The sequence below is a fragment of the Malaclemys terrapin genome, chromosome 8 (assembly GCF_027887155.1).
Source record: "Malaclemys terrapin pileata isolate rMalTer1 chromosome 8, rMalTer1.hap1, whole genome shotgun sequence".
Taxonomy (NCBI): Eukaryota; Metazoa; Chordata; order Testudines; family Emydidae; genus Malaclemys; species Malaclemys terrapin.
The window spans coordinates 11,034,343-11,322,700 of record NC_071512.1 but is presented as its reverse complement, the minus strand read 5'-3'; the positions used below and the strand labels follow the sequence as shown (position 1 = coordinate 11,322,700).

Here is a 288,358-nt window from a genome sequence, read left to right as displayed (position 1 = left end):
AGTGGAGTCAAGAACTGAACCTAGCTCTCTTTAGTCCCAGGCCAGTGATTTAACCACAGGAACATCCTTCTTCTTGGAACTGCAACTTGAACTCTAGTAGGACTTAACATTCATTAAAGAAATAAGATCTATTTTAATTTACCCTTGATTTCTTTTAACTACAAGGTCTTACCTTTCCCTCCCCGCCTTAAAAGAATATATTTAGTATTATAATTAGAGCAAAATTTGGTGTATTGCCCTTATTCGTTCTTGTTTATACAAAAAACCAGCAGCCAGTGTGATCAAAAGCAAGATGAAGAGTGAACATTTATTTGACAGGAGACAAAAATCCAGCCACACAAGAAAATCAGTCTGACCTTTATTCACCTTTACTCTGTCCTCATTATTTCAAGAACACGTCATACAGGGTGGATGGTGAAAACTTGTGTAGACGAACAATGACGCAGTCCTGATTGAAGGGCTTGGTAGGAGGAGTGTACTAATGTATGTGGCATGATGACTCTGCCCTTCTGTGAAACTCTAATGGCTTGTCACGGTCGAGAGTATAAAAGAGACGGTGGTACACTTAGTGCTAGCACTACTGTCAGTCAGGAAGTCAGGGATATCCTATTGCACATGGCTTCAACCCCTTGAGAGGGACAGCATGTTGCTTTGGGTGCTGTTGAGAGTACACCTGGTCACCTGCCATAGCACATGCTGCTAAACTCTGCTAGAACTTTGCAGTCTAATCAAGTGAATCCCACTCTACAGCCTCCCCCCCCCCCCCCCCGACAATTAAACATCCGTTGACATACTTGAGTAGAAAGACTCTATATGACTGGAAGAATCACCTCCAATTGAAATGTAGATGTTCTACTCAGAGATAAAGGTGTGTTTGTGGATGGGGGTGGGAGAGGAAGCATAAGAGAAAAAATGACTGACAATCTAAGGGTTTGTCTGCCTGAGAAAGTTGCACCAGATTAACTGAAAAGGTGATTTTTTAAACCAACTTAGTTAAACCAGTGCAAAAGGAGGATACTCTAATTTTGGTTTAAACCAGGCTTATTTTTCAAACAGGTTTCAGTTAAACTGCAGTAGGCCACTTTTACTCTGAAATAAGGGTGTCCACATAGGGGTTTGGACTGGTTGAACTGGGACTCAGTTGGCAGATGTTTCGGGGGTTTGTAATTTTTCATGACTCTTTGCTCGGCCTTAACGAATGTAAGGACTTCTTATTCAGTTCCAGATCTCCATTCCACGGCCATCAGTTTCACGCTGCTCCTAGCTAATATTGCAATAAAATGAAGTACTTTTGAAGAGAAGTGTAGATGATGCTGTCACAGAACCACAGGATCTGTGCTACACCCCAGCATATAAGCAGCCCCTGGGTGGAACCCCTTCAGTGCACCAGACCCCCAAGGGGTCCCACACTTCCTTAAGGGTGTGCCACGCAGGCTCAATTCCTCCAAGTCTAAGCCTCTGGACTCCAGTCCTCCTGTTCCATACTGTGAGCTCTGCTTAGTGAGTCCAACGGAGAGAGACTGCTGGTCAGAGACTTGTACATTCTTCAGGGACCAGTGGTCCTCAGGAAGGATTTCTATTGACACCAAGCAGCCTTTTCAAGACAGAATAGGATTTATTAGTCAACTGGACACAGCAGTGGGAAGTCCTTAAGTCAGCACAGAGAAGCAAAGGTTAAGACATTGTCCATTCTAGCCAAGCCAACTCTCCACATGGACAAGCTGCCATAGAATCAATGTGTTGGTTGTCTCCTCCGGTCTCTGTCAGTCCCAGGTAAAAGCTGATGAGTCTCTCCAAAAGCCAGCACTTATCATAGGTGCTGGAGCTAGGGGTGCTGGCGGTGCTGCTGCTCCCCCTGGCTTGAAGTGGTTTCCATTGTATACAGGGTTTACAGGTTGGTTCAATGCCTCTCAGCAAACAGCACCCCCACTATACAAATTGTTCCAGCATCCCTGGCTCATATCCCAACTGACATCTCTCAATCCATTGTTCTCTTGCAGACCCCAGCAAAGTTCAAGAGTTCCACCGGCCAGAATTTCTCATAGACTTTAAGGTCAGAAGGGACCATCATGATCATCTAGTCTGACCTCCTGCACATTGCAGGCCACAGAACCTCACTCACCCATGGGCAGTGCGTCGCATAGGCTGGGGAAGACTTTGCCTCCCCAAACACCCCGGCGTGGTCCCGCCCACGTTCCTCTCCACTCCTGCTTGCCCTTCCCCCTGGGCCCAGCCCAGGCAGGCTGCTTCTTTCAGGGAAGCGTGCTGGAGCTAGGGCTAGGGAGGCTGGGAGTGGGGATGGCTGGGGTCACCCAGCGCTGGGGGGGTCCCGGGTGCAGGGGCTGCACCGCCCAGCACTTGGGGGGGGGAGGGGACTGGAAGCACTGGGGCTGCCTGCCCTGTGCTCGGGGGGGGGGAGGCACTCCACCCCCCCCAACCTGCACTTGGGGGCTGGGGGGCTGGCAGCCATGGGGAGAGGGTCTCTAGCAGGGGAAGAAGGCAGATCCTCAGGCGGGGGGTGGGGACGGACAGGGGCTAGCCTCCCCCAGGCGGTGGTTCATCTGCCGCCCATGCACCCACCCACTCCTGTAATACATCCCTAACCTCTGGCGGCGGAAGTTTCACGCTGTCCACACCAGTGCTATGTCGGCGGGAGATGCTCTCCTCCCCACATACCTTCTGCTTCTTGCTGAGGTGGAGCAATTATATCAGCATAATGCGTCTTCACCAGACACGCTACAGCGGCGCAGCTGCATCGATGCAGCCATGCTGATGTAGCACTGCGGTGTAGACTTGTCCTAAGAATGGTTCAAAGGAAATCACTGACTTGATCTAGTGTTCATGGATCCTTTTTCTTTCCATAGGTTGGTTACAGAATGAAGAGCCCCTTTTGAGAATCCCCAAATAAGCATTAAGAGTGAAAACTCTGGACAGTTTCCTAATCACAGGATTACAAGCAGGTAGTTTGCACCTCTGTTTATATCACACCGTGGATCCCAGTTATTAGCACCGTAGGCTCTGACTGGTTTTTGCAGTTGCAGCTTACGTTTAGGATGGATTTCAAAAAAATAAGTTAGTTCTACAATCATTCAAATGACATTGACGTTTGACCCTATTAAGAATAATCTTTTTGTGTGCATGTGCGGGCGGCGAGGGGATTGGGAGCAAATATGATGGATTTTTAAACTTGGAAAAAAATGACCGATTAGTAATGGCTAGAGTCAATCACAGCACAAGCAGGTGTGTGTAAGCAGAACTGGGCTTGAACCAGGTACTTTCAGAGCCAAAGTTGAAGTCACCCTTCGGGTTAGGTGATGGAACGTTAGGACAGGGCCAGGCAGCACTTGCCGGGACAGGAAATAGGCCTGCCGAGTGCACGTCTCTCTGGGACTACGCTCTTCACTGACACCAATCCTTAGTGGATGGGGAAGGGGAAAATTACATGGTAAAGGGACATTTGCCTATTGGATATTCACGCCAATGGGTTGGGAATCAGTTCCGGGACTGCTGCCAATGTTACTGTGGGAGAGCTTTTATGTATCATTAATATAGATAGATTGTTGCCGGGTTTTCCCAAGTTGATGTGGTGTCCTTTCCCCCCCAGTAAATGTTTTCTTTGTTTCATACACAGACTCGTGCTCATGAGGGGGGAAGTATAGCTTATTCAGGAAGGTAGTTAGTGATTCCCAGAAATCTGGGGTGGCGGCTCAAGCCAGTGCGATTGTTCATTTTAAGAGGGAACCCAGCCTTTATTCCTGCCGACAGCACCTGGCCGAAGGGTTACAAATGTTTAAATTACTGTCAAGGTTAGTCTGAGGTTCTTTTGAGTTGTGATACAGACTAAAAAGTGAATAAACATATTACAACTTATTTAAGGAGAAACAGGTTCTCGAGCTGGAAAGATCTCAAACCGTTAGCAGAGAACAAAAGCCAATGGGGCTGATATTTCCAAGCAAGTTCTGTGTCATAAGATCTCTTTGGCGACCTTGTAATATAGAAATCACTACAAACGCTTCTCTGTTTCAGTGGCCCCAGGAAAGAGTAGGAGGTTGGTCACTTATCAAAGCGACTAGCTCCTTAGGGACAAGGTGTGAATGACCTTCCTTGAGTAAGTCACTGGATAGTCTTTGCTAGGCTGAGGCTGACTGCTGGTACCAATAGGTCTCTGTCTTGCTATTCAAAAAACTGATACTCTGTTATTACATTTATTTTTTAATGAGCAGATTTCAGAACAGATAAAAAAACTCGGAGGTTTTTGCTCAAGTGGTGGCATTCATCACATGTTTCCATAAGTTGCCCCTGAATCACTTCTCATGCTGGTATAAATCAAGAGTGACTACGCTAAAGTCTCTGGTGTGACACAGATGTAAGTGAGCTAAGAGGGTAGGCGCTCACTCTGGTATATTTGTTTTCTGTATAAATAGCAACAAACATCAACAGCTGAAAACTTTTTTAAAGAATATCGCAGCCCAAAAGGCAGCTACGATTCTCTTTATTACCAAAATGGACATACCGTCGGAGGGGGACTGGGAAAGTGATTGAACTTTTATCCTAATAACCTCTGTGATAATAGTTAGCTCAGAAAAGACAGGCTTTAAAGAGGCTTTGGCTTCTTGTTCAGTGACTTGGAGAAGCCGGGGGAAAAGCAACCAGAGGCTTTTTTCATTTGAAGATCAATGTGAATCCCAGAAAATCCCATTATTTCCCTTTTAGATCAGTGGCCTGACCAGCTCAGCTTTTCCTCTCCCCAAGGCAACAACTTTCTCCCATTGTGCATCTTGCCTCTCTCTAAGATCTGCATGGGATGTTTGCTCAGGCGTACATGAAATGAAATATAGTATGAATCTGCAGGAGAGGTTGTTTACCGCCCCACGTCTCGCCTCCATTAAGTCAGAACCATACAATGCCAGGTGCAGCTCCTTTCCTTGCGAGCTGTCCCCAGCAGAGAGAATGAGCAATCACTAAGAAAAAGAACAAGCAGAAGCAAAGGAGACCCTGCAGGTGTTTGTATCTGAGGAGTAGCACAAGCCGAACGGGCCATGTTTATTATTTAAAAGGAATGAATGGACCGATTTCACATTCTGAGGAGGCCCATATTTCAAAACACAATTACGAGAGACTATTTGCTGAAGTTCGGATCCAACAACACATTACTGAAAATGTCCACCCCAGACATGCTCAGCACAATTAAAAAACTGAACTTGGTTGAAAGCGAAGGCTTTCCTTGCCTCGTTAACCCTATACGGATTTCAGTTAGAAATTGAGCCATTCTCCTCAGGAATAAGGACACATTTCTTAAGCTTGTTTTGCTGTTAGCAATGATGGTTTGAGTCAAACTTCTATCTGCTAATGCTGCTGGATCACATATTCTCTGCTGTGCCCGGTTTCTGCTGAGACACACCGAGTAGGAGGCCTGTTATCGCTCCCTGATTCTGAAACTGGCTAGTACAGGCTATTGTGGGCAATCAGTACCCATGAAGCCTTATACCTCTTGAGGTATTCGGGAAGATTTCAGCCTGTTTACACATTAGAGCAGGGGTGAGCAAAGGGGGCAGAATTTCATTTTGGATACGAGCGCACAAAATATTACCATTTTCCATTTGGGCAGTTTTCCCCTTGTCTGGGCCACATCCTAGCCCTTGCTCCAGCTGCTCTGAACTGCTCTGGGGCAGGAATAATCCATGCAATACATGAAGCTCTAACATAAACCCTTACTTCCAGGCCTGCCCTCCTGCCTTTTTCAGAGGCACTTATGCCTAGAATGTCCGCTCCACAATTCCAACCAAGGAATCACTAGCAAGTGTGAACTCCCCTGGTCCTGAAGGAAAATGAATGGGGTGCACACTTGGCTGGGGAAGAGGCAGGATTAAGTGCATATTAAGAATAGTGAACGTTGGCTCATATTATTTTCCCAGCAGCCAGCACGGCAGATCTCTGCAAAGGCTGCTAGTGTGGTAGACGAGGATTCCCACCCCATCCCTTGCCTTTGCAGAGATCCCTTGGGGTATGTCTACATTGTAATTAAAAGCCCACAGCTTGTCCATGCCAGATGACTTGGGTTTGGGCTAAGCCTCTACGAGGTGGGAGGGCTCCTGCAAAGGTCCCAGAGCTCGGGCTCCAGCCCTAGCCCAACCATCTACACTGCACCTAAACAGCCGCCCCTTTGCCCGAGCCCAGGTCAGCTGGCATGGGCCAGATGCAGGTGTCTAAATGCAATGTAGACATACCCTTAGAAGCTGGAGCAGGATATGTGGCCAGAGCCCCCTCCTCCAAAAAGGGAGGGAGGAGCTGGAATACCATGAGCACAATGCCCTGCCTCCAAAGAGCTAATGCACAGACAGCGGGAAATGTGGAGCAGCAGAATACACCCCTTTGTGGGCTCCTGATGGCCTGCCAGGCCTGTGCAGCAGAACTGCAAGAATTCAGCTGTGTTAGGGGAACCTCTGCTCTCCGCGAGGAGAGGGCAGGACCTGAGCTAGGATGCATGATGGAGGTGTTATGACAGTAACTGAGGTTCTGATTAATACACAATGGGTCTGATTCTGTAAGGTACTACGTGCCTCCTGCATAGGTGCCCGTCACCCTCCCAGAATTGAGGGCGCTGCTTGCGGCACAAGAAGGGGCTCAGCACACTTTGTGTGTTTGGGCCTGACGTGAGCGAAAAGCTGTGATGAAAAATGATGCATGGGCTCTAAACCACTTCGCTCCCATCTGTAACTTGCTGGGTCCCTATGTTAATTTTTTTTTAAAAGGGTCAGTTGGATTACTAATGAGTGATTGACTTTAGAAGAGGAAAGCTCTGTTTGAGTGGCGGAACACAAAAATACATCTAAAGCTGCAGGACGTGTATATATCCATCTATATATATTGTGTGTGTTACATTTAAAAAAAAAACGATGTTCAAAGAACATTCAGTTTGCAAAGTCAAGCACTCAGAAGTTAGGAAATGCCAGAATTAAGGTGGTGTGTGCTACTTTAATTTGGCCCCTTTGTGTGTATGCATTAGGGTTCAGTCTTTAATTACATGATCACATACCATTTTTTCAGCAGGACTTCCGTCTCATTCAGTGCACAGAGTAAATCCGGCAAAGTTTTAAGCAACTGGAAACAGGTCTTATAATGCGGCATGTCATGCAACTGTATATCTAGGAGATGCTACCAGTTCTACCTAGAATACAGATATATTATTCAATTAAAAATTACCCGTCCAATTTAAATGAAATCATTCCTAGGCTGAAAACTTGCACATCAGTTACCAATCCTAAGAAACATTTTATGGCTGTGTTATAAATCCCCTCCAAAAAGGACGTTTATCATACAGAAGAACTCACACAACCTCTGCTGAGAGGCTAAAATAGCATTGCTCTCCTGTCACAGGGAACAATGGGTTTAAAAATAAACAGACCTCATCTCCTTTGCTACCCTTCTGTTTGAAACATAGGGTGAACATACAAGATGTTTGTTTCTTTGACAAAACTATAGCTGAAAGCAAGTTTTGTCAAAAGTCTAATAAATCTACATAGATAGTGTTTGTAATAATGTAAATGATTTTCAGTGGCTGAATAGAGGGGAGGAGGGCAGCATTTTTCCGTCTTCTGTTTGTGGTATATTTATCTTCATGGAGAAGATGGTAGCGGTGGGATTTAATTTTCTGAATGAATGTCTCTAAGCTCCCCATACCTTCGGGGCTTATAGTCAGGTTGGATCCAAGGACAGAAGAGTCAACATTATAAGCCTTTAGAGATGTCTGAGTGGTTTGTAGCTAGTCTCAAGTGGGTGTGCTTTCAGAACAGGGCTTCCACAGCTTACATTAGCAGCTGAAGAGACTTTGTCTGTTACCGATGCCCTTGGGTGACCTTTGACCCTAGCAACTTCACTCTGTAAAGATCTGAAGGTTGTGTGACCAGAGTCCTAGGAAATGGAGAGGTCCATTGTGTTTTAGAGAAAGAGGAACACAAACATGGTGTGTTCTCAAGGGAAACAAAATGAAATGGAAATAGCAGTTCCAAAGTTAGGGGAAGGGGGAGGGGAAACGCGGGCACACGTGCGCGCGCACACACACACAGATAAATGTACGGTTTTCACAAAACTTATCTCTTTTCTTAAGTTCTTTCTGTCGCCGGAGCACATAGTGATGATTATATTTACAGGCTTGTTAAGCACATTTGGAAGGTTTGGGTTCTGAATCAAGAATACTCATTCCCTAGTGGTTCTGCATTTCTTAGCTGGAAGAAACTCCCTTGGCTTTTGCAGAGCATTAGACACACTCGGCAGCAGAGCGGCTGACCTATGTCTGCAAAAAAAATCGCCCCCTAATCAACATAGCTATGCCAGCAAAACTTTTAAGGTTAGACAAGGCCTAAGCCTGGCCCTAAGTAATTAGCACTCACAGCAACCCTGAGAGGTAGGTATGGAAGTATCATCAGACCATGTTGCACCTGAGACTGGTGAAGTGAGCGGAAAGGCCACAGAGAGTGGCCTGTGTCAATGTCACATAGCATTCAGGAGCTGCTGGCTCCAACTGCTCTCCTCAGACCCGATGCTCACATGGATCTCCTCATCACCTCAACTGGAGATGCTGATGCAGCACCTACTGCAATGACGCCCTGATCCCCAGCTGGGCCTGTAGGCATTGCTGTAATACATCTAATCAGTATTAATAAAGCCACCTGTACCCCTCCCCGTTCGGTCCCTGAGCTCAGCTCCGTGCAGGGACAAATCTGGTCCAACACACTTTCTAATCCTAATCAAGTTCCGTGTTCAGTGTTAACAGGAAAGGACTCTTGAGCATTGTCACGTGACTAACATGTGATGTCACAATCATTTCCACTCTGGCTTCTAATAAGGGCATAGAAGCAATGAATAATTAGCAGGTCACTTACTATGGGAGATGTCCAAGGCAGGTTCCTCTCCACTTGGAGAAATGAAACGGTGACTTAGTTGGCATCTTATAAACATGAAGCAAAGCTCTGTTGACCTTCTTTATTAAATGTGTCTCTAATGCTGGGTGCTCTGAATTTGGCCTCAAGGTACTGCTGGTACTCCTCTGACCAGTGTTATCAGAGGGTGCTGTGAGAGATCTCTCTGTGTATCTGTAGAAAGTTAATAGAAAGACCTTCATCTGTAGGCACAGAAGAATATATAGCGTCTATAAATTAGAAGGTTCAATAAAGTTAAGCGCTGCAAATGGCTTCCTGCATGCCTTGTGCTCTGGGGAGGAGAGAAGATAACACACTCCCTGCCTGTTTTCCTCCCGGGACTGCAGGGCTCCACATCATGTCCTGTTCAGGGGCTATGGTTAAACACCCTGATATACTGCTTAGCATGTGAGCTTTTCAGAGCAGGAATAGCATCTTTTCCTGTGTGTACAGCTCCAAGCACACTGTTGGCACTGAAAAAATTATAAATTGCCCCCGCATCATGATTTTTAAACCAATCTTATGAGATTACGAAAAACAGAACAAAAAAGCAGAAATGCTACAATTATTACATACCAAGGGATGCTGCTACATGGCAGAAGGTCATGTGGTCACCAAAACTTTTGGTGGTATGATTAAGTGGTGGACATAAATTGAACATCCAACCAGACCATCTGAAGGACCTGGCTAGAGATTGACCTGGGTGGTGCTTGATCTGCAAGAAGGCTAGATCTTTTTGGGATTTGCCTTGATGCTGGTGACTAACAAAAACTGAGATTCTGATATAATCTTTTGATTCTAGAAAATTGGGCTTGAATAAAAACCCCAAATAGTGTGAGATTTGTGATAAAATGGTGAGAGTTGGCAATAGGTGAATAATTCCTTTCTTAAAACTCCAGGGATTGTACACCAGTTTGCTTCCATTGGTTTCAGGCCCTGCTGTTCAGATCCTCCAAGTATTCACCACCATGCCTCCAAAGACACAGAAATATCTTTAAAAGCAATTCTCTATAAAAAAAATCTGCCGTCCTTTCATGGGAGCATTTTGGAGATTATTTTATATTCACAAATGTTAAAAAGGCAAAAGAAAAAACACAGTCACTGGGTGAAGAACCCTCCAGAGGGGTCTAGTCTATTTTCCTGCTAGCATTTGCGGGAATTATGTGCTGAAATTGTCAGTGTCAGTGTAGCAAAACTGGGAGACTTTAATAAAGACACCCTTAGGGATCTACCCCTTGATTTTGCAAAATACAGCAGGAAGTTAGAAAAATCTGTTCACGCTTCCCTGTATTGCCGCTGCTGAGTTCATACCCTGAGCTGAACCTTTGGCTGATGAGGCAGGAATCTGATCTTAGAAATCTAGGGGGAGAGTCGGGAAAGAGCAGCAGAGACCCCTCTGTTTCTGAAGACCGACTGCGAAGCACTTTCCAGCATAAGACCACTTTTATCCCATTGTTTCTCACAGTGATTAATCCATCTAAAGTGCTCCGCTGAACATAGCCAAGGGCAATGTAAGAAAGAAGCAGTTTGGGCTCCCCCGCCCCGAGTGGGCTTCCCAAATATCCTCTCTGGTCTCCCTGTGTAGTTAGTAAACCCCCTTTGCCCATGACTCCTGAAGAAGAAATTGTATAGTCACAGCATCTTTCTCAACTTTAGCTTCTCTTTTCAGCACGTATTCAAATTAACCCTTTTGTCCCATTCACATCCCCTGTCTTGAGTGTATACTGTGGATTGGCCGGCAGTGACCCTACGGATACGATTATCATGATTTATTAGCATCCTGGTAGCGCCTAGAGGCCCCAGTCATGAGCAGGGCCCCCTTGATCGTCCTAAAGTTTAGCCCCAAAATATTTGCTATTGATCCCTTTTATGCAGCTGTATTTTATAGGGTTTTTAAAGAGCAAATGTGACCGGTGTATTTCTACTGCGGGCCCATTCACGCCTCCAGCTGATCACCTCAATGGGTCCAGAGTCAAATGATCAGGGTCATATGCGTATGAAAGCATGGGTTGTGTTGCCAGCTATTCTCTCTACCTCTTTAGGGATTTCACACTTTCTATCCTGTTAGGGCGCCTACCGTTTACTTAAGGGCTGATTTTTCTTTTCTCTTTCTGTGTCATCTGGATTTAATCGAGTTAGAAGATTTTATGCCTAAAATTGCATTGTTAACAGCAATTGTTTAAATTTGGACCAGCGTAGAATCCTCCAAATCTTTGAACCCCACTCCAGTGTCACATACCTCAACCCTGCTCTGGCTGCATAATTGTAGTTTGCAGGGAGGGGGCCGGGACTGGAGTGAAGGGGGTTGGAAATTGGTGGCTTTTTTTGCTTCCTTGAAAGCTTCCATTGCTATTTTCAGAACCACAAACAGATGCAAATGTCTCTGCAAACATTACACAATGCCATTCAGGGAGAGTACAGCCTTTCAGGGTCTCTGAATAGCCCTTCAAAGCAAGTCTAATTAGGATAAGTAGAGGTAATAGGCCCACTTGGGTTTTTTCACTCTAATTTTTCCCCCCTTCAAGTCTCTTTCTGGGGCTGGTGGGGACCAGGGGGTAGGTGAGATGTACCCTTGTTCAGTTGTTTGTGCTAACAAATGCAGGCCTAGCCAGGGCAGGAGATGGAAGAAAAAAAATCAATCATTTGAAAAGTCTCTTCTATTTTTTCCTGGTGAGATATATAGCAATGACAGCAGCAGCATCCTGGGTTGGGGGCTACACATTTCAGCTAGAGAAAGGGGGAGGAGGGGCTAAAGAGAGGCTGGAGCTCGTGTCATTTGGAACTTTAGTAAGTGAAAAGGAAAAGCAGAAGGTATAGGCTGAATACTTGGGTAAATCAGTAATAGAGCTAAAGGGGATATGCCTGTAGGGAATATGTTAGCATAAAAGAGCTTTAAGAGGGGCCATTCAGACTGACAAAGGGAGATTTGAATTGCTGCCTTCACAATAGCATGAAAGGACGGGCTTGGGGTGTTCTGAAACAAAGTGGAAATCATACTGCCCTGAACGGCTCTAATAAGCTTTTAACTATTTTACATTATGGCATTACCTCTCCTCTTTTTTTTTTTTTTGTGAGCAGAGTGCCAGGCCCACTTAGAAGTGTGATTTATTCTTTTCCCTTCATGGTAACTTTGGAGAAAAATGGACAGGGACTCAAAGGCAGTAATTCAGCGTTTTTCAAAAGTAAGGAGGGGGAAATGTCATCATTTCTGAATGCCTCCGAAAAGCGGACTTGTGCACGGCCATCTCTGATTTATAATGCGAGGAAGAAACCTTCACCACGTCAGGGGAAATTATGCTGACGGCTTCCTTCTCCTTTCACTGTGCAACCGATCTGACATTTCCATTTCCAGCTTTGTTAGGCTTGTTGCTAGCCATTTAATCAGGCAAATATTGTGCTGAAACATCATTTAAATAGTGTTACCAGGTAGCGCAGGTGATTTTTCGGGTGCATCTGAAAAATATAGAGGTTGGTGTATCTCTGATCAGAGACCCACATTTTCAGGCTTGCCGTGTCTGAAGTTAAACTGCTAAATCCATATTTAGGGACTTAAATAAGGAGCCTGATTTACAGAGGTGCTGAGGATTGACTTGCCTAGGAAGGGTGCTACTGCTCTCACAGTCTACCTGCATGTCAAGAAAGCAGACAAAAATTGTGTTTCTGTGTGAGGCACTTTCTCTTCCATCTGCCCCCAGGATGACACAACTGTGCCATTAAAGTCCATCTTGTAACACAGCTGCACCTTCCTCAGGCAGATCTGCTTCAAATTCAAGAAGGCCAAAGTCTTCCCATTCACACTCATTTTTGTTGAGCAGAATTTTGTTCAACTCAAAACCCGAATTAATTCCTGATTGCTTCTCGGAAATGCCATCTGAGTGCTTTGACCTTGTTGGTGAAATATCAGGGGATGAAATCCTGGTCCTGCTGAAATCAATTGGAGTTTTATCATTGACATCAGTTAGGCCACATTTACACCCCAGTTCTCGGTATCCACGATTTTATCCTGTGAATGTTGTGTGTAAGTATTTAAGTGGGTGGGAGGAAGCCAGAAGGTCTTTCTTCTAGGTCTATAATCATTTCCCATTGTTTTTAGCTGCAAATGGGTTCTTAGATCTTTCAGAGCCTTTGGGGGTGACTGGGAACAAGAGGGTGCCAATCAGTCTTTCCCCTAAGCGGTTCGCATTTGGCTTCCTAAGCAAGCCCATCAAACGTTATCAACATGTCAACTTTTCTGTATGTACTAAACAGGAGGATGTCCCAGGAATGCCAAATGCACAAAAAGAGAACAGCTACTCAAACGATGGTTCACTTTGTCTGAGTCTTTGGCACATAAAAAAATGAATTATACAACCATGGGCAAGTTATATGCATCCGAAGAAGTGGGCTGTAGTCCACGAAAGCTTATGCTCTAATAAATTTGTTAGTCTCTAAGGTGCCACAAGTACTCCTGTTCTTTTTGATCTCAGTTAGTGAAGTCAAGGGAGTTACTATTGATTTCTGCTGATGTAACTGAGGTCTGAGTTGGCCCGCAGTTTCTTCTTTCACTGCACGTTGTTTGCTGTATATACAAAATTATTTCATAATCTTTGTTGTTAACGTCGGGTCTGCCCAGAGATATCTGAAGACAATGTGGAAAGATCACACGACAGAAAAACATTGTGCTAACAAGTATCAGGGGGTAGCCGTGTTAGTCTGTATCCACAAAAACAACAAGGAGTCCGGTGGCACCTTAAAGACTAACAGATTTATTTGGGCATAAGCTTTCATGGGTGAAAAAACCTCACTTCTTCAGATGCATGGAGTGAAAGTTACAGGCATCTTTTCTGTTTCTGTCTCATCTGGATTTAATCGAGTTAGAAGATTTTATGCCTAACATTGCATTGTAACTTTCATTCCATGCATCTGAAGAAGTGGGGTTTTTACCCATGAAAACTTATGCCCAAATATACCTGTTAGTCTTTAAGGTGCCACTGGACTCGTTGTTGTTGTTGTAGTGCTAACAAATCTCCATTAAAGATAATGGGCCAAAGTCCACTGAAGTTAATTGGAAATTCTCCCACTAACTTCAATGGGTTTTGGATCAGGCCCAAAGTTGGGGAAAGAAATCCAGAATCCATGCTGTCACAATGCACTTGACTCAGTCCTGTTGTTCCTAGGTGTTCCACGGCAACATAGGCCTCTGTCAGGGAGTTCCAGAACACTGAAACATGTTACATGCCACTGGAAGAATGTATAACCATCAAAAATGTGTTAAGCAGGTGAATGGCTGTACATTATTGGTGCATTACTGTGGGTAGTACAGTATTAACAGTTACATAATGTGTGCAACATCATAAATGTTGTTGGGCCCAGTTTATAAGGGGAACATGTACTGCAGCATCTATGTTCCGAACTCAGATCCTCCTTGCTTTGGGGGATTTGTCTAAACTGTGAAGTAATGTTGGTGTAACTGACCTTTCTGTGTCGACGCATCTAGCAGGACTATTTGAATGGCAGGAGAGGAGCGGGATTTTATTTTATAAAGATGTTTTGCAGAAACAAAACATGTATAAAGATGTCTTGCAGAAAAGATCAAATAAACACGTTACATATTGAATAGAAACTTTATCGTTTCACGTGTGTTTATTCTAAAAGAACTGCCACCTTTTATTTTCAATACATTTTAGCAAATAGTGTAATTGACTCTGTAAAGTTCATCTTATCATAAATCCAAGAGATTCAGACATTGCTGCTACATGCAGGTGCAAGAGTGCCTACTAGTTTATCTTAACTGTTAAAAAAAATCACATTTGTTTATCTCTGGAGCCTGGGTGTCTAGAATTTCCATGATATTTATCTCATTCCTCTCCGAAGCCCCTTTAGCAGAAAACACACACAGTGCTTCCACCAGCCCAATCTGAATGTGTGCAGCTGCTCCAGCCTGTGCTTGATTGACAATTCTTTTTGCCAGGCTGATGCATCTGATACGCTCCTGTGAGTCTCCAAGCATCTGAACAAGTGCTTCCCGTTTAGTATGTGACAGAGAGAGTGCCGCAGGTGATGATCAACATCAATTCAGGTAACATGGATCCTTCTTTTCCAGGACCACTCAGACCTAATTAGCTGCCACTTGACTTATCAAGAGGTCATTGTTGCTTCATGGCAAGAGTATATTTCTTGGAAACATACATCTATTTTCATTACAAATAGGAGGGAAGGAAACTGTACCACGTGAAAAGATTGATTAAATACTAATTAGCCGCTTTCTTAACCTATTAAAGAGCTTCAGTGATTTGGATAAACAAGACATTGTATCACTTACTCTTCTGGCCAAGAGGTGGGTAATTTAAAAGGAATATCCATTACTACTGCTGTGACAGGGAAGTTTTACTTCTTAAAACTGCAAAGGATGGGCATGTGGGGCGGGGGAGGGGGAGAGCTGGTCTCTAGGTAGGAAAAACATCATTTGTCATAATATTATTTTATACAAGGAACTTAGACAAGTTTGAAATCTGAAGCCAATGAACTATGTAAATAGCTTGTACAAGGTTATACCATGTGACAAAGAAAGAAAGAAAAATAAACTATTTTTTCTATCTGGGGAAAAATTTATATCCAGCCACTTATAGATGCCAGTTTTCAACACATCACAGTGCCATTGTATCTAGGCAAAGTAATTTGTAAATTTAAATGGTTTCCTTTGAATTCCAGGGTGCAAACCGCAAAGTGACGGAGGCCAAAGTGAGATTTGTCTTTTCTGTTTCATATTTAGACCTAAATTGCATGGAGTCAAGATCAGAGGCTGCTTTCCATTCATTATCATGGAAAGTGGCAATACCAAAGTCCAATGAAAAATATTTTTGCTTTATCAAAAGGAAATATTTTTATGTGGAAATTTAAATGACCAAAGGCTTTGCAGTGAAATCAGTTCATCTTTCACATGTTGTTGATAATTTTCATTATTATTATTATTGGTCCTACCTTTCAGATGCTCTCCCCAATATGCCTTTCTGAATTAGTTGCTGGTAATTCACATTTAACATGGCCAAACTGAGCTCTTTTTATTTTTTTTCTCCTTAGAGTCATAGAACTGAAGGTCAGAAGGGCTCACCAGATTGTCTAATTGGACCTCCTGTTTATTACAGGCCACCAACACACACACACTCAACCAAACAACTGACATTAGACCAGTGGTGGGCAACCCGCGCTGCTTCATGCAGCTCCCATTGGCCAGGAACGGCAAACCACGGCCACTGGGAGCAGCAGGCGGCCATGCAAATGTAAACAAACAGTCTGGTGGCCCATCAGTGGATTACCCTGATGGGCTGTGTGCGGCCCGTGGGGCCACAGGTTGCCCACCACTGCATTAGACTAATGTATCACAGCTCTCAGGAGACTAAATCATGTGCCATGGACAAAGAATAAGAGGGAGTGAAGTCCTTACTCCTCTCTCCTTCCACCTCTTTTCATTGTTTTTGACAATACCCACAATCCTTCCTGTCACTGAGGATAGCCACCTTTGCGTTGCCTTTGATTCTTTCCTTTCCTCCCTGCGCACCCAGGCTGAGGCCAGATTTTCCCAGAAATATGGAAAAAATCTTACCCTTTCTTTCCTGGTGGCCAAAACACTTGTCTGTGACTTGATCATCTCCCTGCTTGATTTCTGCAACCTCTTCCTCTCTGTCTTTCTTAACCCCAGTATCGGTCCCCTTTCTTGTTCAAAATGCTGCTGCTAAAATTTTCCTCTTTACTTATCTATGAGGATATGTCACCATTGCCCTTGTAATTCTGCCGCTGGCTTCCCCTTGACCACTGTGTTGAATTTTAACCTTATGTCTGTGTCCTGTGCAGCTCCACCCTTGCCAGCATCTAAGATCTTATCCCTTACATTCCTTCTCATCTGCCTTGCTCTACAAGCAATGCCAGCTTTGATGCTCTGTTGTTTATTTCCATCTTTAGTTCTATTCCTGTTTTGTGCCTTTTTCTGTGTTGCTCCCTATGCGTGGAATAGCCTATCAATCCCACTGTGCTAAGCCCCCACCTCTTTCATCTCTACCTGTCTCCCCCTAGTCTTTATACTAAGGTATGGAGTAAGTTAGAACAGAAGACTCATAAATAAATACAGAATCCAAGATAATTAATTCCTTTTTCTGGGTGTTCCAGTGCAAGTTGTTTTCTTTGCATCATTGCTGTGGGTTGGGGGGGGTCTATCCATAAAGCCACTAAAGTACGGAGCACCTGGTCACTACATAACACATTATTTTTATTCAACCCACAGGACGTCTGTGAAATTCACCACAGGCGAATGTGGTGGGGTTGGCTCTGTGGCAACCGTAATTCTTTTTCTGGGAGAAGAGCTTTAGGGACCAAATGTTTAGAACTGGGAGGCTGATCGCCAAACAGGCCTGAAATCATTGCTGGATTGTTGGGGAATCATATATTTTCTGCCAATTTGGTTCATGGCTGCCCTTGGTGGTTGGAACAGCCATGACTTCTCAATTCAGCATTCCAAAGACAGCTAATACTCATGGTTATACCACTTAGCTGCAGCCTTTGCACTCTTTCCCTTAGGCCTGTGGTGTAGTAAGGCATGTCTTCTTTTTTACGGTGTATCACAACACTAATGCTTTCCCACCTTGGAGGCTGTTCTGACTTGTGAGGTTTAATTAACTGAGATTTGTAAAGTGCTTTGAGGACCTCAGTTGAAGGTGCTATGTAAGAGTAAAGAATCATCCTCATCCCATGGAATTCCACAGATGTCCTTAGTGGGAAGTCAGGTCCGTCCAACACTGTATGCAGAAAAATTGGAGCATCTTTGTGGTTGTTAGGTACTCAGTAGCTTGTACATTAGACACTTCTTGAAGAATAGCCAATCTAAAATGTAAGCAAGACATTGACTTCAGTAGAAGCCGAGTGAGACCAACGCTGCATGCTGTTGAAAATCCCACTCTAACTGCCCAGTAAGGCTGTGTACGAACACAATAATTTATATTGGATTCCAAATGGAAGACTAGTTTAAAATGTGCCGGATGAAGGAATGAAATGCCTGATCAAATGATTGCTGCTCTAACTTTAGATTAAAAGTCGCCATTGAAGACGTTTCTGTTGGTGTTAGTGGCAAAAACGGTTTCTATAATGACAGCTGATTTCTGACATCTGCCATACTGAGAGAAGTAAAATAAGTTGTTTGTTTGTACGAATTAGTCCAATTAACTCATACAGATGGAACTTAATCCGTTATTTGTGCAACAAATCATTATAGTCCATAATAGCCTGGGATTGCCATTAGGTGGCTTTAAATGCTTTCTTAGAGGGCAATGTTGTGAAATCTTCAGGTAAAAATCACCTGGAATGTTTAGAATGTAATAATCCAAGAAAAAGCTAGTGAAGTCTTGACCAGCCTGCCAAATCTGTGTTTGGGAAATATTCACAGACAGCAGCAGCCTTATAAGCTTAAATGAATAATTAACAACATTCCGCAAGCACAAAGCAAAGCAAATCAAACATGGTTTTTACTGGGAGTCATATACAGATATGGGCCATTCCTTTCCCTGAACCATAAAGGGTCATCTGAGTTAGGAAGGGGTAGGGATGGAAATTGACTAACTGAGTGAGCTCTGGGCAAGAGGCCTGTGAGGTAGTTCAGGAAATACATTCTGCGGTTTATTCAGCTTTTCTTCTCAGCTGCAGCAGATGGGGAATATTAGAAAGTTCCCTAGTAATACACTACATCATTATTATTACTTATTATTTGTACTCTGGTAGCATCTCTGGGCCCAATCAATAATTAGGGCCTCATTGTGGTAGGCGCTGTACAAACATGTAACTGGAATGTAATCCCACTCCAGAGAGATCACAATATGTGAGCTCATGATTGAGGCATGGCCTCCCTCTTAGCCCCATATTCTCCACTAGCTCACACAGGCTCGTTGTTTTCCAACTTTCCTGTTTTATACTAAGTTATGGCCATCATAAATGTTGGATCATGAAACAGGTTATGGAAAGCGTTGACCCCCCTTTCCCCACTTCCCTCCCCCCCCAGTTATTTCAGGTTTCCTGCTCTTCTTTTTTAGTGTCTCTCTTCTTCACATTGAATCCTGGCGACTCATTTGAAAGGCCTGTATTCTGCAAGTGCACATGGGCAACTTTAAGGAATGCGAGGAGTTATCCTTGGATGCGTTCAGTTAAGATGAAAGGGGAACCTACCTGGCCTTAAAATAAAACATGCACGTTCATAAAAGTCAAAGAAACAGGGTCTGATCCAGCACCCACAGAAGTTGATGGAAAGATTTCTATTATCTTCAGTTAAGGCTAGATACGGCTCATGTTATTATGCCAATGAAAATATCCTCATTCACTACGATTCAAGGACCAAACTCAAAATCTCCCCATTAGAAATCTTATAACTCTGTTGCCGTAAAGTAATATAATCATTTGCTGAAATGTACAATCAGGACATCAAAAAAACTATACATCCACCCAAACCCTAGAACTACAAGGGGCTCTAGCCTACCCTGCTTATGTAAGCAAAAACTCCTATTGAAATCAATGATCAAAGTAAATGGGACACTGCATGAGCAAGGACTACTTGTTTGAGTAAAGCTTTGTGACTTTCTATGAGACTTAGGGACTTGTCTGAGTCACTTAGGCCTAGCAATGCTTTAAAAATCTGGGCCCAAGCACCTTCCATGTAAAATCAAGAGCAATACCAAAGTCCCTAGTGGATCTCCTGGTGTTTGACACGTCTACCTTTTCAGGGTAAAAACTTTGTTTGGGTTAGAACACTAGAATAAGCCAGAAAGCTGAGTTACAAATGGAGTGTACTTTTATTTTAAAAGAATCTACTCTGATTTAAGCAAGATAGGCTGACTTCTTTTATATTTCCAATGGTTTAAAAAGAACTTTTATGCCATTTAGTTGAGGAGGAAAGTAGAAAAGGGATTAGTTGATAATGGACACTATTATCAGGGTGATAGATTTATTTGACTTCATCAAATCAGTGAAAATCAGTAAGTGTTTCAATAACGCCCTGGGGAAATGATAATAAAGGAAAAAGTCCAGCAAAGTACAACAATCTAAAATTTTTGCATCCCCAAACTACCTTACTGCATTGTACAATTGGTAAAACTTTCCAATCCTTAGTAGCTTTCCCCTATAGATGATTTCTTGTGGATAGCATATGCCACCAATGAGAAAGCTCTTGACGCTGAAAATTAGTTCCCACCTGCTTCTGTCCTTATAATCTCTACCTACTATACAAATCAGTCTTAATGGATCATTAGAGCACCTGAGATCTATAATTATAGTATTACATTTCATGCGCTTACAAGTACTAAGGCAGACTTTATTTTACAGATAATGTCGACAGAAAAATCAAATCTACAGCAGATCAGCATTAAATGAAAAGTCTTTATAAAGATGTTCTTGTTAATGGCTGAAAACCAAGCATTGTTGGAGAGTCGAGCCATAAAGATGCACCAGGTTAGCGAGCAGTATACCAGTTGGCACCATGAAATATAGGAATTATAGAAAATATTGGACTTGTTATATAAAACCTAGATGTAGTTTTAGATTCAGAGATGGCACAGATGTTCTTTTATAAAGGTGAAATGTAGCATGTAAATTATCTCAAGTGAACTATGCAATAATTTTCCATAAATGATGACTAATTAAATCCGCTTGCCAAAATTATTATTTTACATCTGACTTTCTGACGAGAAAGCTTTAAAATGAAGATGTTAAGCAAATAAAATATTTGTAAAATCATATTATCTTCCCCCTGGAGACTTGTATTTTTGGTAACAAAATAATCCAAAGGTTTCATGTTGAAAAATGCCCAAAAACAGGGATTAGGGATTTTTAAAAAATGATTTCATATTCATATACAAATAAAATACACCACATTCTTAACTTCTCCTTTTGTAGCATTTTCTCATTAAGAACATATCTGGAAAATAGATCAGTCTTTCATTGCCTCATATTTTCTAAATTTTGTACATTCAATGTATTTTCAGAGTCTAGTCAGTACAATTTTCCCCATTTCTTTTCCATTTTGAATATGACCACCTTTAGTTCTGGGCTTCAGAAGAGATCTGAGATCCAGAAAGTCATCATTAAAACCACTTAAGAGGTGAGCAATATAGATGCTTTTGCTTAGCAGCAGGAAAGTGTTCTGAATCGGAGTGTATCAGAAGAGGAAGCCAAATTTCTAAATTGCTTGTCTGTCTTCTGTTTCTCTCACTTTTTTCATTTGATGAGTCAGTTTTCCCATTAAAGCTGCGATCATTAAGGCCCTGATCCTGCAATCTGTTCTGCACAAACTCTCCTGCCTGTGCAGAGCCCCATTGAAGTCAGCGGGGCTCTATTTGGCTGTGTCCACCTGCACACATCAGCTAGCAGGGACTGGGGCCTGAGGAATCAAAGGGTAGCATGCATTTTGTTTTCTGCTGGATTTTTTCGTTCGTTTCCTGGCTGGATCCCTGTATGAGTGGGTGGTCTTATGATACGATTCTCAGGCATCTATTTGTGCCAGTCCAATTTCTACAGCTAAATGGAAACACTTTTACCTTACTCCTAGATATATGTATAGAACTTATGTATCCCTCTCTATTGTTCTTAACTATATAAAGATGAAGATGAAGTAAAATCTATAGAGATTCATATTAGTACAGAGGCCTGGACGATAATGCTGCTAGAAAACAATGTTAGGGTTCTAGCTATGGTTAGGCTATAAAGACCCAGTTTTGTGAGGTGCCTGACACTTCCTTTGAGGGTACTTTATGGCCCTCATTACCATTGTATCTCAGCACCAACAACAGTTGACTATTTATCGGAATAACACCCCTCTGAAGTAGGGCTGTGCTCCTACCCTCATTTTACAGCTGGGTCCTTGAAGCACAGAGAAGCTAAGTGACTTGCCTGAAGTTTCACAGAAAGTCTGTGCTGGAGGAGGGAATTGACCCCAGGTCTCCAAACCTCAACCTAGCACCCCATCCACTGGACCATCCTGCCTCGCTTCCTCACTTAAGTGCTGTTGACTAAAACGAGAGTTGACGGGACAAAGCAACTCAGGGCACTGAGCCCTAAAGCTAAACTACCTTTGTTCCAATGAGCAAAGTGGTTAACCAGGAGTTGTCTGGATATATGTAAAAAGCAAATAATATGGTAAGGTGATGAAAATCCAACCACACTCCGTGATCTTCAGGCCATCTGAAGTCAATGGGGGTCTTTCAGTGGACTTCACCAAGAGCTAGATCAGTCCCTTATTGATGAAAACATTCAGAAATTACTTTTACATAATATTTTACCAGTTCCACTATTAAATATTAATATGAAGCATTTTCTCTCCCTTGCAAAGCGTGTGAAGAGGTTTTTATTTTATTTACAATTTTCTGATCACCAATTACCTGCTGTAATTTGGGATGTTGTAATCCAACTCTTTATCAATTCCCCAAACTGTTAACTTCATAAAATCAATACAAAGACTGCTATTGTAAAGGCAACTTGTTAAAGCCAGTTTCTGGATATAGGCATTTCATTTGATAGATCTATAGATTTCCTCAGGTATGTCCAAACCTATTAAAACTCTAGAAAGAACCATTCTCTGATTCATGTTAATGTATAAACTTAATTGAATCCTCATGGAATATGCAGGTTCCATTACCTATTAGGAACATTAACATCACAGCCTGAACTCTGGTGGCTATATTGCCTTTATATATTGCATTATGTCCGTCGATGTCTGCTCACAGTTAAGAAAATACAAAGAATAGAGGTGTTTTGAAGTTTCATCTTTTTTTCCTTTGAGATTGAAGTCCTGTGTCTTGGGACCCAGTGACTTTAGATGACCTTCCATCTCCATGAGTTGTACTAAATTTCAGCCCCCGGAGGCTACTCCATACAAAACCTCCCAGCTTTTAAGGGCAGGTGCAAAAAAATCTTCGCTGCTTCATAGACCAAAACCTGTTACTGCCTCCAGAATTAAATTTTGCACAACCTTTTTATTCAGCAAGACATCATTAAGGGACTTGTATATACAGCACGCATATACTTTTATATAAGCATAATGCTGCTATTGGTGTATGTACATGAATACACACACTTGCATTTATGTGTATTTATATATATATATGTGTGTGTGTGTATGTATATATATACACACACACTTACATGCACAAAACCTACATTAAAAGAACATTATTTAAGTTGCAAAATCAAGCACTCAGAAGTTAGGAAATGCCAGAATTAAGGTTGCTTGTGTTACTTTAATTTCCCTCCCTTGTTTTTGGATTATGATAGAGTCTTTAATTATTTGATCACATACGATTTTTTCCACAGACTCTTTGCCCTGTTCAGTGCACATGAAGGGTGGTGCTCATTTAATGAGCAGCTATGTAATATTTTGTTTATCCTTGTTGTTCAATACGTGGCCCTAGGCCTTATTTACTGCACACCATCCAAACCCTGCTCTGAAGGTGGAATTATTAATTTCTTCATGGGCTTTTTTTATGGTTCTCATCACTATACTATCTGAGTGCGCCACAGACTTTTAATGAATTTATCTTCCCAACATCCCTCTGAGGTGAAGGTGTGGCATTATCCCCATTTTACAGATGGGGAACTGAGGCACAGAGAGATCATATTCTGGTGCCATTCCGAACAAAAAAGGACATTCGTACAATGGGGAATCTATTCCAATGAGTGAAAATGACTTTATAAGAGCACTCTTTCATGGATAGGGTAGGCTTACCCCATTGGAGTACCAGAACCAACACCATGTGACCCCTGGAAGCCAATGGGTCTCTGGTTGCTTATGAACTAAAAACACCCAAAATAATTCCACTCAAAAAAGAAATGATTCCAACTACAGAATTCCCATCTTCTCCCCAGAGCCCAGCAGTAAGAGGATACTGGGCTATGGATAAGGTACAGGGTTGCACCTAGAAGACGAGGGTTCTGTTCCTCATTGGTGATTGTCCTTGGGCAAGTCATATCAACTTCCCCATCTGTAAAATGGGAACAATGAGATCATCTCACTTTTGGAATACGTTCAAGCCAAGCTTTGTATAAGTGCTAAGGAGTATCTTTATTATTATTCTCCCCCACTGAAGGGGTGAGGGGAGCATGAAGACTTAAAGCATGATGAAAAGAAGCAGGTCAAAGTAGAGTTTTGGGTTACCCTCCCTCATCTGGAAATCTCCCTTCTTCCATCCTCCCCACCCCACCACCATAATCACTCAAATATAGGAGACGCAAAGGGTAGATTTGCACAACCAATTATCTCCACACCCCAGTGGAGCAGAGACTGTGGAGGGGAACAACCTCACTCAGTATCAAACAGGCTCTAGCTGAGAGCACAATAGTTCTGCGTCTGCTGTTGCAGAATCAGCCGAATGTATTGTTTCGCCTTTCATTCTCCACCGAAGAGGAATCTCGCCCACCTCTTTTGGTTGATTTAGTCTTAACTACAGAAAAAGTGACATCCACTGCCAGTAAAGCTCTCCTTAAGCTATGGGTTTAGCATCATCACATCTAACCAGAGCTGCAAGCCTGTTGTTATGATACACTTAGGAATAGCTATATTTGAATACTTCCTTCTATGCAATGGCAATAATCAACCTGGTCTCCCTGTTTCATTCAGTGCTGCATACAGCTGTCTACTGAAAAGCAATCGCCCTGCGTGCTGCTTGGACCAGGATGCTCGTGTGTTTTTGGAATTTGTTTTCTGGTGCGTCTCCTGAGGGCTTAGAGGAAGAAAAGCCAGTGTTCTATCCCAGACACGTGCACCTACAGCAGGATTGGAGAGACCCCTTGCTGGAGTCACAAATAGAGGATTTACCCTGGCCTATAGAAATGGAATAAGCTACAAAGCAAAAGGCTGAGCTGACTCCCTTCCAAGAGCCCTTCTGCATAATGAGAGCTGAACATCCGGCCGCACACACCCTATGTTCGCTATTAAAGCAAATAGAGGGTGAAAGCGGAAATAATTTTCAAACCCATAAATTTATTCCTCCGGTTTCCAAATAGGAATTGATCCATTTTATGCTCAAGTCCTAGGGCCAAACTTTCTTTCATTTGTTCTGCTTTCAAACACTGAGTCTTCTCAAACATGGTCTGCGGCATAAACAAAGGAAAATGAACCTTGCCCTGTAAGAACTATTTTGATGTTGCTCAAATAAATCCATAATCTAGTAAAAAAAATATCAGAATTATCCACTAAATCGTGTTTGATCCAATATTCTGAGCAATTCTATAATAGAAGTTACATACCATGGTTTTATACGGAAGGTCTAGCGGGTGGAGAGAGCAGAATCAAAACAAAATATAGTGGATAACATATTTGCACTTTATACGAATGTCTCTGTATTGTACTCCAGTCTCTTCCTCTAACTCCCTGCATGCCCACTTGGGTAAGTCAATGAGGGCCTGATTTTCTCATGCTCAGCACCTACACTTGGGGTCAGATTTGCAAAAGAATTAAGTTCTCATGTAGGTGCCTCCATAATGGCCAGCCTTCCCAAAACCCTTAGCACCCAGAAGCTCCCATTGTAATACTATGGCCAGATTTTCATTCAATGGGCTCTGGTCTTTCAAAAGTTTGGCCTCAACTGTGTGTGCTGAAGCCCTTGTGAAAATCTGGTCCTTAATTTCTCTGTGCCTTCATTTATCCTACGATATAACAGGGATAATAATACTTCCTTGCTTCCTAAAGATATTGTGAAGTTTAATGCATTATAATGTTTATAAGGGGCTTTGAGATCTTTAGAGAAGGGTCTAAAAGTACAATAGAGGGATGGATTTTTTTAAAATTTCAAGATCTGTAACCCTCTACAGTGAACACCACTGGGCTAATGGTATGTCAGATGTCCTGAAATTACTCCAGTTTAAAAATTTGACAGATAAATTATTCCCGTGACCAAACCTATTTAAGAAAGTTAATTATCTGTTTTAGAAATAACCGTGTGTCAGCCAAAAAGCGTCCTGCAGAGTCAGGATGACTGATTTGAGAAGAATGCAGCTTTTTCTTTGTGAGGACAAATAAGAATTCTGTTCTTTTTGGAAAGCCAAAGGGAAACACAAACACACACACACACACACCCCTTCTGAATATATAGCAATAAGAATATGTATCTGTCTCCCATATTACAAATCCTGGGGGATTCACATTGGACAAAAAAAAAGTGCAAATCTCCTAAGAGCTTAAAGCTCTTCTGATATACCGCTGAAAACAGAGCCTTCAAACCCACTGCTTCGGGCATCCACCTGTCATTTTCTGCTTTCTGCCCAACTGTCACATATTATTGATCCCTTTAATCCCTTTTCTTTGAAACTCTGTTGCCAGCTGATGTTTTGTTACACCAAAGGAAATTCTCCTTCTAGTGCCTGCACCTCTGCAGGTAGTGGCTTACTAGAAGCTAAACCAATGCAATCAATTTTTAATTTGGCTTAGCGTGAGCCTTAAGGGACAACATTTGTGTTCAACACAGGGAGGTGTATCCAAATTCTCCGATCTACGATTCCTGGATGGAGCATAGCTGAACATTTAGTTGTGATGTTACTGTTGTGATCGAGAATTTCTTGGGCATTTTAAAAGTATTTCCTTCCAACTCCCTGCTCCCTCCCCCATCCAGAGCTGCTTTTGTGGAAGAAAAAGATCTGAAAAAAATCAAATCAAGGCACTGAAGAAATTAAGTATAAACGTTAAAATTTTTATTTACACCAAGTACAAATGTCTTTGTGAAAACCGATAACACAGACATAATAGAATAAAGCTCTTTATGTACAAAAATACAATTTTCATATGAATGAAACATCTTGAATAAATTAAACGAATACCAGGCCCAGTTGCTGAATACTCCGTGTTTAGTCCTACTCTTAAAGCGAGACGGCAGTGCTGGAGGTCAAGATCCATAATGCATGAATCTAGCGCCTTGTCTTGTCTCTTTAGGGGCTGATCCTGCCAGATGCTAAGCTAAGCACGCCTTGGGGGCGAGGCTGAGCCCTCTCCGATGTTATTGGAGTCAAAGCCAGTTGTGTGCGCTGAGCGCCCGGCAGGGGGTGCTGTGCAGTGCACCCGGCAGGATCAGCTCCTTAAGCCTTTTCATTGTATTGTCAGGGCGTTCAAACCAAATTTTCATGCTCATTTTTCTTCATTAGAGTTCTACAAATTGTAAAATTGACTTTTCACCTCGTCTGCAGCAGCAAATCTGTCCCTTTTCTTCTCCTTTCTAAATCATATTGAAGCGGGGGCGCCGGTCAGTGGGAAGGGAAGCAACAAAGGAGGGTCTGTGGAGTTCAGAAAAGTGCAAAGGAAGGTGGGGGGGGGGGAGAAAACCCACCCCCCAACCCCACCCCAATGTGAGCTGGCTCCTGCTGCCTTTGGAGCCAGGGGGCGGCTTGGGAAGGAAGAGCAGCTCACGCCCTGCCCCGCCAGTCCCACGGACAATAGCCCGCTGGCTGCAGAGGGACCTGGCTCTCTGCCTGCATCGCCCATCATCACACCCCAACCCCGGCCCTGCCCCGACCCCAGCTGAACCGAAAGTGAAACCCTAGGGGGCGGTGCTGGCTCACACGGCGGCGTCCGCCGGGGGGTACCGGGCGCAGCACGGGCCGCTCCGCAGCAGCTCCCCGGGGAGGCCGTGGCAGGCGAAGAGGGGCTCGGGGGGGCCGTAGCCATAGTCCTCGGAGGTGGCCGGGCTGCTGGGGTTGGACGTGCAGGCGGACAGGGAGGAGGCGGTGGAGAGCCAGGAGCCCGCATCGCTGCCGGGGCTGGGCGGGGCGGCGGGGCTCAGGTAGCCCGGCCGTAGCAGCAGGTCCCGCGGCGGCGGCGGGGCTTTGTGGAGGCGCTGGTCGGCCAGGCGCAGGGTTTCGGAGAGGGCCCAGATGTAGTTGTAGGCGAAGCGCAGTGTCTCGATCTTGGTCAGCTTGGTGTCCTCGGGGAAGGTGGGCAGGACGCCGCGCAGCTCGTCCAGCGCCGCGTTGAGGTTGTGCATGCGGTTCCGCTCCCGGTCGTTCGCCTTCACCCGCCGGCTCTTCCGCAGCGTGTGCAGGGCCGCCTCGTTCCGCGCCCGGCAGCGGCCCCGGCGCCGCTTGCGCCCCGGCTCCGCCTCCGGGCTCGGCCCCGGGGAGGGCTCGGCGCGGGCTCGCAGGCTGCTGTCCAGACAGGAGGACACGTCGCCGCTGTTCTCCGCGGCGGAGTAGCGGGTCTCCGGGGCAGAGGGCATCCTGCGGGGAGAGAACACGGGCCATGAGTGCCTGGCGCTCGGGGGAGGGCAGGATGGACCGTTCACAGCGGGATCAACCCCAATCGGGGCGAGCAATGGATCCCAAAACGAGAAGGTTAAAAAAATAATAACTATATCGAGGGGGGGGGGAAATCAATCAACGGACTAGAGGGAGAAATTAAAGGGCTCGATCTGGCTCTGTCTAGACACAGCAGCTCTCTGGGGTGTCTCGGTGTTGCATGGTGCAGCTGGGTTTAGAGAGAGGCGTGTCTGTCTGCTTGGCCCACATACTCACGTGCAAAGGCTCAGAGATGCAATCCAGGGGAGGGGGAGAAAGTTTCCAAGTGTTAGCGAAGTCAGGACCAACTTCAGCTCTTGGAGGCTCCCAAGAAAAGGGGGGTGGGGGTGGGGACACGCGACTGCTCTTGTCTTTGAAGTGATCTCGGCTGCTATCAGCTCGTGCGAGCCGTGAGTTTGGCACACGACTGGCCTCAGACTCCTTATATACCCTGTAAAACAATAGAGCCCCCTTCGCCCCCCAGGCCTTGCGGGATGAATGAATCAAGGCATCAGGTCTGCCCCGTGCTACACTCTCCTTCATTTACATAATTTATGCTCCAAGTGTCTGTTCTCTCCCCGGAGTGTGCCTATAATTACGGCTGGCCAATGGCAAGAGAGATCTGCATCTGAGACACGTGAGCTATCACTAGGCTAAGCCTACTTGTTTGAGCTTCATTAGTCTATTAAAAGGAAAAAGGAGGAACAAAGTGATTAGCCTTAGGGGCAGAGGCACAGTCCCGAAAGGATCCTTTGACAGTGGGGGGAGCTGATACCGTCTGGTTCAAACATAATGTTTCAGGACATCCCCAGCAGCTTCTATAGCCGGGAAGGGTTTCTGCTAGTCTTTCTTGAAGCCTATTCCCATGTGTTAGGGGAGAGTGAATAAGATAGTGGAGCAAGACAAAGCCATCATGAGATAAGGCAAGACAAAGCTCTCCCTATAAAAGACACTGAAGGAAAGGTGTATAAACCCAAGGCACATTTATCAGGTAAAGTCAGTTTCTCATGTCTCCTGAACTGCTGACTTAGGGCAGTTGGCCTGGGTTTTCACATTCAGAGGTTTGGAGTAAACTGAAATCATTCCGTGATTTGAAAGGAAATGGGCAGCCTGGATTTGTCTCAGTTGTGAAGGGATTAAACTTGTGTGGTTTTCAGTGAGAGCCAGGTTTAAATCTGACAAGCTTTTGTTGAGAGGTTGTTGAGGGTTGGGTTTTTTTTTTAGCTGTTCCTGTACTGAGGCAGAGCTTTGCATTCTCTTCCACAAACCCCAATCAAGTGAAAATACTCTGAGATGATACAACTTTCACTAACTTTAAGTAGTTTCTTCTTCTTCTTTACTTTGGATTTGAGTTTAGGTGTGCCCTTTTTTTGGTCATATTTGGTGTTTAGCTAAAGTTTTTTAGGAGCTCAGAATGCTAGAAATTCCAGATTCCATTTATTTTATTAACCTATATATACATAGACATATATGTAGGTATACATATCAACCTATTTTTTCTGACTAAAGAGACTTAATGAGGGTTCCTTTAACACAGGGTTACTTTTATTTTCTTAGCTACCCTTCAGACCCTTATACACTATGTACTTTTATTAAATACCCATTTTCTACTAAAACGTATAATTTTGGCTGTAAATTTTCACAAATGACTTGTAACATTGGATGGTTTATTTTTTTTTCTTGCCCAATTTAATTGCCCGAAAGAGGCCAGGTTTTCAGAGGACAGGTAGTCAGCACTGGCTGAAAATCAAACTCTTTAATGTTTTCGCACTCCAAATCATTAGTCACTTTTAGGCCTTTGTTATGCTTAAATTCATGTTACAAGTCATTGACATAATAATTTCCCCCTAATTTTAAATTTAGAATCTTCTCATGCACAACTCCTTTTTGTGATTTGCTCCCATGTCTCCGGGAAGCAGGAAAAACTGACAATCCAAAGTTATTTTTCTATTTGTAATTTATCAGATATGTGTTCATAGCAAATATTTTCAGGTTCAAAAATGAAAGGCATTTCTCTTGTTTACAAGGCTATTCCTTCTGCAGTTTCTGTTTGCTCTTTCTTTGGAGATTATCAGTAGACAACCAGCAAAATGTCATAAAGGGTATTCTTTAAACTAAAAAGATCGTTCACAAAGAAAAGCCTTAGGTGATAAAAGTTAGCTAGCCTGAATTTATAGACAGCTCTTCATATAGTATAGCAACCTAAGTAGATTAGTATTTATTTTTCTTGCAACAGACCTTAGATATATAATGTAATATAAAATAAGGCCATTGGACTTGCCTTTCTGAAAGAATAGGTATAATTTTTGTCTGAAGAATAATTGGACTTGCAATCAGAAGGACAATTTTAAGCCCCTGTTCTGCAAACCCTTACTCAAATGAGTAACTTTATGCACATGATTAGCCCCACTGCATCAAGTTACTCATGTTCTTAAATGTTTTCAGGACTGAGGCTTAGCTAGCAGTCAGATATTTTCAACAATGAATCCGAAGAAGTGGGCTGTAGTCCACGAAAGCTTATGCTCTAATAAATTTGTTAGTCTCTAAGGTGCCACAAGTACTCCTGTTCTTCTTTTTGCGGATACAGACTAACACGGCTGCTACTCTGAAAATTTTCAACAATGTTTCCAGTTTAGGCCGAAGAAAGTTAGCAAAGCATGCAGATTAGAGGTGACTGAATAATAAAGAGAGATTTGTGATTATTTTTGCTAATAAACATACTGTACTACATTTACTCCACTGCTATTCATCGAAGCATATTGTTTGTTTGTGTGTATTCAAATGAGCACTGATTGATTTGTTACAATGTTTATGATCTCATAGATTTTAGCACAACTGATCATTTGTCTGAAAAAATATGGTGGAAGTTCATTATTCATCAGTCCTTATCCATCATTTGCAGTTTGTCATTCGTTGTTATCTTGTTTAAAAAGTTTGTCATCCAATCAGAGAGCAGAGAAAATACCATGTGCCTTATGCATCAGCCACATACCATGAATAGCAAATAGTTGAAGTGAATGTTTCACAAACAACCCATAGGCTGAAATTTGTTTGCATAATCTATTCACTGAGTACTTTGAATAACGAATGCATTCACAGAATCAGAATTGGTTCATGAACCATTCGCAATCAGAAAGAAGTCCTAAATTTCTCGGATAATTTATTCCCAATGAATAATTCAACCCATTCTGTTGAAGGCAGTCTACTAATTTTGCAAATAAATTATCCAGCCAACAAAGATAATAGCACTTACACCTTTTGAGCCTGCGCCCATGGAAGTTGATTGCAAATGTCTCATTGACTTTTCTGAGATCAAGGATAGGTCGTTGACTTGATGGAACACCAACTATATTCCTAGCATCTTTCTGGCTATTCTATTCCAATGCATAATCTTTGGTAGTAACCCTCACTCTTCAGATTTAAATGCAACTAATCTCTGAATATTTGTTTTTCTATAGTTACATATTATGAGCTTTAAGAAGGCCTAGCACATGCATGTATTTTTTGGAACACCTTGCCTTGGCAAACCTTACTCTATTAAAAAAAAATACTTGTGGTAGTTCCTTGAATATAAGGATTTTGGAAGCCGAGTTAGAGCTTGAGTGCCAGTATCCAGCATGCTTTTCCAGCATTCCATTCCATAATGTTTTTAGTTACTGAATTCTGGCTCCAGTGTGATTGTGCCACAAGATCTTTCAGTGCTATATTTTGATTCTATCAGCAAAATTATTGGTTTGAATTTGCAACAAATACAACTGGATTATATTGTGCCACAACTTTCAAGGGCTTGATCATTCAAAACCTAATTAAATTGATGGGAATGTTTCCATTAAGTGGACTTTGGATTAGGCCCCACTTGAACATATGTTCTAATGCTAACATTGTACTGAATAGTGTGTGTTTAGTTTTAAAATTCTCAAAATGAGCCCAGACAATGTTTGATGGATACATTTCAGAAATCTATAAAGAAATAAATACCTTGGGAAGATGAGAATGTTTTGGTCAAGTGACAGAACTTCTAGGAATTGAAAGAGTTTGTAATTTTGAGATCATAGTTTGTAATTTAGAAATGATATAGCCGGCAGATTGAAAGTGTTTGAGGTCATATGAGTCAAAGAATGCAGCTATAAATAAATGCAAGACTCAGGGAAATCAACTTTATATCTTGGTGATTTATGCTGCAAGTGCCAGGAACCTAGAAGTGAAAAGTTCTGTCTCTTAATGACAGTCCCCACAATCTGGCTTCTTGCTAACTTTCAGCCTTGACTGTGCGCTTTTAAAGGACAATACCATTTGTATTCTCCCCTCTTCCTTAGTAAGATTAGTAACCAAGAGAATGACATCCTAGAAACAAAACAAATCTGTTCTAAAAATCAGTTTTAATTTATATTTAAAAATGGCAAGAATAAGTTAAATCTCAGGAGCAGAGGAAGACCTCTTTCAGTGTTTCCTGCTATTGTATGAAAATGGTTGATTAACAATAACATTACCCAGGTAATGTGGGATTTTGTCTGAGAGAGCTTATTTGTAAATTTAGATATATGGTATGTATTATATTAATTTAAAAAGTACTGAATAATTGCACAAAATCAGTTAAGATAAATGGAGACTTAGGCAAGTGTATAGACTGTAAAAACAAAATAAAAGCCAGGAGAAATCATAGAAGTGTAGGACTGGAAGGTACCTCAAGAGGTCATCTAATCCAGTCCCCTGCACTCAAGGTAGGACTATGTAATAACTAGATCTTTCCTGGCAGCTGTTTGAGAATGTTACCTTTTTATTTATACTAGGACTGTCAAGTGATTACAATTTTTTTAATTGCGTGTAATTAATCATGCAATTAAAAAAATTAATAACGTGATTAATCGTGCTGTTAGACATTAATAGAATACAATTTATTTAAATATTTTGGGATGTTTTCTACATTTTCAAATATATTGATTTCAATTACAACACAATACAAAGTGTACAGTTCTCACTTTATATTTATTTTTGATTACAAATATTTGCACTGTAAAAAACAAAAGAAATAGTATTTTTCAGTTCACCTAGTACAAGTACTGTAGTGCAATCTCTTTATCATGAAAGTGCAACTTACAAATATAGAATATGTACAAAAAAAACCTGCATTCAAAAATAAAACAATGTAAAACTTTAGAGGCTACAAGTCCACTCAATCCTATTTCTTGTTCAGCCAATCGCTCAGACAAACAAGTTTGTTTACATTTGCAGAATATAATGCTGCCTGCTTCTTGTTTACAATGTCACCTGAAAGTGAGAACAGGTGTTTGCATGACACTGTTGTAGCCGGCATCACAAGATATTTACATGCCAGATGAGCTAAAGATTCATATGTCCCTTGACGCTTCAACCACCATTCCAGAGGATATGTGTCCATGGTGATGATGAGTTCTGCTTGGTAACGATCCAAAGCAGTGTGGACCGATGCATGTTCATTTTCATCATCTGAGTCAGATGCCACCAGCAGAAGGTTGATTTTCTTTTTTGGTGGTTTAAGTTCTGTAGTTTCCACATCAGAGTGTTGCTCTCTTAAGACTTCTCAAAGCATGCTCCACACCTTATCCCTCTCATATTTTGGAAGGCACTTCAGATTTTAATATCTTGGGTCCAGTGCTGTAGCTATCTTTAGAAATTTCACATTGGTATCTTCTTTGCGTTTTGTCAAATTTGCAGTGAAAGTGTTCTTAAAACGAACAACATGTGCTGGGTCATCATCCGAGACTGCTATAACATGAAATATATATATGGCAAAATGCAGGTAAAACAGAGCAGGAGACAAACAATTCTCCCCCAAGGAGTTCAGTCACAAATTTAATTAATGCATTATTTTTTTAATGGAAGCATATCCTCTTGAATGATGGCTGAAGCATGAAGAGGCATATGAATCTTTAGCACATCTGGCATGTAAATATCTTGCGAAGCCAGCTACAACAGTGCCATGCGAATGCTTGTTCTCACTTTCAGGTGACAGTGTAATTAAGAAGTGGGCAGCATTATCTCCCGTAAATGTAAACAAACTTGTTTCTCTTAGTTATTAGCTGAACAAGAAGTAGGACTGAGTGGACTTGTAGGCGCTAAAGTTTTACATTGTTTTGCAGCTATGTAACCAAAAAACTACATTTAGAAGTTGCACTTTCATGATAAAGAGATTGCACTACAGTACTTGTATCAGGTTAATTGAAAAATACTATTTATTTTGTTTATCATTTTTACAGTGCAAATATTTGTAATAAAAATAATATAAAGTGGGCACTGTACACTTTGTATTCTGTGTTGTAATTGAAATTGATATATTTGAAAATGTAGAAAAATATCCAAAAATATTTAATACATTTCAGTTGGTATTCTGTTGTTTAACAGTGCAATTAAACGTGATTAATTTTTTAAATCGTGATTAATTTTTTGGAGTTAATTGTGTGAGTTAACTGCAATTAATCAACAGCCCTAATTTATACAATTGAGAGATTGAAAACATGCCCAAAAGTTGGAAGGTAGACAGATGCTTTTAGTGCCTTATATTTTGGGTTGATACATAGCTATTTCTATCAAACCAAGTACAGAAAGACAATACCTTACACTAGGTCATTGAAATCAGTGGGAATCTTTTTACTGACTTCAAGAGGTTTTGGATCCAGCTGTCTGACACATCGTTCTGTTTTCCTCCCAAAGTAACATGGGAATGAGTGCAGTAAAAATGCCTAGCATAGATGGATGGTCAGATAGATAATTAAATGGCAAAGATAAAACGTTTACAGCTGAATATTTAGTAATAGTATTGGGGGAAAGGGAAGGGGAAGATAAAACAAACATTATCTGATGCCAAATGACATAGGGATTCGTGAATGAATTTGTTGTAAATTACTGATAGGACAATTCCACAGCACAGAATATTGCCCTTTCTGTGTTTACACTGATACATTGGAGTGAAAAGGTTTATATACAGTTATTTGTTTAAATCGTTGTAGAGGAGGGGAATGCCTTGTATGCAGTTGTGTAGAGCATGTGTTACAGCACTGAATTGTAAAACTTAATGATGGACATAAGGTGCTTTCCCCAATGGACACACAACTCTTTGATGGTTCAACAGTTAGAAACCACAAAAAGGTTCAGAGGTTCATGCATTTGCTGGAGAGCTATTGACTAAAGGACAATTCTGGAAGTTAAATATTTTAAAGAGAAATAACCTGACAAAACCTCATTTTACCACAGTTTTAGAGCATTTGCAGATTTGGTGATTTAGGAATTATCTCAGATATAGCTCTGGGGTTCATTTGTAAAAGGAATTATTCTAATCTCACTCCTATCTAAGTGTCAACAATGCTTTGGTCAATTTCAGGTTTTATTCTACATTTTTTTGTGGCCAAAACTTCACGGGGAGTTTAGAGTGTGCCTGGAATACAGGATTGATCCCTTCTTCAATAAAGCATTGACATATCATACATGGGTTGATATGTATAAACCAAGAGTGCTACAAAATGTCCACTGACAACATGGTCAGAGAATCTGAGGGGTTGTGTGTGTACTGTTTTCATACCAGGGATCAAATTCCATTCAGAAATACCTGTTAAACATCTGTATTTGAGCACACATTGGACTTAAGAATTAATCCCTTTTTATGTATTATGCGGAAATAGCAATAATGATTTTTTTCAGTTTTTAAAAATGTGATTTAACATTTTTGTCGGGGGTGCGGGAACCTAAGTAAATTATTGTTCCCTGTGAGCACCAATGTATTTTGTTTGTAGTAATTAAAATGTTTTAATGAGACAACCATAAAATCAACCATTAATTATTTTTTTTAGAACACTTCTGCTTCCTTTTGAGCCAGGTCTATTTAGAAATAGTTTAGAGAGTAGCCTGCAGTTTTATTCTTTCTTTGGTATTATACACAGGAGTGAAGAAGTCATTTATAAATAATTACACAATGTTTTGGGTCTTTGGGTTTGTATAATATATCAAAGCGATTAGTACATGCATTGTTCCATTGTAAATGGGTTTTCCCCTCTTCCTTTCAGTTTCACTTGCCTTGTCTTCTATCTAAACCTTTTTCTTGAAATCCTTTTGTCTTCCTCATTCTTTTAGCTTGTTACAGTGCAGGGACATTCTTCTTATTCAAACACTCACAGCGTGAGTAAAGAAAGCTACTGCTGTCGCATCTTAAGATTTGCCATAACTTTCTGGCATTTTCTTTTCTTCCAATGTTCCCAGACGACTGATGGGGCAATGAAGAATTATAACATACATCAATTATTAGTGCTCACGGTGTATTATGCTCCTGAATTCAAGGGGAGATAAAAAAAAAAGTCTAACCTTTTCGGTGGTTTTAAGGCACATAAGAGAGGACTCTGCACAAATTATTTATAACGCCAAACAACTTTTTGCGCATCGATTACGTTTGACTCCTATAGTCACTTCCCCGTTCAGCTGGTTTTATGGCTATGAACGCTTGTGAGTGTGTGTGGTTGCTTTGGCATTTAACTTGTTTCTTTTATGAGCAGCCTAAACAATGCATTTTCAGCCCAAACAATCTATCTCTTAGAATAATAGCTTAAATGTCAGTCAAGCTCTCGGCTCTGGGAAATATATGATCATGTTAAGGGACATCAAATTTGAGGAGAATGTTTGCGAAGAATGCTGATGGGGAGCGCCAGTGGGGTTGACAATAGATGCAATTTAACCTTATTACCCCCATAAAGTGATAAAATAACATTTTTACAAGATGGCTAGAGTTCAGTCTTCCTGAGAGAGGGACATGAGGCTGCTTGGATTGAAGCACTCCTCTTGCCTGGCATTCCTGCCTGGGGATGAAAGTGACCAACCGAGAGGATTCTCCAAGGAGATAACTTGATCGGATTAGACCTGCACGAGATAGGATTGCAGTTCAGTGTAGAGCCACGTGAGAAAATGAAATTATTCCTAAGGTTTCAACAAAACTAATCCGTGTTATCCAACAGAAGAAAAAAAAATCCCTTGTTGGTAATACCCTGCCGCATCCTTTCCCCCCAGCTCTTCAGTTATAACGCCACCGAAGCTGTATGAGAAAATTAAATTAAATTTTGTATTCAGGGTCCCCCTTCCCCCTTTTCTTTTTGGTAGGAAGTGTTTTTTTTTCCCTTTCACCCTCTTGTCTCAAGAATCTCTATTTTGGCTTCAAAAAACGAAGAACCAACCTATAAGATTTTTCCAAAAGGAAAGAAACTGGGATTTATTGCAAGTTTTATTTGCAAAATGGCCCTGAGGGATGGCCACTTTCTAAATATCCCAGGTGGAAAGTTTACATAACTTTCAAGCTGTTCATAAATACCTTCAGTTAAAATTTAAAATAAGAATTTCCAAGAAGGGAAAATATCACTTCAGGCATAAATAGTGACCGAGACACTAATATTCAAGGGGGGGGGGGGATATTTTCTGCTTTGAAGGAATAATTTTATTCCAGTCCAGGAGAACGTCCTCTAATATCAGCATTTTCTTGAGTAGCAGCAGCAGTCTGTCAGGACTCCAACCACGTTTACATATGAACAGCCAGCTCACCCTACACTTAGAGCAGGGTGAATGCACACTGTTGCTTCTCGGCCGCTCCCCTCCCAGCCTCCTATCAGAAGTGAGGATGGATTTGCTTCCATTTGCATAGCAGGTGCTTGATTCTTGTCCATTCTTACTTAAAGAAGTTTTAATACGGGATAAATGACTAGGAATTAGGAGGAGGCAGGCAGGGGACACGAGATGGGACCATGTCGTCCTCTTCCTGCCTAGCTGAGAGGGGAGAAAGCTCAGAGTGTGAAACAAAACAAAACAAAAGTCAGTTGCTTTTGGAGGCGAGGAAGGGAAGGAACGTTCATCCATTTGATTTTACATTCCCGTTTGGGGCTGGGAAAACAATCATCTGAAGACAGTAACACGATTACTGGCCCAAGGAGCTTTTTTTTTTGAGTCAGAAAATGTGGTAAAGGAGTTTAAAATGCTAATCCTTGGTATAATCCCTCCCCTTGGTATTGTACAAGTACTGCAGCCACAAGAGATTTTCTTATTTTCCCCTACTGGTTTTAAAGGGGGTAGGGGGGGAAGGGAGATCAGGCAAGTCAAAATAGGCCCATTACTTGTGAATGATGATGAATTCCTTACTTCAGTGCTTCAGTTACGTCCCAGCGCAGCTCTCGGTGCTGCGAGGGCGGCCCTTCATCTTGGTTGGAGTGTTTTTTTGTTTTTAAGCAAACCGGAAAGCTCATGCTTACTCCAAGGATGGAAACCAATTCCTTCGTAGCTGGTCAGGCATTAGCTCTTTGGGATCCAATGCTTCATTCCTTCTGTTAGAAAAGCTCGGAGCAACGCTGGGCTCCGAAAGAGAGAGAAGTTCTTACCCTCCCCCCTTTTACATTGATTCTACTCGTTTAGGCTAAGGTAACCTGTAACTCTTGGACTTGATTGCCGAAGGAAACTGGTCTACATCTTTCTATTAAAGTCGGTGCCGAAAGGACACCGTGTAGACAACCTGCAAAACCTGCCTAGGGACTTGATCCTTTAGAACAGGGGTAGGCAACCTATGGCACGGGTGCCCAAGGCGCACGTGAGCTGCTTTTCAGTGGCACTCACACTGCCCAGGTCCTGGCCACCAGTCCAGCGGGTTCTGTATTTTAATTTAATTTTAAATGACGCTTCTTAAACATTTTGAAACCTTATTTACTTTACATACAACGATAGTTTAGTTATAGATTATAGACTTATAGAAAGAGACCTTCTAAAAACATTAAAATGTATGACTGGCACGCGAAACCTTAAATCAGAGTGAATAAATGAAGACTCTGGCATACCACTTCTGAAAGGTTGCCAACCCCTGCTTTAGAAATAGGTGCCCCCACCCGCCCCCACATCAATAGGTGTCCGTGCCCTTTAGAAATGGAGAACCCTTCAAACTCCTCCACCTCTGCAGGTGCGTCCAGAATGCCCTGGCCACGACTGCCAGGATCGTTTTGGTGAATACACACCACGGTATATGTTTGAAAGCAATGGGATCTCAAGTTTGCCGAAATGCTGCACAGACTTATCACGCTGCACAGTTCCCCATGGTAGCACAGGCGATCTTTTGCTGGTAAGGGGATACATGCATGAAAATATTCCTACTCGAAGCGAATGCCTTTGTCAGTCCAACTCAGTGCCTGCACATGGAGGCTGTTTTGTTAGTGGTTTGTTTTAACGTATCTCCAGTGGCTAACCCCTGCACTGGCTGCGCAATGAACGGCAGAAATCATCATCATCATCGTGAGTCATTCATCAAACCCACCCTCCAACCCGAGTGCCTCAGCGTCAAATGCGGCCCAGGCTCGCGGGGTTTTAAAAGGCGCAAATCTTTGGCGGGTTTGGAGCAGTTCAGCGGGAGCATATGGTGCGGAGCGAGCCGTGACTCGCCGCGCGGGCACAATGGGGCGATGGAGAAGGGGAGGTCCGTGGCCGAGCCGGCTATGCGGCAAGCCGCCCTTTCAGGCTAATGAAGCTGTTGTCCGGGGGTAATGATGCACGCGGGGCGCGAGGGTCTAGAACGCGATTTGTCAGACAATCCGAATCCGCCCGGGCTGAGACGGGAGGAGCCGCCCCTCGGAGATGGAGATGAGCCCATATGTGCACTCGCTTTGCATCTGAAGGGGGAGGGGGTGCGGTGGAGTGTCGGGGGGAGGGGGGGGGCGGGAATGCTTTCTTTGCGCAAGGAAAAACGTTCCGGGAAAAGGCTCGATCGTCTCTGATTAGCTGCTCACATCGAAAGCTTCCCCCTTTTATTAACCCCACCCTTCGGTTGGCAGTATGGGGGAAAAAATCAACCTTTATCTAGGAGAGCAAATTGAAGGGCCCCGCTCCTGGACCATTGAAGCCAGGGAGGGGGTTTCGCCTACAGTGGGAGCAGGATCGGGCCCCCCAAACCTGTGTAAGCCCCTACCTGTTGCCTTGGCAAGCTGTCCCCATTTTGCATTTGCCTTTTAAGGCCGGCTGGGCGTCTGAGTGCGGAGGAAACCATGGATAGGGCCTTGCGAGGGATGGCGCCCTGATGGAGGATACAGGATTACACTTCAGTGATAGCTAAATCTAGCATCGTTATCTAGGGGTTGCATCCTCCTCAGTGAGGCAAGAGGAGAGAAACGCAGGAAGAACAGGCTAGCAAAGGCGGTACTGTAGCAGAAAGAAGGAAATCGACCTCACCAGAGATCTATAGCAGGAGTGTGTAACCCCCTCTCCAGTGATCATCTTTAACCTGGTGAGAGCACTGATCAGTATGATGCCAAATCAGGATGCGGACCTGTTAGCTCATACCAAAATCCATCCTTGCCCCTCTGCTTCCCCCCCTTAGCCCTGGGCGTGTGAGAGCGGTGCCAGCTGCAGGACTTGCTTTGGGCTCCGCGCCCAGGAAGGTGTTCCCTTTAAACAGGGAAACACCAAGCCGCTTCCTTCCAGCCTTCCCACAGAAAGCGCCCCATCTCCCTTTACACGGCGGAGGCAAGGGGGGCTAGGTATTGTGCTGTCCCTGCTTACAGCGGATCAGATCACGCAGCCCTGACATCCGCTAATACCGTTTGACAGGTGAATTGAAAGAATCCGTCCTGCCCACAGGTCAGGGGACCCTGTCCCGACTCCCATCATCCTCAGTCGGAAGAGGGGTCATTTTAGATGGTTTATCTGAGCTCTCTGGGCTGGGTTTGGAAACTGTAGCTCTGTGATGTGTGTGTGTCTGTCTCTGTGTGTAACACCCACCCACACAGGCCGGTAAAGTTTCTTATACAGCACTTTTCCTATAACACACGTATCTCCCTGTTGATGTGCCCCATACTGTACCTTTCACTCATATATTATACCAACGATAGCTACCTGCTACACTCTATGCTTTATCATGCCACTGTTTCCCTCACCTGATCAGATTCCTTTTAACTAGCGTGTCTAGAGGAAGCACAAAGGACATGGCCCAAATAATTTGTTTTACATCAAAGTTGGATTTAATTCAGCAGCACAATAAAACTCAGCGCTGAGTGTAGGGAGTTTGTAAAATAATCCACATAGCATTTTGGACGCCTTCAAAAGTTTCTTTCTCTCTGTACGAAATACTACTTGACACACCAGATTCAACGTAACTCTCCTCTATAGGGATTTTCCGGGATTAGGAAGTGAGTGTAAACTCATGGGCATGAGAACTATAAAGTCAAAAATACATTGGTAAACTTTGGCCAGATCCTTCACTCCTTTCATGCAAAACTCCTGCCTTGACTTCAGTGTGAGATTGGAGTGAAAGAAGGATCCATGATGTTTTTCTGTGAATAAAGTTAAAAGTTCACAAGCAATCGAATGCACTGCTAAATTAATCGTAGGTTTTTAATTTTTCTCCTTTTATAATCTGGATAGTTCATTAATCATGCTAGATAGCTACACTACTAAGTGAAAACAGTTATTGGATTTAATGTTGTTGCTATTTTATAGCAAAGTTGTTCCAGAGACTTCAGTAAATTTACTGAAGTTTGGGGTTCTCTTGAGAACCAACTGTAGAAAATAGCGCCATCTGCTGGTTTGACATTAATTGTAAATGAATTAAGAAATGTTGCATAGAACTATAATTCTGCTACACAAACACACTATAGGCCAGGAATCCCAAATAGTCGACAAATAGCTCTAGTATAATCTAGCATTGACATTCTTGTCTCCCTGTATGTAAAGGATTGATTATGTGTATCTGATCTTGTTTCCACCCACTCAGTTTAAGCAATGCATAAATCATCCTGCATTTAATAGTCACTTATCCAAACCCCATGTAGTACGTTTTAGGAACATAAGCAAACAGGTTCAAACCTGTCTGCCAAAAGATTGGCTACTAAATCCATATTGAGACATCTAAATAAAAAGGCTTGATTTTTTTTGAAGTGCTGAGCACCCCCAACTGGCTTTGAAGTCGTGGGAGTTGGAAGTCTCCAGCACTTCTGAAAATCAGACCAATTTTAATTAGTTGCCTAACTATAGATTTTCCAGTGTCTTTAGGGACCCACATTTGACATTTTTGGCTATAAGCATTTTAAACGATTAAGAAGATTCTCTTAATCAAAAAATCATTCTCGTTCAATACAATTCACCAAGAAGGCCATTTCAATTGTCTGGTTTTGAGACAGCTGATACTGTGTCATAATAGTAGAAAAGAAACAAATTAATCAGATATGACACACAATATTTAATTTATGAACTGTTGTCCCAAGAGAATTAAGAAACTTAATTTTTTATATGTATTATATAAACAGTGTAAATATTTTGGAAAGTAATCATAATTATCCTTTTCATCATTATACACTAATTATACAGGTGTGCATGTTTTCCTTCTGGGGTGGTGCAGCAGCTGTCACAATGGGGTTCTGGACCATGACTAGGGGCTTACACACTACAGTCATACAAATAATAATAGAATAATAATAATAATATAATATGCAGGTGTGGGTATATATCTATATCTGGTGTGTGTACACACACATGCATACAGAGACAGTGGAAGTCAATTGAATTACGCAGGTCATACTGAAGGAATGTTAAAACATCAAAACATTCATATTACATCACCTCATCTCAGATCTCAAGTCCCACATATTTTACAGCAAAGCTACTTGGGAAAAGTTTTCAATCTTTTTAAAGCTGGGACTATTATTCATATCTATTCACCTGTAAAATTCTACAACCTACTTAATGTTCCATGTAGGTCATGTTTGCTAGTGACTTTTACTTTGGCAGCTGTATAAATGGCCATAAATATGTGTCCATCCAGATGCCTAGTGTCTCCACACCAGAAGAAGCTTTATCACAAACAATAAAGAATTTGACATGAGCTCCCTTATAAAAAAGGTTGAGACTGTAAAACCCATATTAGTGGTGCAAAAGACTAAACCACACACCTTTTGGCCTCAGTGACTGGATCTTCTTCTGCAGATGCACTGCATTCAACACTGATGTGTTACACAGGCTGTGGAAATCCCTTCTTGGAGGATGGAGGTGTAATCCATCTGTTAAAACAGTGTTAAGAGAAGTGACAGGGGGCTGGTTAACGTTTCATTGTTATGTGCCTGTCTCTTCAAACCCTCCCTGCTGTTCACAGACACCCAGTGAGCATGTGCAGGTGTCTGTTGCTCTGTGCAGCTGAGAGGGATAGCTGGAGGATCAGCTCCCAACCTGGGCAGCTGCCAAGTGGGAGACTGAGATGGTGTCATTGTATCCTAAAAACAGGTGCATTCAGTCAGACAGAGACATAAAAACTGGACACAGAGCTACAGACACCTGCACATTCTCCATGAACCTGGGAACAGCAGGGAGAATTTAGAGACACAGGCATGTAACTAAGCAGTTAAAATAAACAGCCCGCTGTCTATAATCTTGACACTGTTTTAACAGATGGGTTATAAAAGTGCCTGGTGAAACTACTATTCTGCATTGCAACCAAATAATATGTGAATATTTCTGATGCATTTCCCTGATTGTCTCTGCAGGTAAGAGGGGTGGGGGTTTCATCCCAAGGCATGACACTGGATACTTTTAGGCCTTGTCTACACTTAAAATTTTTGCTGCTATAACTAAAGCAGGAACTGCCCCTCGTGTAGATGTAGTTATACCAGTATAGAAGTGCTTAGAAAAGTATAGCTTGTTAAGCGAAAGCTGTTATAAAACACTTTATCTCAGTATCACTGTGTCCACAGTAGGGCTTTTACTAATGATGTCAGTAAAAAAATCACACCTCTTACCAAATGGCTGTGCTGCTAAAACTTTTTAAAATGTAGACAAGGACTAGTTATCATAAGACCAACTGTACAGACCTCAGAGGGAGAGAAAAATGATAGTGAATACATCTACAATTACAGTATCTAAAATAGCATTTTATGCATAATAATCTTATGCTCTTAAGATCCAACAATTTGGGCCTCCCAGAGCTAAAGACAAATGCTGCATGTCTCATTGGAAACCATTCCTAGCATTGACAAGATCTTGGACATAAACCTGGCTTTGTTCCATAATTGAATATTGCTCATATTGAGTGTCAGGTCAATATATGTTAGAGGGGGGAAATTAAGGTTTTAGAAAAGAAAAGGAACCTTTCTCTGGCAGGTAATTTTCTTTTAAAACATTGTGGCTCTCTGGAGCTGCTCAGTTTGGCATGTTAGAAGTAGGCCCAGTGGAGGTAGATTAGTGGTAAGGCAGTCAAACATGAATGGTGAATGCAACTGAGACCTTATCCCAAGGCTATGTCTACACTACTGTGGGATTGACACTCCGGTAATCAATGCACTGGGGGTCAATTTAGCGGGTCTAGTGAAGACCGACTAAGTTGACAGCAGAGCGCTATCTGGTGAACACTAGTACTCCACCGGGAACTAGAGGCTTAAGGTAAGTCGACGGGAGAGTTATTCACATAGCTGCGTAACTTAGGTCGATTTACAGCAGATATAGACTCTATTGAAGTCTATGAGAGACTTTCTATTGACGTCAATGGGCTTAGGACCAAACGGTTTGTCAACTGGGGCTGGTTTGCAGATGTAAAATGCTAAATAAGTGCTAAGCGCTAGTTTTAGCAGTCTGGATAGCTGAATACCTTTAAGAGAAGCATTTTCCAAGTAAAGCAAATTCTGTTCTACAGGTGCATGTTTTCTTCAGGGATGTAAAGTACTTTATATACTTTACAATAATGAAGTATCTTGAAACAAGTACTTGTTTAATGATGCGAGGAAGACTTGGTTGATGTATCTCCAGTTAGCCTGTGCTGCAAAAATATTTCTTTCTTTTTCAATTTATCAAAAATCATGTCTCCATTAAGCTCTGTGCTCATGGATAAACAGAAAAATAAGATAATTTGTGAGTGATAAGTAAATGGATCCCTCCCCGATATAGCTTTATAATGTCCTTAATTTTAGCCATTGTCGTCTCAGATAAAAGCCAGAGGATCTGATTCTTCTTTCATAACAGTAAAGTGATGCAACTCTAGTGGGCATGATTTTGATCCCATTAATGTCAGTGTAAATTAGGTATAGCTTCTCTGACATCAGTGGAGTTACACAGTCCAACATTTTCAAAAGCACCTAAGTGACTTAGAGGCCTATGGCAATGGGACTTAGGCACTTTGGAACATTTTACCGAGCCACATAAAACTGGTGTGAGATCAGAGTCAGATTGTAGAGTTAGAAATAAATATTGCAATGCACACTGTCTTCCTTTTCTTCTTATTTATTATATGTATTTTGGTTGTGCTTTGGTGCCCCAGTCATGGACCACTTTCCCTGCCCCCTGAGAATGTCTTCACAACCCCATAAATCCTCAGAGCAATGGTTTCTTTATAAAATTGTCCAAAATTATATCAGATGCTCTGATCTCAGAATTTTTCCTGCACAAATAATGCTTAATCGCTACACAGATGTCTGTAGGGAATTTGTCTTAATGTAGCTGAGGTCAGTGTTGAAGTTGTGTGTTTGAGTGTGATTGTGAGAAACAGGATGTGTGCATTGGGGCTGGCTATACATTGGACCCAAAAGGATGTTTGTTAGGGAGCTCTGGAGGCTGTGATGAGTGGATTTGGAGATTATAATATTTGGGGGTAAGGGATGTTAACTGCGGCTTATGTGGAAGGTAGTGCTGTCTTCCCGAGTGACTGTCCTGACTTTTAGTGGCTACATTGATAGGAAAGGTGGTTGAGCAATCTTAACTCTATATTAATGAAAAGCTTTGTGTAGTTCTGAATAGAAATCTGAACTGAAAGAAGCAGAAGAAACACTTAAAAAACATCACCAGCGCCACTGTTTGTAGACTAAAGCCAATCAGAAAGCTAAGCCATCCTGCTGGTGCCTGTATGTGTTGTGGCCACTGGTGGGGTTTTTGGTTTTTTTCCTGTATGGTGAGAAGTTTGGTTTTTAGTGCTTAAATTAAAAAAAACAAAACAAAACAACAACAACAACGAACAAACACATAAAAAAACCACTGGCCACTTGTAAGTAGCAAAACCAGCCACGAGATGGCAACCTTTGTCACCACTCTGAAATGTTACCTCTGTTCAGAGCCAGGAACCTCAAATCTCATCCATAAATGAGGCAGAACGATAGTTCATTTGGTCAACCATTTGTAGAGCACTAGGTCCAAGATCCTGGGGTTTTGTTGAAACTAAGTGATGAAAATCCCTTAATTCTTGTCAAAGAATTGACAATTGGTTGTTTTTCTGTTGTTTTTCCTTTGCTAGGGCTAATGTTATTTATTATTTGTGGTGCAGTATCACCTAGCAGCCCCAACTGGGATTAATTTCCATTGTGTTAGGTGCTGTACATACACATACATATATATCGTAAGAAATAGTCCCTTATCAGTTAAGAAGACAAGATGGACAAAGGCTGGGAGAAAGGGAGTACCATGCCCTGTGCTATACAGGAGGTCAAGCTAGATGATTGCAACGGTCCCTTCTGGCCTTTAGAATGTATGACTCCGTGAGTATCATTCCTATTATATAGATGGCAAAGTGAGGCACAGAGGGAAGTGAATGGCACTATTAAGGCATGAAATGTGTTTACATTTTTGCAGGATCGGAGCCTAAGAGACTTGCCGAAGATCACACAGGAGGCCTGTGGCAAAACTGGGAATCAAATACAGAGCTCCTGAATCCCAGTGCAGTCCCTTAACCACAGCCACAACCCTCCTCCCATCTAGGTTACATACATGTTATTGTTAGTTACTATTCAATTACAGGAATGGGTATACAATGAACTAACTGAATTATCATGATCTAGAGAACATAGGTCTAAGTTGAGACCTTTAGGCAAATAGAGAGAAAATGACCTTTCTAAAGAAAGATCACATCTTTCAACTCCTAGCGGTCTGGGAGGATTTCACATCTGGCTATTATCCAATAGGAAGCGGCGCGGGCGAGTGATGTGCTGGCCGCAGCGTCTCGCCGCCCCCATTGGCCTGGGACGGCGAACCGCGGCCAGTGGGGGCCGCGATCGGCCGAACCTGCCTCGTCAGCAGGTAAATAAAACTGGCCCGGCCCGCCAGGGTGCTTACCCTGGCGAGCCACATGCCGAACGTTGCCGACCCGTGTTCTATTGTCAGATGTTATTGCATAACAACAAGGAGTGACCTTTCTCAGCATTTGTTGCTGGAGGGAGCGTTGTCACATCTGTCAGAACTTGGATCACCGTAAAAAATGGTTTATCCTGCATTTAGGGTTGCCGACTTCTAATCGCACAAACCCGAACAGCCTTGCCCCGCCTCCTGCCCTGCCCCTTCCCCTGAGGCCCTGCCCCTGCTCACTCCATTCCCCCTCCCTCTGTTGCTCACTCTCCTCCACCCTCACTCACTTTCACCGGGCTGGGGCAGGAGGTTGAGGTGCGGGAGGGGGTGAGGGCTCCGGCTGGGGGTGTGGCCTCTGGGATGGGGATGGGATGGGATGAGGGGATTGGGGTGCAAGAGCGGGCTCCGGGCTGGGACTGAGGGGTTTGGAGTGCAGGAGGGGGCTCAGAGCTGGGGCAGGGGGTCAGGGTGCAGGAGGGAGTGTGGGCTGGGGGGTGGGGCCAAGGGGTTCGGAGTGCAGGAGGGGGCTCATGGCTGGGGCAGGGGGTTGGGTTCCGGGAGTGGGTGAGGGCTCCAGCTGGGGGTGTGGGCTCTAGGGTGGGGCTACGGATGAGAGGTTTGGAGTGCAGGTGGGGGCTCAGGGCTGGGGGGGGGTTGGGGTGCAGGAGGGGGTGCTGGCTCTGGGCTGAGGGGTGGGGCCAAGGGGTTCAGAGTGCAAGATGGGGCTCAGGGCTAGACCAGGGGGTTGGGGTCTTGGAGGGGGTGAGGACTCTGGCAGGGGGTGCAGACTCTGGGATGGGGTCAGGGATGAGGGGTTTGGGATGCAGGAGGGGGCTCCAGGCTGAGACCGAGGGGTTTGGAGTGCAGAAGGGGGCTTAAGGCTGGGGCAGGGGGTTGGTGTGCAGGAGGGGGTTCGGGGTGCAGCCTCTGGGAGGGTGTTTGGGTGCAGGAGGTGGCTCAGGGCAGGGTGTTGGGGGGAGGGAGGTGGGAGGGCTCTGGCTGGGCAGCGCTTACCCTGGGCTGTGTTCCTGGCCAATGGAACTGTGGAGTCAGTGCTCAGGTTGAAGGCAGCATGCGGAGACCCGCTGGCCGTCCCTGCACCTAGGATCTGGACATGCCGGCTGCTTCCAGGAGCTGCACACAGCCAGGGCAGACAGAGAGCCTGACTTAGTCCCGCTACGCCATCCATTGGACTTTTAGCGGCCTATTAAAGTCTCCCGGATTGCTTTCAATACCCACCAGGAGATCGAGGCCGATCCTGGTAGACTCCTGGCCCATCTGGGAGGGTTGACAACTCTACCTGCATTTCTACACCGAGAGCCTAGGACTGATGATAATGCAATGAACAGTAGCATTGCCATTTTCTTTCCTTTCCCTTTGAGTATTGCACCTGTCTTCCCTTCTTAACTTTTTGTTTTCCTGATCTTTAAGGAAAATCCCCCATGCTGGACAACTCCAAGAAGTCTCAAAGAATCAGAGAAATGCCTTCTGTAGGTCTTCTCCTTCTCTTGATCATTATCTCCACCTCCGTTTTTTTGTTAGTGCTTCACTCAGTATAGTTTAACATCCCAAATGATGGAGCTCCCACCACTTGGAAAAATATTCCACAGCTTCATTATTCTCAGTGTCAGGGCTTTTACAGGATATACTCTTCTCTTTTTTAAATTTGTCCCATAATTCCTTGTGGTACCTCCATGACTATGCCTTTTCCTTCCTTGGTGTTTATGCCCTTCAGATATCAGTAGGCAGTGTCATGTCCACTCATAGTCATTGTTTAGCCTAACTATACGTATATAGCTCTTTGAATCTTTGATTCTAGCCCCTTTAGTCTAAAGTGCAATCCTTCTTGGAAAGAAACTCTGTAATAAATTATGTCTTCCTACTTGGCATAGCTGCTCCCTAGGTCTATTCAGCATCACATATGCTCAGATGTTTTTGCTGCTTTTTATTCCTGTTAGCCCTGTGCAGTCAACCAAGCTTTAGGAGAGTGAGCTGGATTTCAGTCTTTCTTATCCTTCCCATTAGTTGCACCTGTGTAAACCCAGTTCAGGCAAAGCAGTTGCACAAGTGTTACCGAGGGCATGATTTTGAAGAAAATGGGCTTTCACAGGAGTAATCAAGGACCTATTTTGCCTTGCAGAACCTATGTGTCTGGTGACCAGGGCCGGCTCTGGCTTTTTTGCCTCCCCAGGCAAAAAAGCCTCCCGCCGCCCCCCTCCCCTGCCAGTGTGGCAGGGGAGGGCGCCGAGCCCGGCCGCAGGCCGCTCTCCCCAACCGGCTGGAGCGCAGGGGGGAGGGCAGCGAGCCTGCTGTGGCTCCCCTGGCAGCCGGAGCCCCAGGAGGAGGGCGGAGAGCCCCGCCGGGGCTCCGCTCTCCTCGGCGACCAGAGTGCCGGGGGAGGGTGGCGAGCCCGCTGCGGCTCCGCTGTCCCCGGTGGCTGGAGCGTCGCGGGGAGGGCGGTGAGCCCAGTTGTGGTCTCACTCTCCCCGGTGGCTAGAGCGCCGGGGGAGGGCGGCGAGCCCACTGCGGCTGGAGCCGGAGCGTCGCGCCGCCCCCCTCCAGGTGCCGCCCCAAGCACAAGCTTGGTGGGCTGGTGCCTGGAGCCGGCCCTGCTGGTGACGATGCACAGAAAGGAGAGAAACCAGCTTGATAATCAAATTCCAGGTTGAATTTGCAGAGGTGGCAGTTAGAAAGCATCTATTTTATTTGCAAACAGCGCAGTTGATCTTGAAAGTACTGAACCGATAGGACCCACAATGTCATTTTTATAGAGCAAAACCATACTTTAAGGTCCTTTTAGGTTTTGGGAAAGACCCTTGGTTTTTTTCCCAGCAGGCTCGTTATTCTAGTTAATTATGGGTTAGTTTTTCTAAAATATATTTGTAAAAGTGATACGTTGTACAGACTTAAAAACTAAGCTGAAATAAATCCAAAGGGAAACTGTAGATGGTGCAACTATTAAGGTAACAGAAATGAAGAGGTATGCCCACTAACCACCATGTAATGGGCAATGACAAAACAAAAATGCTGAAGGATAAAGGAATCACACATTGCTTCCGGGATTAAAAGTGAGCTCAAAATTGCCAAAGCCTAGTGAAAAAAGCCCGTTGTTGAGTTTCCTTTCCTTTTAATAAGCTTCTTTTTCTTGGAGTGCTAAGTGTTCAGATGTAGCATATTTAGTGCCTAGTAACCTAACAAAGCATGGATTGGTGGCTCCACAGAAAGATTTCTTTTCCATGTAGGTTTCTAACCATGAAAAGACACATGAAAAGATCGGTTGCTTCAGACTCCTTAATTAAACACAACAAAGAAGGGCAATTAGAGCTGTGTTTTACTTCTGTCATCAACAACAATTTTGCAAGTCTGAATAACCATTTCTCACTCTGAGGTTTACAACTGGAATAAATCATAATTGTGGCTATAATTATCGGTCTGAGGCAAACATCAGAAGGTTTCTCTGAGGGTTTGGTGTGTATCCAGAACTAATCCACTTCTCTCTTTTGTTTTGATGGTGGTCGGGAAAAAACAACAGCAGAGGCCTAATGATTTCCCCACAGCTTACCTTTTTGTAGAAGCCACTTTCATTTTTTAAAAAAAGTTTATAATTTTAGGAAAAATCTCAAACTCCTTGAGGAGCTACATTATTTTTTGTTTCATCGTGGCACCTAGAAATTGAAGCCTCATTTTGCTAGGCACTGTACAGACACATACTAAGTGATAGTCCTTGCCCCAATGAGCTTACAATCAAACCAGACAGTGGGAGGGGAAACAGAGGCACAGAGAGATGAAGTGACTTGCCCGAGGTCATACATCAGGTCAGTGGCAGAGCCAGGAACAGACCCCACATCTCCTGACAGGTCAGTGCTCTAGCTACTACATCATGCAGTCTCTCATGTCTTTAAAATGTTCCGTATCCTGGTCCTTGTTCCTTCCCGGTGCTTTAATCAAGCCATACTAATATCTACTAAGTGAAACCAGATTCTTCCATTTAAAGAGAAGGAGGGCGGGGGAAGAGAGGAAGGCACTTTCTGTCCTCAGAAACTCGGGCTATGTCTACACTTGGAGCTAGGGGGGTGATTCCTAGCTTGGGTAGACAGACTCCTGTTGAGCAAGCACACTAAAGTAGTGTAGCCATGGTGACCAGGTCAGTGGTGGCATGGGCTAGCTGCCCTAAGTACAAACCCACTGAACCTCCCCAGGGTACGTATTTAGGGCTTCTAGCCTGTGCTACCACTGCCCACACTACCACAGCTACACCACTATTTTTAGCGTGTCAGGAAAGATGAGAGCTGGTGCAAGTATGTCAACCTGAGCTGGAATGCCAGCCCTAGCTTGTAGAATAGGTGTAGCCTCAAAGGGCCTCAGGGAACTACCACAGGGTAACGATTCCAGAATTATAAAAGGGGTGGTGATGGAGAAATCTGACTGTTGTCACAGGGGGACAATGAAGGGTGGAGGAAGAGGACATTGTGCAGGAGTTTCAGGGTCAGCATTGGCTGAAAGTATTCATATGCGGCTGGATATTGGCCAAGATCCTGGTATGTGAGCAGAGCCACAGTAAAAGGACTTTGGTTGAAGAAACTAGATGGTGGCTGGGGAAGGAATCCGCCCCACAACATGCAATAATGCCCAGAGCATCAAAATCATGACCACTGCAGAGGGTGTAGGATGGCCTTGCAGCTCCTGCTGTGAAGATTTGTGTCCAGGGGATCTACTGGCTGGTCGTGTCCCTCCATGAGCCCATTTCCTTGTCCATGTTGCAACCCAGGTGTGTGTGTGTGGTACCCTGAATGGCTTTCAACTGTGCCTCGTGAGGAACACATTTTCATTGTGTTTGGGGCTTGGAGAGGGAGCTCCAAGAGATGTCCCTTAGATATCAAACAGAGATGAAAGATCTGGTGCATGACAGGCAGCCCAGATCTCGTCAGAAACAGGCAATGGCCGTCTGGTTTATAGAGAAAATAGTCCAAAGGATGATGCTAAGGTGTCTCCAAAATCTTGTCCAAAATGGATGCAGACTTTCATTGTCACCACTAGATGTCCCTTCAGCTCTTCTTTCTCAAGAAAATTCCCTTAATATCATCACTAACCCTCCCATGCAACCATATTTATTGAAAAATACGTTGGCCACTAGTCAACATATTTAATAGCATGAAAAACAAAAGATGGGGCCTCAGCTGTGCAACTTATGTGTTGTAATAAAGAGATGGTCTGGGATTTATCGAACTTGGATTCCATAACATAGGGGCTTGCTACCAGCTGACTGGGTCGTTTCAAAGTTCCCTTTTACATATTCCTGGCCCTCTCACACTGCTCTGGATCATGTAGCACTAGCTAATATGAGCGGTAAATACCATTTTAAGAAAGTGTATAGAAACTGACTTGCGAGGTGAGAGGGTCCCAGAGCCTGGGCTCCAGCCAGAGCCCAGAAGTCTACACAGCAATGAAACAGCCCTGCAGCCAGAGCCCTGTGAGTCCGAGTCAGCTGGCATGGGCCAGGTGTGGGTTTTTCTTTGCATGTAGACATACCCAGAGAGACTCAGAGTAAATGTTTGAAAGGTATTTTAAGGTGTTTTAAAGGCCCCCAAAGATGGGATTTCTAAAATTGTCTGTAGCGAGTTAGATGCTGAGGTGATTGTTTATCTGCATCTTCAGGTGCCTAAATACTTTAAAAAATCTGGCCCTGAGGTCATACAGGAAACTTGTGCCGGAGTCGGGAATGGAGTCTGGATCGGTGTCTTGAGGCCATTCTTCCTGTCCACACTAAGTGATTTTATAAATTGAATTTTTTAACTAGTAAAACATAAAGCCAGTATTTTAACAGCATGTCGGTTACTTGAAGGCAAACTCCCCCCTCTCAGGTTCACAGATACATCTGCCAGAGCCCTGAGATGAACTCTGATATGCCTTTCACCGTGCTGAGGAAGGCAGCCTCTCATCACCAGTGCCTGCAGCCTCTAATGCAAAATGACACAATATGTTATTGCCGGCCAGCCATGAATAGGATATAAAAACGCGGGGTGCTTATTATACATATTGCATAGTATGGTCAGACATCCTAGCAATAAGCTGTTTGGAGCTGCAGCTTTTGCAGCTGCAGGCTGTTTATTTCTCAGGTAATGGTGATCACAGTTCCTATTCTGGTCTGTGTTATGTCTGGTAAAAAAATTCTAGGAAGTCCATTTTGGATTGGTCTGCTAGACTGAGGCACAGACTGTTTACAAAAATACCTGATCTGGCCACACACAACAATCCACGGAAGCGAGCGTGATAAGCAGGCAGTGTGAAAAGTATGGAATGCCAAAATCTAAACCCAGCAATTTACCAAAGTCACTCCGGGCAGCATTTTTCAGAGCTGGGAGTTGGGCTCCTAAATCCATATGCACCTATAGCGCCCATTGAGTTCAGTGGAAGTTGTGGGTGCTCAGTACTTCTGGGTTTAGAAGCCTAACTTTAGGCAGACAGCTTTGAAAAAGGTGGCCTACATTTATTTAGAACCTATAGGAAGCACATTTTGGAGCCTGGAAACCCTGAACATGTAGAACTGATGCTTTGAAAGAGCAGTGAATACATATTAATGTTTCTGGAAGGTTCCAGACTGACGCCTTTGCTAGAAAGGTCCTCCCATTTCTCCACACAACAGGTACAGTCTATGGAGTGGCCATAAAAGCTTCCTTACCATTCCCCCACCTGGTCATATACAATTTATGACCAGGCCAGACTAGCTCTAGGGCTGTGAGGGTAATTTGCTTTCCATTCACGTTCTCTGCTTAACTCCTTTGTTGGGATTACCAAGAAGGTGTGTCCAGCTAGTGCCAATAATTCTGGTGGTGTTTGTTTTATGAAATGGGCGCTGTTATATCCTGGGGATACCAGCTCCCAGATTCCTGACCTGGACTTTGGAACAACCAATTAAAAGAATGCCTCTAGCGATACCAACCCTTGTTTAATACTGAGCCCATTGTGTGCTCTGACAGGACTATAGAAATGTAGTTAGTGCTGTAGGAATAGTCACACAGTACAAACGTGGTCAGTGAAGCTCTTAGTTTATATAAACCCTCACTAGCCAGGGCTTCAATTCTCAGAGATTATTTCCCAGAGCTCCTCCCCCCACATCCATTGGTGCTCCTGACGTTAGCTGTGGGGTGGGGGTCTCAGGGCTTTAGCCCTATGGGAGAGGGTGCAGAAGCTTGGGGCTTTAGCCGTGTGCTGAGGGGGATGCAGAGGCTTCAGCCCCACAGGGTGCGCTAGGGCTTGGGGCTCAGGGCTTTAACCCCGCAGCAGGCGCTGAGGCTTGGGGCTTTAGTCCCACAGTGCATGTTGAGGCTTCGGGGCTTCTGCCTCGCGGGAGGCGCCGGGCCTCCCGCAGGTTTGAAAATATTTGGCTTTGGCTGAATTTAAGCCCTGCTCACTAGTGAGTCTCAGTGGTTTGATTTAAAGAGCTCCCCAGTAACTTGGGGCACAGGGGACATCTGGAGACTAAGACTTGGACTTAGAGCATCAACTCATTTAACAGAGGTCACTGAACGACTATCGCTTGTTAATAAACTTTTGGCCATCCCTGACTTAGACCATATATGAACAAGTGACATGCAAGTGCTGAAAGGCTCTGTATAATGTTACTAATCCCATGTAGTGCTCATGCTGAAAAAAAAGCAAGGCAAGGTTTTCCTGTATTGTCGTGTACTTTCAGTGCAGCTGCTTGATTTACACTGGTGCTCTTATTAAAACAGAACCCGATAGCATAATTGCTAAATGAATGCAGCCCAGCTGATATGCGATGCCAAATAGAAGGGTGGAGGGTGGATGATGAACATTTAAAGCATTGTACGCAGGGCATGGTTTGGGTATTTGTCATTGCACACTCCTGGTTTTTATTTTGTCTAAGTAATCTCATGTCTACAGGTTGGTGAACATGCTAAAAATAATTGCCACATGGGCTCATTGGAAGCACATTGTGAAGCATGTAGAATTTATGCTGAATTGGTTCGGTTGTGACTAAAGAGTTAAAACCAGACACATTCAAATTAGAAATAAGGCACACATTTTTTAAAAGGGTGATTAACCACTGGGACAAACTACCAAGGGAAGAGATTCTCCAACTCTTGAAGTCTTCAAATAAAGACTGGATGCCTTTCTGGAAGACATGCTTTAGTTAAACATGTATTATTGGGCTCAATAAAGGGGTAACTGCGTGCAAATCTAAAGCCTGGCCACTTGTACAACACAGGCCAAATAATCAAATGGACCTTTCTGGCCTTAAAGTTTATGTATCTATGAAAAGAAAAATCACATTTTGACCGAGCCAGTTCAGTTTTCTACTATTTAATATATATTTTATATGTTTTGGATTTACAGTCTCCAAAATGTGCTTGCAATGGCTCCATTTAACAATGACAGTTCAACTACCTGCTTTCCATACAGCAGCAGGACACTTGGGTTGCACAGCTGTAGCTGGGGATAGAGGCTGGCTCATAGTTTATATTTTAGGACCATACATCCAGGTGGGTCTGGGTATCACACTGAAATCTGTGAAACGTGTGTAGTTTAACACACACAGGTATATAAGATATATATTACATATGTTATACTATACGTACAGTATTTATCACGTTCTGTACATGCATTGGTTATACATCCCACTGGATTGGGCCAATGGAGACACAAAGGATTTGTGTCTCAAACAACTCTTCTTTCTACTTTAGCAGTAGCTCACTCTTCTTTATTGTCAATACAAGCATAACAACCATGGTTGGCATCAGAACAGCAGGATCAAAGGAAGCTGCCGCACCACACTCTGAGAAAGGAGAATTAAATGTTTTCACATTCAACCTTCCTGACCATCCATACTTTTGCATTCTTATAGATTTTTTTCTACTGTCACTTGTGCTGCAGGTGCCTCTTGGCTTATGAAAACGGAGTGATGTGGCTCTCAAATGCACGTGACATCAAGTTGATGTTCTGTTTCCTATAAGTACTATGGGTCATATCCTGCTTTTAGTTACCCCATGAAATCTCATTAAAGTCAATGGGGAAACCTTGTCCCTATTGTGGTTAACGACAGTTTTTGCCATTGATTGAATTGAGACCAGGATTTCACCCATTGGGAGCAATGGATGGTAAATTGGTTATGAATCTGTACATTTCAAAGGACATTAAGATTGTGTTTGTGTATTTGTATACACAGGAGAGGACAACACTGCAGTGGAGACCAGACCAGTAGAACAGGGGGGTGTAACTACTTTAAATGGGCTCATTACATGTGTTTTTATTCTTTTTAAATGTTTAACCAGGAGTGTTTCAGTTGTTGGGAAATAGCTGATATCTCTAGTGCTTGATGGATATTATTTCTTATTATGAGTGAAGGCTCACTAGTAGAGACGGACACACCTCATAGCCTTGGAGGTTTTATGAACTTTGCAAACTACAGATGTGATTTTCAGGGCTTGCAAAACTGGTTCACATTCACAAACATTTTCCCCTATAATTTAAAAACATACTGCCAAGGGTGCTTCTACTAAAAAACAAACAAGCCAACAACAATAAAAAAACCTTTTTCTAGAAAAAGGCAATCCTGTGCTCAGGAGTGCCGCCAGCTTTTTTGCCGCCCTAGACGACGGAAGGTCCCGCCCCCGAAATACTGATGACGACCGGGGTGGCCGAAGATCTGGCCGTCGCGGTCACCGCCCCCCAAATATTAGCGCCCTAGGCGACCGCCTAGGTCGCCTAATGGGTTGCACTGGCCCTGCCAGTGCTAGATATTAGAAGATAGAGGAATTTTCCATAAGCTAGTCTGGCACAAGTGGATGGTCTCTATAAGGTATATAATTCTCAGTAAAAATATCAAAAATGCCCTCTGTGTGTCTCAAAAGCTTGACTCTCTCATCAACAGAAGTTGGTCCAATAAAAGATATTATCTCACCCACCTTTTTGCTCTAATATCCTGGGACTGACACAGCTACAACAACACTGCGTATAACAACGTTCCTTGTACTCAACCGTTCCGTGGCCAGAGAGAGGACTTTAAGCCCCAGGACTGTCATTTGGGGACTTTTCATGACCATTAATTTCCTTGGAAAATAAAAATATAACATTTCTGAGGGGTTGTGTTTAAAGATAATTGTTTTGCATTTTGATTATGAACTGAACTGGGTAAGTAATTCAGTTTTTTTAGAAAGCTGCTACCATTGGCACTGAGTGGAAGGTTTCCAGTTGAGAGCATGTGGGCTAAGCAGTCATAGGGATAACTACATGCCAAAAGTAGATTTGAGAAAGGAAAGCATCTTCCTCTAGTACTTGCAAAACATGATGACCACCATACTCTAATTCATCCCACATTGCAATGAAAGCAGACACCCTTTTCTGCTGAAGTTGGCATCAGGAAGGCCCAACCATTTTCTTCTATCTGAAACTGACCAGGTCCTTTGGCTAAAACAGGAATTTGCTTGGTTATTTAATACAGATACATTTTTGGAAGAGAGTTATGCACCACCTTTGTTGAAAGATACAGAAAAGAAAGAATAGAAAGAGAGACTATTTAAAGACACCATGTGATTTGAACTAGTGCTGACCTTACAGTTATTATAAGGTTACAGTCTGGCTTACACGTTTTCTTTTTGTGGACCAGTGCACTGAGAGCTTAAGTCTGGTGTTCGCTCAACCCAGGCTCTAGAAAACTCATATTTTTAACAGCTGCAGTATTAACAAGAGAATCAAATCAACCACAGCGCATAGCTTCATTGACAACCTTGATGCGCTGTGTGGAAATTATTCTGCTGAGGTGCAGAGATTCCCTGAAATGCTTTGCCCTTTGGCTGCTGCCGAGGCAAAGAAGAGAATAAGGGTCTAGGCGTATGTCTACATGTACAGCACTGCAGTGGCATAGCTATATCAGTGCAGTTGCGCCGTTACAGCGTGTCTGGTGAAGACGCTCTATGCCGATGGGGGAGAGCTCTCCTGTCAGCATAATAAAACCACCTCCATGAACGGCAGAAGCTGTGTCGGTGTCAGAAGCCCTCCAGCCTACATAGCGCTGTGCATGCGAGTGCTTATGTCATCGTAACGCATGTCGCTCAGGGGGGTGTTTTATTCACACCCCTGAGAGACATAAGTTATGCCAACGTAAGCTGTAATGTAGACATAGCCTAAGATTTTTGTTGTCAGATTTCCATCAAGTTACCCCGTTTAATGTAATGGCAACCATTTAGAACACAGATTCTCTTATTCTACAAATAAAGTTACATGTTTGGGGCATGTTCTGGAGAAGCAGATGCCTATCTCATTGTCATCATTAGCTGTAGATGCTCTACTGAACACACACTGTTGGCTATGGATGGATGGATGGTGTGTTAGTGACAAGTTGCCTAAGCCTGTCACAGCCCATTTTATTTTACATACAAGGCAACTATGATGATTTTTCATCAACTGCACAAAACATTCCAGGCAGTGGACCAGATCCCACCCTGCACTCCAGCTGCCATGTGCCACTCTGCCATGTGCAGCTGGACTGTCAGTAGATCTGGTGTCCTCTTGGCTGCCAACATATGGGACATGGCCTGAGCCAGATGTGGAGCAGTTGCTTTTCCACTACAACATGGAAAAATTTCCAGTGTCATTGAAACTAGTGGAGGGAAAATCCGTTTGCACCACTTTTACAAAAAATCAAATGGCTTAGTGGTAGGGCACATTGATGAAAATAGAAAGATGGCAAGGTAAATGTCCCTTGCATTTGCTCATGCAATAATAGTACTTTCAACGGAGGATGCCAGCTCGCAATGCTGCTAATTAGACATTTCTCATAAGCTCTATAATTGACTTTAAAATAATAATTCAAGTCCTCAAATTACATAGATATTGTTAGTCATAGTAATGTACTCAGGTTGTCTGTTATACTAGTATGTTCATTTGTTATGTACATGCTTGTGTCTACAGCGTGTATTGAGTGAAGACAAATATATTACATGCAAACATTTATGTTAATGTTAACTACTTTAAACACCTGAGGTGAGATCCTGTCCCTTGATTTCCGTGAGCCGGGCTTCCACTCCTAAAGTCAGGAAATACAAAGGTTATAGATTGAGTTAAATCCTACTCACCTTGCACACGTGAGTCCTACTGATTTAAATAAATAAATGAGAAAATCAAGCAGTATTTGTCCCTATGTGTAATAAAACATTAGGCTGTACTGTGTATAGGTGATATTTTGTAAGTGTCACAAATATCACTGACATCAAACTTCAGTGGGATGTGGATTTCATGATGATCTTATTTTACTATTAGAAGAAACCCTGTATTTTACTTTATTGTACACTATTTCCTGAACTTGGGTGCTTTACCTTGCAACCCCCTAGTAGTATTAAACATAACACTCACAAAGGCCTTCATATCCACTGCACTGGGAATGTATATCATTTTCACATAGGCTGGTTCTCTAGATTTAAGGTCCAGTCCAATTTCTATTGAGGTCAGTGAGAATTGAATTGGCCATAAATGACATTCTCAGGATATCCACTGCTGCTATGTATCTTAAGCTTCTCTCACTAATGTTTTATGGCTCTTTCGGAATCAATGCAACCTTGATAAAAAGCATAAGAAGTAGATTGAGTTTCACACTGTCTCGATGAAATTGAAAAACAGCCTTTGGCATTTTTAAATATATTTTATTACGTATTTTTCCATTTGTTTTTAGAAAGAAATATGAAATCTGCATGCAACTTTCTAAATATTTCAAACATTTAAATAGCATATGATAATTTAGCAGTACAATACATTATACAGAAAGATAATATAGGGAGACTCCCTGTAGTATATTTACACGTGAAAAGGTAGTTTTGTTATTTTATTTTTAAAAAGAGGAATGCACTGCTTAATATTTAAGTATTACATTCAAAATAATGAATATGTTGCTTTGTGACTAAAACATATATATTTATTTTATATGTTTGCCCTCTCCGATTTTTCACAAAAAGGTACCTTTCAAAGATTTTTTGCTACAAATCTCCAAAATCATACACAATAGTCTTGAAAATTAAAATATCTGAAAACGGATGAAGCTGCAAACTTTTCACAAGAACCTCAGGTGAAAATAGATCAAACACATTCTTAGTAATAAAACTGCTCTAGAAATGTTTTCTAGTGTATGTAAAACATTAAGTGGGGATATGTAATATGTTTCACCTTTCAGCAAGACCCTGTTTCATTAAGAACAGATACAAAGTGATGTTCGTAGCCATTTGACAAGCCACTAAGGAACCTCATCTCTGCAGCTATCTATGCCACTACACTTCAGTGGCATGTTACACAGCAAGCTCTTCCTCAATCCCTATATTGTGCAGCTTCCACCATAGTTGGACAACGTTACTAGAAACCCTAAGCACACCACTGAAGCTTTCCCAGTACAAAAGGATAAGGGACACCATTATATAATACCGCTACAAATATTGTTTGTCTAATGAGCTTATAAAGCTCGATTGTAATCATAGTGATGTATGAATGAATACAAAAAAAGCATTTATTTAAAATGAAAAGCATGAGTTTTCACAATCTCAGTATAAAGCAGACAGGTATGAAATTTGAAGTGTGCAAGAGACAAATCTGGGAGCCTTCCGCACACAGCTATAAAATGTAAAAACTGACCCTTGGTAAAAAGTGCTTTATAATAATATAGAATTTGTGTCTTATGTCTGTGAGAGAGAAATATTCTTTGCAGAGTCCATTCCTGAAGTCAGCCAAACAAATTCCATTCCTTTTACCAAGAGTTTTCCTCTTATTCTTCATAAACCCTGGGAAATAAAAACAGAAAGCTAGGTATTTAAGTCATTTTGATTACAGTTAAAACCTTCCCCACCATCCTGGTGATTAAACACTCAGAGCCAAATTCTGCACTCATTTATATCGGTGGAAATCAGGAGGAATGTCACTAACTTCAGCAGAGTCAGTTGTATTGGCACAAATGAAAGCAGAATTTTCCACCCTTCTTCCTTTCTTGAATGCACTGAGAGTGGTCAAATCTACCACAGAAAGGATTATTAGGACATTTAAAATGAGGGACTCCACATCCAACAACATGTTTTTTGCTCCGGGAAAAGTACAAGCTAATATGTGAAAATATGTTGCTAGTTTAAATATTTAAAAGCAGAATTACTTAACTTTCCCTTTGTAATATTGCTGAAATATTCCGGGCATGCAGTCTCCACAGATTAAAACAATCTACAGTGGCATGATTATAATTGGCCCCAGAGATATTTTGGGAAAGCAGGAATTCATTTTTACACTACATTTGACTTTAAAAACCACTGACACCTCATGAAAAAACATTCTGTGGGCTTAGTCCAGCTCCCACTGAAGTCATTAGCAAAACCCTCTTTGACTTTGATGGCAATGGGACTGGGTTCAAAACATCACATATTTTGTCTCTTCCCTAAATTTTTATTACAATCAGGCTCTTGGTTTCTGAGAAGTTCGTCTGCTCCTGCTGCTTCTCTCTATGACTCCTGCAGTTAGGCTCACTTAACTCTGCTGCTGCTGGTAGCTGAAGTTTACATCTACGTCATCCTCAGATAATCCCCAGGCAAGTTTTGTAGACCACTAGGGCTTGTGGAAAATTTTACCATCAAACGTATGTTTTCATCGCAATGACTTTTTTTTTGTAAAAGGTGTCTGCTTTCTGTGGAAAATTTCATTTTTTGTCAAAATATTTCAGCTAAAATCCAAACGTTTTCAGCCAACTCTTTTGGGTTTTGGCCAAAATCTTTTGGGGTTTGACTTCTTTGGCTGAAAATGTGGAAAATTTGGGCAAAAAGATTTTTTTTTTATTTTCTTCAAAAATTTCCTTGGGGGGGGGGGGGGAACAGGGCAGGAGGAAGAATTCAGAGCCGCTCTAAACACCACTACTCTCTGGAGATTCTCCTGGAGTTGATTCTCTAAGTTGTGTTGAGTTTCAGTGCACTCTGTGTCCAGCCTAGCAATGCTCCCCTCCATAGGCCAGTGTTGCCCACTTCCAGGGTTGTGCAGCCAACAACCATCCACTTGGAGGGCAGAGGAATTACAGGAACCTTTAGCCATCCCAGCGTCCTTCCTGATGGATCTGCAGCCACTGGGGACATGTGCCCTGATAGTGTATCCCAGGGCTAATTCTAGCCCCTCCTTCCCTGCTTGTGACATCATCATGATTTCAAAAACAACTGGATGTGCTGTTGCAAAAGGGGAATTGAGACTTCAGGTGGGGAATAAGCCGTAGGAGAAAGTTAACAGGATCGTGCTGTGAGGCTGGAGGCTTAGGCCAACTCTAGGCTATATATCGACTGAGAGTCAGGAAGGCTTAATGCTGGTGGAACATAATTAAAATTAAGTTGTTAAAATTGCAGTAAAACATAGAGTGCCTGGACTTTCCTAAACGCTTATGAATGGATGACTGTAATGCTCAGATACTTATCTCTGGATTTCTCATGTTAAGAATAATAACTGTACATGTGCATTACATAACTCTCACATGGCTGGGACGGACCTCGTGATAACAAGAGCCATTAATCATTGCTGAGTTTTGCCCCTAGAAATGGCTACATCCCTTAGGGGGCAGAATGGTCAATTGACACCCATTGAAAAGCAACATGTTCCAAGGAAACTCCTTGATTCTTAGTACAAGGGGTAGGTACAGTTTACAGGACAATAAAGAAGAGGAAACTACCCAGGGATGAGTCACACAGGATGACTTCACCGAAGAATTACCTCATGGACTCCCCATCACCTTTTGCATCTGCTACCTCTGGGGTCAGAACAATCAGATGTCAGGGTTTTTGGATAAAAGCTGCCTACTGGAAGGACACAGGGCTTTATATTTGATTGGATCCTAAGAAGCAAGGGCTTTGTCTCCCAGGTAAAGGACCTTTAGCTGCCACAGCTGGGAAAAGCCTCAGCAGCTGAACTTGTAAGACTGGGTTACTTCAAACAGAAGTTTTATAAGACAATAACCTAAGTTTGTCTTTGTCTGTCTGTGTCTTTAGTATTCTTAGCATCGTGCAAATATCTCTTGCTTCATTTTCATTTAATCAATACAGCCTAAATACGTTTAGGATCGGACTGTGTTGCCTCATTGGGTAAAGGAGGGAGATCTAAGGAGGAACTGACTGACCTGTGGTGTGTGTCTGGTCCTTTGAGAACCATGGAACTTGGATGTTCTGTGACATAGCAGTGAAAGGGAGCTAATTTCACAGGGCTCCAATTACTTAGTGTCAAGAGGGACTGGGGTTTCCAAGGGGACTGTTTAAGTTCTATACTGAGGCTGGCAAAAGCCTAGAGAGTTAATAAGCAGTGCAGTTAGCTGGAGTTAGAGTCACAACTGACACTGGAGTAACTTCCCTGTTATAGAACAGCTGCCCTGAAGTGGAACCCACAGTCTGGAGATACTAAGGGGCATGACACCTTCTTCCATAGAGGGGAATAAACTGGAGAACTGACATGCAGACAGTACAATATAGGCTGAGGAGGACTCTCTCTAAACAGAATATTTCCCCAGGTTTACAGAAGGTGTCAATATGCCATCACTGTAGCCAGAACATGCTGAGCAAATTCCTAGTTCTTTTAAACAGATGAATATGTGTAATTATATCAGATGAGGTACAATTATAACCTACTCCTGCCCCTGAACTGTATTTTGGGGAGGGTGATGCGAGGAAGGGAGAACAGATTAAATGCACAGTAGTAAGCACACTTTCTGGAGATTCCTGGCCCATTCATGGGTAACTCCCTGTATATGGAACGATCTACCCTATATTGTGAAGCTTGAAAGACAACAGAGTTAGACAGGTATTGATGCTTTACTAAAATACTGTCCTGTTTGTTAACAAGGGGATGATTATATAAAGCATGTTAATAAGGCACAAGAATATTTCAAAGTTGGCATTAAAAGTCTGACAAACCCACAGACACAAGGAAATTCAAAGATAAGGCTAAGACCCCAAGCAGTGCCTTTATACCCAGGCATCACAGCACGAGTGAGGCCATGTGATACCAGGACCTTTGCCTTGGCAAGCTTAAATCTAATGCGTCTTGTTTTTATCAGCTTAAGGCAGATCGGTAATGTTACTTGAACGTAAGCATGACGGGTTACCCCCCACCTCTGGGGTGCCACATGATGCTTAGCAAATCATAACCTTTCCAAATGATATCTCACATGACTTATTTTGCCCAAAACACATCTTAGTTATGCCATATTCATATCATAACAATATCTCTATGAAGAACACGGGCATAGCGTCACAGTAAGAGTCTGTGGTTTCATTTCCTTTGTTGTTTTAATGGTAGCCTTTACAAACAGTAAGGAAATATGGCGTTACATAATAGTTGACAGTTCACAATGCATTCTATTTACTTACCAGCCCACAAACAGCTTATACAGAGCTGGCAGATAGGCAAAAATATCAACATGGAGTGGTGTCCCTTACATACATTAATGCCATGAACTTTCATCAGCCTGGCTATCCGCCCTGCACAGTGGCAAACTTGTCATCCAGGAACAAGATGTTTCCACAAAAGAATTTGCATTTGCCCTTGGCTCAGTCGACTGGATTTTTAGGGTAGGGTTCGGGTGATCACAATCTGAGCTCAATACTGAAGTTAACGAGAAAGTTCTCACTGATTAAAATGGAAAAAAGATTTGGCTCTATATTATTGCTACTTTAGAAATCCTTCCTCTCTTAACATACGTGCCTGACCCAGAGCACATTGAAGTCAATGAGAGTTTTCCATTCCACACCCTTTACTACACGACTAATTCATTCAATGTGCTTGAGCTACTGTGCATTCCCTCTGATGTCCCCAGTCCGGTTCTTTCATTCAGGCTCCAGAGTTGGTCTTTCGCTAGAGATTATGCTATGTGCTTTTCGCAGTTAACATTTCTGTAAACATTCCACGGTTCCTTAAACCTTTACATGCTGTTTAGTTTTACATTTTGATTCAGATTTCTCCCATGCTGATTTCATTATATCTTTGATGATACCCTTTCTCCTTTCCTACCCTCTTTTCTAGAAAGACTGTTGAGCATTTCCAGAATGTGAAAGAGAATGTTGCACTGGTAACTGTGGCCTCTCCTGGTGGTTCATGGAGCTTATTATTTGTATTCTGGGACCTGTAGTTTAAAGGTAGAAATGAGAGAAGAGTCCCATCTAGATTTATTAGAAAAATCAGGGGCAAGTCACTTGTCTATTCCTTTGCAATGTCCTTTAACCCTATTCCTTGAAAACCAAGTACCACTAAGATATCCTCAGAGCTGCGAACGTGCAGTGGATCCAGCAAGTGAGATATGGCAGTATATGTTTGTGACGGAGGAGTGCTTGACATTCTATTGCACCATCACAATAACAGGTGTAGATCTCAAAGGCGAGTGCTGTAAATGGACGCAGCTTGAGTCCCCCATCCACACCACTTGCGTAAATGGGATTTGTGCCAGGGAATTAAGTGGTGATTGGAGAGATGGGATCTAATCCACACCCATGGCCAGGCCCATTCCTAGGGAAGGTAAGAGTGTTACTGTTGCTCCATAGCCCAGGCCAGGCACTGGATCCAATGTCAGCATGCATCTGACGGTTCTTCTACAGTGCTCTATTTCATGGCAGCATATTCAGAGCTCAGACAGATCCAACTTCCCCCAGCCCACAGAGGGTGCAGAGAGCTGCCCACATCTACACATCCTGGGGTGCTGCATGGGTTAAGCGATACTCTACCAATGAGTGAATTTAAACCAGTGTGAGTAATATTTGTGCTCGAGGGTATCGTTACTGGAGCTGGTGGTAAGATCTTTCACTCCTCCAAGGATATCCTTTAAGTTCTGTGTACAGTAAGTCCTCCCTCTGCTACCCTTTTCCTGCCAAAAGAAAGGGGGAGACTAGCTACAGGGCGTGAGAGGAAATGAAGCTTTCTTACACTTCCCTGCTTCAGCTCCTCAACTAATAATGAGCTCTAAGAAATCGCTGGCCATCCCTACTAAGGGGAAAATTATTACAGGGCACCCAACTCCATTTCAAAGCCAATGGGGAAGTGGGCAGCTAGCTCCCTTTTGTTCCTTTAGACTTCCTCTTAATTATTTACAGACAACATAATCCATTTTAAATCTGGTGTTCATTTATGTCTGTGTTTCTTTTCTGTTTGTCACTGATGGCTTAGCTTGTGCAAAGGCCAGGATGGAAGGGGAAAGGTAGCATTGCATCCAGCAATCAAGCCATAGAGAGTTATAGCATGAAATTACAGTTTGGTGAAAATGTGCTAAAATCTGGATAATCCAATATAGGGTGGTAGTGTTTCCTAGTGCTTAGAACATGGGACCTGGAACTCCTAGTGCTTAGAACTCAGGAGACCTGGTTTCTGTTCCCAACTCTGCCACTGACTTTGTGTTTGACCCTAGGCAAGTAACTTAGCCTTTACTTGCCTTGGTTTCCTCATCTCTGATTTGGAGGCGATAAGGTGTAACAAACTTTGAAAACGTCAGATAAAAAGTACTATGCAAGTGCAAAGTACTACTATTGATTCTCAGAGCAGCCTATCCCATAACTAGGAATAAACTGCATTCAGAGCCATTTATATTATTTGACTATTTACAGATGGAATTTGTAGGCTTTATCAAATAAATCAATCACATTGAATCGATCGTTTAGAGTATGAGAATTTTACTGTAGGCATTTAGATAGTAATCTCAAGACTCTATTAATAGTATCTAACCTTGCACCACATGACCTTTTCACCTTCATGATGCTTAAAAAAAAAAAAATAGACCCAGAAGCAGTTAAACTAATGTGCTATCTGTAGCATTTTATTTAGGAGGATTTTAGCCATTTCAGTCTAATTAGTATTTGTGCCATATTCCAGAGAGAGCCATTTGGACTATTACACCTAACTGTTCTGTGCTGCCATGTCTCAAGCATTCAAGCAAGAAAGGTACGTTATTTGCCAAAAGGAACAAATGTAGTTATCTATAATGACATCACTTTATCCCACAGAAACCAGGAGTATCTTTTGCTGAGTGAAATTAATACTCACCTGCGTTTCTCCTTCCATATTGTGTACCACTTAACTAATCTCTTTGTGCTTTGGAGTTTGGGATGCAAGCAGTACTGCTGTCCTCCTCTGAACCGTGACTGCATAGTTACACTGAAATAGAAAAGGAATGATCACTACAGAAAGATCATGAATAACTCACATTGGTCACTATGAACATTTCATAAAAGCCAACGGGCTCGCTCTTGCTCCAGGTCTTTCATTCACGTTGATGAGAGTTGCACATGCGCACTGAGAGGATAACAAGCCACTATGGTCCATGGTAAAATTTGAGTTTGCAATTAGAAAACTGGGCCAGGTACTCCGCTGGTGTAGCTCCATGGTCACCAATGGAGTTAGGCCGATTTACACCAGCTGAGCTGCCCATCATTTTTAATCAATAGTTTTACTCCACGCTCTAGCAAACATTTATATTGGGGTTTAATAACTGATTTAAATAAAATGGTCAATTAGGGCCCAGTTCTGCAAACCTTTACTCAGACAAATAATTCAAGCACATTCAAAAAGTCCCATTGGACAATGCTACTTGGAAGACCAAGGATTAGGTCTGGATCACTGATTTTGTATGCAGTAATGCTTTCATTAGCAGTACTTGTGTGCTTTGCAAGTTTCTGGAGACCCAAAGGGCTAGTCTGTGGTGCAAGGAAGACAGCAGCCACCTGGGACCATCTCTAGCTTTATCAGCGTGCTGTCCAATCTATTTAAACTTGACTGTAGCTGCACTGGAGAGGAATCACAAGGACTGATGGCACCTCATCCTGGAAATAAGACCAGGCAAGGAAGGAACACATGGCCGATTTACTTCCTGGCCCTTCTGGTTTCCTCCTACTCTGTCCTTTGTTTGAGCATCAACCATTTAATGCTGGTTAATTAATGGTCTACCATAATCCAGATGATGTCATGATTTGACTGACAAATCAGCAGAGCTGGTCTAGAAATGGGAAAATAACTTAGTAAAACATTTTAAATTTCAGAGTTGCTTTTAGTTCTAAGGGTTCAAAATGGCTCAATTTTCCACTTTTGGCAACTTTTTCGGTTACGTTTTTAGCCACATTTTTTTATCCAAAATGTTCATTTTCTAGAAACCTGGTTTTGAGTATGGAGCCACAGTTTTTGGTTAAACTAAAACATTTCAAAAACAATTTAGAAAATTAAGTTGGTAAAAATTTCCGTAAGAAACATTCCAGGAAAATGGAAAATTCTGAGAATGTTGAGAATTTTTCACAAAAGTTTCATTTTTGAAAAAGGGGCCAATTTTTGGATGAAAATACCTTTTTTTTAACCTTTTTTTTTACCCGCTCTACAAATCAGCAAGGGATACCACAATGCAAAATTCAGACAAAGGACAGAGAGCGGGTTGAAGCATGTCCTTTTCTTCAGCTCTGGCTACGGGACTGAATTCTTGGTTGGAGCCCCACAGGGCTGGCCCAGGGTCTCAGTATGTCTTTCACTAACTAGTCACAGAATGGGGGCTGAATTCTGGCTTTGCTTGGTTTTGCCCTCAGTAAGAGGCAAACGAATGCTGCAAAAGCACAAGACATCAAATCACTTGTAGTGGAAGCATGAACAATAGGAGCGGGAAAAGGTGTTAAGGGTCTGTGTGTGTGTTGAGGGAGGGGAATTAATGCTACAACATAGAGACCCTATGCTCTTACCTTGGGCCTCACTAAGATAATTCCTGTGTGGTTCAATCCATAGAGAACATTTTCTCATTGAACTGAATGGGAGAACTGAGACCTGTGGGCAGTGAGTTTTAATGGAATCAAGATTGAGGAATAGTATTTGCGTCCAGTGGTTATTGTCTTGGCAGTGGGATTTGTGTGTGTGTGTGTGGGACATGAAATCAGAACTCAGTCTGTGCTGTTTTGCTCAAGGAGTGTACAGAATATTTTCAGAAAATGACAAACTAAACCACAGGAGAAGAGGTGCAGGGCCTCTGGAGAACGACGGTGCATAACTCTGCTTCAGAAAAGTAATCAAGGTCAACTTTATTTGCACTAAAGTTTATTACCAACTTATGATAACATTCATGGCATGATTATCTGACTAGTTGAGTTAATAAAGGAGTTTTAAGAATGAGATGCATTGTTTTATAGTAGACGTTCATCTTATCATTTGGAGTGATACCATGTTAACTCTGTGCTGGGGGAAAAACAATCCTGAATGCTAGGGTTTCTTTTAAAGGGATATTCCAAATTCCTAATAGATTTTTGGATAAATCCATACAGTTAAATCATACTTTAATGACTGATGCACTCTTTTGCCATTGGGATTTTGTATAGTATATGGGTCATGGGTAACCCAGTTAGCACCTCCTATGATTGCCCATTGGAGGCCAGCCACTAGAGTGGGCTTTGCCATTTAACAGAATTCCTCATCCTGTGGCTGCCCTTGTTCTCTGTGTGCATATGATTCCTGCACATTGCCCCAGATGAGTTAACATTGGTGGCAGCTCCCCCAAGTGGGCCAAATGAGAGTTACTCCGTGGGAAAACCTGTACACAGAGAGCTTGGTTAATCTCAGCTGGAAGTCATTCTGCATATTTACAGCATCCGCTTCAAAGACAGTTTTGCAACAAGTCTGATGCTGAGTGGCTTCCTGCATATTTGTGTCACTCTGGGATTAGGGGTGTACCCCAGGGGACCAAAGGTAACTGTATAGTATCTTTGCCGGCCCCTAGAATCATGAAGCTGGATGGGGATTGGTCCACTCCCCTAATTTATGCTCATCTGATTATGGCTTTAAGGGGCCATTTGACAGCTAAAAATAGTTAAAGCTCCGTTCCTTTCCCCTGGCCATTGTCTCTATGCTGGGGAAAGTAACCAGGTGGCATAGTGCTGCTATGATAACTCAACTCCTTAGATCCAGCCAGCTGAGAGTGCCTCTTGACTGTCAGGTTCCTGGCTGCTTTGCCCAACTACAAATTGGGGACAAGAGAAGAAAGTCCAAGCCACCAGGTAGCCATGTGGTTGAGCTGGGCAACACATTTTAGAATCAGGGCTAGCATGTACAGTTTTTGCATAAAATCATCTGCATATTGTACCAAGCAGTTTGGGGTAGGTTGGTCCATCTGTTCTCCTATATACAGCCGTAAAGTTTCTTGTACACAAAGACAATATGTGTTCTAGGAGGTTGCACTGTTTCCATCCGCTTTTTAAATAGAATAGAGAAACTCTTATCTCTGTTGGCAGTTTCCATTAACACCAATAAGAGTTCTTAAGTCTTTGAGCAATATATAGCATATATTCTTTCTCTCTTTCTCTCTGTGTGTGTGTGTGTGTGTGTGTATATATATATCCAAATGTTTGTGAGTGATAGGAACTGGATGGAATATAAATCAGTGTAGAATTTTATTCATTATGTTTTTAATAAGAGGGTGATCTGGCTGCCATGAAATTAAAGGAGAGTTTTGCCTTCTGTCAATGAATTAAACCCTCTTCTCACAAATATTTAGCTGAATTCATTTTCAGGCTCTCTACACTTCATCTCCATTGGTAGTAGCAATGGTAAAAGTGGCAGTGTAGACCAGCTGCTTGAGTATTGGCCACCATGCTGGCTAACCCTGCTCAGAGGAGGTCTAGACAACACCAAGGGGTCAGAGATTTGCTGACTTTCACAAACTTTTCCAGTTCTACCTATGTATTTTATGTCATTAGATGAATCTCTTCCAAACAGCATATTCCAGGGTCTGCCAATCACCCTACAGTTTACACACTTCTTCCATGTAAATAGACCAGAGAACGGTCGAGCTTATGGGAAGGGTTGGAGGAGAATCAAGATCATTTACTGATTTTATTTCCTCAACAACAGCCACAAAAATCCATTACAGGAACCTGGCTTTTCTGCATCTTGTACTGAAACTATGGTATCAATCACTTCTGGTCACAGCTCCCTCCAGTTGTTCCAATATCCCCCACTTCTCCCTAGTACTGATTTCAAGTGACACTGAAGTAGATAAGAGTCACTCCCTGCAAAAGCACTAATGACAACATGTCTGCCTTCTCCTCCTCTTACACTGGTGTAAATCAGGAGAAATTCCACTGAAGTCTTAAATTCTCTCTCCACAGAATAGGAATGGCCAGCTTGTTACACCACTGGGGTGCAAAACCAGAGTAAGGCAAGGTAATAGAGGTTCTCCAAATTTGCACGGCTATACTCAAGATCAGAGCCTCGTTTGAAAGCTAATTCTTTTGCCAAGGCGTTTTAGCAAAAGCTAAAGTATTTTATATGTTTTCCTGACATTCTTATTGAAAGTGAGAATTTGCAGTAATGAGGTTCATTTCGTGCTCACCATTTCCCCTTCTCCCCTTGGCTGCCAAGTCTGGCCCTGCTTCCAGTGCTTTGGAGCAGTTGTCTCTCACAGGCTTATCCCAGCAAAGCTTGTTATTGTTTTCTTGACAGCGCTTCACCATCCAGCTTCTGCTGGCATCTTGCTTGGGGAGAGCAGATTGCTGCTTGCCTTTCCAGCAGCCAATCAAACTCCCAGGCACAGACTGAAGTCTCTAGCAGCACAGAGCGGTGTAGCAAATTCTCCAATTGCTTCTATGCTGATGCAGGTTTCAGCTCCTTTTGTTAGCCCAGGTGATTGACATAAAATAGAAAAGGCTGTTTGCACCCGCTGGAAAGAGGGCCCCGCTCCTGAGCAGAGGATTTCTGGATTCTAAATATTATTACCACTTTGCCAAAGATGCCTTTTGCTCTGACAATTCAAAGTGTTGTTTATTTAAGCCCCTGCAAGAGTTCAAAGGGTCATTGATTCAAAATGTTTGCTCGACATGTTCATTTCAAATGACTAATTTGGAACCTGAGAGTTGACTTTGCCCCGGGCAGCATGCCTCACTTTTACAATTTAAATATTTTTTAAAAATTAGTCAAGCATCGATCATCTAAATATAAAGGATATGCCCTGGGCTGCGTTAGCTAAATCCTGCCTTAGCTAGATGAGTGCAACTTCCAAATACTGCTTTCGGTTACACTGCTTGTAAATCTGGGGGAGCTGCTTTGAAATCAGTGGGTTCAATTCTTCCCTTATTGAATGGGGAGTTGGCCATTCACTTCAAAGCAGGCAGGATTGGGCCCAACCAGAGTAACTAAAAAAAGAATTTGACCCAGAGTTTACATTGGTGTAACTGAGAGCAGTCGGTGTTTTGAAGAGATATAAATCTATTGCACCGTGATATATTAAAGCATCTTTCTAAGTTTCAGTAAATTTGGTAAAATTAACTGGTAAGGAACAAATGCTACGAGATATTCAATGCCTAACCTTTTTGAAGATCTGACAAGCAGCTAATAAGAACAGATAACATTTTTTATTAAAGCTAATGTTAAAAAATTATATAATACCTAGGTTGAGAAAAGAGTATCTGTACATCTGGGTATAGGAGGACATTCTTCTGTCCTTGCAGAGCAATGGAGTCAATAGCAGAATAAGTATTTTCAGCTATTCTGACCCTATGGTTCTTATGCAGGCACATAGCCTGGTTTGTATTTTGTGCAAAGCCTTTCAAAAACTTTTACGATATACAAGACAGGATACATTAACACCCCGCTCCCATGCCATTGTTTTAAACTGTAATATACCCCACTGATCTAATCTTTAGAGCTCCTTTTGACTTTAGCTTATCAATTGTTTCTATTGAGGTTTCATTTCAGCATTGGTCAATGCATGGCTATTTGCTAATACAGATAGTGGGATTTTTCTTACAAAATTCTACTTTCAGTTACAATCCACGCAACCCTACTGAAATCAAAGGACTTGTACTAGTGTAACTGAGACAAAAATTTGCCCCAATGAATTTGGATGATTCTTCATGACTTGAAACTTTCGTGACCCAAATTCTGTTCTCATTTGTTACTCCCCATGTAAATCCACAGTAGCCTGAGTTTAGCATTCTGGATTCACATCTGGGCAGCTGAAAGTAGAATTTGACTCTAATCATTTATTAAACTAATAATTACTCTCATAAGCAATATTCTTTAGATATTTATAGTATTACGCAGATTCTGTTGTACGGACATACTACAGATAGGATTGGTTCATGTAGCTACATATTTTGTTATGGCTAACGTTGGAAATTCGTATATCAGGAAATTCTAAAAAACAAAGAAGGAGGTTGCAATACAGGGAGATGCACTTCACTTGGTACATAGTAGAAAGCATACAGGAACACTTACATGATCATTTTTTCCTTACAATGTGGATACTTTGGTTTGATTTCCAGTTTCTGAACAGCAGAGAATCTTATCTTAGGACCCTTTCTTGAGCATTTGCACTTTGATCCTACAAGGGAAAGTATTTACCATTTGTGTACAAAGTTACTGTGTACCAATTGCAGTTAATTTCCCCCCCCCCATCATTAGCTTATGTAAATATACAGACTAGTCATGTTTTAAAAACCTATAAACATTTACACTTTGGGGGGCTGTTGAGCTGAAAAGGGCAATATTTTCCTCCTGATTTACCACAGAAAGTTTTAATAACTCCCTGAGAAAGACATGTTAAAGTACTGGAACTGTTGTGGTAAATATACCCAGTACAGCAGTGTGGTCAGTGTTGATTTTTTAAAGTGCACCTGCTGTGATTAAACTAAGCTTTAACAAATGCAAAAGGAAAGAGCTAAAGTCTGTCGTAAAGATGAACAAGCTTACACGGCTCTCGGTTTTTGTCTCCACTCTACTTTCGCAAGTAGAACTTGGGGGGCGAGGGAGGGGGGGACTCTAAATTGTGCTTCTGAATTTCTTACTTGCACAAATTCTAAAGGTCTCTCCCAAGCCTGACAAAATCCGAGTTTTGTAACTGTCATTTTCGTGGAAAACTAGAAAACATCTTTGTCGGAATTTCACCCTCAGTTCAATCCGTTATACTGCATTCAAGCTAAATTCTGCACACTTCCAACTGCACAAATCTGGAGTAACTCCATTGATTTCAGAGCATTTACCCCAGATATACTGCATACCAGAATAAATGGGCTGTAAAACTATAACTGAGGGTACAACTTTGTCCCCTGTGTTTTACCTCTACTTACACCTTAAAAAACAACAGCCTGGAACTACCTTCCACTACTATTAGATTCATCATATCAATTCTTCCCCCTACAGACTGAGGACAACAAAATAATCTCATTATAGTATTTCAAGGAGCAAACACAGAATACTGAGGGGAAAAAATCACTCGAAAGAAGTTTAAATGGGGAATAGGTACAAGAAACTAACTTACCTTCTGCAGTGGCTAAGCACATTACAATGAACAGCAGAAGTAAAGCTGCTGTCAGAGGCTTCATGGTAAGACCTCAGGTATCTAAATAGATGTGTCAGAGAGCTCACTTATATAATCGGATTGCTCTTCTTGCTTCTGGTCTTTGAGCAGATTCACTGATTCACTAGCTTGATGTTGCCAGGGAAGGAACTTGGAGAACGTCTGGATTCCTTTCTCTTGCTGCTGCTGCTGCCTTGTCAGTTTTAGCTCTCTGTCTGAACTGCCTCTGCCTCTTTCCGCCTCCTGTCCTCTTTTAAAACAGCTCCTGCTGCCCTTCCTGCGAACTCATTAATATGCAGAGCGACTCAACTCACTGCAATTTCTCAACACAAGGGAGGGTGGGGATGGAAGTGATCCTAGCTAGGAGATCGGATGGGTTTATTCTAGAGAAGAGAAAAGGAAAGGGGGAAAAATAATTCATTAAATCTAGGAAAAGGGGGAGGAAGATGCGGAAATCAGGTTCTTTATACATTTGCCAGGTATTTTTGACTCGTTTTGCAGGTGGCATGAGCAAACTTGTGCGGGGTTCTCAAAGAATTGTGATGTTGGCTCCATTCTGCATGTGGTGGATGCAATTCTCGCATTGGTCTGAGCTATATTTTGAGATTGTTTCTAAGCAATGAAGGAGCTAGAGAAATGACAGCTTTCCTGGGAAATTCCCACTGGCAATGGAAATAAAGCTAAGAATAAAACGATTCTGGGAAATTTCACCTGGTGAGAAATCTTGCTGGGTTTTTTTTATTTAAAGTTCTTCAACTTTACCAGCCTTCCCAATTTAAGTGAGCTTCTGTGAATTAAATGGACAAAATTGTCCCTGTGGGGGTTAGCACAGAGAGTATTTCTGGTAGCAAGGTTTATTAGAGAAGCAATTTATTGCTTTTAAGGTGTATTTGAGCAATTTGTTCTCTCTCTCCTCCATATTTCTCTTTCAGGATCAGTTTCTGATCTCAGTTCCACCTCTCTGAATCTGGAATAACTCCTTTAAAATGAACAGGATAACTCCAGATTTATGCCCGTGTAAATGGGATGTCGTAAGATCAGAGTCAGGCCCGCAGTCTCTCTGTTAGTACTATATTTTAAATCAATAGTACTAGGAGTTGTAGTGAATGCTTCTCCTATTCCTCTGTTAATCCTGGTCATTCACTGCAGACTTCCTGTGACTGCACAAGCCACACACACACCTTTCCCTCCTCGTTTTATATACGTTTATTCACCTGTTTATAGGTCACCTATCATAAGGTTACTGAGTGCTGTACAACAAAAGCCAACATGTTATATTAATTATAGCCTTTAACCATAACCATTATTACTAACACCAATCCAAACCAGCTGAAATCCCTATCCACCCACTCACTTGTGACTAACAACCCCGATTTCAAACCCACATATTCCTAAATCTGATGCGTTCCCATTCCATATTAAGTTTTCTATAGCATTGTTATTCTTGTGTCCCTCGTTTTGAGCTTCCATCCTGCCCTGTGTTTCATGCTCGGGCGTTGGCAGGTTGAGGAGTACATGCATACCACACACACACAGCACGTTGAGCACAAGCTCATTATGCAGTTGTTTTGTTCTGCATGTTGCCTTTCATGTGAGATGTGCTGACATGCCTGGAACATTCTGAGTCTCCTGCAGGCTTGCTAATGCAAATATGTGTTAATATTTCCTTTCTGAGAGACGTGCTGCTCGTGTACAATGGACAACGGGTGTGTGTGTATGTGTGTGTTAGAGAGAAAGAGAGAGAGAGAGAGAGAGAGCACAGGCTGAGCAGCATGGCAATGAACTTGCAAGATGAAGCACACAAGTTTTGCTGGGCTTGTTTGCTACAGCTCACACAACTAGTAAATTCTTTGCTGCAGCTTTAATAAACAGGGCTTTGAAAAGCCCCAAACAAGGAAGCTTCTGCAGGACAGTGATAAAATTTGAGGGAAATTCTTGAGCTCCCCCAAATTAGGGGATCTCCTGATCTTGTATGATTTCTGGTGGGGTTGTTGTCGAGACAGCTGTTGGTTCCCATCAAGTAATGCACCTCCCTGCTCTGGTCCTGCTTCCTGGGGAGAAATTGGGCTTCTTATTGTTGAGGGGATTGCCACAAGCCAAGCGGTGCCTTATCAATGTGCGTAAGGCCAGCTTTGCTAATATCTATCTATCCGAGGTAGTTCTAAGGAGCCTCTTGCCTTGTGTAACAGAGTTGGTTGGCTCTTTTCAGCTGGTGAGGGAAGGCATGAGGCCAGAACCTCTCTGTTCTGGAAGTTCATGATAAAGGCAGCCACTGAGGAGAAAGATGTCTTGACAAGGAAGTTTGGGAAGCAAATCTGAACTGTTGCCTTTCTTCAGAGCCTAAAATCAGAACGTCAAAGTGCAGGGTGGACCAAAGATCCCCTTTCTTCTCAATGCTGGAGAGGAGATGCTTGTCACCTGAGAAGTGTAGGCCACCACAGCTTCCTCTTCTTATACCAGGAAGAGATTGGGAGGAAAAGAGTTTCTCCAGGGGAAATGGAGAACCGGGATTCCCCAGAGACTTGTCACAGATCTCTGGGGAAAATGTGTGGTCAGAGAGCCTTGAGAATTAGCACCCTGAGAAGGGGAGAACCTTTTTATTTCCTTTTTATTGGACTTTGACAGTGATCATCTGGGGGAAGTCTGTGACCCCAGAGAGCCTGAGGACAAGTACCAGGGGAAGGACAACTCATTCTTTATTGGGCTTTGCCAAAGGGGAAAAAAAAGAGGAATAAGTCACCTCTTAGGGGTTATTTTTTGAAAAGACTCAATGTGTGTGGTGTTGTGTGGATGGTGACCTGCCATGCTCTGCATCCTAATAAAGTGGGGTAAAGAGCTCCAGAATATTCCTTTAGATTTGGTTGCTTTGTGCAAGCAAATACCAAACTGATTATGAAAACGTGTTGATCGAGTTGTAATCTATCTGCAGTGTGTGTCTCTGAAAGAGCTGGTGAGACTCAGTGAATATATACATTTTCATGCACAGATGGTGACAAACACTTAGGCTGCTGTGGTGCCTTTTAGAGAACCAGGGAAGAAATCTGCCACCACTCCATAAGGAAAGGGTTCTGTCCTGTGCGAGACAGGACCAGTCACTTGTTGCTACAGTGGTTCCTCGGCCACGGAGCAAGATGTGTTTTCTAGAATTTTTTGGTAGCCTTCATATGGAGAATCAGGGAGCGTGGCTGTCTGCAGGAGAGACGTCTGAGTTCAGAGAACAAACAGCTAGTGCGCTTCCCATCACTAAAAACCTGCAGAGAATTATCCTGCCATCTTGAGCACCTTCTTCCCTGATTTCTGCTCCCCAGAGGCTGAGGAGGGCTCAAAGCATTCCTTTCGACACCCCAGGCCATCACAAACAGCTGATCAAGTATAAATGTTTTTTTTGGCACCCTAAGCGGGGAATATCACATAATAACTCACATCGTAATTAACAAGGGCTATCTAGTGCCCTCCATTCCACGTATGTGACTTCCATTAACATCTGTGAGACATGTTTAGACAGCAGCACATGTCCCCAAGGGAGAGCAGCAATATCTTTACTGGTAGCATATTACAGTCTCCGATTAGCTAATTAGAAGGACATTGTCACTGATGACAGGTCCGACATTTAATCTAATTAAATATTCTTTTCAATTATTCTTTCCAGTGCCCTAGCCCAGCATAAAACTCCCTGGCACACTGCAGAGAGGGCCTGGCTTAGTGCCTGCTGGTGAAAAGAGAGCCACTGAACAGGCCAACCACAGCTTGCCAACAGAGGCTTGGTGAATTGCATCAGGGGGCTCACAACAGTAGGCCGGATCCTCAGACTGGTGGGGGGGCTGCTCACTAGGAATGCCCAGAAGCAGCTAGCAGGCTAATGGGGCTTTCAGAGAAGAGCACACCCAACAATCAATGGAGTAAACCAGCTGGCATCAAAGCAGCTATTTAAAGAAAATCCTTAGGAGAGAAAACACTACCCACCCCCTCCATAAAGACTTTAGTCTTCCCCTCTGCTAATACCCTATGCAAATACCTGCATGCGGGGCCAAATTTTGCTCAGGTCGTTGAAGCTAAATTCATTTAAGTTAGTGTAGCTGGTGGAGCGAAGCCAGGCCCTACACTTCACTTGATGGAATTTCTCTCCCGGTTTTGTCTATAACATGATCACTTTTGAAAATTGTGACCGATCAAGATCAATTCCAAAATTTCAGGGAATGTTCTAGGCATCAGTGGGCAGAACCTTATTGATTTTGGTGAAAAACAGGAAAACCTGATTGACACTGAAATCACTATTGGGTTGCGGAGGGTATGTCTACACTGCAATGGAAAACTCGCGGCTGGCCCATGCCAGGCCAGCTGAGTCGGGTTTGCGGGGCTTGGGCTGCGGGGCTACTTCATTATCGTGTAGACTTCCAGGCTGGCGCTGGGGCTCAGGCGGTAGGACCCTGCGGGGTGGGAAGGTGTCAGAGCTCGGGCTCCTGCCTGAGCCCAGAAATCTACACTGCAATTAAACATCCCCGCAGCTCCAGCCTGGGGAGCCCAGTCACTTGGCACGGGTCAGCTGTGGGTGTCTAATTGCAGTGTAGACATCCCCTCAGGATACACAGTGAGCAGTGACCTGGAGCTGAGTCACTCTGGATGCAGAGGTGTGGCAGTGACCTTGGGGTAGGGATTGGGTTTAGGGTTAAGAAGAGTGTTAGTGGACCCCTCACCCCACTTTGGCCAAGCTTCTCTCTCCCTCCTAGCTGGGTACCTTGCCTGCCCAGGTCCCCTCAGACGGGCAGGCTGGAGTGGGGATGAGGGGCCTAGCTGTATGTACAGTTTGTCCTACAGAGGCAATGAAGTGTGCAATCCTCTAGTTGCTCTAGGGCTTTCATCAGTATAATTGAGAGCGGAATCTATCCCAGTGGCTGAGAATATTTCCCTTCTCCATAAATCTGCAAATCACTCCGTTTAGTGACATTGGTTTAAAGATACTAATACTAATACTGCATGCAACACTTTGCACCAGCTAGTCTGGCTTCACACACACGCACATGTATTTAAAGATACAAGAGGGAAATGGATTTCAGAGGAGTCTACCTCTGACATAGTCCATTGACTTTACAATTGAGGCATGGGTATGTTTTTTACCCTCCTGATTGCTGCTCACCATAACCTAGCGAGAAGGATCAAAGCCCACCCCGTTCCCCATCTCCACCTGCAATGTGCCCCTTTCTCTAACTACCCACTTGGTAGAAACTTGGTGAGGGGATAGAAGACATGAGGTCTGGATATGTACTCTGGAACTGGCTGGGTAGCACTGGCAGAACTGCCTGTGAATAGACCACTTACGTGCTTAGTGGGGTACTTAATCGCTTTGCTAAGTGGCTCAGGTTAGCTGTACCTCTGAGCAGGATTTGGCCCCAAGTGCCCTATGAAAATTTAGCCTATTTTTAATTAAGAGGCAGGGCCGGCTCCAGGGTTTGGGCCGCTCCAAGCAGCCACAAAAAAAAAAAAGCCGCGATCGTGATCTGCGGCGGCAATTCGGCAGAAGGTCCTTCGCTCCGAGCGGGAGTGAGGGACCGTCCGTCGAATTGCCACCGAATAGCTGGACATTCCGCCCCTCTCCGGAGTGGCCGCCCCAAGCACCTGCTTGCCAAGCTGGTGCCTGGAGCCGGCCCTGTTAAGAGGCCTGTTCTGCAAAGTTTATTCACGTGGGTGGCCCTTACTTACATGATGAGCAGGGCCGTCTCCAGGCACCAGCTGAGTAAGCTGGTGCTTGGGGCGTCAGACTGTTCGAGGTGGCATTCTGTCCAATCCTAGGGCGGCATGGCCGATTTTTTGTTTGTTTGTTCTTGTTCCGCTCCGGCTGCCCTGTAGGGGGCGGTGGCACGGAGAACTAGAGCGCCCTGCAGGGCAGTCCTCTTCCTTCCCTCCCCGCCGACCGGAGCAGAACCCTCACAGCAGGCGGCAGGAGGCGGCGCAGCGGGAGGGGCTGCATGGCAGCACCCGTGCTGTAGCCCTGGCCGCCCCCTTCTCTCTCTCTATCCCGCCCGCTCTCTCTCCCTCCCCCCCAGCCGATCCCCCTGCACTCGTGCTCCAGCCACGCCGCAGGTTTTGTTTTTTTTTTGCTTTGCCGTTCTGGCCTCCCCGGTTTTTTTTTTTTTTGTTCTTGGAGCGGCCAAAAAGCCAGAGCTGGCCCTGATGATGAGTCACATAGACTGCAGTGGGAGTACTGAACCTAGTTTACTCGCGTGAGTTGTTTCAGGATCATTCCCTAAGTGCTTAGGGCTCAGTTCTTTCTCTGCAGAGGCGGATCCGTGCTGGAGAGGAGGGGAAGAGAGTCACACCTGGAGGTAAGAGCCTGGGACTTGACACAAATTTAACAAATATTCAAGAAGATCAGTCCAGAGTTTCTTTTGCTTTTGGCATGGCCCTTTAGAAGCTGCTGCAGAACTGGAGGAGAAATGTGGTTCTCTTAGGTGCTGGACTTTTAGGGGACATTGGTGACATCATGTAAATTAGAGCATTATTTATGATGATTAAATATTTATTTTACAGTAGTGCCTAGAGGCCCCAACTGAAATCTGGGCTCCTTGTGCAAGGCACTTCACACACACACACACACTGAGAGACAGTTCCTGGCTCTGAGAACTTACAGGTGAAACAGGCAAAGGGGTGGAAGGGAAAACAGAGAGGAAATGACATAACTAAGGTCACAAAGCAGGTCAGTGCTGGGAATGGAATCTAGTTCTCCTGATCCTGAATCCTGAACACTATTCACCAGAAACTAAACGAAAAGCATGAATACGTGGGCTTTTGGCATGGTATGGAGGCAGAGCTATTAGTGCGTAAACATTTTCTTGTATCCCAATGGTTAGAAAATATATTATTCAAGTCACACTGGCTTCATACATTTGGTTTATTTTGTTGATAGACTAAGACAGTATTTGGGTTAAGGCAAACCACCCTTTCAGATTTAATATGCAGTTAGCTGAGAGAAAGGTACCATGAATGGAATGCATATCAGGTGCTAGTCAATATGGGAGTAACGTTTATAAAAATGGCCTGAAACAGGAGCTTATTCGCTGCCATGGGAGCAAAATATTGGGAACAGCTAATCCTTGTTTAATGCTTAAGTATGCCCAGATCATTACTAAGGAGTAAATTAGTCATTGGAAGTCACATGCTTAAATTCCTGCATATTGTGTCAGAAATTTCAGAGAGGAGTCAGACTCACACAAACAGTAGGAAATTCAGAAGCACTGTTAATTTCCCCACCCCGGATATTGCACTTTAAATTCCTCCAAGTTTGCTGTCTGCTGGAGGCAGTGGCCATTTTGCATTCGCTGCAGATGCAACCTGTGGCAAAGGAGACATGCAATGGGCTCTCTCACAGAGACTTTACTTTTATTCTTTCGTGTTTTGTTGTTTTCCCGTATAACAGCCATCGGACTGAAAGTACAGGCTGTGTGTGTGTGTCAGAGAAAACGAACTGTATGAAACTCCATTCTGTAAGCTGCGTGTTTAGGGAATTGTATTAGATCAGTAGAGGAAGTTGCAAACAGTGATGTGTGTGTGTTATGTGTAATGGTCGGGTGTGTCAAGACAGTGTCAAGTCCACCTTTTCAGCTTTAACTTGGAATGGCTTCGTTTTTACAGTTCTGAATGGTTGTTTCTGGTGTTTGACTATTGTAGGTTGGAGGTCTGAGCTTTGTATCTCAACTCTCTGACTCTGGAAACAAGAAACATTTGAGCGAAAACGTCTGCGTCCCCCTCAGTAAATGTTAAACAATGGAGGAATTTTGCAATACATAGTTCTATTCTTTTTGCAGCCACTGCTTTCTCCTGATTTTTATTTGTTTCCATTATGAGTTTAAATTCTAGACATTGTTCTCTTCCCTTGGGTCAGTTTAAGAAAACTCTCCTTATAGCCCTAAATTATTCAGCAGCCAGGATTTTCTGTTACACTCCGAACGAGTAGCTCCCAAATCAGAGCATTGCAAGGTATCTATTTCTTCTCTTTGAAACTGTTCCTCATGAATGATTAAATAAGACTGGTAATAACATGGAAGAGCAGTGTGTTGACACTCTACAATTGATCCGAGAAACATCTCAGGATATACATATCAGGATTACAAGTAAGTTCTGCCATCAGCTGATGAACTGGAAAAAAAATATGTTTTCAGTTGTGCCTAACTTTCTGTTGACTAACTTATTTGCATTCTCTAATTTTGTCTTGCATTTGCACCCAGGTGTGTAGTCTGTAGTTCACAAGATGTTCCTAGAAATAAATATTTAGTTTTGGAAATTGCCATAAAGTTTTATTTCATATTTCATACTGAAATAAGTTGGATTGGTATTGAAAAGTTAATCTAGGTTAACCTTCTCTCTGTATTTCAAGTTCCCTATAAAATACATTCCCATTATTTACTCTATAAATTTATTCCCAAATAGCAAAATCAAAACTTGAAACAAAATTCCGCGAGGCTCTTGTAGGTTTCCTTATAATCTGTATTTGCCATTTCCTGCTATTGATCAGCTCCAGAAAGCAGTTAAAATGATTCAAGCCAGGAGCACATATTTGCTGGATGAATTAGGGCCTAGAAAACATTTGTTGATGAATGTTCTCAGCTGGAGGGTTAGCTGGTGGTTTGCACATGCAGTTTTCAGGACTATACATGCACTCACAGTACTTTCATGTGAATTTACCTGAAAATCTGACTCCTTACTTGAACCTTCTATACTATTCCCGGGTCCAGTTCTACCACCCTGACCCGCATGGTGTAGTACCTTACTTCAGAAGTAGTCCCATTGATTCCAAGAAGAGAAAGGCACGATTTAATGTGAGGAAGAATGGCAGAATTGGTCCCAGTGCATATATTTTATATACACACTCTCACCAGTTGGTTCTACTGGCTTTTTTAGATCTACGGTCTCACATTACAAAAATACGATTTTTGTGTGTGTAAATGCAATGTACATCTGGGTCCCTCCTTTATAGCCTTTGAGGGTTTTTTTAAAGCATATTCTCTTTGAGAGATAATTGATAACTGTTTACACATGACTAGTAACCATGGCAATGAAACACCCACAGAAGAAAGTATTAAAGCAATTAGGTACAATTACTATAATTTAGAGTGGTTAAGTACAGAGATAAATCACTTCACTTCATCTCATGTGATGTTAGGCAGCTGAAAGGAGCAAAAGCATTCATGATAAATTTTTAGATCAAGTGTGCTCAACATATGAGTGTGTACACACACATACACGCACACACACACACACTGGATGAAATTCATGGCTATGCAGACAGCCAGTGCAAAGGCCATTTAAGTCCCATTTAAGCCAAGTTTGTCTGCTAGCCTTCTGCACAGGCGTGAATTCCACAGTTTCTGAACAACATTGGTAGAGCTTCAAAGGATACAGATGGGATTTTCCATTATTTATAAAACACTATTTCCCTGCCCTCCCTTTGGTTATTTGTAACAAACCTTTGGAAGTTTGTTAACTAAAGTGTCTTTTCCCTTGACTTCATCGGTGCTCCACAGACCTGCTGTTCTGTTATTGCAGTATTAGTTATTAATGAATGCTGAGTTTCATGCTCTCATTATTTTTCCTTAGAAAGAAAATCATATTTAAGCATTTTTAAAAAAAATAAAGCATTCTACCCAATAACACAGACAGTGAATATGGCTGAAAGAGAAGTAGGTCGTAATTTGAAGCCAGCAATTGTAAAATGTGGTTATACCCTGAATAATGACTTTGTTAAAAAAATGGCATTATGGAGGTTCCATATTCATTGTGCCTCCCCCATTTCCCTATCAAATTGGCTCAGTATGCAAGTAAAACACAACAGCCAGCCCTGCAAATTCACTCTGGGCCTTGGCAATCTGAATGGGTTGTTTCCATCTTTCATATCTCTGACAGCCCCACAGGGTACCCAGGGTTGAGAGTCACCGCATCACCATCTGCCCTTAAGCGTGAAGCAGTCTTGTTCCTTCCTGCTATGGAGCAGCTCCGTGAAACCAACAGCATCTGGCAGCACAAGCAGTATCTTCTAGGCCTCCACAGGCCTTCCTGTCTCCATACAGGTAACAATAGACAAGCACCAATCCTCAAGTTTTCAGACCATTCCCTGTAGTGTCCAGCCCCTTCTCCATGGAACTCTCATAGAATTACCAGGTCTGCTTTTCCCAAAAGAATAGTGCCCAGCCTGTAAGATTCAACTCAGATCCAGCACTTTGCTTAACACCACAGCACTTAGACATATCTATAGTGAAAACTAGACTAAGTTTATTATTGAAGATTAGAGACTCAAGTGATAGTGAGTAAGATGACTGGAAATAAATGGTTACATATAAAACAAAATTGGAACACACTTTCTAGAGACTAAACTTCATTAAGAAGTTACTCTCCGGTCTAAAGAAGTTTATCTCACCCAAAGTTCTCTTCAGCACTTTCAGCCCAGCCTGGTTGAGATCCCTTTTTCATGAAGCAAAAGTGCAGGCCTTTTATTCCATCAGGGAAGGGTGCCGGAGCATCCCCTTTGTATCCCAAATACAGTGAAACAAACCTTTGATGTATATCTCCAGATAGGATCCTTCCCTCTTGCCTCTCCTCCCCGCGGCTGTTTTTCTCTTCGAGTTAGATTTTTTTTTCTCCAAAGTCCTCACACTCCTTCGTTTGCTTTCAGTTCAGACTGATAATAGATGACCCACTGTGAATGAGACAATTCTTAGTTTACATGTAAACAGATAGATGAAGACACATATCTTGTCTGACAGAAAACCTGTTTGTCACCTTTGCTGGTGAGCAGCCGCCACACCCAGACTTTAAGAACACATTTTCAGTATATACCTAACTCCTTACATAATATCTGTACATACGTTTCACAATAATATTGAGGACCAGTGTGACACCAGCTTTCATTTGAGACCTCACATGATTTTCTCCGGTGAACCATAATGTACGTACCAGAATCAGGAGATCCCCTGCACCCCCTTGCCACTTGGCATTAAGACATTCTTGGATCACAATATCATCACCAGTGATAACAATTCTGCAGACCTTTATATGCCCTTGGTTAAACCTGAGCAACCCGTTTGCTTTCAATGGGTTTGCACAAGTGTTACTGACGGCATCATTTGAATGCAATTAGGTTGCACAGGAGAAACAGAGTGTTGTTTTTTTAAATCATCTAATAAACGCACAAAATCAGACTGTAAATGTATAGGAGATGGGCAGATCCCACTGAATGATTTGTGGGTACTAATCAGGGGGTAGGGAAACAGAAAATAGCTACAGAAAAAGGCTGCACAAATAAATATATTGCAAATAGACGAATACTATAAAAGGCACAAATACTATAGCATGCTGGGTCCTTTGTGTCAGCAGCAGGGATTGGCATTTGCAAAGATTGTGCTGAGAGTTCTGGCTGAATCTTCCATGCTCTACAAGCTCCCTAGTTGGATCTCCCAAACTTCAGTGCTTTCCTACTCATTTTACTCCCCATCCTCCTTTAGCTTCTGATTCATTCCAAAGATCTTTGGCGACCTTTCCTAGCAAATGGTTCCTTTCTGAAGAGGAGGGCAGTAGTTGCTATAGCAAATTGGAAACAAAAGCAGTGCTCCATATTCCAAAGGCTTTGGGAGAAGTTTTGGTTCTGGTGTCACTGGTACAAATGGGACTGTGTGTTTTTACTAATCCTCTGGCTCTGGAAGAAAAGGCTGTAAGATCTCATGAGCATATGCTAAGCCTCATAGCAGCTAGATATGTCGCTGTGTGTTTTTTTCAGAATGCACTAGGTCAGGGGTCAGCAACCTTTCAGAAGTGGTGTGCCGAGTCTTCATTTATTCACTCTAATTTAAGGTTTCGCGTGCCAGTAATACATTTTAACATTTTTAGAAGCTCTCTTTCTTTAAGTCTATAATCTATAACTAAACTATTGTTGTATGTAAAGTAAATAAAGTTTTTAAAATGTTTAAGAAGCTTCATTTAAAATTAAATTAAAATGCAGAGCCCCTTGGACCGGTGGCCAGGAGTGCCTCTGAAAATCAGCTCGCGTGTCGCCTTTGGCACACGTGCCATAGGTTGCCTACCCCTGCACTAGGCGGAACACAGAATTAGCAGCAGTGTCTCGTTCCCACACCTTCTCCAGGCAATGCAGAGCATAACAACCCTCCCCTCTACTCCCACAGCAACTATAATTCAGTTAAATGACATATCGGCTTTACATAGAATTAACAGGACAAAATGTACAAAGTGATGCAGGAAAGCCCAGCAAATAGCACAGCTCCGGATATCGGGATAGTATCCTTTGCTGAGTGTCTGTCACCATGTCCAAGAACACTTCTGTTCTCAGTAGCCTCTAGGCTTATTGGGGTTGGGAGAGTGCCAATTTCAATAAAGTTTAGTTTTACAAAAGTTTTATGGACACTCACTAAGATTAGTGTTCCTGAGGAGGAAGAGAATCAGTGAGGATTTCTAAGAGGGAGGTGTTCAGAATTAAAAAGGGCAGAGGGAAAACAGATTAGTTTCTTTTTTTACCTTTTCCCACAGCATGAGATCAGATGAACTCTTGGAATTCACCTAAAAAAGTTAGTGATGAGTAAAAGAAAATACTTCTTTCTGCAGTGCACTGATATAGTTAGTCTGAAATCGGTTCCTGCATTGTTAAAAAGGCTGGATAATTTCATGATCACTAGGAACATATGTATCAAAACAAGCTAAGATAAAACTCATACTGGAAGGGCCAACCCTGACACCTGAAAGTGTTCAAAACGAATCTGCCCTTCTCCAGTTCCCCACAAATATACTGTAGGTAAGCACATTACATTATTAGTTTTGCCTAGTCTTTGTCAAGCATCAGTACTGGACGCTGTTAGAGACAGGCTCTCCAACTCCAAGTAACTCTTTGTTTCTATATTTGTTCTTTCTTTCTGCTTAAAAAATGACCGTTCTCACATAATTGTATTTTCCTGCTAGAGATTTGGCAAGCTTTGAACGATTTAGAATACTGATCAGCCTTAGCCTGTACCCAGGCAAGGAGAACCTTGCAGGTAAGTTGGCAATGCCAGTCCTAAACAGCTTCATGTTATAATCCACGAGGATCATCTGGTTTTGCCAAAGAGACACTGAAATCATTGGCTAGTTCTTCAAAGGTCTGTAGCGATTTTTGATGTGCAGTCACTGTAGCAGGTCAACAAAAAGAAAATCACCAAAGAAGTATAGAACAGATGTCAAAATTGACTTCTGAAATATTTAATTTCAAGACACAATTCCAAACTGAGTAAAATAACACAGCCCACAGAGCCCTGAGACATACACTTACCCACAAAACAATTTCCCTTTTACGTCAGTGGTGGGAAACGAAAACTATCTGGAACACTGGGTGCTGTAGGAAAAATAAGATACTATATCTCCCTTTGTCAGGACAAAGTCCTAGCTTTACATCCACATTCTCTACTCTCTAGTCTAAAGAGGCTTATGAGACAAGGGCACAGTTACTGATTTGGCTCATCTTATAGGTGAGAGAAAATGATCCTTGTGCACCAATATAGACGCCCAATCAAATAATTTGCTGAGGAAGCTCTTAAAATAGGCAGACTTAATCCAAGCAACAGTTTTTCTATGATTGTTCTTAATTATACTGTCAATTGTGTTTCATTTCTCAGACACGGGTTGTTTCTTTCGGAACTCTTGACACTGTGGAAAAAGATTGCTATTGATCTGATGCATTAGCATTGCTCCTAAGACCTCTTTTATTAATGACTTCGTATACCAGACTACTATACCAGTCTTCGTATCTAGACTACGGTCCAGCTGGCACAAAAGAGCAACCTCATTCTGACCCTTTGCTTCTTTACTTGTTTAATTAGCATTTTTCAAAAATCATTTTGGCAGATCATGAAGAACCATCCAACTTTTTTCCATTGTTTGTGTACGAAGGCTGAGTATGTTGAAGAATTACATACATTTCTGACTCTAGTGACATGGAGTGGGTTGTCCCTGTGAGCGTCAGAGGGAGGCCACTTCGCCTCGCTGTGCCACCTAGTGGCCGACAGCTGAACAACATGGGATTAGCATGGTAAATCAATAAAGAGTCTATGGCCCTGGCAGCCTTTAGCCCAGCCCCGTGACTGGGACCTACAACCACCACCGTCAGGCTCAAGCACTCTGGGCAGGGCAGAGCAATAGGAATCTATGGCCCAGCCCTCTGGCTGGGGCAGACAGCAAACAAACACAGGCTGTTTGGCCTCAGGTGGGTAGGCTGCCACCGCTGGGGTGGGTTGGCAGCAGCGGGGGTAGGGGAACTGGGGTCCCACAGGTAGGGGAACTGGGGTCCCACACTACTCCACCAGGTCCCAGCCCAAGACCTCTTCCACTTGGTTCCCTAAGAACTCAGTTTGATTCCAGTCTTGTCACTCAGGTTCCTTTATCTGGCATATAGCAAAGCTACGCTGAGTTGATCAGATTCAAGTGTAAGGGTCAGCATAGGATACACCTCACATCCAGAGTTACACAGCAAAACTTTTTTCCTTATATACATTTTGACCAACACTAATAACTCATGCATTCTTAACTACACATTGCATTATACACTTCCAGATTGGTGTGGTTAATTTGTAGGAACCAAAGGATGAAGTTTAATAAAGACAAATGCAAAGTGCTCCACTTCGGAAGGAACAATCAGTTTCACACACACAGAATGGGAAGAGACTGTCTAGGAAGGAGTACGGGATCTAGGGGTTATAGTGGACCACAAGCTAAATATGAGTTAACAGTGTGATGCTGATGCAAAAAAAGCAAACATGATTCTGGGATGCATTAACAGGTGTGTTGTGAGCAAGACACGAGAAGTCGTTCTTCCGCTCTACTCTGCACTGGTTAGGCCTCAACTGGAGTATTGTGTTCAGTTCTGGGCACCGCATTTCAAGAAAGATGTGGAGAAATAGGAGAGGGTCCAGAGAAGAGCAACAAGAATGATTAAAGGTCTAGAGAACATGACCTATGAAGGAAGGCTGAAAGAAATGGGTTAGTTTAGTTTGAAAAAGAGAAGACTGAAAGGGGACATGGTAGCAGTTTTCAGGTATCTAAAAGGGTGTCATAAGGAGGAGGGAGAAAACTTGTTCATCTTAGCCTCTAAGGATAGAATAAAAAGCAATGGGCTTAAACTGCAGGAAGGGAGGTTTAGGTTGGACATTAGGAAAAAGTTCCTAACTGTTAGGGTGGTTAAACACTGGAATAAACTGCCTAGGGAGGTTGTGGAATCTCCATCTCTGGAGATATTTAAGAGTAGGTTAGATAAATGTCTATCAGGGATGGTCTAGACAGTAGCTGGTCCTGCCATGAGGACAGGGGACTGGACTTGATGACCTCTCGAGGTCCCTTCCAGTCCTAGAATCTATGAATCTATGAATCCCTGTACATCATATTCTGTCCACACACTGTGCATTCACGACTTACTCTTTACCTCCCCTTCCATTCCAGGCTTATCCTGTCCATTGTAAATAGTACCGAGGTCTTCCCCCTTACCTTAGCTAGTACAGCCATCCTGTCTGATCCATTTATCTTCCCAATCATGCCTACTAAAAAATAAGGCAAATTCCTTATGTCCAGGCCTACACTCTCCTCAGCATTTGCTATTGGTTAGCCTAGATGGCTCCCTGCCTAGCATGCTGGCTTCTGTCGATTGCATTTTTAGGCACATATTTCTCACTATGCATTGTATGGGCAGCCTGGTGTCTAGTCAAGGGTTTGTGGAGTCTAGTGATTTTGAAGGTATTTAAAAATTAGGTGCAGCAACACTCAGCATTGCAATGCCTAAGAGTCCCTGTGTGTATTTGGGCTGAAGACAGGGCCGGCTCCAGGCACCGGCTTGGCAAGCTGGTGCTTGGGGCAGCCTCTCCGGACAGGTCCAGCTATTTGGCGGCAATTCGGCCGATGGTCTCTCACTCCCGCTAGGAGCGAAGGACCTTCCGCTGAATTGCCGCCGCAGATCGCGATCGTGGCTTTTTTTTTTTTTTGTGGCTGCTTGGGGTGGCCAAAACCCTGGAGCCGGCCCTGGCTGAAGTCAAGGGGAGCCTTTCCGTTGACTTAAATGGGCTTTGGCTCATGCCCCAAAGAAGAAGAAATAAAGTGTAAATCATTTCACTAAGTCACAGACATCTTGGCATCAACAAGCCTCCTGACAGCTTCTCAGGAATACAGATTAGCACGCTTAATATCGTCCAGCACTGATCAAACAAACCATAAACAGCTATTTCTGGCGGACATAGCATTGTTCATTATGTCTTCTGACTTTTCTTTTTACTACGCATTTAGATACCTAGGGTGAAATACTGGCCCCGCGGAAGACAATGGAAGTTTTTCATTGACTTCAAAAGGATCGGAATTTCATTCCAGAATTCTGTCTTGAATTTTTTCAGCAGACCAAATGATATTACCCTAGGAATGGCACACAGGAATGTGGGTAAGTCATTGCCTTTGATTCCTGCCCCTAACAGCATGACATGGGCCAGAGTTTCATAGCCCATCATCTGACTGGGGTCAGAATCCATTGACTCCAACAGCTATAGAAATTGACAAATCACTGAGAATTGGGCTCATGGTATGATCATACCTGGTGTGCTGTACACTTTACTAGATGAAGTTTGAATAACCACCATTCAGACTAGAAAAAATACCATGGACTGGCGGAGAACTCTAGAGGCAGCAAAACCTGTTACCACATGAGAGATCCAGCTTCAGGTCCTGATTTCAACCTGAATTCCACAGTCAGGTGGGAGCTGGGACTACCATAGAGAATGTGCCTTCAGCCCCAGTGGATAGTGGACCACCTCTCCTCAACCAGTTGTGACTCTCTGTGGCTGTCTGAAGAAACAGCACTGAGGGATTTCAATGGGAACTGCCTCCAGTATTCCACAATGAAGGCTGCCATCAGTCAGGGCAGTAATATGGGGCATAATTGAGGAATCTTCCTTCCGCCTGACTTCCCCAGCTCATGAAAAGGGACTCCGTGTGAATACTCTTAGATACAGGTGAATGCATTCTCCTATGTTGATGCTTATGTGTCACTTAAGCATTAACACAGGTGTCCCAGAGATAGGAATCTGGCCCCTACAGAGCAGATGGGAAAAGAGATGCCTTAATCTGTTTTCTCAACTGTCATTACTTTCAGTTATAATTTATGCCCCTGTCTGCACAAACCCATCAGGAACTGAAGCAAGATAAGACAAGTAGATCTTTAACATTCTTTATGTTCTATTTTCTGCTGCTAGGAGACAATTTTGAGGGTGAGGCAGCAATTATTTGCACGTAGTTCTCCCTTCCCTAACACAATCAATGTAGGTTTCAAGGGTCAAATTCTGAAGGCTGTGTTTCTGAGATTCACCATTGCTGGCTGTTTTAGTGAAAAAACAGAACAAAAGATTTGTAAGAGTTTGCACCAGCCTTCTGCTAACCTGTCCTTAGTGGTACTTACTGCAGTGTCCCTTCAGTCTCATAAGAGGGGGAACAGCAGATGTTTTAGGAATATGTTTGTGTTTGCTACAAAAATGCAAATCGGTATCCATTAAATAGTCTACGTTATTTGTAACATTACTCAGCAGTAAATAATTTGTAGCCATTCTTCAATACAGACATATGTTGAGAGAGGTCTCACTTCAATGGAAGGAGGACTAGAATGACAACTGGGACCCAGATGGAAACAATATATATCCACTCACAGAAGGGTAACCATTCTCTTTTAATTGCGTGTAGGTGTAGGTGGAAAATTGATACTGTATCATTTATGTGAGGACTCTAACCTCCACTTCTCTTTTGCGAGACGTTTAAGATATTCTCAAATGTATTTGTTGTTCAGAATTATTTGCCGAATATTTTGAATGACCAGTTCTTGATCTGTGGCTTGTTCATGACCATTTCACTATCCAGAACTCAATACCCCAAATTCCAGCTGGGCTGGATAGTTGGAATTGGGTATCTAGATCACATGGTACTGTTTCTTTTCCTGGATTGGATAAGAATCAGTTTAACAGTGCATATGCGAGCGTTCATTATTCAAACTTTACTTTCTGGCTATTGTCCACTATACCATGAATATTCCTGTTAGTGAAACTGTTTGCTATAATGTTGGTGGAAATGAGGTGGGAACAGAACCATAGCAAAATCCATTTTTAATTCAACCAATTTGATCTTTTATACTATGGGATTTACTTGAGATCATGCAACATGTACATTGTTAAGATAATTGTGCATATATTCTAGATTCCTGAGATACCTTTAGACAAGAGTGCCAGATCCTGAGCTGGTATAAATCAGCTAAGGTTCTGGCCCAGATTTGTTTGGGTTTTTTAAGTGTGTGACTTTATTGAGTTCTGTAGGCCAAATTTCATGCTGACTTCCACCATATGCAACTCCATTCAGTTCAGTAGGGCTTCACAGAGTATAAAGCAGTGTAGAATGGAAACTAACTTGATAAAGTAATTATGTTTCTTTTGCTATTGACTCTTATAAAAACATTACTTATGACAACAGATGAATTGCCAATAGTTCTGGCTATCATCTCGCCTAGACCTCTAGGGCTTAATATGTGTTCAGTTTGAGTCCTCAGGGATGCCTGTTCTGGATTGTTTAGTTACTCACGTTAAGGCTTGTGTCTTAGGGTGGAGTTATTTGATTTATTAAAAATGTGTAATAAAATAGTAAGACAGATGCTTCCATAAATTATGTATCTCTTGAGCAGATCAAACATTCAGTTATTTGAGGTATTTTGAAGGCATCATGCATCAAGGACATGTTACAGTAATCTGATAATACAAATGGTTTTAGTTATGTTTGTATGCTGTGCTTTTCATAGTACAGTAGTTGGATTGCTCTATAGGAAATCTACCAGTCCTATGCTTTCTCTTTAGCTTTCTCACTTATGTTTTTCTGTTCATTAGGAGTATAGACCAGTTGCCTTGATGTTGAGGAGGAGAATCCTTGACCATAATGCAATCAACTGACTGGCCCGTTTCTGGGTAATTTTGTAGCTGTAGCCTTTTTTTTCTGCAGGAACTCCAGCAAAGGTTACACCTACTAGACTTCTGAAGAGAGTCCAAGAGCCAAACAGTGTACTTGGTGGTGTAAATACAGAAAAAATCCATCCTTGATAACTCACTCAGCCTATTCTCTATTCTTTGTGCACCTTGTACAAATTGGTATTTACTTGACCTGTAGTTTGGAATCCAGTAGGTATAGCTGGAATTGTATGACTTGTCAGTTGGGAGTATGTGCAGCTTAACTGGTTACAAGTTATGTGGTTCAGTTTCTGACCACAGAGCAGTTTTTATGCCGTGTTTTCATGTCCACACCAAGTACTCTCTCTTGCTGAGTTGTTAGGAGAACATTCTGGACAGCTCTCTCACATTTCCTCCGCAACAACTGTCTGTGCAAAGGACTATGGGTATGTTTTCAGACCCTTTTCTCCTCTTTTCATGCACAACTCCCTGTTCCTCCACAGAAATCAGCATTGTATTGCTCTTGTGCTCTGTCATAACCTACATGGGGTCCATAATCATCTTCTCCTTACTTTTCTTCTTATTCAATCATAGATTATAAGAGAGTCTCAATTTTTTGTGCATAGTAGGTTCATCTTCGAAGCTGCTAAACAATGTTCCATCACTTAGAGGAAGAGTAAAAAGATACTGTGTGGCTGGAGCTTCAGGCTGTAGTACAATGTGGGAATGAGAACAAGCATCGTTAGTCAGTTGTATTTAGGATTGAGAGCCTTTTAGCTCCTGAGTCTTAATCCTGACTCCTAATGTAACTCAGAGGGGAAGTCATTTAATCTCCCTTTGACTCATGCTCCCCATCTGTAAAATAAGTAGGAATATTTACCTGCCCCAAAAGCAGTGGGTGAAGGTTAATCAATTAATGATTATACAAAGTTGTAAAGCTATGTAAGTGCTCTGTGTTACTATCATATGTCTGAAGTTAAATTTCTTATACTAATTTCTCACTTGTTCTGTGAAGGGAAATGATTCACCACAAACTCTCATTTTAAATATACGGGGCCACCAGCTGATGTAAATCAACATTGCAGCATCAAAAGTGCAGCTCCATTGATTTCAATGGGACTGTGCCACTTTGCACCTGCTGAGGACCTGGCTTGTATGCAATACACTTTGGTGGCAATCAAAGAGCTGATCCGAAGACCAGTCAAAGTTGATAGGAGCCTTTCCCTGGACTTAAGTTGACTTTGGATCAGACTCTAAAGGAACGAGCACCTCATCCTATTTAAATTAGCGATTTCTTTTTAGTCTCTTGCATGCAGAGTTAAAATGCTGCTTTCACTATTAGGCACCTCGTCCACTATGCATCGGCAGCATGTGGTCCTGTGAAACTCCAGTAATGTAGCTTCCCCCTACCCATTTGTTTAATATTGCATGGTGGGGCTATTTTTCTTGTACCTTTGATGCGGTGTTCTAATGTTTTGCTCAATGACTAGAGTGGACTGGTAGAAGCACATATTTTCAGCGTGCATCATTGAAAGTAACATACATTTCAGTATGTTTCTTGAGGTTTCGTCTCGAAGGAGAAAGGAGAGCGAGGGAGCCCTTTCAGTCAGCAGTGGGCTGATAATGAGATTGTAATTGACCTTTTCAAGCTCATCAGTCTTCTTCCATGAATAAGATAACTTCAGTAGAGTCGGTCACCGTGGGCATGATTTTCAGAGTTTCTAATTTACTGACTTAGTAGCACAAGTTGCAGTTGATATGCAAACTAGACACAATCAACTCAGGATTGAATAAGGACTGGGAATGGCTGAGCCATTACAAACATTGAATCTATCGCCCCTTGTAAGTATTCTCACACTTCTTATCAAACTGTCTGTATTGGGCCAGCTTGATTATCACTTCAAAAGTTTTTTTTTTCTCTTACTTAATTGGCCTCTCAGAGTTGGTAAGACAACTCCCACCTGTTTATGCTCTCTGTATGTGTGTATATATATCTCCTCAATATTTATTCCACTCTATACGCATCCGAAGAAGTGGGCTGTAGTCCACGAAAGCTTATGCTCTAATAAATTTGTTAGTCTCTAATGTGCCACAAGTACTCCTGTTCTTTTTACAAGTTGCAGTGACTCTCAACGGGACCTTGCTTTTGAAAATCCCACTTTATATGATTAAGGGTAAAATCTCATTTGAGTATGGGGAACTCTGCATAGATAACACGCTGATCCTAGTAAGGTATACAGTATGTCAACGCTTTGAGCTGGGGGCATGATTCCCAGCTCACGGCAACATTCTCGCGCTAGCTCTGATTGAGCTGGCGCACTCCAGGGCAGCACAAATGGCATGAGAGCTAGCTGCCCCGAGTATGTGCCTTGCCCTTCTAGCTGCTCCTGCTGCCCTGGCTACATTCTATTTTTAGTGTACTGGCTCAATCAGACCTAGCCTGGGTATGTCTCCTCCAACTGGGAATCACACCCCCTGCCCTGCTCCAAGTGGAGACATACCAGTAATGCACGTCCCCACTACTCCTGCAAAGATGAGTCTATGTCCCTAAGCAAAGCGTTATCAATTCTTTAGATAGTGCTAGAATTAAATTCATTCCAGAGTCCATGGTGGTAGAGGCCGCCAGTGGTGGAAAGTCTGCTATGGGGGAGTATCTAGCCGGACAAAGATGCTGCAGCCTCTCATCTCCCAGGGTCCCATAGAAGTGGCTAGAAAAGTGGGTGGTGCTAGCCAGTGAGGAGGTATGACCAAGGTAATCAGGAGATATACTGATCCAGGGGCCTGCCTGGCACAAAAGGGAATAATTTACACCAGGGTGAGTTACGCTGGCCTCGTGCCTCTATTTTCATGTTTATAGCACAAGCTCAACCTGTATTTGCATTTTGTCCTCCTGCCAAACACAGGACAAATGCAAATAGTTTTAGTGTATTACCCCCCTTAATCACAGAAGTCTTTTCCTGGTTGGCATTGTGCTTCTTTATAGGCTACAATCTAATTATTATTGTCTTATCAGCCAATAAATCTTAACATATTCAAATTAGGTGCTGTTCACGGCTCCGCTTTTCTGAAAGATGTTTAAAGCAAACAAACTGTCTAAATACCAACCCTTGCAGTCTCCATTATTATAACTTCCTACTTCATCTTTTCTCTTTCAGTAGTTCCCTGTACAACAATGGACCAATATTCTTTGCATAAGACATTCCAGCTTGTATTGTATTAAATATTGTACTATTTGATAGGTAACATATAATGATATCATGACAAATCTTGAAGGCCTAACAGATAAAAGTCCAATTGACTTCAGCGGGAGTTTTGCTTGAGAAAGGATTTGAAGATTCAGCCCACAGAGAGAAGAAGTAGTTAAAGGTTTTCCCTAAAAGGTATATATACAAGGAGGACAACTAGGACTGAGAACATTCAGTCTTAACTTTGTTGCATTTCCTGAATTTTGAGAGTCTTGATTTCTTGTTTTTTAATATTTCAGATTTGCCATTGGAAAATATATACTGCAGTGAGAAATTAATGAGGGAAAAAGCTTAATTTCAATGGCCAAATTATGGCTGCCTTCCCATACAATGTACTGAACTGAGGCTACCCGGAGTCTTTTCTAACCAGGAGAGCAACACTACCACGCTTTACAGGTATCACAAGATTGTGCTGCTTAGCCCACTTCCCAAACACTCCTGGAGGTATTGTGTGGTATCCCAGTGCTATGACAAAACACCCATTAGCTTCTAAAGAGACAGGATTCTGTCCTATTTCCTTTATTGGGGCACACCATTTACTGCTACCCTTTGGGCACCAAAGCTGCTTCTCACCTTCCTTCTCTCTGTCTTCCTTCTACAATTTGCTGCCTACTGCCTTTTCCATTATAAAGCCTGATCAATCAGATATATGGCTTTATGATATCATGCCAGGCTGTATCGCAAAATAATGTGACTAGGCAGGTTTAATGGGGAGGCTGTCCAGAGATGTCAAGTACTAAATTACAAAGACAAAGAGAGATCTCTCACAGTTGTAAATGAATTTGTCGCCCGCTGTGCTATTTATTCCTTCTGCTCATCCTTCTGCACTCAGATTCTTATGAAGAGAGGTTTGAGTACACTCAGAAAATACTGGGAGCTAAATAAATATTCCCTAATCTTTTTTCAGGCTCCAAACCACACAGATTTTTGCTATTTTGGGGCTTCTTTGGATAAGTTTTCAAGAGGTTGAAGGCGAACAGTTTAAAGCAGATTATTAGTTTGTTTAAGCATAACATCTCCAGGAATTACTGGTGCACAACCTGATGCATTTCACATTGTTTCCCATTTGTTCCATGTATACTCTGAGCTATGGATTTAGCATAAGAAATATGCACTAGGAATAGTTCAGGCATTATCACTTCTGTAGCAATGTCAGTTTAAAACTTTCCACTTTATGGGTATGAATAACAAAGGACAGTGAGCAAATACTTTAAGTACATGCATATGTGATCCGTCACAGACCTAAAAGGCAGAAGGGTTTGTTTCTGAATTTCAGATGTCGGGCAGGAGTCTGTGGTTTGCTGAGGCCACATGGTGCAAAGTGGCTTTAAACCAGCCAGAGATTTCCAGCAAAGAATTCACCCTGTACTGGGGGAGTCACCATTTTCACAGAGCTGGCAGAGGCAGTGTAGCCAGTGTAGCCACCTGCCCCCACCTTGATGTAAGGGGAAGGAAGGGTGGAACAGGGCATGTCCGAGTGGAGCTCATCAAAACTAGCAATGAAGGTGCAGTGCCATGGGTTTCAGTGTGGGCCTCATGAATGAGTAGGTACTCGGGGGAGGGGGTGGGGGGGGGAAGGACAGGCAGCCCAAGTCTGTGTCACTGCATCCTCATTGCTATTTTTAGCAAGCTGGCTAGATTACAGTTAGCACAGGTACGTCAACACAAGATGCAAATCACATCCCTGGCTGCAGTGTTAAGAGGTAACCTATGCCTGTGGAAGGAACTGGCATAGGGCAGTCCCACCTGAAGCACCCTCTAGCGGCAGGCTGCACCATGACATCCCTTTCAGAGTTCCCAGTAACAAAGCATACAGTATTTCAAAACAATCTGTCAGACATATAATCCGTTTCTCGCCCCCAGTGTAAACAGTCATTAAGATCACCCAACACCTTGTCCTGTGGGTGCCTCACATATCACGCACTGGCGCCTTCGATCACTGCTGTCTCTGTCAGTTCTCTTCTGTCCTGGTATCAGGACAGCCGCCTCAGGCGTTCCAACTGGAATGCAACCTCGGTCTTCCTGGGGGAATCTTCACTGCCTCTCTGCTGGGGAGCCTTCCTGCCAGATGAGCATCCCTAACTTCCCTGGTCCTCTCATGGTTCCTCTGGGTCCAACTCTGCAGCCCTGGAGATGGTGGTGGTTAAGCTCCTCTGCTACCCCCTATCTTTGGCCCTCTCCAGCACTTGGTTCTGGTTGCCCGGCTTAGAACAAGCAGGGAACTCCTTCCACTGCTGCTCTTCCTGCCTTCAGCCCTCTGGCCCTGACTCTCTGGCTTGGAGTCCCCAGCCAGCAAACCCCTCTTGCTGTTCCTGGGCCGTCAGCCTTCCCCCAGGTCACAAACATACAGCCTCTGGCAGCTCTCCCCTGGCCTTTCCTAACTGGTTCTGATTCACTGAGTCTAGCTCTCTGACTGGCTCCCCTCTGGTCCTTTATAACCCACACATGCTGCCCCATCCTCTTAATTGCCCAAATGGGAGCACCTGCTCCGGCACAGGGGAGCTGGACCTACTTCATTTACTGGCCCCAGCCAGCCTGTGACAGGGACTTAGACCAGCAGTGCTAGTTAGAACAGGAGCCCTCTTGCTGCAGCTTATACTGGGGCTAGACTGTGCTGAATCAGGTGCCACAACCAGCTCCTAGTGACTACCACAGTCCATTACATGTGAATGCAGCTAGGACATAGTGGAAAATCAAGGCCATGGATGTCCATGGAGTGACTCCAGATTTACATTGGCAGAATTATATGGAGACTCAGGCTGCTGGGAGCAGTGATATTAGGGGATTCAAGATGGAAGATCTTACAGAGTCACAGACACACTCTACTTTGTTTCTCATTAAGATGTGACGTTCATCCTTTCGAAACCATCCAGTCTGAGAAATAAGGTTCGCTCATGGTTTATGGGAAACTACACAGAGTGTAATTATGGATGTAGTGTTTGAGTCAACACTGTAACACCCGAGCTCTGTTGAAATCAACACAGTTGCACCAGTGTTAAACTAGAATAATGCAATGGCAGACGAGACCTATTATTATTTTTTAAAGCTATTTGTTACATCAGCCACTTTAGTTGCATATTATAGATTCCATACGTCACATGCAGCAGAGTGGAGGAAAGGAAGGAATCACTCAGGGACATCAAGCAACCCACACTGTTGATGGCTACATTGTACAATGACACATATTTTCTGTTTCTGAGCTGTACTTTTTAAAAAGATGTCCTCACAGTTGTGGAATTTGGAGTTAATAATCAAGTATTTAATAAGCAAGGGAAGAATACAATTGAAAGGCTTGGCTCCTAGAGAGCTGTCTTCTCCTGAGAAACCTATAAATAAGAGCTAGATGGCTAGAAAGCCTCCTGCTTTCTGTGAACAATGGACAATGGGCCAAATTCTAATCTCGGCTTCATTGATAAAAATCCAGAAGAACTTCATTGCCTGTCATGGAGTAACTCCAGTTTCACACCAGTCACTGAGAGCACAGTTTGGCTGGATATGTCTTACACCTTAGGAAAACCAGTATATGAACTGTGGTGAGTCCTTTCTCTCCCAACAGCAAGTGATTGCAGCATCTGGCTGTAAGTGTGAAATTAATTCCTTGTGGGCGTTGTGCTGATGGTAGGGAAAATATTGTATTTTCCGAGGGGTCCGTAGCTGACACCTGCACTTCAGCAGCTAAAATACCCTGGGACAATTTGCTTCTCATTATTTGTTTTTTTAACCCTTTCCATGATGACTGTTGTAGCAACCCTTGCATGATGGCAACCTTTGAGATGTTCATTGAACTGTACCAAATAGCAGAGACAGCATGGTGCGAGCATTTTGTATCATGTATCTGGTACGGCATACAACCGGAAGTAAGTTAGAAGATACTGTGAACAATTGCTTTAAAAAAATGGTATGCTCCATTGTTTGGAAGCTTAAATATAACCCCAATTTACTTATTAGTTTTTCTGTTGGTCAAACATTGATTTGTCCTCTATAAAACACAGTCCAGTTTGGCTTTTCCTTGTTTTACCTCTTTATTAGCAAGCTTGTGTTACCCATGAAGTCTGCTCAAGCAATACGATTGATTTGTTGTGTTCCCTGTGCTGGTGGGGTCTGAAGCCGCAGAATAAAACAAATATTGTGAGCTCAGTGCAAATAGAAGGCTTTAGCACCCAATGCCAGGCCATAATGTGAATGACTACCCAACCTGCAAGGCAGTGGAGAATCAAGCTCAGTCTAATGTTAAAACTCTTTCTGCTTCTAGTCTACCATTTTATTTAACCTTCTTAGTATTCACCCATGTGTTGAAGCACTTATACCCTTGTACTAAGGGTCTGATCTTGCATTCCTTGCACATTTAGAACTCCCTTACAAGTCACTCAGAGGGTAAGGTACTTATCAGCATTAGTAAGGGCTGGACTTATTTGTAATTTTCTGGTCGGGAAAACATACCACATTCACAGACAAAAACATTTTCACAATCACTATGAATCCGCCAAACTAAATACATTTTGCTGATGCTAAGCCACGAGGAAGGAAATAAAACGAATCTTTCTTGCTGAGATCACAACAGTGTCATAAAACATACAAAGCGAAGGCATGCAATCATGTAGCAATTTATCTTTTGAGGTGACTAAATCCAAAATCAACAACAAGTCTCTGCTAAATTACACATTAAATTTGAATTGGTTTTATTTACATTTTCTTCTGCTTCCTGAGTTTGTAATTCAAATTGTGCCTTTGGATTTTACATTTAGCTTTGTCTTTATCAGTATTCCTCACACTGCTTACCATTTAACTGGATATATGTCCAGGATTTAGTTTGCATATTTAAATGAGTGGAATCCTGTGGATTCCACACCCCTTCATCTTTTATTCTCCTCCTCTCCTACTTCCAAGCTTTTTGGAAAAACAGAAATTTATTAATATTATTCTTTATTTCCATTGTGATAACACCCAAAGACTCCAGTCAGGATCAGGAGGACCCCAGTGTGCTAGGCACTGTATAAAACATAGAAAGCCAGGGCCCTGTTATGTAAGGAAAAGTGCAATCTCATTTCAGAAAAGATATAACACTAACTGTGACAAGCAAGAGGAGGAAAAGAGGAGGGAGGATGGAAGGATCAATAATAAGTAGAGCTGGTTGGGAATTGTTCAACAAATTTTTGTTGTTGCAAATGCTGATTCATCAATATTAGATCCAGGATAGAATTTCTGGAGAGAGAGAGAGAGAGAGAGAGAGAGAGAGAGAGACAACTAACCAACCAGAGTCTAGAGCCCTCACATGGGATGTTGGAGACTCAAGTTCAAATTGGTGTGCTGCCTAATTTAGAGAAGGGACTTGAATTTAGGCCCAGAGAGAGAATGATGGAAAATACATTTTATTTTCTAATATGTTGTACTCATGGACTTTAACAGAGAAATAATTGATGCAAGAGATAAGGCTACGCTAAATAAGTCCTTAAGCTGTGATCATATTTCTGCTATGTTAGTCAAACAAATTCAACAAGAGGCTGCCAGTGCTGGTGGTAGTTCTGCTCTCTCTGCTTCAGGGCTAATTTTCAATCATCTCGGGGTACTATGAGGATGCTAGGTGATGTTGCACTGTGGCAACTGATGTCAGCGTTCTCAGCTATAATAGTGTAGCATTTTAGGGATTGCAATTCTGGTATTAGTACAATGAATACAATAAAGACTGGCTGTTGCCCACCTCTGGACATGTAGGAGTTTTTAAACATTCATTTATACACTGACCTTCAGGGAAAGGCATATACATTGCTGAAGGTATTGTTACAATACTTTGCAGTTAAAAATGGTTTGATCCCTTTAAGTCTCTTTAAAATTAATTGGCATGTTTCACTGGTTCCAATAATAAATATTATTACATCTGTTCCATTGTTTCTTGCAGAATGTTGTTTTGATTTTAATTTGTTTCTGATGGGTCTATCCAACCTCCATTTGGGGAAATCATTCAGTTTCCATTCTTTTCTTTTGGAGTCCCATTCTGCCAACAGTGTTTCCTCTAGCTTTCTGGCTGCAGATGTCTTGGCAACGGCTGGTGTTCGGTGACCAGAATTTCTTGCAGAATGTGTGTGTGTGTGTGTGAAATTGGCAAATTGAATTGCATACAGATAGTTTGGACTCCATAGATCTGACATTACCTAGCCATTTCTCATGTAAAGCCACAACTGAAAAAAATCCCAATACATAGTCCAACACAATCTGATAAGATTTAGGGCTTGTCTACAAGGTGCTTTAGTCCATTCTACAGGGGTGTAACTTTTAGTCCACTTCAGCATGTTGCACACTAACTGGCCCAGGTGGACCCTGCTGGAGTGCACAGCAAGTTCCCTAGTGCACATCAGTGTCGTGCTGTGTGAAACTGAACTATATTAACATGCACTGGGGAGCTTTTTGTGTGCTACAGGGTCCACACAGGCTTGTTAGTGCATGACATGCTAGTGTGGATGAAATTTACACCCCTCAGGTGTGGACTAAAGCACCATTAGACAAGCCCTTATACTGTAAACTCACTGCTTGTTCTGTGTTTGTACCACACCTACCATAATCTGGTCCTGGTTCACGACTGGGTCTCTTAGGTGCTATCGCAATACAAATAATAAAAACAATATTAATGTAAGGTAATTTTATGAACTGGGACTTTTGTATATCTCTTCTATTCTAGACAGGTTCTCATACCGCCCGCTCATCACCATAATATCTGAGTACTTTCCACTGGCACATTAAGTGATGTGACGAACAATGTGCTGGCTGCTTGAAAAATTGCTACATCTGTTGCACAATATTTAATAGTTTTCTGTAATGGATTACTGCAATATATTACTTCATGCTTTCAGTGTTGAAATATGACAAGGCTCACACGTAAGTGTCTGATTCCCCGCTGCTTTTGTTTATGGGTGTCACAGATCATCGCAAAGCCTCTTAAAAAAGAAAAATAAATTGCAGGTAGGACTCGTCTCCTCTGCGCCATTGTGACAGTGGGTGGGAATTTCACGGTCTTAACCACATTCAAAAGCGATCGGGCCACTTTATGCCACCTTTCCGAGGTTGAGTACATCAGCCTGATCCTCAAAGATATTTAGGCACCTAGTTCCAATTGATTTCAACGGGATTAGGTTCTGTGCCTTCCTTACTACACACCTAGTGAGTTGAGTAATGCAGAAATTCAGTTACTTTACCATTTTAATCAAATTGACTCAGAGTTAGGGGTGGAGTCTCATCTCAGGGTTTATTTATATAAATCTACACATATGGCTTTGAGCAGGGGATTGGACTAGATACCTCCTGAGGTCCCTTCCAACCCTGATATTCTATGATTCTATGACAGGGGTCGGCAACGTTCAGCACGCAGCTCGCGAGGGTAAGCACCCTGGCGGGCCGGGCCAGTTTATTTACCTGCTGACGCGGCAGGTTCAGCCGATCGCGGTTCCCACTTGCCGCGGTTCGCCGTCCCGGGCCAATGGGGGCGGCGGGAAGCCGCGGCCAGCGCATCCCTCGGCCCGCGCCACTTCCCGCCGCCCCCATTGGCCCGGGACGGCGAACTGTGGCCAGTGGGGGCCATGATCGGCCGAACCTGACGCCTCAGCAGGTAAATAAACTGGCCCGGCCCACTAGGGTGCTTACCCTGGCGAGCCGCGTGCCGAACGTTGCCGACCCCTGTTCCATGATATGGGTTTCCATTTAACCTGGGGTGGGTCCTCTGTAGATGGAAAACACTCTTGATCAGAACCTCCGAAAATGAGGCCATTTATGTCGGTGCCTAACTTTAGGCAGCGAAGTTTGGAAATTATTTTGGCCTTTGTTCAAGGTCACACAGGGAGTCCATAGCCGAGCAAGGGGCTGTTCAACATGAGTAGGAGTGGTCGAGTCTGGTTCATAATTGTATTTGTATTCCAACAGTGCTTTGAAGCCCAAACCAAACTCAGGCTCCCATTGTGCTCAGCACTGCACAAACACACAGCGAGTAGAGATGGGGGGGGGGGAGGGCAGAGAATTCTTGCCCTACAACATTTTTCAGGATTTCAAAAGATTTTCCCATTTCTGCATCAGGATGAAATGGAGAATTTTCTAATTTTTTTTTTTGAAAAAAAAAAAAAGAGAGAGAAAAGGAGCAAGAACCATGTAGCAGCGTCCCTGCAGGGCCCTCCTAGCTCCTGCCCCTGCTGGGTTGAGAAAGAGACCTTTCTTTCTCACAGAGACCTTTAGGTGCAGTGCCCACCTGGTGCTTTTATTTACAAGATGTGCTCCCACCACCTTTCCACCACATACGTAGTCCCCTTTTTGCAGGCCGCCGGCAGGAGAGAGGGGGCAAGCGATCTCTTTCTGCTTCCCCGCACTGCCTTTCCTCTATTACAGCTTTCCACTTTCTCCCCGGCTTCCTTCCCCTGGGGCTCTTATCCAGCCCCAGCCTGATGAGGCAGCAGTCCCACTTCAAGCTTCCCCAATCAGGGCCAGGTGGTCTACCCAGCTCCAATTCCCCTCCCTTAATTGGAGCTGGAGTGAGAGAGGGTTGGCTAAGCAGTTTTCTGCTTAGTACCCAGTCACAAGCCCCCTAGACTAGCCAAGAGCTTAGGGCACTCACCTGGGACGTAGGAGACCTGTGTTCAAATTTCTGATTTGCCCGATTTAGCAAAGGAACTCAAAGCACTTGGGTATTCCAAGTCTGGGATCTGATTTCCATGGGCATGCAAATTCTTTTTATCTTGCTTGCTATGAGTGTGTGGTTGAGTCATGGCTCAAAGTCTAACCTAGTATAAACAGACGTACTTTCTCTCAAATTCCAGGGTCACTCTTCCATTCCCTGTCTGGTTTTGACCAGAAAGTTCATCCGGGACCTGAGAAACCTTCTCAACCAAAACTTTGTTGAAACTGACTCTTTCCTGTGAAAAAGTTTTGGTTTTCACAAATCAGCATGTTCTGTCAAAAAAATTCCTTGCCAGCTCTAATAGTGAGAGACAGTCCCTGCCCTGAGGTGCTTACAATGTAAATAGACAATACAAAGGGTGGGAGCAGAAAAAGAAGCACAGAGAGGCAAAGTGACTTGCTCAAATTCACATAGCCAAGGTCAGGGCAGAGCTGGGAGTCAAATTCAGGTCTCCTGAACCTCAGTCCAGCGCCCCGTTCACTGAACCACCGCACACAGCCTCTCCTGTTTATGTAATATACGGCTATAAGAGAATAGTGATCATTAGATTCTTTCAGTTTCAAAAGAGAATTTGAGATCTCACCAGTGCATTGAAGTTCAAGCTCATGATTTAGTTACTTTTCTGTGGAAATTATAAATATTGGGTGGCACCTGAACCAGGCGTGAAGCCTGGGGTAGGTTTTCAAGGCGCAGGCTGGGATCTGATTTCCGTGGGCATGCAAATTCTTTTTTATTTTGCTTGCTATGAGTGTGTGGTTGAGTCATGGCTGAAAGTCTAACCTAGTATGAACAGATGTACTTTCTCTTAAATTCAGCAGGATTGTGCCTTTTTACCTGATCTGAATTTATGAATGACGACTCCTGATCCTTTGTAGCTGCTTTTGATTAATTACTTTACTTTTATTACTTTCAGTACAGGGCAATTGACTTTGAGTGACTTGTAAGCTTAATGTAATAAACAGGATACTAAAGGAAATGTTATTTCATTTGTACTGATCTGCTGCTGTTTACTTTTGTGCCTTGTGACATAGTACCGGCACATAGATTTGAGTGTGACTTAAATGGATTCTGTTTGTAGTTTGGTTCTTAGAATCTGGTCTTATTTTTGCCCCTACAGTCTGTATCATAGCTCAAAATATTGGTCCTGCAAAAAGGGCATTTAATGACACTCTTCATCATTTTCTTCTGTAGTCAGAATAATAGTGGGATTGCTAAACTGTGTGGCTACAGGCTGGAATACATTAGAACACAAGATATTTTATATGAAATGATCATGTGCACCACATGCTTATCTATGTATGAATGAACATTCAGTAAAAAGAGTACAACTCAAATCTAGCTAGAAATGTACAGAGGACGCTTGATTTTCATACAGCACTGGGGTAAGAAGCAATAGAAAGAACTGTGAACAGAAGCAGGTTCTGTCTACTAGTATACTACCCTTTAAAAACAGGTTTTTCAATACTCCTAGAAGCCCGGAGGCCTGTTAATCAAGCAGGTGTCCTCCTGAAAACATGCTGATGTATGCTTCACACCTAAAAATGTTAGTGGTTATATACACAGGCACACCCACCTAAACGATTTTAAGCTATTGCCACACTCTTGGGAGAAATCTATGACCTATGTACATCTTTTATTGCAATCTATTGTGTTTTTCCACAGTCCTTATTTTTTCTTTGCAGGAATATGTAAGTTGATGAGGACTTCCTATTTTGACATTCTCAGCTCCTATTGAATCTAATTGAGTGGGTCCTAAATGTCTATGAATAATCTCCCTTGAGTTTTGACTCCCAAAGCCACAAAGTAATATTTGGTTCCTATTGAGTGTTGTGATTATTATTATTTGTATTGTGTTAGCAGGTAGGACCCCCAATCCTGGACAAGGACTCTATTGCTATAGGCACTGTACAAACACAGAACATGTTTTGAGCACTTTAATATAATAACACCCCCATTGAGTTGACAGATTTAAAAATGTGACGTGACTGAGAGGATCCCTTTAACAATCTAAGCTACTTGAACAGCTGAGAAGTTAGAGGCTAAGTTGCTTAGCATGACCATTGGCAGGTCAGAAAGTTTTCCCAGCCCACAGCTTTAATTTTGCCTGCATTTACAACATTTTAACAAAACAACTAAGGAGTTGCAGGGGGATGAAGCAGGACTTCTGCCAGAAGCCCAGATCCTCAAAGGTAGTTAGGCGCCTAACTCCCTTAAGTGTTAGGCATCTACGTATCTTTAAGAATCTGGGCCAGAGTTGGAAAAACAAAGACCAAAACTGTTAACAGGAGCCCATGATTTTGGATGCCTCAGCTCTGGGGTGCCCAACCTGAAAAGTCTTGGGCTAATTCTCAGAACTGCTGGCCATAGGTAGTTGTTTAAATATGTAACCAGAAGTTTTGAGCAGCAACAGTTCTTTCTGCCATCAGATGCCCCAGGCCTGGGTAAAATCCCCAAGGTGTGGGGATTTGTGCGTGTCAGATCTGAGCTGGGACTGTACCGCCAACTCTCCGCTGTTTTGAATCCGTTAAATTAAAATGTTACATGCACTCAGTTTGTTATATTGTTGCCTTTAGCAACATCCCAGAAAAAGTCTTGTAATTTTTTCCATTATAAATCTGTATTTCTTGGTATTCCCTTCAGCTTCAAACTTGAAAGACCAGGTCTCTGCTCAACGGGCATTTATTTTTATAACGTGTAAAAAAAAAAAAAGGCTATTTGGCTGTTTTCAAATTAGAGGTGAATTAAACATTTATTGAATTCTAGTTTCAGACCAATATCTGGTCACATCGGATCAAATGTAGTTGATATTTTAAAACCAACATTTTTCAGGGACTTACCTCTTGGGCTAGAATAGTGCATCTGCTTCTTGGTATCTTAAAAATAAAGACAGAAAATACCCAAAATATTATTGCATCTGTGAGTGGTATTATTTGGTCTATGAAAAGTTAATACATTTTCTCTCTTGGAGTCCACTTCTGCTCCTAGTATGGGGAAAATATGGCAAAACGTCAGTTCATTCCAGTAGGAGTCAGATTTGAGTTCTTAATTCAGGATTCCCTTCTGCAATGATCTGCCCAATCTTTAGTTTAATTTATGATTGAAGTACACAGAGGGCACCGACATTTTGTCTACAATGAAAGGGATTAAAAAAAAAATCTAAACTCCAAAACTAAAGGAAAGAGGTAGATAAAAATGATCAGGAAACAACACTACAAATATTATCCGCATGCTTAATTTACTTAAATTTCAATATTTCCTTGCTCGCAGAGGCAAAACTGAAAGATACGTTCACTTCTGTGACTTTGTGTTCTCTACACATAAAGATAAGCTTGGAGCAGAAAAGATGAATGCTTGAACAGGTCTCCCAGATTGTGTTTTAAATACCTGCAATATCTTTCTAAGAATATGTGTATTCAAATCATGCAATAAATATCTAATAAAATAAAAGCCATTTAGATTGATACTGACTAAGAACTCTTTTGTGATATTGTCTTGGGTGTATTTAATACACAGTGGGCGACGTAGGAGTCTTTCACTTCTGCCTGATGGCTCCTTCAGTGGCGGGGGACAGTTGATGACATCATTTTTGCTTCAGTAGGTCTCTTACAGCGTACAGAGATCTCCAGAATCACAGCAACTTTACCTGGCAGCAGCATGGTTGATGCTGGACTTCTGTCCGTTCCAGGAAGCAAGCCGCAGAAGTAGAGTAGAAAGAAGGGGGTCTTCTGGCTCTTCTTTAAAAAGTGAAGCAATCTATTATTTCATGAAACCCATCTTCTCTGAGTTAAATTAATCACCTTCGGAGCTACTTAAGTGGATGCTTATGAGTCAAAACCATTTAAACTGTGATTCTGTTTAAGGGCCATCAATTGCTTTGGTTAGGGCCCACTGACATCACTGGAAGTCTTTAATTTGACTTCACTGGGATTTGGATCAGGCTCTATGGGAACATCTAGATAGTGGCTGCAAATGCGTTAGTCCTGCTCACGCTAGCCCTTAAAAATAGCAGTGTGGGGACAGTGACACAGGTGGCAGCTTGGGCCAGCCTCCTCAGTCTGTAGCCGGGGGATTGGACAGGAACCTACCTGGGCTGCTATCCTGACCACTGCCTGTGCCGCTGTGGACACATTGCTATTTTTAGCATGCTCGCTCAAACAGGGCTAGCGTGTGTATGCTACCCAGACTGGGAAGTACGGCTCCCGGCTGCTGGGCAAATGTACCCTTAGCGAGAAGGACACATACTAAGCCAAGCCAATGAAACGTATGGGTAGGGAATATCTGTGAAAATGATGGATTTAACTGGTGAATTCCCATTTAATCCAGGATTGAACTACATTGCCTGCAGTAGATACTTTTTACTATCCTCATGGTTCAGGTTTGAACCTCCAATATAGCAAATAGGGCACCCTTCATCTTTCCACTGAACATCTGTGCCCTATTTGCTAATACCCACCCCCCGAGCCAAGCCTTTGCTAACATTCTGAAACATTTAAAAGCATTCGCTATGGTGCAGAAAGGATTAGGTGCCTTTTATTTTAGCAGATCAATGAATTAAAATACTCTCTGCTAGAGCAGTGGAATTGCACCAATGTACAGAGTGTATCTCAGTGAAAATAAGTCATTTAAAATTAGCGATCGGAAAACAGATACTTTGAATGAGTGCCAATGTACATCTGCCTATTTACAAAAGAACCAAAGGTATTAATCTGAACAAGCAAAGCCGGGTTTTTGGAATGACTGCTGCACTTTGTGAGCACAGAAGAAATATGTAGCAGAATATTAAATGCAGATGAAGAGAAAATGACTAACGTCTGTTAAGACGTGTGAAAGAACCATTTGTGTACACAGAGTTTTGAAGTGTTTCTAGAATAGCTACCAAGTGCGTTTGCCAGGTTAGCTTTCCTCTCACTGCACATGCTGGATAGGTAATCATTAGTGATGATTTACAACCTCGTTACAAGTCCGCAGCAACCCCGTAAACGGATGCTTAACGCCTGACATGCATTTTTGTTGCTCTGATGCAATGCATCTTTGGCGTCCAAACAGAGGCTTTCACTTCACCGTTGTTCAGAGTCGTGTACAACAGAGTTATACATTTCCTGAGCTCTGTAAGAGTTTAGATCACTGGGCTGTCACTCTCCATTCATTCTGGACTGCTCTATTTCCTTGAGGTTCCTCTTTCAGAAATGACAGTCCCTTGTCAGTTGCTCTGTTTCAGTGTCCGAGAAGGGGCTGAAGACCAGCTTATGACGACACCGTGAGTTGTGTTGACTGTGGATGTCAACTGCTCTGTGCAGAGGGGCCAGCTTGAGACTAATGCATCTGTTAAGTCTCACTTAAGCCCTGTTTTGAAAGACAGAAGCCACGTCTACATTACAGAGCCTTAGCCGGCATAGCTGTAGCGGAATAACTATGCAGCGGAGCTCCCTAGCATAGATGCAGCATAAGCTGACAGAGGAACGTCCCATCTCCTCAAACAACATTAGCTATGCTGACAGAAGCACTCATCTGTCAGTATAGCTGTGTTTCAATGGGGGTTCTCCCGGCCTAGTGGTGCTAGGATGACCAGACAGCAAGTGTGAAAAATCGGGACAGAGGGTGGGGGTTAATAGGAGAGTATATAAGAAAAAGACCCAAAAATCGGGACGGTCCCTATAAAATCGGGACATCTGGTCACCCTAAGTGGTGCCCCTGGGGGCGTGTGTGTGATTTTTCAGACTCCTCGCTGACATAGCTATGCTGGCAAAACGAGTGTAGACCAGGCCTCTGCGCACACGGCTTGTATCCACTGTAACTACACTGGTAGCCCCCCAGTGGGGATGCAGTTTGAGGGACACGTATGTTGATGCTGGTTTAACATATATCTGCATGGGAAGGGGCTTGAGCTATACTAGTGTAACCTATGCCAGCTCAGTGTGGCACTCTGTCCCCTCTGGGAGTGGCTAGACCACATCGTGACTGTGTGGTAGAAGTGAGCTGAGTAAGCCTCTGGAGCTCAGGACAAGCGTCCCTGTTTTGGGGGAGCGTTTAATCCACAGCAAGTGGGCATGGGCTACACCAGCATACGGCACCCTTAGACCAGTATAACTCCAGCCACACAAGGGGTTGTACTGGTATAACTAATTTGGTAAAAGAATCATGCCCCTAACCCAAATAGTTATACAGGTACAAACACTCTGTGTAGACCTAAGTGAGTCTTGAGTGTTTCTGCTGACCCCTGGACAGGGTTAGTCTCATCTTATGTTACTAGTGTTGCACCTTTGTGATGCTCTCAGGTTGTTCCCAATATTAGGGGTGAATATTAGGGCTCCATTGAACTTAATGACAAAACTCCCTTTGAGTTCTGTGGGACCAGGCTTTCTGCCTGGGTCTTTTGGGGGCTGCTAAGTATTTCTCAGTATGCCAATGGGATAGCTCAGTGGTTTAAGCATTGGTCTGCTAAACCCAGGGTTATGAGTTCAATCCTTGAGGGAGCCATTTAGGGAGCTGGGGTAAAATATCTGTCTGGGGATTGGACTAGATGACCTTCTAACCCTGATATGCTATTAAAAAAAAATATGCCAGAGCAATTTTGACTCTGTGAGCAGGACATTTTCTGCAATTTGTAATTCAATTGAAAATTTGCAGGTCAGCGATATTGTACGGTCCAAGAAGATTCCCCTGTTGATAATCAACACCCACTTGAGTGAGCTGGAATTAAGGAAGCACACAAAAGGAGAATGAAGCTGAAAAGGAGAATGAAGAGTGCTAAACATCATATAAGTGGAATTACAGCTTCACAGCTGCACTAATTGCCCCAAATACAAAGAATCAAATCAAAACAAACCCAAGCCTCTTTAGATCAAAGAAAGTTAAGTTTCATATTTCAAGTTACTCTCCCTCCAAATGATAACAATCTTGAGAAAGTTTGGCATGTTATACTAGTTGGCATGTTATACTGTAATTATTATGTTCTGTGAATTAATTACAGTTTATCACTCCAATATAAACCCAGGAACAGTTACAGATATGTTATATGGGGGGAGGGATAGCTCAGTGGTTTGAGCATTGGCCTGCTAAACCCAGAGTTGTGAGTTCAATCCTTGAGGGGGCCATTTAGGGAACTGGGGTAAAAATCTGTCTGGGGATTGGTCCTGCTTTGAGCAGGGGGTTGGACTAGATGACCTCCTGAGGTCCCTTCCAATCCTGATATTCTATGATTATATTTAGAACAAAATTTGGCCCTGGTATATTGTTTTCATACTGGAGTGATGCCGAGGTTAATCTACCATAATTGTGTCTATCACCAGATTTTAGTATAAATAAAGCAGACAGCCCTGGAATTGTTGATATAATTCTTCCATTAACATCCTGATGCCACCATAGAGCATGGCTCCCGCTGTACTATACCAGGTCTTATTTTTCATGGATTAGGCCAGGAGTTACTGAATTACTCAGTAATTGTAATTGTGTTTTGAAGAAGTCAGAGAACATTTTCCCTTCACTCAAATTCTGTTACTGCTAATAAAGTTTTGGGGATAGAGATAGAATTGATACAAGTTCCGTTTATTTCTTCCCTTGCCCACAAGAACCACTAGATCTGTAAACCATAATGCAGAGCGTAGTAAAGAAAAAGAGAAGGCTGACCAGAGGAGGAAAGCTTTTGCAAACTGAGACTAATCACTAAAGGCCTGGATTTCAGCATTGCCGAGCACCCCAATTGATGTTAATGGGAGCTACAGGTGCTCAGCATCTCTGAAAATCCAGGTCTGATCTAACAAAAAGTAATGTGGACTGTCCTGGATTTGGGTTTGTGTTGTGGCTTGGCTGCTTAAATCACACTGTAAAATAATGCCTTTCCTATGGCCTGAGGAGCTGCTGGGATTCAGTACTTGCTTCATTCCCAAACTGTTTAGTGTTGCATGAAGACTCAGGACACCTGTGCATTTTGGGACCTGATGCCTGGCCAGAGCAAACAGGACAGGTGATGAGCAGGATGAGGATTGTTTGATGGAACAGAGCTTCAGGTGTTTCTGTTTTAGGGAAATGTGATGATGGAGGTTTGAAAGAGGCCACAGGTGTTTGCAGTTGGCTGTGAAGCTCCATTTTGGATCATCTGGAGAGGGTTGATTGGTCAGAATCTATTCGGGGTTGGGTTAAGGACTACAAAGTGGGTCTCTAGCTGTGGGGCATTCATTTTAGCTAAGGAGATTGAGGTAGTAACAAGCTTCTTTCAGATGTGAGGCATTCATTTTTGGGTGGAAGTTTAACGTAACTCAGGTGCTCACTTCAGCTGGGGCGTGTGGCATAGTTTAGATGCTCACTCTGCCTTAGAACATTGATTTATCTCTGAAGCTTAGCTCCAGGCTGGGAGTTTAGTTATAGTTATTAATCATATTTATGTAGTAGTGCCTGAGGGAAAGCCAAGAATGGCAGTCTCCTTGGGCTAGGCACTGTACAAACAGAGCCTGGAGCTCACTCTAGCTGTAGGAACGTACTCCAGTCTTGAGCACTTCTCTTGGAGGACTCTTTACCCTTAATAAGGGCATTTTAAAAAGGATGTCTCTTTCTTATGGTGCTAGGATTTTGTAATTTAAATTAAATAGGTTTCCTATGGGATAGCATATAAAAAAAAAACCCTCTACAAACTTTATTCCTGACTTTCTGTTCTCTCCCCCCCCCCTTCACTGCCCTTTGGAGTTGATGACCCAGAGATATCATGTTGATGAACAAACTATTCAGAATACTGTTCATTGGAGTCCTATCAAGTTTTTTCATGATATTAAATCAGAAAAATTTTAAACCACAAGCTCTTTAGACATGGCTGTACATTAACATAAGAAATAGATAAGTGGGTTCGATAGCTAATGTTGTCATTTATGTGACACCTTTAACTCAAAGAACTTTACAAAACATTTACTAGTGGAGGTTGGCCACACCTCAGTAAGGAAATGATCCCTGTTTTGCAGATAGATAAATTGCCCCAAGATGTCAAAGGACTTCAGTGGTAAGATAGGAGCAGAAATCAAGGTTCTGCTTCTCCGCCTAACTACTAAACCACACTCTGGCTCACTCTTCTCTGGCTTATTATCTGCCTTAGTTGGAACCTTATCACTGGAAGTGTATTTGAAAGTGGTTCCAGCTATGAAATTGTTAATAGTATGCTTTTGCCATCCAGCGTGGCAAGAGACAGGCCCCTATCTTACACTGGGATGTGCTAGCACAGACTTCAGTGCAACTCTGCAATGCAGGAGTTAAAACAGCATTTCTAAAACAGTGTTACAATTCCATCACAGCTTGGCTCTAAACTCACTAGCTGGCCAAAGTGTATTGGAAACCATGTTAGCTTGAAACAGCTGAAAGATAGTTCCGGCTAAAACTGCTAAAAGCCCAGTGTAGACAGGGCCTCCATCCCATGGGCAATGCATGCAACGCTTTAACTAATAGAAATATTTAATAAGAGCACACAGATTTATGACAATACTTGTGCATCAATATAGTAATGAATAGCACATGGGGGGAAACAATGAAACTAAGGTCAAGCCTGAAGCACAGGTGAGGCCCCTTGACTCTTTCAATATGATTAACTTTACTTTTCTTGGGCTTCGATTTAGGCATAAAGGAGAAATTCATATTTTCAGTCCTTAGTTCCCTTCTGAAAAACATCTGCATGCGTGGAGTAGTTGAATCGGGCAGATTATGATGTCGGAAGTTTTAAAACAAGCCCTAACCAAAAGAATTTTGGGTGTGGTTGTATTGGTATATCCTACAATCTCAATCTATTAGAATGAAAGTCAGTGAGGAAGAACACATTTTTAAAAGATATTCAGGAACAGCCCATCCTGATTTTTAACTCTTTGCTCCACCATCAAGTGGGCTGTAGTCCACGAAAGCTTATGCTCTAATAAATTTGTTAGTCTCTAAGGTGCCACAAGTACTCCTGTTCTTTTTGCGGATACAGACTAACACGGCTGCTACTCTGAAACATCTCAGTAGTGTTTCCCCATACAGCACATATATATAGAACAGCTTTAGTGAAATTGTGGCTTGCCACTTTATGCACCCAGTAGCAAATTCATTGTTTTGCTAACCAGGGATACACTACCTGGTGAAAAATGAGGTCTCTGTCATTAGGAACAAGAGTTAAAATGTCAATCACCACCGTACAAAAACTGTGGAACCTGATCCTGGTATCATTGTTACAAACCACTGAGTTACAGTCCTTAGAGATTTTATTTTAACAAAGCAATGAATAATGCCAACTCTTATTAAGTTAATGTGACTAAAAAAGATTTGAGAGGTGTTTTCTCTACAGAATTACATGTGCCACTGAAATAATAAAAGTAGAAAAGAATCAACTAGTAACTCAAATTCCTCAGGTTATTAGGCAGTGCATGGAAAAATTCCTTTCATGTGTTCTATGTTTTATCTGCGTGACCATAACTTCTTATCTGAAATGGAAGACAGTGAGGATGGTGAAATCCTAATGACATATATAAAAATGAGGTGATAGGAGAAGGGTACTGAAAAAAGGTTAAATCCTTTATCAAATTAAGTCTACTAATACTGTATTTGAAACATTTCAGGTTTGGTCTTCTGCTTCTTAATTTGAGAAACTAATGTTTAAAATACTCACCATAAATATAGTCCGTTGCTTGGTGCTGTTTGAAACCGATTTGATTCCTCTGGCCTCTGCCTGTAAGAACTGAAATTTTTGTGCATTTTCATGTCAGGTTACACAACTGTCATTATTGGATGGTGGCTCAGTGGCTCCTGTGAAATAAGTTGGTGGTCTCAATTCATGTTACATTGGAGAGAAGTCTACAACACAAAACCAATTGCCACAGATGGCCATGACTGGTCTTTCCTCCTACCCCTAACATGGGGAGTCCCATCAAAGAGACCATGGACTGAGTGTCCACAGTGTCTGAACTTCCACCTCACCCTTAGATGTGGTTACTTGAGGTCAGAACTAAAGTCGATTAGTGGTGGCAGAGCGAATGGAGCTGTCAGGGCTGCTGTTGTCTGTGTTCGATGGTTTCTGGGTCAAGGATGAGTGACTGGCTTTATAGCGAAAATCTGGGGGGAAATGGGGAAGTGCTTAGAAATGCTGCCTTGTTATTTTTTTCCAGGGAAATTCTATTGCTTTGCACTTTAAAAGAAAGAAAGAGAGAGAGAGTTTTTTTCCCCCCAGTTTTTTACTTGTAAAAACTGTCTCATTGCGCAGAACAGCAAACTGTTACAGGTAAAATCCCAAATCTTGTACCTTCTGCAAACTTGATGAAAACGGCTGATAGTATGAATAGTTTTATTAGGACTCTGACATCCCTTTATTCTTCACATTAGGAAAGTCTCCTATCAAGTTATCATCAAGAAGACATTGTCAGTACAAACTAGTATCCAAATCCACTCACTTTGCCATGTACCCATATATACCTAATGGGAAAATACATCTGGGAAAGCACAATACCATCTCTCTGTAGAAAAGATCCTAGAGATAAAAGGGAAAATATGTGTTGCTGGAAGCAATTAAACAGCAGCAGAGTTGATCTCTAAACCTCATTCTGTCTAGATGCTTACTTGGTTAACTGATAAACTGTTCATTTCTGCCTCCCAGCCTTATCTCTCCTTATGTACTTCTGAATTTTGTACATCCTGTCAACTTCTAGATAAGAAGGGAGAGCAAATAACAAAGCCCATGTGCATCACTATGCGTCTATTCTAGGAACTACAAATCTGACAACAAACCTGTTTACACTATTACAAAGAATTTGAGGTTAAGATCATTTACTGAACTGGAGTCATGGGGTGTGGAGGTGCAAACCATTTGGTTTGATTATACAGTGGAGGGGACCATCTGTATGAGAGATCCTCCAACCCACAGACAGATGGGTCAAGAGCCCTGAGAGACACTGTTCAGCTGGAGTGCCCTCTGCAGGTCTGGAGCTCCTTGCATGAGAGAGAGTGTAGGGAAAAGAGGCCTATTGTCCCCCATGGGGGGATATCCAAAAGGACTGATATATCTTTCGGGCCTGATCCAAAGTCCATTGAAGCCAACCCCCCTTCAGACCTAGGTCAATCTAACATCTGTTGGGTATCCCACAGCCAGCAACCCCAAGAGAGGACAGTGCAGACCAGCAAAGGGAAGCAGACAGGGTAACCTGCTGATTCTATGTATTCCCTTGGCATCCTCAGTGGGTATTTTCTATCAGTATTTAATAACTATTATTTAGTGTATGGAATGTTTATTCAGCCCCCAAAGTTGTGCTAAGTGCCCCACAGAGGCATGTTAAAAGGATAAGGTTCATGTCATGAAGATCTTCATCTCATCTTAGACACAGTGCAATAAGAATGTGACAAACAGTTAACACAAAGGATGGAGCTGGACAAGGGTTATGGTTTCAGAGTAGCAGCCATGTTAGTCTGTATCCGCAAAAAGAACAGGAGTACTTGTGGCATCTTAGAGACTAACAAATTTATTAGAGCATAAGCTTTCGTATGCATCCGAAGAAGTGGGCTGTAGCCCACGAAAGCTTATGCTCTAATAAATTTGTTAGTCTCTAAGGTGCCACAAGTATTCCTGTTCTTTTTAAGGGTTATGGTAAGAGGCTCCTGTGGTGACCTAGTAATTGGCACATGCTACAACTTGATGACACTTTAATTTCTTCTGGAAATAAGTCTGTGGGTCTCAATTGACTTGTGGCAGACTAGAACAGAGGCGTGGGCTTGGGTGGGTCATGGCCCCATCCAATTAGCACCCATGCCCATCTAAATCTGAGCCTTTGTGAATGCCAAGCTTATGTACATTTATTAACTGCCTTTTTTTGAACCATGCACTCTGAGGATGGGATCTCAGGTAGTGGACATTGCCCGTCCATCATAAGTTGGGGCCCATGCAAATTTCTATTCGTAGCTACACCACCGTGACTGCAATGACATGCAATGACATTACAGTGACTGCAATGACATGAGTTGAGCTGATTGATAACTGTGTAACTAATCACGTAACGTGGGCCTCAAATTCCAAATATAGATCTTAAGCTAATGAACATTGCATAAACATGCATCAGATTAAAGTACTCTTTTTTTTAATTCTGAGTGTTCTGGTTTACAATAAACAAGGGTTCTGTGTCTATCTTCATACATAAATATTTATAGCAGGTTTGGTGGCTACTGGTTAAATGTCAAAGTTTGTGTTTCTCAGCATTTCTAGACATAATCGACCATAGATCTGCATGTGTTTTTAATACATGATGGCTTTCTACTGCTGGAAGATTTTGGACTAAGGTCAACTGTCTGAAATGTTTCTAGAAAAAAGAAAACGTTGAACAGCTTCATGTTCAGCTAGTTCCAAAATGGATGATAATGAGAGATAATTTTGACAAAGATTCCTGAGAGCGGATACAGTTCATGCAAAAACAATGCTGGGAATAATTTCAGATAATCTTGTGGCTAGTCTCCTCTGATGGAGACAGAGAGAAATATATATACACAGGCCTTCCTGCAGATTTTAAAAGTTTGTTTCAGATGCTGCCAAAAGGGAGTGTGCAGAAATATATTGGATTTTATCCGTCATAAAAACAATCAAGAATGAAAAATACAAAATACACTAGTACCCTCTGCCTGACTTTATAGGGGTCTCACTCTGCAAAGACTAAAGGGGAAGTTTTCAAAGGCACAAAGAGCACTGTCAGTAGGAATTAGATACCTAACTTCCATTTGTGCCTTTGGAAATCTTCCCCTTAATCTGTGGGACTACTGATCTGAATAGAGTTACTCGTGTAAATCTTTGCGGGATTTGGCCATTTAAATTATAAACTGTTTTGATCAAGGAACATGTCCATGTGTTTCTTTTGTAACACTGTCCTATGAAGAACTAGTAATTATCCTTGTAAAAATCTTATAAGACAACCTTATGTCACAAGGTTTCCTGCCCGTTATCTAGACCAAAGAGCTTCATATAAACTTTGATATTTATATGAACTGAGTCACCAAGGATTTTGATGCTATTATAGTGTCTCTTCCCTTCCGCACCCCGTGAAAAGCCCACCTATACTGACGGCACTCCTAGACATGCATTCACATACAAAGCTCTCATCAGCTGGAGAATAGCTTGTTCCTACGGGTTTGATCCTAGGCATTCTGTGCATGACCCTACAGAATAGGATAAAATGTACTATCGTATGTCTGTGCTCTTGGAGTCATTAAGAGAATCAGTTCAGAGGCTTTGGAGTCAGACACAGTCAATGGCACTGAGCCGCGTGTGAGGGTGGGCTTCCATGTTGAATCCTGGCCTCATTGAAGTCCTTGGGAGTTTTGCCATTGGTTTCAGTGAAATCGGATTTTACCTATAATTTTGTGTAATGACAAAGTTAAGCGGACATCATTGCACTTTCTAAGTTATGTTCAGTTAGAAAGATGCTGCAAGAGCGGAAAGATCAGAAAATTCCATGTTTCCCATGAAAGTAAATTGTAATTGAATTTTGAACAATTTAAAGTTGATATTCCGTGATTATGAAATATATTCATTAGCAAAGATATGAAGTCGTCCTTTGATTTTCTAAGTAGTAAATTGTTGGAATTATTTTAATCTGAAGCAGATTTTCAAACTTTGAAAACAGGAAAACATACCCATTCTGGGCAAGAACCACTCGGAGAGATTGGGGAGGGCAAACCACAAGCAGTTCCCTTCTCATCCGGGCCTTTTATTTACAATTGGATTCAGATGCACTATGTTCAAACTGCAAGTGGTTTTGTATTTGGGTTCTCTTGTTATGCTAAATGTCACTACTGCCAGTTACAATCCCTCTAGGACCAAGAGATAAAGCTGAGCAGAAATGAAGGCACCACACATAACATTCAATTTTTTTCTAAGCAGAAAAATTACAGCTTTAGATTATTTCATTGTTAACCCTCTTTTGGCATTTGAGCGCATAATAATCACAATTCATAGAATTAATGACTAGCTTTTTAAACTAGGGATCTGAATCCAAGAACTTCTCAGGGAAATGCTTTGCTTTTAGCTTTTAACCTTTCATTTCTGAAAAATGCCTTGCCCACTGTAGGTCAACTAATATGATTTGATATCACAATCAGAAGATGTCATAAAATGGCTGCTTATGTTATAATGCAAAACAGGAGCCCGCTCCCGTTAATGTCAAAAGCAAAACCTGCACCCAGTTCCAGAGGAACGTGGTTGGGCCTATGATTTTATTCCCACCCAATATGTCCAATATCAGACCAAAATTACAAGAATTTTATCTTGCAGGCTATTCACGATGCTTTCATCTTCAGAACACTCTCCTCTGTACAGTGATACTTGAGTTATTTTGCATCGTTTGGCACATCTTTGTTACTTCTTTTAGCTTGAGAGCACACAGACACAGTCCTGTCACGAGCAGACTGCAACAGGTAATAAATTATGCTGAGCATGGAAACAAATTTCCACAGCTTTCCATAACTTGTTTGGACTTGTTCAGATTGCCCTTGGCTTCTTTAATACGTTAGCACAAGAGCCAAATTCCTATGGCGTCTTACAGGCAACCGCTACAGCAATGAGAGTTTCATGACAGAAGAAATTAACAGCAACTGAGAGGAGTAACGCATGATGTATGATTTGCCATTTTGATGTGTTTGTTTTGCTGTTTGCTCAGTGACCAAAGAGGTATCCTTGACAACAGATGGAAAACCAGTCACAGTATTATTTTCTAAGACTCCATTGAGGATCAGGGTCACATTGTATTAGATGCTGAATAAATACGTAGACACTTCTCTTCCAATCTTTGGAAGATCTTTCAATCTAGTTTAAGACAAGAAACTGATGGAGGGTGGGGAAAAGTGATACAGCATCCAAGCAAAGTGGTTGGGGGCAGCACCAGATCTTTTAAAAACCTCTCTTTATATATAGATTGGGTTTACTTATATTATAAAAGGGTAGTTCTAGGGTTGCTTTTTTGGGATTGGGATTTCAGGGTTGAATGAGGAGAGAAAGGAAGGATGGTGAATAAAGGGAATCTGAAGAGGAAGGAAATATAAAGGAGACAGGGGACCGAGAAGAAAATGAAAGAGAAAAATTATGGAGTGAGATTGGACAGCTGAGAAGTTGCAGTGACAAGAGAGGGTTGGACTGAAGAGGGACCAACCATCAATGGTAAATTCTTTTGTATCTGATGTATTTAGATGCATAACAGTCTCCTAAAGGAAGGAAGTGGTTGCAGCCCCAGCTTTTGGGATGTTTAAACCCAGACTGGACAAAATGCTAGAAAATAACTGGGTAGGCGTACCCTTGAAGTGATGGGTCAGGGAGAGGTGATTCAGCTCTGGCAGACTCTTGACTGTGACACTACACACATGTAATTCATGCAGTGCTATAAAGTAGGAGGAAGATCATCAGATCAGTTACTAGAGCTGGTTGGAGTGTGTGTGTGTGTGTGTGTGTGTGTGTGTGTATGCAGTGGGGAGGAGCAGGGTTCTGCAGAAAATTTTGACATTTTGATGAAAAATTAAAACCCAAAATATGTAATTTCAGAGATGCTGCTGCAATGCCTCCTAGGAGTTGTAGTTTGGATGCCTCATGTGTCCATTCTCATCTACATCTCCCATGATGCACTAGTGTCTCCCCTCTTGGTGAGGGAGGTGGTGCATCATGGGAATTCCATGGCTGCACTACATCAAAGGAGATGAAGTTTGGCTGGGGAACTTAGCCCAAAGGGGAAAATAGTGACATTAGGCAACTGAACTACAATTCCCATGAAGCATCACGGCAGCATATCTGAATTGAAATATTTCAGGTTTGGGCTGAAATATTTTGGTTTTTGGGGGTTCGGTTCAAAATTTTCTGTGGAAAGCAGACACTTGTTCAATATCGAACACCCAATTTTCCATCAAAAACAATTTTGATGAAAAGTTTTCAACCTAGCAGTTACCCCATAAATAATATAGTAATAATAAAAGAAAAACCCTTTAGAAACTTTCTCAGTCTATGTAGCCTAGTGCAAACTTGCTGATTAGCCACGGGGAATATAAACCTTCAGGATCAAAGCAGCTGCTGTTGTGAGTGGAAGCAGGAGCGAAATACAGTGTTAGGAGAAAGGGGGTATGAGAGAACGAGAATAAAAATGGAAAGAAAATCACACACAATATTTTGTTCTGTTTTATTTTAAAAAATCCTCTTAGTACCATCACGTTAATTTTAAGAGGTATTAATTTTCTTTATATGGTCCCAACAATAAATGTTTAATGGTGTTAGATTACAGTGCAGTAACAATAGATTAGCTCCAACCAATAGGATTTGAATTGGCCAGGTTCTTTGCATGCAGATAACTGCTACTGTGAAATGAATATATTTTCACACGGCATACCTTTTAAAAAAATCTGTCTGTATTTCTTTTTAGATCTTGCTCAGTGCACAGAAAGCATAAACACCTTTCCTACTCCCAGGGTTTCTGTCAGTATTTTAAAGTGATATGTTATGACAAACAGGATAATAGCTCCAGGTTATGTGGGTAGATCACAGCATTTAGACTTATGATTATCACTACTTTTTAGTAGCTAAGGCAAACAGTTGCATTGATTTGAAAAAGTGCCAATCGTTCTGGATATGAATTATCTTTGTAAACCTGTTAAGGGAAAGTTACTTATGCTGATGATTGTTTTATTATACAAACATATAGACATGTCCTTTCTTCAGTACATCCACTCTCAGATTTCACTGCTACATCCCATATTTTCCTCTCTCGTCTTACTTGAGGCCAAATTTTTCCAATTTGGATGTCTAAAGTTAAAACCAATGGTGCTAAGTGCCTCTGAAAATTTAGATATCCAACTATGGATTTAGTCACCAAACCTCCCAACTGGAAAATCTTGGCCATAACTTATATTTACAACAAGTGAAATATCATGTGGTAAAGTTTCTGGAACAGACCCCTGTGGAGGTCAAAGAGATCTGACCTTTATGTGGGGATGAGGGTTGTTCCGAAGCATGGATGCTGCAGAAAAGGTAATATTGTCCAGGTTGAGTTCTCCACCGGTAACCGAGGTTCCTCTGCACATAGCGTATCTGGCTCCCAAGCCATTCCAACACCTACATATACATCGGGCCTTTCATAGGTAAATGAATGTGAATGGTGGTGCTACCAAGAAAAGGGGATAGGAGGCCAGCCACCTTGACTGATGCATCTTTAGCCACTTTTACGTGGGCCTGATTTTCCTTGGCCATGCACCTCATACAGTCATTTACACCTGTGCAGAACTGCTGAAGAAATTCCTTTTCCTAACTGAGGAGAAATCTACAAAATTCATTGTATGCAGTTCCATGCCACCCATCTGTGATAGATAACAAGCATATCAACAGTACAGGGATCCTAGGAGGAATATTCCACACTTATGTAACAGCATTACACAGTTGGGTAGATCTTTTCCCCACTTCTTCTGCACCATAAACTTATCAACTGCTGCTGAAGCCAGGATATCAAGTATGGTAAACCCTATTTTCCTAGGTATTTTAAATTCAGCTTTAATTCCTCTTGGAAAACCAAAGAGAATAATGGGGAAAAAATCCACACTGAGGTGCCCACAGGAGCCATTTAATCCAACAGAACCAAAGAATGCCTCATCTGCTTTTGGAAAGAACAATCTGACTCAGTTAATCAACTATAGTGACAGAAGAGCTGGATCTAAAGGGAAGCCAACAAGCACCTAGGGTGATAATTAATTAGCAGATAAAGAAATAAAACATGAAAAGCATTGCAAGCAGAACAGGAAGCAATAGATGATCTGAATTAATAACTCAAAAGTTAATAGAACCAACCCACAAAGGGTAACTATTTGCACTCATTTTAAATTGATTTAATCAAATTGTTTTGCTAAGTATGACAGCTCAAATGATGTCAGAAATCTTCAGCGTCCTAGACCTGTCTTTTAAATTCCTCTCCACTTTAGGAGCAAGTATTGCAAATGTCAGAGAAGCTTAAAATATTCGTTACGAAAATTCATCATTCCGGTACAGAAATATTCACGGTGATTTTCTTGGTCAGTTTCACTAGGGCTTTGGGTAATTGCCAGCTGCATTATGCCACAAATGGTAATGAGTCAGTAGGGATAGATGAGTCAAAGTAAAATGTACAGGACTGTCTATTTTCCTCGACCTTCAATTGAAAGCATGATTTGAAAATTTTATGTTGTTGGGTTCAAAACCTGTGTTGTCCCATGTGACATTTGATGCTGAATATTACATATGTGACTCAGCACGTACATGGAGGTTTTATACATTCTTATCCTGTATTGAGCAAAAATGGACCAGAACCTCAGCTTCTGTAAATCAGTGCAGGTCCATTGGTTTCCGTGGCGCTATTCCAGTTTTCACCAGTTGAGGCAGTGACCCAAAATGTTGAATCTTCTACTCTAAATTTTACTATTTTCTTTATCATCTTTTCTAACTGATTAAATCAAAATAAGTTTTCTAAGTTGCCAGGTCTTTCTTTGCAGATGCATTTAAAAGCGCATATTGTATTCATAATGATAGTGTCTTTAGCCGAAAATCTTTAATGAAGGTTGAACTGGATCTTCTAGTCAAATATCATATTTAGAAAGACCCATTTACTGGTCATTTCAGATTGCCCCAGGTTGATGGCTGGGATAAATTTTCAGTTTGGATGGACTTTTAATTTTTTTTAAATTAAAAAGTAGTTAGTACTATGTTTGAGATCTAATCTAATTACTATGCAGAAAAGTGTAATCTAAGCCTGTCTCAATTGACAAATGTTGTTACACATTTGATTAATTAAATTAAAAGGTGTATAGGGACTAATTATACTGTCAGTCCTTTTGACATTTTAAAAATAAATTCATTCCGATCTCCTTGCAGGCCCCAGACAAGTTTATTTGCATCAGAATGAAAAGAAAGATACCAAACATTCCAACTCACTCTTCTTTTCTGTCCTTCAGACCATGAATACCCCTGGAGGCCTTGCTGCTGACCCTTGCTTTGGCCAGATGGCCTTCCTAAAAAGAGAGGGGCAGTTGGTGACATTGCATGAATATAACTCAGCTGAGTGGGGATACTGCATCTAATGAGAGAATTCAGAAAACAGCTAGAGCATGAGTAGGTCAAATAGGTCACAAAACCTATCCCGTGTTAACAGCTCCCAAGCTTTTGTGCTTGCTCCATGCATGCCTATTACACATTACATGACGTTGCTTCTAGTCTTCACCTAACAAAGCATCAAGATGAGATGTTAAGATGATGATGATGATGATGATAAGTGGCTCTCTCTTCATCAGCAGCTGCATTCACAGTTGCACTGAAGTCAATGGCACTATTCCGATTTACTCCAGCTGAGGATGTGGTCCATTTTCCAATAAAACATTAAAATGCATTAGAACATAAGAACATAAGAAAGTCCGTACTGGGTCAGACCAAAGGTCCATCTAGCCCAGTATCCTGTCTACCGACAGTGGCCAATGCCAGGTGCCCCAGAGGGAGTGAACCTAACAGGCAATGATCAAGTGATCTCTCTCCTGCCATCCATCTCCACCCTCTGACAGACAGAGGCTAGGGACACCATTCCTTACTCTAATTCTACTGAATGAGTACCTGTTATACCAAAATACACTCAACCAAATGGCTTGCATGGATGTAAATACTAATAAATCCCCTCGGAGAAAGACATACAAGGGATGGATTCTGTTGGACGGATTCAGTTACATCAGTATTCTCTGCAGATTCTGAGATACGTTCGATGGTTTTGGTTGCTTTTAAAGGACAATTCAAAATAGTTTTATTGAAAAGGACAACTTAGGTTAAAAGGACATTTCTCTCTTTGTGGAGTATGATCATTATTGCACTCTGTAGTAATTTGACGTGGGAAGGTTAATAAATAATACATACTTAGAAAAGGGGATTTTTGGAGAAGTATTCTGATGTATTCATCCTTCAGAACATTCCTAATTTTGGACACATGCAGAACACAGGTATTAGTTTTCCCTTTTCTCCCTCATATCTGCATTTGGCATTTCTCTAGGTTCCCCTTGTTATTGAAGTTGGCAGTGACCAATTTTTTTTTTATTTTTATTTTTTTTGCAGACTGCCCTAAAACCAATTGCAAAACTCTCATTGATTTCAATGGGAGCTGGATCAAACCCTTAATTCGTCTCCTGAAAGCAAGTATTCAACAAAAATGCCAAAATATAATTTAATGGAAATAACTTTGAGAAAGAAGAGCCAGCCTAAAAGAGAAGGAGAAGAGGAAGAGATGAACCCGGGGAAAATGTGGGAGACAAACAGATGTAAAGATTAACAAATTTCTGTAATTTAAGAATAAAAATGTTCAAAACCCTTCATCTGAAGTCGGGTTGCTTTCTGTTTAATTTTTTTCTCCTCACAGGCAGGGAAAGTTCAGAGTACAGCTGCAGGCCCAGCTGGCTCTAGTATCAAAAGCAAATCAGAATCCAAATATAAAGCGTTGATTGCAAGTTCAAAAATACCGTACAAATCCTTAAGAGATTTGACCAGCTTTAAAATCAGGACCCTTTTCCGTTTACCCCAGTAAATACCAAGTTATTGCACAGCTGCCGAAGTGTAACTTATCTTGCAGATACAGTGAATGGAAGCTTTTTAAAAAATAAAATTGTACTTAATTTTATTTTGGGAAGAGACAGAAACCTCCAAAAATCCCATATCCCTGGAGGCTGGCATGGTAGTCGAATAGCCAACACATTGTGTTCCGTGTGGGTGATCCATGAATAGGTTTTACATTCTCAAGGTTGTGCAATGCTCTCTGTCTGTGGGTGAAAGGAACATCTTGTGTTACTTGAATGGCCTTACTCAGTCAGGCTCAGTAGTGGTATTAACAGGCTTTGAAAGCAGTGGTGTCCGGTGCCCACTTGATGGATTTGTGCAATTTTGCACTCAGCTTTTCTTTTCCTCATCTGTGTACTTATATTGCCTCCATCGTCATACTGTCTGACACTTCCCAGGTATTTATCCTGTGAGGTAGGGAAGTATTATTATCCCCAATTTACGTATAAGGAACAAAGGCACAGAGAAACTAAATGATTTGCCCAAGGTCACACAGACAGTCTGTGCCAGGAAGGGAGCTGATGCCATTGAACTCGGGGTTCCCAATCCACTGCCTCAACTGCAAGACTGTCCTTCCTCATCTCTGAATGTAATCTGTGCTTGGTGAGAAGAGCCATAGACAAGTTTTATTCTGGTCATTTGCTTCTTCACACAGCATGGGGGTCTGTATTACAGATGTTAAAACACAGCTGTTTACTCCTCTTCCTAGTATGTCATCTGAGTTTTCCCCTGGTAGTTTATTGAAATTCTAATGTCTCCTGGTATCCTTTTATAATTTTTATTAGCATAATTAGTTATGGTGCCTGAGAAAATAAATGAAACACTCAAGCAAAAGGCAGACATCTCAGTTGTGGGTTCATTCTTGTCACCTTCACAGCTAGCAGGCTGTTTTAGCCTTCATATTTAAAAATTAGACTTTTCTAATGCGGTGTGGCAGTGAAGCCAAACAAGCTCTCATTTAACAGCAAACCTTCATTCTTAGCAGGGTCTTATCACCGACAATTCTGAGTCCAGCACCAATTCCCAGACACTTTTTCTGACCTGATTGTCAAGATTCATCCCAGTGTTAAAAGGAAGTTGATATAAAACTTTTAAGGGCTGATGCAACTTGCACTGAAATCAACAGGAGCTAAATATTAAAAGGTACTGTCCTTTTCACAAAGACTTTAAGACAACGAGAGAAACATTGGTGCTGAGAGGAGACCATGCTAATTCAGTAGCAGTTCTTCAGCTATATCAGCACCTTCCAGCTTCTAGGCTGCGGGGGGACGGCTGTAAAAATAGGGAAATCAAGAATCTCAGAGCTGTGTGGAGAATTTGGTGTCAAGGAAAAGGGTGAAGTAACATTCTACAGCGATGTTTACAGTTGATATTCCAATTCGCTGTAAAAACGTTAACAGTACAAAATTATGTCTGGCAGCATGGGCCTAACTGAGACATCCAGGATGAAGACTTGTCTCTCTTGCTTTCTGTGGTAGGATGGAAAGGCTTTAGATTTTGATCCCATTTCTTTATTTCTTGTTCATGTATTGTGACAGGGACAGGACTTATTACCAGGGATAAGGCTGAACCAAAATGACACAACTTGAACATGCCTCAGTTTGGGGGACATTTATGCCTAGATTTGACACTTGTGGCTCTGTGGCCATTTCTACCGGTGACTCTGCAACTTTTCTTTTTTAGGTGACACTCATGATGGCCCAAATATTTTTGTAAATCTGCTGAAGTTCCCTAGAAGATTGACTTTTTCCCTCTGAAAACTCTCCTGGTAAAAAGCAATAAGATCAAGGATTTCTTTATAATAGTTTCAATTAATTTGGGAGAGTTGGGGCATGTCATTATCTTCTGTGTGTCCTTATTTTTATTTAAACAGGGCTATCCAATGGTAGAAGCTAGGGTCTATTTACAGCTTTTACATTTGGCCGTCAGCTCAGTGAAAATGGAACCTGAAGTAGAGCTGGTAAGGAAATTTTTTAACAAAACGTTTTTTCACCAGAACAATATTTCAATTGGGAAAGTCTCTCAGATCCAGAATGGAATTTCTGGTCAAAATCTGATAAAGACAGGGCCTTGCCAAAGCTGCCAACAGCACAGGGGTTTGGGAACTCACCTGTGATGTAGGAGGGCCGGGTTTAAGTCCCTGCTCTGTCTGATTTGGATCAATGACTTGAACCTAGGTCCTGAAATCCTCTGTGAGTGCCCTAACGATTGGAATATTCTGGGGTGGGTCTTTCTCTGTTTATTTATTTATTTATTTATTTATTTATTTCTGCAAAACATTTCAAAAGGTCTTGGTTTCATTTCAATGTAGAATGAAAACAAATTCCAAAACCTCAAAAAATAAATAAATTGTAAACCAGAATTCTTGCTTTCCAAAGAGCCCTGGTCCAAAGTTTTATTCCTTATATTGTTACCACATATTCAACATTTGCACAACTGCTAAAATAAATCACTCCCAAATATATGTGGGTATGTTGTTTCCTGTCTCGGTATTTTTTAGTTTGCTTTATTCGTGGTTTGCTCTTTGCTCTATTACATAACACAGTGTAGTGGTTCAGCAATAATTCCACTTCTTCGCCTTCTATGCATGGTCAGAAGGGACAAGAGTATGAAGCCCGCAGAGGGCCAGACATTGGTAATTGGTCAAGGAAATTAGCATTGGTCCCACTGCTGGGGGAAGAAGGCTGAAGCCTCCTGAGATACACATTGGATGTCCCAAGATTCTAGGGCTGCAATCTTGGCCCCACTCAAATCAATGAGAGATTGCCCTGGACTTCAGTAAGCCAGGATTTCACCCATAGTATTTGGCTGTTTTCTTGCAGACCCTTAGGCTCTGCCCATTTGCCATGACAGGATTTCTAGCTCTGATACTCCACCATGGTCCTATGGAGCAAGGTACATATGGCACAAGAGCAGCTCATCAAAATGCAAAGAGTTGTCTGAGCAAGGTTCCCCTTGAAGAGTTATTACGTGGCAGGGGCCTGAGGATGGGAATTACAAAGTCACCTGTAGGAGTTAGGATCCCAGTACTCATTAACTTTAAGTCTGAGTTGGGCACCTAACAGAGGGGTGAAATATTGGAACGGCCTTCCGAGGGAAACGGTGGGGGCGAGGGACCTGTCTGGTTTTAAGATTAAGTTAGATAAGTTTATGGAGGGAATGGTTTAATGGTAAAACATATTAGCTGAGGAATACCGAGCAATGGCAGGTAAATAGTATAATGGCCTAACAAGGGTCAGGCTGGAGACTCTTGCCTACATGCTCGGGGTCTTACTGATCGCCATATTTGGGGTCGGGAAGGAATTTTCCTCCAGGGTAGATTGGCTGAGGCCCTGGAGGTTTTTCGCCTTCCTCCACAGCATGGGGCAGGGATCGCTAGCAGGAGGGTTCTCTGCCAATTGAAGTCACTAAAACACAGGATTTGGGGACTTCATCAGCAGAGTCAAGGGAAGGGTAGGGACGGTTTTGTGGCCTGCAGTATGCAGGGGGTCAGACCAGATGATCACAATGGTCCCTTCTGACCTTAAAGTCTATGAGTCTATGAACTCCCTTAGGTGCCTTGGCCAATCTCAGCTTAGATCATTAAGGCCAATGGTCTCTTACTTGCATGCTATTAGAGATTTAATTTTTTTAAGATGCAGAACTAAACTGAGGAGCAAATCAATTCATTGACTCCATTCACCCCTGCTGGCACAGGTATATGCAAGTGTATCAAGGTGAGCTGATGAACCCAGCCCCCAGGGGAGGGTCGGCAGTAATTACACCCCTGCCTTTCCACAGAAATTCCTATAGGGGGCAGTGGCCCAGCGGCAGAAGCTGCTCAAGGGCATCTGTGCTCAGTCAGTACAACTCTCTGTAGCCATGTCCAGTCTTCTGCCCCGGCCAGCACCACCCACTTTTGTGGCTGGCTGTGAGGCCCTTTGTTCTGGTGGGCATCTTGCTCTGTCACTATACCGCTCTGGCTGGACTTCCCATGGCTGGAGACCTTGTGCCAAATCGGTGGAGACCATAGAGTGAATTAGACCCAGTGGGCCAGAGTCGTGGTTGAGTATAAAGCAGTATATTAGCTCCATTGGCTTCAGTAGTGCTTTCATCACTTTATAGCAGCTTCCGTTACTATGTTTCTAGATTAGTTCTCCAATCTTACAGTCTCCAGCTTCAGTTTTAGTGTCAGGCTCATGATGCTTGGTGTTTTTCTTAAAGCCCCAGCTTCTGGAGTCAGGTGATGATATAAGGAGCTCAGCTTTCTTTCTTTTTTTTTTTTAAAGTAAATTTCTAGCCTTCATGGTGATGGAGAAAAGCTTGAAAGCACGATCCCCTAAAGCTTCAAATACCAGAAATCAAATAGTGCCCCCATTTATTATTTTTAATAAATATTAAATCTCATAATTTTTAAGTCAAACTAATGATTTTGAGGGTCTGATTAATGATTTTTGAATGTTCAGGGCTCGCAATATTGGTTTAATGACACTTTTTACACACCTTCAGAACTTCCCCAACACTTTTTTGTAAGTCTGTGTTAGTTTAGTGCCTTTGGCAAATCAATAGAAATAATATACGCCAAAGGGGTTTGTTAGGAAAATTTCAAATAGTTCCACTGTGACCTGCAGGATGTTTGCCTTCTTAATAAGAACAATGACTAATTTAACTCATGCTAATGATTTAAACTTTAGCAGCTCAACTAGGAATGTAATTAAATTATTTCCTTTTTAAAGGTTGCTACCCACTTAGAAACAGTACATGTTTGTGTTTATCGTTTTCTTTTCAATGGCATTTCACAGAATAGACAACCGGGAACAACTCCTTCTCACAGAAATGCTGGAATTCATCCGGTGCAACTCCCAAAAGAGTCAACGGTATTAGTCTGGATTTGCATCAGAGTGTCTGAGCACAGAATTTGGCTGCTAATCTGTAAAAGATATATTTCAATCTAAAATTTCTGTGTAGGCTAATAGAATATTATTCTACAGCTGGGAAATAATGACAAGTATGCTAAAGCTGAGGTGAGCAATACATTGGCACCACATTGAAATTAATAGGTGACTGATACACCACTAGCAGCGTTTTGAAAGTTGTTGTTGTTTTGAGGAGAGGAGGAGAGTTGTGCTCAGCAGAACTAGGAGGGTGTTGAAGCACTGGAATGGGTTACCTAGGGAGGTGGTGGAATCTCATCCCTAGAGGTTAAGGTCCAGCTTGACAAAGCCCTGGCTGGGATGATTTAGTTGGTATTGGTCCTGCTTTGAGCAGGGGGTTGGACTAGATGACCTCCTGAGGTCTCTTCCAACCCTAATCGTCTATGATTCTATGAAGTACCTCTTCTCTTCTATGGGTTAGGTGAGCGGTCAGCAAATCTGGCTGTCAAACCAAACAAATCGCAAACTCACTTTAGAAATCATCTCTCCTGACTAGGGAAGGGCCTGAACTGCAAAGATCATCTCCAGACCTGAGCTTCTCTAGACTTCATGGGTGTTTGACTAAACCCCACAGTCCAATCTGTGGTGGAGACACAGGCCTGCTGCAGAGTTTGGATCTAAATCTGGACCCAAGCTTCATTTCATTTATAGGATCGTTCAAATACAATATTTTAGTTCAGGTTTGGAGCTGAAAATTGCAAGGCATTGACAAAGCTAGAGTATTAATGGTAAGACCCAATGATAGCTAGACAAATTCAGACTGGAGATAAGGTGTAAATTTTGAACAGTGAAGGTTAACAACAACTGGAACCACTTACAAAGGGTTAGGGTGGATTCTCCAGCTCTGGCAAGTTTTAAATCGAGGTTGGATATTTTTTTCTAAAACCTGCTCTAGTTCAAACAGGAATTATTATTTTGGGGAAGTTCTATGTCCTGTGTTATGCAGGAGGTCAGACTAGATGATTACAGTGGCCCCTTCTGGCTTTAGAATCTATGAATAACTGTATTCAGTTGTCAACATCTAAACTGTGACAAATGTAGACTACTGCATCGAAAGTAGATCATCAGAAGAACCCAGATGCTCAACATCTGCTGCCATTAATGGGTAACCCATATAAGAATACTCTACATAGTACACTGAAAGTTCCTCTTCTAGAGCTGGGAACATAATTAAGTGATGAACTGATGGGACAAACAAGACATCATGTCTAATTTGTATGCTGGCTGGTGACCACCACAGATTTACAATGGTTATTACAGAACAGACGAGAAACTTCCACTCAGATGGTCTTGTGGCTAAAGTGCCAGTTTAGGATTCAGGAGATTTTGGTTCAGTTCCTGGTTCTGCCACTGACTTCCTGTGTGATCTTGAGCAAGTCATTTAATCTCACTCAGCCTCAGTTCTCCATGTATGAAATATGGTTACCAACACATGGATAATATGAGGGTTAATCCATAAACGCTTGGGAGGTGCTCACATGCTATAGTAAAGAATGCCATAGTACATAGGTAAAATATTTTTATTTAGGTTTCTACTCTGTTATCTGAAAGGTATTTTCCTCTCTCTGTCTTGCATTTCCCCTCCGAGTTTAAACAGCTTTATTTTCCAGTGCACATTTTATCTATCTCTTGCAGGAATTTAGTCACTTGACATTTTCAGCAGTAGTCTGCAGGGGTGGTTAAATAGTGTAGCCACTAGCTATATTTATATGGTAGGTAGATTGGTTTCTTTCCAATGTCTCAGTGTGATTTTTTTCAAACCTAAGTTTAGCTCCAAAGAAATACACATTGTGTATTTTGTGCAATTTGTGAAAGTTCAGAACTATCATTAAGGAGGCATAATGAGGTGTTCTCAGCATGGTGCATCGCACAGTATCTTAAAAGATGTTAAGATTGGATCCCTGAACTTTGAAATTTCTGAACATCTCTGTAGCATGTACTCAGAATTTCCTGTTTCCTGTGGATATTGACCACCTATAGCTCCTCTATTTGTACCTTTTTAGGTTAACAACATCCTGTCCCCAACTGACTTATAAGTCTGACCCATAACTGTGCCCATTAAGTAATGTACTCTGTGCTAACCTGTTTACCACAGTATGTGTGACACAGACAATAAACAGGAGATGATCGTGTAGGGATCACTGGGTTATCACCAACAAGGAATAAACATGATTTCAGAGCTAGAAACATCCCTAAACCAATAGAATTATCTAAATAGTGTTGGGACAGGTAGGGGCAGCATGACAAGAGTTTGATTTAAAAAAAAAACACTGTGGGGATCTCATGGAATAAACAGACAATATCTCAGCAACATGTGTGTTATGGGATAAGTAAGCATATGATATAGTATGAAATATAGGCATATATGAGCCGTCTTGATTGGGATCCATCTATTAGCAGAAATTACAAGAGAGGAGAAAAGGCCATGCCTCTAATTAATAAGCACTTGGTGGTACATTGGTAAGGTAGCATGATGCAGAGGATAGGGCATTGGACTGAGACTCAGGAGACCTGGGTTCTAGTTGTGTCCCTGCTACTGACCTCATCTGTGACCTTGAGAAATTTACTTCACCTCTCTGGGCCTCTGTTCTCCACACTCTCCCCCCACACCCTAATCTCTTGTCTACTAAGATTTTAAGCATTTAGGGCAGAAACTATCTTGTGATGTGTTTGTACAGTGCCTAGCAAAATGGCCCTTCGATCTCAGTTGGGGCATCTAGGCACTTTTGGAATAATAATCTTACAAATATTTAGTTCTTATTCCAATGGCTTGAATTCCAGTTTTGTTCCAACTCCTGGTTTTCAGGGTTTTGAGTAGCCACCAGAGCCGGCTCTAGGCACCAGCTTAACAAGCAAGTGCTTGTGGTGGCCAAGGGAGAGGGGCGGCACGTGCGGCAATTTGGGGGCGGCAGGTCCCTCACTCCCTCTAGGAGCAAAGGACCTGCCGCCGAACTGCCGGCGCCGATTGCAGATTTTTTCCCCCCCAATTGTTGCTGCCGGTCGCGATTGCGATCAGGGCTTTTTTTTTTTTTTTTTTTTTTTTTGCTTGGGGTGGCAGAAATGCTGGAGCCGGCCCTGGTAGCCACCCCCAGGTAGTCTACTCCAAGGCTGACCCCTACCAGTAGGGATTGTTAAAAAGAATGTCTTTTTAGGTAAATGAATAAAAGGGGGAGACTACAGCATGCGTATAAAAGACTGGAAATAATTGCAAGGCTAAAATGCGGGGGACACATTAAGGAAGAACAAAATGCTGGAAAGCATCACGGCAATGAGCAAATCTTATGGTACAGATTAAAAAGTAATAATTTTCTCCAGAGTGGGCTTTTCCAGTTGTGAAATAAAATAAATATCCAGAGATGATTTGTATATACACATATATTTTCAAATGTAGAGTTTTATTACATTTCTTTTTTCCAAGGGCTTTTCTTTCCAGTTTGGCTGTAACCTTCCATCTAAAAAAATAATAATTCCTGCCTCAAAAATATGAAACCTAGGGATTGCTTCATTCTGTGCTCACAAAGGCAGTGATATTTGGCACCACATCTCTTACTTATTTTTTAAACGTGGCTGTAATATGCTGAGCGTATAACACGTAGGCAGCTTATGTTTTATGTTTGAGTTTCGAGGCTCTGTGTGTGTGTACACATGAAGAAAATGTACTTTAAGAGCTACATTTTGATTAAGTCTAACACATCTATGCAGTGGAGTAGAGGGAAGTAAGCGTTCTACTCCAGCCCTCTATAGCCCCAAAGAGGTATCAAGGCTACAGATCGTCTCTGGATCCAGGGGACGCTGGGGCTACCTACATGTTACTTTCTTCCATGAACAAGTCTTTGGCGAGTGGGATTTCTGTCTCCCTGTATGCTGGCAAAAGGAGCTCGCCAAGAGTAAGCATGGTGGGGAGCAAGCTTCACTAAGAAAACAGGCTGAAGTAATTTACTTAACCTTTCCTCCCTCCCCACACTGGAGCAAATGGCAGCTTGAGAAGAAATATGCCTCTGCATGATAAATCCTTCTCAGTGAGAATGGCAGTGTTTTTGCACAGGTGTGGATGTCTGCACAAGGTACAAGGAGGCAGAAATTCAGGTTCATAGAGGCAAATCATGTTTCAGTGCATGCTCATTGGGAACAACACCCATGGACCCAAAACTAGAATTTGACCCAACAATGATTAAATAAGAAATAGGCTCCAGCCACGGAATTCATATCTTGACCCAGGTCCAAACGCTGAATGGATTCAGATATGGTATTCCAGTTCTGGCCCATATTTAATTTAAAAATAGGGGATTTCAAATGTAGGACCCAATCCTATAAAATGCTTACACACATACTTAAGTTTAAGCATGTGAGCAATGTCATTTAAGTCCATTGTTAACTATAGCCCTATTAAACATTATGCATGTATTAAATATTTATGCTTACTTGACAGACTACCATTCTGTCTAAGGTTTCCAGCCTAAGTTTTTGCAAGTAATTGGGCAGAACAACTGACGTAAGACAAACAGATGCTCTTCAGCTGTATTCTTCCATAAATGAGTTTGTTTTGTTTTGTTTGTTGTCCTACCACGCATATCAAGTTTGAAAGAAATATTGGCTCTCGCCGACGAGAGGATTAATAGCATTCACATGTGCAGCAGACATCATCAGTTCTGTTAAAAGTTTGATGACCTTTTGGAGATAAAGTTTGTGTGCCCAAAATAAATAATTCATCTGCTGAAGATTTGCCCTCCCTAGCCATCTGGCTAAATCGGAAGCTTACTGCTTAGAATATCTGAGCACACTTATCATTTCATCCAACTGAGATAAAAATCTCCCTTTTTCTATTGTGTTTCAAAGCACAATTACCCGTTCCGAGGTATTACTGAACCAATGTACAGTGACAAGACCAGTTTCTGCCCTGATTTGCACCTGGATACCAGTGGTGCAGCAGAGCTGCTCTTGGCCAGTATTCTTCAAGAGCCCTTTTCAGTTTGGCCTTTACTAAAGAATTTGCATTTTTTCCAGCAATGCTCAGGTTTAGAGTTAAACTTAAAGTCGCTGCCATAGCCTCCCTCTAATCCTGCCTTAAAACTCACTCCTGTTGTGATGCCCTTAGACAATTGTCATGTGATAATGAGTAGGCAGGTGGGAGTTGCAATTTACTGTGATTATTGCAACTACTGCTTTTGACAGGCTTAATACACCTATGACTGCGGCACACAGCTAGTCTATGCTAAAACACGTCACTCCATTCTCCTCTACCCAGCTTGATGTTTGTGTCACCCACCTGTTGCATCTTTTCTTCTAGGCCCTGCTCTTGCAAAGAGTTATGAATAGGCTTAACTTTACACACCATGGCAGTTAACTTTACACACTCCGAGTAGTCCCATTAAGCACGTAGACATGTAGGGCTGGAAAGGACCTCAAGTGGCCATCTAGTCCATACCCCCGTGCTGAGGCAGGTTGGGTCAGGGCTTTAGTTTCGGGCAGGGACTGTAACTTACCATCTGTTTGTACAGTGCTTATCGTTATGGGTCTCATACCTATTTGAGGCCACTAGGTGCTACTGCAATATAAAAAGCAAATAATATAACTACAAAAACACAAAGAAGATGGTTGCCAATGATATATATTGAGTTTCCAGGTACCTGAGATGAAGGATTTTCTTTATTTTGTCTTCCTTAGTTTCCTACTTTCTCTCTCGCTTTATATTATTTCTTATATTTTGAAAATGTTAAACAGTCATTAACATAAGAAATAGTTTTGAAAAACAGAATTATAGCATAAGTGTGCATATGAATAAATAAAGCTATCCATGAGAGATCATAATATATACATTCATATCCATAAGGCACCATATATATTTCATTCAAGGTCTTTGATTCTACAATCATGCTACATATGGCATTTGGAGAAGATTTGCCCACACTAATACTGCATATGCAGATTATCTCACTCATTCATGTAAAAGATAGTGTATAAAGAACTGTGTGTGTATAAAACCGTGTGCGCAAATTTAGAAGACATGGGCTTTTTTGTTGTTTTTTAAGTTTAGCCTGTGTTCTTAAAAATTCCAACCCCTCACTCTGATGCTGTAAAATGGTGGTGAAAGGAAATGACATTAGTCTCTTCTTGTACTAAGGTCTTGCTGATACTGGGGATATGGCCGAATTTCAGCAATCAGTGGCCCATCATTTGTACTTCTGTACTAATGTAAATGCCTAAAATACTCAGTGGAGATGGTCAGAAAATGTCAATTATTTTTCATGGACATTTTTTTTTCAGAATTTCCCGTGAAAACATAAACACAAAATAGCTTTTGAAAGCTGTTTTTTGGTGACTTTTTTCAGTTTGGGGTAAAAAAAAATTTGATTTTAAAAACGTTTTCTGTAATAAATTTTGGTTTTTAAAACCCAGCAGTTTTGCTGAATGCTGAAAACGTTTACTAAAAGACTTTCCATGCCCAGTTTGTCAAAAAAAAAAAAAAAAATTCAATGAAAATGAAAAATTTCCTCCAAATTTTCATTTTGATTGAGAATCCATTTTTCACCAAAATATCATTTAGATGAAAAAACTGCCAACCAGCTGTAGTAGATTGACACTCCACTAGAGTAGTTTCAAGCCAGAGTAAACCACACTGGTGCAAATTTCCAGGTTATAATGGTTTACACCATCAACACTGGTGGTTGTTAGTGGTTTGCCCTGGTGCTGCTGCACTGATATGGCTGAAATCTCCTGGTATGTTGTCCTCTAATGTTCTATTGGCCCTATGATATCATGACACTGGTACTGCTGCCTAAGGTGAAGTAAATGAAACTTAAGTGAGTAATTCATCCCTTCTTTTCTCCTCCTAATGGTATGCAGCAAGGAGTCTGGTCTTCTATCAGTGTCTGCACTGAGCTGCTACAGATGTTAATGGGAGTTAAAAGGATGACAACGAAGGCAAGAACAGATCCCCTAAAAGCTGCAGCAGCTCAGTGATGCATATTTCAAAAGGACCTTAGCATATTGTTTCTAACCATGAATCTACTTTTGGAACTATACATGAGCTTTTCTTTTACTGCAGACTGAGAACTAAGCCACAGTCTTCTCATTTTCCTGGGAGGAGGGAAATAGTACAATGGAACCTCATACAGCTTTCACTAAATTGCTTAGGACAGAATCTCTGAAAGAAACGTTAAATGAACATTACAGCCATTTAGAAAATCTCCCTCTCCCCACCCCGAACAAGTGAAATTAGACTGAACCGGTACCATGTCACCTTGTTATGACATTAGCGAGAACAAAATTCTCTAAGGGAAGAAGACTCCAGAAAAATCCAACTTTCAGCTGGAAAGATTTTTCAAACAGCAATTGGAACAGGACTTAAAAAATTGCTCCCTGGATTTAATGTTGCTTATTATAGATGAAACAATGAGAATGAAAGAGGAAATAATAAAGGATAGCCAGGTTTTTAAAGGTGATTGACAGACAAAAGGAAATCCCTGAGATTAGGAATTTGTATGAATCCCAAAGACTGTCAAATCTGGAAAAATTCCAAGACGAGGTACGTAGAGAAAATGAGTGAATTGCAAAAGGGATATTAAAAATGCTAAAGGAAGGTAATTGTTTTTCCTGGAATTAAATGAAAAAGGTATTTGACAATGAAAAATAAAATGTCTTGTTCAGAGACCAACCACCTGCTTCTCTGCAGCCATCATCAGAAAGGAATCATCAGTACATCACCATGTCTAAATAACAGGATGCTGGGAAGGAAACAATTTTCAAGTAATTAGTATATCAGATATCGTTCTTACAGGATCTCCAGTCTCACTGTTTAGCAAGGGATTGATTTTTGTTCCAACCAAGTGAGGGTAAATAGCTTGCCAACCCTATTACCAGGCACAGATTTGATTGGAATGTATATTGTAAGTATTCATGCTATTTACACCTTGCTGTTGTTTATTATAGCAGCACAAATATTTGTAGAGGGGCAAAGGATAAAGTGGATTCAGATTAACTGCTTTGAGAAACTCTTCTTTTAAAAAAAGATATTCTCAATTTCTCTAAGATACTGTTTCAATGGTACCTCACATCAGTCAGGTTAACAGCAATGTATAGATTGAATGGGGATAAATGTTGGCGAAATTGTGGTGAAAGAGGAGAATTTATGCATATAGGGTGGACATATTGAGTCCGTAGAGAGCATCGGGATGCAATCCATAGCCATTAATCTCTTAGCTGCTCTGCTTTTGGTAGCCTGTCACTGGAAAAAGAAAAAGACCCAGCCATTGAGGAATGTTAAAAACAACATGGTAGACTGTTGTTTGGAATAATCAACCCACTATTATGTAGCCAGCAAATAGACAGAAGACAACCAGATACTTAGATATTTGGTTACCTTGTATTCAAAGTACATTCATCTGCAAAAAACCAGCCCCACCTGTTTAATTTTTTTGAATACTAACATTTGATAGACATAGCTGGTCTATTAAATAGATTAGATTAGATTTCACTCACTTTAATAAAATCAATAGAAACAACATTATTGTAATGATGCTCACTCTCCCATATGGTAACAACCTATTTGATAGAATGACCTGATGACTATATTCCTGTACAATCTGTTGCAATGATTGTTTTGTTTCTGATACTTATATGGCAAGGATTTGTCACCTTGTTAAAACTTCCTAACTAAATAGTTAAAAAAACCTAAGCAAACATATTCTCTTGGACCCTTTATCTAACTTGCCAGTTGCCATCCAGTGTGGCAAATCTTCATGCTGCTAATGAATAAAAGGGAAATGGTGAACAAGAACGAGGCTCCAAAAGTGATGATAAAAAACCCTTTTCCTCCACAGGTATTAAAAATGTCAAAGGCCTGCTTGAAAAACACATTAAAACATGGAGAAGCCATAATCAAATCAGTTGACAAAGGGAGAGGAATTTGGTTATAGAGCTATCATCCATATTTATAGGACATACACAGGCATGCTTTAAAATATTTAATGGCTTTGCCTACTGTGCATATTAAATATGAAACCAGCAGCATGCTAATGGAGCCTTGGGATAAGGGACCATATCACTAAATGGAAAGCTGAGTTTCAAACTCTGCAGCATTTCAAAGATTGCAATTTTCAGTGATCTCCACCAAATTTTCATCTCATGTTTTATATGAGTTTTAATCAGTGCGGCATAGCTGAAATCCCATACATCACTTTGGAAATGTATCCTTGGATGTCAAATATAAACCTCCCGTATGTCTTGTATGCATGGATTGCCAAAGTTTAGATAAAGAGCTTATGCAGTAAATCCCAAACCCAGCAAACTCATGTTGAAAATGTTCCTAGAATTTTCAAGATGGGAAATGATAAACAGTTTCCCAAGCTACATAAACAAAGTGAAATGGAGGCTACCACATGTTAACAGTGTATATGATGAGTAGTTTGGCTTCATGACAATCTCTATGCCAAGATAGAACCTATGCAATAATTAGTCCTTGAAAGGGTTGCCTAGTACCTATACCACCTCAGGCTGTGATCTTGTCTTCTGTCATTGCTATTTTTATTAAAGACCTGGAGGTTGTGGAAGGTCTCAATAGGCAAGTTCCTCTATCTTTGCTCTTGGGGTTTATGATGTCACCGGAACCCCTCATGTAATGTGTTTTCATGTATTTCAATTGTCTGTTGTTAATTCTGCATATAAAATGTGGGTCTGACTCATAACACATGGACAGATTATAACAGAGGAGGGGATGTGGGATGGAACTAAAGTAGGGCTGGTATGCAAGGAGTATTGATTCTGATATATTGTTTGTGTGAGAAATACATTGAAATGGTGTTAGGACTGGGCCCTACTAGGCCAAATAGGTTTTAAACTTATCAGAGTAAAGTGTAAAGATAAGGCAGGTAGGGAATGAAGAGCATTCAATTAATGACTTATGATTTAAATAGAACTTATTAAAATTAGTGCCAAGAATAAGCTCCTGAAAATGGGGTATCTCTCTCTCTCTCTCTCTCTCTCACACACACACACACACACACACACACACACAGTTACGCACATGTCTGTTGGCAGGATCAGAGCCCAAATCAGCAGTGATTCACCAAAAATAAAGTCCTTGGTGGATTAAAGAGTATATAGTTTTAGAATACAAGACATGGGCAAATTATGGCCATTCTATCCATCCCTTATGCAGAAATTGGTTTTGAAATACTAATGGGCATTGACACAGAGACACCCCTAAATGGTCAATAACTGTTTACCAGGCTGACCCAATTTGTAAAATGTGTTGAATATTGTACTGTGAAACTCCGGAATTTCATAACAGGGAGAAGTGCTAGGAATGCTAAGGGGATGTTTTTCATAATGCAGGTTACAGTTTGCCATCATAGAGATATTAATTTTAATTTTAGCATAACTAGAAATGTATATGAAATAAAGTTCAACTGCTAATAACAGATTCTGATATGATCAAATTCATCAATATACATTTTTGTGATTTATTGTTATTGATTTTTCATAAAGGAACAAACAAAAAAAAAATACAAAATGACTTGCCACTTTTATGTTACCAAATACTGCACATTTCACAGGATATCCTATACAGTTATGCAACTTTATAACTCATCAAAGCTGCAAGACCAGACAATACAAAAGCAGACAAACTTACACAGACATAACATGTCTGTGGGTGGAAACAACTCTAAAAAAGTGATAAAAACAGACAAGTCAGGTAGAATGGAAATCTGGCATAATTTGAGCTATCTCAGCATTCTTTATCCACATGTACCAAGAAACAGTGCCCATATTTCTTTTAATTCATATAATTGCTCTCTAGGCTGATAAGCTATTCTTTTATTCGCTGCTAACTCAGAGAGGTCTGAATACTGCTCTATTCTTGGCATAAGCATACTCCTCCATTTTGTAAATCATATGCCTGGTAATCAATCCCAGCATAGGCGGTACATAACCTAGAATATAGTTTTCAGCTAAGGTTTGGTTGCTGAAATCAAGCACTCTTATCTCCACTTATTTTCACAAGCTCATCAACATCAATAAAATAACTGATGGGAGTGCATTGCAAATACAGGAATAGAGTAGGTGATATCAATGTATCTTGTGACTGATGCAGTACAGGGAGGGCTAATGGGCTCGGGTGGGGGGGGGGAGGAGGTTGAATCATGCCCTTAGTGTGGAGAAATATACAGTAGGGTTCTACAACGTAGGTTCTACAGTAGGGTTCAACGTCTGCATTAACATCACTGCTGATTATACCAGATAAAGCTACTTCTTTTTTAATCTCTTGTGCCAAAAAAATAAAAAAATACATGCTATCCAGCACACTCTTTAGACAACATTTTCCCTGTGCATCATAATAATCCTTGAGGCTTCTGTCTTGGTGGTAATCTAGCAATTAAAAGAAAATGTTACTGTTAATTAAACCTGCCATTCAACCGGAGAGGAGCATTGGTTATTGAAAAGAGCTGGATTTGATTTTGTCAGTTTGAAACAGAGGTTAGAGACACTTGCAGAGTAAAACTTTAATTAAGAAAGGAGATTTGGATTAGCATATGAGGCCGAGAGAGAATGAAAGTTCCTTTAAACCATTTGAATCTCTCTCTTTTCATAGGAAGCATAGAGACCTAAATACCAGAGCAGTTAAAGAAAGCTAAACAGAGCTAAAGCTTAAGGGTAGAAGAGATTCAGTGAGGCAGAGGGAAGAGTATAGAATGCTCCTGTTCAGTCTACTTCCCCCTGGCTCTCAATATTCAATAAACGGAGATATTCAAAGTCAGATGACAGGATATTGGGCTAGATGGACCTTTGGTCTGACCTAGTACGGCCATTCTTATGTTCTTAAGACACACAAAACATTTTGGATATGGGGCTAAGAGGAGCTTGTATAGATTCCTTAAATTTCCCTTTATAATTAATTTTACAACATGGAAGGAGCTACTGCCTGTTTATTATCGTAGACATAGTTTCCTTAAGAATATTCTGCAGTGGAAAAAACAATTTGGTGTCAATTTAGTGAGTTTCCTGCTTCCTGAAATTCCATGTGAGATGTGATGTGGTAACTATTTTCATTGAGTAAGGGACTTGTGTAACACCGATGGAGCTCTTCATCTGGGATGTTAAGGGTCCTCTGTAACCACACAATAGTTTACATATTTGCGAACAACCCAACAGAAAGATGTGCGGTTGGAGAATAAGTTGAAGTCAAGTGGTCAAAACTAGAGAGGTGTGAATGTACTTCTGGGGACTTTCACACTGGTTTACACTGGTGTAGTTCTGTGGATGTCAAAAGAGTTTTCCTGACTTACATATAAGTGAGAAGAAAGTCATGGGAGGTCTTTCCAGGGACTTCACTGGGGTTTGGATCAGCCCTTAGAGACTAACCTTGTGGTTGCAGCTATAGAAGTTAAAGGATTTCTCCCACAGAAGAAAATATAAGTTAAAAGTCTTTGCTTTCGGTAGTTACTTTTATAGACTCCACCTCTCCTGACTACTACCTGGAGCTTAATTTAAGGATTTTCTCCTCATTACTACTCTTATTAAGCAGTGTACAGATTGGGGAGGGAAAAGAGTTGTTTGGTGGGAATATCTAGAATTAATACAGTATTAGGTGTAGAATTTTACTAAATTTGTTTTATTTTCTTTTTTAAAAAGTACAGACAGTAATGGTTCCCCATAAGAATTTAATGACCACAAATATACAAAATATTTTAAACTGCATATTGGTGAGACAATATAGCTGACTAATAGAAAAGGGAATTGAGTTTGATGTCTTGAAACAAACTGATGCACCCTTTAAATGATACTGATAATTAGTTTATGGGGAAGAATACATGAGTTTTACTCCTAATTTCAGGCTTTTCTTTTCTACATGATTATAACTTCTTGGCATTATCAAATATATCAATGAACAATTTTTGATTTTTTTCCATTAATAGTATGATAGAATCTTCTGCTCTTTCTGTTAATTCATATAAACGACTTCAACTCAGGAGACTAACAAATTAGACATTTTATGAAATGACCTTTTCTGTAGATCACTGAGTTTCTATGCAAGGGCCTTTGAACTCGTTTATGGAATTACTATTAGTTACCAAGATCAGGTTAAATTAACCCTTGATACTTTCCTTTCTGCACCAAACCACACCCTTAATTGCTCAAACACCTCAGGGTTCCATTGAGGTATTCATATTTGCCGAGTAAGCAATGAGTTAACAGAAGAAAGGAGGAAGAATGGAAGTTTTTTTGCTAGAGAAATGAGTCATTCCAACTAGTCACGAGCCAATTAAACACACACACCCAGATTTCTGTCCAAGACGGTGCCATTGTCAAGAAGTGATTTAGCTGATAAAGGATGATGTCTGAGAAGTGCCAAGAGCTATGTAGTTGGTAAACTGATTTATTGTACACATTTAACATTTGTTTCTATCCGACAGATGAATGTAATTGATTGCCCTCCACCCTCTCTGTTCACACACAGAAACTGAAGCTATTTTGTTAATAAATCCAATATATTTTGAGCCTATGATCATAGCTACCAGCCGTTATAAGTTCCTGCAACAGCGAAACCTCTTGTCTTTAAGGTGCTCCAGTTCCTGCACTAAGTTTGAAAAGTGCTGATTGGGTAACGTGTAAGGATTTGGTAATTAAGGGTAGGATTTTCAAAAGCACTCAGCAAGTGTTTCTCTAACTCTGCTCCCATTCAAGTCAATGGTGAACTGTCCCTTCACTTCAGCGGGGACCAGAGTTAAGCCAATCATGGGAGCTCTTGAAAAATGTTGCCCTTTTTCTACGCTATGGACATTTTGCAAAAATTTCCCACCATTGCTAACACAAGTTCAGCTTTACCAGCTTTAACAACCTGGAGAGCCACTAGTATGGTGAGGCAATTGGTTGCCACCACTATTTTAAAGACCACTGCAGTGATTCACCACTAGGTTACTCCGGTTTTATGCTCGTGTAATGCGCTGATTTCCAGTGAGTTTCCCGGTTTTAACAGCACAGTGAAGCAGTGTTGAATCAAGCCTCCTGTCATCTACATCTTCTCAGAGAAGGTCAAAATGATCTAAGGCGAGATTGTCAAAAGCTTTCAGCATTGGCAAGCAAGTTAGACCAATTCTGAGTGCTTTTGAAAAGGCCACCCATGGTTCCGCTCCCACCAGCATTCCTTGTACAGCTTGGATCCCAACATTGCATGAGTGAGGCTGGGCTGGTGTTAGGAAGGGTAGAGAATTTTTGCAAATGCCCCCAGGTGTAGACAAGATTTATGAAGCTAAGCTGGACTCTCAGCTACCCCAGTATAAATCCTGAGTAACAAAACAGACATCAAAGGAGACGAGGATCAGGCTTATGGGGTTGTTATAACATGGTGTAATCTGAATTACATGGTGTAACCAAACAGCGATGCCTCAACATGCCCATACACCGTGCCCAGTGCCACTTTTGAGCAATGAAGTAAAGGTTTTTTTCGGTTACAGTGTGATGTATAACAAAACTCCCAAAGTACCAAAGTACGGATAGGTGCCACAAGTACTCCTGTTCTTTTTGCGGATACAGACTAACACGGCTGCTACTCTGAAAACTCCCAAAGTGACACAAAGAGTAAGAAAAATACTACAGGATACGTTTGGCAAAACAAACAGTACTAGCGTGTGTCCAGACTCCAGGATAACCCCCAAGTGACACAGACTTTGCAAAGATAGTGGTAAATTGCCAAAAGGTAAAGAAAACAAACCATCCGAGAGTATGTTGACAAGGCAGGGTCAGTCCCAGAAGTAAAAGGTATTTTCAGTAGTTTCAGTTACAGTTTAGATGGTCCGATCCAGTTTCTATGTCTCTTTAACTCTTGAACTCAATAGTTGACTGGGTGCCACAGAAACTTCCAGCTCCCTTGCACTTGTAACTGGAAACATGAACAGAAGTGAATAATAGGAGCTTCTGCAGCCCATTAGCATTGTATTCAGTTTTAATTCTTACATAGCCACAAAAGATCTAAGGGCTGGTACCCGCTGAGACAGTGGCCTATTTTCTCTTATTATTTGCCTTGTTGTACGTGACTCTGCACAAAGTGAAATTGATTATATTGCTAACAGAATGCAGAGGCTCCTGAGCTCTGGATGTTACTTACTGCAACGATCATCCAGACGGAAGTTACCCAGAACTGATACATGGGAATAGCAGGTTACATTTAGAGATGGGCCTGAGGTGCAAAGGTTGGTTACTGAGGCATTCTAGTATCTGGACCTTAGTTTTTGCCTCTTTCCTTTCTTTTCTTCTCAGGCATTCAGTGGAGCTCAGAATTCATCTTTCTGTGACAGTTTTAGCTGTTAATTTGCATTACACTAGTGGCTGGACAACCCGAGGGTTAGCACCCCACTGCACAACCAAACGAGAGAGAGTCTCTGGCCCCGTGAGCTCACAATCCATGTGGCAACCACGATGCATTCTGTTTTGTCCCAGTTATTAGTGATGCAGCTGCATCTGTGGCTAAAGTAGATTGGAAACAAAGGAATTCTGATTGCACCAGCCAATCAGGATGGGGTGAGGGGAGCTGTGGGGAAAGCCAGGGAGAGCTGGGGCAGCGCTCCCTCTGTTTTTAAAAGAGGAAGGGGAGATACTCTCCTCTTCACTCCTCCCGACTAGCTATCCCAATATCCAGTGCCTATTCTCCTTACAGTAGACTGTTTCTTATTTTGCAAAATGTTGTTTTCCTCCGATAATTGTTTTTGCCACATCTGTACTGACTTTAGGATCCAAACCAGAGGTATGTGTTCTTAAATGGACGCTGGGAACCCCTGGCCTGATGCCTCCCATATGTTGTTTTCATTAGCATCCCAGTCTTTGGGAGGAAAAATTCACTGGTGGAAATACTACGCAGCCAGCAGGAGGAGCATACATATTGCATAACCTAACTGCTGCTTTTCTCTGTACTGAGAATTCCTTATTGAATTAGAAGTGGAGCGCACAAGCCAATACAGTTGATTTAACTTGTGTCACAGATAAAATAAACTCATCGCAACATGTGACAACCACAAAGTGGCCTCCAAGGGCCACCCATGAAGGTGTCAAATGCTACCACCTGACCTGACAGGTAGGCAATCCTCCCCCCTGTGTCACACATTGGAATCATGGACTCCATATAGTTCCCAGCCCTGCAGGTGCGACAAGACCCCTGAATAGAGTGTGGGGCTGTACGTGGGACTTACCTTTGGGTATAATCAGTATGCTAGAAACAGGAACCATGTGGGCTTGATTCTCCCAGCCTTGTTCAGAAAAACTGTCATTGACTTCAAAGGGAGTTTTGCCTGAGTAAGGACTTAGTTACATTGGAATTGCTATCCTGCTGTAATAACCCAGTGAACTGTCTCTGATAGTGGCCAGTGCCAGAGGCTTCAGAGGAAGGTGCAAGAAATGCTCTAGGAGGCAGTTATAGAGTAATCTATCTGTAGGGAGAGTTTCCTTCTCTTTCCCCTCTTCCCCCAATAGATAGAGAGGTTCGTTTATATCCTGAACTATGAAGGGTTATATCCCCTCCAGAACTTGTGTTTGGCTTTTAAATTCTCACTATTGTAACTCCAAAGGTTCTCCTCATCCATATAAATCTCCTAGCTTTTTCTGAACCCCACTAAGTTCTTGGCCTCAACAATACCTTGTGGCAGAGTTCCACTGGAGAATTTTGCCTTGTGTGAAAATATTCTTTCCTTTTAAAAGTGCAGCCTTCCGGTGAATGTCTCCTTGTTCTTGTATGATAAGAGGGGGGCGAATAGAAGCAACTGTGAGGTTGGGGTCCTTTATTATGGTTGTTATGGTTTAGAGCTACCTGCATCTCTGAAAACACTTCTGGTCATCAGTCAGAAGTGGAATCCCACTATACTCCACCCTCGGACCAGGCCCAGAGCTACAGCGCCCTGTGTACCAATGGTGATTACTCAGCAGGTCCGACTGGCCGTAGTACCTGCGGTTCTTGCCTTTGGGAGCTGTGACCAGTGGTGAATACAGTGACCCCAAATGGCCTTCTTAAAGCACAGTATAGTTTCATGTTAGCAGTAGGAACACAGTGGAATGAGAAAAAAGGGTTTTTAAAACAATACAATGGTCTATGTGCACGTCTATCTTATCCCAGACTCCCCCCCCCCCCACAACTTCTGGAGTTCCCCAACAGTCTCTGCCTCAGTGTCCCATCTGCCTTCCTCATAGGAGCCTAGGACATGGGACTGGAAAGGATCTCCTGGATCATTGAGATCTGTTCCCTGCTATTGCAGGAAACCCGGACATTAAGAACAGGAGTACTTGAGGCACCTTAGAGACTAACACATTTATCTGAGCATAAGCTTTTGTGGGCTAAAAAAAAAGCTTCTACTCAAATAAATGTGTCAGTCTCTAAGGTGCCACAAGTACTCCTGTTCTTTTTGTGGATACAAACTAACACAGCTGCTACTCTGAAACCTGACATTAAGGTGGCCACTCACACATTCCCAGAACCCTAGACATTCTGCACGAGGAGGCGCCATTTTTAAGACCAGGAGGGGGCAGAGCAGTATCCCCCATCCAATATTGGCCAAAACCACATCTGGTTTGGTCCCAGTACCAGATGGGGAACAAACCTCTGAAAAAGAGGACCACCCTGTTTAACACTGGATGGGGTGGCCTCCCCACTTGTCATATAATCCTGTTAATAAGAGAGTGTCTCTGTCTTTAAACTTTTCTGCCCCTCCGAGGGCTGGGACAGTCCTGGAGAAACCTGTTTAGCAAGCCCCATCTGTGGGGGAGACAGTCCAAATGAGGCGACAGCCCTGTCTGTGGTGGAGATAGCCCAGCCAGTGCATCACAGCAAATGGCTGCAACATTATCCATAAAGTGTTTGTTTAGAGGGGCATGTGAGGATTTACCACCTCCTCTTCCTGGGGTGCATTTCTTGACAATGTTGCTAGTGAATTAACACAATGTCTGCATAGAGTTAACAACACAAGAACCTGATCAAGATAGAATATTCAGAAATTACTACAGGCAACTCGGAATCTGGCAGTAGAGGAAAATAAAAATATCCACATTTATATAACGTAGCCAAGTTTTAGTGCATTAATGGCCATCAAAATATTTTCCCATAAGGCATCCACTGGCAGCAACAGGAGCTCATTTACTAGTAAACTTCCGCTCTTTCTGCTGAGTGGTTACTGCCCGAACTTCTGTTCTGCAGCCAGGTTTTGCATCTATTATCTCAAGAGGCTTGTATCTGCACATGAAAGAGCAGCAAAGATTCATTGGGACCCAAGATGAATGAGATCAAAGCATAGAATACATGTGGTAGAGTGTGTAGTTTCCTTACCATTAGCACACAGCCTTATGCCATTAGGCATGACTTTCTGTGTGTTCGTTAAGATGCAAGCACAAACTCCTACAATAAAATAAAATCTGAAAAACAGTTAACACAATATAAGCACCAAGAAAATCAAACGAGGGGAGGGGGGGGGAAAAGGATCTAAACACCAGGTGTTCATTGATTGGACGTATCATATATTTAGACTTACCGAATACAAAGAAACTCCTCTTCTGAAGCTCTAGGTACTTAACCATTGATTTTAAAAATACACAATTCATACAGAACTCCATTTAAAATAACAAACCAAGCATAGAACTGTCCCCACATAAGCAAGCAACCAAATGGGTAATCTCATGCTGAGACAGGGGATGACTAATAGCATCACAGTGTGAACTAAACTCTGACATGGTTATGAGCTACTTTTAAACAAAACTTTCCAATTAATTAGGCCTTGTAAATCTCATGAATAAAATGCAAAATAACACATACTATGTTGCTTGTGTATTAAACCATGGAATGTCAGAGATGGATGTAAACCATTAATAACACTCTCCATAACTGAGTGGGCAAATTTGAACAGCTAGAACCATAAGCATGTCATGGGAACTCATAAAATGCATAATTAAAGGTTCACAGTGAAATTGGTATAAGGAAGAAAGAGGAGTCATGAAATAAAAGGACCAGATCTTCAGCTGGTGCAAATTTGCACCAGTGGATGCCAGTGGAGCTATATTAATTGACACAAACTGAGGATCTGGCACATGAATATAGAGGTGTTTATAGAAATGCATAACATCTGAACAGCCATTGAGCGGTGCATACACAGGATTTCTGATAGACACATGTGGCAAAAGTACGGTTGGTTTTAAATGTCCAGAACTTGAAAAGAGCTGAAGACTTTTGCTGAAAAGTCTCTCAGGAGACTGTGCCTGGAAAATTCCAGGCTCAAAGAAATTTGGTTGTGAAAGTTAGGAACAATTGAAAAGGCGACAGCAGCCTGTACATGGAAGCTGCATTTCAATGTTCTACATTCACAGAGGGAGTGGTAATGGTATGCACAAACATTCCAGATGCTTTCCTTCATTTTAGCAGCAGCTGTATAATATTAAAGATTAATTCTTTGCTGCCATGTGTTGGCACCCACTGTGTGTTCGTGACGGGAATCTGCATTAGCAGTTAGCTCTGAGAAACTCCAATTCTCCGTGTCAGAAGGTAAGTGTAATAAGAAAGGTTTCAGAGGGGTAGCTGTTTTAATCTGTATCAGCAAAAACAACGAGGAGTCCTTGTGGCACCTTAGAGACTAACACATTTATTTGGGCATAAGCTTTTGTGGGCTATAACCCACTTCATCAGATGCATGGAGTGAAAAATACAGTAGGCAGGTATATATATTATAGCACATGAAAAGATGGGAGTTGCCTTGCCAAGTGAAGGGGCTCAGTGCTAACGAGGCCAATTCAATCCATCTACATCCACCCTGATTGAATTGGCCTCGTTAGCACTGACCCCCCCACACTTGGTAAGGCAACTCCCATCTTTTCATGTGCTGTATATTTATACCTGCCTACTGTATTTTTCACCTCATGCATCTGATGAAGTGGGTTATAGCCCACGAAAGCTTATGCCCAAATAAATGTGTTAATCTCTAAGGAGCCAAAAGGACTCCTCGTTATAATAAGAAACTAATCAGTGCTGGAACAGTTCTAAAAAAAAAAAAATAGCCCATGTAATTAAAAGCATAACAAATCCCACCCAAGATCTAGAATGCTAAGTGATCCGTTGGCAAAAGACATTATCCAAGGAAAGAGCTCAGAAATGATGGTAGGAAATTCATCTCACAAAAGGGCCAATTTTTAGATTGTGGCAGAGGCAGCATGCTGCTGGATTGGCTTTGTCCAGGAACTGTGGCAGTACTATGGGAAAGTACACTGCCAAAGATATTGCTACTCCCTTTGACAGAATACACGGTGAAATCTTCTTGCACTTGACTTGTGCACACAGATTCAAGAAAGCCCATGGTCCCACTGACTTCAATGGGATTTAAGTACTTTTCTAACTAGGGATGTTTTCCTGAATCAGGGAAATGTATTCCTGAGTGGACAGAGTGTGCATTGGTGCACAGACAGCGTAGGGACATATGGAGACGAAGGATCCTTGTGCCCTCTCCTCTTTGCACACCTAATGCAGGGTGAGCCTTCAACTTTTGAAGGTTCTGATAGCGCAGTACATGAGATGTGAATATACAGAACAGATGCTCAATTTCCTGCCTCCCACATATGGATACAAGAAGCCCAACTTCAGGCACCCAGGTTTGAAAAATTAGGCTGCTGTTTACGTTGTAATCTTGCTTCTGCTGTTCAGAAGACAGGGCCTTGTCTAGCTATCTTAGATACTTTATAGGCCCCCCTTCACCATGACATCTGAGCATGCCAAAATCATTTAATGTATTTATCCCCACAACGCCCCTGAGATGTAGGGAAATGCTGTAAGCCTCTCTGGGCCTCAAATTTCCATCTGTAAAATGGGGATATGTGATTTGCCTAAGGTCATATGGGAAGTCTGTTGCAGAGCAGGGAATTGAGTTAAGGTCTCCCAAGAGCTAATCATTAGACCATTCTTCTTGCTGTTTTTTTCTTGCTTTAAATGAAAACACCACTGCATTTTTAACTTATTCCTTCATTGCAGGCTTAAAGATGTGTTGAGTACCTTTAATTTATCACTTTAAAAAAAAAGGGGGGTAAGTAAGATGGAGGAGCATATGGGCTTCCAAGCATGTTATGCAAACATGGAAACAACAACAAAAGCAGCAAGATATGGCAGTTTTAAAGAGCACTTAACTTGGCATCATACAGTTGATCATGTGCTTTCAGAGAGCCCAGAGGACCATATTATTCCTCTTTGCATTCCAGTGGTATCTCTGAAAGCAGGATTCAGCCTCAGATTTCAAGGTAGTGCCAGCTTTTTCATTTATAGTCAAATGTGAACTAAGATGTTGCAATAAACAGTCTGAGTCCCCGTGGGCTGGATCCACTCCCTCCCGCCATAAAAAACTGCAGAGAGTTTCCAATACATGGCTGTGGTTGGGGGAATGAGGTTTGGACTCAGGGGGATGCTTCACCTCAGAACTATGGAAAGGTTCATCCCACCAGAAGGGAACTGCTAGCCAGAAAGAAGCTTAAGGCAAGAGCCTAAGATCACCACACTGGATGTAGCCCTTTTAAACCTCATCCTTCGCTGACTGAGCATCAGTTAAATCCAGTACATGTCTGTGCTGGGTTTTGCATTCTTTATTATTTAGCAGAAACATTCTTGTTTTTTAATGAGAGTAATTAAACTTTGTTTGCTCCTGGGCAGAGATCTTCCGTGCCAATGTGCAGGCTGAAATAAATTTTTACAGCCCCATTATACACCCCTGGAAATAGGTGGTTGTAATGGAAATGGGGGCCGGCCCCCTCTCTCCCTCTCCTTATTATTGCAGCAGTAATAGCAGCACTGTAGTTAATTGTGCTGGATTTAAGTCTCCTGGGAAACTTGAATTAGAACTGAAGGAGGCTGGTAAGCCAAGGTGTGTCCTAATAGCGACAAGTGGTTTTGAACGTTTACCTATTGGCTTCATTGCAAATGTAGTGGATTTATGAAAAATAGATATGAAATGCTGTCAGGCCACTTTGTGAGTGAACAAAAATGCCATGGTCTGTATTTGGCATATGGAGGATAATTTATCAAATTTGTATAAACTGGACATAGTACGAGTGCATTAGTTAAGGATGGAGAACAGTTTCCATTCTAAGCCTCTGTTTTCATTTGCTCCTACCCATTTGAAACATCCGCCTTTTGGACGGAGATTTTCCAGACTTGGCCGCTGTTTGAAGGTGATCTTTTTTAGTTAGAACAAGATTAATTCAACCATATTTGCGCACAAATGGCGAAATTCACTCCCGGATGGAGGGCCAGTACAGGGGTTATATACCCATTCAGGCCCTTGGCTCAAGTGAGACTTATAGTTCCTAGGTTTTGTGCTGGCTCTCTGCACAAAGATGAATTAATTCCACTGACAGAGCAAATATATCCTGTGCCCACAAGAGAGAAAAACCATTCCACTTCTTTATGAGCCGTTCTGCCATAGAGCAGCTGGGAACAGAGAGCTTTAGATTCCCATTGAGAAGAAAGGTTCCTGGGCGGGCTAGGACTGTGTTTTTATCCATGTTCTGTAGATTTATAGTGCAATGTAAACATGTATTATTTTAAAATAATTTTATTGACGAGGAAAACTGGTTGGGGGAATATTTTGATGATTTTCTCTCTCACAAGTCAGAGATCATTTCACCAAATACTCAGCTCAAGTTGAAAAGGTAAAAGAATGAATGTTTTGCAGGTGCTTGTTAAAGGAGGAGGATGAAAACAGCATACACAAAAATTTATTAGCCTATATTTAAATTTCTTTTGCAAGGAATGTACTGTAGCCTGTCATTACACTGAGAAAGAAAATAACAGTTGGGAGAGGGAATGATCATAAAACATCTCAGGGATGCTTGAGGACACACTGTTGACATTTGAAATGATATATTTTGAAAAGGCGAATGTGAACATATTTCTTTGGCTAGGAATGGAATGGAAGGGGCCCTGGTTTATACAACAGGGACGCTGAGTCTTTCGGAGCAAAGAGGTAGCTAAATTCTGCCCCAGTGTGCACAAACACATCTCCCACTGATAATAACAGGAGCCATATGCAGAGAGAAATTGGGGCAAACAGATGAAAAAATTCAGTTGAAGAATGTATTTGAAGATCAGTGCAGGTCCTCTCAGAAGGCTGATCTGCTGTGTATCGTACCTTAATTTATCTGTTACTTTATCCATTAACTTCCCTGGTCTAGTAACATCCATTTAATGGGACCCTAATCATGGTGGGAGCCTCTAGGTGCAATAATAATATTATAATAATTAATGATGATGATCAATTAATAAAGAACATCACTCATGACTAGACAGACCTCGAATTACTTATGTTTACCCTCCATCTATAACCTTTCTTTCAAACTATTTACTTTAGAAAGTGCTTTTGAGTATTAATGATTAGAATAAAGAAAAAAATCCATTAATAGCTTTCTGAGCTCTCACAGGGTTAGATCATGCAGACTGACCTTGCCCAGAGCAAGGAGCTGTGTGGAGTTTTCACCACTCTCGATGGAGCACTGAGGTATTCTGGCTAGTGGGAGAAGAATGTCTCTTGGAGTTCCCTGGGCATAAGGGGTGCAGGCACATAGCTATCCCCTCCACAAAGTGGAAAATACTTCCTGTAGCGCTGGCATGTGATGGTAGTGGGCCAACAGTCTGCCTCCTTCCCACATTTTTGGGGGTACTGTAGGGATGGGACAGTCCTTGACTGGAATTCTACTTGACCCCGACCAAGGGAATTCCTGGTCAAGAAGATGGAATACTGAAAAATTAAATGGGAATGAATGCAAAATATCATATTAATGTTCATGGAACATGTGATTGCAGGAAAAGGGTAGAAATGTACATCAGGTACTGAGGTACTGGTAAGCTCTCTATAAGTGAATAAGAAGAGAGGTGAACTTGAAGGCAAGTGTAAGAACGCTAATGCTGTAAACTAGGGCATTGCAGGCAAAAATTTGCAAAGCAAGAATGTTTCAAAGTAACCCATCCACCAAAGAATCTATTCTTCCCTACACATGCAAATGGAAATATTTTATGCTCGACAGACTAGCACTGTCTGGCTTTAATGTCAATGTTTTGTTTTGTAATGTAATAATAGAACTTCAGAAACAGAAAATGGTTCTTTAAAATCTGTGAAATATGTAGCATGTGACATTGGGACAAACAGTTCCAGTTCCCATTGAATTCCATAACAAGTTAAGTCAGAGCTTTTACTCTCATTGTCAAGCTTTGCTCTCAGCAGTTCTAAGTTTGGGCACATCTTGACCTTTGATGCCTTACACAGTATTGCTTTTCTCTGGCATTTTGTTATGTTTTTCAGAGCTTGACATGAAATAGACTCACTGTGCGATGAATTACCTGAAAGCAACAGATCTCACGGACAATTTGGGTATTTCCTCTGGTTCTGTTGCCCACACTAACTCTGTGCCGAACAGTTGCCATTCATAATGTCAGTAGATACCTACTGAAGGTTTTCTATGGGACAAATCCCGTCCCCCTGTTCTGTGCCAGTGGAAAGGCCTGAATGCAGTGGAAATGGTGCAGTTCCAGGGTTCCCCACTTTGTATCAGCTGGAAAACCTTTCAGTGCTACATGAGCATGTGTATGTTAAGCATGAAAGTTAACTCTTAAGTACCTGCCAGATGAAGGAGCCAAAAGAGGCATGTGTGTAGGTTTATGAATGCATGCATTCTATGTGTTTGGTTAAGATATGTGGGCTCAGTTCTAGTGAGTCCTTGAGCAAGTCACTTACATCTTCTTCTACCTCAGTTCCCCCTCTGTAAGATGGGAATAGTAATACTTTCTTCCTCCTGCTCTTTGTCTATCTTGTCTGTTTACATTGTAAGATCCCTGGAACAGGAACTTTTTTTCACTGTGTGTTTGGACTATGCCAAGCACAGTGAGGGTCTCATTCTGCTGTGTCCTCTAGGGGCTAACATAATATAAATAGTAATAAGTGTATCCCATGTCACTGAAATCACTGGAGAACTAAAGAAATGGAGTGGGAGCTTTCTCAGCCCTGGTCTGAACTAGCTGTGGAGTTCAGTTTTTCACAGAGAGCGCTTCTCCCTAATTTGTTTCAGTATTTGAGTGAAGTAGGCATTACCAAAACCACAGTGTTTTAAACAGTCGGATTAACCCCCCCCCCCAATTTCCCCTTTCAACTGCAGAGCGTTCAGTTTCCTGTGACTCATGATCCCCCTTTTGGTGACCCTCCAAGGAGTCCTCCAGAAAACCACAAGGAAGTCCTGTTATTTCTAATGGTTGGAGGAAAAAATGATGGATGAGAAACAACATTTTTCAGGGTCCCTTCATACATCCTGCAGAAATACAAAATAATACAAACCCACATGTCTTTTTCTTTGCAGGTCACCATGAATTAAAACAAAACAAAAGTAACCAGTCCATTTTTCCTCTTTTTTGGAGTGCAATCCTCCTCCCTTTGAAGTCATGAGTAAAACTTCCACTGAGTTTGATGAGAGTAGGATCAGACTTCTGTACTGGCAGAAGTCAGGACCACGCTTTAACACTGGCATCTGTGAGAGAAGAACCTGGTATAAACCTTTTCAGAAACAGTAGTTTACATTGCAAGAGTTCTTGGAGTCAGGGCTCGAGTCTGATCAGAGATGTGCATTGCACTTTGTCGTGGGGCTGTTTCCCATTCGTAAACAAAGGCATGAATAGGTTCCTCAAGATAGATCTCTCTAGGTCAGTGTCCTTTATTCAGCTTTGGAAGCTGCTATTTTCTTTTAATATATAACATTTTATTGACCCCAAATGTCACCTCAGCTGTATTCCTACCTTAGAGCTTAAATCATTTTGATTCTGTAATTGTACTTTTATGCTTAATGCCTCTATTTTGAGTTAGTCAAGTTAACTTTCCCTCCTTGTGCAAATGACCTTCCCTTGCGATATTTTTATCTTTCAGTTGCCAAGTATGCACGAGTCTAAAAGGCAGCACAGTCAGCCAGTGTCTAAAGCATCAATTAGGCATATTTTATAGAAAAAGAAAAAAACAAACAAATGTTAGAAAGATGGGACTTATAAATTAATATAGACCCCAGGCTAAAATGAATACATCCATTTGGTTGGCATATATATATGTAGTGATTTTTAAAAGGCTGGTTACCATAGTAACTCCTGCATTGCATGGTCCATATGTTGTTTCTGGGAGAGAGATTTTTTTTTTTCTTCATGGAAAATTGCACCCATGAACACATGACATTTGTAAGTCTCTTAAAAAAGCAACGTTTTTCCCCTTCTTCCTAAATGTCATCAGCTGTGCAAGCGATTCCTTTGAAGTTAGATTTCCCCCCTAGTCAACTTATCAAACAAAGGAGGTGAGTTAAATCAAAATCCTTCTTTTTTTTTTCAATGTGTTCAGTAATTCTGATGAAAGCACATTTTGCCTTTATGCTCCAGGATCCATTCATACACCACACCTGCGTCATACACCTGGCACCTGGGTAAACATTTTGTAATATTTACACTTCACCCTTTCCCATAGTATTTGAGAGCTTTCAGATCAAGTGGTAGCAGTGCATACAGGGCAAATCCTGGTCCAACTGAAGCCTGGTTTTAGTGGGACTAGGATTCGGCCCATAATACAATTCCCATTAAAGATAACCTCCAATCTTGGCTTGGCAAAAGACACAGGTAAGCATTAATGGGAGAAAAAGACCCAGGCCACAAAATCTGGATGCAGATCCAAATCCAAACCTCCCGCAAGCTCAGGAGTGTTTGGACCTAGGGTTTAGAATGGGACCTTCTCTAGATGACAGTGTTCTGAAATCAATCCATATGACAGTTTCCTGCTGTTACTGGAAAAACATATACCTGCAGGGGACAGAATACCTTCATTTGTATGGATGCCAATTCTGATAGGATATTACTAGAACTGGTTTGTTGAAACATCCTGGGCTTGATGAAGTTTTAGTCACTTTTCTGGGGTGCAGGGGTCTCTGGTCATGTATAATGGAAGGGGAGGGAAGGGAGCAGGTGAGAGAGAAAGAGAAAGCAACTCTCTCACTTTATAGGCTGATGCTTAGGTCACTAGCCTGTGACATGTAAGCCACAGGTTCAAGTCCCTGTTCTACTTAATTCAGAGTGATCTGGGATGAAAACCTCTGTTCTGAATAGAGAACAAGAGAAAAATTTCAAAACCTCAGAAGTTTCTATGAGATGGAATTGTCCTCCTCTGGACAGCTCTAGGTAGTATCATTGTACAGAAATTAATGAAAAGCAATCCATATATTTATACAGTACGGGTCAGAGTCTCCGATGTGTCTGAGCTGCTCTCAGCCCAGCAGAGTGGGAGGGACACAGGTGGCTTTCTGAGCATTTCCATCCCTCATTAGTGGTTGATTCAGCAAATTTAGAGCAGCCTCCAGGCAACCTTAATATTGGTGTTTCCTGAATTTTTTGTGCTTGGCTTTGAACCTTAGCACAATTCCTTTAACATCATCATTATCTTTGGAGGGGACAGGGAGACAGGAAATTGAAAAACAAAGGAATTATATCATATGCAACTATAATGAGTTGACCCCCTGCCTGAACTACCATCAGAGTTTAAAACCAGGGCCTTCAAATACACAGCACTGGCCTCTATTGCTTGAGTTAAAGGAATAACTCCATTAGCTGACAATACTCCTGGCTGTTATCCTTCAGTAATGCTCAACCATGCAACACAAGCTTTGTTAGCAAATAATACAGATATTTGCTGTACAGCAGTAGAATACTGGGAAGACATACTCGCATACATACTATAGATCAGTTTAATTCCAGTTGACTTCAGTGGAGTTGTTACACCACAGATTAATTTGATTCTGCATATCGAATATTCACCAAAAATGCAGTCACTTGAAGAAACTTCATTTCTAGCCTTATTTTTCCAGCATTTCTCATTAAAGACTGCACCCCTGTTGCCAGTGCTCATGCATTTGACAGAGGCTGTGAATGCTGGCTTCTCAGAAAACTTCCTTTCCTCCTTCTACAGCTATCCTTCTGTTTCAGATTGGAAAGGTTTGACACACTACCAATAAAAAGAAAAGTTTATAGTTTTTATCCTGCAAACGTCCTAGATGCAGTTTCCATTATTAACACAATCAGGAGAACTAGTTTGCTTATATTGCTTCACCTGGGGCACATAAACTTAGTGGGCAGAAAATACCCCCTTGCAATAAAAGAGTTTTATATAATTGCTACCGCTTGCTGTAAGGGACAGCTAGTGTTTGAAAGTTTGAAGTTCATTTACGTCATTGAAGTAAAATCTAAGCCTGGGCTTGAAATTACTGTAATTTATATTTTTGAAGCTCAGAGCAAAACTATGACTATCCAAAGGGCAAATACCTTCCAAATCACGCATTAATACTTGCAATTTAATATGAACAAAATTAAAGGTTACAGTTCTCTGCCGTGATTCCATTTATGCAACTGAGAAGCTGCTGCTATTATTTTGTTGTGTAATTTGGAAGTTTGTTATTTTGAAATTTCTGTACGTGGTTGCTTTTCTCCGATCCTTATTAGGTGGCTGTGAATGTGCTTTCAATGAGTTACCTGTGCCCCTTGCTGATGAGAAGTGCTAACACACTTTGCATTACTATCAGGTAGGTAGATGAAAATCTCTATTTTTTTCATTGTTATAAGCTGGCACAAGGATGAGAATAGCCTGAAACTACCCAGGTTCTTATCTGGAATATATTCATGGCATTATATACATGGACATTTGACGGAACTCCACGTACACACTTCCAGCTTTGGGACCCAGAGCCAAACATTTCCTGGTTTTGTAATTATGACACTGAAAGCTGACTGACCTGTCTTTATGACATGGGCTAATGCTGGAAATATTTACCTTCTCCCTTGAACTAGAAAGAGCCTTCTATGGTCCATATTTATATTTGGTATTTCAAAACCAAACTCCTTCCCCTTCACTCCCCCAAATACCCCCCAAAGAAACCCCAACAAACAAAACACTAAATGCTTGTAAACCTGAAACTACCCCTGATTTGCTCACCTCTATCTGGCACATGCCATTTTAAAATTATGCCCTTTAAAGTGATCATGTAGCCAACACAACTTTATCTGCAAACAGAACATGATTTTGTCAAATGTTTTCATTTGTTTATTCAAACTTATTCAGTGCATTAACCATTATGATCAGATTTCCAGTGCAAAAGTCCATAGAAACTAATTAAAAAATTGCTTTCCATGGGTATTTGTGTGTGAGAGCTTAAAGTTCTGTTCCTTGGATCATTCCACCACATGAAAGCAAACACAAAGGCAGGGAAAAACAGAGGAAGCATTTCCTGTTAAGATGTGGCTGAACATTCATGGCGCATTTTGTGCTTTATTTGCCCTACCTTTGACCGTAACCATTAGGATGACCATATTGGTCACCTTTTTTTGTCAGTGAACACATAATGAGAATTTAAAGCTCAATCTTTAAGATCTAACTTGGCCAAAACTCTTATAAACACCCAGATTCTGTTTAGGAATCTTTGTGCTTCTAACTCTTGTGATTTTTTTTGTGAATCTTACATTATTTTGTGCTTTCCTTAAATCCCCAGCTCCTGGACTCCTGTGATTATGTGAGACGCTCAGCTTTCATTATTAAAAAGGTAAGCTTCTAGTCCACATGCTTGAAAATGTGACCTAAATGTGCAGGATAGTCACCGTCTTGGCCAATACACCGGGACTGAACTGGCGACGTCCAGAGCTGAAAGCATGAGCGGCTGTAGTTTGAGCGAACAAATCAAGACTTCCTGCTGTCGGCTGTAACAATTCATATTCTCTGTGGATCAATCCCAGAGAGGGACCTGTAACACACAATCACCACTCGATTAAGTTTACAATCATTTTCAAAAATGAAAAGGCAGATTTAAAAAATACCAGAATAAAATGTATAATTTTTTTAAAAGATCTCATGATTTCTCAGCCATGATTTCTTGGCGTCTGATTTAGGATTTTTGAAAACTCAGGGTTGGCAATATTGACATCTTATCAGTTTTTTGTTTGTTTGTTTACAATTACTTTCTACTAACATCCATGACCTCATGTCGTTTAAATGAACTCTGGTGAGGAAAGATCCTATGTATACCTATTACATGCCCATAAATGGTTGTCATCTCTCCTATTTTGTTTGTTTCCTTTGTGGTTTTATTTTCTTGTGAAAAAAAACAGACTGTGACTGAAAGGATTATAATTGTAATGTTTGTTTTCCGTGGCTATGGTACACCTGAAAAAGGCAGCCATAAAGCCCTCTATAAAAAATGATGGTATTTATTTTTCCTGGTTGAGTCCACAAAAATGCAGCCTGCTGAAAAAAGTATCGCTGGGCTGACTTGGTGCAAAAATTAAGAAGTTTGGTGAACCTTGCTGTGCTGAGGCGAATGGCTGTGTGTCAGTATCTGATAGCTGTGTTTCTCAACCTTTTTTGGTTGATGACCCCTTCTTCAAAGTAAAAAAAAATAATAATAAAAAAATCTCTCTTACTTTAAGAGTAAAAATGTATCAATGATAATGCAAGGTCTATATTGTGTGTGTGTGTGTGTGTGTAGAGGTTGATAGAGAATACTTGCCCATAAAGGGTAAGGGTGTGTGGGGAGTGGGTGAGTGAGATTTTCTTTGCCTTAGATTGTACTAAGATTTTCAACCCCTCATGACACACATCCCCAGTTGTCTTTTGTGACCCTGCTGAGGGTCATGACCCACAGGCTGAGAAACACTCCCGTTTAGGGAGGTACGATATACACATGCACAATCTCTCCATGAGCATGCCTGCAAACCGAAGCAATCATAGGCCTCCTTTTGAGCCTGCTAGCCATGAGCATGTCCCTTTCAAAGTGTGGTGATCCTCCTTATTATTGAAACGAATTGAGCCGGTTTAGATCTATTTATTCTTATCTTTGCAGCTTTCCACCATTTATCTTTTTAGTCCCTCATCCCACCGTACAGGTGTATAAATTATATAATCCCCCTTCTTCCATGAAAGAGAAAATGATCTCCCAGTAGACAAGTATGCTGATCATTTTATTTTATGCAGAAAGCATACATCAGGTCAGGCCCTGTTTCCCTCGAGTCCTAATTTTACTGCTGACAGAATGACAAAACACCTTCCTAGGGGTTATCTGCTTAGGTCTATTCAAGGTTTTCATAATATTTCTTAAAGGTAACCTGTTTTGCACACACATACAGTTAGTCTCTCTTCTGCCAGCCAGTGTGAAACCAGAATTAGACTTTTTATTTAAACAGGGCCTATGACACCAACTGCCAATGTGTTTTTTCATATTTCATGTGCGTTCTCTTTTCTAGTCCATGTTAGTCTCACTGTGATGCTTATGCTCCATTAGGTCTTGTTCTTGTTTGATACAATATATCACGCTCTAACCTGTAAAAGAAAGTAAAAAAAACAAGCTGGCTGGAGGACAACAATTCCATGTCATGACAATTTTTGAGGTTCCAAATTTTGTTTTCATTCCACATTACAATGAAAACAAATCCTTTTGAACCTTTTTGCAAAATGGGGCTGTTCTCTGTCTGTCTTGCCCCAGGGCCCCACAAAAGCATAATCCACCTCTGGTCATGTGATAACCTTGCTCACAGTGTGAAGTCCAGAATACACTGACAGCTGTACTAAAAGTCATACAATGCCTGGAGAAGAGCTCTGTGTGGCTTGAAAGCTGGTCTCTCTCACCAACAGAAGTTGGACCAATACAAAATATTACCTGACCCACTTATCTCTCTCATATCCTGGGACCGACATGGCTAAAACTATACTGCATACATACAATGTCTGTGACATTTCTGAAGCATGGAGGACTTTGGGGCGATGCTCTTCTGGCAGGGTGTTTTCTGACTTGTGTTTTAAAACTGCTGACCTAGATTCCTCAAAAGGCAGAGAAAAGACATGGAGCCAGAATGTGCCCCTGAGCTCCATGGGTGAGGGGGGTTTCTCTCCTCTCCCATCTACATTCACAGCCTCTTGAGCCCTGCAGAGGGTGCTCAGCAGGTCTGGGATCTGTGTCGGGGAAGGTGGCAGGACTTGGTCGGGCATGGGATGGAGGCAGCTCTAAACTGAGTGAGGAAAAGGTTGAAGGACACACATATTACCCCCCCCCCCACACACACACACACACACACTCTGATTCCTGGAAAGGCTTGGAGCCAACAATTGCATATCGATTCTTATAGCAAGAAATAATCCACCCAGAACAGTCACCAAAGAAATGCCCTGTCATGGCACACACCAGTCCTTACCATTTTCCCTAGAACCTGGGGACATAGGCTTTGCAGATCTGGGCTAGTTTGGACCAGATTGTGTGTGTATGGTGGGGTGAGTCTGAAAGTCAAGGGTCACTCACTGACAATGCCCTGCTAGCAGCTCTGAGCATCTCCCACCTTGTGCACCTCCCAGGATGGCAACTATGGTGCCAGTATCTAGGGGGAGAGAGGTAGTCTCTCAGGGAGGCAGATCCTAAGCCATTCAGGGCTTTGTCAGTCAAATGAGGACAAGAATACAGGATGTGGGGGTGGGGGGTTGTGATTGTGGCGCCACTTTTTCTTCAGGGAAGAGAGAGCCAGGCAGCAGTTGCTGACAAAGCTTAAAGGAGACCGAGCAGCTGATGAATGCTGCTAGCTCTGTTTTTTTGTGAGCTAAACGTAGCCTTTCCTGCCTTCCCTTTCTCTGTCCTTATTAGAAAATCAGCCTGTTTGGTGATGAAAGGTTAGAATCCGGCACAGGATCAATCATGACCCCCGGATGGTCATTAGCCACAGGCACAAACTCCACTAATAGAGAGGGGAGAAAGGGGATTAGAAATTTTGCTGCCTTACTGTATCCTATGGCCATTCCCTTGCCTAATTCTTGCTCTTGGTTTTTAAGAGGAAATATGATCCTCTGCCAATCTCCTTTGGCAGTGGTTTTCAAAGCCCCAGCTCTGGCCCTCTTCAGTGCCCCACGTCTATACTTACCCGCTGGTTCGGCGGCAAGCAATCGATCTTCTGGGATCGATTTATCGCGTCTTGTCTAGACGCGATAAATCAATCCCGGAAGTGCTCGCCGTCGACGCCCGTAATCCTGCTCCGCGGTAAATACCTTTAAGTTCGAACTAAGATACTTCGACTTCAGCTACGTTATTCACGTAGCTGAAGTTGCGTATCTTAGTTCGAACTGGGGGCTTAGTGTGGACCAGCCCTTAGCCTGGAGGCTTGTTATCACAGTGCTTTTGTTTGCTTCACTGGGACGTGTCTGTCCCACAGATTGCTAGAGCAGGTGTGAAGTAAGTTTAAAGCAGCAGCTGAAGGGAGTTGGGGGAGCAGTGAAGTCGAAGTATCTTAGTTCGAACTTAAACGTACTTACCGCGGGTCCACAAGTGGCAGGCAGGCTCCCCCGCCGACTCCGCCTACAGCTAGCATGAGCACTGCTATGATTCAGCCCACCGAGTATACAGACTCTCAGCTCCCACTCCAGCTGCAGTGAACCGTGGGTCAGTTTTGCAAATCAGACATGCGCCTGTCCCTCCTGATAAAAGCAAATACAAGCGGCCCAGTAAAAAGCCACAGTTTGGCCCGTTTTGCTCTACCCAGCAAGCTCAGCCCTTCATCCTCCAACGCTGAGCGCCACGTAGCTGTCTGCATGAGGCTATTTTAGGCCAGTCCAAGGCGTGTTTGTTCTACACGAGATCCTCTGGGGGGCTTCTTGAGAGTTGGCCCCCAGTGTCTCTTGCAAGCCACAGGCAGGGTGGGAAGCAGTAATTATCTGCTTAAGCTGACAGCCTGGGCCCAACAATGGTTTCATTGAAAACACATAAAGGATCAGCTCCCTGCCCTCAAATCAGAGGCCCAGACCTGGACTTGGCCCAGTCTGCAGCTCAGAGCTGCAATTGCAGGGAAAGTCCTGCTCAGCTCCGGCTGGAGCATGCTCAGTGTGGATGGAATCTGTGGGGAATTTAGCTGCTAAAAATCTAAGAAGTCTCTGTTGAGCATGTGCTAACTGGAAGTTTTCAATGGCTTATAACTTGCCCAAATTTGGGCTCATTTCCACAGGTACAGCAAAAATCATATGCTTAACACAACTCCCGGCTAAATGCTAGGTCCCTGCTCCAAAGCATGGAAGTGATAGATTTTTTTTTTTTTTTTTTTTTGGTTAAGGTAACTAGAATTTTGTAACATGGACCATACAGTATAGTTTGCCCTAGTCTTGTTCTTGGAAATGGCTGACCTGTTTTGGCTGAAATTTTCCAGAATAATTTCAGTGTGAAGCAGACATGCAGCATGGAAAATTTCAACTCAAAAGATTAAAGTTTGGCAAAGTTATAAGCAACTGAAAACAGGGTCTTATAATGGGAAATGTCAGGCAACTTTATAGGTAGCGCTATCAGTCCTGCCTATAATAGTATGAATTACTGCCTATATTATAATGGCAGGAGTCACCAGACGACATGGTTATCCAAAGTCTTACAAGTTCCCTTTATTAATATGCATGCAGTTGAATGCTATATTGTTGTTTGCTTTTTAAGATACCATTCCTCTTTGAGGGAAGCTGTGTCAGATGGCTGAACGGTTTTCTCTCTACCTTTATTTTGCTGACTAGAGTCAATGCTCAGGGCAGAGTTACTTCCTGGGTTTTGGCTACTGGTGTTTGGACTGCAGTCCCTGAAAGCAGGAATTGTCTATATGCTGTTTGCGACCACTGCTGTTGAAGGAAGGCTGTATATAGTGTAAATAAACAAATGACACTAAGGGCACGTCTACACTTAAAACGCTGCATCGGTGCAGCTGCCCTGCTGTAGCACTTTAATGAAGATGCTCTAGCCCAGTGTTTCCCAAACTTGGGACGCTGCTTGTGTAGGGAAAGCCCCTGGCGGGCCGGGCTGGTTTGTTTACCTGCTGCGTCCACAGGTCCGGCTGATTGCAGCTCTCACTGGCCGCGGTTCTCTGATCCAGGCCAATGGGAGCTGCTGGAAGTGGCGCGGGCCGAGGGCTCCTTTGGATGCATTGCCCGGGTGAGCTCCTGCCATTGTGTCTCAGTGAACCAGAGCAGCCAAAGAAGTGGCAGTACCACCAAGAAGAAAGGGGATGGCCTGGGAAAGTGCTAAGCCAGCACATCCTCGTAGCAGCCCTCTTCCAGCTGCAAACTAAAACAATAGCTCCCAGCAGAAAACCCAGAAGGGGCAGCTGCAGTAACATTAGTTCATAGGGCTCAGGAGGCCAGGCTGGCATTGGGAAGTACAATACACATTTCTCTGCACCAGCTTGGGTAAGTCTGGCCCCTTATATTCATGTTCCAGCCAATTCTTATGTAATCCCTCTGCCTCACCCCAGGGTAGGAGGTGTTTAGGGGAAGAAGGATATGGGGCCAGAACTCATGACATTCTGGCAGTGCTCAGCTGGTGGACAGTTCCTTCAGAGCCATTACCAGCTGATAAATTTAGAGCAGCCCCTAAGTTATTCTAAGTTTTTTTCTGGCTCTATCCACATTTTCAGGGAACCACAACTGGCACCGAGACAGCCCCCTCCTTTCTCAGATATGCTGAGCAGAAACTGGGTGCAGGCAAGACTATTTACCAACTTCTTTTCACAGTAAGGGTCACTGTGATTAAAAAGTCTGTAGGGGTTTTCATGCAATCCGTGCTATAATCAATCATTAGAGCACCATGAGTTATCGTTGCATTTGAATCTGCAAGGTCTCTCTTAAATCCACTGCCTTGTCCTCTTACAACTTGGGTATGCTACAGCTGAATATAGATTTGATGAATTAAAGATCCAACATAACATGACATGCCCCAGAATGTTTAGTCGAGTGTCCCCAAATTTGTTTTGCTTGTTTATCCCTACATTTGTGTTAAGCAATAATGTTCTTTGACGTTGCTTTGTGCCTTTCAGCAGTATTTTATGGAAACTCCAGTTTCTGTGCATAAGAAACCTGATGATAATAATGAGACGCTTGAAGCTTTTCAAACCAAAAAAGCACTTCAAGTAGATTCTGCATTGTGTTCTTAATCAACATTAGTTGTGTGCATTTGCATCAACACAGCCATCAGTGAGCTCAGTGCACAATGCTCCACGTGGCTCTGACTGCCGGCATTCAGTGTGTCGCAGAAGCATCAAAGGAGGCCCCCAGCTTTTAAAGATGTAAGGATGATTTCAGAAGCCTGGTCAAAGTGTGATGAAAGGTCAATAGAAAAATGATGCATATTCACAAGGCCAAATTCTGACGTTCTGAACTGCACGAGAAGCCAATCACAGAGTTTGTCTCTTCAGGAGGATGGGGTTTGCGCCTCCTCCCCTTGAAAAATAAGCCACATGACTGATCCCAAATATTGTGAGTCCTCTATTTCTAGGTGCAGTTATCCATCTGCTGTGCAGGGTCCGGGGCTCAGACCATTGTCTCAAGAACTGGCCAATTAGGAAAACACTAGCTATTAGCACCCATACTCGGGTTCGTCAGTGTAGGTATTCTGCTTGGGCCCCTGTGCAGGACCACAAGAGTGGGAGAAGAGGCTAGCTGTGCGTTTCCTCCAGATACATGCTGTTAGGCAAAAAGATTCTTTCCCCCAAGAATTAGACCACACAGGCAAATACTGAAGGAGGATTTATTCACGGCACCGGGAAGACTGGTAAACAGCTTCAAAAATATGGTGTCACAGTGGCCAGTTATATACATTTTCTTATTAATTCATTTGCATTTATTTGTACTTACAGAGACAGACATTGCTATAAGTAAAGAGAGAACTCTTAACAAAGATAATAATAGGAACAGTACATACACAGAGAAGCCATCCTGATTATATCAAGTATCTTGACTACTTTTGGGGGGGGGAGAGACGGGGTGTGTGTGCGGGAGGTAGGGATGAGTGCTTACAGATATCCGGGGCCCTGGGGGTGGTCAGCATTGGCCTTTCTTACCGATAAGTCGAGTTACTGTGTGGACATTTGAATATCTGAGTTATCCCGTATTAACAGAAACCATTGTCCTTGGGTCTCTAAAGCTTTCCTGCTTGATCTGCGGTTTCTGCCTTTGCTGTTAGCTAAATGTTAACTCTTGCTTGACAATGCACACAGGATTTTGCACTCATTACATTTGGGGAAGGGTGCAGAATCCTTAACAGGTCCGCAGTTAAGCATTTTCCTTCATGGAAACACCTGCTTAGGCTCCTTGTCAAAGATACTCTCATGAGCAGATCTGAGTTGCTAAGTCCAGAAGCAATTTAAAAATATATATAATCCACCCTCTTCCTCAGCCCCTTGCCACCACCAGATCCGATGCTTTTCAAACTGTGCATGTTAAAGAAAATGTATGGGGCTAAAACAAGCTCTAATCAGGCCAGTTACCTTTGTACTCCCCTGATTCCTTGGAGCAGCTGGGGTTTGGTCCCCAGCATAGCTTACAGTAGCCTCAGGGCTGCTCCAGTTTCTGTTTGGTTGTAAAGGCCCATTACACTGGTCAGGGATTGCCGGATGACAATACACTCAGCCAAACTGCCTTCCACTTCTGGCCAACTCCCTGGGGCAGCTTTAAGGACCTTGGCATGGCCAGCATGGTGCTAAAAGGCTGTGGTGTGGGTTTAGAGCCTTTTTGTTTGCACTTCCAAAGAGTTTTATGGTTCCAAATGTACTTTTACAGCCCTGTCTCTCGAGTGGAAGTTCTGTTGGTTATTTCTTACAAAGCTAATAAAATGATCGGGTAATTACAACTTGCACTCGGCCTACGAAGGCCAGAAGCTCTCACCCTATCACATGAGCCCAAGGCGACTCGTGGGAGGGACACAAAGGGGGGCACCAGCTAAATGGTGGGCACTTGACCTTCCCACACGACCCCCACCATGTGACTGCCCTGCCCCCAGCCTGCTCTCCCTGTCCCCTCCCACATTACCTGGCTGTGGGGGCTCTGTCCTCCCGCTGCGCTGGCTCCTGCTGGCATGTTCTGCTGCTCTTCCTGGCAGCCAGGCCCTGGACCACTCACGGATGCTGGTTCAGGCAGCGTGGCTGGAAGAGGCGGGGCTCTGGCCCTGCCTCTTCCCTTCTGGCTCTGGCCCAGCCCTTTCTTCCCCCTGCCCAGGCCACCGGGGGCACTTGACCCTGGGCAAGGGCACGTGACCCTTTGTGCCCCTCCCACCAGTCACCTCAAGGCTGCAAGTTGCAATGAATAAACACAGTTGGGTAGCGCGTTCCTCCTTAACCCATTGTGGCTTGAAGGTGCTGTGAGGAAAGCAAAAATCTCCCTGGTCCTCTGCCAATTGGCCAATGGGAGAAAACATTCCTTCTTGACCCTCTAAATAGTTGATCAGCTAGACCCACAGCCTCTGTGAGGCCAGGTTCCCATTCCTAGTTCGGGTGGGTAGGGTGGGTTGCTGGAACTGAGCTGAAAGAGGCATCACATGACCCCTGCGCTAGGCTAAATCCTGGGAGCTAGGGAATGGTGGCCAAGCATCACTCCTTTCCCCTATCTGTCCAATGGGTGCCAGAGCCTACCAGGGGGAGGAGCCACCTATGGTCCCTTGGTGAATGTCTCCCTCCCTCGCTGGTGGCACTGTGCCCCTTTCACTGCTGGCCCCATGAAGTTCCCCCACCCTTCGATGCAGGTGGGTGGCATACACAACAGAGAACTAGTCTTCATCTTTCATGCAGAATAATCTTTTATGGGTTGTACCCAAAATGAAATGAAAGTCCCTGCGGTTTGATGTTCTCTGTCATACAATTTGCCAGGGATGCTGGAGAGTAACTCAGGAAGGCACAGATATTTGCCATTTAAAAAAAAAAGTTTATACTGACCTGATGTTAACATTGCAAAATCAGTACAATGGCTTGTATGTTACTAGCCTACACAGGGACATTAGGAAACAATCAGATGAAAGCTCTAAATGGCCCTTCAAAAGACATTTTCAGGCACTGTGTATTATACAAACATTGGGTGGGGCTTCCACTTAGGACAGGATTCACTTTTAAGACCTTCATACAGTCAACTGCTGCTGGTCCATAGCAAATACAAATGAAAACTGGTTACAAATTGTTGTATGGCTCATCTGTCTGGAGAGGTATTTGCAATTCTTAGAGTTTAATACACTTACTGACAGTTTGTCAGCCTTACTGTCCCGCATTTGGGCCTCAACCCACAAAGCCTCACTAATGGTAATAATCCTTCTGACCCCAGTTAGATTTCACACAGGCTTGAGGATGGGGTCCCTGTGTTAGAATCATGTCAATAACACCAATAATATTTGGAACATTCATTCTAGAGAGTGAAGAAACACTGAATTATAATGACAGCTAATAATAACACTTTGCACTCACTGCCTCCCACTAGGTGCTCATCACCTGACAGTGTCTCCTGAGGGTATGACCACACGAGAAACACTACAACGGCACTGCATCGACCAGCCCTGAGACTCTGCCATCAACGTTACAATGGCAAAAAGAACAGGAGTACTTGTGGCACCTTAGAGACTAACAAATTTATTTGAGCATAAGCTTTCGTGGGCTACAGCCCACTTCATCAAGCCCACGAAAGCTTATGCTCAAATAAATTTGTTAGTCTCTAAGGTGCCACAAGTACTCCTGTTCTTTTTGCGGCTACAGACTAACACGGCTGCTACTCTGAAACCTGTTACAATGGCAGTGTCTTTTCCATGATCTACAATTTAAAATATGTAGCTGTATTTTCATTAGCTTAAGCGGATTAAGTCACTGATTAATGACAAATGTACATAAGCAGCAGTCCTCCTTCATTTCTTTTTCAAGGTCAAAGTCCATATTAAAGGCCAGGTCCTGCTCCCACTGAACAGAATAGCAAAACTTAACATGACTTCAGTGGACGCAGGACCAGATGCTAAGCACTAGAATCACAAAGGGACTTAGGGGTTGCAACACTCAATGTTGCAATACGTACCGTTTAGGTGCCTAGCCACCCAGTGGAATCCACAAACCCTGAGTTGACCTTGAGACTCCTCATACCATGCCTGAGGAGAGATTGGAGCCTAAGAACTGGATTCAGAAAAGCCAGCACGCTGAGGGGGGAGCTGCCTAAGTTAGCCAAGGGGAGATGCCAAGGAGGGGGTGGGCCCTAAACCCACCTCTTAAAGGGAGTTGGGTGCCTAAGTCTGGGATGAAGGGAGGTTCCTATCTCTACTTGGGATACGGTCAGGAACCCTCTCTTAGAGTCCGTATGGAAGCCGTTTCTTGCTCAGAGCATGCAGGCAAGATAGGCGGGGCAATGCTTCATTTGAGGAGCCTGCTGGAGCTTCGTCATGATAGAGGTGCCAAGCTGCTGGGCAGGTCAGGACTGAGGCATCTGTGGTCATGTGCAGATGCCTAGGGGATGCTTATGGTGAAAGCGTAGGTGTTGAGGGAGTTTTTAGATGCCTGCAGGGTAGGGTTAGGCGGACGCTGAGCTGGGGTTTTGTGAATGCACCTAAATGTTGGACTCAGGATTATAAAGTGGCAGTAAGCTCCTATGGTATTGTACACTGCAATTAGAAACCCCAGTTCGAGGTAACGTGGGGCTTGGCCTGCAGGGCTGTTTAACTGCAGTATAGATGTTCAGGCTTGGGCTGCAGCCTGAGATCTGAGTCCCTCCCACCTCATAGGGCCTAGATCCTGGGCTCCAACCCAAACATCTACACTGCAATTAAACACCTCCTTAGCCCGGGGAGCCTGAATTAGCTGGCATGGGGTTTTGAATTGCAATGTAGACATATCCTAAGTCCCTCTGTGAATCTAGCCTAAGTGAGCAGAGACAAACAATGACTGGTATTCTCTCTGTCCAGATAGGTATTGTAGGTTGGTCATTTATTCCATGCTCATCACGGAGCGTCTGACTGATACTCTGCACCTCACATGACGCGCTGTAAATTAACTTGCTGACAGCATCCTCTATCATATAGAAATAGTTAGCTCTTTATTAGTGATTTCACCTCTTGAACCTCAGGCAAATTTCAATGGATTTTACAACCCACTTGCAATAATCAGGATGATGCCACAAAGTGCACTGGCAACTAGGACCTAAAGTAACCCAGCTAGATTGGCTTTTAAAACACCCAGACAGAACATTCAGTGTACCTCATATAATTAGAATTTATGGGGAATCCCTTCAACTATCTTCTGGGTTCACAAATTGACCTCGCAAACTCCACTGCCTCCCTCCTGTAAATTTAATTATGGTTTTTCAATGCTAATTTACTTTAAAAACAAATATAGTAGTTCTTCTATCGAAAGGGAAGCCCAGGCCTGTGTGCAGGTACAGAAAAAACACACATTTCAAAAGCTAGCACAAAATGGTCCCCATTGTATGGTGCAGTGTATATGTATTTAGGGTTAGATTGTGCCTTGCCCTTATGTGGCTATGCAGGGATGTAGGAGGAGTCAGGATTCCCCTCTTCCCCCTTGTCAGGCCTGCAAAAGGGAAGGATACAATGCCAACCTTTGTGCTGGGGGAGGTCATGGGATGTACCTCAGATGCTTCCCCATGGGAGAAACTGGGCAGAGAGTTTAATTAGACTCACAGCCCCCATACAGTCTCTAGATTTCAATACCTTCTCCTTAACAATCTTCCTACTCCTCGTTCAGCTATTTCTTATTTTCCTGTACAATTCACTGTCACATTTCTATTTTAAAACATTATCTGCCGGAAACCTCAAACCGTGCCTTGCAATCCACACAAGTCAAATTCAATGGAGAAAACTTTGGTAAATTGTTTGGGCATTTTTCCATACGGATGATATTTATTAGAGTTCACAAACCACTTCTATAAAGGAGTGCACCTTCCAGAGACACAGGACACAAGTAAGAGCTGAAAATGCTCGCTGAATTGCAGTGATAAAAGGAGAAGAAAAAAACCTCGTTCAGCTGTTATGATTTTTCTAGTTTGCTTGCCACTTCTATTAGCTCTGTCATTTTGTGACATTAAACTAAGACATATGCATAAGCAGACTTGACAGCAAAATCTTCATGGCAATGAATTTCAATGCAGCAGTTTTTTTCCAGCCCTGAACACTTCATTAGCAGTCTAAATATCTTACTCATGCAGCTGAGAAATCCCATTAAAATAAAATACATTCTACTTCAAGGCAGCATCCAGTATGATAATCAGGAGGAATAATATCACATTCTACTCAAAATCATGTTTGTATATTAATGCTCTGGAATTTCAGTAAAGAGATCAAATATTATTTGAGAGCTTCTAATGTGTTCTTCTGTATTTCTCTGTTGCTCAGGCATTTGAGTATTTCTTTTTAACTTATTCTTCAAGGAGTTGTTCCATCAAATTACATCTGACAATTAAATATGAGCAAGTTGATATTTTAATGTGAAAAATAAGCTGTGACTTAGGAAGGGACAAAAAGGGAAATAGATTATTTGTTAATCAGAAATCATAGGGAATCCTAGTCACTTTCTATAATCTGAATGATTTACATGGAATAATCTATTTTTTTAAAGTATCACAATACATGGCTTTGAAAAATCTCCTTATAAGGCACAACTGAGTTCGTTTTTGTTAAGTTCCCACACTTCCTTCCTTGTTTTTATATTTTTTGGTTTATGAACCAAAGAGAATGTTATTATCTGACGTAGAGTAATGAAATGTTTTCACAGTGTTTCAAAGTTTCTAAAAAGTTAGTTTTCTGATATTTCTTCTGAACTTTATCCTTTCTTTTAAAGGTGTTGCTATGACTCACTTGATAACACCCTCTTCCCTTCCTAGCCAGGAGTCTGTGGATTTGTTTCTCAGATAAGGAGTTTTGCACATTCCCTGTTTTAGGGGTTAGTGCCCTCCTAGGAGATAGTCTTAAAGGTGCCACAGGACCCTCTGTTGCTTTTTACAGATTCAGACTAACACAGCTACCCCTCTGATACTTGACTCCTAGGAGATGACATCCTTAGAAGAAATCTTCCATTGAGGTTCCTTTTGTTCTTCACTGATTGCTGCCACGTTTGGAAGTTAAAGATCCCATGGCAGCTCTTGAAAGGACTCATAAATAACCCTGGTGTCCTAGCCAACTTCCCACTTCCAGTATAATGGAATCCAATATCCTCCAGGCTGGTTGTGAGCTGCTGTTCAGATCACACGTCTGCTCTGCTTGCCTACAAACTCAAGACCTGCCTGAGTTGAGCATGGCACAGAACCTTGGGAGAAAGCCAGAGGCTGGACACTCTCCCACTCACCAGGGCCCGGGAGGCTGATTGGGTCCCCAGTATAAGTTACAACAGCCTCAGGGCTACTTGAAATTACACTGGGCCTCAGAGGGCTGTTACACCACCAGAGATCCTCAGAGCACAGCAGTGCTCTGGCCACAGCCTAACATGCCTAGTTTTAAAGTTGAAACACAATGTTCTTTCCCTGGAAGGACCTCCTCATAGACTGAGGTCCCCTGCACGGCTGAGGAACTTTGAGAGGCATTCTGCCTATCTGAATGGCTCCTGGACACCTGCTGGAGCACAGCAGCTCTGCACAGCCCTTTGCTAAGAGCTGTGGCTAAACGACCCTCTACGAGGAAAGGCCTCACTGTTGATCAAAATGGCTTCGTCCCATCTTCTTATTGCTTTGCTGAAAGGTTTCAAAGAAAAATAACCCACCGCAGCATCTGGATAACTCAGTGTGCTCCTTCCATTAGCAGGATCAAGTGTATTATACTCCCCTTTTATTGCTGGCAACTGGTCAGAGAGGAAAGTCCCCTGTGATGAGGGCCGTATTCTCTGAATTGACTGTGGATTTTCAGGATCTGCTACAGCCACAGGCCAGGCCCCTGTCCTCATTCACCCAACAGCTCTTCGCTAAGGGGTCGTTTGGAAGGGAATGCTATGAGTTCAAATTCAGTGTTCTGAATTCCTGTGGGTGTATGTGTGGGGAAGTAGCTCTCATGCAGCCCCATCTCTTGGAGTCTGTGTTTATCTTCACCCTTTTTCTGTCTCAGAAGCTCAGCAAATGAATTGCAAAAATTTGCAACTACCCTACTATTTCTCTATACAGTCCACAACCACACCCACCACCAGTCATGTTGTCTGTCCAGTTTTTCTGGCCCTCGCTATTTCTTAGGCTTGGACTCCATCTGCTGCATGCTGCTAGGGAAACTTGTTGCTATTCAAGAGCAGTTGGTTTGGTTCCTATCTCTTTCACCCACTTCTTATCCCCCTAATGTTACATCATGGGCTAAATTCAAGTGTAAGTGACTAACCTGGAAGCCCATGCTAAGTTTCTATTTGATTCTTATTAAGCAATAACTCTTGCTGAGTTCAATGGAAGCTTTGTCTGAGTAAGGACTGCAGGGTATAGCAGTGTATTTCTGGCATGCTTCTAGCTTTGCATTAACATTTAAATAAGACCAACCTTTGCATCCACTGGAAGATGTCTTAATAACTCTGAATTTTGTAATTACTATTCATTGTTATGGGCCAGGTTCTTCTACTGGGCACGTGGAGTTAAAAGGAACACATGTTTAAAGGCAGATTTTGGTCTTAGACTAAAGAGGTTTGCCTAACGTTTTAGTGGAAAGTCCACAGCATATTATAATGGTAGGTTTCATTTCCTGGATTCTTAATACATTTTAGGAGGATTCTGTGACAGTTCCCCTAAAATCCATTTTTAAAATAGCTGCTATTTTAAAATAATAGGGGTACTGAGAGTCATTCAACCAAACAATAAGCTACTGCACTCCCAGCACCTGTAGTTCCAGCACCTATGGAGGTGCATAACCAGAGCCGAGCTATAAGAGCAGTATACATTTACAGGCTACCATACTGGAGGGATTTCATTTCAATAGCTTCCTATAATCTGTAGGCCTGATTCTCCTTGCAACCAGTGTGTAAGAGGTTGGACTCACCTTGTCACTACTGGCTCCAGGTCTAGTCCAGTCCATCTGGGTCTCTCTAGTCATAACAGGTGTGGCGACAGCTGGGTCCTAGTCTCTTGTGGGGTCCCCTCCATCCCACTCACCACCTCTGCCACATTTGGTCCCACCAGGCCTACAGGCACCTCCTCTTGTCGACCCTCAGTCCCTCTGAGGGGGCAATGCCTCTTTAGACGGCCCAATTCCTGGCAGCCCCAGCAGGCTTCCCGGGACTTATTGTCCCTTTGGGGTCCTGTCCCCTTACCAGGACCAACGTGGACCTCTTGTATTGGGCCTGGGCATATCCTCCACACATGGCCCAATCGCCCACAGGCCCAACAAGTCAGCCACCACCTAGGTTGCTTCACCCGGCGAGCTGTTCTCAGAATCTCCCCTCGTCCCTGCTGGGGTTGCGGCCCCCTGCCCCAATAGGGACAGTCTCATATCAGATGCCCCGCCCATTTGCAGGCATAGCAAGTCCTGCGCCCCTTCACAGGCCTCCTGGCCTTGGCGCTCCACTTCCCGTCCTGCCGGTGGCTCCTCCAACACTCCTGCCAGAGGAGTTGGACTAGGGCCTGCTGCTCCCTCACCAGCTGAGCCATCTGTCGATGGAGGGCTTGTTGCAGCTCCCATCATTCCTCCTGGATTCCCTGTAGGACATCAGCCCCCTTCCTTGGGGATGCTGACACCAGGACCCACCCAGGGACAACACCTGGGGTCTCCCCATAATATACCCCAGTGTACCTGGGATCCATAATCCCCTGTGTCTTTCCAAGTCTGGGCAATAGTCCCACTGTCCTCTCTCTAGCCCCTTGTGTCAGGTGCAGACCACGCTACCCACATTCTCCACCACTAATGTAAGAGGTCAGACTCACCCCTGCAGCACCTCCTGCTGGTTACTCCAGGGAATCAGCTCAATCCAGCCCAGAGCACCTTCTGCAGGCCAGTGATCCACCTTGTCACTACTGGCTCCCATATCCTTCCCATGACCCCAGTGCCCCTTGCTCTGGGTGCTGCCCCCTGGCAGTACCCACACTTGCTGGGTCTCCCCTCCCAGGGGAACCCCCACCCACTAACCCCACCTTGCCTCAGTGTAAGGCTACTGCCACTCACCATCTAGCCCCACTCCCTGGGGCAGACCTTAATAATATCCATTCAGCACAGGGTTCGGACCTGCTGCCTTGGCCTACCTCTGGGGTGCCCTCTGCAACCCCCAGTACCTTTGGCCCAGTGCTAGGCCACAGCCTGGGGCTTTCCAGGCTGAAGCTCCCCAGCCCTGCTCCACTCAGGTACCCTGTCTCAAGCTCCCTGCAGCCAGGCCCTTCTCTCTCTGAGTGCAGAGAGAGACTGCTGAGCTCCTGGCTCTCAGCCGCTTTATACAGGCCAGCTGGGGCCTGATTGGAGCGTGGCCCAGCTGCGGCTGTTTCCCCAATCAGCCCAAGTCTTTCCTTCCACAGCCCCAGCCCTCTGCAGGGCTGGCTTTAACCCTTCCCAGGCAGAAGCGGGTGTCCATCCCGCTACACAGTGCAACTCTATTGACTGGAACGGAGTTACTCCTGATTGACATCAGTGTATGCGTCAGTTCAGTTAGGCCTTATACTCCTAAATGCAGCTTTGCAATAATAATGTGTTAGGCTAAAACATTATCTAATTATTCAGTTATTCATACTGATGCATGGTGTGAGAATTTATAGAGGGCCACTTTCTGATTATTCAGGTTTGGTAGCTTGGTATATACATACAAATCCTCCCAGACTCTTTATTATGTGTTCGTCATGGAGAAAGAGAACACTGTCTCTGTGATGTCATCTCAGAATTGCCCCACAATTCCCAAGGCGGTGTGTTTGCTAGAGCATAAACTCAGCAAAAGGGAAAAGCTGAACATGTGGGCATGAAGATCTCTTGACTGATTTTCCGTTTATGGATATAGATTGGAGGCTGGGTTTATAAACATAATAATTAGTGATTGTTTAAAGAAATAAAAATAGGCACTTTGACGCTCAGAGATTTCTTGTGACTTGTGAGATATCCCCTTTTTTCAGTCCCGGGACTCACCTGAGCACATAGAGTTTAGTCGGGTGCAATAAGTTGTGGGATTTTTGCCACGCTGTGTGAAATATTTGTAGGATATCCTGAAGATGCTTACAGAAACCCTTGGAGAATAATCTTTTGCTAGCAAATCAGAGATGAAAAAAGCCAATTAAGAGTTGGTGTGGATGAAGAATTATAAGAAAATGACAGTGTACCAAACATAACTAAGAAGAAAAAAGTTACGAGCCACTTCCATGAAGACCGTAGGTGTATTAATATTCTTTGCAATATTTTTAGTGGTGAAATATTCCTGCATGTCTTTATGTATAATAGTAATATGATACCTGGAATTTAGGTCGCTCCAAAGAGTAGTGATGAACCTAATTAGTCTGTTTTTCAAATGAAAGCAGAGGTGCAAACTAGAGTTGGGCCCAAAGTGAAGCCTTAAATCCGAATCACTTCATGTCCCTGGGTCCATGGTTTTAGTTCCAGAGAAGATTCAAAACCAGAATGTTTTTTTTTTCCCCCTAGTGTTGTTTTTTTTTTTCTTTCAGATTCTGTCCAAATATCAAAATACCAAATTTTGCAGAACTCTTGCAAGAATGACTGAATTGGCACGATTTCCGAGATGTTAGAAATCTCATTCAATCTGCTCCTGTGTGAGAGTTCCCATCATTTTGGGCTGGAATCTCACAAGGGCAGCTCATGATGTAAGGGGCTGTATTTGAACTCAAACCCGTATCCTAACCTAAAAGGTAAACATTTTAAACCAGAACCAGACATAAACACCATCTCTTCAGCCCATCCCTTTTGTACAAAGCAGGACAGAGGTCTGTAAACATTGGCAGTCAAGCGGGGGGTGAGACGGTTTCTTTCTGAAGCTCAGCTACTGGTTCGGGAAACATTAAGTTTCTTATCTTGTGCCACTAAGCAGTGCCTGAGAAGCAGATAAGCTGATTTGGAATTTAAACTTACCGGGTAATTAAAAAGCTGAATGGGACACAATTTAAGGATTCCAAATTCAGTTCCTTAAGTAGGTGGAAAAGTTTAAAGTAACCTGGGGAGAAGCTGCAAATTTTAGCTGTCCTTGCATTTAAAGTCTTTAGTATTTTTTAAGTTAAAAAACCCTGTCAGTTTAAAAGTGATAAAGGAACAACAGTAAAAATTACCTGTTTTTCCTTCACCTTCTCTATATAAAGGGCATGTAGACGTCATTGTTTTCCCCGCTGATAAAATCCTAGTTCATGTACTTTTGAAAGCTGAGTCAGATCTGAGATGTCTCCAGAATGGCCAAATTGGCCAAACAAAATGTGATTTTGGACAAATGAGGGCCCGACTTTCAAAATGCAGAAAAGTGTGTCCAGTTGCATGCTGAATTCACAAATGAAATTATTGCAATTGCACATGCAGTTCATATACATACACACATGCTCAATTACACATCAAAGGGGTCATTATCAAGCACAAATATCAGAGCTGTGCATGCAGTCACAGTAATTGTGCATATAAGTTAAGTGTATAGTGGTTTGCACATCTCAGTGTTCAAATGTACATGTACCTTTCTGAAAGTCAGACCCTCAGTGTCTAGATCCGTAGTCTAACATGGAATGATTTCCATTCTGTGCACTTCACTGATCTTCTTGTTTCCACGCTACAGCTACGGGAAATAGAAGAGGAGGAGGAATTGGAAGAACTAAGTCAGGGTGTGAACAGAGCCAGGCAGGCAAATCATACAGTACTGAAAAAACATTATTTTTATGATGGTGGGCAAGAAAAAAATGGGATCCTACCATGGAACACTGCAGAGGAGACAGGGGAATGGTCAAGAAAAAATGAGGTACTACATACTATGCTTCTTATTTTAGAAGTGTGACTCCCTTACAGTCCATCCAGCCTACAGTAGTTAGAACACTGTTCTTCACCTAACAATCAGACCACATCACTCCTCTGGCCCCCTGTAGCAGACCACTGCTCACCGGCACCACGCCTCCTGCTGGTTGCCTCAGGAATTAGCTCAATTCCAGCCCACGGAGCGCCCCCTGCTGGGTGGTGTCTCGCCTGCCTCAGGCCCCCGTGTCCTTCCCAGACCCCTTTGCCCTTTATCTCAGGGTTCTGCCCCCAGCAGTCCCCACACTCTGGGTCTCCCCTCCCAAGGGAGCTCCCTCCCCCTATGCCCACCTTGTCTCAGTGGCTACTGCCAGTCGTCATCTAGCCCCCTCTCACTGGAGCAAACTGAAATCTGTAATGGCCACTCATCACTGGCAAGGGGGTAGGGCCAGCTGCCTCTGCCTATCCCTGGGCTACACCTCTTCTGCTCCGGTACCTCTTTAGGCCTTAAACAAGGCCTCAGCCTGGGGAGTTGTCAGGCTGGAACTTCCCAGCTCCTCTTGCCTTTCTCCAGCACTGCTCTGAGTCAGGTACCCTCTGTTCCCAGGCAGGTAGGCCCTTCTCCCTCCAAGGCTGGAGAGAGACTCTGACTCAGCTCCTCCCTTAGCCCTTTTATCAGGGCCTGCTGTGGCCTGATTAGGTGTGGCCACAGCTGTGGCCACTTCCCCAATCAACCTACCCTTTCTCCCAGGAGCGGGGTGACTGCCCTGCTACATCCCATTTCTATCAAGTTTAACATTCCAGGTCCTGCACAATTTCACTCTTTTTGGTTTTCAGCCATGTCCTCCTTACCTTTCTTCTCTGCTTTAGTTGCCAGCTTCAGCATCCAATGTTCTTTCCTTCTCCTATTCCCTGTTAGTTCACTGGGATTGGGAAGTCATTCCATGCATTTGGAAAGCATGGAAGAAAATAACTAACTGCAACCCTATCTTCATCAGATCTCTTTTAAAGACTTATTTCTTGCATGAAAAACTAGTCACATCAGTCATGCCCCTTTAAAAAAATGTGTCCTTGTTGAACCGCATCAGATTTCATTTGGCCCAGTCCTCCAATTTGTCTAGGTCACTCTGGACCCTATCCTTACCCTCCAGCATATCTACCTCTCCCCCAGTTTAGTGTCATCCACGGACTTGCTGAGGGTGCAATCCATGCCTTCATCCAGATCATTAATGAAGATGTTGAACAAAACCGGCCCCAGGACCGACTCCTGGGGCACTCCGCTTGATACCGGCTGCCAACTAGACATCAAGCCATTGATCACTACCTGGTGAACCTGACAATCTAGCCAGTCTACGGATTTGGTCTATATCTCTATATATAATCGATGATGAATTAGGCCATACATAGATAATTATAGATGATAGCTATAGATGGTAGATTATGCCAGTTGTAATTAATAAGGTCTCACCTGTGCTTACAAATCTGTCAGTTTATTGATAATATATATGTTTCTTTCAGTCGGTGCAACAAAGTTTGGAGGGAAACCTTGAAACCATATTGCCATTTTACCGTTCAGAAGCCTCCAACTTCTTTCTGTTGTTAATTGAAGACAGTGTTGAGGACTTTGATACTGAGCTCTCGCTTTTCAATGAACTGTCAAACTCAAGTGACTTGGTTTCCTATCCTCAATATTTACCATATTACAGAACACATGAGGAATTTTTTATCAACCCTGTGTCACTGGACACATTACTTATCAGAGCAGACGTGGCCGAAGGTGACATAGGAAGAGAAAAAAGAGAAGGAAGTGGTGGCTGCAAAGTTAACAGTATAAGAGAAGATGAGACCCTGAGCAACTTAGTTATTTCCACTGGATATTTTCCATATTATAGATCATATGAAGAGCACTTTGGCAGTCCAGTTTTACATGATGGCTTAAGCATTACCGCAGAGGGAAAAGAGACTAATGGAGAGAGCAATGAAAAAAGAGGAGATGTCTGTGAGGTTGCTGTTGGATGCAGTGATAAAGTAAGTTGCAAGTGAAATAGTGCTCCCATTGACTTCAATAGCACAGGATCAGTCCCTTACATCATGGTTGTAGTAGAGAGGTGTGCAGAGGGTGTATTCTTGAATCATTGCTCATGAGACAGGCGCAATGGCTTCAGCGTAGTCCAGCCACTGTGCCACCACTTGACGGGGTGGAGGGCATGTCTCCCCCACAAAGGGCTACCTCTGTTGGTCTGTGTCATGTCATTAGATTATTAATCATGTTTATTCTGGTAGTTCCGAAAGGCCAACAAAGAACGGGGTCCCTTTGTGCTAGGCGCTGTACAAACAAAGCAATAGACAGTCCCAGAAGAGCGTACAATCTAAATAGACAAGATAGAGCCAGGGTGGGATAACACACAAGCACAGTGAACAATGTGACAGTGGAAAATGTCATGTTAGTTCCACAACTTTTCTGGGTGGGTTTACTCAGGTGGGGATAAGCTGAATGGAAAGAAAAGTGAAGGGCAGGGACTTGAGGGGGGACAGAGCAGGGAAGAATATGGTAAGAGGACAGGTATGGAGCAAAGCTGAGGTGAATCCAGCTAGTCGGAGCAGAAGCAGACAAAGAAGGGACTGCTACACTGGGGAGAAAGGAGAAAATGGGGCCCGACCAGGGTCACCCAGGCCTAGAACTATGCAGAGGAGACCCCCCACCACCACACACATATGAACTCACTATGAGGGCACTAGGACTCAGGAGGTGCCAGGGTGGGGCCATGGTCTCGCACTACCTCTGGTGAATCTTGCATTGCAAGGGTGCTAGACTCAGAGTGTTTGTGTCCCCGGAGTCCAAGTACTGTTATTGTACCTGGTCCTTGCACAATGGCATGCAAACGTGGAGGCTCCTTGTGCCTCTCCCCTTCTTGCACCCTTCATCCAGGCTGAGCACAATCAAACCCAGGATGTTTCAGGCTAATGCTTCCCTCCAACCTCCAAACACACAGAGACATTTCTAGAGAGAAATGCCTTCAGTACCAGCATATTAATGAATGGGGCTCTGCAAGTGTGTGTAGGGAAGTAGCAATCCATTAGGGGAAGAGCTGGGGACAACAGGTCTTGTGTGGCATGTCCCCCAGCAAACGCCTGCAACATCTAGCAGGAAATCCCATCTACTCCTGCTCTGCCCCTCCAGCACTCTGAATTGTAAATTGCCTACTCATGTGAGTTCCCCGCAGTGGCTGTCTTTAGGTATGCAGGACTTTCTCACAGATCTCATGAGATACATGCAGTTGGGTGTCTCCACCCCCTTAGTCCCTGAGAGCTCCATTATGAGCCACACTCTTTCCCCTTCTGAATGTCCTGGGGAATTCTAATTTGCCAACCACAGATAATGGACCAAATTCACCCCTAATGTAAGCAGGCACAATGCCAAGGGTGAAATCACCCCAAAACTCCCATTCCTGTTTCATAGTTACAGACCTTAGATCTTGATCATCCATATGCTTCTTTCAGAGCATCCCACAAAGTTATAAGACAGAGAAGGAAGCAATCTCTTCCATGCCTAGTGTCAAGCCCTCTGGCTCCTTTCTATTAACTGACAGCATCACTGAAAACTGTGGTTCTGAGATCTCGCTCCTCAATGGACTATCAAGGCTGAATCAACCTTTTTCTCCCACTGGATACTTTCCATATTACAGAACATATGGAGAACTCCTTATCAGCCCAGCCACACATGATGGGTTCTCTACCAGCTCTACTGAAGTTCGGGATGATGTTGGCTCTGAAACAGCAGGAAAAGGAAAAAGCAGGTGGGATTTTAGTGGTAGCTGTGCAGTGTGCTGAAAACAAAAGATAAATGCCTGCCATCAGCAGCAGCAAGTGATCCAATTCAGGACAGAAGTCCCAGGGGAAGTTCTTAAAAGCTCTGTCAATGATGCCAGCCCAGTGAAAATCAACATTAATAAAAAAAAAAACCTGAACTATAGATGAGAAACTATTATTTTTAAAGCTCTATAGAGGAAACAGAAGGAGAGAAATTGTAACCAACATGCCTGCATTTTGAGAAATCAGAGGAATTTGATCAAGAACTAGGAAATATGGAGGAGAAGGAGGAGGAGGAAGATTAAAGCTGTGCTCTCTCTGCTGCTAATCCCAAAATAACTGAAGATCAACTCAGAACCTCAGATTGCTGAGAAGAAAGTCTTGGGTCAGTTTGGGGGCAAGATTTGAATCTAAGAACTGTCAACCCACCAATTAGAACAAACCTACATTGCTACCAGTAGTTGAAGCAGAATTCCTCTCCCTCTGTCAAGCACTCAGTCCCTGGAAAACAGAGAGGTTAGATAGTTACAAAGGAAAAGTGACAACTCAGCACCAAGGGAGATGAATGACCCAGTGGATATAGAACAAGCCTCCTGAGAATCTCTAATTACAAAAGAGGAAATAGAGTGAATCCACCAATAGCACTTCGGCTTTCTCAGGTCAGTCAACGGCTCACTTGGAAGATATTGTTTCAATTCTCATCAATGTACTGACCTACCACTTTCATTGTGATCTGAGCTTTCCGTGTTTAGTATCTCTGTTCAAGGAGAGACTTTCATTCACCTGAGCTTTCCCCTTTCCAGACCCAGTGGAGATCTGGTATGTTATGGATGTGACGTATTTGATCGTTGGTCAAGGTACTTGACACCCAACCAGTCAATTTCATGAGTGATGTTAGCAGCAGCAAAAGAGACTATGATAATAGTCAATGCCAGGAGAAGAGTGGTAAGACATGGGCCCACTGGAGATGGTGAGAGGGAAAGAATAAGCTTTTCAGCCAGGATATGTGGAGGATTTCACTTGCACTAAGAGAAGAAACATAATTGCCAGTAATAACAGTTAAATAGACTTTCCCTGTCCGCCACTAGGAGCCTCTCCTTGTATAAACAGCATCTGTTATGTTTTGTTCTCTTTCACTGACGCCACATACAGAAGAAAGCATTTTACACTAAAATCTTTGTAAACAAAACTTCATTTGAATATGTCAGTCAGTTTTGTAGCCTTGTTCACCTGCTTAATCTGTCACAAAATAATTCTTGATTACCCTAGAACATGTAAGCACGGACATCTATACTAAATTTTGAATCTGGAAGAAATAGATGTGGTTCAGGTGAAGCTTCATTGATTTACATCAGATGAGGATCTGGCCACATGCATCATTTCCATATTTCTCTGCAATCATGAGTGTTGCAACATATATTCATCACTGCCAAATATATCACCTCTTCTAGACTACTCACACAGCTGGTCAACTATGTCTTTTTTCCATTGTTGCTATGCCAGTGACTCCTTTGTTTTCAGCATAAGTTTGTATTTGTTCCAGCAACTGAATACATCTTTTAAGCATTTACCCTCTCAAAGATCACATAATTAATACTGAGATACACAAATAACTCTCTTGAAATGTCTGGAGTTAAATGAACCATTGTGCTAGAGTAGGCACTGTAGTTTATTTCCTCCTGATGATCAAAGAAGAAAGACACATCTTCCCTTTTAGGTTTTATGTATCCATATGTGGAGTAATCATGAGGTTTCCTACTGTCCTGGTGAGCATGAAACAGAATGCTGGGAAGCTGGAAGCTTCTATGTTACGTGTTGGTTTGGTAATATTTCCTCCTTGCTCCAGAGTCAGGAGAATTTTTAGTAAGAAATGAGTAGCTTTAGGTTGGACTTGGGTATTGTTCCTTTTTCTTGCTATTACGAGGAGAAAGGCACAAGGGTTAAATTAAAGTTCTATGTTAGCTCGTTGGACATCTGGCAGGATCTTTGGCCCCTGACCTGGTTACTTTGAATTGCTCGGCTGGCACAAAGTGACTAAGCAGTTGCCCTAAAGGGGAAGATGAAGTAGGTGAATTAAGTTCAGATGCCTAACATTCTGTATGAAGAACACCTACAGCACATGGTCACCAGCTCTTCAGTAGAGTAGTTCATTGACAACAATATATGGTTGTCAATCTGTTTTTTGTTCGTTTCCATTTTAACCGGGTACAGTGGAGGCATTTGTTTATGGATGCTGTTCAGACATCTTGTCCAATTTTTGTCTCTTTCACACTAATAAATCAGGAGGTTGGAACTCTTTTGCTCTATGGTTGAACTGAGCGAAGCCCTAGCAGGTAACCTCCATTGCTTTCAACAGTGAGGTCTGTGAATTGGCTGCTAGGAGAGAGTTCTGTAGAAAATATCATGAGATTGTCTTAAGACCAGCAAAAGTGGCACAACATGGAGAGAAATATGGCTTGCAAATAGGCATAACACTTAAAATTTGTTCTAAAAATATTAAGGTTAATTTTTGCATTTCAATAAATCCAGCAGATTAAATAAAGTTAGACTACATAATATCAGCTGAACAAATCCCTCTTGCCTTCTAGTAGGTATGTCCAAAAATAGCTACTCCACATTCGGCTGCACAGCATGATTTATGTGAACAATGAACATTAAAAATCAAGGATTTGGGAGATTAGTATATTACAGTCTTTTCCTTTATGGATCAGAAAAATCTAATTTAAAGAAAATCACCAAATAAATAGTATATCACATATTCCCATATGTACAACGGAGCCTACCAAAACTCATGACTTTAATATATTTTCCATACAGCTTTGTGCAGGGATAAAAGGGGAAGGATGGACGCCAGTGCTGGAAGTTTTCATTTGTTTTACAGTCTCTAAGGCATATATTATTATATTACTTTTCCACATAGTTATCCTGTACACAGCCAGCAAAATTACTTTCTTCAAATTGTTCCATATATCGGATTGCTACATTGGAGAGGGCATCATGCAGCTTCTTATCGTAGGAAATATCCTATTCAACTGGGAATGATAAACATTTCACTTCAGCCTAGAGTAGTGGTAGTACTTTCTTTCATCTTTTTACTGGAAAAATCTATAATTATTGTTCTAAGCCCTCAGTATTTCACCATTAACTGGTCCTTTAGAGTTTGCAAACCAAACAGCAATTACTTTGATGCACATCATGTCATTTTCATTGATTTCATTTAAGCCTTTAATCTCATGAATCCACAAAGTTAATTCTTAAAACAAGCCAAACAAGCCTGAACAAAATACGCCGTTTAATAACAAAACCGGTGATGAACATTACCGTCTCTTCAGGGATTTATTGTAGTGCCGCTTCTTCTTGCTCAATAACTCATGTTTGGCTTCATTTAGAAGGGAAGAAAGGACAGTGTCACAATTTTTGTTAATCTACATACTTCCCAGAGGAAAAGTTGGCCCTGATACAATGCACATTTAAGTCAATGGAAAGGCTCCCATTGACTTCAGTGAGCACTGTTTAAGAATGAGATTCAGAAAGCTTTTTTCTAGAACAGCATTCCAGGCCTTCAAGGCCTGATTGAAAGTAAACTGAAGTCAGTAGAAAGTCTCCCATTGACTTCAGTGGGCTTTGGCTCAGGCCCCATGTTGCCACATCAGGTGAAAATGAGAACTCTGAAATGTATGTTTTATCTAAAACCGAACCCCATCAAATGTTGTCTGTTTAAGGAAGTAGGTTGGCTAACTAAATAGATCTATTTAACTGCTGTGGTGGTGAGCACTGCCCCGGGACCCTGATTAGTAAAGCGCTCTCCCCTCCCTGAAATCCTGATTACGTTGATGTCTATGACTTAATAACTTTACTTTGAACTCTGTTGGAAACTAAGCTTTTGGCAAGTAGCACTTATCACAGAGGAACAGAATTCAGCATTAAATAAAGAGGCTTAAACAGGTTTCTTTTTTGCACACTAATATAGGGAAATAGAAATGATTCATTAATAGGAAGTAACTTGGCTTTCATTCAGAATTTTACTTATGGTGAATGATAAAAAAAAGCCTTGAAGTGGTACAGTAAATGTTCAGATTGAAGTACTAGCATCGAGTCCATTTCAACAGTTTATTAGTTTTTAAATGGATTATGCAGTTTGAATATGTTGTTCATATTTATGTATATTGGAATGTAGACCTGGACTGAGTGAACCTACTAATATGAGGATTTAAAGAAGATAAACCTTCCTGCGGAGCAAGCTAGTCTCATTTCATAGTTTTTGTTCTTCAGTTTCCCTAGATTTGCCAGTTTAGGCCCAATTCAGCATGCGCTTCAGGGCTTTGCTGAATGGAGATGGATTTGAGGATGTGCTTGAGTACTGTGCAGAATCTAGGACTTTGCTGAGAATCAGAGGGAAAAAATAAACATGAAAAATAAGGAAGCAAGACATCCAAGCTTCTAAACCTGCTTGGCCTTCTAAACCTGCTTGCTAGCTAGTGTAGTTACTGTTAGTGTGTGAGCCAAGTTCTGCTCTCATTGATATTGGTATAAATCCAGAGTAACTCCACTGCAGTTAAGGGAGTCACACCAGTGCAAATAAATTTGGCCCAAGATCTTTAACCAAGGGATCCTGCCCCCCCATTCTATTACCTTCTCCTACATAATCTTGTAATAAAGCCTAGGGACTTGATACACATGCGTGTTATGCATCCACTGGCATGAACACAAGGATTCTAAGAGTGGAAAGTATGGCTGGAAAGTGTTCTCACAGATCAGTTGGGTGGCTACAGGCTGAAACCCTAAACATAGGCCTATGACTTGACTACAGGATCAAGCTGAACGAAAAGGAAGCTTTGCTGTGCAGGAGAAAGTTTCTATTAAAAGTCATACTTATCTTCCTAGCAGAGGGAACTGGAAACTACTGGCCATGGGCCTGGACCAAACCCACTCACATCAGTGGCTCTGGATCCGTCCCCAAGTAAATCTCAGTTTGCATGAATGTGCACAGCCCTCCCTTTGAAGACCTTGTTTTCTTACAACAGCCTCATTAATTGTGTTATAGGTCAAGGTGACAATGTCTCATTCCAAACAGCTGCCCAGCTAGCACCTGATGTTGTAGAATAATAATGACTAATGAATCTTAATCTTTCTTTCACAATTCACTTTCATTAATATTTATATCTGGCAGATGTACCCCCATGGGACTCTTTCAATTGCTAAGTATTAGTATGCCGTGTACAGCTGATATTTTATGCAGCATCTTTCAGGACACGCTGCTAAACAGCCTGCATATTATGTGCAATTGTATTTTCAAGGGATTGTTAATGTTGCCATGTGGTATGCTATAGAAGAATGTCTATTTCAGACATGATCATCTGGCAGAATAAAAAAAACCTGAACAAAAAATATTTTTAGAAATAAAGACTCTGATGGAGATGTAAGATTAAATGCTTAAACAAAATACAGCTAGGAGAGGTCAAGGTCAGCTATGGATACATTTATTGAGCCCAGTAATTACAGCCAGGTATAATTGAAGAGATTGTTTGAGGCTATGGATTTTAAATGTGTGCTATTTTCCAGTGAGATGTATGCTTTTCACTTGATAAAGAAAAAAATCTTCCACTGAGCTGTTAAGAGAATAAACATTCATTTAAATGATCTAATTGAGCCCTCAAAATTGGGCTGAAGTCTGTTTATGACTAATTCATAATACTGCCTCTTTAGACAAATGATTAATTGGTAATTACTCTAAGAAAACAAATTAATCGTTGTGTTTTGAAAACCATGATCCTCTCTCTACACAGTGAAGCAAACCAGTTGGCTCTGGTCTCTGATTTTCTTAATTTATCTCCACTTAAGAATTTGAGTTCCATTTATTTATTTGGAGAGATCACCTCCTCTATCATTTTATGAGCTTCTGCAATAGGAAAACTGACACACATCTTCTCCTTATTTGACATGGCTCTATTTTGTTCCTTTGGCTATGCTGTTATTTAGAATTGTGCTCTCAAAGCCACCCAAATGAATTAGAATGTTGCAATTACACGGATGTTATCCTGTATGTGCGGTGACTGTAGTAAAGTCACAGAGGGTCCTGTGGCACCTTTGAGTATACTTCTGTTAGTCTCAAAGGTGCCACAGGACCCTCTGTTGCTTTTTACAGATTCAGACTAACACGGCTACCCCTCTGTAGTAAAGTCAGTAGGTGATCCTGGAATATACATTCTATTATTTGCCTGTGAACTACTAATTTGTAAACACTGGAGTGGTATGCTCAGATTTTCAAAAATAGGTCACTAAATTGCCCCTGCAAAGTCTGTGCATGTGTGGGTGCCTGGGCAAAGGATAACTAGCTGTGTAAATGTGTTCTTCTACGGCAATTAAATAGTTGTGCATGTGACGTGGTGGAACTATTTCTGAAAATCGGGCAAATAATGTCCAGCTCAGGTGAGCATGATCTCATGTGGGAATGTGTGATAAGCACGTTATCTGCAAATAGAGCCTGATTCAAAGATTGTTGTAGTGAACGGAAAGACTGCATTGACTACAGTGGGCACCGGATCAGACTCAAGCTGCTTACTAAAATAATAATAATAATAATATTAAATCCAAACTAGCATTATTTCCTTCATTTCTGATTGTTCTAGGAACTATACAAGTGTAGGGCTGGACGGATCTTTGAGAGGTCATCTGGTCTAGCCCCTGGTGCTGAGGCAGGACCAAATATACCTAGACTATCCCTGATAGGTATTTGTCTAACCTGTCCTTAAAAATCTCTAATGACAGAGATTCCATAACCTCCCTTGGAAGCTTATTCCAATGCATAACTATCCTTACAGTTAGATAATTTTTTTCTTATATCTAACCTATATCTCTCTGGCTGCTGATTAAGCCTATTACCTCTTGTCCTACCTTCGGGGGACATGCCGAATGATTGATCACTGTCCTCTTTATAACAGCGCTTAACATATTTGAAGACCGATCTCAGGTCGCCCTCAGGCTTCTTTTCTCGATATTACACATGCCCAGTTTTGTAAACCTGGGAAAAGGGAGGAAAAATGGAATCCAGTGAGGGAGGGGACAAAGGAAGTGGAGTACAAGGGGAACTGAGTAGCAAGAGCTGTTGGAGGGCAGGCAAGGAGACCCCAGAGGGGAGCTGCTGGCTGGCTGATAATGCTGTCAGCAACTGTGCTGGCAATTCAGACAGCATACGGGCAGTAATCCATTAGTGGCAGGGAGCAGAAGAAAACCTTCACTGTTAACAGTGGGGAGGAAGGAGAAATAAGGAATGCAAAGGGCAACCTGCAGGGAGAGAAGTGCAGTAGTCTTTTCTTAAGACTAAACCATGCCTCATTTTTTTAAACTTTTCCTCATAAGTCAGGTTTTCTAAACCTTTTATCATGTTTGTTGCTCTCCTCTGAAATCTCTCCAATTTTTCCACATCTTTCTTAAAGGGTGGCACCCAAAACTGGACTCAGTACTCTAGCTGAGGCCTCACCAGTGCCGAGTAGAGTGGGACAATGATCTCCCGTGTCTTACATACAACACTCCTGTTAATACACTCCAAAATATTAGCCTTTTTCACAACTGCATCACATTGTTTGCTCATATTCCATTTCCACTATAACCCCCAGATCCTTTTTATCAATACTGCCAGTTATTATCCATTTTGTATTTGTGCATTTGATTTTCCTCCCTAAGGGTAGTACTTTGCACTTGTCTTTATTGAATATCATCTTGATTTCAGACCAATCATCCGATTTGTCAAAGTAATTTTGAATTCTAATCCTGACTTCTAAAATGCTTGCAATCCCTCCTCCTGGTCTCATCTGCAAATTTTATAAGTACACTCTCCACTCCATTATCTAAGTCATTAATGAAAATGTAGAATAATATCCAACCCAGAAGAGACTGCTGCAGGACCCCACTGGATATGTCCTCCTAGTTTGACAGTGAACCTCTGATAATTACTGTGAGGATGATTTTTCAACCAATTGTGCACCCACCATATGCTAGTTTCACCTTGACCATATTCCACTAGTTTGCCTGTGAGAAATTAGAGTGGGATTGTCAAAAGCCTTACTAAATTCAAGATATATCATGTCTACTGCTTCCTTCTATCCACTAAGCCAGTAACCCTGTCAAAGAAGGAAATTAGATTGGTCTGTCATGATCTGGTCTTGATAAATCCATGTTGGCTATTAATTATCACCCTATTATCCTCTACGTGCTTACAAATGGATTGTTAATATAATAATTTGGTCCAGTCTCTTTCTAGGTATCTAAGTTAGGCTGATTGGTTTATAATTCCCTGGGTCCTCTTTGTTCTCCTTTTTAAAGATAGATACTATGTTTGCCCTTCTCCAGACCTGTGGGGCCTCATCCATCATCACGAGTTCTTGAAGATAATTGCTAATGGTTTTGAGATAATTTCTGCCAGTTCCTTAAGTACCCTAGCGTGAATTTTATCAGGCTGTGCTGACTTGAATGCATCTAATTTATCTAAAGATTCGTTAACCTATTCTTTCCCTGTTCTGGCATCTGTTCCTTTCCCCTTGTTAATATTTATTGGGCAAGTTTCTGGGGTGGGATCCCCAAAAGTTCTTAGGTGTCTAAGTCTGGAGTTTAGAGTAGACATCTCGATATCAGTTTTGGCTCCATTGCAATCCACAAAACTCCCATCAAACCCTGTAGGCACCTAAACTCACTTTGTCCCTAAGTTTTCAGAGTGAAAAGTTCCCTTGGCACCTATGTTTCAGGCTGCACACTGCTGTCTCCTTCTAGGCTCCTTCTGCCTCCCTTTCTCCCAAAGTTTTTGGGCCAGAGAGAATGACTCTGTAGTCCAGTGGATAGGGCTTCAACCTGGGAGATAGGAGATCCTGGGACCAGTCCCCCTCCTCCAATCACTCTTTCATTGTTTGTCCAGAGTGGAACAGCTTCAACAGGACAGGTTGATGTACCATCCCCCATCAGAATATCTCATAGCTCAGTGATTAGAGCACTGCTTCTGAGCGGTGGGAAGACACCCCCCCCCCATTCAAATCCTTTCTCCCCCTCTGCCTGAGAGGGGGGAATTGAATCTGAGTCTTCCACATCCCAGGGGAGTGCTCTACCCACTGGGCTACAGGTTATAAGAAGATCACCACTCCGCCTTTGGCCATATTGTGTGGAGCAAGACAGGCACCTAACTCATTTCCACAAGACACTCCTGAATCACCTAAGCCATCTGACTCCAGGCAGCAGGTCCCTGTTTGTGGATTGCTAAGCAGAGTCAGGAGAGTCCCTGCAATATGGATTTAGGCACCTATCTCCAAGAGATAGATGGGGCTTAGCACCCCATCCCCCATCAGCATCTCCTACTGGCTAGCATAGGCGGTTCCCCACCTAGCCTGCTGGCTTTTGTGAATCACTATTTAAGGCATCTATGTCTCCCCATTCATTGTACTGGGAGCCTCGATGCCCAATTCAGACTTTGTGGATCACAGTGTATTCCTGTGGTTTTCTAGGTATCTATAAGTTAGGCACTGTGATACTGAGCATCGCAGGGCTTGAATCCCTTTGTGGATCGCCACCCGGTCACAATTAACCTTTTTTTAGTGAAGATGGAAGCAAAATAGGCATTGAACACCTCAGTGTTCTCAGCACCATCCGTTATTAGCTCTCCATCCCTACTAAGTAGTGGACCTACACTTGCCTTTGCCGGTCTCTTTCTCCTAATGTATTTATAGACCTTCTTATTGTCTTTTATGTCCCTTGCTAGGTGTAACTGATTTTATACCAGGTTTCAGAGTAGCTTTTATACCATAGCTTTTCTCATGTTGTCCCTATGTGCTTGGGATATTCTCTTGTACTCATCCTTATCAATTTATCCAATGAGCGCCCCCGAAAAGGGCCTGACTGAGGAAAGGAGTGGCTAATTACTAGAACAGCCTGGGCTGGGAAAAGCTAAGTCGCTAATTAGCCCATTAACTGCAAGAGTAGAAAAGGAGCCCAGGAGGGAGAGAAGGAGAGAAAGAGAGAGCCACTGGGAGAGGCTAGCACGGCCACAGAAAAAAGGAACTCTCTGCATGGAGTGGTCTCTTCTCTCTGGCAAAAGGGGATGATTGTATGTCACCGTAAATATAATTACTGCATGGGACTGGAAAGGGTGGTGGCTGATATAATAAATGACAGGTGTTAGAGTCCTCTGTGGGGGAGGACAGGAGCCGTTAGCCTCACACTGCCCCAACTGTCTCCTGACCTACACCGATGAAAACCCTCTATCTGGGTGGTAAAGCAATGATATAATAGCATCTGATGTTACAAAGGAGACTACCAGATTAGGTGAGAGAGACATGCTGGCTTCCATCATCCTATAGTGATGATTCAAAACAGCTTTGGTTTTTTGAACTAGAACAAACAGGGTCACTGATGCGTTAGAAATGAAGATTCAAACCTGTTTTTAAACTCTGAAACTCCAGGGAGCCCAGATGGTTGCCAGGTCACTTCCTGGAGGACATGAGGCTTTGCCATCAAGCATTTTTGTACTCCTTGTGTTCAGTTTTATATGCCCTGTGATAATCCTGATAGGGTGCAGATGGTTTTGAAATTCTCTTATCATGAAGAATAGACAGGAAAGGAAAATGCTGGAAATTCCAAAGGAGTTAAAAAAATAAAAATAGAAAAAAGCAACAACCCCCACGACAATGAGCTGGTGTCAAAAGGAACTGAGTTAGGAAGAAAATAACAAAACAGAAAATCTGAACAGCTCTTCTTGAACAATCACTGTAGTAATGTGGTGGGATATGAAGGGATAGAAAACAGGATCAATATTCCTTAAGGAGCGTCAATAGACTATAAAGGCATAGAAAACATTATTTAGGTGTACCACAAACAATAACAAAATCTAAAGCGTAGAGTCTGGCTGTATGTTATGTTAGCTGGCTGCAGCCCTGGGATGGGCAACAAAAGAACGGGTTACAGCTCCTTGATTCTGGGTTGGTTCTATGCCAGCCCTGGTCCCGGTGTAGATTAGAGCCGCCTAGCTGGCTATGACCCCAAGCAACTTTTATGCCAGTGGCAAATAGCCAAGTACAGTAGCACTGCAGCCATTTCCCCTCCTGATCCAATACACAACCCTTGCCCAACAACCCAACACGGTTCCTACACAGAGGCTTGGGAGATCTAATGGTTTTTCCAGTCCGTTTGTGCCACTAAGAGGCCAGATCAAAGTATAGAATCTTTATTGCCTGGAAAAGTGACTTGCAGTTATCACCCATTCAGTCTTCAGGCAAACAATTTTAAATGTGTTGCCCAGGGTCTGCCTAAAGTAGAAAAAATACTGTCTGCTTAAATAGACCAAATATTAGCAAACAGCTCATGAGTATCCCTAATAAAACAAGAAGCTAGCATTTCTATTTGTCATTACGTGTAATACACCAGTATGACTTAATTCCTTGATGTGAATTTTGTACGTTGTGTCCCAACGTGTTCAGTGACCAGCAATGTACGGAGTGTATTGAACTATGCCTGGGGAGGATTTGGGCATTAATTTTTTTTAAAAGCACAAATGGTTTCATGGAGAAGAGATGTAGCTCAAAAGGAAGATGAGGACTATAGCATCAACATTAAGATTTTGGAAGGTTCTCAAATGACCACTAACCGAGAACCATCATATAAGATGGTCTAGAAAGAGGGGAGCTTTGGCTTTTTCCCCAATCACTTTATTCTAGGATATTTCATGACCTGATTTCCTCTGTTTGGTGACAGCTGTTGCAGTGCATTTCCTCTGTCTTCTCTGAGGATAGGTCTATACTTACCTCCAGGTCTGGCGGTAAGCAATCGATCTTCTGGGATCGATTTATCGCGTCTTGTCTAGACGCGATAAATCGATCCCGGAAGTACTCGCCGTCGACGCCGGTACTCCTGTTCCGCGAGAGGCGTACGTGGAGTCGACGGGGGAGCCTTCCTGCCGCGTCTGGACCCACGGTAAGTTCGAACTAAGGTACTTCGACTTCAGCTACGTTATTCACGTAGCTGAAGTTGCGTATCTTAGTTCGAAGTGGGGGGTTAGTGTGGACCAGGCCTGAGACCTCTTCCAGTGTAACTCTCAAAGATCACCTCTCAGATTGCCCTGTTAGAGAAACTGGTTATCAACAATCTTCCCTCAGTCCCACTCCACCTCAGAACCAATGTAAAGTGTCATCTCCATTACACCTCTGAGCACTAGCAGCCCACAGTGTGATCATTCAAAAAGGTGTGATGCTATGGTAGTTCATGCAGACCAGTCAGGGGTAGAGTCACTGCCTGCCCTATAACCCTGGGTGCTGGGCAGCTTTGGATCAGAACCCTGATACCAGCAGTATGTTCACAGCACTGTAGCCTGACCCTGGCTTCCACCAGCCTGGCTTCTCCTTGCCAGGTGACACCAACAGCCCTTCCTGTCCCAAATCTCCCCCAAACCATCTCCCTGCTGTGTTCAGTCCCTCTCACTGGACCCTCACAGAAGCTATTGACTTTGCTGCCTCCAACGAGATAGAATACACCCCAGCCTGCTAGATTAGCTGCAGATTTTACCCTTTTATTTAATAGAGATGGTCTTGTAAAAGGATAACAAGTTTATTAACAATAGAACCCAGATTTAAATGATGCCAGCAGAAGGAACAGGGATAGAAATGGTTTCAAATAGATACAAGTACAAATATGCTTCTAAATCTAAAATCCAACTTAACAAACTAGAATCTTTTGTTCAAAGTAGTTTTCATTCTCACCATAGTCATTCTTCCAGCACAGCTGGCCAGTCTTCAGCCAGGATCCAACACAGAGCACAAAGCGCTCTGTTCCCTTGTCTCCTCAAGTGAAGGATAACCCAAAGTCTTTTTTCCAGGTCCATATATTCTCCCAAAGGTCATCGTCCAGGTGTCAAGAGCCAGGAAGATGTCCTGAGGGATTCAGTCTATCTCTTCTGGGGGTGGGAGGAGGTGACATCACCTTGATCAAAGTGCCCCCTCCTGGTGAGTTCCCATGTGACGTTTCCTGCTGCAATTTTACAATGCAAATGCAGTCTTCCCCTCTGCCTGGGAGCTGATTGCTTTGTTGACTGCTGGTGTATCCCCATTGCCCATGGCTCGCAAGGTAGACAGGGCATTCCCAACCCTTTGTCTAAGAAAAATCTGGTTATCAACTTTTCGTGACCTGCTTAGTTTAAACACATTTTAGTCACATATTTCTAGCACATCTGTATAGCTCTTTGTATGTTAACTGTTCATACGTCATACCAGACTACGAATGGTCAGTGAGTTACTAGTTTTCCAATGAGATATTACAAGACACCTTCTAAATAATTATCATGACAACAGTGTGTGTATGTGTGTGTGTGTGTTGGGGGGAGGGGAGTGCACTGAGCTGGTCAGGCAGGTGCTACATACCAGGGCGCCCCTTGCCTTCTGGCTCATAGGGTCACAAAAGGATACTCCCATATCTGGGGATCCCATCTAGCAGAATGTGGTACTTTGCAGAGCAGAGATGAACAAAACTGCAGACTTTTATCTCACCCACCCAGAGCTTTGGATAAATTGGAATTCCTCCAAATCCCCCCCTGTCTTTGGTTCTCCAAAACCCAAAACCTGAGGAGGTTTTTCAAAACCAAAACCAGGTCTCCTTTGTTGTTTTCTCTAGCAGAGCCCCTGAGAGAGAACACTCCTCCCCCTGACCCTTCTTCTCTGCCTCTTTCCAAGTGAAATGCCTTGATTGTGGAAACAAGAACTTTGAGTGTAGTTTTATTGACTGGATCCTCCACACCTCGTATGAATGTACTATATGCACAGAACATTTTAGGTTGGAACTCTTAACCTTTCCCCTATTTCCCCTTCTCTTCTGCCCCCAACCACATATACACAGCCCAGATACTCCCCCTGGGAAGCTTCTAATTGTAAAGTCTTTACATTAACCCAACTCCTCATATAGCAGCAATACACTGAAATTCATTCCGCTTTGGATTTACGCACCTGACTTATTCTTCCTGACAGGCATAAGCAGAAAGCCAGAGAAGTGATGATTGAAATTCAACATTGTTGTTTTTTTTATCCTGAAAAGGTAATAGCATTTCCTTCTGTAATATTTTCACTGTCAAAAATAGTGAAGGTTTACAACCCCTTGTGGCCATTTAATACCAGTGCACCAATTGTGTCTGCTAGCTGTCACCAAAATGCACACAAATTGGACATCAAATAATTGCATACGTATCAAGCCAAATGCTAAGAAGCACAGACCTCCCTGTTAGTCCTAGAGGTAGCCCATGCCAGAGACACAGACAAGAGATATCTGAAGCCCTGTTCAATATGGATGTAGGATTAAAGCAAATCCAATAGCAACCAGGAGCAAAACCATGGAGGGATTTATAAGGAAGCAAAACATATTTTAAAATCATTGAAGAGTTTATGAGGAGACAGGGATCGGCGTTTAATACTGAAATGAAATAGATTTAAAAGCTACCACAGAAATGATCTTAGCAGCTGAGTTCTATAAAAGCTACCATCCGTATAGGAAATCGGAGCAGAGATCAGAGAGAAGAAAAGAGAAAAATACTCACTTGCACTTGTTGTTCTCAGAAGACAGTGTTCACATAGGACCATATTCTTGGCTACATGTTCCTGTATATGGCAGGGAATGGAATTCTCAGGAAGGTGACATTTAAAAAAGAATTAATTGCCTTAGCAGTGGGTGAGATGCGTCTAACTAGTGGTCCCAAACATCCTCAGTTGTGAGTACTAGATTAAAAATAACCTCCCATAATAGGCAAAACCGCTCAGTCAGTCATTATTATCTGCACTGAAAGAGGAAAAAGAGCATAGAAAGAAGAGATGACACAGCATCACATGGAAGGAAAAAAAACTCTTGGTTTTATTTTTCATTAGAGGAAGAAAATGCCTTTTACAATGGAAAAGGGATGAATATCAAAGGCCAGAATTCTATTAAAACTTCTATTAAAGAAGTAAAATGACTCTTAACAGCCCTTAAAACATACATTCTAGAGAGGATCTGGCTCTGAGAGGGTCTGGTACGATATGAGTAGGCCAAAGCCTAATTTTATCCTGTAATGAGCCCCAACAATAAGTTGCTTTTGTAAAGGTCAGATAAGTAGCAAGGCTCCTCTGCTTCCTGGCGAAGCAGGGCATGGTTGTGTTCCACCCTGAATGAGCCTTATCAGGGTGTCCATGAGTCAATCCAACATTAAGATAACAACTAAGGATACAGCCAAACGGTCAGGGCCGGCTCCAGGCACCAGCTTCTCAAGCAGGTGCTTGGGGAGGCCTCTCCGGAGAGGGGCGGCAGGTCCAGGTATTCGGCGGCAATTCGGCGGACGGTCCCTCACTCCACCTGGGAGTGAAGGACCTCCCGCCAAATTGCCGCCGCAGATCGCGATCGCGGCTTTTTTTTTTTGGTTTTGGCCGCGTGGGGCGGCCAAAACCCTGGAGCCGGCCCTGCAAACGGTCATTACAGTACAATTCTGACTGACCACCTGTGTTGGTGTCAGACAACTAACCCACCAGACGGCTATTCCAACAGCTAAGTTTGGCCATGTCGAACCAAAAGACCTTCACAAATCTAACAGCTGAAGAAGAGATTGTCGGGGATGGGTCTGAGTAAAATACTGACTGGTTTCAGCAGCTTTGCACATATTGAGGGCTACTTGGTTAGACCAGAGAAAGGCCACTTATTCTTTATGGAATGTTATGAAGTCTGGATGAATTGCTAGAGCTTGGATGAAACTCAGCTGAGTAGGAACCATGTGAATATCCTATGTCATCGTGGATTTTTAATAAGGGTCCAGGGTGCTTACATTTAAAAATTCAATATATAATTCAGGACCCTAGTCACTAAGGACTAGATTCACAAAGAGGCTGCGGCAGACAGAGTAAAACAAATCTTTGAAACACTGCTGAGGGAGAAGCAGGGAAAGGTCTCTGTGTGGGAGAAGGGGGAGAGAATCTTATCAACTCTATTTCTTTTATGAGCTGAGGAATACAAGTGTTCGGTTCTCCCCCCTTTCAGTGCCCACCTTTTCATCCATTCTGTGACCCATATCCCCTCCGTGCTTCCTAGGCCAAATAACTCCCCCGTCTCCTCCAGTCCTAGAGCCCTTGCACATGGTTTCACACTCACACTACACCCACAAGAGAGATTGAACTGCAGTGCCCTCTGCAGGGTCATGGAGGAGAGACATTTTAATGTGGTCTTTTAAACAAAACGAAAGTTTTACAGCTGTGCTTCAAATAAATTATTGCCCTGGAGAGAAAACAGCATTTCCAGCCAGAGCCCCCGATCACTGAGGGCCCAACCCTGCCGGACTCACACTGGAATCAATGCCAGGTCTCGCATTCACTTCAGTGTGGTGGGATCAAGTCCCCAGGGAAGCGATATGAACACACAGCACACATCCAGGGCTTGATCCCTTAAGGAGCTGAGTAGGGTTGCCAACTTTCTAATCAAACATCCTAGCCCCGCCCCTTTCCACGAGGCCCCACCCCTTCCCCAAGGCCCCGCCCCCACTCACTACATTCCCACTCCCTCGGTGGCTCATTCTCCCCCACTCTCACTCACTTTCACTGGGCTGGGGCAGGAGATTGGGGTGCGGGAGGGGGAGAGGGCTCTAACTGGGAGTGTGGGCTTCAGAGTGGGGCCAAAAATTAGGTGTTCAGGGTATGGGAGGAGGCTCCAAGTGGGGCAGGAAGTTGGGGTGTGGGAGGGGGTGAGGGCTCTGGGGTGGGGCTGGGGATGAGGGGCTTGGGGTGCAGGAGGGGGCTCCAGGCTGGGGGGTGGGGCCAAGGGATTCAGAGTTCGGAAGAGTGTTGTGGGTTGAGGCAGGGGGTTGGGGTGTGGGAGGGGGTGAGGGCTGTGGGCTGGGAGTGCTGGCTCTGGGATGTGGCCAGGGATGAGGGGTTCAGGGTGTGACAGGGGGCTCTGGGCTGGGTCAGGGGTTTGGGATGCAGGAAGGGGTGATGGCTCTGGGTTGTGGTGCTGGCTGTGGGCTGGGGCTGGAGGGTTTGGGGTGCAGGGGAAGCTTGAAATGAAGGAACTGGAGGAACCAGAAATGGCCACAATCAAGGCAGTTTGCTGACAGATTAGTGATACCAAGGCCTGGTCCACACTAGGAGTTTATCTCGAATTTAGCAGCGTTAAACCAAATTAACCCTGCACCCGTCCACACAACGAAGCCCTTTACTTCGATATAAAGGGCTCTTAATATCGATATTTGTACTCCTCCCCGACGAGGGGAGTAGCACTGAAATCGGTATTGCCATTTCAGATTAGGGTTAGTGTGGCCGCAATTCGACGGTATTGGCCTCTGGGAGCTATCCCACAGTGCACCATTGTGACCTCTCTGGACAGCAATCTGAACTCGGATGCACTGGCCAGGTAGACAGATGAGATGAGAGGTGGCAGGCTGCAACGCTGGGGCTGCTGCGTGATCAAATGGACATGCTCCGGCGTCTGGTGGAGCTTCAGGAATGGCAGCAGGAGCACAGAGTGCCGCTGCAGCCGCTGTATAACCTCCCTCCCCCTCGCCATGTTCCATAGCCTCCTCACCCAGACGTGTAAGAACTCGGGGGGGGGGGGGGACGGGGACGCGCTGTACACCCTCCCACTTCACCCCAGTGGACAGCCCAACCAAAAGGCTGTCCTTACATTGAACTTTTTTAGTGGCCTTTTCCTTCCCTTCTATCCTCCTCCCAAACCCCACCCGGGCTACCTTGCCAGTTCTCTCCCTCTTTTTATAATCAATTAATAAAGAATGCATGATTTTTAAATGATAGTGACTTTATTTCCTTTTAAAACAAGCTGGGATCGAAGTGGGAGGGTGGGTTGCTTACAGAGAACGAGTCAATCAAGGGGGTGGGTTATCATCAAGGACAAACAAACAGAATTTTCACACCGTAGCCTGGCCAGTCATGAAACTGGTTTTCAAAGCTTCTCTGATGCGCAGCACTTCCTGGTGTGCTCTTCTAATCGCCCTGGTGTCTGGCTGCGCATAATCACCAGCCAGGTGATTTGCCTCAGCCTCCCACCCCGCCATAAAAGTCTCCCCCTTACTCTCACAGAGATTGTGGAGCACACAGCAAGCAGCAATAACAATGGGAATATTGGTTTGGCTGAGGTCTGAGCGAGTCAGTAAAGTGCGCCAGCGACCTTTTAAACGTCCAAATGCACATTCTACCACCATTCTGCGCTTGCTCAGCCTGTAGTTGAGCAGGTCCTGACTACTGTCCAGGCTGCCTGTGTATGGCTTCATGAGCCATGGCATTAAGGGATAGGCTGGGTCCCCAAGGATAGCTATAGGCATTTTAACATCCCCAACTGTTATTTTCTGGTCTGGGAAGTAAGTCCTTTGCTGCAGCCGTTTAAACAGAGTAGTGTTCCTGAAGATGCGAGTGTCATGAACCCTTCCTGGCCATCCCACGTTGATGTTGGTGAAACATCCCTTGTGATCCACCAGTGCTTGCAGCACCATTGAAAAGTACCCCTTGCAGTTCATGTACTGGCTGCCCTGGTGCTCCAGTGCCAAGATAGGGATATGGGTTCCATCTATCGCCCCACCACAGTTAGGGAATCCCATTGCAGCAAAGCCATCCACTATGACCTGCACGTTTCCCAGAGTCACTACCTTTGGTAGCAGCAGCTCAGTGATTGCTTTCACTACTTGCATCACAGCAGCCCCCACAGTAGATTTACCCACTCCAAATTGATTCCCGACTGACCAGTAGCTGTCTGGCGTTGCAAGCTTCCACAGGGCTATCACCACTCGCTTCTCAACTGTGAGGGCTGCTCTCATCTTGGTATTCTGGCGCTTCAGGGCAGGGGAAAGCAAGTCACAAAGTTCCATGAAAGTGCCCTTACGCATGCGAAAGTTTCGCAGCCACTGGGAATCGTCCCACACCCGCAACACTATGCCATCCCACCAGTCTGTGCTTGTTTCCCAGGCCCAGAATCGGCATTCCACGGCATGAACCTGCCCCATTAACAGCATGATCTCCAAAGCGCTGGGTCCTGCGGCTTGATAGAATTCCATGTCCATGTTCTCATCACTCTCGTTGCCGCGCTGCCGTAACCTACTCTCGTCGCCTGGTTTTGCAGGTTCTGGTTCAGCATAAACTGCACGATAATGCGCGAGGTGTTTACAATGTTCATGACTGCTGTCTTGAGCTGAGCAGGCTCCAAGCTTGCCGTGGTATGGCATCTGCACTGTTCACCCAGGAAAAAGGCGCAAAATGGTTGTCTGCCGTTGCTTTCCCGGAGGGAGGGGGAGGATGTACCCAGAACCACCCGCGACAATGTTTTTGGCCCCATCAGGCATTGGGATCTCAACCCAGAATTCCAATGGGCGGAGGAGACTGCGGGAACTATGGACTAGCTATGGGATAGCTATCCACAGTGCAATGCTCCGGAAATCGACACTAGCCCCGGTACATGGACGCACACCGCCGAATTATTGTGTTTAGTGTGGCCGCATACATTCGACTTTATACAATCTGTTGCCAAAAACCGGTTTCTGTAAAATTGGAATAATCCTGTAGTATAGACATACCCTAAGGTTAGGAAGCTGGATCATGGCTTTTACATTCTTTCAGCAGAGCTAGTCTCTTTGATCAATCCATTACCTTCCATAAGTTTAAACTATATGCAATATAGATGACACCTATTCTAAAACAAAGATATCCTTTCTTCTTACACCTGCCATATTACCCCTTGGCATAGAGAACAGCAAAGCCTGTTCTGATACTTGCACCTAGTGTGCAATATGGCTGATTACTGGTAAATGCTAAATGCCATGATCTGTGACAGGAGCCCCAGGTGATGCCCAAATGACTGACTGACAGGTATCTGTGTTTAGAGGGTCTAGGACTTGGCATATTAGCTGTCAATTCTGTTACACTGCTTCCATGTGATTCCTAGTATCAGTCGATATTTTCAGGTGTTCATCAGTGAGGACACATATCAATTCTATAGATGTAACCCACAAAATGAGAAAAAGGAGATGCTGTTGCTGATCTACGTGCTTATTACCCCCATTATAGATTAATGACAGATCTAGAGTTATAGATATAGTCATATTATGGATGAATCATATCTGCAATCCATAACCAACTTCTGCCGGGACTAGCAACTGAGCCCGGTGCAGGGTAGGAGCCACCAGCCAGGTCTTCCCTAGTCCCGGCCTCACCCTACAGTGATTTACCTCTCTGCCAGCTTCCCTGAGCACCTGAAACATACTTTTGGACCACTTTTGTGACTTCCTTTTGTTCCCCCATCAGAAAGTCATTTTTCTGCGGGGAAGCAAAAAGAATCTGCAATGGACATAAATTCTGTGCATACACAGTGGTGCAGAATTCCCCCAGGAGTAATACATGCTCTTTTGCATACATGTCAAACAAAGCACAGTTTGAAAATAACCATAGTTCCACTTGAGTCTCTTCTTTTGATGAGATGTTTTCTGCCAATATCCAGTGGCTATCCTGATAGAACTTAAAGATCCCATGGGATTATTAGATGGTAAGAGCAAGGGATAGCTCTGGTGTCATGGGAGATGACTGCTCTTCCAATAAACAGATTCTAAAGTTCAAAGCTGTGTGTGAATTGTAGCTAAGCACATAATGGGTATTGCGTTTGCCTACACACCCAATGTAATAATCACTTTTCTAGACACTCAGAATATGAAAAAACACCATGACAAATCCACCCCAGGTCCTATTGTATTTGACATAAATATTAAGGGATAACTTCTGCTGTCACACACACTGTGCAAACCTATGGGGGAGGGGCAGGCCATGAGGGTAGAATCTGGCCCTTCATAGTTATACTGTATTAAAGTATTCAGATTTGATCCTAAAGTGATGCAATTGTACTGCATACAAGAAGGGTCTAATGTCTGTGGATTCTATATTAGTTTCCTAACAGTGACATCCTTTCCTGTTCCCTGTTGGAATTTACATAACAGCTGTAAAAACAAATCTTTGGATGTCTACACTAGGTGAATTTCTTTTTGCTTTATGACCATTTGCACTGTTTAATAGAGCATCTGCAGCAGAAAACAATAGTCAAATTCTCTCTGTGTCTGAGAACCACTATATGCCCTATTCTTTGTATACATTACAATAATTGTTTTTACTGGCTGCATATTATTTAAAGATAACTTGGAGTTTTGATATCACCTTTTTTAAAGCATCACCACAAATCTATGCCAGTAGGACTGATTCTGGTCTCACATACACCACTGCAATTCTAATTACTTCAGTAGGGTTACTACTGAGATATACCACTATAAGTGAGACCAGAATTGGGCCCAATATATTAAATTGGATCCAAGAAAAAATTCAAACGGTGACAATAATTATTTTATGGACCAGGGAACACACCATTTTTTTTTCAATCTCCTGTTTGTCTAGAAGAAAAATGAGGGAAAAAATTGAGGAAGGAATAAAAGGAATACACAGAATGAAGGAGTACAAGGAATAAAGTGATATTCTGTACTCCTACAGATAAGGAAAAATATTCATTGAAAATATTAAAAGAAATGGGAGTGCTATTTATTATTAAAATGGCTAAAAACAGTGCCTTGGGTAGATCCAGATAAACCACTGTATGCTAAAATAAAAGGATAAATGATTTGCTTTCTTTGGTGGAAGGATTGAAAAGATTGATTTCTCTCCACAGGTGCATTTTTCCTTATGATTGTGTATATTGGATATAGTTGTATATCTGACAGCAGTGGTGTTTCCCAAATAATGTGAGAATAAGCTAAACCGTTGCAAATTACACATTAAGAAGCCACTCACCAGGCTTTTTTAATGAGTCATTTATCATATTTCTGCTAGATGGCAGTGTCTGCCCAGACTTTATCAAACTATTTTAGACACTGTTTCAAATACTGATTCTTCTACTGTGATTAGTATCTGTCAAATACTTTTCGGGACTAAAAATAAACAGTCTAATGGAAAAGATGCTCAATCATGAAGGGCTATGGGGGGCAAAGAAAAAAGAAAACACCCAAGTTATAAGAAGTCATAAGATATACACAGAAAGTATGTATTGTAGCCTCCAATGCTGATATATACCACTTATCTCTTAGCTTCAGATTTTCTTCTATCATTGGTCCTTATTATCGTAGGCAGAGGGCCTATGTACCCATTAAAACTCCTTAAGGGTGTAACTGGGACTTAAGCAATGGATAGACTTTGCATTGGCCTTTTCCACAAGGGTGCTTTTTACATCTAAATATTAGAAAGCTGCCCTACAATGAATTTCTCTATCCAATGCCCATAGAGTAAAAGTCTGAGGGTATTAGCTTATTCAAACATTATCTATGGTCCTATAAGCAGGCAGGATGGGCTTTATTCCCAACCAAAATCTTGAAGCATGTGCATAATCCTGGAACTAGGGGTGCTGCTGCACCCCCCTGGTGTGCAGTGGTTTCCATCATATCCAGGGTTTACAGTTTTGTTCAATGGCTTTCAGCACCCCCACTATAAAAATTGTTCAGGCACGATAGAGCGTGTATCGGTGTGTGTTGTGTTCCCCCCTGTGCCTAATCTGGAGGGACTATAAAGAATTCTTAAACCTTTAACATCTTTGTCTAAAAAACACCTTTGCATTTTACCTTTAAGAACAGATGGTTCATCAGCCTGTCAAAGGGCTGCACCTACTTTCCTTGGTTCTGGAGACAGACAGCATAACCCTGTTACAAAGATCAATGATTAGCTGGATTATACAGGGGAACCCCGCTATAACGCGGCCCGCGATACCGCGAATTCGGTTATAATGCGGGGCGAGTCTGGCCCCGGTGGCTGCAGCAGGCGCGGGGCATTTGGGATCCATGCCCCAGCAGCTGCAGCAGGAGCGACTCTCCCTGCAGCCCCGGCAGGCCCCTGGGGTTCTCAAGCAAAAAAAAAAAAAAAAAAGCCGCGATCACGATCGGCGGCGGCAATTGGGAAAAAAAGCCGCGATCGGCGACAGCAGTTCAGCGGCAGGTCCTTCACTCCCAGAGGGAGTAAGGGATCTGCCGCCCCCGAATTGCCGCAGGTGCCGCCCCCTCCCTTGCTTGTTAAGCTGGTGCCTGGAGCCGGCCCTGGGCGGGCGTGGCTGGCTGGGAGAGTGGGGCTGCTGCGCTCCGGCCAGCGTCTGGCTGGCGTTGCGGGGCTGCCGCCGTCCGGCTGGGAGAGCAGGGCTGGCCAGCGTCGCGGGACTGCGGAGCTGCTGCGGTCCGGCCAGGAGAGCGGGGCTGCTGCGCTCCAGCCGGCACTCTGCCCAGGGGAGCGGGGCCCCCAAAGACGGCCGCCGCCAGGGCGAATCGGCCTAAAGCCGGCCCTGCTGGCCGCCCCCCTTCTCTCTCTCCCCCCGCTCCCTCCCTCCCGTTAGCCAGGGCGCACACTCTGCTGCAAACTGAACCCAAGTACAGTGGAACCCCGCTATAACGCGACCCCGCATTTACCGTGATTGAATTTTTTGGACCCCAATGTTCACGTTATAGCGGGGTTCCACTGTACTAGCTTTTGTTTCTAGTTCTTTCACTTAAGACTGAAGTGGAGCCTAGCACGGTACAGAAAATGCAAAATGCTCTTCGACTTCATTGTATATTGTTTGCTTCTGTCAAACTATAAAACAATCATTCCTTTTCATTTGCCTACTGACTCCTACCCAGCAAATACAGTCACACTTCATGTCATGTTCTCTGTAGTATAAATATCTGCTTATGCAGTATAAGCTTTCTGCAGTCTCAGCAATCATCTTTGCTACTGTCTCTGCAGAGATCAGCAACAGCTGTGTCTTCAGTTTCGTTAGCCGCATAATGTAGGGTTTAGCATGCTATGTAAACCTGACGTTCAGTTACTAATTATGGGACTGATCCTGCAAGATGCGGAGTGCTTTGGCCCCAATCCTGCAACACATGGTGCTTGACTCTGAGAGGTCTGAATGATGCTTTTTGGAATTCACAGGATGTGATCATTTAAACAGCTGCAGTCATAAGGTGAAATTCTGCTCTCGGATCCATAAAGTAGATCTCAGCTCTACTCTGGTTCTCTTCTGACATGGCTGGACTCCTGTGGTTGTCAGTGGGACTTCTGGAGAGGAGATTAGAGGAGTGATGCTGATCTGAGGAAATAATTTTCCCTATGCATCCAACTTTGCCTTGTCCACACCGTTATATTTCTGTGGCGAGCTTTGTGAATGAAACCTTCGCCTCTTTGAAGAAGCTCCCAGTCTTCTCTAATAACATAGTAATATAGTGCTAACACTGGATTGACATTTGCTTCTGAATGGGAAAACGGCCTGGTGTACGCTGAGCCATGCACTGTGCATTATTTGCTGTAGAAATGTTTGACTGGGATTGCAATCACAACTTGGAGCCTCGTTAATACCTTTGAACAAACTGCTCCACTTAGACTCATTAGTAATACAGCCACAGAATTCATTCCGTGCCCTTCTAGCCTTCCCTGCCTGTAGTGGGGTGACTGCCCCATTCCAGTAAGGAGGGGTTAAAAGCAGCCTTGGAGAGGGCTGTGGCTGTGAAAGGCTAGGCTGATTGGGGAAGCAGCCACAGCTGGGGCCACGTCCCAATCAAGCCACAGCTGACCCTATAAAAGGGCTGTGAGCCAGGCGCTCAGGGCAGTCTCTCTCTAGCTGTCTGAGAGAGAAGGACCTGGCTGCCTGGGAGCTGAGAAGGGTACCTGAAGTGGAGCAGTGCTGGGGAAGGGCAGAGGGAGCTGGGGAGCTCCAGCCTAGTCAAACCCCAGGCTGCAGGCCTTGCTAAAAGGGCCAAAAAGGTAGTAGGGCTGCAGAGGGGTAGTCCAGAGACAGGCAAAAGCAGCAGGTCCTAGCCCCCCTGGCTGATGATGAGTGGTTTACAGACTGCAGTCTGCCCCAGTGAACAGGGGCTAGATGGGAACTGGGAGTAACCACTGAGGAGAGGTGGGGATAGAGGGTTGGGGGTTCCCCAGGGTGGGGAGAACAGACTGTGGGTTACTGCTGGGGGCAGAACCCTGATGTAAAGGGAACCGTGGTCCAGGAGGGACATGGGGGGCCAGCAGCAGGTGAGACACCAGCCTGCAGAAGGTGCTTCTCTGGGTTGGAAGAGCTACTTCCCCGGACTACCAGCAGAAGGTGCAGCGCCGGTGAGTCGTCACCCCGCTACAATGCCAAAGAAACTTCCGGCTCATTGAGGATCTTATAAATCGCTGTTATGTCTCAAATGTGGGGAAGAGAGGTAGAGAGAAACAGGCATCATTCACTGAGGGTGGCCTGGCCTTTATATTGCAATGTTTTGGAAAGTAGTGTCTTTGCTTGTTAAAGCATTGCTCAGGCACACGTCCACTGGGAAATTTCTTCAAGGTGAACAAGCCTTCACAGGTCACTGGGAGGCATCGACTTCAGTTTGTTTGGAGTTTGCAAGAGCATTCTAACTTGATAGGTTCCTTTTGAGGTGGCATCGCTTCTCTTGTTCTCTGATGAGAATCGTAGCACCGGGAACGCCTTTGGCTGTGGAAAAGGATCAAGTCCAGGATTTTTACAATGTCTCAAGACTTTTCCTACATGGCATGGTGGTGCCTAGAATGTAAATGAAGAATGATCATGGAGCAGGTATGTGTCTAGTGGTGTCCCATGGGCATCAATTCTGGGCCCTATGCTAGTTAGCATTTTTAACACAGATCTGGAAAAAACCGTAAAATCATCACTGATAAACAGAGCTGATGACAAAGCAGATGGGGGAGTGGTAAATAATGAGACGAATTGATACAGGTTACTGATACAGATTCTGGATTCTTTGATACACTGGGTGCAAGCAAACAATATCTCTTTTAATGTGGCTAAATGTAGACATCGGGGAACAAAGAATATAGGCCACACGTACAGGATGGGGGGACTCTATCCTGGGAAGCAGTGACTGAAAAAGATTTGGGAGGTGTGGTGGATAATCAGCTGAATATGAGCTCCCTGTACAACACCATGGCCAAAAGGGCTAAATGCAATCCTTGGTACATAAACAGGGGAGTATCAGCTAGAAATAGAGCCATTATTTTACAGCACTGGTGTGACTACTGCTGAAATACTGTGTCCAGTTCTGGTCTCCACAATTCAAGAAGGATGTTGATTGATTGGCGATGATTCAGATAAGAGCTCTGAGAATGGTGAAAGGATTAGAAAGCATGCCTTATGATGAGAGCCTCAAGGAGCTCAATCTATTTAGATTAACAAAGAAAAGATTAAAGGGTGACTTGATCACAGTTTATATGTAACTACATGGGGAATAAAACTTTGGTAATGGGTGCTTCAGTCTAGCAGAGGAAGGTGTAAAATGATCCAAGGGCTGGAAATTGACACTAGACAAATTCAGACAGGCAATAAGGTGTGAATTTTTAACAGTGAAGATAATTAATCATTAGACCTATTTACCAAGGGTTGTGGTGGATTCTCCATCACTGGCAATTTTTAAATCAAGACTGGATGTTTTTCTAAAAGATCTGCTCTGGGAATTTTGGGGCAGGAGTTCTCTGGCTTCTGTGACACAGCAGGTCAGACTAGATGATCACAGTAGTCCTTTCTGGCCTTGGAATTCAAGGAAACCTATGTTTTCCGATATAGACACCTGTCCTGTATGGAATGGACTGAGACAGCAACGTAGGAATTGCCAGACTGGATCAGACCCATGGTCCCTCTAGTCCAGTATCCTGTCTCTGGCAGGGGCCAATACCAGATGCTTCAGAGGAAGGCGTCAGAACTCCTCAATAGCAGATGTGGGATAATCTGCCCCCCGCTTCCCACATTAGGTGTCATTAACTAACTCTCTCTCTCTCTCTCTGCATTATATTTACTGTATGTGTGTGTGTGTATATCTATCTATATGTGTATATATAGATAGATATAATTTTTGGTAAGCTGATAATAAGCAGACTAATTAAGGAAGGGATACTGTTCATGGGGAGGAAATCTAACTTAAAAAAAAGCAATATTCTTCCACTTCTTGACATATAGCGTCTCTAACCACTGTCCTTTCCTCTCCACTCCTTATCAGGCCTTGGTCCTCTCTTGACTATGTTATATATACGTTCTCCGACTACCACCTCATCCCTTCCCTTCTCCACTGCCCTTTCTCCCACAGTCACTGTCCTTAATCATGTCTTCTCTGTGATTCCCTGCACTGGATTCCTATCCACTTCTGCATCAGGTTTCAGCTCCTTCCCATTCCCACCATCAAGGCTCTGGCCTACGTTCCCAGCCTTATCGCTTACCTCAGATCACTTTCTTCCCTCCACCAACACCTCCCATATGACCAGTACTCTTGTCTCCTCCCATTCTTGTCCCTGTGCCTCTTTGCACTAAGCCCTCATGCTCAACATGCTCTCCCAATGCTTCTCTGGTGACAAGCTCTGACCCTTCTGATTTTCAAACTCTCCTCCGGAATGTATTTCTCCCACAAAACCTGTGAAGAGGTGCACAAAGGAAGTGCTGTGTGCAGTATGGCCTACTGGATAGGGTCCTGCACTGGCCCTTAGAAGATGTGGGTTCAGTTCCCACTTGTCGCCTTGGGCAAGGAATTTCCTTCCTGGTGTCTCAGTTTCCCCATCTGTGAAATGGGGATAATGAGACTGACCTCCTTTGTAAAGTGCTTTGAGATCTAAAGACTGAAAATGCTATCTAAAAGCTAGGCGCTACATTTCTATTAACTAATTACATAGACAGAGCACTCCTGTAACAAAGCCAAGCAGTGATAACCTTCTCTCTGCTGGAGTGTAATGATTTGTTAACTACAAGAGAGGCTAACAACTGTGGCACACTTCTGCACCTCAGTTCCATGGTCACTGGTGTGTCTTCAGGTACAGTCTGGATTTAGCTGGTAGTCTTTCCATATGATGCTGTCTGCTTTACTTCATTTACACATTGATTAAATCATTTTTTGTCATTTTGGGGCTTCCTATCATTTTTTTTTTTAAATCTACTGGCCTTGATCAATTTTTTTAGGTCCCAGTCATGCTAAGAGATGTAATGCTGTAGACCCTGGGAAGGCTGAAGGCATTGCACCTGTGTATCTGTTTGCAATATTGGGGCTGCAGTTACACTTTTATAAAGAGGTTAATGTACAAAGAGGAGTTAATCCTGGACCAGCGTATCTGAAATGGAATGCATCATAATAAAGAAATATTTTACACTTGCCCAATCAATGTTTAACCTGTATTGTAAGCCTGGGAACCCATGTTGCACTTGCTGATGTGCCCCCATCATGATTAAAGCATGGGCCAGGACTGAAGTATCCAGTCGGTTTGGGCACATACAGTGCAGAGATGACCTCCAAAGAAAAATATACGGATCCTTCCAGGGCTGGAAGGAGACTTCTTCACATCCCACAAAATCCCACAAATCTCCTAGTCATATAAATGAAGGCTCTTCCAGGTACTCATGTCTCTTCCCAGTGAATCCCCTCCTAACTTTTTGCCGATAGCCACTTTACAAGTCTTTATAATTAGCTCTTTGTCAGGTAGTTCAGCCCTTTTCCAGGGCTGGTTTGAAATAGTAATGGGAAGTATCTGATTCATGGTTGCGGGCTGGTTATTCCAAGTGCTGTCAACTGCCCAGCACACTGCAAATAGATTGGCACCCACTGTGTTCAGAGATACATTTCCAGAAATTGAGCTCCTCTTCCATTTCAGTTCTAGCTTCCCAACTCTTTCTGAACTATATCCAAGTTATTTACAGGAAAGTCTGAATAACAGCTGATTGCAATTCTATTTTACAGTAACATGAACTATTTCACACTCAATATTCAAAATGTGGTGTGGAAATTTAACTGTGTGACTCCATTAAGTTAAATAGAAGACATGGCTAATTCATCATCCATCCATCCTTCTTAATGGTTATCCTATTTGGCCAGATTTTTCAATGGTCTTCATGAAAATAATACACAAAGTCCATGTGCATCCATTTATATATCATTATTATTTTATTTATTAGAGCTGGTTGAAAAACTTTTTTTTTTCCCAGCGAAAATTTAAATATTGAAAATTTTTGTCTGAAAGCCACATTATTTTGGTTTTCAGGTGTTCTGTTTTAATTTATTTATTCAAAAAAAAGAATTTTCTGTCAAAAGAGTTTTGATAAATTTTCCAGTCAGCCCTAGTCCCAGTGGAAATTTAGCTTATTATGGTGTAAAGTATCTCATTGTGTAGAACGCTTTTGAAGGTGGGGGAGGGATAATCTTTGGGGAAATTCCCTTTTCTCACTTTTTTCCCCCTCCCCGCCAAGGGCATGGCACCCACACTAGACCAGGGGTCCCCAACACGGTGCCCATGGGTGCCATGGCACCCGCCGGGGCATCCATGTGTGCCCGCTTACTGGCTGCCGGACAAGCAGCCGCCGAGAAGCGGCAACATCAAGAAGCGCTACCACAGAAATGCTGCTGAAATGCGGTCCTCGGCAGCTAGTCTTCCGGCGCCCGCCCCACGGAAAAGGTTGGGGACCACTGCACTAGACCTTCTGGCTGGCTCATGGTGTGCTTTCTTGAGAAAGCATCCCACAGACTTAATAGCGGTACATGAAGGGTCACTTTGTTCTTGTCATTTTTGTCCTCTCTTTAGATCTCACTTGTTCAGAGTCAAGAAAAACACTTTAACTCAGGATGCCTAATGTTTTAACTTTAGAGTTTATAGATTCAACTGTTTTAATCAGACCTGTTGCACCTAAATCCTAATCCAGTAGTTCCTGGCTTTTAATGTACTTAAGTAAAGTTTCCTGGCTATTAGTTGACTGAATATGAGTAAGTTCCATTTTCCCTGTTCCTCAACACCAACAAGTTTAGGTTTAAGTAGGGGCCCTATCCTACAACCCCTTACTCACATAGGTATTCCTTATGCAAGGGCATTAAGGGCTGGTCTCTAAGGGGCAGCCAGGAAAATTGAACTAAATCCAAATGAACTAAAGGTGTGAATTTGAAGTGGATTAGTTAAACGACATTAAACACCTGTGTGAACATTGTCATTGAGAATTAAGGCCACTTTAATTCTGATTAACAGTGTCCACACAGGGATATAATGAAGTTTAACTAACTAATTTTCCTGGATGTCCCTATGTAGACAAATCCTAAAGTGTGAACGGTCCCATTGGTTTCATGTACGTAATATCGAAGTCAACAGGGCTACTTGTGTGGGTAAGGTCCATTCATACGCGTTAAAGTTGGCAAGATTAGGCCCTGGAGGTCAGTGGCGTAGCCAGGTGGAGGGAACAGGGAGAGCGATCAGAAAAAAAGGTGCCACCTGCTGCGGTGCTTGTACTCACCCGGGTCTTCAGCAGCACCTCGGTGGCGGGACCTTCACTTGCTCCGCGGGGCTTCGGGGGTATTTCGGCAGTGGGTCCCTCAGTGCCGCCAAAGACATGCGGAGCTAGTGAAGGGCCCGCCACTGAAGACCCGGAGTTACTCCCATCAGTAAAAGCACCACCCGGTGAGTAAAAGCGCCGCAGCGGGTGGCTCCTTTTTAACTCACTCACAAAAAAAGGCAGCACCCGCTGCGGCGCTTTTACTCACCCGGCAGCGCTTTTACTGACAGGGCGGCACTCCGGGTCTTCGGTGGCAGGCCCTTCACTAGCTCTGGCTGTCTTCAGCGGCACTAAAGGACCCACTGGCGAAATGCTGCCGAAGCCCCTCGGAGCAAGCGAAGGTCCCGCCGCCAAAGACCGCGCCACACTGGGTGGTGAGTTTTTTTTGTGAGTGAGTTAAAAAGGTGCCACTTTTGGGGAATGTGCTCAGGGGGAGCAGCCGCGCCCCCTGCTCCCCCCCCAGCTACACCACTGCTAGAGGTCCAACTTCCCTCGGGATAGATATACTATGTGTCTTAGTCCGTACTTAGAGGGCCAGATTCTCAGCATAGCTGTGTTGAACTCAATAGAGCTACTCTTATTTACATGAGTTGGCATTCTGGATCACAGTCACTTTCCCTAGCATTCAAGGACCACAGTATGAACCCCTTTACTCATATTGTGATAGCATATGCTGCTATGTATCATACGAGAGGCAGTGTTGCTTAGTGGATAGCACATAGGGTTGAGACTGAGGAGACTTAAGTTCTGTTTCCAGCAGGTGACCTGGGCAGATCTCTTGGCCTCAGTTTCCCCATCTGTAAAATGGGAATAGTGATACTGACTTTCCTTTGAGATCTACTGATTAAAACACTATATAAGAACTAGGTATTGTTGTTATTATATTGTGACATGTGTGAGTATCAGCCCACTGACATAAGTAAGTAGTTCATACTATAGCCCTAACTCCATGCCATACCCAGAATTTCATATTAATTCATGTTTTTAAAATATTACGTCTTTGGAAAAACCCCACCTTTTCAAATGCAATTATCTTTAACTATCATTATTGCCAGTAACATAAAATCCCTTTTACAGATGCTTCTTTCAAAAGGAACAATAAGAACACAAAGTAATTTCACCTGAAATAAATGCATGATTTGTACTTAGTCAGTAACCTTCCCCATTTGTCTCTAAAAGAAAAAAAAAAAAACAGTGGGGAAATTCCTATGCTCTAGTTGTACTGTGCCTTTAAGGTTTGGGGGAATGATGTCACAGTGGGCTTTGGAGGCACTTTGAGACAGGCTGTATGAGAGGTTAGAGTCAGAGTTGTTGCAGTTTTAATACTGCTGAAACATGTGAAAGACACAAACTCTTACTACAATCCCTTTGGGACACCCGGGGGTGTTGGAGTCACTTTTCTACGTCACAGAGTCAAAGAGACACATTCAAGCAGTCCTCAACAGCACATGCTGAAGAAATTGAATGAGAACTGCAAACTTGCAAGAAACTATTTGAATAGGAGTTGTCCCGCAGTTTTAAAACATGGGCAGCCTTCAGTTAGAAGATTTTGTAGCTGGTTGGATAGGAGGTAAGTAACACTGGTGGGATATTTTGGGACAGTAACAGCAGAGTTATATAAAAATAGGTAAGTGTATGTCCATTTTTAAAAAAGAAGTCTGTTGATGGATGCATTTATCAAGTTGTCCGCATTCATTCATGTTTGTGTTTGTATGTGTCGTTTGCCACATTTGTACAAAGAGGATAGTTTCAATTAAGCAGTAATAGAACATCGCACAGTTTTATCTGTCTGTTCTAAGACTACCAATATGCAATGAGATGTGGGATGTGACATTATGGTGTCATCTTTACATTACACATTCCTGAGGTAAGTGCATGACCTGCAAGGCTGAATGTCTCGAGCTGAGAAATATGTAAAATGATATTGTAACCCAACACATAAGATTATGGTTTTCTAAAGGCATTCTAGTGTTTGCCTATTGAGTTCAGGTCCCTGTGCATACAGCCTCCTATTTAAACAGCTGGGAATCCTCACTAGCCAATCAGATAGCTCCATTAATCCACACCCTTTTATGAAAGGCTTAGATCTGGTTCTGAGTGGATAGTCCTGATAATCTTATAGCCTTATCAGGACTAACTGTCACTATCAGACTAGAATTATCGATCGGGCAGTTTTCTGAAAGAATTGATTTTGGCCTTCTGTAAAATAGGTGCCATCTCAATTAGAAAGTGTAGGAAGAAGGTCCTGCAGATGTAGCTTGCACTTCTAGAGAGCTCCTTTTATCTAGAAAGATCTCAAAGTGCACCACTACAATGCAGCTCTCACTGGGTTGGAAGACAGCTGGCAGGTGGACAACACAACAGGGTAGAGAAGGAAATTTTGGCTAAGAGCAGGTGGCTACTGTTACAAAAAGTGCTACTGTCGTGGATTTTTAATGTCCACACAGGGCACCTGAGGCTTTTGTATTGGCACCACACAAGGGTGTCAGACCACTAAATAGTTCAGGTCAACGTCCTCATTTATTCAGGAAAAACTGGAATCTTTGCCAAATTACCATGAGAAAGGGTGAGGCTTGATTTCCAAAACCTGAGGAGACTGGATTGTCTGTCGTGATGTATTTTGGCTAATTTGTCCATGTCTATTACTGTAAACGCATGCATAAATGGGGCAGGAAAACTGGGTGAGCAAATAGCCAGTTAGGGATAAAATTTGCCAGTTGCATGTACAGTTTTCATGCACAATTGTACTAAATACTCCCATAAATCGAGTACATGAATGCATGTGATCCTGAGCTAAGCTTCTGGAGCAGTTTTTAAATGATTCTTATTCTCTACCCCCACTTTGCTTCTCTCCTCCCCCTTCTTGTTGTTCTCCCTTTGATGGGCCATAATGGAAATGTTTCTCATGGGCATTGCAGGGCCCCGGCTGACTTCCCACAACTCAGTAACGTGGCACTAGTCCAATGATCAACAGAGCTGTCAGTTAACGATGAAGCCATTTGTCAGGAACCAGGGCTTGTAGCAGAGCTAGGCTCTAGGCAGCCTCATCAGTACCGCTGGCCTGCCGCAGGCTGCCTGATTGGCCAGCCACCATTGGCCATGCTAACCAATTGGTTGCTGGAGCAAGCAAGCCTGCTCTTACGCCAGCAGCAGCTCGCTGGCTGCTCAGTGCTCATGGCCACCACTGTGCCTGCTGCTGGGTTACTTTGTTCTTGCTACTCCAGCCTAGCCTTTGTCCTGCCCCCCCTTTGGACTGCTTGCTCCCCTCCTTGCTCCAGTTTCTGACCCTCAGCTTCACCCATGGCTTTGGCTTCTGACTACTGACCCTGGCTATCCAGCTCCTAGCGTCCGGTTTGACCCATGCCTCTGGTTTCTGACTACGGCTTGATCCTCGGCTCTGGTTTCCAATACCTGCCCTCTGGTTTGATCCATGGCTCTGCCTTCTGATTACCTACTCTGACTTGCCCCTCAGCTCCAGCATCTAGTGCTTGACCTTCAGCTTGACTCTTGGCTCCACCTTCCAACTACTGACTCCAGTTCTGACCTAATTGTTAGTTCCTGACATCTGCTCCAGCCATGAAGTCTGACGCCCGCTCTGATCACTAGGCTAGACTGCCCTTGTCCCGGTCAGCTGACACTATTGAATGACAGAGATTTTCACACGCAGCCTCAAACACACACGCACAAAACCTGGTTAAGAGAAAATAGGTTTTGAATGGGGAACAGTGCAGAGGTTGAGTATAAAAATCTGTTCTCCATGTTGCAGACAGTGCATGGGATAGCTCCACAGCCCCTCCACATATGCTTTTCCAGCCCGTGGCCTGCAGTATCCTCTGTAAATCATGCACAGTGGTCTCTTCATGTCAAGTGGTCTCACCACCACCACCTCTCTGGGTTGGCTTTTGCGGGTCTGGCTCAGAGATTAGCTCCATCTCGCAAAGGGAATGCCGATTCTCCCTGTGCATCTGCTCTGCAACTGACATCATTGCTTCAAGATTTACCTTCAATTTGCATGGCTCTATTGATGAGTGAATTTTCACCAACTAGGTAATGAGCAGAATGAAGGCGAGTGCTCTGATTGGCCGAGGGGAGCACATATGCAATAGGGCACAGATTTGAGTTTCAGTGGGTAAATGTTACAAAAGTCTCTCCTTTTAGTTGACTCACCCAATTGTGTTTTGTCTAATGACCTTATTTTAATCCCCAGGAGCTGCAAGTGTAATTGTGGGGCATCCTCTGGACACAGTAAAGGTAAAATATTTTAAGCCGCACTTTCACTTACACAGATTGTGAGATTCATCCCTTTGCAGAGGGCCAGCAAACAACCCCCACACTAGCTTCCTGCCCATGGATAAATTTAACCCCTGAGAAAAATACACCCACATTTAGTGATATTTCTCTGTGTTTTTCTTTCTTTGTCTCACCTCTGATTTTAACACAGAGAAATTATTGAAAGATCTTTCAAAAGGAAGATATGAAAATGTGATTATCAGATAAATTCCCTGGATGGGATCAAAACTGAAAGTGAAAACTGCCCATTATATAATGTTCTGCAGACTGAAAAGGTCAGCACATACTTTATCAACCCAGGCAATGGCTGAGTTTACAAAGGGCAAAAGGCAAGCTGTATTTGTCTTTGCTGAAGAGGTATTTTTTTAAAAGTTTTCCTAAAGTTGGCAATACTGTAAGGACAAAGTACAAATCTAGCTATCCTGTTGCTAGGAGCTGCAGTTATTCAAAAGCCATTCCTATTATCCTCTTTCCTACAAGGGAAATCAGGTTATTTTTCTAGATGGATTTACAGGTGTGGTGTTAGAAGATGTTTGTTAACAGGTTCTTATACTGCAGTGCAGACAAGGCAGCATAGTCTTTAACACAGATAAAGCTGGTTGAGTTGAACACACAACTGTTGGGGCAGGTTAGTATTTTATTCTAGTCGTTGAAGCTTTAGAAGAACATACCACTCCCTCTCCTGCTCCACTGGCAAAGTGTGTTCTACATCCCCCTCTGTGGCTGGCCTGCAGGGGATAGTCATCTGCTACTGCTGCTATCTAGTGGATTTACTCCTTCAACTCAAGTGGAAGAAGCCTGTGCTTTAGGCCAGGATTCCAACTCGGCTCATGACCCCGAGTGGAGGTCATCATACTTGTATCTGAGTGCAAGGCCCAGTAGCCAGTAGAAATACCATGGCTCTGCAGCAGGGATGGTCAGGCCACAAAGCTTCTGGAGCACTTTCATCAAATGTTCCATGGTGGCTATCTCCACAACTGCATGGAGGAGTTGTGGCTGGGCAGGGGAGGGGTGTGTCAAGAATCCAAAATGAACTGCATGGATCAGGCACTCATGGAGGACCGTAGTCACTGTTACAGCCCAACGAGCTGCAGAGTAGTCACTGAGGTGCACCACTGGCTGAGAGAGGATTACATACCTTGTTGGGCAAGAACAGTGGCTCTGAGAACTGAGGAAGTGTAGACCAAAGTGGCCTATGCAATACCCTTTCTACAGGTTGAAGCAGATTTTCCCTCTCACACATGCTGCTATGGGAATTTGGGCCAGGTTTCCTCTTTTGCAGGGAAGCTAATGCTGATATCACTAGTACCCTGGAGCAATCACAGTGCTGTGTAATAAGAATCTAGCCCCTATGCATGGGCATGGGTGGGGAGCGGGGCAGGGAAGTGGGGTGGATAGGAGGGCTTCTTGCATCCTCTTCCCAGCTCCTGCAAACCTGTGCAGGGACCTGTGCAACATGTGGCTACCTGATGGCACATTTTGTTATACTTTCCTGCTATTTTTCAAAGCCAGCTAAGATTTGGTTGCCAAACTGCAATGAAAATGAACAGGAATAGGGCTTTGAGAATCTCAGCTTATAGTCCTTGTGTTCTTGCTCCAGGACAGCTGATCTTGTGTTTATTAAGAAGTTAGAGACCATCAGACTGAGGATCATTGTTGCTTGAGGTACTTGGGTTTCTTCAGGGAAGCATGGTGCTGACTACTGAAATGTGTCACTGACTGCAGAAGCAGTGCCAGGGCATTAACAAATGACACTGGGAAGCCAATATTCAGAGCCGAGTATGTAGAACAGGAATTGTGTATTGGCCATGTTGTCTATGAATTCCTCTGGAAATACTGTTTGCTTACATCCCAGAGAAGTGTCTTTCTTTAAGTCTGGCAATATGTGGCTTTGATGTCATCCTAGTGTGTGGGTGATAGAAGTTGACGATGTATGTTGTTGGGAGTGTTTGAGTTCTGTTTGTTCAGAAGCTGCCAAGTAACAAGTAGTGCATTTTTCAGTGCTTATAAAGACAACTGTCAAGCTGACACCTCTGTTACATTTGGTTCTGGATGTCGTTTGGGAATACCAAGTAGGCAGTTTTGTTACTTTTCCAAATTAGAGGGGGAAGGAATCTAACCAATATTGAACTACAAAGTGAGCATCTGAACAGTGTTTACCTATGAACATAGTGTCCAGTGGAATAAGGAATGAAGGTTTCCTCTTTCTGGGAGATGAGAAACATGGGTAAATACGTGCGTTATTTCATGTATATTAAGTTACCAGCATGGCAATTCTCAACAAACAAACCAAACACTTGGTTCAGCAGTTCCTTTCCCTTCCCCATCCCCTAAAATCCAGGCAAGTTTTTCCCTTTGTATTATGAGGTCATGTCTATAAATGGTTAGCTTCATTCACCTTTCACTCCACGTCTTTCATTTTACCCTTTACATGCCAGAACCTTCTTAAGTAGTATTTAGGTGCTGTTGCTGTTCTCAGCTTTTGCATGTGAGTCGAGATTCTGGGGCTTCTCCAAGACAAAAGCCAATTTCACTAATGAAACCAGAGAATAAACTAGAAAGCTGCTCCTATGCTCATGTCAGGGGAGGACTCCACATGAGCCTTCAAATTCACAGTTATCCCCTTTTGGTCTGTTCACTTTTATTCTAACCAATGGTTTCACATCTTTCTCCATGCTGGCAGGAGCAGCTTGCATGAGCTATCTCCTTATGGTTGTCCAAAGTCAAGGTTCTAAACTAGAACCCAAAGAAAGGACCATTCTAAGTCTAAGTCTCTGTTAAAGAGACAGCCTTCTCTAGTCATTTGCTGGGACATTCCCTTTCACTTGTGTTATCTCTGTTAGGCCACTGGTTGCTTTTCCTTGCCTCTGCTTATTTTTAGTGACTATTACTTTTGTCATTTTTAGGTGGCTTTCATTTCTAATAAGCCACTATATGCATCGCAGCAATAGAACACACTTATCCAGCTTCTTCAAGGGCATGACATCAGTGCCATTTTGAACTGGGGTCCGTTTCAACTCAGAATAAGCTTTAACGGCGATGCCTGCAGTGCTTTCACGGTTCACTCCCGTGGAGAGAAGCACACTGAATGTTGTATTCACATGCCATTGCAGTTACCCAAGTCAGACTAACTGCCAGCTTTTGAGGAATGCTTTAATTAATGAATTTGTTTATTCACAGACAGTAGTTTGCGTTCTTCTCTCTTATATATCACAAGCCAGTTTCACACACTGGCCATGCAGGTATGAGTCCTCCAAGTGAAAATATGATTTTTTGCATTCATGCACCATGACGAACCTTTAGCGTGTATAAAAACATTTCTGCATTTTAAGCATATGATGATGATGTCCCTGATCCTCAAGTCTGTTTGACCTGTACTCAAGTGCAAGTGTTATAGTGGTGTGGGACAATGGGCTCTTTACATCAGTAGTGTGCTTCCGGATCTTGGGGTCAATCAGAGCGGCCTCAGTGTAACAAGATGCTTTGCTGAATAATTTTATCCCTCCTTATTTCCAGAAGCAAATCTCATTACACTGCAGGAGGTTTCAAATTCTAGCTCTCCTGCAGATTTCCTGCCTTGCAGAGTGACTGCTATTGAATGTCACTGAGTTTCTGTAAGGAACAGCAAGTGGAATTTTAAGGCTCCAGGACAGGAGATACATTACTCATGTAAGCTTTTGTTTGTTTTTTTCAAACCTCTTTCCAACTGAAGAACTTGCCAGTGTCACACATTCCAATTTGCTATATGTTGTAAATAAAAAATTGGGCCAGATCTTTAGCTGGCATAAAATGGTGTAGCTCCACTAAAGCCAGTTATATGTAGCTGACTGTTCTTTTCTGAACTACAGTTTGGAAACTGTCCTGGTTCTGTTATTCAGAGAGCTCCTATCAAACCGCCTACTGATGTGTCCATTCTAAAGATTATTGCACTGTGACTATACGTTGGGGGCAGGATATGGTGATGCAGATAGCTAGAGATAGGGGATGCTGTGCAGAGGGGTCATGACAAGGAGGAAAATGTCATCGTAGATTTAAGGGATGGATGCAAACACTACAGGGTCATTTAGGCCATCATTCTGTGCAGCCACTTACGGAGGGGGGAAAAGAGGTAGTGCTCTTGATATTAGGATAAAAAACTGGGACTGAATTTCCGCTAAAATAAACCCGCAAGCTAAGAAAATTTGTCAGTTGATTGCAATGACTTTTTTCTATTAAAAACATGAAAGCAGCTTGATGGATGAGCTATATATGTGAGAGGTGAAATATCTGTTAAACAATACAGGGTTTGTCATGGTTAATGTGCTGGGTTTTATTACTGCTGTTGGTCCTTTTTAGAAAACATTTAAATATCTCTTTCCAGAAACAAATCCTCTTGGTTTGGAGCAATGTATAAAACACCTTTTTTTCATTAAAAGTTAGATATTTTTGGGGCTTAGAATGATTGCCTTGGCTCCATTTAATATTTAGACAACTAGCGTGAAATTCACCTAGCATTGTCAGGGCCATGGAAGGCACCCAATGCAGGAGAACTGCTGCAGATCTGGGCAGCTAAAGAGCAGGTAGGTGAGATACCCTGCACAAAGTGCAGCTGGGCTCTGCACCAGCTCCACCAGCAATGAGAGTTAAATTGCAGATGGGGCAAGGCCATTGGATCAATGATCTAGTGGCCACAATCCCCGGTGGAGGGAGTTTAAGGTTTGTGGCACCGATTCAAACACATATGCTGATGTGGAAGCCATGGAACCATGACCTAACACATGTTGACAGTTTGAATTCCTGAAACCAAGCACTCGTTTTCTTCTCCTGCCATTTACTTGGGCTTTGGGGGAGAGGGTAAATTTTCCCACTATTCAAGGTTTCTTTGAGGCATATCAACTAACTTAACGGAGAACACATGGTAAATGAATGAACTACCTGCTACACTCCCTGAAGTCTAATAACAAAAGGCTTAAAATCATAGTCAAGCTTCCACTGACAGATTAATAGACCGTAAGGCCAGAAGGGACGATTATGGTCTCGTCTGTAGTTCTGAATAACACAGACCATAGAATTTTAGCCAGTGATTCCTGCATTAAAAGCTATAACTTCTGGATGACGTACAGTAATCTTTCAGAAAGTTATCTGATGTTGATTTAAAGACTTCAGGTAACAGAGAATCCACTGCATTCCGGGGTAGCTAATAGTCTCATTTGCAAATGATATTATTCTGCATAACACGTGCTAATGATTCTGTGCAGAGTTGGGAGGCCTTGCCTTTCCATATTTCAAACCAGTACGACCATCATGGATTCTGAATGAAGCAAAGAGCCCCGAACTTCTGAGGTTCTGTTTGGATCTGCCACTGGCACAGTGCAAACTGGGCTACTGCATGTTTATTTTACTTTATTGTCCCATTTGTCCTAGGAGCAAAGCCATAATTTACTGTCAAATCAAAATGTGCATTGTTTGCATAGCATGAGCTTCCACTGAACTGAAAACGCATTGTTTCAATTACATCTCATCAATACATTTTGCAGACTCGTTTACAAGCTGGACAAGGATATGGAAATACACTTAATTGTATCCTTACCGTGTACAGAAATGAAAGTGTAAGTACCTTGGTTTGTCTATAACATGCCAGAGTAGAAAATGAAAAAGATATTAAAAGTGATTCCAAAACAGCATGCATTCAGTGCAATAGCATTCAAAGCCCTTATGTGAAGAACTGCAAGCATCTGTCCTTCTCCTCTGCCCCAGCCAACCCTGACCTATGAGAGACGATGACTCCTCAAGGAAGTGCCTAAGGACTTTGGGCCCCTTTGAGTGGGCAGGACACAGGCATGTATGACTTTTAATTTCCTTTTTATTTCTGGAAAACTGTTTTTTTCCCCCTCCCAGAATAAACCTGCTTGTGAGTGGAAGGGCAAACAACCTCTTCTGACACAGCTCCGACCTAGAGCCTAAACTTTGGAAGTGCAGAAGTGGATTGTGACTTTATGCCCAATCCTGCTCCTACTGACCTCACTCACAGAACTTCCCTGGACTTCGTTGGGAGCAGACTAAGATCCTTTCTTGTTACTTTTACTGAGAAACCCAAAATTGTTCCTAAGCCAAACTCTTGTCTACATGGGGAGCTAAAGCGCACCTGGGAGGGGTGAATTCTAATGCGCACCAACATGTTGCACACTCACTGGCCCTGACGTGCACTAAAAGTTCCCTAGTGCACATTGCAAACAATACTAAGTTAAATGCACAATAGGGAACTTTTAGTTTGCGCCAGTCAGGTCTACGTGGGCAAGTGAGTATGCAACACATTGGTGTGCATTAGAATTCACGGTGTGCCGTACTGCATCCTGTAGACAAGCCCTAAGGTGTGTCACCCTCTTGTTCAGATTCTGCATTGTTAGAACAGCCAGCCAGGCCTGTTGAAGGTAATTTGGGACCAAGCTCTGTGTTGACTTAGTCCCCACGTGACAACATGGAAGTGAATGGAATGGCCTGGGTGTAAATCAGTACAGAAACTGGCTCATAAGCATGACACAGATTTAGGTCTTATGACACTTATGGTCCGATCCTGCATTCCTTACTTGGGCAAACCTCCCATTAAACATTCAGCCAAATGATTATTAGAAACAAGGTTACCTTGGGTGTTACACTGCTGTACCTTCAGTGTGCTGTCTAATCCACTTTAATGGGAGTTTTGCCTTAGTGAGGACTGAATAGTGTGGCAGGATATGGACTAGGATATGGGCAAGTTTTCCACCTGTATAATTTATGATAATAAATGCGGGGGGGGGGGAACCTAATGAAAGGTTGATAATGCTGAACTAACAGTGTACCACCATCTGCTTTCTGTGTACAGTATAGTTAACATATCATTATTCATGACTCTCTCTTTTCTTCTGTGCGTGGTTCAGCTTCCCATGTTCATCATTTTGCAAGCTGCAGTACCTCTTCCTTGAAGTTTTACAGGCACAATTCTCCACTAGTGTCAGTCCATTGACTCCAATGGAGTGATGCCAGGAAAGAATTTGGCCCTAAATAGTTATAGTACTTTCCTATGTCTCCAGTTTTGCTGTATTAAGAATATTCCCTTATGCTGCATAATCTGTGAAAAGCACTGAAAGTAATTTCTCAGTGTCCTAAATTTGCTTCCATTTTCTAAGTGTATTGTTTCAACTAAATGTGCAACTGCTCTGCTCCAAGAAACATCTGTTATTCAGTTTTTGCATTTTTGGTCTGACATCCATCTTGGGTTTTAGTTAGCTAGCCTGACATGACATTAGTTTAAAGAATTGTTGAGAACTTACTTAGGGCATTACATTTCACATCCAATTAGCTCTATGAAAGGATCAAAGAAAACATAGGTTAAAAAATGACAAGAGAAGTACTGAGTGATCAATTTCCCACACCATTCAAAAGTAGACTTATAATTCCTGGGGAACTGAATTGAAGTGGAGATATGCAAAGTCAAGTATAGCAGGGTGTGTCCGGAATCCCAGGGGAGCCAGCTGAGGTCACTCAATTAGGGTGAACTGCAAAGAATGGGGCAGGCAATCCCCAAAGCTGGTGGATATTCCAATACTTAGATTTACCAAGCCAGCACAAAACAGCTTCTAATATACCTCACTGGTTACTCAGAAGTCAACAACACAGTTCCCTTAAAGTAACCCAGCCTCAGGCCTCCACCCAGACACCCAAATCAAAAATGATGAAGATTACTGAAAATCATATTCATCATATAAAAGAAGTTCTACCAATCCCAAAGGAGCGGACACATTACCTTCCAGGTTAATGAATATTCCAGATATTCATATACAGCCAATTCTTATTAACTAAACTAAAATGTATTTAGAAAGAAAAGAAGGGGAGTATAGGTTAAAAGATCAGTATACATACAGACATGAGTACAATCTTGAGCTTCAGATTCACAGCAGAGATGATGAGCTTTGCAGATGCAAAGAGTTCTTTCATAAATAGTTCATAGGTTATAGTCCAATGTTTGTATTCAGGGTGGTCCAGTCAGCACTGGGATCTCAGTCCTTGTGGCTTAGGCTTCCCCTGCATGAAGCCTCAAGCAAATCTGAGATGACAGGATCAGGACCCAAGCCATTTTTTATTAAATTTCAGGCCCTCTTGTGATAGCTCGGAGTTCCTCAGGGAACACTAGACACTCGTTTCCTAAGTATCGCTGGTAATTATTCATACAGATCCACATAAAGCAATTGCCTGTTTTTCCACCATTCGCAGACAATTTGCTATACATTTCAAAGAGATCATGCATGCGTCTGATGAAGTGGGTATTCACCCATGAAAGCTTATCCTCCAATACATCTGTTAGTCTTTAAGGTGCCACAGGACACTTTGTTGCTTTTTACAGATCCAGACTAACACGGCCACCCCTGATACTTGACACCTATGTTTACAGTTCATTTAAATGTTAAGATGTCCTTTAAATCTCTGAATTAACAGAATACAGCATAGACAGGGACTGTTTGATTACATTGTTGGCCTCTACCAATATATATGTAAATACACAAAAATACAAACATTATCTACCCATATGTTTTTAAGGGTTGAATTTGGGTTATTTAGCCTGCAGGATGCTTAACCATTTCTGGTCATGTGTCACACAGGGGCTATGGAATTCTAAGGTTTACTGTGAAGTGTGACCAACTAAGAAAAATAATCAAATTGATACATCTCCTTTAACTCTTGCTTTATTTCATGGTTAGGTTGTTGGATTCTTTAAAGGAATGTCTTTCCCATTGGCCAGCATTGCTGTCTACAGCTCGGTGACATTTGGTGTCTTCAGCAATACTCAAAGGTTTATTAGCCAGCAGCGCTATGGAGATTCTAACCATGCCCCGGCACTCTCGGACTTGATCGTTGCCAGCATGGTAGCAGGGGTTATCTCGGTAGGAATTGGTGGGCCTGTGGACCTGATAAAGATAAGACTACAGATGCAGACACAGACATTTTTTAAAGGTAAGAAGGCAAGGGTTGTTTTTCAGCCTTTTCTGCATACTCCGATTAATTGAATCTGTGATTCAAGGCTGGATTCTCCACCGTCTTGCATCCATTGTGCTTATTGACACTTACGCAAACACACTATGAATTAGAATTCTCCAATCCCCCAGAGCCTGATCAAAAGGCCATTGGAACCAATAAAAGACTCCCATTGACTTCAGTGGGCTCTGGATCAGGCCCTTACACCAATGGATGCGTTCTACAACTACTTTGCACCAGCATAACTGACTATGCCAGATGCAAGGCAACAGAGAATCCGGGCCATGGTCCCTAAATTAAATTGTATGCCATAAGATTCTCATAAACTGCAATGAATCCAGAAAGATTTTAATTTGCAGCAGTTGCACCAGCCAGGCCTTGAAAGAGAGGTGATCAGCCACGTATTAGATAGTGCACTAAAGGCACAGTCATCCAAGACACAGGGTAACCTTTGTTTTCAGTAATACATCTCTACCCCGATTTAACGCTGTCCTCGGGAGCCAAAAAATCTTACCGTGTTATATCGAACTTGTTTTGATCCACCGGAGCGCTGCTTTACCGTGTTATATCCGAATTCGTGTTATATCAGGTTGCGTTATATCGGGGTAGAGGTGTAGTCTGATTTTTTTGTTTGTTTGTGGAGCAAGTGACAATCTTATGTAGCAGTCTTTACTCAAGCTTCAATTGCAATTTTGCCTGAATAAGCACTGATGATGGACTACAGTATTTGACTCATGATGGTAGTATCCTCCTACCATTTATCATTAAGATCCACACTGTTGAGAGTGATTATATTTTTTCCCTATAGATTTGCTACACAAGCACGCATTGTATAATGCAACTGAGACTGCAAGATGGAGTCTAGTTTATGGGCATTTTCATCCTTTGTTCCATAGGCAAAAACTGCCTCTGATGTCCTTAGGAGTTCTAGGGACAGAAAGCAAGAGAATATTCAAACCCTTTGTGTTCATATAACTCCCATTAATGTTAAGAAGAGCAACTAAGCTTATCAAGTGGGTTAAAAAAACTCTCCATTTTCAAGCACATTTAGAATCTAGGTTACAGGAAAAAGGAACACTCAGGGTAAAATAATTCTCTAACTCAGTTCTGTCACTAGGTCAGTGCTGTATGTTAGGTCAATACAAAGTATCTCCAGAGCATGCCACCCACTCAGTTATTTAGTTCACATTTAGTGCAGTTCAAGGTGGGATTTTTGGAAGTGCTCCGTGTTGGCCTAAGTCTGCTCCCATTGAAGTCACTGATAAATTGACGTCAATAGGAGTAGAGTTGGCCCAAAGCTGAGCACTCATAAAGATGACACACACAATCTGCAAAGGAGACAAATATATGAAATTGGGAGGCATTGCATCTGACTGTTAAAAATAAAGTCCTAGTGAATTATCTCCACAGAAACCCCTTTTACATTAAAAGTTTGGACAGGAACTAACTGCATTTTTAACAAATTTAGTTTGTCCTGTGTCCATTTTCACCACTCCACCTCTCTCAGGAAAGTTTACTACTGCCTGGGACTGTAGGAAAGCAGCTTTCCTGGAGACAAACTAGATGCATGGTTTAGGGTTTGACATCTCAGTTCAATGCTAGGGGCTTCAATTTCCTGTCTGTTGGACCCAATGGGTGTTACACCCACCCTGCAGAGGAAGGACTGCGCCTCAGAACATCCCGCATCTGCAGCAAATGATGCTATTGTCCTGGCAATGAGCATTTTAAAACCAGTACAACACACTTCCAATCAAATCAGTCAGGAACTGTTTTCTTAAGTCAGATTCCTGCAGCAGTTAAGTACAATCCCTCACAAACACCAACAAAGATCTATGAGAAACAAGGAGGGTGAGGGAGTATCTTTGATTAGACCGACTTCTGTTGGTAGGAGATATAACCGATATTACCTCACCCACCTTGTCTCGCTGATATCATGGGACCAACTTGGCTACAACAAGATTTTTGCAGTCCCTCGGTTTTACATCCTTTTTTTTTTTTTTAAGTGGGTATGGCTGTGATCCAGTGGAATATTTTTAACCACTGCTGAATTTAATGATGCTCCACTTTTCTGTGCATGTCAGAGAACTTCTCTTACAGAAGTCCAATGGGGAATCAAAACCAAATGAACTCGTATTTGCTGAATCCTGCCGCTTGCCAAGAATATCAGTGACACAATTTTTCCTGTGTGAGGGAGGTGGCGAGACTAAATTTGCTTGCTCCCCTAAAGGACTGATCAACCTAGACTCTTTTTTTCTTCAGATTGTAGTTGTTAGTAATTCTAGCACTATTCCCACTCCTTTGGCTTCACCCTGCTTTATTTCAAGGCAGGACACTCTTTGAAACCTTGGACCCATTTGATCCCTCTGCCCATAGACTATTTACTCAGTCCCATGGCATTCTACAAAATATACATTACACAAAGTTTTCACAAGCAAAACCTTGTGCCAATCGATCATCATGAACATAAAATATTGATGCTGAGCTTATCTGTAAACAGACTTCTCTATCTGGGAGGAAAAAGCAAATTCTCCCACTTGCCCATCAGTGAAGTACAGCCACATGGCACATTTTTGCCTGCCATCCCTCCCCAATATGGAACAAAGTCCCAGTCCCTCCTCCCCTCAGCTCTTTATATATAGAAACTTTTTTGGTTCTCAAAACCAAAAGCGGTGATAATGATGTGTCTGGTCCTGAAAAGCTGCCATGTGCAACCTGCCACAGGCCTAAGCATTTCTGGTTATATGTGATTCATAAATATGATTCCCACCTCTTTTCATTCATTCAACAGTCAGAAGCTTTCCATCACTGCAGGCAGTTGCAAGATTTTTTTAGGTTAATAGGGAATGTCCTGATGATGTTTTTTTTTTATGAGAAATAAAATCATTATAGAAATACACTTCTTAAGGGCCTGATCTGAAGTCCATTGGAGGCTTTCCATTGACTTCAATGCTGCCAAAATTCTGAATTATTTAACTTTTCCTACTTCCCATAATTAATTGTTCTATACCAGGATAATACAATTGCTGCGGTTGGTGTTCCATTCTCACCATAGGAATTGTAATAGCTCTATTAATTCGGCCTTTGGTCCTTAGGAATCATAGCGCCAATTACTGTGCAAGTCCCATTGTGTGGGTGTTGTTTGACCCTCTCATTGTATTATTTTTACATTACTGTTCTGAAAAAGCTATATTCCAAACCCTTATGCATCACAGAGAGGGAAGGCATGCTTTAAGAATGGTGAGACCATATGTCTAATCCAGTTAATACCTTCGAGCACAGAGGTGCTGAGATCCGTCATTGCTGCGAAATTACAAAGATACCAGAAACGATGAAACAACAGATAACTGGGTATTAAAGCCATGACAACTTGACTCATTTCTAAAAATCTTGGACCAGATTCTGTCTGTTTCCAGGATGGTTCAGTTGGCATGTGAGGCGTTGCAAATACATGATTGCTGAGATTTGGGAAGGCAAATACAAAGGACACTGGGTTATTTTCTTGAATTGTTTCTATTTATGCTGGGGAGAGCAGGCAAAACTGTGATAGAAACTTGGGGAGCTTAATTATAAGGGTTGTCGACACACAGAGAGAAGCAGTGACTAGGTCTCTTTGAAGACTGACTTCCATATTTAGATGGTAGCTGGTGTTGGAAGGGGAGCAGAACTGTGGTTTTTGTTAGATCATAGTTTTGAGCGTGTTCCAGCAGTGTATAGAGCAGGCACCCAGGAGCAAAACATTTGCTGTACTGTGTGTCCCCAGATAAAGGAGCTAAGTGTTTCCTAACAAGATACATGTTTCACTGGGGCTAAAGAGGTTTAAAAGATGCTCCTGGTTAGGGACGAGTCAACTGTTTCTCATAAAAATGAGCATGGTCTGAACACCCAAAGAGAGAGCCCTACACCTTGACCCCAAATTGTGTGAGTGACGGAGGAGGAGGGAGAGCAGAGGAGGAGAGAAATATATACAAAACACGGAAACAGTTTGTTCCTTTTTTTTCTTGTTTTTCCCAGTGCAAGTAAATAAAGGTTTCAGTCAATGACTAAGGGCTGTGGAGAGGGGTATGAGAGTTCTGGACGGATGAGTTAGGACAAATAAATAAGTACTCCATCCTTGTAGTGGTGTTTAAAAAAACAAAACAAAAAACAGTGGTGTTTTTCTGTAACTACCCCCGCTCTAGCAAATTGCAGAGGAATGGGCCAGAGAGGAGGCTGTGACTGAGGAGTAGAGAAAATGCCGTGCCCTTAACCTGGGAATAACTGGGGCAAGATATCACGTAGGTAGTTTGCATCCAACACAAGTGTTATATATAAAAGGAAACCTATTGCTGTGGCCAGGAGATTGCTGTGTTAGGGAGGTGGCGTTTTGTCAGCAGGGTGGGCAAACCTCAAAGATACAGGGTTCAGCTACTGTAAGTCCTGCAACTTTTTGAGCACCAAAAATAAGCTGTATGGGTCAGAGACTGTTTTGTTCTATATTTGTACAGCATATGGCACAATGGGGTCCTGCTCCATGGCTGGGGCGCCTCGGCATTACCAAAATACAAATGATGATAAAAACAAAATGGAGAAAAGAGCAAGGTGCTGTTGAAAACGGAATATTCTTTTCATGAGTCCAGCAGTGACTCTGGCTATCTGTGGTACTTAAAATATTTACAGTCTAACTATTAATTAATATAATCCACGACCATGGCTTTGATGTTAATCATATTATGTGTTGCTATGAATGACAGTATAATGGGAAATGCCCATGGTAACCTAGGTGATATTATCTCTATTGTTGAGGCATGGAAAACTTAGAAACGCAGCCTGATGTTTTTCCTGGTAAGGTCAACAATGTGGAAATTTTGGGTTTCAGGCCCACGGTTGTTTTAGAGATTAGGTTAGATTAGGTTAGTCATCTCTCAAAGATATGGTGGAACTGTATAATATTGGAATATGTTTGCTGAGGCAAGCAGTTGAGGCAAATGACCAATGGGCTATCTTAGTGAACTAGGTGTTCTAAAGGGCAAGTTTGAATTTACATCAGGAATCTGATTTCAGGCTTCTGGTTCTTGTATGAAGGTAACTCTTGGTCAAAATGGCTTTATGCCTTTGAGTATATGGAATCACTGAAACATTGTTTTAATTCTAAGATCCAGAACTCTCTTTAAGCAGCTTCCTGAAGTTAAATTTGGCTAGCACTGAATTCAGACTCTGAAAGAACAAGTGTCAGCCAAAAGGAGCCCTCCTTCCTCTGGATCTGGAACAATTGCACCTAGACTCTTAAGCCAGCTCCCCTGCTGGTGTAAATCAGTATAGCTTCATTGCATTACTTTCTGGGCGTCGCAGAGTGATTTTGACAAGCAAGAAGCAGCTCAGAGAAGAGCTACTTAAATAAGTAGGGATTTGATACCCTATAACTGTCTAAGGGTATAAACACTGGGCACTTGAGACCATTCCTAGTCTTCATGAGATGAAATTCAGAAGGAAAAGTTGAGCTGTTATCAGGCAAAGCATCCTGGCAAGAAGATGCACTAGGTGGTGGAATTGTCTCCCATACAATGCTGGCATGAGACGTAAATCACTTTTTCTGGAACATAGTGCTGCCATCATTTCAATCACTTCAACAGACGGTTAAAGGCCATTCATTTGGGACATTTAATACTAGCCTGGACAAAATACTAATAGAACACATGCTTTATGGCATATTGCTGACAAGCAGGAGGTGGGCTGGGTGAGACCACAGGTCTTTTCTGTCTTGTATTCCTGTGATTGTCTATTTTTTAACTCAAGGCAGGTGTTCAGCTGTATCACTTCAGTCAGCTGCCTGATTGAGTCAGCACTAACAAATGATCTTCTTTAGAAGGTGGGCTTCTTCTATGTAGTTCCCCAGTGTGGCTGAGTTAATCAGCAGTAACATGGCACTCTAAAAATTGTAATTGATTTTCTAGAACCTTCGGCTCTTATAGGAACAGCACCCAAAATATTAGCTTTTAATTCACTCTGTTGTGATCTCTCTCTCTCTCTTTTTCAACTTGTTGAATTTTGCTCCAGACCAGAGGCCACTGGTAATGGGTTAAGAGAGAGACCACGACTGACCTACTGTATAAAATGCAAAGAAAAGGGTCCCAAATAGACATGTGAAGAATAGACAATAGTTTTGCCTTCTTGCTGAGCCTATAGGAATACTTGAAAAAAAGCCCATGACCAGCAATGTATTATCTCCTGACTCTAATTATGTGGACACATTTTTTCTTTGCAAACATTCAGGTTCAGATGTACTAGAAGACTGATTCAGCTAATCTCTCATAGTGAATGTCCAATGTCTGATCTCTCTGATCCAAGTGTATATCTGGAGTATCTACAATAACATCAGTGACTCTGTTGCTCAATTACACCAGTGTATCAGAGATCAGAATTTGGCCTAATATATTTATTGTAATGAAGAGCTATTTGGAATCATCATTAATGCTGACAGCTGAGACAGAAAATAAAAGTGTAGTTTGAGCTCCTGGAAAGCTGTCGTGTCTGACAATGATTTTGATTGTAAGTAGTGAGTTCTGAACTCAAAGGCCAAATATTAGTGTCCTACTAAAATTCTTATCATTAGCCGCTAGTACTCCTTTAATATAAGTTTTTCAGTCTCTCTCTTTGATATGTGTATATATATATTTCATTAGGATGTGTGACAGAGAGAGAGAGTATATCTGTAGCTATACAGTAGAACTTCCGAATTATGAACACCAGAGTTATAAACTGACTAGTCAAGCACACACTTCATTTGGAACCGGAAGTACGCAAACAGGCAGCAGCAGAGACCAAAAAAATAAAAATAAAAAGCACAGTACAGTACTGTGTTAAATGTAAACTACTAAAAAAAATAAGGGGGAAAAAAAAAGATTTGACAAGGTAAGTAAACTGTTTCTGTGCTTGCTTCATTTAAATTAAGATGGTTAAAAGCAGCATTTTTCTTCTGCATTGTAAAGTTTCAAAGCCGTAGTAAGTCAACGTTCCATTGTGAACTTTTGAAAAAGCAGCAATAACATTTTGTTCAGAGTTAGGAACAACCTCCATTCCCGAAGTGTTCGTAACTCTGAGGTGCTACTGAATCTCACTGAAATACATATACAGACCAAAGAGATACTGTGAAGACTTTAAGGGGAATGATAAACATTCTAATAGAATAGCAATATTTGACATATATGTACCTGATAGATGATAGATGCATATATAACTTGATATCACTGCCTATAGAATTGATTTCTAGTGTTTATCCACAAAAGGTTTGCACATAAGAGAGATCTGGTATCCTGCCAATCTCTGTTCATTATACACAAGTGGAATGAATGGTGACATTAAAAATATATTTGAAAAATAGTTGCCCAGGTAGCTGTAGCAATAAACTTCAAAGTGAATACATTTTCTACCAGGTGGAAATGACACCCAAGGCAGGCACAAGTTAACCTAGGCCAGCATCATAATGATCCCATTTCTTTGGGTAGAGATTCAATGAGATTTATATTGCTGATCTCCAATACAGAACAGATTTCTGATTTGGGGAAAAAAATACTTAATAAAAAAAACACACACAAATGAGGGCAAAGCACTCTGAATCTTAGGGTTTCCTGGCTTTTGTCAGCTTCTTTAATAACTATCCTGTTATTAAAATATTAAGGGGGCTTTTGGTGTTTAATTAGCAATACTATATAAACTACAAGAAGTTTACATATTTGCTTTAATTTAAAAAATGGGTACCATTTTCAAAAGTGCCCAAGTCACTTTGGTGTCAAAATTGCCTATGTCTCATAGCCAGATTTAGGTGCCTACAGATGTCAGTAGGTGCCAAGTGGGGTTGAAGTGAATGGTACCTAGGTACTTAACATGCTTAGGCATTTTAAAAAATCCTACTAGATGCCTGTCTGCATCTTTAGGTGTCTAAATACATTTGAAATCTGGCCCTGAATACTTAAGTCTCTTTTGAACACAGGATGTAAGTTCCTAAGTCACTTAAGCACTTTTGAAAATTTTACCCACTGGTTGTTTTCACATTTCAACTTAAATAATAAAGAGGAAAAGACTTCAAGGGATTAATTTTAAAAGGAGCAACTACATAAGGGAAGTTAAACAAACTAAAATGTGAGAATGCCCAAAGTATGTATAGTTAAAATGATTTGTATCTGTTTTTGCAGCAAACATAAACTTAAAGCACAGGGCAATTGGGTTTCCCGCATACAGAGGCCCAATTCACTGTGTTAGTTCAATCCTTCGGCAGGAGGGCTTAGCTGGAATGTACCGAGGTGCCGGAGCAATGCTTCTGAGGGATGTTCCTGGGTATTGCCTATACTTCATCCCTTATACAGTTCTCTGTGGCTGGATTACTCCCGAGGGATGCATATCTCCTAGTCCCTCTTCTGTGTGGATGGCAGGAGGTATAGCAGGTATGGTCATTTTGTTTCACAAGGTTGGGAAACAAATGAATATGAAGCTTAGTCTAAACTTCAGACACTTTATAGCAGTTGTATTAGTTGGATCCTAGCCGTACCCAAAACCAGTGAAAAGCAGGACAGCCAAAACACTTATTTTATTGGCCCGGTAAGATTTCTTTATTGTGTTTAGTCTTTGTGCATGAGGCACAATATATGTACCTATACACTGGATAATCTTCTGCAACAATCAATCTGAATCATAAAATGTCCGTGTTTTAAGGCCTCATTTTCCTCCCATTTACATGGCTGTAAATCAGGCCTAGTGTTGTTGAAGTCAGTGGAATTACCCTTTAATGTTTTACTTTTGATGCAGTGACTTATGAACTAAGGATGAAATCGTGGCCCCTTTCTAGTGAACTGGAATATTGCCTTTGGCTTCAATGGGGCCAGGATTTCACAAGATTTCTGTGTACAGTGGGACTGCTCATATGAGCAAAGTTAAGCACCTGTATAACTACTTGCAAGATTGGGGCCTCAGGTTTTTATTTTCTTCTCACTAAGGGCCTGATCCAAAGCCCAGTGAAATAACTGGAAAGACTCCCAGGGATGCCAGTGGGCGTTGCATCAACCCTAAGCCTGTGTAATTAGTATCAGCGTCAGTGGACTGCAGTTCACTCTTGCCTTTCAGCTTTCTGAGTGGCCCATAAGCCTGGAAGGCACTATATTACCCTGTATGTACCTCGTAAGGATAAACATGCATCCACAGCAGGAGAAGCCGCAAAACCAAGAGAGTCATCGTTAATCTTGTCTCAGTGCTGGAGGCTGAAGCCTGCTTTCTCTGTTTATACTGGCCCTTACCACTTTTATATATGCATTTAGATCTACAAAATTGCCCTTAAACTAGCTAATGATTTATTTACAATTCCTAAATCTCTGGATCCCAAATGAAGACAGTTACTTATTAGCCTGGGTAATGATTACAACACACTGGCTCTGTTTCACTTGCAGACAAACAGAACACTGGTTGATATGAACAAATTCTCTAGTATGTCAGGACATTGGCACAGCTCTAGGCACGTTCCTTCCGTCCATCTCCCCCATACAACCCAATCACACAGTCACTGTCTGGCATGAACGACCACAGGTTTCATTATAATACTGAATCAATATGCATGAGACTTTCTTAAACCATTAAATCTCTCAGCATGGAAACATCACATTCCAGAGGCAAAAAGGGAGCAAATAGAGGACTAGGTTTTCTATACGTGAGCAAGATCCTGAGTAACTGGAAGATGTCAGTCATAAGCGACGTAAGCCCCATTGAGCTTTGCAACCAGGAAAAACCCATCCGATTGCGGAGTAATCAACAGGATTCAGATTCAGTCCATCCCCATGTGATTAAAACAGTACCTCATCCACACACACCTTCGTAACCCAATGCCCTCTTTTTCAATATACCCCCAGGATTCCAGTTACTTTTAAATTGCTTCTGTTAGCAACATACTGGAAATTGTAGTTTTGTAGCTTGTGGAGCCTGGGAAGTTTTGGGGTTGGGGAAAGGTGGGGGAAGAGCCTTTCTTCACAAACTTGAATTAAGTGATACTTTCTCAAGTCTTAGTCCTGGGCACTGCAGCAGTATCTACACACACAGGGGTACTTCTGATCTGCCTGTAGTTGGTTACCTACCTTGTTCCTTACCTGTGCTACACTGACAACCAGTTCCTCAAACAGTTTGTCCGGAAATGTGGTACATTACCCCCAGAAATGCCATGTTGATGCCAGAAATGCTACTTTACACTATCATTCCAGTGTATTCATCCTTTCTGAAAGTGCCACCAATTGGATGCACTAGGTGAGTGGTGAATTAGTGGGGGTAGCAGGCTGGGGTTAAGGAAGGGTGTGTATAGACATGCACTAGCAGTGAGTATATTATTACCCACGTATCTCCAGTCATAATCACCGCAGCACAGTTGTACCACATCAGTATACGGAAGGAATTATCTTTTCCTTATTTCTAGGAGCAATTTCCTGGGGGACTGCTACTCCGATGGATGTTGTGAAAAGTCGACTTCAAGCTGATGGGGTTTATTTAAACAAATACAAAGGAATCATTGATTGTATCTCCCAGAGCTACCATAGTGAGGGCTTAAAAGTAAGTGGTATTGCGAGGGAAAAAATTGCTACTAGGCATTAATTTTTAGTGAAAAATGTAATGGCTGTTATTATCCAAACTGAGGGTAGACAATAAATAATTAAAACCAGTACAATTAATTATAAGTCATAATATTGATGACAATAAATATGTCCTAAAGAATCAAAGAATTTAAATGCTATAAGGTCGGGTTCTGCTACCCATTTTGAGTAGTACTTTACTCCATGGGAAGCACCGTTGAAATAAAAAAGTTTAATTGAGACTAGAGTGCTGTCCGTCATGAGGTTAAATGCTGGCTCCATTAAAGTCAATGGGGACATTACCATTGACGTCACTAGGACCAGGATTCATTATGTATTTTTAGTCATTCTTGGATAAGATTTGATAGGTCTGTTTCTCTGGTGCCCTTTAGCACCTACAGTCGTTTCACACAAGGACAAAGTGGGTGTAAAAAGCTGTTAAATCGGAAGGGCAGAGAATGAAGCCCAATGGGTTTATTGTATTATACACCGACGATGCCTGAACATTGCGTCATTGTCTCTGACACTTGAATGCCAGGTGCATCTTAAGCCTTCACCAAAACACTATATAGCTCATAGCTAAAGAGTGCTAAATTCCAAGTTCTGAGAGGAAAAATAACCAATTATAAAAAGAAAAATAACTGGCAAATTTGCAGTTGTGACCTGTTAAATATTTGGCATCTTTTTGGCACGTGCCAGTACGTCAGATCAACAGCCACAGAAGCTCATAGTCTGATCCTTTTCCCAGATGAGGGCTGTTTCCATCTTTTATTCTCACTCATGTGACACAGGGGAGTATGGGGCATGGACAAATATACAGCAAGTAACCATATAAAACAATGATTGGATATTCACAGGAATGAGGGCTGCAGGAGATCAACATTTTGTCTTTCTGATCTTACCCCAACTACCTCCAATGGCCAAATTTCAATGTACAGAGTCTGCAGCCAGTCATGGTTGTGCTGCTCGGAAAGGGAATCTGTGGGTCCGCCAGAGAGTTGAATACAAGGACAGTTTCATAAGGAAAACCTATTTTCGTCAGTTTCCTATTGGGTGAAACCAAAGTAATGGAGCATTGCTGGGAGATGTTGAACCCTGATTTGGATGTTTATATTCGGCAGGGCCAACGAGAAGGGAGGGGGAAATTACCGGGGCCCGGCAGTCCGGAAGGGAGCCCGGGGCCCGGCTTCCCCCCCCTCTCATCGGCCCTGTTTAGCCAGTCCGCCCTTGCTGGGGGGCCCGAAAATTTTTTTTCACCGGGGTCCGAACCCACTCTCGGCGGCCCTGATATTAGGAGAGAGAGAAACAGGGTTGTTAAAGCCCTAAGTAACCTCAGAGTGTACAAAAAAGAATTGTGGCCCCTTTGCCCACTCAGTATTGTGTGTGTTCATTCTGAATAGAAGAAGATCAAGTCCTAAGGCCTTTCTCTGTAAATCTCAGTTGATGTTTACCTTTGTCCTTGAATGTGACTTTTACAAAATGCGGACAAAGAGTTACACCTTTGTCATAAAAATTCCATCATCTCTAAAAAACAAAACACACAACTCTCCCGTCCCATATTACAAACTCCACCATGTTTAGATGCTTTATCGTACATTTCAGTGGCATAATGGACTGGGTGATCTGGCCTTGCGGTTACAGCTGGGCTCAGGTCTGCCCACCATGGGCGCTAGCTGCCAGGCAGGAGCTGGGGGAATTGCAAGAGCCAGGTTCTGTAAACAAGAGTCAGGCTGGGATTGAAGACCTAAGATCAGAAGCAATCCCAGGCTAGAATTGAGAGGCAGGAATCAGGGTCAGGCTGGAATCGAAGACCAGAAATTAGGAGATCAAGCAAAGTCTGGTGTGGCAGCGGGACAAAGTCTATGTGCTTGCCCAGACAACTTCCTGGGGCAACCCCTGAAGCTAAACAGGGTGCTTGGCCACTCAGAGGGCCACAGAGTACCGTCACTCTGGGTCTCTTGGGCAGTACATCCTGCAGTGCCTACTCTGCATATTGCTCTCTGGGTGTATCATTGCTTGCCCTCCTGGTGGCACTGTAGGACTATCAGTGGTTCTGAGCTTTGTAAAGCTGTGTTCTATTCCCTGGGTTCTACCTTATTATTTGATTAGCAAATTTCTGAATTTCAAAGAAAATGCTAGATAGCTATTTTAAATTATAGACTTCCTAGTACTGGATTACAATCAGGCAAAAAGCCTTTTTCCCTTTGTAAGGACTGAAAAATTTTTTTAATGCATTTATTTTGTAGCCAGTATCAGGCGGAGTGCCCTAGTGGTCTGTTCTGAGGCCAGTTTTGTTCAACATCTTCATTAATGATCTGGATGATGGGATGGTTTGCACCCTCAGCAAGTTTGCAGATGACACTAAGCTGGGGGAAGAGGTAGACACGCTGGAGGGTAGGGATAAGGTCCAGAGTGACCTAGACAAATTGGAGGATTGGGCTAAAAGAAATCTGGTTCAACAAGGACAAGTGCAGAGTCCTGCAGTTAGGATGGAAGAATCCCATGCACTGTTACAGGCTGGGGACTGACTGCTAAGTGGTAGTTCTGCAGAAAAGGACCTGGAGATTATAGTGGACAAGAAGCTGGATATGAGTCAACAGTGTGCCCTTGTTACCAAGGAGGCTAACAGCATATTGGGCAGCATAATAGGAGCATTGCCAGCAGATCGAGGGAAGTGATTATTCCTCTTTATTTGGCACTGGTGAAACCACATCTGGAGTATTGCGTCCAGTTTTGGGCCCCCCACTACAGAAAGGATGTGGACAAATTGGAGAGAGTCCAGTGGAGGGCAATGAAAATGATTAGGGGGCTGGAGCACATGACTTATGAGGAGAGGCTGAGGGAACTGGGCTTATTTAGTCTGCAGAAGAGAAAAGTGAGGGGAGATTTGATAGCAGCCTTCAACTACTTGAAGGAGGGGTCCAAAGAAGATGGAGTTTGTCTGTTCTCAGTTGTGGCAGATAACAGAACAAGGAGCAATGGTCTCAAGTTGAAGTGGGGAAGGTCTAGGTTGGCTATTAGGAAAAACTATTTCACTAGGAGGGTGGTGAAGCACTGGAATGGATTACCTAGGGAGGTGTGGAAGCTCCATCCTTAAAGGTTTTTAAGGCCTGGCTTGACAAAGCCCTGGCTGGGATGATCAACACCAACTACATCCTGCTTTGAGCAGGGGGTTGGACTAGATGACCTCCTGAGGTCTCTTCCAACCCTGATATTCTATGATTTTAGTCTCCACTCCTATTCCAAAATTCAGTAATCTAAATTTAATCAATGAATTTATTTAATAATATGATTCTGTTAGTAGCTTGCTAATTGAAACACTCCACTAAACATTTTGGAACTAATTAAATGGATTGTTCGTAAAAACAAGTTGATATTGGTTTTCAGTACAGTAAGAACTACGCAATAGTGCTATGTGAGACAGCAGAATTTTAAAACAGGATACAAGTTAGCAATAGAAGTGAAGTGTGTTATTAATACAATGACTCCTTTTCCACTTTACTGTTCAAGCAATCAAAAGATGCAGCCTTTTTCACTCTCAGAAACACATCATCAATTCAAAATATGATGACCAAAAGTATCAAACCTAAATCCATATTTAGTCACCCAAATAAAAGAGATGCTTAAATATGGACTTAGGCCCCTGACTTTAGGAAATCAGATTTGGAAGTGTTGGCCTATATGAAATATTGCCGTTAAGTCTATTCTGCAGTCATGTGAACTAATTCTCAATAAGGCACAGAACAATCCTACATTTTTCCTTGGATTGGAAACTGTTTTGTGAAAGCAGAAGAGAAAACTGCAAAATATTCTACTTGCACTGAGATGGACACTTAGCAAAGACAAGGGGATATAGGTCCTGATCCAACGCATGTACTTAACCTTACACCCACGAGTGACCCCACCGAAGTCAATGGGACTATTCATGTGCTTAAATTTTAAGCATGTGCTAAAGTACCTTGTTGGGTCAGGGCCTTAAAGCTGCCATGAAGGAGAAACTGGGAACTGCCCTGTCATAAGTGACTGCGTTTAGGGCCAGGCTAGGAAACTCTATGTTCCTGGAGCCCTATAGGGCCTGTGTAGCTGGTTCTATGCCACCTGCTCCTGCCCTGCTATGTCGATGGATGGTGTATTCATGTCTCCTGAGAATGAGGAGAGGTGAGGAGCACTGCAGCTATCCTTGGAAGATCCTTTGGCTTCTCCAGTTTGCAGCAGAGACTGAACCCGGATTGTAACATCTCCTCAAGCCCCAGATGTCTCATGCAGAACTCTGGTGCAACTGAAGACTAGCCCATAAAGTTTGAGCACTTCATTTGCAAAGGCAAGAGGCTCTGCAATCTTGCCTTTCATTTTCTCAGCTCGTTCAATATGGTTTTCAATGCACATGCAAGAGAGGAAGGGAGAGACAGATAAGAGAAGGGAGATTAAGAAGAAGATTTAGATTTCCTGTTTTCTGGTCACAAAGATTTAAACACGTTTTAGTTAGCCCACTTTTTATCCACTGCAGGAAAAGAAACTTCTGAGAGCCACCTCCTGCTTCTCACTGCTGCTAATATATCTGCTTGGAGGGCATTCTATAAAAACAGCAGAATATGTATGCAGCCCCATCAAACTAGCAACTTGCTATTGTATTTTGACTCTCTGGTGCCCAGATAGAAAATGCACAGATGCATGAGCACGGAAGCTAGGTAATAACTCCTCCAGCTCACAAAATGTCTATGAGCAGCTCACAATGTACCCTGTTTTGTTGTTCACATTTCCACTATGTTTTAGCTCGGTGTTGTCTTCATGAAAATATCTGATCTGTTCCTCTGTTGTAATCTTTTCCCCTCCTGAACAGGTCTTTGTTAGGGGCCTCACAGTCAACGCAGTGCGAGGATTCCCGATGAGTGCAGCCATGTTTCTTGGATATGAACTTTCACGCAAAGCACTAAGAGGAGAGCAAGCTGCGACCAATCCTTAACATCCAGGTCAGCTTCACAAAGATCTTTATTGATTTCACAGCTGCCAACGCTATTAAAAATAGAGACCTCATCACTGAAATCAGAGGAAGTTGTGGTTGCCCAGAACTTCTGAAAACCCTCTATCAAAGGTACTTACGTGGCCCCCTCCCCGTAGTATCTGAGCCTTTCACAGTCTTGTATGTGTTTATCCTCACGACACCCCTGTGAGGTAGGGAAGGGCTATTTCCCCCATTTAACAGATGAAGAATTGATGTGCAGAGAGGCTAAGTGACATTCCTAGGGTCACATAGCAGCAGCTTGGGATAGCCTGAGTACAAACCTGCCCTGACCCCGTGAGCCTCTGCCCATGCTACTCCTCGCTACACTGCTATTTTTAGCATGCTAGCTTCAGTAGAGCTAGCGAGGGCCTGTCTACCCATGCTGGGAAGGACCCTCCCAACTGCAGTCTAGACGTACCCCAAGATGCCTAAATATGGATTTAGGTACCTAACTTTAGCCATCCAGCATTGAAAGCCTTGGCCTAAGTGAAGTGCAGTGGTTCTCAAACTAGGGCCACCGCTTGTTCAGGGAAAGCCCCTGGTGGGCCGGGCTGGTTTGTTTACCTGCCGCGTCTGCAGGTTCGGCCAATCGCGGCTCCCACTGCCCGTCTTCGCTGCTCCAGGCCAATGGGGGCAGCAGGAAGGGTGGCCAGCACGTCCCTCGGCCCATGCCACTTCCTGCAGGGTCCCTCTACCACAAGGCCTAAGGAGGAGTAGAAGCAAGGCCAAAGTCTCACCCCACCTGAGGACCAGCCAGGCTGGGAGGTGGCTATCTGGGCTAGGATGCTCATGTGCTGCCTGCTCTTGGGCCTAGCATTTGCTACTGCTGAGATTAACCAGAATAGTCAGTTTTCCATAAATGAATAACAAAATACATCCAGTGCACGCACCCTCTGAGCAGAAGTCCTTACATCACTGATTACATTCAAAGCATCATTCTCTCCGCATTACCGACTTTTAAACACATCATTCTCATCCAAGGACGCAATATTGCATGAGCCCATTGGGATGACAGTTGGGAATATCATTTCCTTTTCAATGCAAACTAAATTATATGTCATGTATTTGCCTATTCTGTATAAAATGGAACATGAATGAATTAAAATGGAAAGTCATGGGGAGATTTGCTATGAACTGTGTATCTGAATTGTTCTGCCCTGCATGGCATCTGTGCCTTCAACAGCCAGACTTTGGTTTTATTTGCTAAAATTTTGGAAAGAGAAGAATAGGCCAATACGCTCCCCTTCTCTTCCCAGCACAGAGCAAAGGAGCACAGAAGACTTAGAAACTAGACCCATTATCCTGCACCATTAAGTCAATGGGAGCTTTACTATTGGCTTCAATGAGCACAGGATCAAGCCCCAGCAGAGGAAAGGGGGAAGAACCAGCAGAACGTGCTGCCTGCTGTCCCCATGTCTGAGCATGCCCATCTCTACCAGAGCAAGAACGTCTCCACCATCAGTCTAGTCCTGGATCCATGTGGCTGGGGCCACTCTTACTGCTGGATCCCAATAAAACCTTCACATGTGTTTGCCCTGCAAGATTTCCCTATTGTCTCCTTTATTTCACCCTCCAAGGTTCAGTAACTGGCCAGCCCTGTAGTGCCATTTCAGCCAGCTCCTATCCCCAACGTTCTCCCAGTACTACTCCAGGATTGGACACAGAAGACCAGCCCCTGTTTGAGAAACACTGGCCTAAATATTAACTCAAAGCTGGAAGCTGCAGGAGGGCACCAAAAATTGCACTTTCACGCAGCTTACACATTAATGTGATTTAGCTCTGACACGTGATATTGCAGAGAGCAATGAGGACGATCTGCCTTTAACTCTTTATTTCTAGGGACTTTTTTTTTTATGGAAAGATGAAAATATAGATCAAAATAAACAGAACAAAAGCAAACAATTATTCACCTAGCTATATAGAGAATTTACATCACATGAAACAATTTGTAAAATGTACTGACTGTATCTAGATATTCCATTTCATCCTGTAGAGTAGATGTGTGTATCTACTGATTATTTTTTGTGTAAAAATGTGAATAGCTGTGTTAGAAATGACGTAGGAACATGCCTCAGGTCCAGTGCATTATAGAACTTAATTTTGTGGGCTAAGAAATACAAGCAGAGTAAGACTGCTTGACACCTGCAATGTTGTTACATCTGTTCACTGTGCCTTAGGGTTTCTTTTAATGCATGATATCACTTAAGGACCTGATTCTGCCACCCTTCTTCATGCTGAGTAGGTGAGTAATCCCATTTGAATAGGGTTGCCAGGCATCCGGTTTTCAATCAGAATGCCCCGTCGAAAAGGGACTGTGGCGGCTCTGGTCGGCACTGCTGACTGGGCTATTAAAAATCCGGTCAGTGGCACAGCAGGGGCCCAGGGCTAAGGCAGGCTCCCTGCCTGCCCTAGCTCTGTGCGGCTCCTGGAAGCGGCCACCAAGTCCCTGCGACCCCTAGGTGCATGGGCAGCCAGGGAGGCGCCGTGCACTGCCCCTGCCCCAGTGCTGGCTCTGCAGCTCCCATTGGCCGGGAACCACAACCAGTGGGAGCTGTGGGGGCGGCACCTGCAGGCTGTGAGGGCAGCGCTTGGAGCCTCTCTGGCCGCCCATGTGCCTAGGGGCTGCAGGGACGTGGCAACCACTTCCTGGGAGCTGCAGTAACTGCCACTGGGACCCTGAAACCCCTCCCATACGCCTGTCTCAGCCTGGAGTCCCCTCCTGCACCACGTGCTCCCACACACACCACAACCCCCTGCCCCAGCCCTGAGCCCCCTCCCGCATCCCAAAGCCCTCATTCCTGGCCCCACCCCAGAGCCCGCACTCCCAGCTGGAGCCCTCACCCCCTCCTGCACCCCAGTCCCCTGCCCCAGCCCGGTGAAAGTGAGTGAGGGTGGGAGAGAGCAAGCGACAGAGAGGGGGGGAGGAATGAGCAGGGGTAGGGCCTCAGAGAAGGGGCAGGGCCTTGAGGGAGGGGCAGGGGTGTTCAGTTTTGTGCCATTTGAAAGTTGGCAACCCTACATTGGAACTACATGTCTGAATAAGCGCATGAGGAAGTGAGCAGAAATGGGTTCTACATGTTTATGAAAGGTACATCCTGGAGCCAACTGTGCTCCTGGAAAGCAGTGCATGATGGGAAATCTCCTACAGGGCAGATGGGATGTTAAGGCTTTAGACCTTTTAGTGTATGGATAATATTGTTCAATTAAGAAAAAAAAAAACCCAGACTCAAGTGGAATAGGCACTTTTTGCTAGGACACAGGTCCACTGAGATTGCTAAGCATTTTTAAAATGTTGGGGCTATTGTAGGGGAAGGACTCAGTCCAGCAAAAACATTTAAGACCAAATTAAGCAAATGTTTATGTGCTTTGCTGGAGTGGGGTCTATGGGAGGAGAGCTGGAGGGATTTGGGAACAGACTCTCACTATAGGATTTCCTTGTATTACAACATTTGTACAAGTGCTAATCAATGTGTATTTTAAAATCCTTTGTTCTTATGCTTTATTCTTTTCAGTCCTCCTTGCATATACAGCACTGAGAGCAACATGGGTTTCTCACAATTATTTTTATTGGTGTTTTTCCATTTGGAGCAATATAAGCCAGCCTGAGATAGGTCCTGCAGTGCTTACTCAGCCAAACTCACATTAAATAGAAGCCTGCAGGAATGGGCCATAACATAGTAGCATATTACCTTAGTGGCAAAGAAGGAGGGGGAGAGAAAGTTAAATAATAAAACAGAAAAGAGAAGAGGTGGGGAAAAAAGTAAAATATTAAACAGGTGAAAGCACTGACCACATGATGGCACCATACCCTGTCGGAAGAAATAGGAAAAGGCAGCTTATTACAAAATAACTGCAGGAGTTGAGACCACTCAGAACTCTGCCTGGCTTCATTCAAAATGCTGACCAGGCTTGCAGGAAACAGGTCTGATCAAAACGTGTCCCAGTTTGACAGAATCATTTGCAGGCACTGGACAAATCTTTTGATGAGCTTAGCTTGAGTTTAACAAAACCATAAACTAAGCAAAACACCGCAGTGTTGTTTCATGACACTTTCACGCAGATTTGCTGCTCGGACTTCTTTACAGCATTGGTGGCTCAGTGACAGAATTCTTGTCGGCCATGCAGGTGGTCTGGCTTTGAGTCTCAGCCAAAGCATCGGTTCTGCGGTGGGCTTGATGCCGAAATTAGGGAGTGAAGTTCTACGGCTTGGTTATGGAGATCAGACTAGATAATCATAATGGTACCTGCTGGGATTCAAGTCTATGGAGACGGACTCCGAAAAGGTTTAAAACCTGTCTTCAAAGTAATAAAGAATGAAGGGCTTAAAACATGTCGTGAGTTGATTTTTTTTTAAATGGTTAAGATATTACTATTGTTGTTGTAGTTGACTGAAGTAGAGAAAATGCATGATGGAAATATTCTCACCTTTTAATTAGTCCAGTTATGGTGTCTGATGTTACAATTGGAAAGTTCTCTGGATGATAACATCTCCCAGATACTTGTTTTTGTATCTTCTCTTGACCATTTTAGGCTTTTCTGGCTGAAAGGTATGATGTGGGTGCAGCATAGGGTAGTTATAACTCTACTTGCAGATCAGCATTCACAGTAAGATCTTTTTGAAGTCTTTGTGCAGGGGCTTAAGGATGCTCATTTCATAGATTTCTGTTTTCCCCCCCCCCTGTTAAAATGAGAAAAAAATCCTTTGTTTTAGTGTGTTTTTGAACTAAAGGCCTGATCTCCCACAGATGCTAGGAGCAAGGCCAAATTGCTCCCTAATGACCTGGAAATTTAATTTAAAGACTCTGTCTTTTAAAAAGTTACTGGGAGCTGGGACAAATTGTGCCTTACGGAGTTCGCTGGTACACATGGGGAGCAGGGCCCAGCTGTTGAGCAGGGATGCAACAGCATGCGAGGGGTTCATGAACTCCCAGCCCCTCCTTGCACTCCCACGCGGTAGCTGGATACATCTAGGACCTATGGACTTGATCCCTTTCCCAGCGAAGTCACTGGTACTACTCCCATTGACTGCAGTGGAGACTAGCCCCCAAAGTTCACCTCTAGTCATCACTCAGGACTTAGAGCGATTTTTACTTCAAGGAATGGACTTAAACTTTTGTTAAACCAAAGTCCTCTGAAACAGTCTCATAACGTAGTCCATTCGTAGTGAGTTGTTGGGGTCCTGGACTGTCCTGTTTGCCAGCCAATAGGACGTCTTGCCCACTGCACCTACATCTCTCTCTCTCTGTTACCATGTGCACCACATGACTAAGGCAGTACTCCAGACTGACCTAAGAACAGTATTTCTGGGATAACTGCTGCTGCAGGTCCAGTAGGGGCAGCGCAAGCACCGGGCCAAATCCAAAGGGAGTTTAGATACAATCTAATGTAGTGTAATTTACATTTTCTTAGAGCCATACTGCATACGTCAACTTAGACGCTTTGAGATTTCCTTATGGAAACTCACTTTAGCTCCTACCCATTACTTATTCCCTTCTTACCCAACACCTTTGAATTTGGCTCCTAGTGATTTTTATAGATCCTGTTAAAATCATAGCGATGATGGCGCTGCACCAGCCAGGGATTTCTTCCACATCTAAAGAATCCACAGCTGTTCACGTAAGCCAGCTGGATGGCCCTTTTGTTCCAAGAGAGCAGTGTAAAAACACCACAGTAAAGACCAAAAGCTGGCCCATTGTTTTCAAATTATGTAACCAAAATGAAACCGCTTCGACAACGGATTCTATAGTCTGAGGCCCTTTACATTCTTATCTCTAGCATCTTCAAGACCACCACATAAACTGATATTCCCTGTGATGAATTTAATTTACCATGTGTCTCATATTTGATCTTCTCTCCCATTACATCTTTCTGCTTTGCTTTTAAACCACAGATTATAATCTGTCAGAAATGAAGATATGAATTTTTTTTCTACAACTCGGAGTGAAATGTCATCTCCCCAATTTCTTTGAACATCCAGGTATGTTGTTTCATAGCAAACAGGACTCTGTTTAGCTAGAGAGTTATCATCTCTAACATACCCCTGATTTGAGCTAAGAACATCAAGTGACTTTTTGTAACCTTAAAGGAAAAATAAAAGTGCATTCTAGGAAAAAATAATGAACTCCGGAGTAAGAAGTAGGGGAAAAAAACGTAATTGTTAAAATTATACAGGACAGGCACACACACATGCATGCACTGCCCCCTCCCCCCATCTCCCCAGAATACAAATTAAATAAATGGGTTATATGTCCATTTTGAGACAATGGGGATTTTGCCCTTATGTTCAGTGGATGCTGGATCCAAGTCTTAGAGAAAATTGTAATCAGAAGTTAAAGGAGCAAAAGACTTAGTAAAATCCACATGTCCTGCAGAATGGGAATGTCTTTTTTAATAGGAACTCAATGGTTTTTATATGTAATTTACTCTTTAAGCCAAAAAAATAAAACAAAACCCTGCAGTACAGGTGGGGTATTAAGGCTTCAGGATAGATCATCAAGTTCCTAGAGATAACATATATAGACTCTCGAGTTATAGAGAAAAAGGCCATGCCTGGGTAACGAGCTGGACCACAACGTCCTGGTTCTGAAGAGGACCAAGAGATTTCCAATGACAGGGGCCAAGCTGAGTGTAAGAACTGGGGCTGATGAACGTGAGCTTCCTAAATGAAAACTGTTTAATCCATGTAACAGATGGATCGCTCACAGCCGAGGTGCCTCCTGCTGGTCATCTTGGGATTAGCTCAACTCCAGCTCTGGAGCACTCTCTGCTGAATGGTGTCTCGCCTGCCTCAGGCCCCGTGTCCCTCCCGGACCCCGGTGCCCTTTACCTCGGGGTTCTGCCTTCCGCAGTACCCCTACTCTGGGTCTCGCCTCCCAGGGGAACCTCCACCTTGCCTCAGTGGCTACTGCCAGTCATCATCTAGCCCCCGTTCACTGGGGCAAACTGCAGTCTGAAATGGCCACTCATCACTGGCAAGAAGGCTGGACCAGCTGCCTCTGCCTATTCTCGGACTACACCTCTTTAGCCCCAGTACCTGCCTTGGGCTTTTAACAAGGGCTGCAGCCTGGGGGGTTGCCAGGATGGAGCTCCCCAGCTCCTCTTGCCCTTCCCCAACACTGCTCTGCTTCAGGTACTCTTTTCTCTCAGGCAGCCAGGTCCTTCTCCCTCCAAGTCGGGAGAGAGACTTCCCAGCTCCTGGCCCCCAGCCCTCTCATCAGGGCAAGCTGGGCCCTGATTTAGTTGGCCACACCTGTAGTCAGCCACTCCCTCAGCTGCTCTCACTCCTTTAATCCCAGCCACAGCCCTCTCCAGGGCTGTTTTTAACCTCTGTTCTGCCAGAGTGGGGCAGCTCCCCCACTACAATCCTGTTTAATCACTAGTGTGATCTGGGCTCTAGGTTCAGGCATGAGAACAGCAGGTTCCACCACCACGGGACTCCTTCCTGTGACAGCAGATGCTGGCAGTGAAAATGATAAATGGAAAACCTTAAAAGATGTGAGGTTTGGTGACCCCTGCTTTCCTCTGCTTCTGGAGTCGGTTGGGAGTGAGATACTCTTGCAACAAAATACCCAGCAGAGGAGGCTAATTGCTCCGAGGGCTTCATACTTTGCAATGTCTCAAGTGTTACCAGACCTGTGACTGCTGTATAGGCAGAATGGATCACCTGCAATGTTGCTTGACCTCAGGGTCTCTGTCACTGCACTGGCCTCTACTGTGCTGTTAAGTGAGACCTGGATGACTTAGATCTGAATGTATTTTGGGAATGATCTGCATAGGAACTGGAAATGCGATGGTGTCCTCACCAGTTTGTTCTCAAGGAAAACAGAATTTGGCCCCTCTTCCTCCCTCCTCCCACTTGTGAAAAGAACAGACTTAAGCACCCCTCAAAATATATGGATTCTCTAAGGGACGCATCCCTGCTGTCGCTCCCAGAATGACACCATTCTGGGGGGTTCTTCGCTGTAGAGAGAAGTCCTGCACAGATGTTAATACTGAGTATTGACTTTTACGAGGATGCTCTGTGGAACTGGTGCAGAATGATGCACGCTCACCCATAGCCCACTTTCTCCCCATGCAGGGGTCCCTCATCCAGTGAAGAGGCTTCAGCAGAGGAAGGGAGAATGATGCTGTGGAAGTGGCATTGCTCCTTTCTGTGCCTCCTAGCAGGGCAACCCCTGTGGTTTTGACCCCTGTGCCCAGGGAGCCACAAAAGAGGAATTGTACTGTGTAGGACTGGTTAAAAAAATGTTCATGGATAGAAAATGGGGTTTTTGACTTAATGAAAATCTTCACAGAAAATGTTTTCCTTGAAAAATTTTGAGTTTTGTCAGAACTTAGAAATGTGGGGAAGGTCAGTTTTTCCAAGAAAAGGCAAAATTTTCTGCTGGAATAAAAACACGCCTCTTTTTTCTGACCGATTCAAGTACTATTTATTTCTTTATTTATTCATAATATCTAAAGATTTAATGATCAGTAGTAATTGGCTTCCGGGGCTCCAAACCCACAGAGACTATTTCAATTCTAAGGCTCTCTCCAGTGACCATGACTGATTAGAGCTGGAGATGTTCTTCATAGTAAGCTCTCACTTCATTGTCTAGAAATAAAGGCAGAGTGGAAGTTTTACTTGGGCTCCTCTTGCTTTTTGTCACTTTGAGTCACAGCCAATCTCAGCATTAGTTCTGTGTGAGTCACATTTTGGTGGAGAAACCATTGTATAGCTCTTTGAACTTTTTTCATTTAGCTGACGCCAACTCATGTGCCACCACCTTGCTGCAACTGTACGCACAAAGGCAAAGCAGCTTTATCTCCGGAAAAAGTAAACTTTTCAACACTATCATGTCCTATTTGTGGTTAGCAAAGTGCATGCTCTCTGCAACATCTTGATAAGTGTATACCGTAAACTTTCTTGATACTTAAAACAAGACAGCATGTCATTTTGGTGTTTTCCATCTGTAGGGAATCTTTCTACTGCACAGGGAAAGAATTATAAGAATATTCTTAGAAGCCTGGTGATGGGTGATCTTCAATGATAAGCACTCAAAAGTCCAGACGCTTATCCTGATTATCCACAAGCCAAAGCCTAAAAGACTGATCTGGAAAGCTCACTTCCCATGATATGTTAGGCATACAATTCTCTATATTAATGGTGGCACACATTCATATATTATTGTGCATCGTCATAAAAATCTATTGCTTAGGGTTGATACACAAAGCCAGAACATCAAAGACCTTTGGGCTGGAATTTTCAATGATGTCTAAGGGAGTTAGATGCCCAGTCCCCACTGAATTTCAATAGGATTTGCATGCCTAACTCTCTTGGGTTCTTTTGAAAAATCCCAGTCTTACTCTCTAAATTGAACCTGGCTCTGTAACCTGCCTGTCATTGCACTTTGCTAGCTAATGATGGCGTTTGCCAGAAATGACATTGTCTAAACAAACATATAGCACTGCTGCTATGTCTGTATTTCCGGATCTGGAAACAATGGTGGTGCCATGTGAGAGGCAGAAGGCAGGATGAGCACAGCACCTTGAATGCTGAATTTACTTTGAATTCACTTCCCTGTCCAGGTTGAAATACACAAATTTCCAATACCTCTTTAAATAAAACATGCCGAAATATATTGAAAGGCCAAGAGAATGAAATAGATGAAGACTTGATATCCAAAGCAAAGGGCTTCTACCCTATTTGATTTATATATAATATATATATAATACGAAAGCTAAGGATTTTCAAACATCACAGGAAGATGTTTCAAGCATGACTTTAAAGGTCTAGCCTTTTGCTTTGAGAGAGAGAAAGAACATGGAACAATGCAGAAAAGAATTATATGGGAGTTTTATTTTAAACACATTAGGCCTGATTCTGATCTTTTTTTCACATCAATATAAATGTGGAGTTCATTTAACAAGGGTGAAAGAAAAATCTGAATCATTGGTTTTAAAAGAATAAGAATCAAACCCAATGTTTGTACAATAAAACTTCAATGCAATTCTCCTGTACAGTGAAGTTACCATTACACAGTGTAAGCAAGGTCAGAATCAGGCCAAGTTCAAGAAGGTCATTGAAAATATATTCTGTGAATCATTTACTCAACTGATTTTCACAACATTATTCTAATGAGAGAGGCTTAAGGATTTTCTAATAAAAATGGGTACGGATATTTAATAACTGATTGCAAGCTCTTTGGGGCAGAGACCGTCTTTTTGTTCTGTATTTGTACAGCCCCTAGCACAGTGGGGGCCTGGTCCATGGCTAAGCACTACGATACTACTAGTAATACCAATAATAATAATAAAAAAGATTAAGGGCTTGTCTAGATGGTGCCTTAGTCTACACAAGAGGGGTGTAAATTCCTGTGCTCACCAGAGCGTTGTGCATTAAGTAGCCAACGTGGACCCTGCTGGTGTGCACTAAAAGTTCCCTAATGCATGTTAACATAGTACTGTTTGAAATGGGACTACGGTAATGCGCACTGGGGAACTTTTAGTTCATGTCAGCACGGTCCTCGTGGTATGCTGGTACACATTAGAATTTACACTCCTATTGGTGCTGACTACAGAACAGTGTAAACAAACCCTAATAATTAGGGCCTGATCCAAAGACTCACTGAAGTCTATCGGAAGGCTCCCATTGACTTCAGGCAGTTAATGGCTGAACTGAAGTTAAAATCCTGGGCTCAAGAGATAAAATATAACCCAGTGGCTCTCAAACTTTTTTACTGGTGACCCCTTTCACATAGCAAGCCTCTGAGTGTGACCCCCCTTATAAATTAAAAACACTTTTGTATATATTTAACACCATTATAAATGCTGGAGGCAAGTGGGGTTTGGGGTGGAGGTTGACAGCTCGCGACCCCCCCATGTAATAACCTTGTGACCCCCTGAAGGGTCCCAACCCCCAGTTTGAGAACCCCTGGTATAACCAGTGTTGTTAATAGTGCCATTGCCTCAAATGTTTAGTACACTGTTGTTCAGTTACTTTAACAACAAGCAGAATATCTCGTCTGTGCCAACTTGACTGATAATGGATATAAGGAACCTGATTCAGGTGTAAGTTAGTTGCCAGTGGTGCTGGAACAATGTTTAGAGGGGGGGTGCTGAAGGCGGAAACCATGTATTCAAGCCAAGGGGTACGGCAGCATCCCTAGTTCCAGCACCTATGGTAGTTGCTCCAGATTTATCTGAAAATCAGACATGACAAGGATCTCATGGAGTAATAGAAGGGGAGAAAGAGCCAAAAGATGTAGTGATAGCCCTGGCACTCCCAACAAGTGCAGTTTAAAGGGAGGAGCCATGTGGCTCAGTTGGCAGGTGAGGTGTATTTTAATTTCTCTCTCACCCCCAATGCTCATCCTCCATGGTTCTCTCCCATTCTCACAGGAGGACAAAGGAAATGCAAACCATAAATATTGTCTGAAATCCTTTTGGAGGGAAACCTTCCAGAATCCTCTTCTATCTTCCTCTTTTTACACACCTCTAGTCTCATTACAGTCCCCCTCATTACAGTCCCTCCATCCACAAGAGGGTTGGATGCAACAAATAAAAGCTAATTGAAGTAATTACTCTTTGAACATTTTTGAAACCATCTTTCTCAGCGCACAGTGTATTTCTAAGGTTTTCCTGCTGATTAACCCTGAGCCTCCCACCTCCTGCTGTCAGAGTGACTGAATGCTACAGATTAGGTAGATAAAGTTTCTCTTGAGAACACATAAATGAAAAGAGAAAGTCTCTTTTATCCTCTACGCATTCCTCCAGTGTGATGCAGTTTCAGAAGTGATGAGTACATTGTCTCTATGCAAATGAATGGAGATATTCCTCAAAAAGCACGGGGCAAAATAGATCATTTTCCCCACCACACAGCTTTTTAGAAAGCATCAAACTTTTTCGGTTTCACCTAGGCTGTGCACCCAGGGACACTGAATGGGAGTTTTGCCATTGACCTCACTGTGAGCAAGATTGGGCCCTTATTGTCCAAAACATTTCAGAACCCTTTATTGCTGGGGTGTCTTTGAAGGACAATGCTGATGGTCATTTCCTTTCATTCTCACTGATGTTTTCTGGTTTTACTTTTGAATCCACAACAAAAGTGCAGCATGTGTCCTTTCTTTATGGTTTACTAAATGTGGTTAGACTAAAGTTTGCCCATACACCCAGCACCGACGAGAGATTCAGCCTTGGTCCCTGTGACACGGTACTGTTAGCAGCTATAAATGAAGCCCCTTTTGGGAGCCAGCACCCATTGAGAACACACCAGGCACAGTAGGAGCACATTGGTTTTGGAAGGTTAGTGCTGGTCACTTGCACCTGTAGGGAATCTGGTGAGCTAACGAGGTGATTAGGTCACCAGCTGGACAGCTCGGAGAAGAAAGCAAGCAGTATAAAAGACTGAGCCAGGCAGCAGGAAGGAGCCCCTTCCATCTGCAGCTATGTTGTATTAGACCTGGAGCCTAAAGGAAGAAATAATAATAAAGACACTTGATGAAGGTACCTGGTAGACTGTGTGTGCTGTTTAGTCACCAGAAGGGCTTACCAGTCAGGGTTTCCAGGCTGGAGGGGAAACCTGTTTGCAAGTGGGGGCTTGTCTGGGATACACCTATCAGCTAGAGCCAGGAAGGTTTGAGAGATAGCCTATATGAGGACAAGAAAAGATGGAGGAGCTGATACAGGGGCTAGCTTAGCAGCAGAAAGAGATGCAGAGGATGCTGCAGGCATTCCGGCAGACAGCTGGGATGGCAGACACCAGGCAGAGCACCAGCGAGCGTTTCAAGAGTTTGTGAAGACAGAGACGCAGCACAGCAGCACTTACAAAATTTGATAAGTCCTACTGTGAGGAACAGAAGTTTGAGGTCGGGCTGCAGCTCTGTACAATGAGCCCTGGAGATGACACCAGTGCAGTCTTACTGACTTTTGAGAGAACAGCTACTGGCCCAGTCTAGGATAAAGGGTTATGGGCCATATGGTTAGCCCCTTATCTGGCAGGAGAAGCCCAGGCTGCTTACATGGTGTTAAGCAAGGAGAACGCCAAGAACTACAATGTGTTAAAGGCTGCTATATTGGATCATGCAGGCTTGTCACCTGGAAGGAACAGACAGATATTTAGAGCCACCAGGTGGACTTATGGGGTACAGCCTAGAACCTTTACACAGAATTTGACTGATTGAGCCAACCAGTGGCTGAGGTTAAGGAGGCAGGATGTGGAAGCAGTTGTAGATGCCATGATCTTAGAACAGTTTATGCTCTGCATCTGCCTGCTTGTTCCTGTGGAGCAGGCTGGTTGAACAGCAGTGGTTACAGGAAGGAGAAACTCTAGGCATTGAGTGCATACAAGGGGAGAAAAGAACTTAGTCCCATGAGAGGTATAGGGCGGTTCAGGTGAAAAAGTGTTGGAGTTGTGAAGACTTTACCTTATCCCATGGTCTTAGGGTTGGAACCCATTTCCTTTAAGTAGGTGAAGGGAGGCCATGTGGAAGGAACCTCAATGGATGGCAGAAAAAGCAGGGGCTAGGGTCAAAAAGATAAGAGCCCACAAGTTGAGATACAAGTAAATCCTAGATAGATACTAACAGGCCAAGAAAGTGGGGCCCAAGTAGGAAATGCCAGCGCAGAGGAAAAGCTGTAGAGAGTACAACCTAGGCAGATATTAACAAGCTGAGAGAGCAGAGCCCAGGTGGAGAATACCGGCATGGAGGAGACATGAGTGAAAGAGCAAGGGTCACCTTGTACAAGGTCAACACGAAGAAAGAGTGGAAGGCAAGCCCATTATACCCCAGTTAGAAGGCCCAGAGGAGTGAGAGATCCATGAGAGATCCCTAATACCTATGGGGGAACATCAGATCATCAGACTGTGAGGTGCTGGTTGGGGAAGAGCCCTAGTGAGTGTTGAAAAAGATGGGATAGATCAAGGGCAAAAGACTGCATGATGTCCATTGTGTGATGACCTGTGGGCCAAAACACCTAAAAAGTGTTTATTCTGTGGATGGAGCATGGAAGACCCGCACTGATGGTCCACGAAAAGTCATACTAAGGTGGTGAGAGTTTGCTGCCCCTACAAGGAAGACAGAGCATGGGCAGGGAAAAACTGAGCCCCAGTGGAAAGGCCGGGCCCCAGCTAACTAGAGAAAACACATGAAGGGGAGAGGTATGTGAGAGGGTGCTGTTAGCAGCTGTAAAGAGAGCCCCTTTTAGGAGGCAACAATGGGTAGTTAGAGTAGGAGGGAGTTAGGTAGACTGATTGGTTTTGGAAGGTTAATGGAGATCACTTGCACCTGTAGAGAGTCTGATGAGCTAATGTAGTAATTAGGTCACCAGCTAGATAGCTCAGAGAAGAAAGCAAGCAGTATAAGAGACTGAGACAAGGTGCAGGAAGGAAGCCCTTTCCGTCTGCTGCTACACTGTGTTGTCTCTGGAGCCTAAGGCAAGAAATAATAATAAAGACACTTGGGGTGGGTACTCTGGTTGAGTGTGCATTCTGTTTAATCCCCAGGAGGGCTTACCAGCCAGGACTGGAGATGGTACCCATTTACAGTCCCATTGACCTAGAGTAAAATATTGCATTTTTAACAGCTATTTTCTTTTGTTCTCACTTTGTGCCATCCAGGCATGGACATAATCCCATTTCATGCACAGAAACATCCTGCTTCTGTGTCCTGGGTACACATTCAGTTTATACGCTCTGTCCTGTGAAGATGAATTTTAGGTAGCTTGGGAAAGACGCATTATGTCACTATGCTAGATCCCACAGAAGGGTATTGGCAGACTCCTGTTACCCTGGAGTCAGGGAGAAACATGCTTTTTCCACACTCTATGAATAGTTCCTCTTCTGGACAATGCCATTTGGCTTTCATGGAGCACCCAAATTTCCCCCGATGAAGGATCAAATCCTTCGGCCTCATAACCAATATATGTTGCATACCTTGATGACACGGACATCTACCATGTTGACTTGAATACTCATCCACAGAAGATAGCAACCATATTGCAATCCCTAACGGAGGTAGACCTACTAGCAAACCCTGCTAAATACTCCATCAGAAAGCATGAAACCTATCACCTAGGGTATCCCCTCGGAAAAGGCCAAATCTGGCTGCCAGTGAGCAAAATCTGATGGATGGGCCTTTCTTTAACACAGAAAAGCAGTGGGAGAATCCCCAGGTTGTTACTGAAGGTTCATGCCAGGGTTTGTCACCACAGCAATTCCCCTGTGAACCTTACCCAGAATAAAGCCCCCAGACAACTTTACTGCTTGAAAACCTGTGAAATAGCCTTTTTATCTCTCTGAGACATTGAGTAGCCTGCCAATGTTACATGAACCAGTTTTATCAAGGGATTTATACTTCAGGCCAGCACCGCTGAATTTTGCTGTGGGGCAGTACTGTCCAAAGAAACAGAGAGAGGCACACCCACTGTTCTTCCTAAGCTGAAAGCTCTTCCCTCAAGAGACAGTCTACATTGTAATCAAGAAGTGTCGCTGTGAAATGGGAAGCTAACTTCTTTTCAAGACAATCTTCAGAAAATTTCCACTCAGAGTACGCTCAGACTGACCAGCAGAGGATTCAAGATCTTGTTGCATAACAGAAGGGGGGAAACTTCAGAAACCTATATAAACCTATGAAGGAAAAGGGATGAGGGCTAACTCTGGAACTGCCAATGAGTGCAGTTTGAAGAAAGGGTCTTTATGCTCCAGGAGCCGTGGTCCTGTTAGATTCAGCCTGATTCATAACTTCTGCTATTGTTCTGGATTTGCAGACTAATCCCTGTTTGATCACATTTTTGTATCCAACTTTTCCTACCTGCTCAGGCAGAGAGTGGGAAAGGGACTGTCATGTCAAAGTTCTGCACCCATGAAACTGAGGTCAGATTCAATTGCCTGAAGGAGGCACTCACAAGCTTTGCAGCTGTAGTTCACTGTGGATGCAACTCTATCTGTGGAACCTGTAGACAGGACATTTTTACTGTCATGTTGCTGTCAACAATATCCTGCAGCCTTTTTGCCTCTTACAGAAAGGTTCTTTGACTGAGGGGGAAAGCCACAGTCTGTGTCCCTCTGGACTGTCTCCTCAGACACTTTGCACTGGGGAATGTTGTTGTGTATTTGCTTTCATGGTACATGACTTGAACTACCATGAGAGGCAAAATCCACATCTGAACAAAAAATGCTTTTGTGGAGGATTTTTTTCAACCTTTGTTTCCTGCTGTGGTCTGACAAAACAATGATAAAAATTAATCACTTCAGAGGAGCTTTCACGAATTTCCCCACCATGAAGGAAAAGCCACTTCACTAGGTGACTCAGTTACGTATTTGATTCTTCCAAATGCAGTCCAAACTTAGAGGGAAAAATAGTGGGCACTCGGTATCAGTTTAGTAGCAGGGTTTTTCCCCATTAGAAAGGGAATTTTGTGCAAGACTCAATTTAAAGGAGTGTCTGCCTGCTCTTCTGTCAACCATCAGACTGCATTGCACTTGAACACCAGAATGCTGTCATACATAGTCTTCTGTTGTGGCCTGCTCTGTGTGCAAGCACAAGTGTATTGCAGAGTCGATGAGATTATTAGGAATACACATGAGCTACTTGTAAGTGATGTGATTATTTAGTATTTTGTGTAAAAATAGATGTTTGCAAATTATAAAATGATAGTAATTGTGGGTCTTTCACTCATTATCATTTTAGGCAGAAAACTCTGAAACCTGCGACTGTAGTCTGACTAATGTAAGTGGCTGAACTCTCTCTTTGAACTTGATTACAAAATTCAATTGCAATGTGTATGCAAAATATTTACTAGGCTGGTAATACTGAATTGTAATGATTGTTCTTTTCATTTTCAGTCATGTTTATGTCTTCCCATTTCTTGGGTAAGTAAATATGCCAGATTTCGCTTTAAATACTGCAACTGTGTAAAGTGTTCAGTTTGCATGTTTTAAATTGCTTTCTCTTGGTTTTTAAAAGTTTGTGAAGAAGTTTCTTAATATAGGAGCAACAATGAAACATATAAGGCTTGATCTTGCCTCCACTGAAATAAACGGCAAAAAAGCTCTTCTAATGTTAGTGGAGCCGGATCAGGTGCATAATCAGTTAAAAGTTCCTTATGGGTCAGATTTACAAATGTATTTAGGTACCTAAAGATGTAGACAGGCACCTATCTGCAATTTCAATAGGAATTAAGTGCCTATCCTATTAGATGCTTTTAAAAATCCTACCAGGTGCCTGTCTGAATGTTGGGGTGCCCAAATACCTTTGTAAATCTTGGGAGAGAGGCTAAGTGATTAGAGATTGAGACTCCTGATGTGAGGGTTAAGCTGCAACACCAGGCCTCCATATTTTTGAAATATCCACAGATATGCTAAACATTAATTTTAGCCTGGATTATGTTTGAGTGCATATATCTTAAATTTTCAGTATCCAAGTCTTAAGTGAAATATGGCACTGGTTTCTTACTAAAGATAGGAAGCTTTTCTGTTTTAAAAACTAGCCAAAGTTCTTCAGTCAGTGTGCAATATAATGCAACCTTAATTATTTCAGTTGTGACATTCTGCTATGTTGATGAATTAGCGCTTCTCTTTTCTTGTGATGAGTATAGCTTAAAGTAAATGTAATCCAGCCTACATTAGGTTTTCTATAATATGTTCTTCATTTACCAGATTGGTTGTGAATTGTCGTGCTTTGTGGATGGATTTAAAAGAATGAATGAAACGCTGCAAGTTGGTTTCAGCGTGAGGGATAAGATTCGTCACGTTCATCGATCGCTTTCGCTACTGCAGAAAAAAAAGTGCAAAAATGTAAACATTTCTTTTATTATTTTCTCTCTTTTACATAAGATTTTGAACCTAAATATTTTATAATTATGTGTTTGACTAAATTTCTTGTGCCAGAGAATAGCAAACCCTTTGCATAGGTGCCCAACTTTAAGACGTGTCGTCCAGCTGTGGGAAAGAGGTGTGAAAATTGGCAGCCCCTATTTTGGCGCCTTTCAAAACCACAGAGAGGATTTTACATGGTCCTTCATTGACAGAAGGCGCAGAAAGGTGTTCTGGAGTGACACCTATATGTGACAGGAGATGATCCACATATCAGAGCATGTGTCTCCTGACTCAACAATGACATCTGTGCATGGACCCTTATATAGATTTTTCAGGCTCCTAAAAGGACAAATCTTCATGGTTCTGGGGATACCCCTGGAGCTGCTGCCTGCCAGAATTTGGGCATATATTTCAATGCTGATTTGGCAATATGATTTTTAAATCCTTTTTTAAAGTATTGATGTGTAAAGAAAAAAAAACTTGCTGTGGTTTTGATATACACTTAGATAGCTCAACTGACAATTCCTGGATGATCCGGAGCAGTATTACTAGAGCTCTGAAAACAGTTCAGTGGAGCTTTCCTGGCCAGGCTTCAGAGCCCAAACTCCAGCCTGAGCCCAAATGTCTACATAGATATTTTTAGTACCATAGCACAAGCCTGAGTCTGTCAACCTGGCTTCTGAGACGCGTTGCCACAGGCTGCCACTCGCTGCGTAGATGCACCCAATGAGGTCTGTGCATTTTTAGTACAGTAGTAGGTGAAGGGTATACAGAGGGAAACATAAGAGTTCACCTGAATTCCCCTTTTCTGAAGACTCAGATTCATGAACCAACTGTTGACTAGAAGGGTTTCTGTCTGTAGAGGGCTGGCCAATATGAAATTTATGACAGGTGGTAACAATATGCAGTAGCCCTGTCATTCCCAGGATATTAGAGAGACCAAGTGGGTGAGGTAATATCTTTTATTGGACCAGCTTCTGTTGGTGAGAGAGACAAGCTTTCACAGAGCTCTTCTTCAGGTCTGGGAAACTTACTCAGATTGTCACAGCTAAATACAAGCTGGAACAGATAGTTTAGCATAAATAGTTAATGCATATTTCAAGGGATCATTCAAGGTGAAGTTAACGTTAATCTACAACCCACTAACAGCTCCCCCACAGCTGCTTTCCACACCCCGCCCCCCCTGTTTTCCTTCCTATGATCTTTCACCTTGAATGGTCCCTTGAAATAGGTGTTAACTACTTATGCTAAACAATCTGTTCCAGCTTGTATTTAGCTGTATGCTGTGTAGCTGTAGCTGTGTTGGTCCCTGGCAGTTAGGCTATGTCTACACTAGGGACCTTACAGCTGCACAACTGCACTGATGCAGCTGCGCGGTTGTAAGATCTCCCGTGTAGCCACTCTATGCCGATGGGCGAGAGCTCTCCTGCTGGCATAATTAAACCACCCCCAATGAGCGGCGGTAGCCTATGTTGGCAAGAGAAGCTCTCCTGCCAACATAGCGCTGTCTACACAGGTGCTTCTGTCAGTGTAACTTATGTTGGTCAGGCCTGGGTTTTTTTTCACACTCCTGAGCGACATAAGTTTTACCGACAAAAGTGCTATTGTAGACATAGGTTTAGAGAGACAATGGCTACACTATCGAGCTTATAGCAGTGCAGCTGCACTGATGCACCTTTTTTTGTCTCTCAGGTGGTAGTGATGGCAGTTTAGCCCAAAGTAATGTGCAGCATTAAAAGAGGATATTGGAAACTCTGTTGGATTAAATCAATAGTTCCAACAGTTCCAATGTGAAAATAATTAGATTGCTAATAGCTTTTCCTGGATGTCTGGGAGAAAGAATAGTTGTCATAGGATATTGATTGAGGGAAAGAAATTCTTTCAAGATTTGAACTTGATTTGTGGTCATGAGCCAGATGTTGGTCTGAAGCTCACAGTAAATATAGCTCCATAAATACAATTTTTAAAAATCCATTGGTATCCACAGGACAAAAATAGTGGCTAGATTAGAACATATCAGTTGAGGAAATGGTCAAATCATTGAAACTGCCAGAAGAACTAGGATTTGTCTTCATGTAGAGCTCTACAGCAGCGCAGCTGCACTGGTGAAATTTCACCACTGTAGTGCTATAGTGAAGACGTTACTACGCCGACTGGAGAACTTCTCCCGTCAACATAATTAATCCACCTCTCCAAGAGGCGGTAGCTATGTCGACAGGAGAAGCTTTCCTGTCAACATAGCATGGTCTACACGGGGAGTTAGGTTGGTATAACTATGTTGGTCGGGGTGTGGATTTTTCACACCCAAGTGATGTAGATATACCCACATAGATCTGTAGTATAAACCTGACCTTAGGGAGCTGCGGAAAGAATTAAGGTGATACATTGTGATAGAACCCATCACCATCTGCACCCTCAACCAAACCCCCCTTATCACACATGTCTTTATTCAGAGCCTAAGCACTTAAACCCACAATGTTGTGGTAGGGATTTATTTTTTCTTTCCATTTTTTGTTGTTTGTTTAATTGCCTTTTTTTTTTCTACCACAGCTCCTGTCCTGTAGAGGACCCTGTCACTCAAATTCCACTGGGAACATAGAGAAATTCTTAACACTCGTCAAAACAACCTTTCAGCAAGTGAACAAGGAGAAAAGCAGGAAAAAATGACAAAGGAGAAAAAATGTTATTTATTGTATTTATTATCTAAATAAAACATGAAAGACAGTAATTTGCTAAAAACAATAAAATTATATTTTACATGAACACCAATGACTTTCAAGCATCCTTTTTTTTACACTTTTTTTTTTCCAGTGGCACAAAAGAATTTATGTCTGGTCATATGGAGGCTTGGGCCCAGATCCACAAAACTATTTAGGCTCCTAACTTCTATTGAAATCAATAGAATCCTTGATCCTTAGCTAAACCAAGCTAATGTTCAGCACAGCTAAGGTGGTGGTGAGAGGGAGGGCAAAGGTAGTTCTAAATCACTTTTCCACCTTCTCCAGTCCGGAGGCTGAACCATCCTCTAGTATGAGTTAGAGCAGCCTGTGGCTGTAATTAGACTGTAGAAAGGTAAGCTTATTACAACAGTGATGTCTGAAACCACAGACTGCCTGAAACAATCGTTCAGAGAGGTGTGAACTTCCCCTGTGCAACTAAGTCAGTGTTAACTCTGAATGCTAACCATGTCTTAAATGTCAACATTGTGACTATTTCACTATTGAATAATGCTCTCAAGAAAGAAGGGGGATGATCCTATTATACAACACAGTGATTTTTTTAAATCTTCATATCTCCTTTCAGCATCTTAAGTGGGTGAAAAGAACAGGAGTACTTGTGGCGCCTTAGAGACTAACAAATTTATTAGAGCATAAGCTTTCGTGGACTACAGCCCGCATCCGAAGAAGTGGGCTGTAGTCCACGAAAGCTTATGCTCTAATAAATTTGTTAGTCTCTAAGGCGCCACAAGTACTCCTGTTCTTTTTGCGGATACAGACTAACACGGCTGTTACTCTGAAACCTGTTATTAAGTGAGTGAAGTTATTTGCAATTATAAGCTTTGGAGAGTATGTGTCACTAGTTTTTTTTCTCTTTGATGGTGGCATGGACTTTGAATTCCCATTTTAAGTGGAAAACTGAAGTTTTCTTTCTGCATCATTGTCCTACTCTTTGATGATATTATCTGTGTAAACTTTAGACAGTGGCAGATTTCTTTATGCCCTGTTGCAGACTTTCACTTAAATGTCCACTTGAGTTGTTTTCTGAATTTCCAGAGGAAAGAAGGTCATAAAAAGGTCATTTACATTCAAAAACAGGAACCTGATGCAAACCCTGGCACACCTGTGTTGCAGATGTCATGTGACATTTTAGTTAAAAAAAGAAACTGTACAATAATACTGTGATAGTTGTCACAGGGTCGCTGGTCCCTTTCTGTGAAATGTGTCTGCAGTGATTGTACCAGCACAGGTGTGTCCCGGGTTGACCTGATTAAGACAACAGGTATCTGGGGTAAATAAATGAGAAGACGGCTGTGATTAGGGTGAAGACCTCTGGAGAGAATTAGAGGCATAGCATTCCTGGAGAAGGCTGAGGACAGAAGGGTAAGGAAAACAGCAGAAGGGCTAGTCTGCTACCTTTCCTAAGCAGAGGTTTGCAAATCAGAAAGAAGCCTGGGAAGGACTCCAGCTGGAAGGTCTAAAGTGGCTTCTTTTAGTAAAAGAACAGGGAGGGACCAAAGAAGATACAGAAGATGCTGGAGCAGGAGTATGAAGTGAAGTGTGGTTTGGGACTGTGGTTTGGGATTTTACAGACTATGTGCATTGTGTGTGGGATAAATTTACTGTCTTGGGCTTTCAAGGACTACTTGCACTATGTGGGATAATAATGGATCCTGGGCAGAGGTAATTTCAGATGCAAGAGAACTTGTGGTGGAGTTTTTAAGCAGCCTGAGAGAGGAAACTGAGATGGCAATCCTGTGTTACTGCACCCGGCTGCAAGGCGGTGTTGGGGGATTGTGACAAAGGCCAAGGAATCAAGGGGGAAAACCACTCTTACCTGTGGTAAAACTGTTCTGTTTATACACTGATCACATGCTGCTCTCATACTGGTTGTATCAGAGAACACTTCTTTGCAGAAGTTGTTAAAGAAATGCTCCACTAACTTCACTCCTCAAAGCACTTACAAATAGAAAACAAAAATCAGTTTTCCACAATAACTTATAATGGCATGCTCTACCGAAGGCTGGAGTGTGAATAGTGGGTAGATCAGAAGACTGGGGGACAGGGATCCTGAGAATTATGCCTAGCGCTGCTATTTACCCACCATTTAACTTTGGGTGAGTAATGTAACCTCTGTGCCTTGTTGCCCATCTGTAACATGGGGATAATACTACATACTTCAGATGGGTTATGAAACTTAATTATTTAACACTGTTTGAAAAGCAGCTTGAAATCCTTGGCGGGACAGTGCCATACAAATACAGTGATTTTAATATGGGTCTGCACACACTGAGCTTTTCGGAGGATCAGATTTTAAAGCAGCTACTGTATATGCACGTTAAGATTTTTTTAATAAGATCTCTTTGCATGCAAGCAGAGCCGGCTCTACCATTTTTGCCGCCCCAAGCAAAAAAAAAAAAAAAAAAAAGCGGTTCGGACTGTCCAAGAATGGACAGAATGCCGCCCCTTAGCATGTGCCGCCCCAGGCATGTGCTTGCTCTGCTGGTTTCTGGAGCCAGCCCTGCATGCAAGTGGTTCCAAGGGATTCAATGCATCTGTGGGACACTGCCCAGGGTCTCCTCCTGGCTCCATGGTAGCAGGACTCTGCAGATTTTCCCCAGGACAGTCAAGCATGGTTGACTCCCCGGGAAAAAAAAAAAGACAAGTTGGGTGAGGTAATATCTCATACTGGATCAACTTCTGTTGGTGAAAGAGACAAGCTTTTGAGCTTTCACAAAGCTCTTCTTCAAGTCTGAGAAAGGTGCTCAGTGTCAGAGCTAAATTAGTTAACACATTCTAAGGGACCATTGAAGGTGAAATGGGCAGTTAATATCTCTGCTTTTGTATGACAAAGGAGTGTTAATGGACTATAGACTGCTTGTAGTGAGCCATAAATCCAGTGTCTTTACTGAGTCCATGATTTTTACTGTCTAACAAAGTTATGAATATAAGCTCTCCAGGAGCTCAATAAAGACGGCACATTTCCTATAACTTTATTTGGTTGACATTTGTGACATCCAGTTTAGTTTCAGTAACCAGGGCCGGCTCTAGGCACCAGCAAAACAAGCTGGTGCTTGGGGCGGCACATTTTAAGGGGCAGCATTCTGGCGCGGGCCATGCCGCCCCTAAAAATGTGCCCCGGCCGCCCTAACTCACCTCCGCTGCTGCCGCTCGCACGCCACTGCTCGCCCTCCCTCCCAGGCTCTCAAACCCGGGAGGGAGGGGGAGATCCCGAGCGGCCGTGGCGCGGGAAACAGCTGATTCGCGCGCCGCTGCTCCCCCTCCTTCCCAGGCTCTCAAACCTGGGAGGGAGGGGGAGACCCCGAGTGGCCGCGGCACGCGAAACAGCTGATTTGCGCGCCGTGGCTGCTTGGGATCTCCCCCTCCCTCCCGGGTTTGAGAGCCTGGGAGGGAGGGGGAGCAGCGGCGCGCAAATCAGCTGTTTCGCGCGCCGCGGCCGCTCGGGATCTCACCCTCCCTCCCGGGTTTGAGAGCCTGGGGGGAGGAGGCAGGGCTGGGGATTTGGGGAAGGGGCAGAGTTGAGGCGGGGCCGGGGGTGGGGTAAGAAAAAAACGGGGGGAGGGGAGGCGGCCAAAATTGTTTTTGCTTGGGGCGGCAAAAATCCTAGAGCCGGCCCTGTCAGTAACTCTGCAGAAAATTAATGCCACTTCAGTTATCTGTATTTTGTTTTACCTTTATTTGTTCATTGTTAACATACATGAACTTTCAATACAAGTATAAACAAATCTTATTCGTAACTCATATTTGTTACCTTTTTTAAAATAAATAAATAAATAAATTAATTAATGGAGATATCCCATCTCCTAGAACTGGAAGGGACCTCGAAAGGTCATTGAGTCCAGCCCCCTGCCTTCACTAGCAGGACCAAGTACTGATTTTGCCCCAGATCCCTAAGTGGCCCCCTCAAGGATTGAACTCACAACCCTGGGTTTAGCAGGCCAATGCTCAAACCACTGAGCTATCCCTCCCCATTTGTGTCTGGTCAACCTCTTATTCTGTTCCCAAAAAGTAACCAGACATTATTAAATTGATGTGATACTGGTATAATGTCTGGTGGTGGTGGTGGTTGAAAAGACTTCATGTACTTTGTTCCTCCATGATACTCTGTTGGGGGAATCTGTACATTTCCAAAAAACGAGCTATTGCACATACACTGCTAGTCGTAAGTGTGTAATCAGTGGGTATGTTTATGCTGCAATTAGACATCCTTGGGTTGCCTGTGGCAAATAACTCGTTCGCCTGGGGTTCAGGCTAAGTGGCTGTTTAATTGAAGTGTAGTCAGGCAAGATGAGGAGTAGCAAAATACCATGAGAGACTTTTTTCTTTTCTTGTGGTATTCCCACTACAGCTGGAATCAGGAAGTAATAAAATCTTGGTGTTCTTCTATAATAGTCCAAATTAACCACTTTCAGATTCCCCCATCAAGCCCAGAGTCAGCAAGATACTTATACATGCATCTGACTTTAAATACATAAGTAGTTCCAGTGCTTTCAGATAGCTTGCTGAATCAGGCCTCCAATCTAGTGTCAGACCCTGAGCAGAACTCTGAGTATTGCTCATCTAGCTGCTAATACATAGATTCCTGGGATGTATCTCCAGTTGCACATCTAAATTGCTTTAATATTTCCATCACCCTGTTATTGTGGCACTTTGTACCCATGTTCTATAAAAACCAAATCTAAAATCAAAACAATGATGCACTTTTATAGATGACTGGAAGATCTCTGGGATCATAAGATTGCAGATACACTATTAAAACTTGTTTACTTTAATAAAGAGGGCGGGAATCCAAACTTTGACACTTCTGGTCCCACAACTCTTTTGATTACAACTAAGACATATGATTTCACAATAACTGTAGCTATCACAAGCTACAGCTGGTAAGTTTAGTTTTGACCATCAGATGTCTGCATTGGATGAATGTAGTCTGCATCCAGAGAAAAGTTACCTTTGTAACATCATAATGAGAAACTCCCTTGAATGAGAGAGAGAAAAAGGGAGGAAAAATACTTAGCAATCTGCAAGATTTCTACTACTTCATCTTGGGTTGTAATATTTTAGTCATACACCATGATTATGAAAGGAAGGATGATTTTGTGCTTAAAGCATTTGATGAAGAAAAATTAGACTGAGGTTAAATTCCTAACTCTGGCACAGACTTCTTGAATCTTGTGTGACATTGGGCAAGTCACTTGATCACTCTGCACATGACTTCCCCATCTATTAAATGGGGATAATGCTTCCTTTTCTCCATCCTCTCTTTTTTTTTTGAGTTATTTGATTGTAAACTCATCTGGGCAGGGACTGTCTCGTACTTTGTGTTTTTTATATAATGGAGCTGTGGGTAAAATTTTCAAAAACACCTAAGTGATTTTCAAAGAGATAGTCTCAAGCACCTAAGTCACTTTGGAAAATGGGACTTAGGCTCCAAAGTCATTTAAGCACTTCTGAAAATTTTACTTGTGATCTTATTTGGGCTCAAGACACTACTGTGATAGGAGCAATTTTACACAAAGTGGTATTATCACTTACACGTGCAATAAGCTAACCCTTGCTGGATACCCAGGATATTTCTCCTTCAAATGGAGCTCATGAAAGATGAGAAATTCCTCCACACTGAAATAGGTAAACTCAAATGTCAGGCTCTTCAAATGCACTACTTCAAACTACATACTCTGGAGTGGATTCTGGTCCCTGCTCTGGCCCCTATACACCACTCCGTGTTCGGGTGCCCTGAAGAAGCCCAAAAGAATTCTCACAGTACAGGAGCAGTATAGGACTGAGGTAAGTAGCTCCAGGCTCTGGCACAGGGGGAATTCCAAGGGTAGGTCCAGAAGTGACAGGAGAAGATCCAGGGTGCAGCTGTGTAGTGCTGAGTGCCACCAGGATTCCAGAGGTAGCTATGAGGAGCCTGCTGTAAATTATGCTGGGGCAGTTTTGGTTCCCACAGCAATCCAGATTCCATGCAGCACAAACGTGATGTCAAGACCCCTTTGCTTCTGCTCTTCCTGGGCTGTGTTTTCTGTGTTGCCTCTCCTGAGGGATGCAGCACAAAATCTAATCCCGTGTCCTCACATTGCTTCTTCCCCAGTGGCAGAATTGCGCCTTCCCAGCAAATCTTAACACTCTGTCAGTGGGATACTTTGCAAGCCTGGAGACAACCCTGTTGGGAAGGCTGGCTCTGCTCTAAGCCTCCATGTACAGAAGTGTATTCCCCTTCTACTTCACAGCTATGGTTCTTCCTATCTGCCCCTCTTGTGCAGATCTGAGAAACTGCTACTTTCTCTGTGGTATTTCTCTCTCTCAAATTTGCCCCCACCCCCACCACTGCATAGCTGCCAAAAGAAAACAAGACTTGCATATACAGTCTCCATTTGTTACTGTAACAAAGTTACCTTTTCTGTTCTCTCCAATATCTTTATCTAGTAATCTCACTAAAACCGTCTGTCATGTTACATTCTCTGCTTGAAAGGAAGTGGAAGGGGGGTAAAAGTAGGCTAAATGCTTGTCATACAAGATTGTTTGTCTGTATAGACAAACAATGTCCTGCAACAGACTCCACAATGGATAACTAGTAACCAGTAACACTTTTAAACATTCCCTCCCCATATTCATTTCAATCAGGGAGCACAAATATAAGAAAGTTGCACTTCACTAGGTCACTGGAAGTGCATTTGCACTCAATCAGGCTCTCTTCTGCAGTCACAAGAATCGAGGCCAATGATGTTGCCTCTCTAGACCAGCCAACTCCAGTGCAGAGGCGATTAAGGCAACAGCATGTAGTCCAGTGCTGATATGCACCAGTGGTAACAAGGTTGTTTTCTACTCTCGTTTGCCATAACTAAACCCTGATCTGTTTGGGTGACAATGTTAGGGGTTTAATGATAGCAAGAAAACTTTGTTGTGATTAGAGTCGACTCAGCGTTGATTATATCATATAGCAGATGTCTTGGATCTGTGCGCTGCCTTGTGTGCTTTACTCTACTAGCAACTTCCTAGCGTATATCAGGAGGAGCAATACCTGCAAGGATGTAGAGGCTGTTGATGTGAGTAGGCTTAAGGTATCCCATAATATAGCAGCAGGTGGTGTTAAGTACAGTGGCTAGCTTCTTTGCAAGAGGGGATCATGCCTACCTTGCCCAGGTATAGTGAGCAGAGGAGCAGTGAAGGGTCTGTGCTGTTGATTGAAGAGTGGACAGGTCTACACCCTACTTGCCTTCATTAGGCGGTCGCTATCAGCCTTAAAGGTTGCAAATCCTGCTAAACACTTCATACTACCACTTTCCCACTTGATCCTTGTCACTGGAGTTAATTTTTTTTTCTGAAATATACACCGCATTAAAAACTGAACACACACACACAAATATTCTCAGAACTGGTATCATTTTTGGTGTCTTAAATTTGGTACTGTATCAAGAAAGAAAATAATACTAAGCTTGTATCAGGATGTAATCTAGAAAAAGTGGTAACATCACAGGGAGTAAACAAAATGCTAAACTTTTGGTAGTTTTACAATGCAAAGTATCTTACTGTCACAAATTCAAAGGCAAGCGAAGGAATACCAGCAGAAACAGATTGTACAGGAAAATAGCTTTGCTAGATTTGTTGATTGAGTCAATAATTGTTGTTGTTTTTCATCTGTAAGCTTTCGTATCAAATATTCATTTCCAGATATTATGTCAACAAAAAACCCAGGAGTAATGGGAGTTTCCCCTGCCTCCCCAATACAATGGAATTATAATAGAGTGAAATATTAAGGGAAATCATGACTTGTGAGGTACAGATAATAATCAGTCTACTTCTGACTTTATAAGCACCCTGTGGGAGAGTAGATAAGTTCTGTTTTATTTGACTTCAGGCAGGATATAAATCAGTCATCTGGCTATATAGATGTTCCATGGTGTCAGAAAAAGCATTTCCCACCAAACTGATTTTGCTTTGCAAGCTTCCGAAGGCTTAATCACGTATTAATAAAGAAGGAGAATGCAACAGGGGAAAAAAGTATCCTACCAGACTGTGAAGATTGCAACATGCCTGGAAACCATAGGGCATTTGTCAGAATAGCAATACAATTAGGAGTCAACTTTGTTAGTTGCTAAGGGAAAGATAAGTGCAGATGGTCCTTTAAATTTTATTACCTATTTACAGTCCATTACCATAGGGCCCAAAGGTGCTGTTTGTACCTCCACTCCACACACAATCTTTGGCTGGTGCAGCTTCTAGGCCAGTCCCTCAATACAAATTAGAAAAGCCTCATCACTGCTATAAACTAATTGTCCCCAGAGACTGTTCCAGCAACTGGAAATACCAGGCCATTGGGACAACCTGTCCACACCAACTTTTTCTGTGCAAAACGTCTTTAAATTGCCCTAAGTGGAAAACTGAGGATCTCCCCTGCACAGGGGAAACTTCCAGTGGTGTAGAGCAATGTGGGGTTTACATCAGGGTTGGGAGCGGGGGGGGGCAAAGGATATGCACTTCAGCAATCCCCAGCTACCAGAATAGCTCCAAGCATGGAAACTGAAGGTAAAAACTATCACCAGTGTAACTGAGTGGGGAATTTTTATTTTGTGGCATTTTACACCCACTTTACATGCATTTGGCAGCAGCAATTGGGAGGGAATGAGGAAAGTAAGGAGTCACCGGGGAATGCTGTTAATCTCTACTTGGGTATGTATAACCTAATGTATACAAGACGCAGTTACAAGCAGAGAGAACACTCTGACAATAAAAATACTTACCCCCCAAAATGGAAAGCCAGCTGGAACATTAGAACCCAAACAGGAAATTTTTTGAAACTCTTTTAAAGATTCAAGGGCTGCTTACTGAAGTCAAAACATAAATGGAACCTCTTTCAACAAACAGAAGCAACTGTGAACTTATCTGAGGATAGATTTCCCAGCTGGAGGAACTTCAAAGATTTCTCCAGGCACGGGTAGTAGGAGATGCCTGCCCGTGCTGGATTAAATAATGCTTACATTTTCTTCCAGAGTGACAGTGGAGCACGCTTCATGGTAAGAACAATTGCTCAGGGTAGGCCAACCATACAGAACAGACAAAGAGACAGGCCCAGCAGCAGAAGTGTTTTAATAAGTGAGAGAGGGAGACATTGATATAAAAAAAAAAGGGCAAAAGAAGAATAAGGAAAAAAAAAGATACGGAAAGGGGCATCTGTAGAAGGTCAAGGAATAATGTGTGAATAAACAAGAGGAGGATGAAGAGGCCCGTTAAGGAAGAACTAAAATGATATAGAAAAGAATTCTATTCACACACAAGCATACCCCAAACCTTTGTTACCAGAGCTTAGGTATTCTAGGCAGGGCTGGTAGCACCCCTATTATTAAGGTTGATCCATTATAAGACCCTGTTTTCAGTTGCTTAAAACTTTGCGCATTTGGGCTGAAATTTCCCATGCTAGTTGTCTGCCTCAGGCTGATTATTTACTGGAAATTTTCAGCCCAGATGGTTCAGTCATATTCAAGAATGAGGCTAGGGAATAAAACATTTTTTTTGCCTATATTAAAAAAAGGCTTGACCTTTCTTGAACAGATGTAATGCCCTCATGCTTTGGAGCAGGGACTTGAAATGTGGTAGGGGGATGCCTTTGTGTCTGGGATGTGCCTTTATTTCCATGGAAATCTGCCCAAACTTGGCCAGGTTATAGATCTTTGAAAAATGGTAGCCCACACCCATGCCCAGTAAAGACTTCTTTGACATTTAGCATTTAAACTCTCCAAAGATTCTGTCCTTATTAAGCATGCTTCATCCCCTCATAGCTCCTAGATGTGACTGGACTGTGCATGTGCCATCCTCACAGAGTGACTGAGCATGCTTCAGCTCAAGGGTTACAGGGGTTCAGAAGGATTTTCCCTGTAGTGGCTGCTCCAGGCCAGGTCCAGAAACTGGCAGCAGGGAGCCTGTCTCTACTGTGTTCTTGGTGACACCTCCCAACTTGCTGGTGCCCTAGGTAGCGTGAAGGAAGAACCCGTCTGATTCGAATGTAGAGAGGACAAAAGACGGATTGCGGGTAGTGAAAGAACTAGATTGGGACAAGGAGTCTGGTGACACTAGAGCTGAAGTGGGGAGAGGGACTGGGACTAGTTGGGTAAGGGGGCTGGGAGCTAGTGGGAAGACTTGGATTAGGAATTTAAAGGGGTGGGGAGGGGAGGTTGGGACTGGGAGCTGAGTGGGAGAGGCTGGAAATTGGAGCCGGAAGGGTTGTGGCTGCTGAGGCTGGTTGGACAAGCAGACTAGGACTAGTGGCTGAGAGGGGGAGAGTGGGACTGGTTGGATAATGAGACTAGGAGCCAGGGCTGGGGAAAGGCTGGGACTGGTTGAGAACACTGAGATTGGATAAGGAGCTGGGGGCAAGGAGGTGGGTTGGAACTGGTTAGACAAAGAGACTGGGACTAAGACCAGTGCGGCGGGAATATGGGTGAGGGGAGATAGATCTGAGAAGGGGTTGTGGTGCAGGGTCAGAATTGGGACTGGCTGGGCAAAGAAACAGGGACAAGTAGCCAGGGATGGGGGGAGACAGACAAGGAATCAGTGGGGTGGGAGGGGAGAGATAGATTGGATGAGAAACTGGGTGGGGAGAATTGGGACTGGCTGGGCAGGAGGGGTGAACTGGGACCAGCGGGGCAAGACACTAAGAACTGACATGGGGAGGGAGAGAAACTGGCAGTAATGGTGGGGACCGGGACTCAGACACCAGGCCTGGAATGGGAGACTGGGACTGGATAGGTCAAGAGAATAAGACTTGGACAAGGAACCAGAGATAGGGAAAAGACAGAACTGGGTTGGGGACAGGTTGGGGGGCCTGGGCAGAAGAGATCAAGATTGGGAGGAAGAGGAGTCTGGGCCCACTGGAGCACACATCTTCAGAGCCTGGAATGGAACCCAAGATTTCCAAGTGTCACCATTCCTCTGCTGTCAGGAAAAAGCAGTATGTGATCATGTAGTCAGAGACTGTACCATAATACATACGCATAAGGGGGCTGCATTAAGGTTGCACAGGCAACCTTAATTCTGGCATTTCCTACCTTTGGAGTGCTTGACTTTGCAACCTTAATGTCCTTTTAATGTAGTTTTTTTGTGTTGTAGGTCTAGATGATGTTAAAAGCTGCAGCACAATGGTCAGAGGCTAAAGCCATTGGAGGTGTGTAGCTTAACATGGTGATAATTGGCACCAGGTGAACAAAGTAAGCACAGAGCGGGGAAAGTGTGGGGGGTCTGTCTGCACATGAAAAATGCAGCTGCTAAGTACTGAAATGACTAAAGAAGTCAAGCTGAACTTAAAATTTTTGTTACATTAGATAGCATTGTACGATACATCCATGAGAGAATATTGAGTACTGACATCTAAATGAATGTCAAGATTTTTGTTAATAATTCCCTATATCCAGTGTTGTCATGTAAAGTGTCTTTTCACATTGGAACGGTGTTTACTGAAACAGCTGTTAAGGTTCATTACTAATGTAGAGCAATCTGACCTGGAACTATCTCTTTAGATACACAGTTGTACTTGCAGTGTTAGGGTTTTACAACCAGTTGTGCCAAGAGCTAATTGAATTACTTCATTCCAAACTCATTTTTGACAAAAATGTTTTTTTTCATCAGAATGTTTGTTTCTGTAGGAAATGTCAATTTTGACTAAATTTTCACGTTTTCATCAAAAAACCGCAAACTAAAAGTGTTTTGGTTTTCAAGAGCCGAAAATTTTCTCTAGTTTCAATTTTCAGGTTTTTTTAGTGTAACTCTGAAAATTTTGGAAGAATTTCAGTAAAAACAAAACCTTTTTTTGTTTTCATCAGAATCTGTCTTGGAAACACAGCTGAGTTATATGAATGCAATTCTCTTACTTTAGTTTTCAAAACATGATCATATGATAACTGTGAATTCACACCTAGCAAGCTTACTAATCATGTTTATATTAATATATACTGCGAAAATCTGGGCAGCTATCTCATATTGCCTCATCAGAGAGTAAAGTCCCTGGAGGAGAGGCTCATGAAATAACATCAGCAGCTTGTGGAACAATGTACTCTGGAGTGTCCTCCACCTATCCAAAATGTACCAACCAGGCCACTAAGATATGGGGTCCTATCTACACTGCAAAAAATCAGTGGGCTGAGCTTCTTACAGGAAGACACCCGCATGCTAGCCTAGGCCACCAGCAAGGGCAAAACAAGCATTAGGCATGTTTGTTTGAGGACACAAACCAAATTTTGAGTTGACCAGGCCTTAGAATGGTTTCAAACTCAGTTAAAAGTTATGGGATAGACAGGATTTTAATCTCCAGGCCTTTTCTGATTGTGTGTCTGTTCACATTTCCAGGTTACTGTACCATGCTGATGAGTCCTAACAGCATGAGACATGTTTACAACTGCACACCTGGCTTGGGGACCAACTTCATTATATTGAGTGTTCCTGGAAGAAGCCCAGACTTTCAGGATTATAGAGAAGCTTTTAAAATAGATTGAGACAAGTTTGTTTGCACAATCTTGTCACATAAATTTATCAACAGGAAGTTAAAGAAAACATTAGCCTGCAGGTGTGGTACAAGAATATTCAGTTGTTAATTAGATTGGTTTTGTGTAACTTTCTGGGGCTTACAGGAGTAAGAAAAGAGCCAAAAGACAGGGAGGGAACTTTCTGTTCCCTCTATAGGGAAAAAAAGGAAGAAACCAGCTGGGGCTACCTTCATTTACAGCAATTATAACATTGCTTACCAGTAATTCCACCTACTGAGTTTTGTTTCGTTGCTTGGATTTTGTTTGTTTTGATTGTATAAATAACTATTATTAATACTATTCTGATGAAAGGGTATAGGAATTTGTGTTCCGAAGTGAGTGGGTTAACATGACTTTCCAGATAGTGGATTTTGGTTTGGTAACAACAAAACTCAAGCTTAATATAGAAGGGAGACCTGACAAAGTGGTTCTTTCTGAACTGGAGCAGTCTGGCAGAGGCCAACTACCCCTTAACTGCTACTGAGTCTAACTGGACCCATGAGTGGGTTTTGTGATGGGACTAAGTTCTGAACCTCTGTAAATCAGAGGATTATTATTTGGATCTGGGGTTAACCTAACTCCTGATGCACTGATTTGGGTTGTTCAGCTTCCTGAATATGAGAGAGAGAGAGAAAGTTCTCATATGTCTTTTTACTGTTTTTCCCCATTTCCCCAATAAAATAAGATACTTCTGATTTTATGTCCCCAAGGACTCTGAGTTCTTACAAGTGGGAAAGAATCACTTAGAAAGGGGACCAGGGAAGCTGTATTTCAGTTTCTCGGAGATGGAAGTAGGAGTAGTGCTCTGGGTGTGGGCTTGAGCCATATTTTTATTTATTTTACAAAAAAGTCCCCTAAACAGAGTAAACCCAGCCAGTATAGCTGCCATTAGCAGTTGGGAGAAGGGTGGCCTTCATTTATGTTTTATTCTCCCTTTTTAATGCATACAATTAATAGTGATAAAAGAGAATTAGAGATAAAATAGAATATTAAGAATTCTGGGCAATATTCAGGGCATAGCTAAGCTGAATTTAGTGGAGGATCCATGGTAGGAGTGAAACATGAGCCTTGGTTTAACTAGGGGTTGAACCTAAGGGCTGCTCTAAATTATGCTGGCTAGAGCAGTCCTCTAGGTACTCTGACTCTGCATCCTCATATATTTACCTCTAATGGGGTAGAGGTGCAGACAAGAAGTGTGGGAAGAGGATCAACCTGCAGATCCATAGGAAAAACAAAACTAATATTATGGGTCTTAGGCCCTGTCTTCTGCTCTGTTTTCTAGGGTTACTGTCCCTTGTGGCTCTGATCTACCTATCCTCTCCAGTAGTGGGGGAGGCATGGAAGGGAGTTAACACTGCTTGTAGCATTTAAGTTCCTAGGTTAGAAATTGAAACACCCAGTATTGTACCACTGAACTGACACATTAAATTTGGTAAGTGGTGGTGGAGTTTTTCCATGAAAGCATCAAGTATTGGCTACTGCCAGAGGCAGGATATTGGACCAATGGCATAAGATTTGTAATTACCATTTTTAAAGAATAAATGTATCTGATAGGATAATTACAAATCTTATGCCGTTGGTCCAATATCCTGCCTCTGGCAGTAGCCAATACCTGACGCTTTCACGGAACTGACTTCCTACTATTTGAGATGTCACTAGAGTAATGTGAGCTCCCTCTTGTGACCAAGTGGTGCTATTGCAACTTGTTAAAGTAACACCAAACTGAGAGGATTCATGTGGCAATAATCCATTCTTTGGAGCACTGCGCAAAGAAACCATATTTCAAATAGTAGAAAGTCAGTTAGTTCTGAGTTGTAGTTCTGGGGGGTGAATGAGAACATGATGCCTGCTTGTCAGCCAAGCAAACCCCCTTCTACCCTAAAAGGCAAGGTATCAACATATAACAGGTCTGCTGGGGAGGTCCCTGAGATGCATATATTCTCAGATGGCCTGTTGTCAATGTCACTGACCCAGCTAGCAGGCAGTCTGTATGCAGAGGTTACAAAAACCAGGGCAAAACTGTCCTTGGTGAAACTGACGGGGACACAAGGACAAGCCCTAACAACAGAAACATCCCCGTTTTTTCAGAGACAACTGGTCACTGTACTTTGCCTTCTTTCCTACTCTCCCTTCTGTGATAGAAAGGGAGCTTCTATTGTTTGTAATAACAGTACATATAATCTGGGAAATATTATTATTATTATAAAATTATTTATTATTATTATTATTATTCTAAAACATTACTTTTATAAAGATCTTTGCAATCTTATGAAACGGCCAAATTCTATCAAAATCAATACAAGGACATTGCCATATAGTATATAAAGGTGTGATGCCACTTATACTGAATAAATAAATAAATATTTCTCCCCATTGCTTATATCAACTGAAAGGCTATTGATATTGCTCTGAATGTATACAGTGCTAGAACTCAGATATATTTTAAATTGCAACAAGTACTCTACAACTGCAAGGGCCTGATTGTCCTTATGGCCTCGCACCTTGTGTGCTCTTTTACACCTGCCATGCAAGTGTGTACTCCAGCAAACTTGTATGAGTGATATTTATATAATATACAACTTTCCATTGCTTCTTTCCTGCTGCAATATTACACAAGATAACATGCATATTACACAATCCTTCTGCTGTCAATGGATTTGCACAAGGAATGAAACTGGCCTCCACTGTGTTTTGCTTTCCCTTCCTCTCTCTCCCCATTAAGAAAATAAGAATAGGAAGATGTATTGTGAAAAATTCAGAGCCGCTCAAAAACGTTTGCATCTGAAAATATACAACAGAACCAAATACTTTGGGTCATTTATCTATTAACATACCAGTGTGGCAGGTTTAATGTGTGTACCCACCAAGAAAGGACATCAGACATTTATGCAACAAGATAGCAAGGAAGAGGCATTGGTATTGGAGCCACCTGAGTAACAAGTTGCTCAGATCCTGAGAACAAAGAAATAAATGGGCAGATTTAGTATAAAAAAAAGAGAGAAATGAGAACAGGTAGTATTAAAAAAACAAGGCTGAAGACTGTTCAGAACACTGCAGAAATTATTCTGCATTCAGGTTCCTCTGCAAAATTAGGAGATAAAGTTTGGTTTGCAAACATCAGTATAAACTATCTGCTCCTAGAAAGGTGATCCTTCCTAACATATGGTGCTCTTCCTGCGGGGTTGCTCTTCCTGCAAGATTTGAAGAATAGATCCCAACAAAAAACTAGTCTTTCCCAAATTGGAAAACCTCTAGCCTAGGCTTGTGGAGCTTGACTAGAAAAAAGTTAGATTCATGGTAATAAACTGATGGCACAACATTATGGTGACTTGCTGATAAATTGTAAAATCTAGCAGAACGTCTCCCATTTCTCAAATTTTCTAAGATTATGGCTTCTCAATTTTGTTCATTCTATGACTTTACAGATATCCAAAATGGAGTTACTGTGCTAGACAAATGGCTTTGGTCAAGGATTCATCAAAATAGAGTTTGAGGCAGGTCTGTAGTTCTCCCCATGGACTAGGTGAAATGTAACACACATTTCTGAGAAGATTCTTCATAATCCAGTTAAAAGGAGGATAAATCCGATAATGTTTAGCAGATGTTAATAAAGCAGGAAACTAATGAAAGCACTCTTTCAAAGTCTTCTTTTGAGGGACTGATATTTCAGTCTGGACAATCTGTGGGCCATCTTTATTACCCACTAAATCTCTGGAGCTGCTGAGGGCCAGCGTTCAATCCCCAGCATGAATTAGATAACCTACATTATTCCAGGCTACAGTAACTCACAGGGAGTTGCTCCTATTCGAATACAATCCTCAGCTGGCCACCTAGGCCATCTTTAAATCAGCTTTGTGTATATGGAATAGAGGCTAAGATCTGGCCTCATGAGTTTCTTCTCTACACAGGATTAATCTGCAAGGGAGGATTTTGCCATGAATGCCCTGATGTTTTGTGTTTTCTTGGCTGTGGCAGTGACATCCATTAGTTAAAGGTGCTAATTATAGTTGTAAATATATTAGGGATGACACAGGAGCTAAATATATATTATGTGTTCCCCCTACTTAAAGGTATTAATCAGAATTCAAGTATGCATGAGCCATCTGCGTGTAACTTGTCACTTCTAGGTCATTCATGACATGTGTGTGATAAATATTCTGAGTTGGAGAATATAATTGTTTTTCAAAACTGACAACTATATATTTGACAACAATTTTTTTCACAGTAGAAAACTTTTTAAGCTTGCTGGCAACTTTGATATCTATGATCATTAGAACATATTTAGTCTTAATAGCAAGTAGCCCATACCTTGTGGATAATTAGTGGGCAGAGTAACTTGTCAGAAGCTGGTAATTAAAAATTAATGTGCAGAGTGATTAATCAGAATTATTAAGAAAGATGGCTCCTGGTTTCTTTTTAGAGACTAAAATACACTGCTCTTAAGAGATTTAATATCCAGCATACAGGATAACAGAGAAACAGAAAATCTCAACTACATTCCACATCTGATTTTCTTAATATTTGTTTCACTTTTGAATTTAGAGACAAGCATTCTTGCAAAATGACAGTCATAATCTTTTATATTCAAGTAATCTCATCAACTTTTAGCCTACATTTAACCTTGTGTCACCATTTGTTAGTGTTTTGGCACTTTTACTGCTCATCATTTGTTAAGCATTGAGAGTCTGATGGTGCAATATAGAAAAATAAACTTTCTGTTTCAGGAGCCTTATGTACAGTAGGGTTCCCACCAGTGTTGCCACTGAAGTACCATGACTTGCCAGAGGAATATTTTATTATTATTTAATAGAGAAGAAAACAAGGGGGTTACTTTGGAAAAATCAGATATGTATGTTTTCAGAAAAACTAAAAGCTGAAAAAATGTTTCTTCTAGCTGCTTGTTTACAGAGAAAGCTGCAGCAAATGTTAATATTTCACTGAGTGACTAGTCCTTTGTCTTTTGTTTTGCAATTCAGTGAACGCTATTGACCTGCGCCTATTTTCTTCCACATCAGATTTATCTGGAAGGCATGTTATCAGTGTCCTACATAATGAGTAAATGATTTTGAAATATACCACCTATTAAACTCACGGACCAAATACGGGGAAAAGAATGTATGGTTGTACCACAGTTCGGATGACTTGCTTAGTAAATCATGCTTACTGTTTATTTATGGAGTCAGTAATTTTAGAAGATGTTAATACATTTTTACAAGCCTGACTATAGCATTTAAAAATATCTAAACATAACAAACCTCCTCCCTGCTCTTTCTTAACTATTATTAAGGAAGACCTTTTTTAAAAATAGCTGTAAACTGTAATTTTAATTAAAAAAAAATATTTGAAAATTAGTAAGTATGTTGTTGTGGGTTTTTTTCAACAAAACAAAAACAAATCAGGAAACTTGCATATTTACCAAAGCAGATTTCTTCTTGTCACATGTCCTTGAAAACAGCTGTTGCCTCGTGGAGTTACTAGCAAGCCTCCCCCAAACATGACATGCTAACCTACTTCCAGGGTATTATTGTCATTTGCTACTTCAGTCTCCTTGGTAATTCCAAGCCATTAGAGTTGCACTGTTTAATCATACAATAGCTTCAGTATTTTGCTGTAAAGAAAAGAATGACAACAGAAAATTGGTCATTGCATTTACAGTAGTATTTGTGAAATACTTCCAATATAGCTCTTCATGACAGAGACTTAATATATCTTTGGTCAGCACAATGGGGCCTAATCCTGACTGGAGCCTCTGGTCACTGACATCATATAAACATTTAATGATGGTGATAATTAATAGCTACATTTATTGATGCAGTGTGAAACCTTATTGGTATTAGAATTTAGCAGAACATTGTTAAGACTGCATGTTGGTGTGCTTCAGATTTAAATTTTTATGAAAATAGTATACACAGGCCAAAAGACACCTAGATGATTTAGATATGCAATTCCCATTGCAATTAATGGGAATTGTGCATTTAAATCTCATAGGTGACTTAGAAAATCTCAGCCTAAAGTTGTTTGCAGACAAAAGATATCCCAAGGAAAGACTGGACGTGCTACTCCTCCTAGCTGCCCTCCCTCAAGTGAATGCCCTGGGACACAGCATGCAAGGCTGGTGAGGGGAGGAATGTAGGAAGAGGCTACACCATCTTTTAGGCTTTGATGAATTACCTGAACAAAGCACAATAAATCGCATGGAATTATAAATCACAAATTAATTACATTTGGTTAGGTCAATACTTTCAGAATGCATAAAAATGACTGAGGAGATTGTGAAATCACTTGACAGGGAGGTGCATATTCTTGACCCTGCCATCACCACTCTCTCTTGAATCAAAAAACATCAAGGCCACCCAGCAGAATCCATAGGTTAGCTGCTCTTTTACATGTGTTCAGGGCCAATAAGGGAAGACCATTGGAAGCAAAACTGCTCTAATTGCATTTCTAAATTATAATTTAAACAATTTCAAAATTCTGCTAAAGTGGATTATAAAAAAACAAGGGGGAGAAGAAATAGAGTATGATCAGAAACAAATTGAGGAAAGGAAAGAAGAACCAGTGCTGCCCTACTTGTTAAGGGTTTGTTTACAGGAATTTTTTGAGAGAAAGTATAATTTCAGCAAAAGTTAGTTTTACAATAAATGTTGCTAGTCAGTGAATATCTTCTGAAAACTAGAGTGGCTGCAAATATTATAGCAGGTATGCAGAACTATGCTTCTTCTGATAACATTAAGCTGAATGCTAAACATTGTGAAAGAAGTACTGAGGACCATGAAGATCATGAAAATATGCCAGAAAATCAATGCAATGAAGACAGCAGCACCTACCCAGAGAGGATACCAGAAACTTTTATTGAAAGCAAAATCCTGCCATCCCAGGGCAAGATATCATGTCAAGCTGGTTCAATGGGTGCCAATTACAGCTGTTGTCTTCATAAGCAAAGTGTTTGATATCAAAGAAACTCTCTTGTAATATCGTGGTTGCCACTAAAGTGCTTGCCATATTTTGGAATATCATAAGCATCTGCTTAGTTTTTTTTCCATTTTGTATCAATATGTATTGTGACAAAGTTTCTAAGCTCGCTTTAAAAACTTTTTTTTTTTTAAGCAACCGATGCTTCAGAAGATGATATTGTCAAATCACGTTTCTTCTCTTTTAGAATGATTCCTTTAGGTCTGGGTGCAGATCTGGCAGCTGAGCTTAGACTCCATAGGAAAAGTTCTATACTGTAATTAAATTCTTTCATTTTCTCTGGAGGAAAATGCATCAATATGAATCTATACCAATACTCTCACCAGAAATCTATACCTCAATTTTCCTCCCTTCTATTCTCTTTTTTTCCATCTCTTCTTACATTCCTCCCTCTCTCCTTTCATCTTTCTATTCTCTTACCTAACTTTCAGGTAACTAAACTGCTGGTCTACAGGGCCTCTAAAAGAAGAACAGGAGTACTTGTGGCACCTTAGAGACTAACAAATTTATTAGAGCATAAGCTTTCGTGGACTACAGCCCACTTCTTCGGATGCATATAGAATGGAACATATATTGAGGAGATATATATACACACATACAGAGAGCATAAACAGGTGGGAGTTGTCTTACCAACTCTGAGAGGCCAATTAATTAAGAGAAAAAAAACTTTTGAAGTGATAATCAAGCTAGCCCAGTACAGACAGTTTGATAAGAAGTGTGAGAATACTTACAAGGGGAGATAGATTCAATGTTTGTAATGGCTCAGCCATTCCCAGTCCTTATTCAAACCGGAGTTGATTGTGTCTAGTTTGCATATCAATTCTAGCTCAGCAGTCTCTCATTGGAGGACTACAAGCTATCAGGAACAGTATCCCTGATAATGTCACAGCTAACCTGGTGGCTGAACTTTGTGATTTTGTCCTCACCCACAACTATTTCACATTTGGGGACAATATATACCTTCAAGTCAGCGGCACTGCTATGGGTACCCGCATGGCCCCACAATATGCCAACATTTTTATGGCTGACTTAGAACAACGCTTCCTTAGCTCTCGTCCCCTAACGCCCCTACTCTACTTGCGCTACATTGATGACATCTTCAACATCTGGACCCATGGAAAAGAAGCCCTTGAAGAATTTCACCATGATTTCAATAATTTCCATCCCACCATCAACCTCAACCTAGATCAATCCACACAAGCAGTCCATTTCCTGGACACTATTGTGCTAATAAGCGATGGTCACATAAATACCACCCTATACCGGAAACCTACTGACCGCTACACTTACCTACATGCCTCCAGCTTCCATCCAGGACACACCACACGATCCATTGTCTACATCCCTCGGATAGAGACAAGCACCTACAAGATCTCTAACAAGCATTCTTAAAACTACAATACCCACCTGCTGAAGTGAAAAAACAGATTGACAGAGCCAGACGAGTACCCAGAAGTCACCTCCTACAAGACAGGCCCAACAAAGAAAATAACAGAACACCACTAGCTGTCACCTTCAGCCCCCAACTAAAACCTCTCCAGCGCATCATCAGAGATCTACAACCTATCCTGAAAGATGATCCTTTACTCTCACAGATCTTGGGAGACAGACCTGTCCTTGCTTACAGACAACCCCCCAACCTAAAGCAAATACTCACCAGCAACCACACATCACTGAACAAAACCACTAACCTAGGAACCTATCCTTGTAACAAACCCCGATGCCAACTCTGTCCACATATCTATTCAAGTGACATCATCATAGGACCTAATCACATCAGCCATACCATCAGGGGCTCGTTCACCTGCACATCTACCAATGTGATATATGCCATCATGTGCCAGCAATGCCCCTCTGCCATGTACATTGGCCAAACAGGACAGTCTCTACGCAAAAGAATTAATGGACACAAATCTGACATCAGGAATCAAAATACTCAAAAACCAGTGGGAGAACACTTTAACCTGTCTGGTCATTCAGTGACAGACCTGCGGGTGGCTATATTACAACAGAAAAACTTCAAAAACAGACTCCAACGAGAGACTGCTGAGCTAGAATTGATATGCAAACTAGACACAATCAACTCCGGTTTGAATAAGGACTGGGAATGGCTGAGCCATTACAAACATTGAATCTATCTCCCCTTGTAAGTATTCTCACACTTCTTATCAAACTGTCTGTACTGGGCTAGCTTGATTATCACTTCAAAAGTTTTTTTTCTCTTAATTAATTGGCCTCTCAGAGTTGGTAAGACAACTCCCACCTGTTTATGCTCTCTGTATGTGTGTATATATATCTCCTCAATATATGTTCCATTCTATATGCATCCGAAGAAGTGGGCTGTAGTCCACGAAAGCTTATGCTCTAATAAATTTGTTAGTCTCTAAGGTGCCACAAGTACTCCTGTTCTTCTTTTTGCGGATACAGACTAACACGGCTGCTACTCTGAAACCTACAGGGCCTCTGAAAGTCAAGCAAAAGATGTCTCAAGTTGGCCCCCCAAAAATAGAGGAACCCAAAATTAGTGAACACATTAAAAATGTGTTCATCTGTAGCTTTTACAATTGCAAAAATAAAAATAATCTTCACTATTTGAACCAAATGAAAATGAATGCATTGGTAACCTGCCAGAGTCTGCAGTGCAGTCATCATGAAGCAATAGCTATGAAAGGCATGAACTGTTTCCATTAATCTCTGAGGGGGGGTGATAGTTACTCTGCAGCCTAATGATAATGGTGTGAATGTCAAAGCTGATCAAAGCACATAAAGGAGGATGATCATACTATGAACACCTACATGATCTATTTTGAATGACATTTCATATTAGCATCAAGAGTTGGTGGAACTTGAATTGTGGCTAGTTTGAAAAAGTCCTGTCCCTTCCCCCACCCTCATATCTGACTTCTATTATTCTTAATATACAGCATTTTACAAAACACATATTCTGATCCTGCAAACGGAAATTTGCCTAACTTTAAAGACAACAGGATTTCTCTCAGTGTGTAAAGTTAAGCACAAAGTTCTTTTGTAAGTTGTTGCAACCTCAATAGAGAAAACCATGTACTTGCTTTTCTACAGAGAAAGCGTAACAAAAGACAGGGCAATTTGAATATCAGTTAAGTGCAATCAGACCTATTCCTTATAGTATTCCAATGGTTAATGGCAGTGCACCAAGGATAAGCATATAACCGGTAGATTTAGATGCCAACAGTTATAAATCTCCATTCATCTCTGTTTACTATCTACCCTGTATTCTTGTCTGTAGAGAGTAACTGTAATGCCAAAAGTTTTTGGTATTTTTAATAACAGTTTATTTAAAGAGAAATTGTGCATGCAATTAATTTTTAGGTACAACAAAGAACCTAACCATGGTTTTGTTCTCTCTCTCTTTCTTTCTTGAAGTGTTGATTATAATGCAGTCAAGTACTTTATAGGTAAGAATATATTTGTGATTTTCTGTAATAAACTGATTTCTTATTGTTATTTTATGTTATATAATAACTTGAAGATTAAATGAAAATAGTATAATGCATATTTACTTCAAATTTTTCTTGTTAGCTCTTTACTGTGTTTCCTTAGTTCGCAGCTGTACTTCAAGAAGTTGGATTCTAATCAATTGAGGATTTCCTGTAGAAAAAAAAGTTTCACTTTTGAAAATCATGCAACATAACCCATTCTTACACTTACACCAATGCTGACAATACCTTTCCAGGTCAGAACAAAAGTAAAACCCATCCACTACATGCAAAAAAATAAATCCTGCAACATATAATACATGCACATAAAGCTAATTATCCCAAGTTAAAGATTTTGTATGTGTCTACAACTATATTAAGATACGGTAAAATGTTATGGTCAGCTAATTACTGTCATGCAAATGCCAAGAAATCCATGGGCATTAGAAGAAGTGTATGGTTGCAGTGGGTAATGAATTCAGATTGTTCATAAATAAATATAAACATAGAGAAACACTTGTTTTTCTCATGCAAGAACAGACCAGCTGTTAACTACTGAAATCAATGCAGGATGTCAATCAAGTATTTTCTTAGTGAACAAGACTGCAGTGTGGGCACTAACCCACTCCTGTATTTGCATTGTTATTTGTGTAGTAATAACAGAATCTACCTAGACCATCAAGACTGGTGTAAAAACCTTCCTATATGTTACTCTCAAGTAGTCTATTTTAAAAGTGGTCAGGTAAGTAGAGCTAAATCTCTCTCCTGTGTAATTTGCAAACGTCAGGCTGATTAACCTTTGTCTCATTTAAACTCTCAAATAAAATAAGTATTAGGATTCAGTCCTAAAATTTGGTATCTAGTAGATAATAAAAGGATAAGGTCATTTCAATTAGGATTGAAAATGTACTTTTCCTCAGTATTCTCTTGATGTTCTTTTGCATGCAACGACAGGTCTATTTAGAAAGATCCAGCAACATGTCTAGGCCCTGAAGAAAGATACCAGCTGCCAATTATAGAAATCTTGTTTCCAAAGGAGAGGCAACTAGAGAAGGAAGGGAAAATGTGTGGTATTATTTTCTATAGTGTTTAATTAAAGGGACTACTTCTTTGGCCACTAGAGGCTGAAATACCTATATTCCTACCTAGTAACTCTAGGATACTTCCCTCTCTCAGCCCTCCCCACAAAGGATGTAGCGAGAGGCCATTCTTGGATGTTAAAACTGCCTCTTGGGGTCCACAGGCAGCGGGGTGTGAATGGGAGTAGTCCTGAGGCTGCTCTAACTTACACCAGAAACCAGCCTGGTCCATTGCTGGTCCTAGGTGGAGGGGGCATAAGGTAGCTTCATGCCACCTTTATACCACACTGCCTCTG

At 42.6% G+C, this 288,358-nt stretch overlaps 3 protein-coding genes across 12 annotated transcripts; 1 reads left to right on the top strand and 2 right to left on the bottom strand.

The window, feature by feature from the left end:
- Positions 1–26,647: 26,647 nt before the first annotated feature.
- Positions 26,648–28,120, bottom strand: NEUROG1 (neurogenin 1). The gene has a single exon (XM_054038375.1). The coding sequence runs from the start codon at positions 28,118–28,120 to the stop codon at positions 27,464–27,466; it is 657 nt and encodes a 218-aa protein (XP_053894350.1). The 3' UTR covers positions 26,648–27,463.
- Positions 28,121–59,878: 31,758 nt separating this feature from the next.
- CXCL14 (C-X-C motif chemokine ligand 14) lies at positions 59,879–74,846 on the bottom strand. Its single transcript, XM_054038376.1, has 4 exons — positions 74,503–74,846; positions 73,461–73,566; positions 67,269–67,379; positions 59,879–61,021 (listed from the first exon to the last, which is right to left on the bottom strand). Exons 1-4 carry the CDS (start codon positions 74,564–74,566, stop codon positions 61,006–61,008), a joined length of 297 nt encoding a protein of 98 aa, XP_053894351.1. The 5' UTR covers positions 74,567–74,846; the 3' UTR covers positions 59,879–61,005.
- A 64,892-nt stretch (positions 74,847–139,738) lies between these two features.
- SLC25A48 (solute carrier family 25 member 48) lies at positions 139,739–264,014 on the top strand. Of its 10 annotated transcripts, none has more exons than XR_008445980.1 (13): positions 139,739–139,762; positions 161,418–161,468; positions 224,462–224,533; positions 227,660–227,912; positions 236,102–236,350; positions 238,357–238,490; positions 243,351–243,480; positions 244,769–247,846; positions 249,403–249,489; positions 260,180–260,218; positions 260,335–260,361; positions 261,148–261,285; positions 263,857–264,014. XR_008445980.1 is itself a non-coding variant. In XM_054038374.1 (8 exons), the coding sequence occupies exons 1-7, from the start codon at positions 216,180–216,182 to the stop codon at positions 243,471–243,473; spliced, it is 921 nt and encodes a 306-aa protein (XP_053894349.1). In that variant the 5' UTR covers positions 215,963–216,179; the 3' UTR covers positions 243,474–243,480; positions 244,769–247,900. The 10 variants fall into 10 exon arrangements, 2 of the variants coding, with proteins under 2 accessions (XP_053894349.1, XP_053894348.1); XR_008445976.1 differs by lacking the exons at positions 139,739–139,762; positions 161,418–161,468 and adding exons at positions 215,963–216,225; positions 218,863–218,906; XR_008445981.1 differs by lacking the exons at positions 139,739–139,762; positions 161,418–161,468 and adding exons at positions 218,863–218,906; positions 222,462–222,614.
- Positions 264,015–288,358: the final 24,344 nt, after the last annotated feature.

Coding starts and splice junctions, on each gene's coding strand:
- NEUROG1 (XM_054038375.1), bottom strand. CDS start 28,120: ATGCCCTCTGCCCCGGAGACCCGCTACTCCGCCGCGGAGAACAGCGGC.
- CXCL14 (XM_054038376.1), bottom strand. CDS start 74,566: ATGAAGCCTCTGACAGCAGCTTTACTTCTGCTGTTCATTGTAATGTGC. Junction 73,567..74,502: donor GTGCTTAGCCACTGCAGAAG/GTAAGTTAGTTT, acceptor TTTCCCTTGTAG/GATCAAAGTGCAAATGCTCA. Junction 67,380..73,460: donor TGTAAGGAAAAAATGATCAT/GTAAGTGTTCCT, acceptor TTTCTATTTCAG/TGTAACTATGCAGTCACGGT.
- SLC25A48 (XM_054038374.1), top strand. CDS start 216,180: ATGGGCAGCCTTCAGTTAGAAGATTTTGTAGCTGGTTGGATAGGAG. Junction 224,534..227,659: donor CCGTGTACAGAAATGAAAGT/GTAAGTACCTTG, acceptor TTTCATGGTTAG/GTTGTTGGATTCTTTAAAGG. Junction 236,351..238,356: donor GATGGCAGGAGGTATAGCAG/GTATGGTCATTT, acceptor CCTTATTTCTAG/GAGCAATTTCCTGGGGGACT.